The 223,550-nt window shown below is 45.1% G+C and overlaps 1 protein-coding gene across 2 annotated transcripts; it reads right to left on the minus strand.

The window, feature by feature from the left end:
* Window positions 1–6,139: 6,139 nt before the first annotated feature.
* Window positions 6,140–156,834, minus strand: LOC138649634 (serine/threonine-protein kinase PLK2-like). Of its 2 annotated transcripts, XM_069740189.1 has the most exons (15): window positions 156,591–156,834; window positions 156,090–156,197; window positions 155,719–155,835; window positions 141,345–141,474; window positions 59,869–59,956; window positions 59,694–59,789; window positions 30,488–30,686; window positions 30,257–30,395; window positions 27,153–27,238; window positions 25,402–25,498; window positions 24,486–24,566; window positions 24,112–24,271; window positions 23,755–23,884; window positions 8,131–8,241; window positions 6,140–8,030 (listed from the first exon to the last, which is right to left on the minus strand). In XM_069740189.1, the coding sequence occupies exons 1-15, from the start codon at window positions 156,687–156,689 to the stop codon at window positions 7,848–7,850; spliced, it is 1,824 nt and encodes a 607-aa protein (XP_069596290.1). In that variant the 5' UTR covers window positions 156,690–156,834; the 3' UTR covers window positions 6,140–7,847. The 2 variants fall into 2 exon arrangements, with proteins under 2 accessions (XP_069596290.1, XP_069596298.1); XM_069740197.1 differs by lacking the exon at window positions 24,486–24,566 and having other exon boundaries at window positions 7,706–8,030.
* Between the last annotated feature and the right edge of the window lie 66,716 nt (window positions 156,835–223,550).

Here is a 223,550-nt window from a genome sequence, read left to right on the forward strand (position 1 = left end):
TTTTGCATCTCATTTGGGGCCCTGACTGCACACAGAACAAGTTGCCCATGGTTTCAGCTTATTCTCCAGACAGCTCACCTTTCTGCAAATGCCCTCTCAATGTGCCTGGACCTTGTCTATAGGCCACACTCTAGCAAGTCAGAATGAGCTGTCAAGGTGAAGCATGAAGTCTCGTGTGGCTCTCACCCGGTAGACCTGCAGGTTGTAACGGGAAGGCTCTTTCAGCTCTCACCGGTTAGACCAGCTGACTAAAGTAGGAAGGCCCTACTTCTATCTACTAGAGCAGCGTTACCCAAGTCCGGTCCTCAAGAGCCACCAACAGGTCATGTTTTCAGGATTTCCTTAGTATTGCACAGGTGATGGAATTATTGCCTGTCTAACATAGTAACATAGTAACATAGTTAGTAAGGCCGAAAAAAGACATTTGTCCATCCAGTTCAGCCTATATTCCATCATAATAAATCCCCATATCTACATCCTTCTACAGAACCTAATAATTGTATGATACAATATTGTTCTGCTCCAGGAAGACATCCAGGCCTCTCTTGAACCACTCGACTGAGTTCGCCATCACCACCTCCTCAGGCAAGCAATTCCAGATTCTCACTGCCCTAACAGTAAAGAATCCTCTTCTATGTTGGTGGAAAAACCTTCTCTCCTCCAGACGCAAAGAATGCCCCCTTGTGCCCGTCACCTTCCTTGGTATAAACAGATCCTCAGCGAGAGGTGATGCAATTATCACCTGTGCAATACTAAGGAAATCCTGAAAGCGACCTGTTGGTGGGTCTTGAGGACCGGACTTGGGGAACACTGTCCTAGAGTATAGCCCCGATTCATCATTTTCTCCACTCTTCTAGAATATTTTTTTTCCTCTAGAAATTTGAATACACATCAATGAGTTTTTTTCTTTGTAGAAGTTGAAGACATTTTAAAGTCACAAAAAAATGGATCAAGACAAAAAGATTAAAGATATATTTTTTTTCATTTTGTGCCAAGTTCATGAACTATGTGTAATATTTTGAACAATTAGGAGCGCAAACATCAGCAAATACTGCATGGCAAAAAAAATTAATTTTATAAATATCACAAATGATGAATTTGGACCTATGTGTCTTGATAACCATGTATGATCTAAGGTTGCAGTGTGCAAATCTAGCATTATTTGTAACCAGCATGGATGATGAGGGTTTATAGCACTGAACAGTCGCCTGGCTCGCTTCTCGAGTTTATATAAAGACGTGCGCGCAGGCACATGTCATTCTACTGACAGTGTGGTTATTTTCAGATCAATGAGACAGACCTGAATTCCTAGAACTTGTATATTCCAGCATGTTTTAGGTAGGAACGTTACTCAGTTGGTAGCACTCGGGGAGCAAAGGATTAATCTTCGACAAAACATGTTGCATTCTTGCAGTGTCCAGTGGCCCTTGGCTACACTGAAGAAAGCTTTCTATGCTCAAGGGGGTCTCTGAATTTAAAACCATAATAAAAACTACATCGGCAGTCAGGTCTGAAAATGGAATGAGATGACTTCAAAAACATTTAGACTATGTGCACACGTTGCGGATTAGGCTTAGGAATTTCTGGTGCGGATTCTGCCTCTCCTGGAAGAAAACGCACCTGCGGATTTGTCGTGTTTTTTGTGCAGTTCCGCAGTTTTTTTTGTGTGTTTTTGCTGCGGTTTTCTTGCGGATTTGCTGCGGTTTTTACCCCTGTGGTTTTCTATAATGGTACGGGTACAAAAACGCTGCAGATTCACAAAAAAGAAGTGACATGCTTCTTCTTTTAAACGGCAGCGTTTCCGCAGCGGATTTTCTGCGAAGTGTGCACAGCATTTTTTTTTTTTTCTCATTGATTTACATTGTACTGTAAATCAATTGCGGATCTGCAGCATTTCTGTGCGGAAAAAAAGCTGCGGATCCGCAGAGAATCCGCAACGTGTGCACATACCGTTATACCTCTGAATGCCTTCTATTAACAGAGGGTCTGTCTATTCTTAAAGGGAACCTGTCACCCTGTTTTTTGAGATTGAGATATAAATACTGTTAAATAGGGCCTGCGCTGTGCGTTACTATAGTGTATGTAGTGTACCCTGATTCCCCACCTACGCTGCGCAATACATTACCAAAGTCGCCGTTTTCGCCTGTCAATCAGGCTGGTCGGGTGGGCGTGTTCACAGCGCTGTTTCTTCCTCAGCTTTACGTTGGTGGCGTAGTGGTGTCCGCACGTTGAGGTGACTAATCCACTGTGGGCACGTGAACGCACAAGAGATCGCGGCGGCCATTTTCCCAAAGCCGAGTTTGCATCTCGGCTTTGGGAAAATGGCCGCCGCAATCTCTTGTGCGCACGCGCGGCATCCCGCGGCCATTTTCCTGAAGCCCCGTGCAGCAGAGCACTACATCTGCGCACGCGCGGCCCCAGGAAGATGGCCGCCCCCACCGATGACAGGGGGTGATAGCGCAGATCGCGCGCTCCTTGTTCACGTGCCCACAGTGGATTAGTCACCTCAACGTGCGGACACCAGTACGCCACCAACGTAAAGCTGAGGAAGAAACAGCGCTGTGAACACGCCCACCCGACCTGACCAGCCTGATTGACAGGCGAAAACGGCGACTTTGGTAAGGTATTGCGCAGCGTAGGTGGGGAATCAGGGTACACTACATACACTATAGTAACGCACAGCGCAGGCCCTATTTAACAGTATTTATATCTCAATCTCAAAAAACGGGGTGACAGGTTCCCTTTAATAAATGTGAGGTGAGGCATGTACTGAAGTGTTCAAAATAAGCATTCCAATATGACCAGATTAATCACTGTTTCTGGTACAAATTATATTACCACATGTCAAATAATTTACTAGTTGGTGCAGTAGATTCTAAGAAAGCCAACAGACTCAGAATTCATGATCTGCATGTTTTTGAGTTTATATATTAGGATAATTAATTAAAGGGAGGTGGGGTGTTCAATTGCTGAGGTCAATCATTTTGTGAAGAAACAGGTTTGAATCTGGTGGCCCTTATGTAACCCCTTCATGACCAGAGGTATTTTCATTTTTGCGGTTTTTGCTCCCCTTCTTCCCAGGGCCATAACTTTATTTTTCGGTCAAAATGGCCATGTGAGGGCTTCTATTTTGCCAGACAAGTTGTACTTTTGAACGACACGATTGGTTTTAATGTATAATTTACTGGAAAATGGGGAAAAAAATCCAAGCGTGGTGAAATTGAAAAAAAAAAAGTGCAATTTCACAGTTGTTTTTTTATCATGTTCACTAAATGCTAAAACTGATCTGCCATTCTCCAGGTCTCTGAGTTCACAGATACCAAACATGTCTAGGTTCTTTTTTATTTAGGTGCTGAAAAAAAATCCAAACTTTGGTAAAAAAAATATGGCACCATTTTCCGAGACCTGTAGCGTATCCACTTTTCAGGATCTCAGGTTGGGTGAGAGCTTAATTGTTGCGTGCCAAGCTGACATTTTTAGTGATACCATTTTGGTGTAGATACGATCTTTTGATCGCCCATTATTGCATTTTATTGTAATGCAGCAACAGCCAAAAAATGTATTTCTGACCTTTTGAATTTTTTTTGTCGTTACACCATTTAGCGATCAGGTTAATTCTTTTTTTTTTTATGTTGATATATCAGGTGATTCTGAATGCAGCGATACCCAATATGTGTATATTTGATTTTTATTTATTTATTTTTTAATGGGGCAAAAGGGGGGTGATTTTTAATTTTATTTTTTTTTTTTAATTTTTACTTTTTGCATTCTTCAATAGTCTCCATGGCAGACTAGAAGCTGCAATACTTTGATCTCCTCTGCAACACACAGGCGATGATCAGATCGCATGGGTGTAGCAGAAATGCTCACTTACTATGAGCGCCGACCACCGATCTGCTGGAGACCTCTGGTTGTCATGCCAACCCAATGGTGACCTGCGATCACGTGATGGGTTACCGATGGGCGGGATTTCCTGCACGCTACTGGTAAGCGCGAGTTAAATGCCACTGTCAGAGATTGGGTCTTTCGAGACATTGTACAGAAGAACAGCGTACTTTGATTAAAAAGTTGATTGGAGAGGGTAAAACTTATAAAGAAGTGCAGACAATAATAGGCTGTTCTGCTAAAATGATCTCCAATGCTTTAAAATGGAAAGCCAAACTAGAAAGATGTGGAAGAAAATGGGAGACTACCACTCGAATGGATGAAAGAATAGCCAGAATGGCAACAGCTCGGCCAATGATCAGGATGATCAAAGAAAGTCTCAAGTTATCTGTGAGTATTGTGACCGTTAAGACGCCTGTGTGAAGCTAATCTCTTAGCACAAAGTCTTCGCAAAGTCTCAGTGTTAAAAAAATAAATAAATAAAAAATAAAAAAATGTGCTGAAGCGGATACAATTTGTCAACGAGCATATCAACTGGCCTAAAGAGAAATGGAGAAACATTTTGTGAACTGATGAAAATAAAATTGTTCTTTTTGGGTCCAGGGACTGCAGACAGTTCGTCAGACGACTCCCAAATTCTGCACACGTTGACATGTGCAGAGACACATTGATTTTAATGTGTCTACGTGAGTCAGTGTCTCCGGTACGTGAGGAAACTGTCACCTCACGTACCGGAGCCACTGACGTGTGAAACCGGCCTTAAACTGAAGAGGATATGCCTTTAAATGGGTGTTTCAACAAGACAACGATCCTAGTCCAAACAAAATTGAGGTTATGGAGTGGCCAGTCCAATGCCCGGACCTTAATCCGATAGAACACTTGTGGGGTGACATTAAAAATGCTGTTTCTGAGGCAAAGCCAACAAATGCCAAAAAAATTGTGGGATGTAGTCCATGCATCCTGGGCTAGAATAACAGTTAACAGCCAGAAGTTGGTTGATTCTATCCAACATAGATGTGAAGCAGTTCTAAAAACTAGGTATACAACTAAATATTATATATACGGAGATATTGGGGAGCATTATGCCGCACATATGCCGCATATTCAGCTGCAGTGTGGTGTAATGCCCCCCAACAACCAATATGCATCCACAGTGCGGTATAAGTTATGTCCACATCAGTATATAACTTTCATTCTCGCTGGGTAAATTTCGCCACCAATTTAGTAACATATCCATACACCTAAAGAATACACCTAGAAAAAACACACACCAGCTAGCAGGCAAGTTGCCAATGTTGGTTCTTTCCCGGCGACTGCTAGTGAGAAGGAGGAGGCACGATCAGCTGATTACAGTATAAAGAAGCTGTAAGGCGGGGGACCTGGGTGACAGTCTGACACATGCAGTGTGCATGCCCAGGAATCCTAGCCCCGCACTGTGCACAATGCGTAACACAGTGCGGGGCAGGGATTACCGAGGTGGGTGGCCGCACTGCCAGCACAGGCGCAGTCTGCAAGCCTGGCTGGGATGTCAGACGGCCAGAGCTTACTGCGCCTGCCCCACAAATATTTACACAGCGCCGGCGCCGGATTTGAAAAGAAAACAGCGCGGAGGGGGCGGCGCCGAAAGCCCCTGAAAATGTGAGTGACGGCAGAATACCCTTCAAACTGGGGGCTGAGGACCCGCCTCCGTGGACAAAGACAGGTATTTTTGCAAAGTTTCAAAACGCTTTATTTTAGTAATACCTGAACACAAAACGAAAAGAGCCACCTTGTTAGAATGCGGCATTACTGCTGCACAAGGTGGCTCTTTTAGTTTATAACGGCTGCAGGGGGGTGACAGTGGCCCTTTAATTACTTCCAATATTAGACTCAAATGTTGCTTTTATTGGTGGTGGAAGATGTAAACAAGCAGTGTCGTCCATTATTTATGTCGGCTGGTTGGATCTCTGCAGCGCGGTCTTCCTCCTTACAATCAGTCGTCTGTGCATATATAAAGAAAACACCTCATTCTCTTTGGATTAATGCCCAGATTGGAAGTCAGAAGGTCGGGATAAATAGAGCCTGCTTGGTATGGGAGGAGGTTGTAGTTTGATTCACTGACATGGCGACCTCCATGTGTGTGTTCCACAGCCAGGATACCCCTTTTCTGCAAAAGGCACATTCAGAATAGTTTTCGTCACAAGATCAAGACATGTAGCATCGATGACAGTAATGATATTGGGCTAGTTATTGAAAAAGGAAATGCCTAGCTATTGAATACAGATTCTTTTTAATAATAAATTGAGTTACAAGATGCTATGTACAGATACAATTATTTTTCAAACCTTTGTTATAGAGCACCTGCTTGGCTACACACAGATCTTCCAACCACCTTAAGGATGGACCCGTAATTAAATAATATAGCCTATTGGTCAGGAACTAATGAAATTACTCAGTCCTTCATCAATACACCTGGAATTAACACTGCTTTCTAATGGATCCAAATTAATTCTAATTGTGGGTAACAAAGTTTATGGATTTGCCAGAGGCTTAACAGAGACGCGCTTGATCACATTTTTGACATGGAATTATATGAATCCTTTTCTCTCTAAGTGTTCCTATGCTGTTGGATCGTATGTAACCTATAGCTACTGGAGCTGTGATTATCATTGTACCGACCCATAAGCCATCTTCCTGTATGACCATGAGCACACAGTCTCCTTATCATGACTACGGAGATTTGGACAGTATTACACTGTAAAACTTTACCATTCATGTTGGCCGTTTCACTGTATCTCTCCCTTTTGATATGTTCCCCCTTGTGTGGTCTACGGGGAGTGTGGGGAGAGTGTGTGGCTATCAGGTTTCACTTCCTCTCACAAAACCCAAGTCTTCTCCAGAGCAAGAGTCTATTTAAACCAAGCTCTAGTTCCACTAGCATGGCAGGGCAGTTGGATGATGGGTGCATTACCAGCTCTTCAATTTGGCATCAGGGACAATGTATGATTTGTGTTTTTTGTTACCCCTGTTCGGATTACCTTGTTAGTCTGGTTGGTGTATTACGGTACACAACTACTCCCTTCTTCCCTGGGTGGAGGAAGGGTACAAACTGAGGGCGGATTCAGGTGCTAAGGCAAGGCATGTGGCCCTGACGTCTTCAAAATCAGAAGTAATTCGGGGAACAGGGCGAGCTAGGACACCCATAGCGTTAGGGACAGGGAAGAAGCCCCTGGTTCCGGGACACCAGACAACAGAGTCGTGACAAATAGACCTCACACTTGTAAAAAAAATTTGCAGCACTGTTTACTCTTTTAGTGCACGCAGTTGGAGAGTGCCATCTCAAACTCTTGGTAATAATAAAAAAAAAATCTTATCATGCAAGGTGCACTCCTAAGCTATCACATGCGGAGATAAGAGTATGTGGTCAAAGAACTGAAAAATTATTTAGTGAAGAGAACCCAAGGAATGGGCCTATATTATTGGATGGCAATGCATTTTACATTTTTATGCACGTTTTTCAGGGGGGGGCAGATTCTGAGCTGGAAAGTTCATGTTCCTCTAATACAAATGTAGCTGTCACCATTGCACTTTCATTAATAATCATTTCAAATAATCACTGTCCTAATTCTTGTAGGACTGAACATTGCCCTCACACATAGATAAGGACCTCCTTTCAATTATCTATTTTGCTTTTTTGTCACATTCTAAACAACCAGAAATGATCAGTTTCACCGACTCGGACAAACTAGTATTTCGTTATTTCTGAACCCTTGCAGAAATCTAATATACAACCTGACAGAACCTTCTGTTAGTGACCGATCATGTACACATCGATAACCTGTACCACTATAATACCTATACTTACATCTACCCACATGTTACAATATGACTTGTCTGGACGTGTTCAACAAGTATTATTACACAATTGTCATTGAAATATACAATAGAGATCCTGATAAAAAAAAAAGCTTCAAATAAAGTGATCACAGATGTTGTAGCATCATGAGAGCATATTCCAAGCGCTGGATTATACATGGAGGACAACTGTTCTGCAGCACCGATAGAGGCAAGGTACGGCTCTGTCTGTCTTGGTCAATGTAGCTCAGGAGATAACCCTGCAGTCCTTTGCTTAGAATTATCTTGGTACGATCATGATAAAAATTCACCTGTGAAAGTAAATAAGGTAGAGAATTACATTACTATTTTATTATGGAGAAAATCAAAATAGACTTTTCTTAAAAGGTATTAAGTTATGTACAGAATTACCTGTAAAGTCCCATTACTGAACTTCATAAGCAGAGCCTGGTCTGTCTTTACAAAGTGCAGCAGGCACAAGGTCCTGACAGAGCGGCTGCGTACTGCTCGGAGATCTCCACCCTGTAAATGGCAGCAAAGTTTCTATATCAGTGACTTATAACTGCGAAATATGTAGCCATAATCAATAATTGGGTTTTCCGATATAAGCAAAGTGGATTTGAAATACTTGCAAGCATGTAAAATAACAAAGACCGTATTCACTTTTTCACTACTTTGGTTACTCCGATCTTCATGTTTTCACTGTTACAATGATGTCACATAGTTAGCAAGCTTCACCGCTGCAGCCAATCACTAAGCTTAGTGGCTTTGTCGATGCAGTCAGCACAAGCTGCAGTGTTTGGCTGCAGTGGTGATGTGCGCTGTTGACTTGACGACACTGCAGCAGCCAAAGCACAGAGCAGGAGATATTTACCATCTGGCTTTGTTATTTTACAGACCTGGGAGCATTTTTCGTCCAATTTGCTTAAAGAGGACCTGTTACCATATCAAAAGCGACCAGTTTTTGCTCTGATCTCTTTGTAGCCTTTCTTCTGAGTATTCCATTTGTATGTTTTTAATTTTAAATCCGCCATACAGTTCCAGAGATATAGGCTTTTTTATTTAGTGTTATGTGTATGGCCTTTACCAAGGCCATACACTGAATTCTTTGGATCTTGTCTTAAGTGTGTTTTGCTTTATTACCCTGTGAGCAATTCCCCCTTCATGAAGACTGATCATAAAAATTAGCCTTAAATATAAAGGTCCATATTATGGAAACATATGACTGATTTGAAAAAACTAATAACAGATTACTTAGGGGAGCAGCCCAGAATAAAAACAAAAACTGGTCACTTGAGGGCAGAGGAAGGTACTGCAGTGCGCAGGTGAAAGGGACCCGGAGCACGACGCCCATCGGACCCAGACCGCCCCTGGGGGAGTATAATCTAACTTGTTTTTCTTATCTTTCATTTTACATCTGGGGCTTACGTACAGCATTACAGAATGCTGTAGATAAGCCCCTGATGGTGGTGGCCGAAGCTTATATACGAAAAATGAGGTGACAGATTCCCTTTAATGTTGAAGACTTTTAATATTTGCTTTCTAGCATTACCGTTAGCAGAAAAACTTGGTGTCAGGAGCTTCATGGATTTCTATGGCAGAGAAGCTGCATGCAATCCTTACATCACCAAGCGTTGGATGTAATGGTGTGAAGAACACCACCAGTGGAAACTTGTTTCTGGCATAGAGAGTCACATTTCTCAATGCCAGAAGAATGTTTCTTGTCTGACTGCATTGTGACATTTTAGACAATGCAGTTTCGGGAAGGTCCTTTTTTGTTCCAGTATAACTCTACTCCAGTGCAAGGTGTCTTAGAAGCAGTCTAGCTTCTGTGGAAGAAATTAGAATTTCATTATCTTTCCCTTGTTCCTAATATTTCTTGGTACATGGAGCAGAAATAGAATATCTGCTTAGTAAGAACATGTTTTTGTGACTTCTTCATGAACAACATCCGCTAAAGAAGATCCACACTCAGGGGGGCCAAGTTGAAGTATTATAATAGACTTCATCTGGTCACTTCACGAACATTCTTGAAGTTTGTTCCTCAGGATGGGTCCAGTTGGTTATTTAGTTGTGCTTAACTACAGGTGCTTCTCACAAAATTAGAATATCATCAAAAAGTTAATTTATTTTAGTTCTTCAATGCAAAAAGTGAAACTCCTATATTATATGGTCATTACAAACAGTGATCTATTTCAAGTGTTTATTTCTGTTAATGTTGATGATTATGTCTTACAGCCAATGAAAACCCATAAGTCATTCTCTCAGTAAATTAGAATACTTTATAACACCAGCTTGAAAAATGATTTTAAAATCCAAAATGTTGGCCTACTGAAATGTATGTTCAGTAAATGCCCTCAGTACTTGGTCGGGGCTCCATTGGCATCATTAGTGCATCAATGTGGCTTGGCATGGAGATGATCAGCCTGTGGCACTGCTGAGGTGTTATGGAAGCCCAGGTTACTTTGCTAGCAGCCTTCTGCTCTTCTGCATTGTTGGGTCTGGTGTCTTTGATCTGTCCTCCTCCTGGACGTGGCCTCTGCCTTCGATACAGTGGACCATTCACCCTTACTACAGATTCTCTCTTCTCTTGGCATCACAGACCTGGCCCTATCTTGGATGTTTTCTTACTTAACAGACCGAACATTCTGAGTTTCCCACTAACACACCAGCTCCTCATCTCGCCCCCTGTCGGTGTCCCCCATGTTTCAGTTCTAGGACCCTGCTCTTCTCCATATACACCTTCAACCTGGAACAGCTCATAGAGTTCCATAGGTTTCAGTATCATCTTAATGCTGATGACACACAGATCTGCCTCTCTGGACCCAATATCACCTCCTTACTAACCAGAATTCCACAATGTGAACCTATGTTGCCTTTAGGCAATAAACATGAACATAGAGGCCCATAATAACAATAGTAACCTACAGAAGAAAAGGTCCCCCAACAACTACTAAAGTTTAAATGAATGAATTATATTGATACAAATATGCAGCGGTATATGATACTTATCATTGAAAGTGTATCCTGGACACGTTTCAGTTCAATGTTCTTTTTTCCATTTGGGTATTTGTCATCTCTATATTTTACTTTTTTTTCTATATTTGTATCAATAAAATTAATTAATTTAAACTTTATTAGTTGTTAGAGAACCTTTTCTTGTAGGTTACCAGAATCCCACAATGTCTGTCTGCTGTTTCATCCTTCTCTGCTAGATTTCTAAAACTTAACACGGATAAAACAGAACTAATCATCTTTTCCCCATCTCACTCCACTCCCCCCCCCCAACAGACCTGACAATCAAATTCAATGGCTGCTCACTCTCCCCATTCCCAACTACATATCCAAGGCCTTTCCATGTCCTGCCTACTCCAACTGAAAAATATTTTCTGTATCCACGCATTCCTTAACCAAGAATCTGCAAAAACACTAGTGCATGCCCTCATCTTCTCCCTCCTTGACTACTGCAACCTCCTGCTTTGTAACCGTGCCTCTAACACTCTCTCACACCTCCAATCTAACCTAAACTCTGCTGCCCAACTAATACACCTGTACCCCCACCATTCCCCAGCTTTTCCTCTCTGTCAATCCCTTCACTGGCTGCCCATTGTCCAGAGACTCCAATTCAAAACCCTAACCACAACCTGTCTCCTCCATACATCTATGACCTAGTCTCCTGGTACTTACCTGTACGCAACCTCCGATCCTCACAAGACCTCCTTCTCTTTTCCCCTCTGATCTCCTCTTCCCAGAATCGCATACAAATTTTTTCTCGCGCATCCTCACTACTCTGGAACTCTCTACCCCAACATATCAAACTCTCGCCTACCGTGGAAACCTTCAAAAGGAACCTGAAGACCTACCTCTTCCAACAAGCCTACAACTTGCAGTAACCCTCATTCCACCATACCACTGCATGACCAGCTCTACCCTTATCTGCTGTATCCTCACCCATCCCTTGTAGACTGTGAGCCCTCTCGGGCAGGGTCCTCTCTCCTCCTGTAACAACCGGTGTCTAGTTTTGTTCATGGTTATTGCACTTGTTTTTTTATTATGTATACTCCTTTTCACATCAAAGCACCATGGAATAAATGGCACTAAAATAATAACCAATATAACAGTACAACTGCTTATTTGCTTTCCCACTTGAGTACTGAGAGATGTAAAGTATTCTCTAACTCTTGTATTTTACAAGGGGATAGTCGGATATTTTAGACAGAGGATACCAAATATGTTGCAACTTGCTGCTTCTTTATATTCTCTGACCACTTGGACCACATAGAGTTGTCTGAGAAGGAGAAACAGGCTGTCAACTGTCTTAAATCTGCCACACTCAGTGCTCCTTCACTGGTACTCTAAACTAAGCAATCCTACCTGTTCTATCATGAACAGAAGAGACAGGTTCAGGAGTTCGTACATAGAAGTGTGGCGAAAGCAAAAGCTAGTAGGGCACTTCAGTACCAAACTGGATTCTGTTATCTCAGCAGGTGCTGCATGTATTGCATCAATAGCATGAGCAGCTATGAACATATGGCTGATATTGTTCTTTACAACCATTTCTTTCTTATGGTTCCACATGCCATACCAGCAGTAGTCCACAGACAGGCCACAAGATATCTCTGTCACCATACTAAACAAATACAAGATCTCTCTCCTTGTACCATCTAATATCACCATTTTTAGATGCTGTGTACTGAACCCTGCTACACTTTTGCCACTCCAAACTGTTGAGAACGGATAAGAACCAGAGCAGATTTGTGAGCAGAAGGTGGATATTTTGTACAGCCTTCCCAATCCTGTGCTTGATAATCCCATCCCAGATACTGAAATAGCCCGCTATGTAAATGGATCCAGACAACAAAAACCAGGAGGAGGATTTGCTGCAGTAGACGATACCTCTGTTTTGCATTTGGATACCCTGGATTTGGGTATGCATTCTCCCAAAGTGCAGAGCTGCTTGCCTCGATCAAGACATGTCAATTGGCAAATATGTGTGTTAGGGTACCGTCACACTATACGATTTACCAGCGATCACGACCAGCTATACGACCTGGCCGTGATCGTTGGTAAGTCGTAGTGTGGTCGCTGGAGAGCTGTCACACAGACAGCTCTCCAGCGACCAACGATGCCGAGGTCCCCGGGTAACCAGGGTAAACATCGGGTTACTAAGCGCAGGGCCGCGCTTAGTAACCCGATGTTTACCCTGGTTACCAGCGTAAAAAAAAACAAACAGTACATACTTACATTCCGGTGTCTGTCCCTTGCCGTCTGCTTCCCGCACTCACTGACTGCAGGCCGTAAAGTGAAAGCACAGCACAGCGGTGACGTCACCGCTGTGCTCTGCTTTCACTTTACGGCCGGCAGTCAGTGAGTGCGGGAAGAAGACGGCAAGGGACCTGACGGACACCGGAATGTAAGTATGTACTGTTTTTTTTTTTTTACATTTACGCTGGTAACTAGGATAAACATCGGGTTACTAAGCGCGGCCCTGCGCTTAGTAACCCGATGTTTACCCTGGTTACAAGCGAACGCATCGCTAGATCGGTGTCACACACACCGATCTAGCGATGACAGCAGGAGATCCAGCGACGAAAGAATGTTCCAAACGATCTGCTACGACGTACGATTCTCAGCAGGATCCCTGATCGCTGCTGCGTGTCAGACACAGCGATATCGTATGGATATCGCTGGAACGTCACGAATCGTACCGTCGTAGCTACAAAAGTGCCACTGTGTGACGGTACCCTTAGGCATCAGGATTCTCCCACTGCACAGGATAGATCCCAAGCCTTATCTGCCTCTGCGGTCTCCCATTCAGCAACGGCCGTTGCAGGTGCTGCTGAGCATAGATATCGATCTCAGTGTCTCTTGCTCAGCCACTTGGTGTATGCTCGGTTGCTGCTGGCTCTCCAGCCAAGCCCTTATTAACCAGTAATATCCTGGTGCAGTCCAGCACTTTGGAGTCTCCGGAGATCACCGTACTGAACATGTCTGTGAGGTGGCATCTTCTCACTGATGGTCGGACATCACCTGCTCTTCTGTCTGACGCTGGCCAATACCAGCATCAGAGCATCTTTTTTTGTTTCCTGCTGTAATTACCAGTCCCAGCCAGGGATCCGCTCCTTTGCACGCCCGACGATGGACCTACCTCAGTTCTTCATCCTCCACCCATTTGAGGGATCTCGGTGAGTCACCGCTAGTTACTGAAGCTGAGCTCACAGCATCTCATTCACCAGTGGTTTTCAGCTGGGACGGTCGCATCTTGACACCATCCAGATTGAAAACTGTATATCCCCCAGATATGGTTTACTGTGTGGGACACAATATACAGGTATGGTATATTGTTGGTTTGTTATTTTACTTTTATTACAGGAGATCGAGGACTTCACACAAATTAGGTGAGGTTGTAAGTATGGTTTAATTAAGAATAGTAACAGTCTGTGTGTTTCTTTCAAATAAAGTAATTTTTTTTGGGTGTCTGTGTTTTCTCATAATGTGACTATGGGGTTAGTAATAGGGGCATCTTATTGACATCAACCCCCTCAACTATTACTCCACTTGCCGCCACTACAGGGCAAGTGGGAAAAGCGAGGCTAAGTGCCAGAATTGGCGCATCTTAGAGATGCGGCTTTTCTGGGGTGGCTGAGAGCTGATGTTTTTAGCTGGGGGGCAGTATCCATGGCCCCTTCCTAGGCTATTAATATCAACCCGCAGCTGTCTGCATAGCCTTTGCTGGGTATTAATTATGGGGGAACCCCACATAATTTTTTTGGGGGGTCCCCCATTTTAATAGCCATTAAAGGCTAAGTATACAGTTGTGAGCTGATATTAATAGCCTGGAAGCTCCATGGGTATTACCCCCTTCCCAGCCTATGAACATCTGTCCCCAGGCGTCGACTTTCCCTCTGCTGGTTACAAAAATTGTGCGGGAGCCCATGCCATTTTTTCCAAAAAATAATCTTTTATTAATTAACCCCTTCATGACCCAGCCTATTTTGACCTTAAAGACCTTGCCGTTTTTTGCAATTCTGACCAGTGTCCCTTCATGAGGTAATAACTCAGGAACGCTTCAATGGATCCTAGCGGTTCTGAGATTGTTTTTTCGTGACATATTGGGCTTCATGTTAGTGGTAAATTTAGGTCAATAAATTCTGTGTTTATTTGTGATAAAAACGGAAATTTGGCGAAAATTTTGAAAATTTCGCAATTTTCACATTTTGAATTTTTATTCTGTTAAACCAGAGAGTTATGTGACACAAAATAGTTAATAAATAACATTTCCCACACGTCTACTTTACATCAGCACAATTTTGGAAACAAAATTTTTTTTTGCTAGGAAGTTATAAGGGTTAAAATTTGACCAGCGATTTCTCATTTTTACAACGAAATTTACAAAACCATTTTTTTTAGGGACCACCTCACATTTGAAGTCAGTTTGAGGGGTCTATATGGCTGAAAATACCCAAAAGTGACACCATTCTAAAAACTGCACCCCTCAAGGTACACAAAACCACATTCAAGAAGTTTATTAACCCTTCAGGTGCTTCACAGCAGCAGAAGCAACATGGAAGGAAAAAATGAACATTTAACTTTTTAGTCACAAAAATGATTTTTCAGCAACAATTTTTTTATTTTCCCAATGGTAAAAGGAGAAACTGAACCACGAAAGTTGTTGTCCAATTTGTCCTGAGTACGCTGATACCTCATATGTGGGGGTAAACCACTGTTTGGGCGCACGGCAAGGCTTGGAAGGGAAGGAGCGCCATTTGACTTTTTGAATGAAAAATTGGCTGCACTCTTTAGCGGACACCATGTCACATTTGGAGAGCCCCCGTGTGCCTAAAAATTGGAGCTCCCCCACAAGTGACCCCATTTTGGAAACTAGACGCCCCAAGGAACTTATCTAGATGCATAGTGAGCCCTTTAAACCCCCAGGTGCTTCACAAATTGATCCGTAAAAATGAAAAAGTACTTTTTTTTCACAAAAAAATTCTTTTAGCCTCAATTTTTTCATTTTCACATGGACAACAGGATAAAATGGATCCTAAAATTTGTTTGGCAATTTCTCCTGAGTACACCGATACTTCACATGTGGGGGTAAACCACTGTTTGGGCACATGGTAAGGCTCGGAAGGGAAGGAGCGCCATTTGACTTTTTGAATGAAAAATTATCTCCATCGTTAGCGGACACCATGTCGCGTTTGGAGAGACCCTGTGTGCTTAAACATTGGAGCTCCCCCACAAGTGACCCCATTTTGGAAACTGGACCCCCCAAGGAACTTATCTAGATGCCTAGTGAGCACTTTAAACCCTCAGGTGCTTCACAAATTGATCCGTAAAAATGAAAAAGTACTTTTTTTTCACAAAAAATTTATTTTCGCCTCAATTTTTTCATTTTCACATGGGCAATAGGATAAAATGGATCCTAAAATTTGTTGAGCAATTTCTCCCGAGTACGCCGATACCTCATATGTGGGGGTAAACCACTGTTTGGGCACACGGCAGGGCTCGGAAGGGAAGGCGCGCCTTTTAACTTTTTGAATGGAAAATTAGCTCCAATTGTTAGTGGACACCATGTCGCATTTGGAGAGCCCCTGTGTGCCTATGCAATGGAGCTCCCCCACAAGTGACCCCATTTTGGAAACTAGACCCCCCAAGGAACTTATCTAGATGCATACTGAGCACTTTAAACCCCCAGGTGCTTCACAGAAGTTTATAATGCAGAGCCATGAAAATAAAAAATAATTTTTCTTTTCTCAAAAATGATTTTTTAGCCTGGAATTTCCTATTTTGCCAATGGTAATAGGAGAAATTGGACCACAAATGTTGTTGTCCAGTTTGTCCTGAGTATGCAGATATCCCATATGTGGGGGTAAACCACTGTTTGGGCGCACGGCAGGGCTCAGAAGGGAAGGCACGCCATTTGGCTTTTTAAATGGAAAATTATCTCCAATCATTAGCGGACACCATGTCGCGTTTGGAGAGCCCCTGTGTGCCTAAACATTGGAGATCCCCCACAAATTACCCCATTTTGGAAACTAGACCCCCAAAGGAACTAATCTAGATGTGTAGTGAGCACTTTTAACCCTCAAGTGCTTCACAGAAGTTTATAACGCAGAGCCATGAAAATAAAAAAAAAAAATTATTTTCTCAAAAATGAATTTTAGCCCGCAATTTTTTATTTTCCCAAGGGTAACAGGAGAAATTTGACCCCAAAAGTTGTTGTCCAGTTTCTCCTGAGTACGCTGATACCCCATATGTGGGGGTAAACCACTGTTTAGGCACCTGCTGGGGCTCGGAAGTGAAGTAGTGACGTTTTGAAATGCAGACTTTGATGGAATGCTCTGTGGGCGTCACGTTGCGTTTGCAGAGCCCCTGATGTGGCTAAACAGTAGAAACCCCCCACAAGTGTCCCAATTTGGAAACTAGACCCCGAAAGGAACTTATCTAGATGTGAGGTGAGCACTTTGAACCCCCAAGTGCTTCACAGAAGTTCATAACACAGAGCAGTGAAAATAATAAATACGTTTTCTTTCCTCAAAAATAATTTTTTAGCCCAGAATTTTTTATTTTCCCAAGGGTTACAGGAGAAATTGGACCACAAAAGTTGTTGTCCAGTTTCTCCTGAGTACGCTGATACCCCATGTGTGGGGGTAAACCACTGTTTGGGCACACGTGGGGGCTCAGAAGGGAAGTAGTGACTTTTGAAATGCAGACTTTGATGGAATGGTCTGCGGGCGTCACATTGCGTTTGCAGAGCCCCTGGTGTGCCTAAACAGTAGAAACCCCCCACAAGTGACCCCATTTTGGAAACTAGACCCCCAAAGGAACTTATCTAGATGTGTGGTGAGCACTTTCAACCCCCAAGTGCTTTACAGAAGTTTATAACGCAGAGCCGTGAAAATAATAAATACGTTTTCTTTCCTCAAAAATAATTTTTTAGCCCAGAATTTTTTATTTTCCCAAGGGTTACAGGAGAAATTGGACCACAAAAGTTGTTGTCCAGTTTCTCCTGAGTACGCTGATGCCCCATGTGTGGGGGTAAACCACTGTTTGGGCACACGTGGGGGCTCAGAAGGGAAGTAGTGACTTTTGAAATGCAGACTTTGATGGAATGGTCTGCGGGCGTCACGTTGCGTTTGCAGAGCCCCTGGTGTGCCTAAACAGTAGAAACCCCCCACAAGTGACCCCATTTTGGAAACTAGACCCCCCAAGGAACTTATCTAGATATGTGGTGAGCACTTTGAACCCCCAAGTGCTTCACAGACGTTTACAACGCAGAGCCGTGAAAATAAAAAATCATTTTTCTTTCCTCAAAAATGATGTTTTAGCAAGCAATTTTTTATTTTCTCAAGGGTAACAGGAGAAATTGGACCCCAGTAATTGTTGCGCAGTTTGTCCTGAGTATGCTGGTACCCCATATGTGGGGGTAAACCACTGTTTGGGCACACGTCGGGGTTCGGAAGTGAGGGAGCACCATTTGAATTTTTGAATACAAGATTGGCTGGAATCAATGGTGGCGCCATGTTGCGTTTGGAGACCCCCTGATGTGCCTAAACAGTGGAAACCCCTCAATTCTACCTCCAACACACCCCTAACCCTTATCCCAACTGTAGCCGTAACCCTAATCACAACCCTAACCCCAACACACCCCTAACCACAACCCTAACCCCAACACACCCCTAACCCTAACCACAACCCTAATTCCAACCCAACCCTAAGGCTATGTGCCAACGTTGCGGATTCGTATGAGATTTTTCAGCACCATTTTTGAAAAATCCGCGGGTAAAAGGCACTGCGTTTTACCTGTGGATTTACCGTGGATTTCCAGTGTTTTTTGTGCGGATTTCACCTGTGGATTCCTATTGAGGAACAGGTGTAAAACGCTGCGGAATCCGCACAAAGAATTGGCATGCTGCGGAAAATACAACGCAGCGTTCCCGCGCGGTATTTTCTGCACCATGGGCACAGCGGATTTGGTTTTCCATATGTTTACATGGTACTGTAAACCTGATGGAACACTGCTGCGGATCCTCAGCCAAATCCGCACCGTGTGCACATAGCCTAATTCTAAAGGTATGTGCACACGCTGCAGAAAATGCTGCGGATCCGCAGCAGTTTCCCATGAGTTTACAGTTCAATGTGAACCTATGGGAACCAAAAATCGCTGTACACATGCTGCGGAAAAACTGCACGGAAACGCAGCGGTTTACATTCCGCAGCATGTCACTTCTTTCTGCGGATTCCGCAGCGGTTTTACAACTGCTCCAATAGAAAATCGCAGAAGTAAAACCGCAGTGAAATGCGCAGAAAAACCGCGGTAAATCCACGATAAATCGGCAGCGGTTTAGCACTTTGGATTTTTCAAATCCGCTGCGGAAAAATCTGCATAGGACCAGAATACGTGTGCACATACCGAAACCCTAACCCTAACCCTAGCCCTAACCCTACCCCTAACCCTACCCCTAACCCTACCCCTACCCCTAACCCTACCCCTAACCCTACCCTTAACCCTACCCCTAACCCTAACCCCTAACCCTACCCCTAGTTCTTACCCCAACCTTAGTTTTAAAAAAATAAAATTCTTTATTTTTTTTATTGTCCCTATCTATGGGTGTGACAAAGGGGGGGGTCATTTACTATTTTTTTTATTTTGATCACTGAGATAGGTTATATCTCAGTGATCAAAATTCACTCTGGAACGAATCTGCCGGCTGGCAGATTCGGCGGGCGCACTGCACATGCGCCCGCCATTTTGGAAGATGGCGGCGCCCAGGAAAGAAGACGGACGGACCTCGGGCGGCTAGGTAAGTATAAGGGGGGGGAGATCAGGGCTCGGGGGGGCGTCGGAGCACGGGGGGGTGGATCGGAGCATGGGGGGGTGGATCGGAACACGGGAGGGAGGATTGGAGCACGGGGGAGGATTGGAGCACGGGGTGAGGGATCGCTGTGCGGGGGGGTGGATCGGAGCACGGGGGGGGGGTCGCTGTGTGTGGGGGGGATCGGAGTGCGGGGGGGTTTGATTGGAGCGCGGGGGGTGTGATTGGTGCACGGGGGAAGCGGACAGGAGGACGGGGGAGCGGAGCACAGGACGGAGGGGAGCGGACCACAGATCGGGGGCTGGGGGGGCGATCGGAGGGGTGGGGTGGGTGCACATAAGTGTTTCCAGCCATGGCCGATGATATTGCAGCATCGGCCATGGCTGGATTGTAATATTTCACCAGTTTTTTAGGTGAAATATTACAAATCGCTCTGATTGGCAGTTTCACTTTCAACAGCCAATCAGAGCGATCGTAGCCACGAGGGGGTGAAGCCACCCCCCCTGGGCTAAACTACCACTCCCCCTGTCCCTGCAGATCGGGTGAAATGGGAGTTAACCCTTTCACCCGGCCTGCAGGGACGCGATCTTTCCATGACGCATATGCTGCGTCATGGGTCGGAATGGCACCGACTTTCATGACGCAGCGTATGCGTCAAAGGTCGGGAAGGGGTTAAACTAGATGGTGGCCCGATACTAACGCATCTGGTATTCTAGAATATGCATGTTCACGTAGTATATTGCACAGCCCACGTAGTATATTGCCCAGTCACGTAGTATATTGCCCAGCCACGTAGTATATTGCCCAGTGACGTAGTATACAGCACAGACACGTAGTATATTGCACAGCGACGTAGTATACAGCACAGAGCCATGTATATTGCACAGCGACGTAGTATACAGCACAGAGCCACGTAGTATATTGCCCAGTCACGTAGTATATTGCCCAGTCACATAGTATATTGCCCAGCCACGTAGTATATTACCAGCCACGTAGTATATTGCACAGCCACGTAGTATATTGCACAGCCTACGTAGTATATTGCACAGCCATGTAGTATATTGCACAGCCTACGTAGTATATTGGTAGCGCAGGACCTGTGATGACGTGGCGATCGCATGACCGTGACGTCATGGCAGGTCCTTCTCGCGCAGGACCTGTGATGAGGTCGCGGTCACATGACCGTGACATCATGGCAGGTCCTTGTCGTATACCATCCTTGCCACCGGAACCTGCCGCTTGCATAGAGCGGTTACCGGAGCGTCGTGAGGAGCGGGAAAGGTGGCGGAAGGTGAGTATATAATAATTTATTTATTTTTTTTAATTATTTTTAACATTATATCTTTTTACTATTGATGCCGCATAGGCAGCATGAATAGTAAAAAGTTGGGGACACACAGGGTTAATAGCAGCGGTAACGGAGTGTGATACCCGCGGCATAATGCGGTCCGTTACCGCCGGCATTAACCCTGTGTGAGCGGTGACTGGAGGGGAGTATGGAGCGGGCATCGGGCAGTGACTGCGGGGAGTAAGGAGCAGCCATTTTTCCGCCGGACTGTGCCCGTCGCTGATTGGTCGTGGCTGTTTTGCCGCGACCAATCGGCGACTTGGATTTCCATGACAGACAGAGGCCGCGACCAATGAATATCTGTGACAGAAAGACAGACAGACAGATGGAAGTGACCCTTAGACAATTATATAGTAGATACATGTCCTATAATTTGTACACACTGTACTAATTGTATTTGTCACTGACATCTATATATCTACCTATTCTATAAGCTAAATAAATATGCTAGTATAATGGACAGAACAATTAATGAAACAATAAGTTCTATTCATGCTCTTAATGAGAAGATTGCTCTTTGCAACCTGTTAGCAATTGAGGGTGGAACTTGTGCTGTTACAATTGAGGAATGCTGCTCCTGGTTTGCTGATGCATATGATTCATTTGAGGAAACCATAGATAAGGTCTTGTCTAATTTGGCAAGATTTATTTTGCAAATTATGGTGAAAAAATAAGTATTTGGTCATTAACAAAAGTTCATCTCAATATTTCGTTATATATCCTTTGTTGGCAATGACCGTTATTAAACATTTTCTGTAAGTCTTCACAAGATTGACACACACTGTTTGTGGTATGTTGGCCCATTCCTCCATGCAGATCTCCTCTAGAGCAGTGATGTTTTGGGCTTGTCGCTGGACAACACAGACTTTCAACTCCCTCCAAAAGGTTTTCTATGGGGTTGAGATCTGGAGACTGGCTAGGCCACTCCAGGACCTTCATATGCTTCTTACGAAGCCACTCCTTCGTTGCCCTGGCAGTGTGCTTGGGATCATTATCATACTGAAAGACCCATCCATGTTTCATCTTCAATGCCATTGCTGATGGAAGGAGGTTTGCACTCAAAATCTCGCAATACATGGCCCCATTCATTCTTTCATATACAGGGATCAGCCCTGGTGCCTTTGCAGATAAACAGCCCCAAAGCATGATGTTGCCACCCCCATACTTCACAGTAGGTATGGTGTTCGTTGGATGTAACTCAGCATTCTGTCTCCTCCAAACATGACAAATTTTGTTTCTATTCAATTTACCACCTGAATTTATTAGTCACTACATGGATACAATTCACACCTCCACCAGATGGACTCCAGATAACTAAGAACATCATTCCCACTGCCTCTCCATTTGTAAGAAAATGCCTAATTTGATTTGTGTTAATAAAGTATTCCTTAAATGTTGTGCTTTTTTCTTATTAATCTATTTATAATTTTGCCTGAAGAAGGAGCCACTGTGTTCTGAAAGTTTGCAAACATATTATTTTCGAGTTAGCCAATAAAGGTATCACTCCTAGAATACTTTTGTCATCATTGGGCAGAAAAGTATTCAAATTGATTTTTCTGGCTAACACGGTACCACAATACAATTTGTTACTGTACTTCAGGATTAAATATCTAAAATTTAATAGCTTTGTTCCTCTTTCTTTATAAACCACATCTCTGAAGTCATATGCTACCTGTATCGGGTGTACAATCGGCCTGTATAAACGATTGGTGGTGGCATCTGGTATTCTTGGGTTATTGCGAAGCTTGGCAGTGACCATACCGGATATATATTCCATGAGGTGGAATCAGATGTGTATACACTTTATGTTTACTGTGAGTTCCCCAATAACCGGCCGAGTAGTGAAAGCAGCCGTGGCGTCGTCCATCACTCAGTGAATTGCATAATTATCCTGATAATTGGAGGCAGCGGAGTGTTGTTTGTGACGACAGTGAGGGGATATCTCAGAAAAACTATTTTTTTTTAATATACAGTATTTGTACTTTATATCTGTGTTTTCTAGTCCCTGCCAAAGAGCACACATTACATGGATTTCTAATATAGTTCTTTTTTAAGGGTGGAGATTGTGTAATCGTTGTGCTGCGAATGCCCCTAGTGCCCTAGTAGCTCAGTGGCTTTGTGATTGGTACAATTTTGTCCATTGCACACAAGCATGGCTTAGCAAAGGGCAAAAAAATACAAATTATTTTAGTATTTAACTTAAAGAGAACCTGTCATCAGGTGCAAAATCTAAAACAGTAAAATAAATAGACACCAGAGGTAGCGGAGGGGCCATGGCAAAGTTGAAGACCCTATGCACAGTCCCACCCCCATCCACAAAGTACTTATTGCAACCAAATTTCTATTAATAATTAACAACAACTAGGCTACAGAATTCTACACCGAAGGTATATATTAAATCAGTATAACCACTCCTTCATACGCATACCTTTAGTTTAAGGGTACATTCCTACGGTTAGTAAATGCTGTGGGTTGGACACTGCATACATCCGCAGCGACCAACCTGCAGCATCCAGATATTACAGCATAGTGGGTGGGATTTCAAGAAATCCCATGTCCACTATGCATGCACAGACGCCTGGGGATCACCTGCGGAGATGAACATGCGGCTTATCTTTCCAGACCGCAGTACGAGATCTTGCGGAGATGCGAGTCTCCGCAAGATAAATATCACTCATACAATGTATTGGGCGCGGTGACTCCGCACGGTTCAATGAACACATGCGGAATCGCCTGCATTCAATAGCCGGCAGCGCTTTGGACGCATAGGACATGTGCTGCGTCCAAAGCGCTGCCAATTACTGACCATGTGCAACCGGCCTTACATGTATGATTCAGATGACCGGTTCTCTTTAACTATTTCCTTACCTCCAGAATGTTTTCTTTCATGTAGTGAGAAAAGAACTTTAGTATTCTCATTTTTAAATCAAGCTTGCATGGTGGGCTCCATTCTGGAAATATAATGTGCTCTTGTGAGCTTGTTGAATAACATACTTTTCTGAAACACATAAAGATGAATAGAAGGTGAAGCGCTAACATTATTGTTATGCTAAAATTATTATGCCATTTTATTGCCTCTACTTATCAAGATAACGGTGGAAAAAACTTAAGTGGACCTATGTAGGCTTGCACAAGATCGATCTTCCTATCGTTCATTCATCATGCCGCCTTGGCTCGCGATCAAGCCAAAGGCCATTAAAAATAAATAGTCTTGCATTTACTTACTGCAAATGTGGAGAGAGAATTGTGTGAGTTCCATCACTCAGCAAGACTCCTGTACAATTGTCTGATAGCTGGTAACCAAAGCCATACTTGTTAGAATAATCCACCCACTTAGTCACCCACAGGATGGGACAAGTGATCTGAACCTTGGAATCCAATTCACCTGATGGATGGAAAAGATGAATTCAAGACTAGTATGTAGATATCACACAAACCAACGCAGTGTAGCAGAAACCTTTATCTGCTTAGCTATGGTGTGCAGTAACTGGAATCCAAACAACTTTGCAATGTTTTAGAATGAATTTAAATATTTAATCTAGTCCTTCCTGCTACTTTCCATTTCTAAAGTCAATATTAATGAAGTCATTGTTCTTCACCTGGCACAATATTGTGAAGACAATCCTCTAAGACAGACGCGAGATCCTCCACCACTCGCTCCCCTGAAACCTCTCTTCGTTCTGCAAGATAATCGAAGAACAGAAAAAAATGGCCTGAGTCCTGTTGTAGGAGATCACAGCTAACTCGCTCTAATGTGTAGATCCTTGTAGAATGGGTGATCCCTTCTACCTGCAGGAAACTGGAATGACTTTGACCAGAGTTGTCTATGCTATTTAGTTCATCGCTGGAGTAGGGTGAGTATGACGTCTTCAAGGAGGCGGGCAGGAGGCGGGCAGCCGACGGGGGGTGGGGTGACGGGGATTAGGGCGGTCGGTCGGGAGGTGACCCCTGACTTTAGTTAAAAAAAAAAAAAACTTTCTCGGGTGCCGCCCCCGCATTGTCCCACCCTAGGCACGTGCCCTCAAGTGTCTAGTGGCAAATATGGCCCTGCCTGTGGACCTAATATACTGTATGTATAATATATAGATTTTTTATCTATAGTACACTGTGAGTGTGAAGATGGCTCCAGTAATTTACTGTGACAGAGAATGGACTCAATTCATCAAAGTTTTTACATTAGAAAACTGGCATAAACAGCTTTGAAAAGTTGCAACATTTTTGTGCAATATGTGGGCATTTTGACCCCATTTTCACCTAGCTCCAACACAGTGGGCAGAGAGGTGGTGGGATGGGAGCGTGGCAACCTTGCTTGTCAAATTCATGATGAGAGGGGGCATTACTTTTGCCACAAATCTTACTCTAGTGGCAATCTGCACTTTGCTTCATTAGGAGGCGTTCAACTCTTAATGAATCAGACACCTTGCACACCAGTCTTGAGAAATTGGGGTCAATGTGCCTGCTAATTCTAAACGTAAGCTATATTAACATTTTCCAACTAGTAAAATTCAGGCTCACTCTGGGAGGCCGACCTGCTCCTGTCTTTCATTCTTCCTTTCATTAGAATATTCAAAGATTCATCACAGGCTCTTACTGAGTCTTCTACTTTTTCATCCTGTAAAACAAGAGATCAAGAGTTCTTCCCCTTTGCTATACATTATATAGTAGACCCCCCCAGGCCACATCTGGCTCTTTGGCTCTTTGGCTGTTCCTGTATAGTGTGTGGACCAGGATAGCCAAAAGGCTGGAAATGGTGGCATACTGCTCGTCAGTTAGGATAGCCCGACACCGCCATCCCACCAGTGTCTTGATTTCAACAATGGTGGAATAGGGAGCCATTGGCTTCCTGATCAACTATTCAGACCGTGTATCCAAGTCTGACATCAATGGATTGTACCTGCAGCTTGGAGCCTCAGTCCGCACACAGCACAGACTGGAGTAGCGCATCAATGGAACGGGGCTGGATGAGTAGCATGTATGTTTAGCTTTTTAGCGTCATTCAGTGCTTGAGGGTGAAATTATGGTGGCTTCATTTTCTGTGTCTGACTGTTGACATTTTACTTTTACTGTGTGAGAAGCTTTGGGTGGGGTGAATCATGCTATGTGTGAAAGGCTGTGGGGGATCATACTCTTTGGGGGGCTGTGAGGACTTCGTGACATCATGCTCTGTGAGGGTGGTGGGAGGGCATAATACTGTGTGGGGAACTGTGGGAGCATCATAATGTGTGGGGCTGCGAGGACATCATGCTGCTTGGTGGCAATACCGTAATACTGCTTGGGGGTCTATGGGGTAGTGACTGGGTGCAGGGCATCATAGGGGGCTGGTGATCAAGATTTAAGGGATGAATAACAGGAGCAGTATGACTTCTAAACTTTATAAAAAGCAGTAAATTACAGCATATGTTTTGATTAGCAGCTACTGATAAGAATACATCTTAGGGCAGAGACAGACTACCGTATTTCTCAGGCATGCGAGAATCGCATCGCAGTGCATGGACTGGCCGGCACCTCTCCAGACCTGATCAAGACAGCGTGATTGATTACTATCCAGGTGAGGAGAGCTGACAGCCAATACAAGCTTTACAATGCGATTCTAGCAGGAGAAAGAGAAATACGGCAGTCTGTCTCTGCCCTTACCATAAGCCCTATCGTCACATGTATTAGCAGTAGCATTTAGTGAGACTCAATAAGAACCTGTCACCAAGAAATTGCAGGCCAATCTGAAGGCACCATGTTTGAGAGCAGAGGGAGCTGAGTAGAATCATATACAATATAGTTTGTTGGGAAAAGATTCAGTATAACTTGTGTTGTGTTCTTGGTCCACTCGGCGGTCCTATCAGTGACTGACAATCTTCTTTATATACAGATACAATCTTCTGCATACAGATACAGCTGTCAGTCACTGATAGGACCCCCTACTGGACTGAAAATCTCAGAAACTATAGAGTTTGAAATGAATAATACACAAGTTATATTAGCACTTTTCTCACAAAAAGTATAAATCAATCCGCATAGCTCTCCTTGCTCTACAACATGCTGCCTGCAGATTGGCCTGCATTCTCATGGTGACAAGTTCCCTTTAATTCTGCTTAATATTAAGTGATAACATTAATAATAATAACAATAATATTAAGCAGAATTGATTCGGCCATCCACAATATTCATGGTCTCTCCTAGCCCCTCAACTAAATGAATTGCCCACCCTGTTATATAGCCATTGTATATACTTATCATGCTCCGAAGGGTAACAGTCAGCTGCTAAATCATACCTCGCACATTTTATCTGTACTAAATGACACCAAGCTCTCAGTAGGCAGAACCATGGAGCTCTTGAGGTCTTCCGCTTCTGCAAAGTCTAGAGAAATATAAAAATACATCACAAATGTATGTTCCGTCATACTGTAATAGAAGTAGTTCCTATTTCAGAATGAATTGCATTGATAAATTGTACATTTTAATTAGCAACTTTTCAAATTTCTATTACAAATTTCTATGAATATACCTTAACCCCTTCACCCCCAGGCAATTTTCCATTTTTCGGCGCACTTTTGAATTACACCATTCATTTGGCCACATAGTGTACTGAAAAACAGGGAAAAAAATTCCAAGTGTGGTGAAATTGCAAAGAAATTGCAAAAAAAAAAAAGTTGCAATTCCACAATGTTTTTTTTTATTTACTATGTTCACTATATGGTAAAACTGACCTGATATCATGATTCCCCAGGTCAGTATGAGTATGCAGATTCCAAACATGTATAGTTTATTTTTATTTAAGTGGTGAAAAAAATTCAGAAATTTATCAAAAATTTGTTTTAGATTTTATATCCATTTTCCGATACTCGTAACATTCCCATTTTATGTTATCTGGGGCTGGGTGAAGGCTTATTTTTTGCTCCCTGAGCTGACGTTTTTACAGATACCATTTTGGGGTAGATATAATGTTTGGATCACCACGTATTTTATCGCCTCTATTCTTATTTTGATTGCATTTTATTGCAATGTTGCTGTGACCAAAAAGTAATTCTGGCAATTTTTATTTTTTTTCTCGTTACGCGGCTTACCGATCAGATTAATTTATTTTATATTTTGATAGATCGGTTATGTGTATTTTTAATTTTTTTTTAATTGTTTTATTTTTAATACGGCAAAGGAGGTTTTATTGAGCTTGTGTTTTTTTTTATTTTCCTAGTATTTTTTAAAACTTTTTAAAAAACTTTTTACTGACCCCTTAGGAGACTTGCGATCGTCCGATCACCTGTGCTATACATAGCAGTGCCGAAGTACTACTATGTATAGCAGAACTCACGATCTCCCATGAATGCCGATGAGCGGGATCAATAATGCGCTTCCTGTCAGTGGGTGTTAAATGCTGCTGGTTAGTAGCCATGGCTGTTAGAAGCACTTGATGGCTGATTAAATCAGCCATCATGTGAGGAGAAAGATGTGGGTTCACACGTAATCGGCAGGGACATGGTTGATGACGTACATGTATGCTAACGGTCGTAAAGGGGTGAAAAGGGTAGTCCGAAAAACAAATTCATTTTCATTGTAAATGCCTACGTATTTATTGTCATAATCCAATCTATTTTCTAATATACTTTAATTTAAAAGTCCCTTTCCTTACATAAGTACACTATCTAACTGCTTTATTTTTTTTATGATGCTTTGTTTGAGAATCCCAGTGTATGGGGCAGCCTCTGCTCCTCCCTCAAACGAAACGTCATCATTTCAGGGGCTGGGCTAGTCACTGCTCCACTGAGCATGCGTTGTTTTTTAATTTTTACGAATGCCCAGGTGTTTCTTCTCATTGTACGATGTGCACAATGACAGTGCGCTCTCTTGCCAGCTCTGATTAAAAGCAAAGAGCCGGCAACAGAGCACACTGTCTGTGGACGTTGTAAGAATACCTGACGTGCAGAGACCAGTGCTGCCCCAGCAAGTGTTGTCAGTCGCAGTGGTGGCGATGGTGTCTGCAAGCCTGGTATTCATACAACATGCACTGACAGTGCACTCTTTTACTTGCTCATTAATTTGTATCAGAGGCGATGAGAAAGTGCACTGTCAATGAGCACATCGCACAGTGACAAGAAGATACTGAGCATCCGTCGGACTTGACAAATGATGCATGCTCAATACAGCAGAGACTAGCTCAGCTCCTGAAATGAAGGTCACTAATGATGCTGTGTTTGAGTTGTTCCAGCATGCACTGGGATTTTCAAACGAAGCATCATCATAAAGGAAGTAGCAGCTAAAAAAAATAAAGCAGTTAGTGTAGATAGGGAAGTTTAGGGATTTTTTTTTTTATGCAAGTATAATAGAAAGTAGATTAGATTATGGCATTAAATATGTATGTATTTACAATAAAGAATTAATTTGTGTACAAAACCTGTCAAAATGGTTTAGCAATGTAAAGTAAAGGCATGACCATAATGGTGCTGTTATACAGATTAAATCAAAATGAGCCGAAGACCCAACCTACAGTCCCACCCCATGCACCTAATTACCCGAAAACTACAAATGTGGATTAAAGAACAACCACAATGCTGATTTCTTCACTAAAGGTATTGACTTACTCTGCATAACAGCACTGTTATGGCAATGCCTTTACTTTACATCACTAAATCACATTGACAGGTTCTTGTTAATAATAGGAGTACTAGGAGAAACATCTAGTATGCTTACATTATTGGGCAAATTGTATGCAATGCCAAATTATTGCTTATCTGTGCATGCAATTCAAAAGGTTATTTGTATATCAGATTGAATACCTGTCTATATGTGGCAGCCTGAGGTGGCAGGAATTACGGAAATGTTAGAGTGGACTGTGTTACATAGATACGAATGAGGGTTGAAGAAATAATCTGACACAGCGAGCTATGCTACTTCCCAAACTCTGGAATGATGGAAACAGTAAAGCTTGCTGAGCTCTGTGGTTATTAAGATTCCCATTCACTTAAAAGTTTGTGCTAAAAAGGCTGACTAGGGTTTCGCTTATTAAGACAAGATTCTGGGTAGTGGGCACCTCCAGAAAATAAGATGTAAGCAAGGTTAGGCACCCATAAATGACTAACTCCACATGAAGTAAAGGAGCCACTCCATGAAACATCACAAAATGTCCAAACAGACATCAAACTAGCTTAGGACGGTAAGATTGACCCATTTTTCACCATATCTCTGACTGATTCCTTTGATCCCTCTGCATCGTGGTGTTAAAATCCAATAGTACACCATAATGTATGTTATGAAGTATATGGTAGCATCATCATCTATTAAGGATTGAATTCAATGTTATATTTTAGAAGTGCCTAGGATTTTTTTTTATACAATCCAATAAACTAATATAGTATTGAATAAATTAATAATAGCTCTATACCTGAGCAGAAGGACTTTTGGAAAACCCCTCTGTACAGTACTTTTGCCGCCTTCCTAAGGAACCTTGTGACTTGGAGGGAAAAGGAGAAAGTGGGAGCTGTGTGGCACGAGGCAGAGGATAACTTCTCAGGCATAAATCCCTGAAAATGAGGAAATATGAAGAAAATAAAAGAGCCTCAACTTCACATATTGTGTTTAAAACATTTCGCTATTATACCACTTTGTTCCGTACCTGGGTGAAAAATTCATGAGTGAGAATGTCCTCAATGCAAGGCCTTCTACTGGGGCAGCGTGCAAGTAAAGAAATAATCAGTTTCCTGCCACTGAGTGATATGTAGGATGGCACAGGGAAGAAGCCCTCACAGATGAAGTAATACATCTCTTTTTGTGAGCGAGCTCTGAAAGGTGAGTATCCACAAAGCATAGTGTACCTAAAAATGAATACAAAAGACCCTCTAAGAATACAAGATATAACTCCCTTAATTTTATTAAAAAACGCTAAGAAACAACATGCTGCCAATATCACCATCAACAAGATTGCATGCTGTCATACCAATCATAAGGGTCCATTGAACAAAATGTAAGTACCCAATTTATGAAACAATGCCCAGCATGATAAACTAGATGTATTTACCGCCTAGTAAAACTGTGCCCTTAAAGATGTCAATTACGAGGGACGGTTATGAGATGTAACTATGTGTTTGATAAATCTATCTCCTTTTCTATTAATTGTGCGTACAGTAAAGTTAAAGGGAATATGTCACCACACTTATATTGCCTTCTCTGAGAACTACAATGAAACAGTCACCACGGTAAATTTAAAAATGTTCATAAGGATCACTGCTAGATGGTGTTCAAGCAATACAAATAGAATACATTATCCCCTTCCCGACATATGACGTACCGGTACATCATATTTCTTCTTGCAAATGGGCATACCAGTACATCATGGTGATTGAGTAATAAACTATGTGATCCATTTTCTTCTGTTTCCCTGTTTGAAATTTAAAAATTTGGGGCTAAAACAATGTTTTAGTGGAAAAAATTTAATTTTTTTTTTCACCGTCCAATAGTGTAAAAAATTTTATGACAAACCTGTGGTGTCAATATGCTCACTGTACACCTACATGAATAAACTGAAGAGTATAGTTTGTAAAATGGGGTCCCTTATGGGGGTTTCTCCTGTTCTGGCACGTCAGGGGCACTGCCAATGTAACATGACACAAAATTTGCACTCCAATATAGTGCTTCCTCCTTTCTGAGCTTTGAACTGTGCCTGAAAAGTCGTTTTTGACAACATATGGGGTATTGTTGAAATCAAGAGAAATTGGCACATCAGAGGACAGAGAAATAGGGAGATTCGGGGACCCTATTATACTTACCGGTGTCCCTGGGTCCTCATGCTGCTCCTCCTGGCCGCCGGCATCTTCTGGGGAAAAGAAAATGGCGGGCGCAAGCGCAGTGCGCCCGCCATCTGTCTCCATCTGCCGGCCGGCAGGAGAAGAGCAGTTGGGGCTAAAATTAGGGTTAGGGTTAGGGTTAGGGCTAGGGTTAGGGCTAGGGTTAGGGCTAAATTTAGGGTTAGGGTTGGGGCTAAATTTAGGGATAGGGTTAGGGTTGGCACTAAATTTAGGGTTAGGCTTCTTTCACACTTACGTCGGTATGGGGCCGTCGCAATGCATTCGCCCGACATACCGACGAACGTTGTGAAAATTGTGCACAACGTGGGCAGCAGATGTAGTTTTTCAACGCATCCGCTGCCCAATCTATGTCCTGGGGAGGAGGGGGCGGAGTTACGACCACGCATGCGTGGTAAGAAATGGCGGATGCGACGTACAAAAAAACGTTACATTGAACTTTTTTTGTGCTGATGGTCCGCCAAAACACTGATCCAGTGCATGACGGACGCGACGTGTGGCTATCCGTCATGATCTATCGGCAATACAAGTCTATGGGCAAAAAACGCATCCTGCGGGTACCTTTGCAGGATCCGTTTCTTGTCCAAAACGACGGATTGCGACGGATGCCAAACGACGCAAGTGTGAAAGTAGCCTTAGGGTTAGGGTTGGGGCTAAAGTTAGGGCTAGGGTTGGGGCTAAAGTTAGGGTTAGAGTTGGGATTAGGGTTAGGGTTTGTATTAGGGTTAGGGTTGGCATTAGGGTTACGCTTGGGATTAGGGTTAGGTTTGGGATTAGGGTTAAGGTTAGGGTTGTGATTAGGGGTGTATTGGGATTAGGGTTAGGTTTGAGGTTAGGGTTGAGATTAGGATTACGGGTGTGTTGGATTTAGGGTTTTGATTAGGGTTATGGTTAGGGTTGACATTAGGGTTGTTTTGGGGTAAGGGTTGTGATTATCGTTAGGGTTAGTGATTAGGATTATGGATCGGGTTGGGATTAGGGTTAGGGGTGTGTTGGGGTTAGGGTTGGAGCTAGAATTGGGGGGTTTCCACTGTTTAGGTACATCAGGGGGTCTCCAAACACGACAGCCTATTTTGCGCTCAAAAAGTCAAATGGTGCTCCCTCCCTTCTGAGCTCTGCCGTGTGCCCAAACAGTGGGTTACCCCCACATATGGGGCATCAGCGTACTCGGGATAAATTGGACAACAATTTCTGGGGTCCAATTTCTCCTGTTACGCTTGTGAAAATAAAAACTTGGGGGCTACAAAATCTTTTTTGTGGAAAAATTTTTATTTTTTATTTTTATGACTCTGCATTATAAACTTCTGTGAAGCACTTGGGCATTCAAAGTTCTCACCACACATCTATATAAGTTCCTTGGGGGGTCTAGTTTCCAAAACGGGGTCACTTGTGGGGGGTTACTACTATTTAGGTACATCAGGGGCTCTGCAAACGCAACATAACGCCCACAGGCCATTCTATCTAAGTCTGCATTCCAAAACGGCGCTCCTTCCCTTCCGAGCTCTGCCGCGCGCCCAAACAGTGGTTTACCCCCACATATGGCGCATCAGGGTTGACATTAGGGTTGACATTAGGGTTGTTTTGGGGTAAGGGTTGTGATTATCGTTAGGGTTAGTGATTAGGATTATGGATCGGGTTGGGATTAGGGTTAGGGGTGTGTTGGGGTTAGGGTTGGAGCTAGAATTGGGGGGTTTCCACTGTTTAGGTACATCAGGGGGTCTCCAAACACGACAGCCTATTTTGCGCTCAAAAAGTCAAATGGTGCTCCCTCCCTTCTGAGCTCTGCCGTGTGCCCAAACAGTGGGTTACCCCCACATATGGCGCATCAGCGTACTCGGGATAAATTGGACAACAACTATTGCAGTCCAATTTCTCCTGTTACCCTTGTGAAAATAAAAACTTGGGGGCTACAATATCTTTTTTGTGGAAAAAAAAATATTTTTTATTTTCACGACTCTGCATTCTAAACTTCTGTGAAGCACTTGGGCATTCAAAGTTCTCACCACACATCTAGATAAGTTCCATGGGGGGTCTAGTTTCCAAAATGGGGTCACTTGTGGGGGATTTCTACTGTTTAGGCACATCAGGGGCTCTCCAAACGCGACATGGCGTCCGATCTCAATTCCAGACAATTCTACATTGAAAAAGTAAAATGGCACTCCTTCTCTTCCAAGCTCTGCGGTGCGCCCAAACAGTGGTTTACCCACACATATTGGGTATCAACGTACTCAGGAGAAATTGCACAACAACTTTTGTGGTCTAATTTCTCCTGTTACCCTTGTGAAAATAAGAATTTGTGGGCGAAAAGATCATTTTTGTGTAAACAAAAGCGATTTTTTATTTTCACGGCTCTACGTTATAAACTTCCGTGAAGCACTTGGGGGTTCAAAGTGCTCACCACACATCTAGATAAGTTCCTTAAGGGGTCTAGTTTCCAAAATGGTGTCACTTGTGGGGAGTTTCCACTGTTTAGGTACATCAGGGGCTCTCTAAACGTGACATGGCGTTCGATCTCAATTCCAGCCAATTCTGCATTGAAAAAGTCAAACGGCGCTCCTTCACTTCCAAGCGCCCAAACAGTGGTTTACCCCCACATATGGGGTATTGGCGTATTCAGGAGAAATTGCATAACAAAATTTATGTTTACATTTCTGTTTTTACACATGTGAAAATAAAAAAATGGTTCTGAATTAAGATGTTTGCAAAAAAAAGTTAAATGTTCATTTTTTCCTTCCACATTGTTTCAGCTCCTGTGAAGCACGTAAAGGGTTAATAAACTTCTTGAATGTGGTTTTGAGAACCTTGAGGGGTGTAGTTTTTAGAATGGTGACGCACTTCGTTATTTTCTATCATATAGACCCCACAAAATGACTTCAAATGTGATGTGGTCCCTAAAAAAAAATGGTGTTGTAAAAATGAGAAATTGCTGGTCAACTTTTAACCCTTATAACTCCCTAACAAAAAAAAATTTTGTTTCCAAAATTGGGCTGATGTAAAGTAGACATGTGGGAAATGTTATTTATTAACTATTTTTTGTGACATATCTCTCTGATTTAAGGGCATAAAAATACAGTTTGAAAATTACAAAATTTTAAAAATTTTCGCCATATTTCCGTTTTTTTCATAAATAATCGCAAGTATTATCGAAGAAATGTTATAAAGTAACATGAAGTACAATATGTCATGAAAAAACAGTCTCAGAATTAGCGGGATCCGTTAAAGCGTTCCAGAGTTATAACCTCATAAAGTGACAGTGGTCAGAATTGCAAAAATTGGCTCGGTCATTAAGTACCAAATTGGCTCTGTCACTAAGGGGTTAACCCCTTTCTGCCATCAGACGTACTATTGCGTCCATGTGGGGTGGGCTTTACTTCCCAAGGACGCAATAGTACGTCATATGCGATCGGCAGCGCTCACGGGGGGAGCGCCGCCGATCGCGGCCGGGTGTCAGCTGTTTATCGCAGCTGACATCCGGCACTATGTGCCAGGAGCGGTCATGGACCGCCCCCGGCACATTAACCCCCGGCACACCGCGATCAAAGATGATCACGATGTGCCGGCGGTACAGGGAAGCATCGCGCAGGGAGGGGGCTCCCTGCGGGCTTCCCTGAGCCCCCCGCAGCAACGCGATGTGATCGCGTTGCTGCGAGGGTCTCACCTCCCTCCCTGCTCCCTCCAGCCCCGGATCGAAGATGGCCGCGGATCCGGGTCCTGCAGGGAGGGAGGTGGCTTCACAGAGCCTGCTCAGAGCAGGCACTGTGAAGGCTGCAGCGCTGCATGTCAGATCAGTGATCTGACAGAGTGCTGTGCAAACTGTCAGATCACTGATCTGTGATGTCCCCCCCTGGGACAAAGTAAAAAAGTAAAAAAAAAAAATTTCAAATGTGTAAAAAAAAATTAAAAAAAATATTCCAAAATAATGAAAAAAAAATAAATATATTATTCCCATAAATACATTTCTTTATCTAAATAAAAAAAAAAAACAATAAAAGTACACATATTTAGTATCACCGCGTCCGTAACGGCCCGACCTATAAAACTGGCCCACTAGTTAACCCCTTCAGTAAACACCGTAAGAAAAAAAAAAAAAAACGAGGCAAAAAACAACGCTTTATTATCATACCGCCGAACAAAAAGTGGAATAACACGCGATCAAAAAGACAGATATAACTAACTATGGTACCGCTGAAAACGTCATCTTGTCCCGCAAAAAACGAGCCGCCATACAGCATCATCAGGAAAAAAATAAAAAAGTTATAGTCCTGAGAATAAAGCGATGCAAAAATAATTATTTTTTCTATAAAATAGTTTTTATCGTATAAAAGCGGCAAAACATAAAAAAATGATATAAATGAGGTGTCGCTGTAATCGTACTGACCCAAAGAATAAAACTGCTTCATCAATTTTACCAAACGCGGAACGGTATAAACGCCTCCCCCAAAAGAAATTCATGAATAGCTGGTTTTTGGTCATTCTGCCTCACAAAAATCGGAATAAAAAGCGATCAAAAAATGTCACGTGCCCGAAAATGTTACCAATAAAAACATCAACTCGTCCCGCAAAAAACAAGACCTCACATGACTCTGTGGACCAAAATATAGAAAAATTATAGCTCTCAAAATGTGGTAACGCAAAAATTATTTTTAGGAATAAAAAGCGTCTTTCAGTGTGTGACGGCTGCCAATCATAAAAATCCTCTAAAAAACCCGCTATAAAAGTAAATCAAACCCCCCTTCATCACCCCCTTAGTTAGGGAAAAATTAAAAAAATGTATTTATTTCCATTTTCCCATTAGGGCTAGGGTTAGAGTTAGGGCTAGGGTTAGGGTTAGGGCTAGGGTTAGGGCTAGGGTTAGGGTTAGGGCTAGGGTTAGGGCTAGGGCTAGGGTTAGGATTAGGGTTAGGGCTAGGGTTAGGGCTAGGGCTACAGTTTGGGTTGGGGCTAAAGTTACAGTTAGGGTTTAGATTACATTTACGGTTGGGAATAGGGTTGGGATTAGGATTAGGGGTGTGTCAGGGTTAGAGGTGTGGTTAGGGTTACTGTTGGGATTAGGGTTAGGGATGTGTTTGGATTAGGGTTTCAGTTATAATTGGGGGGTTTCCACTGTTTAGGCACATCAGGGGCTCTCCAAACGCGACATGGCGTCCGATCTCAATTCCAGCCAATTCTGCGTTGAAAAAGTAAAACAGTGCTTCTTCCCTTCCGAGCTCTCCCGTGTGCCCAAACAGGGGTTTACCCCAACATATGGGGTATCAGCGTACTCAGGACAAATAGGACAACAACTTTTGGGGTCCAATTTCTCCTGCTACCCTTGGGAAAATACAAAACTCGGGGCTAAAACATATTTTTTGTGGGAAAAAAAAAGATTTTTTATTTTCACGGCTCTGCGTTATAAACTGTAGTGAAACACTTGGGGGTTCAAAGTTCTCACAACACATCTAGATTAGTTCCCTGGGGGGTCTAGTTTCCAATATGGGGTCACTTGTGGGGGGTTTCTACTGTTTAGGTACATTAGGGGTTCTGCAAACGCAATGTGACGTCTGCAGACCATTCCATCTAAGTCTGCATTCCAAATGGCGCTCCTTCCCTTCCGAGCTCTGCCATGCGCTCAAACGGTGGTTTCCCCCAACATACGGGGTATCAGCGTACTCAGGACAAATTGGACAACAACTTTTGGGGTCGAATTTCTCCTCTTACCCTCGGGAAAATACAAAACTGGGGGCTAAAAAATAATTTTGGGGGGAAAGATTTTTTTTTTTAATTTTCACGGCTCTGCGTTACAAACTGTAGTGAAACACTTGGGGGTTCAAAGCTATCACAACACATCTAGATGAGTTCCTTAGGGGGTCTAGTTTCCAAAATGGTGTCACTTGTGGGAGGTTTCTACTGTTTAGGTACATTAGGGGCTCTGCAAATGCAATGTGACACCTGCAGACCATTCCATCTAAGTCCTCATTCCAAATGGAGCTCCTTCCCTTCCGAGCCCTCCCATGCGCCCAAACAGTGGTTCCCCCCCACATATGGGGTATCAGCGCACTCAGGACAAATTGGACAACAAATTGTGGGGTCGAATTTCTCCTGTTACCCTCGGGAAAATACAAAACTGGGGGCTAAAAAATAATTTTTGTGGGAAAAAATTTTTGTTTTATTTTTACGGCTCTCCATTATAAACTTCTGTGAAGCCCTTGGTGGGTCAAAGCGCTCAGCACACATCTAGATAAGTTCCTAAGGGGGTCTACTTTCCAAAATGGTGTCACTTGTGGGGGGTTTCTACTGTTTAGGTACATTAGGGGCTATGCAAACACAATGTGACACCTGCAGACCATTCCATCTAATGGCCCCTTCACATTTAGCGACGCTGCAGCGATACCGACAACGATCCGAATCGCTGCAGCGTCGCTGTTTGGTCGCTGGAGAGCTGTCACACAGACCGCTCTCCAGCGACCAACGATGACGGTAACCAGGGTAAACATCGGGTTACTAAGCGCAGGGCCGCGCTTAGTAACCCGATGTTTACCCTGGTTACCATGCTAAAAGTAAAAAAAAACAAACAGTACATACTTACCTACAGCCGTCTGTCCTCCAGCGCTGTGCTCTGCTTCTCTGCTCTCCTCCTGTACTGTCTGGGAGCCGGAAAGCAGAGCGGTGACGTCACCGCTCTGCTTTCCGGCTGACCGACGCTCACAGCCAGTACAGGAGGAGAGCAGAGCGCAGCGCTGGAGGACAGACAGCTGTAGGTAAGTATGTACTGTTTGTTTTTTTTTACTTTTAGCATGGTAACCAGGGTAAACATCGGGTTACTAAGCGCGGCCCTGCGCTTAGTTACCCGATGTTTACCCTGGTTACCAGTGAAGACATCGCTGGATCGGTGTCACACACGCCGATCCAGCGATGTCTCCAGGGAGTCCAGCGACGAAATAAAGTTCTGGACTTTATTCAGCGACCAACGATCTCCCAGCAGGGGCCTGATCGTTGGTCGCTGTCACACATAACGATTTCATTAACGATATCGTTGCTACGTCACAAATAGCAACGATATCGTTAACAATATCGTTATGTGTGAAGGTACCTTAAGTCTGCATTCAAATGGCACTCCTTCCCTTCTGAGCCCTCCCATGTGCCCAAACAGTGGTTCCCCCCACATATGGTGTATCATCGCACTCAGGACAAATTGGGCAACAAATTTTGGGGTCCAATTTCTCCTGTTACCCTCAGGAAAATACAAAACTGGGGGCTAAAAAAATAATTTTTGTGGGAAAAAAATTTTGTTTTATTTTTACGGCTCTGCATTATAAACTTCTGTGAAGCACTTGGTGGGTCAAAGTGCTCACCACACCTCTAGATAAGTTCCTTAGGGGGTCTACTTTCCAAAATGGTGTCACTTGTGGGGGGTTTCAATGTTTAGGCACATCAGTGGCTCTTCAAACGCAACATGGCGTCCCATCTCAATTCCTGTAAATTTTGCTTTGAAAAGTCAAACGGCGCTCCTTCCCTTCCGAGCTCTCCCATCCACCCAAACAGTGGTTTACCCCCACATATGGGGTATCAGCGTACTCAGGACAAATTGTACAACAACTTTTGGGGTCCAATTTCTTCTCTTACCCTTGGGAAAATAAAAAATTGGGGGCAAAAAGATAATTTTTGTGAAAAAATATGATTTTTTATTTTTACAGTTCTACATTATAAACTTCTGTGAAGCACTTGGTGGGTCAAAGTGCTCACCACACCTCTAGATAAGTTCCTTAGGGGGTCTACTTTCCAAAATGGTGTCACTTGTGGGGGGTTTCAATGTTTAGGCACATCAGTGGCTCTTCAAACGCAACATGACGTCCCATCTCAATTCCTGTCAATTTTGCATTGAAAAGTCAAACGGCGCTCCTTCCCTTCCGAGCTCTCCCATGTGCCCAAACAGTGGTTTACCCCCACATATGGGCTATCAGCGTACTCAGGACAAATTGTACAACAACTTTTGGGGTCCAATTTCTTCTCTTACCCTTGGGAAAATAAAAAATTGGGGGCGAAAAGATAATTTTTGTGAAAAAATATGATTTTTTATTTTTACGGTTCTACATTATAAACTTCTGTGAAGCACTTGTTGGGTCAAAGTGCTCACCACACCTCTAGATAAGTTCCTTAGGGGGTCTACTTTCCAAAATGGTGTCACTTGTGGGGGGTTTCAATGTTTAGCCACATCAGGGGCTCTCCAAACGAAACATGGCGTCCCATCTCAATTCCAGTCAATTTTGCATTGAAAAGTCAAATGGCACTCCTTCGCTTCCGAGCTCTGCCATGCGCCCAAACAGTGGTTTCTCCCACATGTGGGGTATTGGCATACTCAGGACAAATTGTGCAACAATGTTTGGGGTCCATTTTCTCCTGTTACCCTTGGTAAAATAAAACAAATTGGAGCTGAATTAAATTTTTTGTGAAAAAAAGTTAAATGTTCATTTTTATTTAAACATTCAAAAAATTCCTGTGAAGCACCTGAAGGGTTAATAAACTTCTTGAATATGGTTTTGAGCACCTTGAGGGGTGTAGTTTTTAGAATGGTGTCACACTTGGGTATTTTCTATCATATAGACCCCTCAAAATGACTTCAAATGAGATGTGGTCCCTAAAATAAAATGGTGTTGTAGAAATGAGAAATTGCTGGTCAACTTTTAACCCTTATAACTCCCTAACAAAAAAAAATTTTGGTTCCAAAATTGTGCTGATGTAAAGTAGACATGTGGGAAATGTTACTTATTAAGTATTTTGTGTGACATATCTCTGTGATTTAATTGCATAAAAATTCAAAGTTGGAAAATTGCGAAATTTTCATAATTTTCGCCAAATTTCCGTTTTTTTCACAAATAAACGCAGGTACTATCAAATAATTTTTACCATTGTCATGAAGTACAATATGTCACGAGAAAACAATGTCAGAATCACCAGGATCCATTGAAGCGTTCCAGAGTTATAACCTCATAAAGGGACAGTGGTCAGAATTGTAAAAATTGGCCCGGTCATTAACGTGCAAACCACCTTTGGGGGTAAAGGGGTTAAGGGCATAAATATTCAAACTTTAACAATTGTGAAATTTTCATTTTTTTGTCAAATTTTCAATATTTTCACAAATAAACTCAAATCTTATCAACCAAAATTTACCACTGACATGAAATACAACATGTGGAGTAAGGAGTTTCACACCTATTTCTGTAAAGTGGGGAAAATAAGCATTTGATACACTGCTGATTTTGCAAGTTTTCCCATCTACAAAGAATGGAGAGATCTGTAATTTTACTGTAGGTACACTTCAACTGTGAGAGACAGGATCTAAAAATAAAAAACATGATTAAATTGCATTTTATTGCATGAAGTATTTGATCACCTGCCAACTAGCAAGAAATCAGGCTCTAACAGACTTGTTAGGGTATGTGTCCACGTTCAGGATTGCATCAGGATTTGGTCAGGATTTTCCATCAGTTTTTGTAAGCCAAAACCAGGAGTGGATGATAAATACAGAAGTGGTGCATATGTTTCTATTATACTTTTCCGCTAATTGTTCCACTCCTGGTTTTGGCTTACAAATACTGATGAAAAATCCTGACCAAATCCTAATGCAATCCTGAACGTGGACACATACCCTTAGTTTTTCTTCAAGAAGCCTCCTACGCTGCACTCATTACCTGTATTAATTGCATCTGTTTGAACACACTACCTGTATAGAGGACACCTGTCCACACACTCAATCACATTCCAATCTCTACACCATAACCAAGACCACAGAGCTGATATCAGGGAAAAAATTGTAGACCTGTGTTCACAGGGGGATGTCACGGTGGTGACCCCGTCCGTGGCCGTGGGCACCCATGTAAAAGGGGAAAGTCTTTAAAGGGATTTGGTAAATAAAGAACACAGGTTTGCAGTCTCTTTACCTAGTTTACTGAAGACTTCAGGCAACCACAGTCCAGGGTACCAGATCACAGGGCAGGCAGGGTCCAGCCGGCTTGGAAGCGAATCCAGAGTCCCCTTTATCAGGTGGAGTTAGAAGCTTTCCTCTAGCTTGGTGGTGTTGTAGTCCCTTACTGCCTATGGCTTCAGATAAGGTCCTCACAGTTCTCTCTGTCCCCTTAATACCCAGGTGGCACTGTGACACCTACACAGCCCAGGGCGAGCTAGAATCCCTGTAAAAAGGCTCAAGTCACCAGTCATACGGGTTATGTCCTATCCTATATAGGGATCAGCGGATGCCGCACAGTCTGAAGAAGGCGGAGGGAGATGAGTGAGAGGCGAAGATATGCACTGCGCATGCCCATGAATCCCAGCCCTGCAGTATGAATAAATCAAAAGACATTGCCGGGCTGGATCTCGGGCAGCATGACCCACAGGCGCAGTCAGCCTGACAACAAATGATGTCAGAAGACGGGCAGCGCTAACTGCGCATGCCCAAGGGATAACATAACATCTCAGGCTCCGTGACAGATTCAAACAACTCCGAGGAGGCGGCGCCCGGCGCCAAGGGGGCATGAATGACGGCTGTGCTGCGTCTGATTAGGAAGGAAAGTCCCACCTCCCCGGCGATTTCACGGTATGAGGGGGCACATTTTATAAGTGTTCATTTCATCATGTGCAAGGAGCATAACTAAAAGAGCATTAGTGCTGCACAAGGTGGCTCTTTTAGTTACAAACGCCTGGGGGGGGGTGACAGGTTCCCTTTAACTGGTCAAAAGTGCAAATTCAAATCTAACGTCTTTCAGTACTGAGGTAGTGCATTTAAAGGTGCATTTTAATACTCAAGACAATTAATACTGTATAACAGCAGCAACGATGCGAGGGACCCATTATAAATCCCCAACGTAGGCTTTGGCGGGCTACAAGGCATGTATCCAGACCCAAAATCCTGCTGCGCCAAACGGGTTTATCTTCAGGTCTCTGTAAAACAAAACAACCTTCACAGTAATATTAGAAGCAGTCTCTTAAAAGCTTCTTTGTAAAACCAGTAGGAAGCACCTAAATAGGTGCCAACTATGTACAAGGGAAAGTTCCTGATCATGCACAGTTCATAATTCACAGTTCTTTAAACAGTTAAACTTTTGTGTGCAAAAACACTTTAGTGCTAAGAAACTTGTTAGTGCAAAACCTTGGCAAGGTAAAACAAACTTTTGAACTTGTAAACTATTCACAGTCAGGTTTTCCTCTCTTTTGATTTTTCTTTGGTTGTCTCCAAGGCAATACTTGGCGCTGGATACTACCTGGCCTGAGAAGGTCTTGAGCCAAAATTACTCCTGGTAACAAATAGATGTCATAGGTTTTGTACTCATGCACTGTCAGGTCATGTCCTGCAATGGGGATCTGCGTGGTCTGAGTACACATGATAGTTGGCATGGTGGCTACTGCTGTCTCAGTAGTGGTGATGGTGCACACTGTCATCTTGGTGGTGGTGCAAGCTGGGGTAACAGTGTGAGTGGTAGTGGTGGTAGCTATTTTGGCGCTAGGTGGCGCTACTGGTGCCTTTGATTTAGCCAGCGTTGGAGCAGCATATCTGTGCTTGTGCACATTCAAGACGTACCTCCCTTTTTCACCAAGATGCCTGGTGCAAGTCATGCGGTCACCGGGGTGGGGTATAGGTCTCTGTCTGGATGTCCTTCCCAGAGGTGGGACTCCACGTCCCTCCTGTTAACAAAGATTTCTGCGTATAATCCTGGCTTCTTAATTAATCCCCAGCCCTTTTTCAATCTGAAGGCTGCCACTGTACCCTGCTTCAGCGTGGCCTGGTTGGTCTGGCGGTCCTTGCGGGCCTGGGCCTTAACGTGCAGATCCCTCTCATCAAAGGCTCTGCACTGGACCTGGTACTCCTCCTCCTTAGCCTCCCATTTGCGGGCGAGTTGTTGCTGGTATTCTTCCCAGCTTAGAACCTCTAAGGTCTCCCCTTCTTGCTTTTCTGCCCCGGGGAACCCCATAAGGTCGGTCCCAGGATTCACCCAGCGGTACACTGTTCGTTCCGCGTAGATCTCACCCGGCAGGCTGGTGGGCTGGATCGAGGGCTTCAGGAAGTGCTCCATCCCCATGGCCCGGTCCCACTCACCCAGGATCTGAAGTCGTGTGGATCCATAATGGGGCGGTGCAGCGACTGGGCCCACTAAAAGTTCCTCGGCTACCGGGGCAGGGTTGTTGTTCCTACCTTCCGCCGCGGTGTCTCTGGTGCCGGTCTCCTCCGCTAGCGCTATTGGATGGGACACGGTTCCTGCATTTCTTTCACTGGCACCACCTTGCACGTGGCTCCGGCGTCCAGCTGCATCCGCAGGAGCCTGTCAATTAAATCCTCCACTCCGGTCTGCAGGAGTTCAGGGACGACAGGTCCTGGCTTGCCGTGGCTTCCTTCCAGGTTGCTGAGGGAGTCCTCCGCTTCCACCCCATGCACTGGTTCCGGGCTGCTGGCCATGGCGTCCTCCACGTTGCTCCCTGCGTCCGGGTCTCTCTCCCGCTCTCTCCTTCGGGGGCAGAACTTCTTCTTTCTCTTCCTTCCGCCATTCAGGATCAGGAGGCAGATCTCTGTAGCTGATGAACATGTCCACATGGTACAGTAATACTTGGATTGGGTGGCCATTATTTTTGCGCCACTCAGTTAGTTCCCGCCCACGATGGCGCACTTGTCTTTTTCAGCATTCATTGTGGCGCTATAACGGTGGCAGTAATGGCGGCAATTTTGGCAGTAATTTTGGCGGTACTTCACGATGCACAGTCTCTCAATAAATCACAGTTAGGCACAGTCTCTAAGGCACACATGACCCGCTTCTCAGGGTCGGCCCATCCTGTTCGTGACGCCAAGATGTGTCACCCGCCAAGGCCGTGGGGTATCCGGTACTGGGTCCGGTGTTCACAGGGGGATGGCACGGTGGTGACCCGATCCGTGGTCCTGGGCGCCCATGTAAAAGGGGAAAGTCTTTAAAGGGATTTATTTTATCAATTACTCTCAAAGAAAACCAACATTTTTTCCACAGGTTGCTTTTGACAAATTAAAGACTCTTTTTACTTCCGAACCATTACTAGTCCATCCAAATCCTGAACTGCCGTTTGTTGTCGAAGTAGACGCTTCAGACTCTGCAGTGGGAGCCTTTTTAACATAGCAAGTTGGGGACAAGATGCAGCTTCATCCTTGTGCATTCCTTTCTCATACCATGTCATCCGCATAAAAGAACTATGACATTGGAAATAAAGAACTTTTAGCTATTAAAGTTGCCTTCTCTGAATGGAGACATCTTTTGGAAGGGGCCAATCTTCCGGTGACTGTCCTTACTGACCACCAAAATTTAGAATTCATCCATACAGCTAAGAGGTTGTCTGCAAGACAATCACGTTGGGCCTTATTTTTCTCCAGGTTTAATTTTTTAATTTCTTATTGGCCTGGTTCAAGAAACGGCAAGGCTGATGATCTGTTTAAAATATTTACCAACCCTCAAGAGAGATCTAACACTAACTGTACTACTGAACCCCCCAAAATAATTGTAGGAAGGATGTGAGCAAATATCTTTCCTCCTGTTTAACATGTGTGGAACACCCGCCAGGGCCGCGGAGTACTCAGTACTGGGTCCAGTACTTAAAGGGGGATGTCCCGGTCTGTGGCCCTGGGCACCCATGTACAAGGGAATGTCTTTAAAGGGGGTTGGAATAAAGTTTACGTTCGTGCCGACACCTGTGGTATTCGGTCATTGGGGACCGACGCTGCTTTAAGGGGTCCTCTGGGGTGATGTTATGGCAGCTAGATGGTATAAATTCCCACAGGTGAATTGTATCCTCAGGGCTCCCGATGTGTATATGGAAGAAGGCGAATGGCGCAGTAAAGAACGAGGACACAGGTTTGCAGTCTCTTTACCTGGTTTACGGAAGACTTCAGGCAGCCACAGTCCAGGGTACCATATCACAGGGCAGGCTGGGTCCTGCTGGCTTGGAAGCAAATCCAGAATCCCCTTTACCAGGTGGAGTTAGAAGCCTTCCTCTAGTGCGGTGGTGTTGTAGTCCCTTACTGCCTATGGCTTTAGATAAGGTCCTCACAGTTCTTCTCTCTGTCCCCTATATAGGATAGGCCATAACCCGTATGTCTGGTGACTTGAGCCTTTTTAAAGGGACTCTAGCATGCCTCGGGCTCTGTAGGTGTCACCGTGCCTCCTGGGTATTAAGGCGGACAGGTAACTTGCAGTTCAGTTGTCCTGCTGGTCTGATGTAAGTCGTAGAGTCCTTACAACCTCGGTGGTCTGGCTACCGGTTATCTGCGCCTCAGAGGGAGGCAGCCTGCTCTTAGCTGGTCTCCCCTGATGTTACTCTCCTGTGCTACGCTCTCCTGCACGCTCACTGAACAATGTTTGGCTTTCTGTATGTCTTTTTCCAGGAGCTGTGGTGCTTCAGACCACACGGCCCCTTCAGACCTTCTGACTCTAGGTCGGTTTGCTCCCTTCTGTCTCTCTGACAATCTAATCTCTCTTTCCCTCCAAACCACAATATATATAGGGGAGTCACCTAGTAAATAGGATCAAAAGCTCCCCCTTGTGGCCTGGAGTGTGAACATGTTGTGTGTATGGTGGTTACCTGATAAGAGTTATCCTTCATCGCTTCCAAACGTAACATCACTCTCCCCGTGAGGAAAGCAATGCTACTGTGACAACCAGGACCCTTGGGCGCCACACATGATTCTAATAAAAGTCTGAAATCAGCCCAGAACTACATGTGAGGACCTGGTCAATGACCTGAAGATAGCTGGAACCACAGTCTTAAATGTTACCGTTAGTAACACATTACGCCATCATGGATTAAAATCCTGCAGGGCACGCAAGGTCCTCTGCTCACCCCTGCACATGTCCAGGCCCGTTTGAAGTTCACCAATGACCATCTGGATGATCCAAAGGAGGCATGGGAGAAGGTAATGTGGTCACATGAGACCAAAATAAAACTTTTTAGTATCGTTTCCACTTGCCGTATTTGGAGGAAGAAGAAGGATGAGTACAACCCCAAGAACACCGTCCCAACCATTAAGCATGGTGGGGAAACATACTTTGGGGCTGCTTTTATGCAAAGGGGACAGGATATCTGCACCACATTGAAGGGACAATGGATGGGGTGTCATGTATCACAAGATTTTGGCCAACAACCTCCTTCCCTCAGTAATAACATCAAAGATGGTTCGTGGCTGGGTATTCATGACAATGACCAGAAACACAGCAAGAGCAACAAAGAATTGGCTCCGCAAGAAGCATGTCAAGGTCATGGAGTGTCCTAGCCAGTCTCTAGATCTCAATCCAATAGAAAATCTTTGGAGGGAGCTGAAACTCAATGTTGCCCAGCGGCAGCTCCGAAACCTGAAAGATTTGGAGAAGATCTGTATGGAGAAGTCGGACAAAATCGCTGCTGCAGTGCGTGTAAACTTGGTCAAGAACTACAGGAAACGTCTGACCTCTGTAATTGGAAACAAAGGTTTTATGCACCAAAGATTAAGTTCTGTTTTTCTATTGTATCAAATACTTATTTCATGCAATAAAATGCAAATTAATTATGTAAGAATCATGCAATGTGATTTTCTGTATGTTTTTTAATAAGATTCTGTCTCTCACAGGTGAAGTGTACCTACGACAAAAATGACAGACCTCTCCATTCTCTGTAGGTGGGAAAACTTGCAAAATCGGCAGTGTATCAAATACTTATTTTCCGCACTATAAAGGAATGTACGGGGATAGATGCAATGAAGGAATAACAGATCAAATCCAGAAAAATAAGCCTTCGTCACTGTAGATACGACACTTGAGATGAAGATGGAGTGAAATTTTATTCACAGCAAACGTGATAATAACAGAGTATTTAAATTGAATGTTTCGGCATTATGGCTTTCCCAAGGTTATCTGTGTATACATAATAAAGTGATAGACAAAATAACATACAAATTAAACACCATATTTATGGTATGGAGGTGGTATAACACCTACATTTATATAAATACAATTGTAACAGGAATGGAATGGTGGAACCACTGTGTGGTGATTTGAGGAGAGCCTGGAGGGGCGTGACCAGGGGTGGATTAAGGGTAGGCAGGGCCCCGGGCTGTTCAGACACTGTGGGCCCCCCGATCATGTGATGGGTCATGCGACGGGGTCATCATATATGTTGTGAGTTCTGTTTTTGGGCTCCCTCTGGTGGTTACTGATGGTACTGGGTGACTTGTGTTCTCTGCGGTCTCTGGTGTCCACCTGTTCCATCAGGTTATGGGAGTTTCCTATTTAACCTGGCTTTTTTGTCATTTCCTCGCCGGCTATCAATGTAATCAGCGTGTCTTTTTACCTCTGCTCCCTGCGTCTGTTATCTTCAGGACAAGCTAAGTTTTGATTTTCCTGTTCCACGTTTTGCTTTATTTTTTGTCTTAGTCCAGCTTGCAGATATGTGATTCCTTGCTGCTGGTTGCTCTAGTGGGCTGAAATTACTCCTCATGTTCCATGAGTTGGCACATGAGTTCAAGTAATTTCAGGATGGTTTTTTGAAGGGTTTTTCGCTGACCGCGCAGTTCACTTTTGTATCCTCTGCTATCTAGCTTTAGCGGGCCTCATTTTTGCTGATTCTATTTTCATAACTACGTATGTGCTTTCCTCTCATTTCACCGTTATTACATGTGGGGGGCTGCTATTTCTGTGGGGTGTTTCTCTGGAGGCAAGTGAGGTCTATGTTTCTTCTAATAGGGGAACTTAATCCTTCGGCTGGCGCGAGACGTCTAGGAATCATCGTAGGCACGTTCCCCGGCTACTGCTAGTTGTGTGTTTCGGTTCAGGATCGCGGTCAGCTCAGGTTCCATCACCCTAGAGCTTGTTTTGTTTTTGTGCTTGTCCTTTTGTGATCCCCTGCCATTGGGATCTTGACAGGATAGCCGGCCAGAAAAAATTGGTCATCGTTTTGGCTGAAGTAGGAGGAAAAGTAGTCTGAGGAAGTTTTTTTTTTTTTCCCCTCCTCAGTGTTTGCTGCCTAGCCTTAATTGCAGCTTGGCTGCTTCTTTCCTCCTCTTAATCCTTGAATGGCTCTGACCTCAGCTGTTTATCATGGACGTCCAGAGTTTGGCTTCCAGCCTGAATAATCTTGCTGCTAAGGTTCAAAATATACAAGATTTTGTTGTACATACGCCTATGTCTGAACCTAGAATTCCTATCCCAGAGTTTTTTTCTGGAGATAGATCTAGTTTTCTGAATTTTAGGAACAATTGCAAGTTGTTTCTTTCCTTGAAATCTCACTCCTCTGGAGACCCTGCTCAGCAGGTCAAGATTGTAATATCTTTCCTGCGGGGTGACCCTCAGAATTGGGCATTTGCATTGGCACCAGGGGATCCTGCGTTGCTCAATGTGGATGCGTTTTTTCTGGCATTGGGTTTGCTCTATGAGGAACCTAACCTAGAGATTCAGGCTGAAAAAGCTTTATTGGCTCTCTCTCAGGGGCAAGATGAAGCAGAAATATATTGTCAGAAATTTCGGAAATGGTCGGTGCTTACTCAGTGGAATGAGTGCGCTCTGGCTGCAAAATTCAGAGATGGCCTTTCTGAGGCCATTAAAGATGTTATGGTGGGGTTCCCGGCGCCTACAGGTCTGAATGAGTCCATGACTATGGCTATTCAGATTGATCGGCGTTTACGGGAGCGCAAACCTGTGCACCATTTGGCGGTGTCTTCTGAACAGGCACCTGAGATAATGCAATGTGATAGAATTCAGTCCAGAAGTGAACGGCAAAATTATAGGCGGAAAAATGGATTGTGTTTTTATTGTGGTGATTCAGCTCATGTTATATCAGCATGCTCTAAACACACAAAAAAGGTTGATAAGTCTGTTGCCATTGGTACTTTACAGTCTAAGTTCATTCTGTCTGTGACTCTGATTTGTTCATTATCATCCATTTCCGTCGATGCCTATGTGGATTCAGGCGCTGCCCTGAGTCTTATGGATTGGTCATTTGCCAATCGCTGTGGGTTTAGTCTGGAACCTCTGGAAGTTCCTATTCCTTTGAAAGGAATTGACTCTACACCTTTGGCTATGAATAAACCTCAGTACTGGACACAAGTGACCATGCGTATGACTCCCGTTCATCAGGAGGTGATTCGCTTCCTGGTACTGTATAATTTACATGATGTCTTAGTGCTTGGTCTGCCATGGTTACAAACTCATAACCCAGTCCTGGACTGGAAAACAATGTCTGTGTTAAGCTGGGGAGGTCAGGGGGTTCATGATGATGCATCTCCGATTTCTATCGCTTCATCTACTCCTTCTGAGGTTCCGGTATTTTTGTCTGATTATCGGGAGGTTTTTGAGGAGCCTAAGCTCAGTTCGCTTCCTCCTCACAGGGATTGCGATTGTGCTATAGATTTGATTCCTGGCAGTAAATTCCCTAAAGGTCGTTTGTTCAATCTGTCAGTGCCAGAGCATGCTGCTATGCGGAATTATGTTAAGGAGTCTTTGGAAAAGGGACATATCCGTCCATCTTCGTCCCCTTTGGGAGCAGGTTTTTTTTTCGTGGCCAAAAAAGATGGTTCCTTGAGGCCTTGCATAGATTATCGACTTTTGAATAAGATTACAGTCAAATATCAGTATCCTTTGCCATTGTTGACTGATTTGTTCGCTCGCATTAAGGGGGCCAAATGGTTCACTAAGATTGATCTTCGGGGTGCGTATAATCTTGTGCTGATAAGGCAGGGTGATGAGTGGAAAACCGCATTTAATACGCCTGAGGGCCATTTCGAGTATTTGGTGATGCCTTTTGGACTTTCTAATGCTCCTTCTGTCTTCCAGTCTTTTATGCACGATATTTTCCGTGAATATCTGGATAAATTTATTATCGTGTATTTGGATGATGTTTTGGTTTTTTCTGATGACTGGGAGTCTCATGTTCAGCAGGTCAGGAAGGTGTTTCAGGTCCTGCGGGCCAATTCTTTGTTTGTAAAGGGTTCTAAATGTCTCTTTGGAGTCCAGAAGATTTCTTTTTTGGGGTATATTTTTTCCCCTTCTACTATTGAGATGGATCCCGTCAAGGTTCAGGCTATTTGTGACTGGACGCAGCCTACATCTCTTAAGAGTCTACAGAAGTTCTTGGGCTTTGCTAATTTTTATCGTCGCTTCATAACTAATTTTTCTAGTGTTGTTAAGCCTTTGACGGATTTGACTAAGAAGGGTGCTGATGTTACTGATTGGTCTCCTGCGGCTGTGGAGGCCTTTCAGGAACTTAAGCGCCGGTTTTCTTCTGCTCCTGTGTTGCGTCAGCCAGATACGTCGCTTCCTTTTCAGGTTGAGGTTGATGCTTCCGAGATCGGAGCGGGGGCGGTTTTGTCACAGAGAAGCTCCGATGGCTCAGTGATGAAGCCATGTGCGTTCTTTTCTAGAAAATTTTCGCCCGCTGAATGGAATTATGATGTTGGTAATCGGGAGCTGTTGGCCATGAAGTGGGCATTTGAGGAGTGGCGTCATTGGCTTGAGGGTGCTAGACATCGTGTGGTGGTCTTGACTGATCACAAAAATCTGATGTACCTTGAGTCTGCCAAGCGTCTGAATCCTAGACAGGCTCGTTGGTCACTGTTTTTCTCCCGTTTCAATTTTGTGGTTTCATACCTGCCAGGTTCAAAGAATGTGAAGGCGGATGCTCTTTCTAGGAGTTTTGTGCCTGACTCCCCTGGAAATTCTGAGCCCACTGGTATCCTTAGGGATGGGGTGATTTTGTCGGCTGTCTCCCCAGACTTGCGACGTGCTTTGCAGGAGTTTCAGGCGGATAAACCTGATCGTTGTCCGCCGGAAAGACTGTTTGTTCCGGATAATTGGACCAGTAGAGTCATTTCCGAGGTCCATTCTTCTGTGTTGACAGGTCATCCTGGAATATTTGGTACTAGAGACTTGGTGGCCAGGTCTTTTTGGTGGCCTTCCTTGTCGAGGGATGTGCGTTCTTTCGTGCAGTCTTGTGGAGTTTGCGCTCGGGCTAAGCCTTGCTGTTCTCGGGCCAGTGGATTGTTGTCACCTTTGCCTATCCCGAAGAGGCCTTGGACGCACATTTCCATGGACTTTAATTCGGATATCCCTGTCTCTCAAAAAATGTCCGTCATATGGGTTGTGTGTGACCGCTTTTCTAAGATGGTTCATCTGGTACCCTTGCCTAAGTTACCTTCCTCCTCTGAGTTGGTCCCTCTGTATTTTCAAAACGTGGTCCGTTTGCATGGCATTCTGGAGAACATCGTTTCTGACAGGGGATCCCAGTTTGTGTCTAGATTTTGGCGGACGTTCTGTGCTAAGATGGGCATTGATTTGTCCTTTTCGTCTGCATTCCATCCTCAGACGAATGGCCAGACGGAACGAACTAATCAGACTTTAGAAACTTATTTAAGGTGTTTTGTTTCTGCTGATCAAGATGACTGGGTTTCCTTTTTGCCGCTTGCCGAGTTTGCCCTTAATAATCGGGCTAGTTCTGCTACCTTGGTTTCTCCTTTCTTTTGTAATTCGGGGTTTCATCCTCGTTTTTCCTCTGGTCAGGTGGAGCCTTCTGATTGTCCTGGAGTGGACATGGTGGTGGATAGGTTGCATCAGATTTGGAGTCATGTGGTGGACAATTTGAAGTTGTCCCAGGAGAGGGCTCAGCAGTTTGCTAATCGCCGTCGCCGCGTGGGTCCTCGACTTCTTGTTGGGGACTTGGTGTGGTTGTCTTCTCGTTTTGTTCCTATGAAGGTCTCTTCTCCTAAGTTCAAGCCTCGGTTCATCGGTCCCTATAGGATCTTGAAAATTCTTAACCCTGTGTCGTTTCGTTTGGATCTCCCGGCATCGTTTGCTATTCATAATGTGTTCCATCGGTCGTTGTTGCGGAAGTATAAGGTACCTGTTGTTCCTTCGCTTGAGCCTCCTGCTCCGGTGCTGGTGGAGGGTGAATTGGAGTATGTTGTGGAGAAGATCTTGGATTCTCGTGTTTCCAGACGGAGACTCCAGTATTTGGTCAAGTGGAAGGGTTATGGTCAGGAGGATAATTCTTGGGTGATTGCCTCTGATGTTCATGCTGCCGATTTGGTCCGTGCTTTTCATAGGGCTCATCCTGGTCGCCCCGGTGGTTCTCGTGAGGGTTCGGTGACCCCTCCTCAAGGGGGGGGTACTGTTGTGAGTTCTGTTTTTGGGCTCCCTCTGGTGGTTACTGATGGTACTGGGTGACTTGTGTTCTCTGCGGTCTCTGGTGTCCACCTGTTCCATCAGGTTATGGGAGTTTCCTATTTAACCTGGCTTTTTTGTCATTTCCTCGCCGGCTATCAATGTAATCAGCGTGTCTTTTTACCTCTGCTCCCTGCGTCTGTTATCTTCAGGACAAGCTAAGTTTTGATTTTCCTGTTCCACGTTTTGCTTTATTTTTGTCTTAGTCCAGCTTGCAGATATGTGATTCCTTGCTGCTGGTTGCTCTAGTGGGCTGAAATTACTCCTCATGTTCCATGAGTTGGCACATGAGTTCAAGTAATTTCAGGATGGTTTTTTGAAGGGTTTTTCGCTGACCGCGCAGTTCACTTTTGTATCCTCTGCTATCTAGCTTTAGCGGGCCTCATTTTTGCTGATTCTATTTTCATAACTACGTATGTGCTTTCCTCTCATTTCACCGTTATTACATGTGGGGGGCTGCTATTTCTGTGGGGTGTTTCTCTGGAGGCAAGTGAGGTCTATGTTTCTTCTAATAGGGGAACTTAATCCTTCGGCTGGCGCGAGACGTCTAGGAATCATCGTAGGCACGTTCCCCGGCTACTGCTAGTTGTGTGTTTCGGTTCAGGATCGCGGTCAGCTCAGGTTCCATCACCCTAGAGCTTGTTTTGTTTTTGTGCTTGTCCTTTTGTGATCCCCTGCCATTGGGATCTTGACACATATACCTGAACCAGATTGTTCCAGAAAAATAGTTGCTGTGTGAAACTATAACCTGTCAAACATCCATTGATCTAGTCAATTTATCCTTCAGTTAGGAAGAAAAAAACCCACAATACTATCACCATAAGTGCCAGTATACACAGGAGATCTGTACTTTGTATGCAGTGTCTGTGTAGAGGTATTACAGTGATCACTGGTGACTGGTGAGCTCTGTATATAGTATACAGTGTATAGTGTTAGTGTATAGGTAACACTGACTCACCAGTGACGTCTCTAGGTGAAGTCCTTCATCTTTCATCCAGCACAGACCGCCATCACTTCATCCAGCCAGGACTCGTCTCTGCAGGAAATAACACAGTTATCTCGAGCTCCGCTTGCAGAACACATTACTTAATTTTTCCTAACTTCTACATTACACCACATGAAGAAAAAGAGGCAACATAGTGTCACTCTACACAGTAACAGGATCCCCCCCCCCATTTAAAAAAGTGTCCTCAAAAAATAAAATAAATACATCACTGCAGCAATAATATCTCTTAATTAGCCCCTATGGTAATAATAATATCCCCCATCCTGGCCCCATGTATCTCATTCCTGGCTCCAGCCATATGTTCTCCCATCCTGTCCTCATCAGTATCCATTCTTCCCCATATGATCTCCCCATCCTGCCCCATCAGTCTCCATCGTATCCATCCTGCCCCATGATCCTGCACGATCTGTCTCCAATCCTGCCCATGTCTTTCATTCTGCCCCGTGTCTCCAATCATGCCCCGTGTCTACATTCTGCCCATGTCTCCAATCCTGCCCCATCTGTCTTCAGTCCTGCCCCCAGTGTGTCCAGCATCTCTGCCCCCAGTGTCCAGCATCTCTGCCCCCAATGTCCAGCATCTCTGCCCCCAATATCCAGCATCTCTGCCCTCAATGTGTCCAGCATCCTGCCCCAGTGTGTCCAGCATATTGCCCCCAGTGTGTCCAGCAATCTGCCCCAGTGTCTTCAGCATATTGCCCCCAGTGTGTCCAGTATCCTGCCCCCAGTGTGTCCAGCATCCTGCCCCCAGTGTGTCCAGCATCCTGCCCCCAGTATGTCCAGCATCTTGCCCCCAGTGTGTCCAGCATCTTGCCCCCAGTGTGTGCTGCATCCTGCCCCCAGTGTGTCCAGCATCCTGCCCCTAGTGTGTCCAGCATATTGCCCCCAGTTTGTCCAGCATATTGCCCCCAGTGTCTCCAGCATATTGCCCCCAGTGTCTCCAGCATATTGCCCCCAGTTTGTCCAGCATTCTGTCCAAGTGTCTCCAGCATATTGCCCCCAGTGTGTCCAGCATCCTGCCCCCTGTGTGTCCAACATATTGCCCCAGTTTGTCCAGCATATTGCCCCAATGTGTCCAGCATATTGCCCCCAGTTTGTCCAGCATATTGCCCCCATTGTGTCCAGCAATCTGCCCCAGTGTCTCCAGCATATTGCCTCCAGTATCTCCAGCATATTGCCCCCAGTGTGTCCAGCATATTGCCCCCAGTTTGTCCAGCATTCTGCCCCAGTGTGTCCAGCATATTGCCCCCAGTGTGTCCAGCATCTCTGCCCCCAATGTCCAGCATTCTGGCCCGAGCCCCCCGGATTGCCGTTCGCAATAAAAAAAAAGTTCTCACCTGTCCGTGCTCCTTCGGCGAAGCTCTCTCCTCGCAGCTGAAGCGCGCACTCGCCGGCGACGTGCGCACTGCGGCTGATGTCAGATGCCAGCCTCCGATTGGCTGGTGGCTGTTAACTATTGACATGCGGGCCCCCTCTGCCCACCGGGCCCATATGCCAGTCAGGGCAGTAATGCCCTGATGGCGGTGGGCAATCTGAGCGGTAGCCCAGGGCCCCCCACACCACTGAGCCCTGGGCTACCGCCCAGATTGACCCTATTGTAATCCGCCCCTGGGCGTAACTAGGTGAGCACCTGACTTTTCACTAGAGCCTTTGTTGGTGGGGTTAGGCTCGCCTCCGATGATCACCAGGTGCTATTCTAGGACAGACTACGGATGCCAAGGTACTGGCAGCCGGAACAGCCAGGAGGGAAAGGACAGCCCAGACCCATCAGACAACCCTGATGTAAATTGCAAGGTGTAATGATTGCTTTGTTCTTCCATTGTTGAATGATGTAATTCCTCAGTTTGATTAATGTATCTAAATAAATGTATGTGTTCTACCACCACCATACCATATTTATGGAATTTAATTTGTATGTTATTTTGTCTATCAGTTTATCATATACACAGATACCCTTGAAAAAGGACAATGCCAAAACTCTCGATTTAAATATTCTGTCATTATCACATGTTGGCTGTGAATAAACTTTCACTTTATTTATGAAGTACAATATGTCATGAGAAAACAATCTCAGAATCACCGGGATATGTTAAAGTGTTCCAGAGTTATAACCACATACAGTGACAATGGTCAGAATTGTAAAATTTGGCCTGGTCAGGAAGATGAAAACAGGCTTAGGGTGAAGGGGTTAAAAAAATGGAATTTAAAAAAAAGGCAGTGGTCACAGGGTTAGTCCAAAAAAATAACATAAAAGATTAGGTAATTGGGCATATAATACATGTTCCTCAAAATATCACTGTAAATGCTGAAAATGCCAAGTGTAACCACAGTAAGCGCAGATACACCATTAAGATATGAAAAAGTACAACTGTGCAATGAAAAATAAAATAAGAACCTCTATATGCTGAGAAAGTCCACATAATCTGGCTTCACTTTTGCTTCTTCTGGGGGCACAAACACATTTCACTGTCACATACTGAGTGGTCTATGAACTGTTAAAGTGGGATTTTAAAAGCACTTAGAAACTAGGGCTATGTTCACACTTTAGGTTTATTGTGCACTCCATAAGGGCAGCATGCAGTATTGATTGACTTGCTGATTATGCTTGGCAGGCTAAGGTGCAGTTTTTCTGAAACTTACAGTTCATCCTCTGCAGCGCAATGGAAAAGCTGAGAACTTTGTAGAAGTCTAGCGAATTCATGAAGTCTACCCTTCTGCCACTGATAATGCTTAATAATAAGCTAAACCTATCAATCAGAATGGCAGATTGCATGAATTTGCTGGACTTCTAGGTCTTACCACTGGAAGTCTGCTGCAAATGAAAAGAACTGTACATTTCAGAAAAAAGGCACCATATTCAGACACCGCTAAAATCAGCATGTCTGTCACTACTTTGCCTTCTGAGAAGGCAGCATAACCACGATGACACATTCCCTTTAGTATTCTACATAAATCATAAGGCAGAAGAGATATACAAATAATTGTATGCTTTGTAATGATGTGTGGTCCACAAACTCTGGTTCTCCTGTTGTTTTGAAACTAACATTCCCATCACAGAGTGTGATCAATGAGTGGAACAGGCTGCCATGAGAGGTGGCGAGTTCTCCTTCAATGGAAGTCTCGAAACAGAGGCTGGACAGACATCTGTCTGAGATGGTTCAGTGAATCCTACATTCAGCAAGGAGTTGGACACAATGACCCTAGAGGTCCCTTCCAACTCTAACAGTCTATGATCATGCCATGAGAGTCAGCTGGTAGCAGTGCATAATGGGAGTTGCAGTTGTACAACTAATTGTAAAGTGCAAAACGATCCGCTCTACCCAGGTCCACTGTCCTCGTCAATACTCCATGGAACCCAGACCAGGACAATACAAACTTCCTTAGCTCACACTATAATGTTGGTGAGTCGCCCACCAGGGCAATCGGGATGCTCGGTACCTGGTCCGGTTGCACTTAAAGGGGATGTCATGGTGGCTGTGACCCGGTCCGTGGCCCTGGGACTCAATTAAGGGGAAAGATCTTTTAAGGGAATTGTGAAAGTCTATTTTCGTGAAGCCACTTGTGGTTCTCGGTCAATAGGGATCGACGCTGCTTAACCCCTTACTGACATCGGACGGTATAGTACGTCCGATGTCAGCTCCCCTGCTTTGATGCAGGGCTACGCGGTGAGCCCGCATCAAAGCCGGGACATGTCAGCTGTTTTGAACAGCTGACATGTGCCCGCAATAGCGGCGGGTGAAATCGCGATTCACCCGCCGCTATTAACTAGTTAAATGCCGCTGTCAAATGCAGACAGCGGCATTTAACTACCGCATCCGGCCGGGCGGCCGGAAATGATGTCATCGCCGACCCCATCACATGATCGGGGGTCGGCGATGCGTCAGGATGGTAACCATAGAGGTCCTAGAGACCTCTATGGTTACTGATCACCGGTGGCTGTGAGCGCCACCCTGTGGTCGGCGCTCACAGCACACCTCCATTTCTGCTACATAGCAGCGATCAGCAGATCGCTGCTATGTAGCAGAGGCGATCGTGCTGTGCCTGCTTCTAGCCTCCCATGGAGGCTATTGAAGCATGGCAAAAGTAAAAAAAAAAAAAAGTAAAAAAAAATGTGAAAAAATAAAAAAAATAAAAGTTTAAATCACCCCCCTTTCGCCCCAATCAAAATAAATCAATAAAGAAAAAATCAAATCTACACATATTTGGTATCGCCACGTTCAGAATAGCCCGATCTATCAATAAAAAAAGCATTAACCTGATCGCTAAACGGCGTAATGAGAAAAAATCGAAACGCCAGAATTACGTTTTTTTGGTCGCCGCGACATTGCATTAAAATGCAATAACAGGCAATCAAAAGCACGTATCTGCACCAAATTGGAATCATTAAAAAGCCAGCTCGGCACGCAAAAAATAAGCCCTCAACCGACCCCAGATCATGAAAAATGGAGACGCTACGAGTATCGGAAAATGGCGCAATTTTTTTTTTTTTTTTTTTTTAAGCAAAGTTTGGAATTTTTTTTCACCACTTAGGTAAAATATAACCTAGTCATGTTAGGTGTCTATGAACTCGTAATGACCTGGAGAATCATAATGGAATTTTTTTCCCGTTTTCCAGTACAGGACATGGTAAAACCAATGATGTCGTTCAAAAGTACAACTCGTCCCGCAAAAAATAAGCCCTCACATGGCCAAATTGACGGAAAAATAAAAAAGTTATGGCTCTGGGAAGGAGGGGAGTGAAAAACGAACACGGAAAAACGAAAAATCCCACGGTCATGAAGGGGTTAAAGGGGTCCTCTGAGGTGATGTTGTGGCAGCAAGATGGTGACGCTTCCCACAGGTGAAGCGGGGCCCTCAGGGCTCCCAAGGTGTATGGCAGGGATGATGTGTTGCCGGTAAATAATGGGAGACCCAGGGTTGCAGTCTTTACCTGGTTTACTGGTGGTAGCAGACCACAGTCCAGGGTACCGGCAACAGGTACAGAAGGAGTCCAGGCAGCCCAGAAACAAGCGGAAATCCCCTTGGCAGGTCAGGTTGGGAGCCTTCCACTAAGCGCTGCTTTCCTGGTCCTTTGCTCCCTGTAGTTTGCTGGCAAGGTATCCCTTTTCTCTCCTGTCCTGGGAGAGTACCTGCACGGTAGGCAGCTTGAGCGGTTTTCTTGGGGTCTGTGACAGGGTGGCTCCAGGCTCTAACTGCTGCTATACCTCAGGTGTTGTACGGGCAGTTTACGTATAGTCCTATGCCCTCCGGTTTTGCTGTGGACCTTGCAGTTATCCACAACCTCGGGCTCCTGGTGCCCGATTTCTGCGCTCTGGCTCCTAGGGGGGCCATTCGCAGCATCCTTGAGCCCTCAATCACTTCTCTGCTCCTTTCCTGTCTCTCTTCAATCTCAGACTCTCTCAGACTGACTTCACTCCTCCTTCAGACCAGGATCTATATATCTCAGGGAAGCTCCCCTAAAACAGGGTTTTGAGCTCCCCCTCCTGGCCTGGAGTTAGAATGTGTTGTGTGTGGGATAACCTGCCAAAGGGATCCCTCTTGTCTCCAGGCATAGCACTACCCTCCCCGAGAGGAAGGCAACACTACTGTGGTACCCGTACTCCTGGGCTGCCACATTGGCATTCGAGGTGCTTCCTGCTAATGAGTTCGCACAGCGCACATTATAACTTTGGGGGAGACTAGTAATCACAAGAGGCAGGGCCCTGTTTTGGCTAACATTGAGTACAGTGCACCACATCTATTTGTTAATCTCTTACAACAAATACAGAGTCATAAATTGCAAAGTAGCTTAGAGAAGGCAAACAATATGGAAATTTTCTCAACGATATTAACAATTTACCAAACGTATCTTACATTATACATCCAAGAGCCCAGATGTCAGATTTAAAGGAGTGGCCATCCTTGGCCAGAACCTCTGGAGATAGATAGTTTGGGGTGCCACATATGACGCTGTCATGAAAAGGACATCAGTCAGACAACTGGGAAGTTCACAATCATGGACAACAATCACAGTTTATTAAATCCTTACCCTGGGATTTTTCCACACTGCCCAACAGTTGTTGCCAATCCAAGGTCTCCAATTTTTACAACCATGTTCTTGGCAATGAAAAAATTACCTACAAAGATTTAATAAAGTATGCATTAATAGGATTTGTCACTTCAGTTTTACATCTATATTGATTAATATATCAATGAGATGTCTATGGACAAAGTATGCCACGGCCACTCAATCAAAATAAATAGATTTAAAATGTTTATGAAAGCATGTGGGTAATGACATTTGCCTTATGGTTGAAGATGTAAATTTAAACATGCTATATTCTCCTAAGCAGTTCTGAACTTTAGCTCCAAGTTAACCCCTTTCCGACATCGGGTGCCATAGTACGCCGATGTTGGACTCCCCCACTTTGGTGCGGTCTCCGGCGATAATCCTGCACCGTTCCGGACACATGACAGCTGATCTATACAGCTGACATGTGGCCGCAATAGCCGAGGGTGGAATCACGATCCACCAATGGCTGTTAACTAGTTAAATGCCGCTGTCAATTTCTGACAGGGATTGCCTGTTTGTTAGGGAATCACCACTTGTATTCAAGCTGTCTAGCAGCCGCAAATCATGAAGCTGCGGGGACTCAAACATAATTTGAGCATACTTGCTCATCATTAATGCTAACCTAAAAGCCCCCTACATAGTATAATACATCTACAGTTAAATCCCCCACACAATTTGCCCATGCAGTGCCCCCATACAGTATGATGCCACCACAGTAACCCCCCATAGTATGATGCCCCCACAGTCTGCCCAGAAATTACAATGTCCTCACAGCATGATACCCCCATAAAACCCACCACACACTGTGTGATGCCCCCAATCAGCCCCCCAACAGTATAATATATCCACAGCATGACCTCCATACACTTCAACCTCCACAGAGTATGATGTCCTCTGCCACTTTTCTTTGTATGATGCCCCCACAGCATGATCCCTTCCACAGACATTCCCACAGGTATGATGGCCCCACAAAACATCATAGCCACCTCATCACACCACAGAGTATCATGACCTCCACACACCTTATCATGGCCTCCAGAGTGCCCACACACAGTATAATGGCCCCTACATAATGACCACCTTTACACATAGTATCAAGGCCTCCACAGCCCACCCTTCCCACACACACAGCATGATGACAAAAACAACAAACCTAGATCTACAATTCTGCTCTGGACACTGTGGGGACTAAGGCTGCCCACCGTAGGCTCAATCTAGTCATGTCACTACACCTGCTGTGCTGAGACTCAGAGTAAAATGTACAGGTTGAATGGTGGGAGAGGCAGCTGATGGCTCCCTGCTCCACCTTAGCATGTAACTGTATCTGTTTCCTGAGAATGCAGATACTGTTGAAAGCCAGACGCCAAGCAGGTAAGAAGGTGAGCAGTTTCGCCATAGCAGCTGTGTGGTTGCCATTGTGTACACGTATCAGTGCATGAAAGTTAGTGGAGTTAACCCTGCCCTATGTGTCTGTGTGCCCTATAGTGATGTACTGTATGTGCCTTTTGGTAAATATATATTCATGTACATTTTTTCTTGGGAGTTGTTACTTGCATTTTTATTCATTTTTTTTTTTTAAACAAAGTCAATAGGTCAAAATAAAATGCTTTGATAGCAGTGACAGTTTTTGTTTTGCAGCATTCATTGTTGCGTATTTTTATAGTTTTATTTTTCAAACTCCAAGCTGGTATAGGAATAGTGATGAGCGAGTGTACTCGTTGCTCGGGTTTCCCGAGCACGTTCGGGTGGTCTCAGAGTATTTATGACTGCTCAGAGATTTAGTTTTCATCCCGGCAGCTGAATGATTTACAGCTACTAGCCTGTTTGATTACCCAGGCAACCCCCACATGTACTCAGGCTGGCTAGTAGCTGTAAATTATTCAGCTGACGAGATGAAAACTAAATCTCTGAGCAGTCATAAATATTTGGAGGTCACCCGAACGTGCTCGGAAAAACCTGAGCAACGAGTACACTCGCTCATCACTATATAGGAAGACTATTAAGTGCCCACGTGGGAAAAACCACATGAAATTCATGGCAGTTTTTACAAATAAAAGTAAACATTGCCTAATTACTGTACATTGAAAAAGTATGCAGCCTTCTAATGTAGCAGATTTGTGTTTGATATCACCAAATGAAATAATTGTTTACATCCAGGGGGTGAAAATGTGGACAGAAGTGGCCATGCTGATAACTAAGAATTGCAAAAAAATCATATCTTGTCTGGGTTATGTGCTATTGTATCATAGTGTGAGTCTTTATGTCACAAGATCCCAGACTGCAGACAGCTGTATCCACTTCTTAATGCAAAGTCCAATAGTAGAGAAAACACACATCCGCACTGCTCAAAGGTCCAACTCAGTGACCGTATTATAATATCGGTCTAGCACCACAGAAAGTGATACTGGCTGTATGAATCCTTTACACCTGAATCAACGGGGTGCTGCTGCCAGGAAAAATGTGTGCAGAATCCAAATGGCAAAAAAGAAAAAGTAGGCGCGCACTTACCCTGTTGCGGTGAATATCACTTTATTAGGACATATAAACAAACGGATAGCAGGGAGGGATAGGGTCAGCCACGGACAACGATCGTTTCGTGCTCTACGGCACTTCAACGGGTCCTAATGCTGAGTGGAACAGGAAGGAGTTTTATAGACCCATCTGGATCCCAGACTCCTCCCCCTGGACTCCAAACATAAACAGTGTTACATTTAAAACAAAATGGTATTAAAAACAACAATAATAAAATAGCACATGCTGAGAACTACAAATAAACCGAATACAGCTTTTAGAAACCAAGATTGAGACACTTTTATAAGAAAACCGACATGTCGACTTTGTCATTTAAACCAGATGGTCCTGCTGCGTCTGCGCGCAGGATCCATCTGGCTTCTCTGCGCAGCAGGAGGCGGCGCAAATCCCCTCCTCCCTCAGGCAACGAGACCCGCTCCAAACCCGCAAATCTTAGTACTTGGGCATCTCCTGCATGGCAAGTGTGTAGATGGTCTATTAACCTTGGAGCTCCTTTCCCTGTTCTAATGGAGTAAAAATGCTCCCTAATCCGAACAAACAGTGGGCGGAAGGTTTTGCCAATATAGAAGCGTCTGCACGGACAAAAAAGAACATAGACGACATGGGTAGTCCTGCAAGAAATAAAGTCCCGTACAGTGTGCTGGATATGACCTACTCTAATTCTATTACCTGTATGATGGTACTTGCAGAAGTTGCAACCCCCGCATGTGAAGTTGCCTTTAGGGATACTATCTGTGAGCCAATTATTTTTGGTAGTGACAAAGCGGTTGCGGACTATGCTGTCTCTAATGTTTGTACTGCGACGGCTAGCAAAGAGAGGTCCCCTATCTATTATTTCTTTGAGGTCAGTATCTTGACGTAAAATACACCAATTTTTACGTATGACGGTTCTGATGTGGTTGTCAAGAGGGCCAAACTTAAAACTGAAGACAAACTTTTTTTCTTCTTTTTGTCTTTTTTTGGAGGTGGTGGAAACATCCGTGGCTGCTGCTTTATCGTAGGCATTTTTTAAAATAGATGGGGGGTACCCACGTTTCTTAAATCTTCCAATCAAATCGACTGACTGCTGCGCAAAACCTGCAGGATCACTATTGATTCTCTTAACCCTAAGAAGTTGACTATAGGGCAGAGATCCCTTCATGTATGGCGGATGAGCACTGTTATAATGTAATAAAGAATTACATGCCGAGGGTTTACGATATACTCTAGTGGAGATCCCCCCGTCCTCAATGCATAACTGGACATCCAAAAAGACCAAGTTGGTGCCTCCAAATTGCGAGGTAAACCCCATGTTCATGGTATTGGATGTCCCCAGGTACCTCACGAACTCCGTGAAGGCATCCTGGTGCCCATCCCACACCATGAACATGTCATCCACATACCTAGCATATAGCTTGATATGTCGAAGAAATGGGTTTTTGTTGGAATAAATATATTCCTCCTCAAACCTCGCAAGAAAGAGGTTTGCCAGGGTACATGCGACGGGGGTACCCATAGCGGTACCCACCGTCTGCAGGTACCACTGGCCGTCAAAAGAAAAAGCATTGTGTTCTAAAATGAACGAGAGTCCATCACAAATGAACTCCACAGTGTCATGACCAGTGGGAGTATTCTCCAAAATGCTTCTAATTGTTTCCACCCCCAACTTTTGTGGAATACGTGTATAAAGACTTTCGACATCAATCGAAGTCAGAGCATATGATTCCTGCCATTCAAAATCCTTAATCACATTCAGAAAGTCTCCCGTGTCTTTAATAAACGAAGGGACATCCAACAGCAGGGGGCGCAGCAGCCAGTCGATATAAGAGGAGATAGGCTCAGTTAACGAACCAACCCCTGACACTATGGGACGGCCAGGGGGGGCTTCCACTGATTTGTGTAATTTCGGTATGTGATACCAATGTGGGCGTCTCGGAAAATCCGGTAGTAGCTTTTCAGCCTGTTTACAAGAAAACACCTTTTTATCCACAAAATCTCTTAGCAACGAACGCAAGAGATTTTTAAATTTTACCGTAGGGTCCCCCTTAAGCTTCAAATACGTTGTATCATCTGACAACTGTCTCAATGCCTCTGTTTTGTAATATTCTCTTGTAAGCAGCACCACGTTGCCACCTTTATCCGCACTACGGACAATCACATCAGACCAGCCCTGTATTTCACCCAAAGCTTGTTTTTCCTTTAAAAGAAGGTTTTCTATGGGCTTTTCATATATTAAAGCCTCCATGTCTTTTAAAACCTGCGATTGGAAAACATCTACAAGATTACCTGGGGCTACTGGGGGCATATAGGTAGATTTATTACCTCCAGTAAAAGGTGCAGTTACTTTATCTTTATGACTTGCAGAAACCGGAGTAATGCTCATAGAATCCAAAAGGTCACGGGTCTCTTCCCGCACATCACCAAATGGGTCCTCTGTGACAAAAAAGCCCAGGGGACCCACATGGCAAGGTGACTCACCTGGGAACACTTCACGGGGGGTGGCATGGTTACTAACTGCAGAAAACGACTTAAACAAATGGATCTTGCGAACCGCCTTGAAAAGGTCGATTTTAAAATCTACCAGATTAAATGGTTCTGCTATACAAAAATTCAATCCTTTGGACAACACCGACAGATGTGCTTCACTCAAGGTTCGTGGGGTTAAATTAACAACCGCTACTTCGTTGGCCGCCACGAAACTTGCCGCCTTTTTTTTGGAGTTTCTTCTGCCATTTCTCCTACCCCCTCGGCGCGTCCTGCGTCTAAAGGGGAAACACCTGAGATAGATGCTGGTGGCAATGGCATTTGGTTTTTAGATGTACAAGGATCCTCGGTAGCACTTGAGTCTGAGTCTGTTGTAAGGTAATCTTTTTTATTTTTGTTCTTTTTAAACAGGGACTTGTTACGTCCTTGTCCCTTGTTCTGATTCCATTTGTTGCGGGATCTGCGATGGCCTTCTGATAGGCTGCCTTTATTCCAAGTAAAAATTCTGTCTGTTTCAAAATCAATTTTGTCTCTTATAAATTTGTCTCTTTTCCTTTGCTTTATCTCATTTTGCAAAATGACCAGTTTTGTATCCAGTTTTTTGTCAATAATTAACCATTGTGTGTCAGACAACCTGGTTCTCAATTCTTCTTTAGTTTTAGTAAGTTCGGCTTTAGTGGCTTCATAATTAATAATGTTTTGCTTCAACACGAGGCGGAGTAATTCCTGGGAGCATTGTAGTAAGATTTTCTCCCACTCTTTAATGAAGGATACATTATCTTTATATTGAGCCATTTCTTTTATGACACGCAGTCCTCGCGGTACTCGACCGCACTCCATGTAGGACTTCAAAGAATTATTTGTCCAAAACAAATTTACCTCTCTTTCTGCGGCCATAAATAGTTTGTGTTCCAGCGTCTTTGTGCTAAGTGAAAAAACGTTGTCGTGTAGTTCACATTCAGAAAAATAAGCATCCACATTTTCCCTCCCTGCTAGGAGTCCATGTGATAAGGAAACAGCCTCGGGCTCCATAGCTATGGAGATCCGAACAGTGCTAACAAGCAAAAGTCTGTTAATGATCACCTGGTGCAAGGGTGTGAGCGACCAAGCGTGCTGGTAGTGTGTACAAAGAAAATCAAAATGCAAAGTCCAATAGTAGAGAAAACACACATCCGCACTGCTCAAAGGTCCAACTCAGTGACCGTATTATAATATCGGTCTAGCACCACAGAAAGTGATACTGGCTGTATGAATCCTTTACACCTGAATCAACGGGGTGCTGCTGCCAGGAAAAATGTGTGCAGAATCCAAATGGCAAAAAAGAAAAAGTAGGCGCGCACTTACCCTGTTGCGGTGAATATCACTTTATTAGGACATATAAACAAACGGATAGCAGGGAGGGATAGGGTCAGCCACGGACAACGATCGTTTCGTGCTCTACGGCACTTCAACGGGTCCTAATGCTGAGTGGAACAGGAAGGAGTTTTATAGACCCATCTGGATCCCAGACTCCTCCCCCTGGACTCCAAACATAAACAGTGTTACATTTAAAACAAAATGGTATTAAAAACAACAATAATAAAATAGCACATGCTGAGAACTACAAATAAACCGAATACAGCTTTTAGAAACCAAGATTGAGACACTTTTATAAGAAAACCGACATGTCGACTTTGTCATTTAAACCAGATGGTCCTGCTGCGTCTGCGCGCAGGATCCATCTGGCTTCTCTGCGCAGCAGGAGGCGGCGCAAATCCCCTCCTCCCTCAGGCAACGAGACCCGCTCCAAACCCGCAAATCTTAGTACTTGGGCATCTCCTGCATGGCAAGTGTGTAGATGGTCTATTAACCTTGGAGCTCCTTTCCCTGTTCTAATGGAGTAAAAATGCTCCCTAATCCGAACAAACAGTGGGCGGAAGGTTTTGCCAATATAGAAGCGCAGCAGGACCAGCATTAGGACCCGTTGAAGTGCCGTAGAGCACGAAACGATCGTTGTCCGTGGCTGACCCTATCCCTCCCTGCTATCCGTTTGTTTATATGTCCTAATAAAGTGATATTCACCGCAACAGGGTAAGTGCGCGCCTACTTTTTCTTTTTTGCCATTTGGATTCTGCACACATTTTTCCTGGCAGCAGCACCCCGTTGATTCAGGTGTAAAGGATTCATACAGCCAGTATCACTTTCTGTGGTGCTAGACCGATATTATAATACGGTCACTGAGTTGGACCTTTGAGCAGTGCGGATGTGTGTTTTCTCTACTATTGGACTTTGCATTTTGATTTTCTTTGTACACACTACCAGCACGCTTGGTCGCTCACACCCTTGCACCAGGTGATCATTAACAGACTTTTGCTTGTTAGCACTGTTCGGATCTCCATAGCTATGGAGCCCGAGGCTGTTTCCTTATCACATGGACTCCTAGCAGGGAGGGAAAATGTGGATGCTTATTTTTCTGAATGTGAACTACACGACAACGTTTTTTCACTTAGCACAAAGACGCTGGAACACAAACTATTTATGGCCGCAGAAAGAGAGGTAAATTTGTTTTGGACAAATAATTCTTTGAAGTCCTACATGGAGTGCGGTCGAGTACCGCGAGGACTGCGTGTCATAAAAGAAATGGCTCAATATAAAGATAATGTATCCTTCATTAAAGAGTGGGAGAAAATCTTACTACAATGCTCCCAGGAATTACTCCGCCTCGTGTTGAAGCAAAACATTATTAATTATGAAGCCACTAAAGCCGAACTTACTAAAACTAAAGAAGAATTGAGAACCAGGTTGTCTGACACACAATGGTTAATTATTGACAAAAAACTGGATACAAAACTGGTCATTTTGCAAAATGAGATAAAGCAAAGGAAAAGAGACAAATTTATAAGAGACAAAATTGATTTTGAAACAGACAGAATTTTTACTTGGAATAAAGGCAGCCTATCAGAAGGCCATCGCAGATCCCGCAACAAATGGAATCAGAACAAGGGACAAGGACGTAACAAGTCCCTGTTTAAAAAGAACAAAAATAAAAAAGATTACCTTACAACAGACTCAGACTCAAGTGCTACCGAGGATCCTTGTACATCTAAAAACCAAATGCCATTGCCACCAGCATCTATCTCAGGTGTTTCCCCTTTAGACGCAGGACGCGCCGAGGGGGTAGGAGAAATGGCAGAAGAAACTCCAAAAAAAAGGCGGCAAGTTTCGTGGCGGCCAACGAAGTAGCGGTTGTTAATTTAACCCCACGAACCTTGAGTGAAGCACATCTGTCGGTGTTGTCCAAAGGATTGAATTTTTGTATAGCAGAACCATTTAATCTGGTAGATTTTAAAATCGACCTTTTCAAGGCGGTTCGCAAGATCCATTTGTTTAAGTCGTTTTCTGCAGTTAGTAACCATGCCACCCCCCGTGAAGTGTTCCCAGGTGAGTCACCTTGCCATGTGGGTCCCCTGGGCTTTTTTGTCACAGAGGACCCATTTGGTGATGTGCGGGAAGAGACCCGTGACCTTTTGGATTCTATGAGCATTACTCCGGTTTCTGCAAGTCATAAAGATAAAGTAACTGCACCTTTTACTGGAGGTAATAAATCTACCTATATGCCCCCAGTAGCCCCAGGTAATCTTGTAGATGTTTTCCAATCGCAGGTTTTAAAAGACATGGAGGCTTTAATATATGAAAAGCCCATAGAAAACCTTCTTTTAAAGGAAAAACAAGCTTTGGGTGAAATACAGGGCTGGTCTGATGTGATTGTCCGTAGTGCGGATAAAGGTGGCAACGTGGTGCTGCTTACAAGAGAATATTACAAAACAGAGGCATTGAGACAGTTGTCAGATGATACAACGTATTTGAAGCTTAAGGGGGACCCTACGGTAAAATTTAAAAATCTCTTGCGTTCGTTGCTAAGAGATTTTGTGGATAAAAAGGTGTTTTCTTGTAAACAGGCTGAAAAGCTACTACCGGATTTTCCGAGACGCCCACATTGGTATCACATACCGAAATTACACAAATCAGTGGAAGCCCCCCCTGGCCGTCCCATAGTGTCAGGGGTTGGTTCGTTAACTGAGCCTATCTCCTCTTATATCGACTGGCTGCTGCGCCCCCTGCTGTTGGATGTCCCTTCGTTTATTAAAGACACGGGAGACTTTCTGAATGTGATTAAGGATTTTGAATGGCAGGAATCATATGCTCTGACTTCGATTGATGTCGAAAGTCTTTATACACGTATTCCACAAAAGTTGGGGGTGGAAACAATTAGAAGCATTTTGGAGAATACTCCCACTGGTCATGACACTGTGGAGTTCATTTGTGATGGACTCTCGTTCATTTTAGAACACAATGCTTTTTCTTTTGACGGCCAGTGGTACCTGCAGACGGTGGGTACCGCTATGGGTACCCCCGTCGCATGTACCCTGGCAAACCTCTTTCTTGCGAGGTTTGAGGAGGAATATATTTATTCCAACAAAAACCCATTTCTTCGACATATCAAGCTATATGCTAGGTATGTGGATGACATGTTCATGGTGTGGGATGGGCACCAGGATGCCTTCACGGAGTTCGTGAGGTACCTGGGGACATCCAATACCATGAACATGGGGTTTACCTCGCAATTTGGAGGCACCAACTTGGTCTTTTTGGATGTCCAGTTATGCATTGAGGACGGGGGGATCTCCACTAGAGTATATCGTAAACCCTCGGCATGTAATTCTTTATTACATTATAACAGTGCTCATCCGCCATACATGAAGGGATCTCTGCCCTATAGTCAACTTCTTAGGGTTAAGAGAATCAATAGTGATCCTGCAGGTTTTGCGCAGCAGTCAGTCGATTTGATTGGAAGATTTAAGAAACGTGGGTACCCCCCATCTATTTTAAAAAATGCCTACGATAAAGCAGCAGCCACGGATGTTTCCACCACCTCCAAAAAAAGACAAAAAGAAGAAAAAAAGTTTGTCTTCAGTTTTAAGTTTGGCCCTCTTGACAACCACATCAGAACCGTCATACGTAAAAATTGGTGTATTTTACGTCAAGATACTGACCTCAAAGAAATAATAGATAGGGGACCTCTCTTTGCTAGCCGTCGCAGTACAAACATTAGAGACAGCATAGTCCGCAACCGCTTTGTCACTACCAAAAATAATTGGCTCACAGATAGTATCCCTAAAGGCAACTTCACATGCGGGGGTTGCAACTTCTGCAAGTACCATCATACAGGTAATAGAATTAGAGTAGGTCATATCCAGCACACTGTACGGGACTTTATTTCTTGCAGGACTACCCATGTCGTCTATGTTCTTTTTTGTCCGTGCAGACGCTTCTATATTGGCAAAACCTTCCGCCCACTGTTTGTTCGGATTAGGGAGCATTTTTACTCCATTAGAACAGGGAAAGGAGCTCCAAGGTTAATAGACCATCTACACACTTGCCATGCAGGAGATGCCCAAGTACTAAGATTTGCGGGTTTGGAGCGGGTCTCGTTGCCTGAGGGAGGAGGGGATTTGCGCCGCCTCCTGCTGCGCAGAGAAGCCAGATGGATCCTGCGCGCAGACGCAGCAGGACCATCTGGTTTAAATGACAAAGTCGACATGTCGGTTTTCTTATAAAAGTGTCTCAATCTTGGTTTCTAAAAGCTGTATTCGGTTTATTTGTAGTTCTCAGCATGTGCTATTTTATTATTGTTGTTTTTAATACCATTTTGTTTTAAATGTAACACTGTTTATGTTTGGAGTCCAGGGGGAGGAGTCTGGGATCCAGATGGGTCTATAAAACTCCTTCCTGTTCCACTCAGCATTAGGACCCGTTGAAGTGCCGTAGAGCACGAAACGATCGTTGTCCGTGGCTGACCCTATCCCTCCCTGCTATCCGTTTGTTTATATGTCCTAATAAAGTGATATTCACCGCAACAGGGTAAGTGCGCGCCTACTTTTTCTTTTTTGCCATTTGTATCCACTTCTTAGCTGAAAGCTGTACTGGCTCTGTGCAAAGTCATTCACTGACTGCAAACACAAGTCATAAAATAGGCAGTGCCAGTGATTTAAACAGAAAGCATCTTCAAAAGTGGAAATACTTTTCAGAATACAAGTCAGAAAACGTCTTGCTGTGGATTTTAATATGTGTATAAAGGGGGGGCTGTATGGGGCGCAGCTAAAAGGAAGCCCCCACATGACTGCGTTGCCATGGGGAGCAGTGCAGTATCTTTTAAAATTAAACAAGGGGGTCCCGGGATTGGTAGGATAGGAATGGGGGCGGGGATTTTGTGGAAAGGGGAGGGGGGTCTTGGAAAAATGCGGGAAGGGGGATCAGTTGGTCAGAGACAGGCGAAGTGAGTGGACCTGCTGCCACAGCTACTCACCATGGCCACCGTGGACAGCTTGGTCGCTCAGCTTCGCAGGGAGGCACGATCCAGGAGGGCCGGATGGCTTGAGGAGCAGCTCACCGGGCTGCTAGGGGACAGGGGGAGCCAGGGCAGCAGGACCAGGAGGACGAGGCCGCCCGAGAGGCTGTCCCCCGACGTAGCACCGCGCGGCAGGCGCAGGCCGCAGAGCCCCTCCCGGGACCCTGTGGGGCCTGGGGGACGCGGCGCAGCCACCTTGCCCGCCCCCTCCCCCCCCCCGCCTCCGGCAGGAATCCACCAGGCGGCCCTGCCAGCACGAGGCGATGAGGTGCTGGGAGAGCGGTGCAGGTGCGGCAGGACACCGGCGCTGCACAGGATGTCAGGGCCGCACTTCCGGTTCGGCCTAGCAGGGGGCGCCGCAGCGCCGGGATCTACAGCTTGTACCCGCCGGGGAGCATCTCCAGCGGCGGCGGCGGCACCAGCGACGGGGCGAGGGAGGAGCCCAGCGGCATCATCCAGGAGCCAGGATCCGGGAAGGACAGCGGCGGGTGCACCAGGATCTCAGCAGCACGGTGCACCTGGCTCGGGGACAGGTCGGCAGAGCAGGATGTTGGGCAGGCCGGTGACAGCATTGCGGCAGGGAGCGGGTCGCGGTCGCTCCGCGGGAGCGGCGTCCAGAGGGGACAGTCCGGCTGCAGCACACAGAGGACCCACAAAGACTGCCAGATCCAGATCCAGCAGGAGGTCGAGGGACCGGTCGCCTTCGCCAGTCTCGGTCCTCCCTGGTGACGTGGAGGCCAGGGGCGCGGGCCTGGGGCAGATGAGTGGCATCGACGACTCCGGGAATGAGCATCATGACGAAAGGGACCGGCAGGATTCAAGAAGCACGGCTGGTGGGGACACAGCACCTGCGCAGCCCCGTGAGTATATGTCCAGTCTTTTTCCGGTGCCGGGTGTTTCGGGGTTAGTTGAGCGGGGTGGGGGTGGTGGTGAGGTTCCGGGTGTTAGAGAGCTTTTGGCGGGTATGTCGCAGATTTTGAGGAGATTGGATGGCGGGGTTGCAGATAGTGTGGGAGCGTCACCCGCTGGGGCTTGGGTGTCAGTTGCTGGTTGTGGAGTAGGGGGTCCGAGCGAGATTGTGAGTTCTGATAGTGGGCCGCCATCTTCAGTGGCTGGGGTGTCGGTGTCGGTGCAAATGGAAACCGGGAAGGGTGAAACCGTTAAGTTAGACGATAGGGCAAAAGGCGAGGTCTACGTGTGTTTTGAGGGCCCGCTGGGGGCCCATTTGAAGAAGGAGGTGAAAGAAAAGATTTGGAAAGACGAATACATAGAGATATAAGAAGCGTGGTGTATTTATCCAATAGTATTTAATACTGTATTGTAGCAAAAGGATAAAATTTAACCTTTATTAGGTATATATTAAAAATAGGCCTCAAATAGGACCTGACTACTGACCAAAAAATATTAAAACAAACCAAAATGGGAAACCAAGCGTGATATGTGCCCTATTACCTACACAGAATGGGAAAACGAGAAACAGACAGACAAATACAAATAACATATACTCTGCAGCACTGACCGTGCCAATATTGAGTTACCAATCCACAATAGTCCTTGTAGGCTCACACAGAGTGGGCCAACTATTGAACAACCTAGCTAGACATAAATATTTGACACAGGACGCACCTCTATATAAAGGTATTGTAGCTATAACCGTGTCTGTACAAACAAAAATAGTATGTCACCTTGTCACAGCTGGTTTCTGGACCAAAGAGTGTTCTTATAATGTGTCACTGGTAGACAACATGTCATCACTCTACCAAAATATATACACCCAGATTGGAATAATGTCAGTGCAGAGTAGCAGACCACATATGCAGCATTATAAGATGCCCAACAATTGAAAATACCCTTCCATATAGCTTAGGGATACATATTGACTCATTTACACATGCTATGAGTGTTCCCTGAAGGGTTCAGTTGTGGCATTCTTGAAGGGTTAAATGATGGTGGGATATAATAACGGGAACGCTGTGATACACGAGATCAGTCATATAACCACCATGTAAATTGGTTAGATCTCACCGCGTGTTCAACTCATCACCTGCTGATCCTCTTTCCTCGTCCACCTCATATCTTGACCCTTAATCATTTACAGAGTGGTGCTGCAGGGTCAAGATATGAGGTGGACAAGGAAAGAGGATCAGCTGGTGATGAGTTGAGCACGCGGTGAGATCTAACCAATTTACATGGTGGTTATATGACTGATCTCGTGTATCACAGCGTTCCCGTTATTATATCCCACCATCATTTAACCCTTTAAGAATGCCACAACTGAACCCTTCAGGGAACACTCATAGCATGTGTAAATGAGTCAATATGTATCCCTAAGCTATATGGAAGGGTATTTTCAATTGTTGGGCATCTTATAATGCTGCATATGTGGTCTGCTACTCTGCACTGACATTATTCCAATCTGGGTGTATATATTTTGGTAGAGTGATGACATGTTGTCTACCAGTGACACATTATAAGAACACTCTTTGGTCCAGAAACCAGCTGTGACAAGGTGACATACTATTTTTGTTTGTACAGACACGGTTATAGCTACAATACCTTTATATAGAGGTGCGTCCTGTGTCAAATATTTATGTCTAGCTAGGTTGTTCAATAGTTGGCCCACTCTGTGTGAGCCTACAAGGACTATTGTGGATTGGTAACTCAATATTGGCACGGTCAGTGCTGCAGAGTATATGTTATTTGTATTTGTCTGTCTGTTTCTCGTTTTCCCATTCTGTGTAGGTAATAGGGCACATATCACGCTTGGTTTCCCATTTTGGTTTGTTTTAATATTTTTTGGTCAGTAGTCAGGTCCTATTTGAGGCCTATTTTTAATATATACCTAATAAAGGTTAAATTTTATCCTTTTGCTACAATACAACGAATACATAGAGATTTTCTCTCTCCTTCCTTTAGAAAAATTTAATTTGGATAAAGGAAAGAAAGACGATAGCAAAAAGGAGGAGGAAGAAAAGAGGCATTGGCGCCTTATTCCTCAGACGTTCGTTAACTGGCAGCAGGCCTTTGCCATTCTGGCAAGTGTTATAGGGGAGAAATTGCTCAGGTCTGTTTGGTTTTTTGGATGCTATTGGAGAAGCACATCCTACCTACGGGGGCCAGGCCTGGCTGCGATACGATGAACAGTTCAGGCAGCAGAAAGCGGTGAGGCCCGAGATAAGATGGGACCAAAAGGACATTGGATTGTGGTTGAAGGTGATGGCACCGGTGCGATATGGGCAGTCCTTTCAAGGGGGCGGGGGGCTAGCAGTAAGCAGTCAGGACAAGGTGGAGGAGGACAGGGGTCACAGGGGGCAAAGGAAAGAACGGGGACATGCTGGCAGTTTAACGACGGCCAGTGTAAGTATGGCGCCACCTGTAAGTTTAAACACGTGTGCTCCCATTGCAACGGGGCCTCACATGGGGCTGCTAAGTGTTTCAAGAAATCGCGGGGTAAGCCATCAGTGGGTGGCGGTCAAGGGGGTGACTCCGGTGAGGCTTCAAAAGATGGCCCCCTATCTAAATGGATACCCGGATTATCAAAAGGCGGAGGTTATTAGGGATGGTTTTCTTGAGGGGTTTAAGATCCCTTACCCGACGCATGTTGTCCCCTTTTCTACAAAAAACTTGAGATCGGCTAGTTTGCATTCGGAGGTTGTTTTGGCTAAGTTGGCAAAAGAGGTCAAATTGGGAAGAATGGCGGGGCCGTTTAGTTCGCTGCCCATGGCTGACGTAATTGTTTCCCCGCTTGGGGTGGTGCCCAAGAAGGAGCCGAACAAGTTCCGGCTAATTCAGCACCTGTCATATCCCAAGGGATCCTCGGTTAATGATGGGATTGCGGAGGAGTTGTGCTCCGTTGTTTATACCTCGTTCGATGCGGCTGTCCAGTGGGTGCGAAAGTACGGGCCTGGGGCATTGTTGGCAAAAACAGACATCAAATCAGCTTTTAGGCTTTTGCCGGTGCACCCGCAGAGCATTCCTTTGTTAGGTTGTTGGTGGGAGTTTTTTTTTTACTTGGATAGGTGTTTGCTTATGGGATGTTCGATTTCTTGTGCATTGTTTGAGACTTTCAGTACCTTTTTGGAATGGGTAGTGAGAGACGTGTCGGCTGTTCCTTCAGTCATTCACTACTTGGATGACTTTTTGTTTGTTGGTCCACCGGATTCTGCGGTGTGTGGTCATCTACTTGCTACCATGGAATGGGTGGCCAGACAGTTTGGTGTTCCTTTGGCACAGGATAAAACGGAGGGCCCCTGCAAGGTCTTGAGTTCTCTAGGGATTCTCATTGATTCCGAAAAAATGGAGTGTAGGTTGCCGGACGATAAGTTGCTGTTGCTTAAGCAGGAGGTGGGCAGGATTGGAAAATTGCGCAAGACCACTCTGAAGGAGTTGCAGTCGTTGCTGGGCCGCCTGAATTTTGCTTGCCGTATTATGCCGATGGGCAGGATTTTTTGCCGCGGATTGTCCAGGGCGATGGCGGGAGTCCGTTCGGCCCATCATTTTATCCGTTTGGGTAGAGAGCATAAGGACGACCTTCTTGTTTGGCAACATTTTTTGGAAAGCTATAATGGCAGGTCGCTTATTCAGCGGGAGGATCTGAATGCCTTTGACTGCGAGATCTACACAGACGCAGCGGGTGGAGTTGGTTATGGGGCCTATTGTGGAGGAAAATGGAGTGTGGGGGTTTGGCCTGAAGATTGGCAAAAGAATGGGCTTACCAAGAATTTGGCATTGTTAGAACTGTTCCCAATTGTGGTGTCGGTGTTTATTTGGGGCGACAATTTTAGGGACCGGCGAGTACGTTTTCATTGTGATAACTCGAGCATGGTGTCTGTGATTAACAGCCTATCTTTTTCCTCCCCCCCCAGTAATCTGGCTGGTCAGGGAATTGGTGTTGAGATGCTTAGAGTTGAATGCATGGATTTCGGCGGTGCACGTGCCAGGCGTTCAAAACAATATAGCTGACGCTTTGTCTCGTTTGCAGTGGGACCGATTCCGGGAATTGGCTCCAGATTCGGAGGCGACAGGAACAGCATGTCGGACAGATAAAGAAAGTCGAGCGGGCACCACCTAAATACTTCTCACCATATATGCCCGGTGCTACCAATGCGCTTATAAGTACAATACTATGGAAGAAAAAGAAAAAAGAAGCGCAAAGAGGTGCACACTGAGCCAGAATATTCAACATAAACAAATCTTTATTGAGACCAAACTTCAGTGCTAAACATTAAAAACATACATTAAAAACAGCATAAAACATATGCCTACACACACTAATTTCAATGTCCTCTGTATGGGGACATGATAGAAACCAGACCCCCTAGGACAAATAATCCTGTAATGTAACTCCTTGAGTTGAAGATAGGATAAAGTCTTGATAATGCAGATAAGTATCCAATGGTAAAGTCCTGGCGTAATTTGATAATGTCTAAGATAGATATCTGACAGTTGTCATATATAGTAATATAATGATATCAAAAAACTTGGATAGCAAGCTGTACGCATGCAGATGTCCACTTTATACATATGCTTAGTGCTAGACAATAAACCCTTCATATGTTGTGGGTACAGCAGTACATATAAACAATATCATAATACATTTTGATGATGACTAAATGTCGCCAGAACTAAAGCCACAGGCACCACCCACTGCATGTAAAAATGAACATGATATATATACTCACTAGGAGACAGGGTCTGGATGCTCCCTACGCGTATCGCCACTCCTGGTGGCTTCGTCAGGGGAAGTAATGGTTCTCAAGTCGTGTCCAGCATATATAGCGTAAGTGCACTTACTCATTGGTCAGCTAATGCCGACACCTGTGTTCGGCAGTCGCTGGCCAATGTTACCAGTCAAAAGTCCTGAGTGGGGATATATAAAACCAGTCTTTATTCGTTGAAGGTCTAATTGTATCACGGTTCCCCTCCCCTCTCTGCTGTGCAAAATCGGTTCCGATAGGTGCAATGAAGCCTGTGGGAAGTCCCCTTAGTTACAGAGCGTCTTGGAGACCTGACACCAGTCCAATAGGTAACGTCCGTTTGTTGCGCCTGCAAACCAGACGCTGGCCTGCTGATACAGGTCACCTGTTGCGCCTGCGCGACGCGCTGATGCTGAACCCTGGCGCCAATCCTATGATTAGCGTTTGCTTAATGCGCTTGCGCGGTGCCTGCAGTGAGGTCATCTCTATTACACAGCGTCTTGGAGCTCCATCGCTGATCAAGTAATATAGATCTCCTATTGTGCCTGCGCAGTGCTGTCAAGATCCGGGAAAGCCCTATCTATTGCAAAGCGTTACGGGCATCAGTTACCAGCTCTATGATGTACTACTTATGCGTCTATGCGATGCAGTCCTCCTAGTTACCAAGCGTCTAAGAATCCGGACGCTGGTCCACTATTGTGAGTACGTTTTGCACCTGCGCAATGTTATCCTGAGGAAAAATCACCCCTCTATGTACAGTAATAAATGTCTATTTCCCTCAGCTGTACTAGGAAGTCTAGTCCATATCTAGCCAATCCTCTGTATCTATGCTGACTTGCAGCTATATGTATTGGGATGTCCCACTATTCTTTGTATTTTAGGTGACGTCATGTTGCCAAGTAACCACCACTCCCTTGCTGGGTCCATATGAATAGACATGGCTGACTATTTAGGTCTATATCTATACATGCCCCTGATATCTCTGCTCACGGTCTTATACTAGGGCTGTCATAACTGCACATGCCTACACTGTGCAAATAATCGCTTGGCTCTCATACAGATACTTTGACCTATCTCTACAAACAATTACATATACACCAGTGCTCTCCATCAAATATTTCCAATTCCCATATCCATCTATCAATAAAGGAAGGCACTGAAAGCTTGCTGATATTCACACTATCTATTCTGCCTACTGTTATGCATACTTGGTTATCTTACTCATCTCCAGATGTACCACTACACGAATACTAGAATTCCAAATACCTATGTATATATTAGTATGTCCTCTTCGTTGTATTTAATATGTAACATCAACCAATCAGGGTAAACAGACATAGACAAATCTGAATAACTAAACTCTCATTGCTCTATTACAAGAATTATGCCCAGTTGTTTATTTAAGCCAAGGCATGAACTTGACAATATCATCCTAATCTGTAAAGATAGCCATAGCCATATGCAAGGTAAATTCGCTATATACTCCCCGTGAGGCATATATTCATATATCCTCACAAGGTTGCCCAAATAGAGGCTCTGGGATCTGTCACATATAGATAGAAATGGACCCAGCTAAGGCAAAAGGAATCCTGTATAAAGAAGATCCTCATTGAGGCCCCCTGGTGACACTGATCCCAACTGGTATATCCAGCGAGCCTCTAGTCTGATCAATTCCCCCTGTCTGTCCCTCCTGCGAATATTGGGTGGAATTTTCTGCAGGCCAGTAACCCGTAGATCCCGAGTATTGCTGGCATGAACCTGCAGAAAATGCATGGCTACTGTGGAGATCATTTTGCCTTTGGACATATCTTGTTTAGCGCAATTAATATTGGAGATATGCTGTTGTACTCTTTTACGAAGCTCTTGGGAAGTCTGCCCCACATAGGTTTTGGGGCAAGAACACGTCAAAGCATAGATTACATTGGATGTTTTACAGTTCATGTAGTCCTTTATATTATACTCAGTCCCATCTAGAGGATTGGCAAAGCAGGAGCCCCTGCTTACCAGCGAGCAGATATTACATTCCCCACATGGATACATACCTCTAAGGGTACATCCCCTGCCCAGTCTCGAGGTTGGTCTAATAAAATGGCTCCTTGAAAGGGAGTCTCGTAAATTTGGTGCCCTTCTAGCTGTAATTAGAGGGCGCTCTTTTACAAGGTCTGTCACCTTAGGGTCCGTTTTCAAGATGTTCCAGTGTCTCCCGAATAATTCGGAGACTTCCTTTCAGTGGTTGTGGAATGTTGTTATATATCTGAGTTCATTGTCCACTTGTCTATTTCTCGGCTGTAGCAGTTGTGCCCTTGGGATAGACTTGGTTTGCTGTAGGGCATTTTTAATAATCGATCTCGGGTAACCTCTTGCCTGCAGACGCGTTGAGAGGGCCTTCGCTTGAGAACAAAAATCACTCTGTAGGGTGCAGTTCCTCCGGATTCTGTAAAATTGACCAGTTGGTAGATTTTTCTTCAGATGATGGGGATGAAAACTTTTGAAATCCAATAATCCATTAGCTGCCGTGTTTTTCCGGAACAGGTCTGTATATATAATGTCGTTTTGACGGATGAGTCTTAAATCTAGAAATTCCACTGTGGACAAGGATATTTCAAAGGTTAAATGAATGTTATGTATATAGCCATGTCTATTCATATGGACCCAGCAAGGGAGTGGTGGTTACTTGGCAACATGACGTCACCTAAAATACAAAGAATAGTGGGACATCCCAATACATATAGCTGCAAGTCAGCATAGATACAGAGGATTGGCTAGATATGGACTAGACTTCCTAGTACAGCTGAGGGAAATAGACATTTATTACTGTACATAGAGGGGTGATTTTTCCTCAGGATAACATTGTGCAGGTGCAAAACGTACTCACAATAGTGGACCAGTGTCCGGATTCTTAGACGCTTGGTAACTAGGAGGACTGCATCGCATAGACGCATAAGAAGTACATCATAGAGCTGGTAACTGATGCCCGTAACGCTTTGCAATAGATAGGGCTTTCCCGGATCTTTACAGCACTGCGCAGGCGCAATAGGAGATCAATATTACTTGATCAGCGATGGAGCTCCAAGACGCTGTGTAATAGAGATGACCTCACTGCAGACACCGCGCAAGCGCATTAAGCAAACGCTAATCATAGGATTGGCGCCAGGGTTCAGCATCAGCACCTTGCGCAGGCGCAACAGGCGACCTGTATCAGCAGGCCAGCGTCTCGTTTCTAAGACGCTTTGTAACCAAGACGCCCTGTATTTTGATCGCTCTGCGCAGGCGCAACAAACGGACGTTACCTATTGGACTGGTGTCAGGTCTCCAAGACGCTCTGTAACTAAGGGGACTTCCCACAGGCTTCATTGCACCTATCGGAACCTATTTTGCACAGCAGAGAGGGGAGGGGAACCGTGAAACAATTAGACCTTCAACGAATAAAGACTGGTTTTATATATCCCCACTCAGGACTTTTGACTGGTAACATTGGCCAGCGACTGCCGAACACAGGTGTCGGCATTAGCTGACCAATGAGTAAGTGCACTTACGCTATATATGCTGGACACGACTTGAGAACCATTACTTCCCCTGACGAAGCCACCAAGAGTGGCGATACGCGTAGGGAGCATCCAGACCCTGTCTCCTAGTGAGTATATATATCATGTTCATTTTTACATGCAGTGGGTGGTGCCTGTGGCTTTAGTTCTGGCGACATTTAGTCATCATCAAAATGTATTATGATATTGTTTATATGTACTGCTGTACCCACAACATATGAAGGGTTTATTGTCTAGCACTAAACATACATATAAAGTGGACATATGCATGCGTACAGCTTGCTATCCAAGTTTATTTATATCATTATATTACTATATATGACAACTGTCAGATATCTATCTTAGACATTATCAAATTACGCCAGGACTTTACCATTGGATACTTATCTGCATTATCAAGACTTTATCCTATCTTCAACTCACGGAGTTACATTACAGGATTATTTGTCCTAGGGGGTCTGGTTTCTATCATGTCCCCATACAGAGGACATTGAAATTAGTGTGTGTAGGCATATGTTTTATGCTGTTTTTAATGTATGTTTTTAATGTTTAGCACTGAAGTTTGGTCTCAATAAAGATTTGTTTATGTTGAATATTCTGGCTCAGTGTGCACCTCTTTGGGCTTCTTTTTTCTTTTTCTTCCATAGGAACAGCATGTCCTTTGCATCGGTGGCAGGTTGTTATGGAAGGGGAGGCCGATTGATCCAAGCTTCAGTGTCAAACAGGACATGATCAGATTATATGGCGTCATGGGCCATGTGGGAAGGTTGGTTGGCCCAATGTGGCTCGGCTGAGTCCGATAGCGATAGGACAATGGCGTTATTGGCCCTGATAGGTAAGGTGGTGGAGTGGGGTTGGTCTGTGTCTAGGTTAAACAAGTTTATAGCAGGTTTGGCTTTCGGTTTTCAGCTGCAAGGGTTAAGGGACATTACAAAGGACTTTGTGATACGGCAGGCATTGAAGGGTTTTCACAAAGGTAATGTGACTTTTGATAAGCGTAGGCCCATTTATTTTGGGATGTTGCAGCGGTTAGGTGAGGCCTTAGGTTTCATTTGTTCTTCTCAGTTCGAGGCGGTACTGTTTCGGTTGACCTTTTCTTTAGCATTTTTTGGTGCTTTGCGTTTGGGAGAATTGGTTTCCCCAAGCAAGGACAGGTCGGGTGGTCTTTTGGCAGAAGATGTGGTTTTTTGGGATGGTGGTATCGCTTTTTGTATAAGGCGTTCAAAGACGGATCAGCTGGGCAGGGGAAAGAAGGTAGTGTTAGGAAGGGCGGCTGGTAGCGGGATGTGCCCGCAACTCTGTTTGGAAGCATATTGGAGTTTGTGCCTGGTCAGGTCAGGCCCTTTGTTACAACACCAAGAAGAGGATTTTCTATCACGTTTCCAATTTGTAGCCATTTTGAAGAAAGGCTTGGGATTCCTGGGTGTTAACCCGGATAATTTCGGTTCGCACTCTTTTAGGATTGGGGCCGCTGTTATGATGCGGTGGTCTAGGAGCAACATGGAACGAGCTCTGAAGGAAGTGGTAACTGTACTGACCGCAGTCCCTAAGCTCAACACAACACTAGAAGTAGCTGTGGAATGCTCCTAACTCTCCCTAGGCATCTCATCACAGCCTAAGAGCTAACTACCCCTAAAGACAGAAGCAGGAAAACTATCTTGCTTCAGAGAAAATCCCCAAAGGATAGATTAGCCCCCCACAAATAATGACTGTGAGTGGAGAGGAAAAAGACATACACAGAATGAAACCAGGATGAGCACAGGAGGCCAGTCTAGCTTGATAGATAGGACAGGATGGAATACTGTGCGGTCAGTATAAAACACTACAAAAATCCACGCAGAGTTTACAAAAAAATCTCCACACCTGACTAAAGGTGTGGAGGGTAAATCTGCTTCCCAGAGCTTCCAGCAAGACAGAAATAATTCATACTGATAACGCTGGACAAAAATAGAAAGCACTGAACGGATAAGTCCACAATCTGTGAACAGAAAAGCGCAAGCAAAAACTTAGCTTAGCTGAACTGGTCAGGATAACAGGGAAATCCTAAGAGATGTGAATCCAACCAGGAACCATTTACAAGTGGCACTGGCTGAAGGAACAGCCAGGCCTAAATAGCCAAGCAGACGAGACGATAAGTGGAGGCAGCTGATGACAGCTAACTCCAAGGAGCAGCCATACCACTTGAAACCACAAGTGGGAGCCCAAGAGCAGAACTCACAAAAGTGCCACTTACAACCACCGGAGGGAGCCCAAGAGCGGAATTCACAACAGTACCCCCCCTTGAGGAGGGGTCATCGAACCCTCACCAGAGCCCCCAGGCCGATCAGGACGAGCCAAATGAAAAGCACGAACCAAATCGGTGGCATGGACATTGGAGGCAACAACCCAAGAATTATCCTCCTGGCCATAACCCTTCCACTTGACAAGATACTGAAGCCTCTGCCTCGAAAAACGAGAATCCAAAATCTTCTCAACCTCATATTCCAACTCTCCCTCAACCAACACCGGGGCAGGAGGGTCAATCGAGGGAACAACGGGCACCACATATCTCCGCAACAAAGATCTATGGAAAACATTATGAATGGCAAAAGAGGCTGGAAAGCCAAACGAAAAGACACAGGGTTAATAATTTCAGAAATGTTATAAGGACCAATAAACCGAGGCTTAAACTTAGGGGAAAAAACCTTCATAGGAACATGATGAGAAAACAACCAAACCAAATCCCCCACACGAAGCCGGGGACCAACACACCGACGGCGGTTAGCAAAACGTTGAGCCCTTTCCTGAGAAAACGTCAAATTGCCCACCACATGAGTCCAAATCTGCTGCAGCCTGTCCACCACAGAATCAACACCAGGACAATCAGAAGGCTCAACCTGCCCAGAAGAAAAACGAGGATGAAAAACAAAATTACAAAAGAAAGGTGAAACCAAAGTAGCCGAACTAGCCCGATTATTAAGGGCAATCTCGGCCAACGGCAAGAAAGACACCCAATCATCCTGATCAGCAGACACAAAGCATCTCAAATAGGTCTCCAAGGTCTGATTAGTTCGCTCAGTTTGGCCATTAGTCTGAGGATGAAACGCCGAAGAAAAAGACAAATCAATGCCCATCCTAGCACAAAAGGCCCGCCAAAATCTAGAGACAAACTGAGAACCTCTGTCAGAGACAATATTCTCCGGAATGCCATGCAAACGAACCACATGCTGAAAAAATAATGGAACCAGATCTGAGGAGGAAGGCAACTTAGGCAAAGGTACCAGATGGACCATTTTAGAGAACCGGTCACAAACAACCCAGATAACAGACATCTTCTGGGAAAAAAGGAAGATCCGAAATAAAATCCATGGAAATATGCGTCCAGGGCCTCTCAGGGACCGGCAAAGGCAAAAGCAACCCACTAGCGTGGGAACAGCAAGGCTTGGCCCGGGCGCAAGTCCCACAGGACTGCACAAATGCACGCACATCGCTCGACAAGGAAGGCCACCAAAAGGACCTAGCAACCAAATCTCTGGTACCATCCTGACCAGGATGACCAGCCAACACTGAACAATGAACCTCAGAAATAACCTTACTTGTCCATCTATCAGGAACAAACAGCTTCCCCACTGGACAGCGGTCAGGCCTATCAGCCTGAAATTCCTGAAGCACCCGCCGCAAATCAGGGGAGATAGCAGAAAGAATCACCCCCTCCTTAAGAATGCCAACCGGCTCAAGGACTCCAGGAGAATCAGGCGAAAAACTCCTAGAGAGGGCATCAGCCTTAACATTCTTAGATCCCGGAAGATACGAGACCACAAAATCAAAACGGGAGAAAAACAGGGACCATCGAGCCTGTCTAGGATTCAGCCGCTTGGCCGACTCGAGGTAAATCAGATTCTTATGATCGGTCAGGACAAACAACGCGGTGTTTAGCTCCCTCAAGCCAATGTCGCCACTCCTCAAACGCCCACTTCATAGCCAACAACTCCCGATTGCCGACATCATAATTGCATTCCGCAGGCGAAAACTTTCTGGAAAAAAAAGCACACGGTTTCATCAAAGAACCATCAGACTCCCTCTGAGACAAAACGGCCCCTGCCCCAATCTCAGAAGCGTCGACCTCAACCTGAAAAGGAAGAGAAACATCCGGCTGACGCAACACATGGGCAGAAGTAAATCGGCGTTTAAGCTCCTGAAAGGCCTCAACAGCCTCAGATGACCAATTTGTCACAGCAGCGCCTTTCTTCGTCAAATCAGTAATGGCTTAACCACACTGGAAAAGTTAGCAATGAAACGGCGATAGAAATTAGCAAAGCCCAAAAATTTTTGAAGGCCCTTCACAGATGTGGGTTGGATCCAGTCATGAATAGCTTGGACCTTAACAGGATCCATTTCTATATACGAGAGAGAAAAAATAAAACCCAAAAAAGACACCTTCTGAACTCCGAATAGGCACTTAGACCCCTTCAGAAACAAAGCATTATCACGAAGGATCTGGAACACCATCCTGACCTGCTTCACATGAGACTCCCAATCATCGTAAAAAATCAAAATATCATCCAAATATACGACCATGAATTTATCAAGATAATTGCAGAAAATATCATGCATGAAAGACTGGAACACAGATGGAGCATTAGAGAGCCCAAATGGCATCACAAGATATTCAAAATGGCCTTCGGGCGTATTAAACGCAGTTTTCCATTCGTCACCCTGTTTAATACGAACAAGATTATATGCCCCTCGGAGGTCAATCTTAGTAAACCAACTAGCCCCCTTAATCTGAGCAAACAAATCAGTAAGCAAAGGCAAGGGGTATTGGAATTTGACCGTGATCTTATTAAGAAGACGATAATCAATACAGGGTCTCAAGGAGCCATCCTTCTTAGCAACAAAAAAGAAACCCGCTCCCAATGGTGACAAAGAGGGTCGAATATGCCCCTTCTCCAAAGACTCCTTAACATAACTCCGCATGGCGGCATGCTCTGGCACAGACAGATTGAAAAGTCGGCCCTTAGGGAACTTGCAACCAGGAATCAAGTTAATAGCACAATCACAGTCCCTGTGCGGAGGAAGGGAACTGGACTTGGGCTCATCAAATACATCCTGGAAATCCGACAAAAACTCAGGGACCTCAGAAGAGGGGGAAGAGGAAATTGACATCAAAGGAACGTCACTATGTACCCTTTGACAACCCCAACTAGTCACCGACATAGTTTTCCAATCCAGCACCGGATTATGTTCCTGTAACCATGGAAAACCCAGTACAACAACATCATGCAGGTTATGCAACACCAGAAAACGGCAATCTTTCTGATGTGCTGGAGCCATGTACATAGTCATCTGTGTCCAGTACTGAGGTTTATCCTTGGCCAAGGGTGTAGCATCAATACCCCTCAAAGGAATAGGGCTCTGCAAAGGCTGCAAGGAAAAACCACAGCGCCTGGCGAATTCTAAGTCCATTAAGTTCAGGGCAGCGCCTGAATTCACAAATGCCATGACAGAAAAGGACGACAATGAGCAAATCAGGGTCACAGATAAGAGAAATTTAGGCTGTATAGTACTAATGGTAACAGACCTAGCGACTCTCTTAGTACGCTTAGGGCAATCAGAGATAACATGAGCAGAATCACCACAGTAAAAACACAGCCTATTCTGACGTCTGAATTCCTGCCGTTCTGTTCTAGTCAAAATCGTATCACATTGCATAGGTTCTGGACTCTGTTCAGAGGATACTGCCATATGGTGCACAGCTTTGCGCTCACGCAGACACCGATCGATCTGAATGGCTAGAGACATAGATTCGCTCAAACTGGCAGGTGTAGGAAAGCCCACCATAACATCTTTAAGGGCTTCAGAAAGACCTTTTCTGAAAATAGCAGCTAGAGCCTCTTCATTCCATTTAGTAAGCACAGACCATTTTCTAAATTTCTGGCAGTATAACTCTGCCGCTTCCTGACCTTGACACAAGGCCAACAGGGTTTTTTCTGCATGATCCACAGAATTAGGTTCGTCATACAATAATCCGAGCGCTTGAAAAAATGCATCAACATTCAATAATGCCGGATCCCCTGTTTCAAGAGAAAAAGCCCAGTCTTGAGGGTCACCACGCAGCAAGGATATGATGATTTTTACTTGCTGAATGGGATCACCAGAAAAATGGGGTTTCAAAGCAAAAAACAATCTGCAGTTATTTTTAAAGTTCAAAAACTTGGATCTGTCCCCAAAAAACAAATCAGGAGTAGGAATTCTGGGTTCTAAATCCGGAGTCTGGACAACATAGTCCTGGATACTCTGTACTCTTGCAGCAAGTTGATCCACACGAGAAAACAAACCCTGAATATCCATGCCAAAGCATATATCCTGAACCACCCAGATATCAAGAGGAAAAAAAAGACAAACCAGAGCACAGAAAAAAAAAATGGTTCAGAACTTTCTTTTCCTTCTTTTGAGATGCATTTAATTCATTTTTGGCCACTTGTACTGTTATGATGCGGTGGTCTAGGAGCAACATGGAACGAGCTCTGAAGGAAGTGGTAACTGTACTGACCGCAGTCCCTAAGCTCAACACAACACTAGAAGTAGCCGTGGAATGCTCCTAACTCTCCCTAGGCATCTCGTCACAGCCTAAGAGCTAACTACCCCTAAAGACAGAAGCAGGAAAACTATCTTGCCTCAGAGAAAATCCCCAAAGGATAGATTAGCCCCCACAAATAATGACTGTGAGTGGAGAGGAAAAAGACATACACAGAATGAAACCAGGATGAGCACAGGAGGCCAGTCTAGCTTGATAGATAGGACAGGATGGAATACTGTGCGGTCAGTATAAAACACTACAAAAATCCACGCAGAGTTTACAAAAAAATCTCCACACCTGACTAAAGGTGTGGAGGGTAAATCTGCTTCCCAGAGCTTCCAGCAAGACAGAAATAATTCATACTGATAACGCTAGACAAAAATAGAAAGCACTGAACGGATAAGTCCACAATCTGTGAACAGAAAAGCGCAAGCAAAAACTTAGCTTAGCTGAACTGGTCAGGATAACAGGGAAATCCTAAGAGATGTGAATCCAACCAGGAACCATTTACAAGTGGCACTGGCTGAAGGAACAGCCAGGCCTAAATAGCCAAGCAGAAGAGACGATAAGTGGAGGCAGCTGATGACAGCTAACTCCAAGGAGCAGCCATACCACTTGAAACCACAAGAGGGAGCCCAAGAGCAGAACTCACAAAAGTGCCACTTACAACCACCGGAGGGAGCCCAAGAGCGGAATTCACAACAGGCCGCGTCCGAGGCCGATGGTTTGGGTCTGGGGCCGGATGTGAATAAAAAAATAGGCAGATGAAGTTCTAATCGTTATCTGTCTTATGTGCGACATTAAGTCGGCGATGCTGGGGGTGTGTGTTTTTGCGTATTGTTAATTGTGGTTATGTTTTCCAGGTTGGACCCCCTTCTTGGCTTGGATTGTTGGACACTCTTTTGTTTACTGGGGTGCCCTCCGGGCTGATGCTAGGTCGAATGGTAGGCAACTGGGTTTTGGTCGGGAGGCAGTGGTCATTCGTTGGATGGGTCTTCGTGGTATGTTGTGGCGTAACTTGTTGCCGGAATTCTCCCACACCGCCTGTTTGGATCACCCCCCGGACATCTTGGTGGTTCACCTAGGAGGTAACGATTTGGGGGCAAAACCAGTGAGGGAACTGATTCGGGATATCCGTTTCGACTTGTTGAGACTGTGGGTATCTTTTCCTGGTATACTGACGGTATGGTCGGACATTGTGCCACGGCGGACGTGGTGGGAGGCCCGTTTCCGTAAAGGGATTAACAGGGCCAGGGTGAAATTGAATAGGACGGTGGCGAGTTTTGTGTCTCGGAACGGGGGAATTGCCGTGACACATTTTGAGCTAGAGGCCGGGGTCGGTAATTTCTGGTGGTTACGGCTGAGGGTAAATAGGTGTTTTTGGTTAAATTTTTGGGTAGGCTCTCTGCCTATTATGAGCCAGATTTTTTAGCTCCAAGAACCCTCCCCTCGAGGTTTTTACATTTACAATGTTTACATGTTGTTATTTATGTATTTGTTTGTTAATAAAATGGCCGCTGTGGCCAAATTATCCAAAAGAAATTAACGTGGTGGTGTGTTTTCTTGGGTAGCTAAATGGAATGGTTTAAAAGGGAACAGGGTAGTTGAGGTGGGGGATGTCTTACGGAAAGGATCCTTTATTGGCTATACGCGGTCATGGGGTTTTAGAAAATCTGTTGTGTTTTACATTAAAGGAGATTTTAAAAAGTCTCATTTATGTTTAGTTGTAAAGTGCTGATGAATATGTTGGTGCTCTATGAAATAAAATTATATTTATTCACATGAGTTGAAAAACATCTGCAGCGTAAATTGACAAGAGCTGAGTGTTTCTGATCCCAGCATCTATATCGGAGTGACATCCTCAGCATTAAATACTTCCGCAGACATCACTGTGGCATCTCCGCTGCGGGAGGCCCACCATAAAGACGTTCTGTGGAGACATAGCCCTAATAGAGGCTGTAAAGTTAGCTTTCTCTGCAGACAGAGGAACTGGATATCATTAGAAAAGATGGCATGATTTTTGCTGAAGTCCCTGCTAAAAGTGGCTCTGGAACTGTGTCTGGGTTATATATTTGTATCTAGTAGAATTTCTGACATGTCTGCGGGAGATCACAAAGGGGTAGAGGTTCACTGAAGGGGTACAAGGATGACGAGTCGGTCTATTTCTAATATTACGAACGGTTTATTTTCAGCACAAGCTCTCAGTTACTGTTATTTCTAGTAACTCTATCATCAACATTGTGCATAATTTATATTGATGGATAAACATAGCATTTCCAGACAGGCCAACATGACCCAGGATATATTCAACTTGTCTGCCATTTCTACTTACAGTACATTTCAACTGAACTCATCTACACTTAATGATTTAATGATTTTTAGGGTTAATTTTACACCAATTAATTAGCTGACGCCATAAAAGCAGAGTCAGAAGGAAAATGTTTAATATTTGACCATAAATGCTTTCTAATAGGGTCATCTGTATCTGATAAGATATTGATACGTTATGTGCAAAATAATAGCAGTCAAACATCACTAATGTGTTTAATTACTGTTTTTGGCAGAAAAAATCATACAATTTGGGAAAAAATTCATACCTAGGTGTAGGTGAGTAATGGGCAACCAACAGAATCAACAGTCATGACATGTACACTGCTAATTGGGTGTAATTGGCACATTTCATGGTGTTCTGCTTAATAGCTTAGCGGACTTTAATTAGTGAGGTCATTTATTCTGTAAGGCTATGTGCACAAGTTGCGGATTGGGGTGCAGAATTTTCCGCACAAAATCCGCATCTCCTGGCAGAAAACGCAGGTGTGGATTTGTGGCGGATTTTGTGCTGATTTTCTGCGTTTTTCCCCCTGCGGATTTCTATTATGGAAGGGGTCAGAAACACTGCAGTTCCGCACAAAAGAAGTAGCATGCTACTTCTTTTGTTCTGCAGCGGTTTTCATGCGGATTTTTCCGCACCATTAGCACACCTTTTTTTTTCTATTGATTTACATTGTACTGTAAATCACTGTGCGGAACTGCAGCCTTTCTGCGCGGAAAAATCCGCTGTGGATCCGCAGTAATTCCGCATCGTGTGCACACAGCTTAAAGATATAGGTGTCAATTATGGCCATTATTTAAAGAAGGGGGGCACTAAATGTACCTGCTGGTTTTAGTCTTTGCTCAGTGTGTAAAATGGTTTGTTCCAGACATTGTACTGAAGGAAAAAGAACTTTCTTTGAGAAGTTGATTGCAGAGGGGAAAACATATAAAGAAGTGCAGAAAACAATTGGCTGCTCAGCTAAAAAGATTTTCAAGGTTTTAAATGGCAAAAAAAACTCGAGACACATGATAGGAAAATAAATACTACCTTCTGCATAGATCATAGAATAACAAGAATGGCAAAGAAGCATCCAATGATCAACTCCAGGAAGATCAAAGAAGATCTTCAGTTACCCGTGAGTCCTGTAACCATCAGAAGACGCCGATATGAAGCCAAACTATTTGCAAGAAACATTTGTAAAGTACCATTGCTGAAAACAAGATGAAGGCCTAGAAAAGTGACACAACATTGTATGGACAGATGAGAGTAAGATTATTCTTATGGGTTTTAACCCCTTCAAGTCGCGGCCCTTTTTCGTTTTTGCGTTTTCATTTTTCACTTCCCTCCTTCCCAGAGCCATAACTTTTTTATTTTTCCGTCAATATGGTCATGTGAGGGCTTATTTTTTGCGGGACGAGTTGTACTTTTGAACGACACCATTGGTTTTACCATGTCTTTTACTAGAAAACAGGAAAAAAATTCCAAGTGCGGTGAGATTGCAAAAAAAGTGCAATCCCACACTTGTTTTTTGCTTGACTTTTTTGCTAGGTTCATTAAATGCTAAAACTAACCTGCCATTGTAATTCTCTAGGTCAGATCTGGGCAAGATGCGGCCCGCGGGCCGCATCCGGCCCGCCTGACGGTTGTAAACGGCCCGCCGCCCGCCGCCCCAGGCACCGCTCGGCTCCCCTTCCCTTCAGCCACGCCTGCGCCTGTGCGCCCTGCATTCAAACTCCTGTCCGCTGAGAGGCGCTGACCGCCGCTGGCACTTCCGCATCAGGGAAGCGCCAGCAGCAGGTGACGTCCCTCAGCGTGACACGTGCTGCTGCTCTGCTCCGTTGCGCCGGACGCCGGTGTTCTGTGTGGCACTGCAGCGCTGTACTGAGGTCACTTGTGGAGTCGGACGGTGCCGGTGGTCGGTGGTAAGGGCTCTGGGTTATCTGCTCCTCAGTACTTGCGCACTGGGTCATCTGCTCCGCTGTACTTGGGCTCTGGGTTATCTGCTCCTCAGTACTTGTGCTCTGGGTTATCTGCTCCTCTGTACTTGTGCTCTGGGTTATCTGCTCCTCAGTACTTGTGCTCTGGGTTATTATCTGCTCTTCAGTACTTGTGCACTGGGTTATTATCTGCTCCTCTGTACTTGTGCACTGGGTTATTATCTGCTCAGTACTTGTGCTCTGGGTTATTATCTGCTCCTCAGTACTTGTGCTCTGGGTTATTATCTGCTCCTCAGTACTTGTGCACTGGGTTATTATCTGCTCCTCAGTACTTGTGCACTGGGTTATTATCTGCTCAGTACTTGTGCTCTGGGTTATTATCTGCTCCTCAGTACTTGTGCACTGGGTTATTATCTGCTCCTCAGTACTTGTGCACTGGGTTATTATCTGCACTAATGAAATCTGGACATTATGGGGGCACTAATTAATGAAATCTGGACATTATGGGGGCACAAATGAAATCTGGACATTATGGGGGCACAAATGAAATCTGGACATTATGGGGGCACTAATGAAATCTGGACATTATGGGGCCACTAATTAATGAAATCTGGATATTATGGGGGCACAAATGAAATCTGGACATTATGGGGGCACTAATGAAATCTGGACATTATGGGGGCACTAATGAATGAAATCTGGACATAATGGGGGCACTAATGAATGAAATCTGGACATTATGGGGGCACAAATGAGATCTGGACATTATGGGGGCACCAAAATGAATGCCCATCATATGTATCATGTAACCCGCCCGCCATAAATTAATAGTACTCATGAAGAAAAGAAACCTTGCAATATTTATTGTATAAAACTGCATTTTCTCCTTCTGCAGAGAATCATGACTCCCATCAGAAGAATTAGCCCTTACATATGTCTGCTAAAAAAAGAAAGATTGATGGAGAATGCAGAGTTTTTAACAAGGAATGGACTTCTAAATATTTATTTACTGAAACCAAAGGCAAAGCTGTGTGCTTAGTTTGTGGAGAGCAAATAGCTGTGTTTAAAGATTATAATTTAAATCGCCATTACGAAACAAAACATGCACAGAAATACAAGAACTTGACAGAGGCAGAGCGGGCACGGGCATCTGAAGATTTGCTATCAAAACTGCAAACGCAGAAAAGATTTTTTACAAAGCTCCACGCATCCAGGGATGCAGCCATCAGGACAAGCTTTGTAATATCCCACAAAATTGCTAGAAACAGTAAGCCATTCTCTGATGGGGAGTTTGTGAAAGAATGTTTGGTGGACTCTGTAGCAATAATTTGTCCTGAGAAAAAAGAAGCATTTTCACATGTGTCCCTCTCCAGGCGAACCGTAACAAGACGGGTAGAAGACATTGCGGGGAATTTGGAGTTGCAGCTTAAAAACAAAGTTGATCATTTTATTTTTTTTTCCCTGGCTCTGGACGAGAGCTGTGATGTCCGTGATACTGCCCAGTTACTTATCTTTGTACGCGGAATAACAAATAACTTTGAGATGACTGAAGAGCTGGTAGCTTTGCGATCATTGAAAGGTACCACGAAAGGGAGTGATTTGTTCACCGAAGTAAATGCATCCGTGGACAAACTGGGCTTAAAATGGAACACATTAGTAAGTGTTATAACCGATGGATGTCCAAATATGACAGGGAAAAATGTTGGACTTTTGAAGCGGATGCAAGATAAAGTGAATGAAATAAACCCAGAACAGAAATTGATATTTTTGCATTGCATTATACATCAAGAAGTGCTGTGCAAGTCGGTGCTACAAATCAGCCATGTTGTTGATGTTGTAACTAAGACAGTTAATTTCATCAGGGCAAGAGCACTGAATCACAGACAATTTGTTTCACTGTTGGAGGAACAAGAAAGTGAACATAGTGACATAGGCTACCACACAGCTGTGAGGTAGCTCAGCCTTGGGAAGGTGCTTAAAAGAGTATGGGACCTGAGAGCTGAGATTCAGACATTTTGTCAAATGAAAGGCAAAGACATCCCTGAATTCTCAGATAAGCACTGGATAGCAGATCTGGCCTTTGCCATTGATGTGACTACACTAATGAATGAGCTGAATACCAAGCTGCAAGGCAAAGGCCTCTTTGCACATGAAATGTTCTCCTTGGTGACAGCTTTCATGAGAAAATTTAAGTTTCTTTCTAGCCAATTGAAGATCAATATTCTCACTTGAAACCAGGGATTCAAGCTTGAGGAGGCTAATTTGCATATTCCAGGTGTCTTCTGGGAAACCGAAGAGTCTCCCTAAGCTAGAAGATCGTTGGGTACAGCCGGGACCAGCTGCTTGGAAAGAATCACCAAACCGATGTAGGACATTATTGCAAGAGAGCTTGGCTGAGTAGATTACACAAGAAGGAAAACACACAGCAAGTCAGCAGGATCTAGGAGCAACATGGCAGATGTGACAACCTACATGGTGAGCTGCAGCATGTGCTACATGTTCACAGATCGACCAGAAGAAGAATTAAATTTCACCTGTCAGAAGTGTAGACTAGTGGCCCTTTTAGAAGAAAAGGTGCGGGGTCTGGAAGAAAGAATAGCAACTTTGAAACTCATCAAAGAGAATGAAGACTTTCTAGACAGAACAGAAGCATCTCTACTAGTCACAGAAGGTGAAAAAAGTGTCAGAGAACCTCCAAATGCAGATGAGTGGAAGCATGTGACCAAAAGAAGCAAGAAGACCATGGAGAAATCACCAACCACACAACTGAAGAACCGATATCAAATCTTTGTAGAGGATGAAGATGGCACACCTAAGGATGAAGCAATACCAGCAAGCAAAAAAGAAAAGGGCACACAGCAACAAGTGACAGCAAAAAGTACAGCCAAGAAGCAACGAAGAGTGGTGGTGGTGGGAGACTCACTACTGAGAGGCACAGAAGCAGCCATCTGCAGACCGGACATAACTGCAAGAGAAGTATGCTGCCTTCCAGGTGCGATGATCAAGGATGTGACCGATAGGATACCAAAGCTCTTCAACTCCAAGGACGTCCACCCATTTCTTCTGATACATGTTGGCACCAATGACACGGCAAGGAAGGACCTACCGACAATCTGCAAAGACTTTGAAGAGTTGGGGAAGAAAGTAAAGGAACTGGATGCACAGGTAGTTTTTTCTTCTATCCTTCCAGTAGACGGGCATGGCACCAGGAGATGGAACAGGATCCTTGATGCAAACAACTGGCTAAGACGATGGTGCAGACAACAAGGATTCGGATTCCTGGACCACGGTGTGAATTACTTGTACGATGGACTCCTCGCCAGAGACGGACTACACCTCAACAAACCTGGGAAACACACATTCGCCAGAAGACTCGCTACACTCATCAGGAGGGCGTTAAACTAGAAGAAGAGGGGACGGGAAGAAAAACATTAGACTTGAACAAAGAAGATCCAGGAAAACATACTCAGAAGGGAGGTAAGAACATTTCTAAAACAATCCACAGCGAGGAGATTGGAACAAAACAAAATCCTCTAAACTGCATGCTTGCAAACGCCAGAAGCCTGACAAACAAGATGGAAGAACTAGAAGCAGAAATATCTACAGGTAACTTTGACATAGTGGGAATAACCGAGACATGGTTAGATGAAAGCTATGACTGGGCAGTTAACTTACAGGGTTACAGTCTGTTTAGAAAGGATCGTAAAAATCGGAGAGGAGGAGGGGTTTGTCTCTATGTAAAGTCTTGTCTAAAGTCCACTTTAAGGGAGGATATTAGCGAAGGAAATGAGGATGTCGAGTCCATATGGGTCGAAATTCATGGAGGGAAAAATGGTAACAAAATTCTCATTGGGGTCTGTTACAAACCCCCAAATATAACAGAAACCATGGAAAGTCTACTTCTAAAGCAGATAGATGAAGCTGCAACCCATAATGAGGTCCTGGTTATGGGGGACCTTAACTACCCGGATATTAACTGGGAAACAGAAACCTGTGAAACCCATAAAGGCAACAGGTTTCTGCTAATAACCAAGAAAAATTATCTTTCACAATTGGTGCAGAATCCAACCAGAGGAGCAGCACTTTTAGACCTAATACTATCTAATAGACCTGACAGAATAACAAATCTGCAGGTGGTCGGGCATCTAGGAAATAGCGACCACAATATTGTACAGTTTCACCTGTCTTTCACTAGGGGGACTTGTCAGGGAGTCACAAAAACACTGAACTTTAGGAAGGCAAAGTTTGACCAGCTTAGAGATGCCCTTAATCTGGTAGACTGGGACAATATCCTCAGAACTAATAATACAGATAATAAATGGGAAATGTTTAAGAACATCCTAAATAGGCAGTGTAAGCGGTTTATACCTTGTGGGAATAAAAGGACTAGAAATAGGAAAAACCCAATGTGGCTAAACAAAGAAGTAAGACAGGCAATTAACAGTAAAAAGAAAGCATTTGCACTACTAAAGCAGGATGGCACCATTGAAGCTCTAAAAAACTATAGGGAGAAAAATACTTTATCTAAAAAACTAATTAAAGCTGCCAAAAAGGAAACAGAGAAGCACATTGCTAAGGAGAGTAAAACTAATCCCAAACTGTTCTTCAACTATATCAATAGTAAAAGAATAAAAACTGAAAATGTAGGCCCCTTAAAAAATAGTGAGGAAAGAATGGTTGTAGATGACGAGGAAAAAGCTAACATATTAAACACCTTCTTCTCCACGGTATTCACGGTGGAAAATGAAATGCTAGGTGAAATCCCAAGAAACAATGAAAACCCGATATTAAGGGTCACCAATCTAACCCAAGAAGAGGTGCGAAACCGGCTAAAAAAGATTAAAATAGATAAATCTCCGGGTCCGGATGGCATACACCCACGAGTACTAAGAGAACTAAGTAATGTAATAGATAAACCATTATTTCTTATTTTTAGGGACTCTATAGCGACAGGGTCTGTTCCGCAGGATTGGCGCATAGCAAATGTGGTGCCAATATTCAAAAAGGGCTCTAAAAGTGAACCTGGAAATTATAGGCCAGTAAGTCTAACCTCTATTGTTGGTAAAATATTTGAAGGGTTTCTGAGGGATGTTATTCTGGATTATCTCAATGAGAATAACTGTTTAACTCCATATCAGCATGGGTTTATGAGAAATCGCTCCTGTCAAACCAATCTAATCAGTTTTTATGAAGAGGTAAGCTATAGGCTGGACCACGGTGAGTCATTGGACGTGGTATATCTCGATTTTTCCAAAGCGTTTGATACCGTGCCGCACAAGAGGTTGGTACACAAAATGAGAATGCTTGGTTTGGGGGAAATTGTGTGTAAATGGGTTAGTAACTGGCTTAGTGATAGAAAGCAGAGGGTGGTTATAAATGGTATAGTCTCTAACTGGGTCGCTGTGACCAGTGGGGTACCGCAGGGGTCAGTATTGGGACCTGTTCTCTTCAACATATTCATTAATGATCTGGTAGAAGGTTTACACAGTAAAATATCGATATTTGCAGATGATACAAAACTATGTAAAGCAGTTAATACAAGAGAAGATAGTATTCTGCTACAGATGGATCTGGATAAGTTGGAAACTTGGGCTGAAAGGTGGCAGATGAGGTTTAACAATGATAAATGTAAGGTTATACACATGGGAAGAAGGAATCAATGTCACCATTACACACTGAATGGGAAACCACTGGGTAAATCTGACAGGGAGAAGGACTTGGGGATCCTAGTTAATGATAAACTTACCTGGAGCAGCCAGTGCCAGGCAGCAGCTGCCAAGGCAAACAGGATCATGGGGTGCATTAAAAGAGGTCTGGATACACATGATGAGAGCATTATACTGCCTCTGTACAAATCCCTAGTTAGACCGCACATGGAGTACTGTGTCCAGTTTTGGGCACCGGTGCTCAGGAAGGATATAATGGAACTAGAGAGAGTACAAAGGAGGGCAACAAAATTAATAAAGGGGATGGGAGAACTACAATACCCAGATAGATTAGCGAAATTAGGATTATTTAGTCTAGAAAAAAGACGACTGAGGGGCGATCTAATAACCATGTATAAGTATATAAGGGGACAATACAAATATCTCGCTGAGGATCGGTTTATACCAAGGAAGGTGACGGGCACAAGGGGGCATTCTTTGCGTCTGGAGGAGAGAAGGTTTTTCCACCAACATAGAAGAGGATTCTTTACTGTTAGGGCAGTGAGAATCTGGAATTGCTTGCCTGAGGAGGTGGTGATGGCGAACTCAGTCGAGGGGTTCAAGAGAGGCCTGGATGTCTTCCTGGAGCAGAACAATATTGTATCATACAATTAGGTTCTGTAGAAGGACGTAGATCTGGGGATTTATTATGATGGAATATAGGCTGAACTGGATGGACAAATGTCTTTTTTCGGCCTTACTAACTATGTTACTATGTTACTCACATGCCAACACTGAAAGAAGTCACACCATCAGCTGATCACCTCGACAAGTATTCATCCATGTTTGCGGCTTTACATGATGAATTTTCCAGAAGATTTGAAGACTTTAAAGCAGTGGAGAGTGAAATGCACATGGTTTCTTCTCCTTTTACATGCTGTGTGGATAATGCCCCCAGTGATATCCAGTTGGAACTCATTGATCTGCAGTCTGACAATCTACTGAAAGAGCTTTTTAAATCCGTATCACTGCTGGAGTTTTATTCTTCTCTCAAAGAGGAAAACTTTCCACACATAAGGAGGCATGCTCAGAGGATGTTAGTTCTCTTTGGATCTACCTACGTATGTGAACAAACATTCTCACTGATGAAGTTCAACAAATCCAGATACAGATCCTCTCTCAGTGATGATCACTTGTGTGCTGTTCTTCGCATATCCACCTCAGATATTGAACCTAACTTCAGTGAACTTGTTCGGGCCCAAAACAGGCTAGATTACTCTCATTGAAGATTCTCATGTTATTGAAATGGTTAATGTACTGTTATTTACCAAGTTAAAGGGATGCCGGTTAAAAAAACTAACATATCTTGATCTACAACACTGTTGTAACAACAGCAAGTTTTCTACAGTTTTCTACAGTTAACACAAGCTCGTTGCAGTGCAGTTCATCATCTCATCATTAAATAATGATGTAAGTATGTCTTCCGTATTTTCTTTGTATTGTAAATCTCTGCATTGTTTAACATACTGTTTGTTCATGAAAATATAGCATATGTATACTACAGTATTGGGTAAAAATTAGTTAATTATATTAGTCCGGCCCTCTAAAACCATCCAAATTTCTCATGCGGCCCCATGGCAAAATTAATTGCCCACCCCTGCTCTAGGTCATTACGAGTTTCTAGACATCTAGGTTATTTTTTATCCAAGTGGTGAAAAAAAATTCAAAACTTTGCTTTAAAAAAAAAAAAAAAGTGCCATTTTCCGATACCCGAAGCGTCTCCATTTTTCGTGATCTGGGGTCGGGTGAGGGCCTATTTTTTGCGTGCCGAGCTGACGTTTTTAATTATACCATTTCGGTGCAGATAAGTTCTTTTGATCGCCCGTTATTGCATTTTAATGCAATGTCACTGCGACCAAAAAAAACGTAATTCTGGCGTTTCCGATTTTTTTATCGCTACGCTGTTTAGCGATCAGGTTAATGCTTTTTTTCTATTGATAGATCGGGCGATTCTGAACGCGGCGATACCAAATACGTGTAGGTTTTTTTTTTTTTAATTGTTTTATTTAGGATGGGGCGAAAGGGGGGTGATTTAAACTTTTATATTTTTTATATTTTTTTCATATTTTTAAAAACATGTTTTTTTACTTGTGCCATGCTTCAATAGCGTCCATGGGAGGCTAGAAGCTGGCATAGCCTGATCTGCTCTGCTACATAGCAGCGATCATGAGATCGCTGAAATGCAGGTGTGCTGTGAGCGCCGAACACAGGGGGGCGCTCACAGCAGGCCGGCATCAGTAACCATAGAGGTCTCAAGGACCTCTATAGTTACCTTCCTGATGCATCACCGACCCCCGATCATGTGACGGGGTCGGCGATGACATCATTTCCGGCCGCCCGGCCGGAAGCGCCAGTTAAATGCCGCTGTCTGTGTTTGACAGCGGCATTTAACAGTTTAATAGCGGCGGGTGAATAGCGATTTCACCCGCCGCTATTGCGCGCACATGTCAGCTGTACAAAACAGCTGACATGTCGCGACTTTGATGTGGGCTCACCGCCGTAGCCCACATCAAAGGGGGTGACACGGCATGCAGTACTAGTATGGCGCATGTCGCAAAGGGGTTAAAGGCCACAGACAGTTTATGAGACAACCCATAAAAAATAATTTAAGCCATATTACACTGTGAAGATTGTAAAATATGGAGGTGCAAGCATAATGGTTTGGGGATTTGTAACCCTAATGCCGGCGTCCCTGCATTTCCCTCTCCTTCATCCTGGCAGGGACGAAGACATACTGACCGCCTGGCTGTATGGTGGTGTCCTCATTCCCTGCCATGGTTTCTCTGGGATTGCGCATGCTGCATAGGTCTCCCGGTGATGAGCCTAGTTTGCACGTGCACTCCCTGATTCTTAAAGGGGCAGTGTGCGCACTTTGGAAATGCCCTCAGCCAATAGCTTGGAGGCATCACGTATATAAGGCATGCTCCCCAATAGATGCCTGAGTAACATTCTCCATTTATTAGTGTGAAGAATATGGGGGGATTTAACCACAGCTTACAATCCTCCTTCAATATATGTAGCTGTAACAGGATATATGGCTGAGCAGGTGGTCCAGCCACACTAGCTAGTATCCAGGATGACCCTGTAATGCTAGTCACTACTCACGGACAGGCCATGAGGCAGAAGAGACAGACATTCCAGGGTCAAGACGAAAGGTGTAAGTCAGGTCATAGTCCCCGGTTAATAACAAGAGATAGCGGATCAGAAGCCAAAGGATAAAACAAAGGGGTAGTTAGAACATGGTCCAAAGGGTCAGGCAGCAGAAGATCAGAACTCAGAGCAACAGAATCGGGCTAATACTCACCAAGAAACACACACTACGTCTGGCAGGGATCAGAGACAGACAGTTCAGTTAAGTAGCTATGCAATCACCAGAACACTGACACATGCAGAAAGTCCCACACATCTCAGTCACAGATTGAACAGCAGAGCTGTCAATCAAGGCACCGACAGTCCAACAAGCCCATCACAGTATTGGACAGCCAAGCTGTCAAGAAAGATGCAGGCAACTCAGCAAGACAGTTTCCATAGAACAGCATAGCAATCATTCACTGAGCGGAGGAATCTTACATACCCCCTGTGGAGCACATGCCATGCAACTGCTTCCCTCAGTCAGATAAGATTTCATAAGGAGATTTAAGGAGAATATAGAGTTATCCTACGTCCTAGCCACACACCGGTTACATTTTCGAGATGTCTGGAATGGGCTGAGCGCCTTCCAGTGTCTCGATCCTTTCTAGTACCCCAGCGTACTACCCAGAACTGCTAGTAGAAGCCAGGTAGCAAAGCCGTGTTTGTTCTCCAAGCATAATGAGGAGCCGGTTACGTCTGATGTCACCAGAACCGCCAAACTATGAGATTTCTTTGGGAAATTATGATTCTTCATAGGTTTTGGTAGTATTAGCTACAAACACATAGCAGAAGACGATAAGGACCATCCCAGGGGCCAAAAAAGGAGTGACCGACCAAGGGGATAAAGGCTGTGTAAGACCATGTGCTCTCTCTCATTGTCATGCTTGCTGTTCACTTCTAATGAGGAGGCCACATCGAGTAACATGCTGGAAGGACCTGGAACCAGCTGGCACCCATGCCCCATGCAGCCCAGCACATGGTCGACATGTTTCCTCTGCCTATACTTTTGTACTACCTCCAGTATTTGCATATCTCACCATTATATATATAATATATATGCAAATCTTTATTCATTACATAGTGGAATGCATTGAGAAGAATAAAGCAAGAAAATGATCAATGTAAGTCAGAATTAATATCCCAAATTCTGAATTTGGAATGATACTCAAAATCAAAGTGGACAATCAAATTACAGGCTGATCCAACTTCAGTGGAAATGCCTCAATACAAGGAAATGATGCTCAGTAGTGTGTGTGGCCACCAAGTGACTGTATGACCTCCCTACAACGCTTGGGCATGCTCCTGATGAGGCGGCGGATGGTCTCCTGAGGGATCTCCTCCCAGACCTGCATGCATCCGCCAACTGCTGGACAGTCTGTGGTGCAACGTGACGTTGGTGGATGGTGCGAGACATGATACCCCAGATGTGTTCAATCTGATTTAGGTCTGGGGAACGGGTGGGCCAGTCCCTAGCTTCAATGCCTTCATCTTGCAGGAACTGCTGACACACTCCACCCACATGAGGTCGGGCCTTGTCCTGCATTAGGAGGAACCCAGGGCCAACCCCACCACCATATGGTCTCACAAGGGGTCTGAGGATCTCATCTCGGTATCTAATGACAGTCAGGCTACCTCTGGCGAGCATATGGAGGGCTGTGTGGCCCTCCAAAGAAATGCCACCCCACACCATTACTGACTTACTGCCAAACCGTTCATGCTGAAGGATGTTGCAGGCAAATCACTCTCCATGGCATCTCCAGACTCTGTCATGTCTTTCACATGTGCTCCGTGTGAACCTGCTTTCATCTGTGAAGATCACAGGGCACCAGTGGCGAATTTGCCAATCCTGATATTCTGTGGCAAATGCCAAGTGTCCTGCACGGTGTTGAGCTGTGAGCATAACCCCCATCTGTGGACGTTGGGCACTTAGACCATCCTCATGGAGTCGATTTGTAAGTGTGAAAGCACAACCAACATTCAAAAGTGACCAAAACATCAGCCAGAAAGCATTGGTACTGAGATATGGTCTGTAGTCCCCACCTGCAGAACGACTCCTTTATTGAGTGTGTCTTGATAATTGCCAATAATTTCCATCTGTTGTCTATTTCATTTGCACAACAGCATGTGAAATTGAGTGTCAAACATTGTGTTGCTTCCTAAGTGGACAGTTTGATTTCACAGAAGTTTACTTTACATGGAGTTATATTCTGTTGTTTAAGTGTTCCCTTTTATTTTTTTGAGTTATATATATATATATAACCATCATGTATATAATGTTTTGGCTAGTGTTCCCTTAAGACGATTAAATATATAATTTAACTTTGGGTTGCTCATTTATCTCAATCCACGAATCCACACAACCGTTTTCTCAGTTTTAACTTCACATGCTACTGAGGTTGGATTCTGGCCTGATATAATCCTGGAGCAGGCTTATATCTAACAAGGAACTGGTGGCAGTACTACCAGACTGATTTCATCCTACTGGACTGATATCTCCCTAACCCTTGTCCACCATCCCCCAACCTCAACCCCTGCCCTGCCTCACATCCCCTAACCTCAAACCCTGCCCTACCTCACATCAAAAGCTTACTAACCTGACTAACATTAGCTGTACTCCTTCATCTCTCTCTTTTAATTGTGCACTAATTTCTGAACAACTCTCTTAATCTGTTGGCCCTCACTGAAACCAGGAATCATGATTCTGACACTGTCTCCCCTGCTGCCATTTCCCATGGTGGCTTACAATTATCTTATTCCCCGAGACCCGCAAACAGACTTGGTGGTGGAGTAGGCATACTCCTGTCCCCACAATGCACTTTCCAGGTCAACCCCCCAGTTCCATCACTCCCATTCCCTTCCTTTGAGGTCCACACCATCAGGCTCTTCCGTCCCCTCTCTCTCAGGGTAGCAGTCATATACCATCCCCCAGGCTCACCCACCCACGTTCTTGACTATTTCTTTGCCTGGCTGCCACACTTCATGTTCTCAGAAATACCAACACTTACCCTGGGAGTCTTCAATATCTCCATTAACAGCCCCACTTCTCCATCTGCATCCCAGCTTCTATCATTAACCACCTCTCTCAGCCTCTCACAGCTCTGAGACACACAAAGACAGCAACACCCTTGACCTGGTCTTTGTCAGGCTCTGTTCAATCTCCTACCTAGATAACTCACCGCTTCCCCTCCCTGACCACAGCATTCTCTCCTTCACGCTCACAAAATCTCGCACACCCCAGCACACTCCTACCTACCGCACTTGCAGAAATTTTCAAGCCATTAATACTCATTCACTCACAGACTCCCTACACTCATCACTGTCTCCAATCTCCTCTTTTTCCTATCCTGATCTGGCTGTACACCACTAAAATGACATTCTCAGAAGCACCCTTTACCAAGTGGCACCCCTCACCCTGAGAACCTCCAAACACAGAGTAAAAGAGCCCTGGCTCACATCACAAACTTGATTTCTTCAGCGATGCTCTAGGACTGCTGAACGCCTATGGAGGAAAACTCACACATCAGAAAACTTAATCCAATATAATTTTATGTTAAGGACCTATAACTCGGCCCTTTACCTCGCCAAACAGACTTACTTCACTACCCTGATCGCCTTACTATCTAACAACCCCAAAAAACTTTTTGACACACTTCACTCCCTCCTCAGTCCGAAAGCACAGGTCCCCATCACAGACATTTGTGCTGATGGTCTGGTCTCCCACTTTATAGAGAAAATACGGTAGATAATATCCGTCAGGAAATTCGCTGCCGGCCACCAAGTACTGTGACTTCCATCCCTCCCTGCATTTCCCCTGGCTCACTCTCCACATTTGATCCCATCACAGAAGAAGTCTCCAGACTCCTCTCTTCTTCTCGTCCAACTACATGCACTACTGACCCCATTCCCTCACATCTCCTCCAGTCTCTCTCCAGTTGTCACTACTCACCTAACTACAATCTTTAATCTCTCTCTCCTCTGGCATTTTCCCCTCCTCCCTCAAACACTCTATCATTATTCCATTATTTAAAAAAAAAACCTCTCTAGACCCATCCTGAACAAATAGCTACAGACCAGTTTCCAATCTCCTCGTTATCCCTAAACTCTTGGAGCGCCTGGTCTATTCCTGCCTTACCCATTTCCTCTCCATCACTCCCTCCTAGGTCCATCACAGTCCGGCTTCCACCCCCTATATGCGACAGAAACTGCACTCATCAAAGTTACTATTAGGATTCAGAGTAAGAATCTGAGAGTGGACTCTCAGGGGCGTGGCTCTAGAGCCCCCGAGGGCGAGCGGACCAGATGGAGCCACCCCCTATACAGGGAGCATTAGGAGCAGGCCCAAGGGGGATGGAGACACAACTGCTAGAGCCAAAGGGGCGACTTTAAGGAGGAGACAAAAAGAGACGGGGGACTGAAGGAAACGGACAGATGCAGGGAGAACTGGGAGACGAGACTTGATGCCAGACCGATACGGTAGAGACACGGGAGTGGCACCGTAGAGACACAGGACAGGCTCAGCAGAGACACAGGACTGGTCTGGCTGAGACACAGGGCAAGTGCGGCAGAGGCACAAAGCTGGCTCGGCAGAGGCTCAGGGCAGGCACAGCAGAGATACAGAGCTGGAAGGGCAGAGACAAAAAGGGGCCTGAGGATAAAGAAGGCGCTCGCACAAAACACAACGTATTCTCTAAGAAGCACAGGCGTCTTACCTAGGAAGACGGCGGGAAGAAATAGCCAATGGACGCCGCCAGGTTGGGGAGGAGCTACCAGGTCAAGATCTCCCAGGGAACTCAATGGCGGAGGAGACGCGACCGCGCATGCGTGAGAGGACGACACGCCGAGAACCAGAGAAGATGGAGGAGGAGCGGCGAGGGACCAAGTCAGGAGCGCGCCGAGGGATGGGAGAAGGCAGGTAAGTATCCGAGGCAGTGACAGTTACCAATGACCTTCTGACAGCAAAATGTAATGGTGAACACTCTCTGCTCATTCTTCTCGACCTTACTGCAGCTTTCGACATTGTTGACCACTGTCTCCTACTCTCCAGGCCCAGTCACTAGGCATTAAGGACACTGCTCTCTCCTGGTTCTCTTCCTATCTTTCTGACCGATCCTTCAGTGTATTGTTCGCTGGCTCCACTTTGTTTCTTCTTCCTCTCACTGTTGGGGTCCCTCAGGGCTCAGTCCTTGGCCCCCTTCTCTCTCTATACATGGCCCCAATTGGACAGACCATCAGCAGATTTGGCTTTCAGTACCATCTTTATGCCGATGACACACATCTATACACGTCATCCTCTGACCTTACCCCCGCTGTACTACAGAACTCCAGTGACTTTCTGTCCACTGTCTCCAACATCATGTCCGCTCTCTATCTGAAACTCAACCATTCCAAAGCTGCACTTCTTTTGCTCTTTGTCAGTCATTGCACTGGCTGCCCATCCACTATAGGATCCAATTCAAACTGCTTGTTCCCACCCACAAAGCTCTCCACAGTGCCGCACACCCCTACATCTCCTCCCTCATTTCTGTTTATCGGCCTACCCGCTCGTTACACTATGCAAACGACTTTTGACTAACCTCTGCACTAATCCGTACCTCCCACTCCCGTTCCAATGCTTATCCTGCGTTGCGCCAATCCTCTGGGATGCTCTACCACAAGAAATCAGGACTATCCACAGCTTGCACAGTTTTAGGCGCTCCCTCAAAACACATCTGTTCAGAGCGGCCTATCACGTTCCCTAATTGAAGTCATAATACAGTATGTGTTAGGGTACCGTCACACAGTGGCATTTTGATCGCTACGACGGCACGATCCGTGACGTTCCAGCGATATATCCGTGACGTTCCAGCGATCTCGCTGTGTCTGACACGCTCCTGCGATCAGGGACCCCGCTGAGAATCATACGTCGTAGCAGATCGTTTGAAACTTTCTTTCGTCGTCTAGTGTCCCGCTGTGGCGGCATGATCGCATGGTGTAACAAAGGTGTGCACGATATTGTATACGATGTGCGCATAGTAACCAACGGCTTCTACATCGCACATATGTCATGAAATTATCGCTCCAGCGTTGTACATTGCAAAGTGTGACAGCAGTCTACGACGCTGGAGCGATATTGTTACGATGCTGGAGCGTCACGGATCGTGCCGTCGTAGCGATCAAAATGCCACTGTGTGACGGTACCCTAAGTGTGTGTGTAGCCCATTCACTATGTGAGAATAACCCTCCATAAAACTCCACCGCACCCAACAGCACCACAAATACTGACTGGTGACCAGCTCATGCGGCCTTTATCTATCCCCCACTCCCTCAAGATGGATGGACCATCAGTGTAAATATGCACCTGTACTTTGTGTCTTCCCCCCACCTCATTGTAGATTGTAAGATCTCAAGAGCAGGGTCCTCTTATTTTGCTTTAATTATATTATTGTTAACTTTGCTACTTATGACTGTTGTGTATGAAACTGTTAAACTGTAAAGCTCAACAGAATATGTTAGTGCTATATAAATAAAGATTATTATTATTATTATTAGAAGGAGCCCAGGTCTTGTGAAGTGAAAGGTGCCGCATCCTGTGGAAGCATTATAGCACAAGTCTCCTCGGTATTGCTCATCATCCGGAAATGCTCTGCATCCTCCTGTGTTTACTGATAGTGTTGCTCGGTGCAGACCCGTTGGTGAGAAACACTAAAGGCCCACTGCAACTCCGCAGTAAGTAAACGTGCACGCATCACATTATATTTTGGCGCCAAAAGACAATCGCCGGAACAAAACCTTTAGTTAGTTAGTTATGTACAGTATATTGACTCTATGGACCTCGTTTTTCCTAACAGAAATCACGGCCAGGAATCCAAGATTTGTCCTTGCATTTCCGTGCTATATACAGTGGATACAGAAAATATTCCAACCCATTTTTCACTCTTTCTTTCATTGCAGCCATTTGGTAAATTCAAAAAAGTTCATTTTTTCACATTAATGTACACTCTGCACACTATCTTGACTGATAAAAAACAGAAATGTAGTAATTTTTGCAAATTTATTAAAAAGAAAAAACTGAAATATAACATGGTCATAAGTATTCAGACCCTTTGCTCAGTATTGAGTAGAAGCAGCCTTTTTAGCTAGTACAGCCATGAGTCTTCTTGGGAATGATGCAATAAGTTTTTCACACTTGCATTTGGGGGATCCTCAGCCATTCTTCCTTGCAGATCCTCTCCAGTTCCATCAGACTGAATGGTGAATGTTGGTGGACAGCCATTTTCAGGTCTCTTCAGAGATGCTCAATTGGGTTTAGGTCATAACTCTGGCTGGGCCAGTCAAGAATGGTCACAGAGTTGTTCTTAAGCCACTCCTTTGTTATTTTAGCTGTGTGCTTAGGTTCTTTAGGGTCATTGTCTTCTTGGAAGGTGAACCTTCGGCCAAGTCTGAGGTCCAGAGCACTCTGGAGGAGGTTTTAATCCAGGATATCTCTGTACTTGGCCGCATTCATGTTTCCTTCAATCACAACCAGTCATCCTGTCCCTGCAGCTGAAAAACACCCCCATAGCATGATGCTGCCACCACCGTTTTTCACTGTTGGGATTGTATTGGGCAGGTAATTAGCAGTGCCTGGTTTTCTCCACACATACCGCTTAGAATTATTATAAAAAAAGTCTATCGTCATCTCATCAGACCAGAGAAACTTTTTTCTCATAGTCTGGGAGTCCTTCATGTGTTTTTTAGCAAACTCTATGCGGGCTTTCATATGTCTTGCACTGAGGAGAGGCTTCCGTTGGACCACTCTGCCATAAAGGCCCGACTGGTGGAGGGCTGCAGTTGACTTTGTGTAACTTTCTCCCATCTCACTACTGCAACTCTGGAGCTCAGCCACAGTGATCTTGGGGTTCTTCTTTACCTCTCTCACCAAGGCTCTTCTTCCACGATTGCTCAGTTTGGCTGGACAGGCAGGTCTAGGAAGACTTCTGGTGGTCCCAAACTTCTTACATTTAAGGATTATGAATGCTACTGTGCTCTTGGGAATCTTGAGCACTGCTGCTGAACCTTAAGTCACATGCTGTTCATTTCCTTGCAAACCTCCTTGAGATGGTTCTACTGCTTCATTGGAGTCCAGCTGTGTTTAATTAAACTGATAGGGCTTGATTTGTAAAGGCACACACCTGTCTATATAAGACCTCACAGCTCACAATGCATGTCAGACCAAATGAGAATCATGAGGTCAAAGGAACTGGCCAAGGAGCTCAGAGACAGAATTGTTGCAAGGCACAGATATGGCCATGGTTACAACAGCATGTGACTTAAATTAGAGTGTCTGAGCGAAGAGTCTGAATACTTATGACCATGTGATATTTCAGTTTTTCTTTTTTATCAAATTTACAAAAAGTTCAGTCAAGATGGGGTGCAGATTGTACATTAATGTGAAAGAATGAACGTTTTTGAATTTACCAAATGGCTGCAATGAAGCAAAGAGAGAAAAATTTAAAGGGGCCTGAATACTTTCCGTACCTACTGTAGTCCATTCAGCTAGGGCTGAAGTATCTTTTCAAATGTGTCAGGTGTTAGCTGACTCCATGCCACACAGATGTAAAGCAGTTTTAAGAAATAAAGGTTATACAGCTAAATATTATTTCAGTGATTAACAAAAAAGCTATTTCTGGAAAGAAATTTCAATTTATATTGTAAATATTTAGGTTTGCAATTTGTTTGAGCAGCCTATTATTCCTTTTTCTCCATTTTCAGTTTAAGGGTAAGTTCACAATGGGCGTTTTTGCTGCATTTTTTTTTCTGCAGCAACACCTGATTTCTTGGCAGGGAAGAAACTGTGGCAAAAACGCATGTTTTAGTGCGTTTTTGTTTGCATTTTCGTTGCGAATTTGGTGCTTTTTTCATGCGTTTTTAGGGCTAACTTGTGCCTCTTTGTGCATGCTAATAAAATTGAGGGCCTCCAGAGAAAAAAAAATACTTCCTGTAGAACCATACCTCTAGATCCTTTGAAAAGCTGGCAATTCATGTGCCGCTACAGTAAAATCACACTGACAGGTTAGAATAGAATAGGTAGAATAGATATATACATATAGAATGCATATATATATATATATATATATATATATATACGGTATATATACAGTACAGACCAAAAGTTTGGACACACCTTCTCATTTAAAGATTATTTAAAGATTTTTCTGTATATTCATGACTATGAAAATTGTACATTCACACTGAAGGCATCAAAACTATGAATTAACACATGTGGAATTGTATACTTAACAAAAAAGTGTGAAACAACTGAAATTATGTCTTATATTCTAGGTTCTTCAAAGTAGCCACCTTTTGCTTTGATGACTGCTTTGCACACTCTTGGCATTCTCTTGATGAGCCTCAAGAGGTAGTCTCCGGGAATGGTTTTCACTTCACAGGTGTGCCCTGTCAGGTTTAATAAGTGGGATTTCTTGCCTTATAAATGGGGTTGGGACCATCAGTTGTGTTGTGCAGAAGTCTGGTGGATACACAGCTGATAGTCCTACTGAATACACTGTTAGAATTTGTATTATGGCAAGAAAAAAGCAGCTAAGTAAAGAAAAATGAGTGGCTATCATTACTTTAAGAAATGAAGGTCAGTCAGTCCGAAAAATTGGGGAAACTTTGAAAGTGTCCACAAGTGCAATGGCAAAAACCATCAAGCGCTACAAAGAAACTGGCTCATATGAGGACCGCCCCAGGAAAGGAAGACCAAGAGTCACCTCTGCTTCTGAGCATAAGTTTATCCGAGTCACCAGCCTCAGAAATTGCAGGTTAACAGCAGCTCAGATTAGAGACCGGGTCAATGCCACACAGAGTTCTAGCAGCAGACACATCTCTACAACAATTGTTAACAGGAGACTGTGCAGCAGGCCTTCATGGTAAAATAGCTGCTAGGAAACCACTGCTAAGGACAGGCAACAAGCAGAAGAGACTTGTTGGGCTAAAGAACACAAGGAATGGACATTAGACCAGTGGAAATCTGTGCTTTGGTCTGATGAGTCCAAATTTGAGATCTTTGGTTCGAACCACCGTGTCTTTGTGTGACGCAGAAAAGGTGAATTGATGGACTCTACATGCCTGGTTCCCACCGTGAAGCATGGAGGAGGTGTGATGGTGTGGGGGTGCTTTGCTGGTGACACTGTTGGGGATTTATTCAAAATTGAAGGCATACTGAACCAGCATGGCTACCACAGCATCTTGCAGCGGCATGCTATTCCATCCGGTTTGCGTTTAGCTGGACCAAAATTTATTTTCCAACAGGACAATGACCCGAAACACACCTCCAGGCTGTGTAAGGGCTATATGACCAAGAAGGAGAGTGATGGGGTGCTACGCCAGATGACCTGGCCTCCACAGTCACCAGAAATGAACCCAATTGGAATTGAGATGGGACGCCATGTTGCGTTTGGAGAGCCACTGATGTGCCTAAACATTGAAACCCCCCACAAGTGACACCATTTTGGAAAGTAGACCCCCTAAGGAACTTATCTAGAGGTGTGGTGAGCACTTTGACCCACCAAGTGCTTCACAGAAGTTTATAATGCAGAACCGTAAAAATAAAAAATCATATTTTTTTACAAAAATTATATTTTCGCCCCCAATTTTTTATTTTCCCAAGGGTAAGAGAAGAAATTGGACCCGGAAAGTTGTTGTACAATTTGTCCTCAGTACGCTGATACCCCATATGTGGGGGTAAACCACTGTTTGGGCGCATGGGAGAGCTCGGAAGGGAAGGAGCGCCGTTTGACTTTTCAATGCAAAATTGACAGGAATTAAGATGGAACATCATGTTGCATTTGGAGAGCCACTGATCTGCCTAAACATTGAAACCCCCCACAAGTGACACCATTTTGGAATTTAGACCCCCTAAGGAACTTATCTAGATGTGTGGTGAGCACTTAGACCAACCCAGGGTTTCACAGAAGTTTATAATCCAGAGCTGTAAAAATAAAACAAAATTTTTTTCCCACAAAAATTATTTTTTAGTCCCCAGTTTTGTATTTTCCCGAGGGTAACAGGAGAAATTGGACCCCAAAAGTAGTTGTTCAATTTGTCCTGAGTACGCTGATACCCCATATGTGGGGGGAACCACCGTTTGGGCACATGGGAGGGCTCAGAAGGGAAGGAGCGCCATTTGGAATGCAGACTTAGATGGAATGGTCTGCAGACGTCACATTGCGTTTGCAGAGCCCCTTATGTACCTAAACAGTAGAAGCCCCCACAAGTGACACCATTTTGGAAAGTAAACACTTTAAGGAACTCATCTAGATGTGTTGTGAGAGCTTTGAACCCCCAAGTGTTTCACTACAGTTTATAATGCAGAGCCGTGAAAATAAAAAATCTTTTTTTTTCCCACAAAAATTATTTTTTAGCCCCCAGTTTTGTATTTTCCCAAGGGTAACAGGAGAAATTGCACCACAAAAGTTGTTGTCCAATTTGTCCTGAGTACGCTGATACCCCATATGTGGGGGGGTAAACCAGCGTTTGGGCGCATGGGAGGGCTCGGAAGGGAAGGAGTGCCATTTGGAATGCAGACTTAGATGGAATGGTCTGCAGGTGTCACATTGCGTTTGCAGAGCCCCTACTGTACCTAAACAGTAGAAACCCCCCACAAGTGACACCATTTTGGAAATCAGACCCCCTAAGGAACTCATCTAGATGTGGCTTTGAACCCCCAAGTGTTTCACTACAGTTTATAACGCAGAGCCGTGAAAATAAAAATAAAATTTCCCCCCAAAATTATTTTTTAGCCCCCAGTTTTGTATTTTTCCAAGGGTAACAGGAGAAATTGGACCCCAAAAGTTGTTGTCCAATTTGTCCTGAGTATGCTGATACCTTATATGTGGGGGGGGAACCACCGTTTGGGCACATGGGAGGGCTCGGAAGGGAAGGAGCGCCATTTGGAATGCAGACTTAGATGGAATGGTCTGCAGGTGTCACATTGCGTTTGCAGAGCCCTTAATGTACCACCTAAACAGTAGAAACCCCCCACAAGTGACCCCATATTGGAAACTAGACCCCCCATGGAACTTATCTAGATGTGTTATGAGAACTTTGAGACCCCAAGTCTTTCACTACAGTTTATAACGCAGAGCCGTGAAAATAAAAAATCTTTTTTTTTCCCACAAAAATTATTTTTTAGCCCCCAGTTTTGTATTTTCCCAATGCAATCTTGAGACCGGACCGCACGATATGCATCGGGAACCGTCCGCTTCGATCCTGAGGCTCCAGGAGGTGAGTATGTAACTATTTTTTATTTTAATTCTTTTTTTAACAGGGATATGGTGCATACTACGTGACTGTGCTGTATACTACGTGGCTCTGTGCTGTATATTACGTGGCTCTGTGCTGTATACTACCTGGCTCTGTGCTGTATACTACCTGGCTCTGTGCTGTATACTACCTGGCTCTGTGCTGTATACTACCTGGCTCTGTTCTGTATACTACGTGGCTCTGTGCTGTATACTACGTGGCTCTGTGCTGTATACTACGTGGCTCTGTGCTGTATACTACGTGGCTCTGTGCTGTATACTACGTGGCTCTGTGCTGTATACTACGTGGCTGTGTGCAATATACTATGTGACTGGGCAAGCTGGGCAATATACTACGTGACTGGGCAATATACTATGTGACTGGGCAATATACTACGTGAACTACGTGGCTGGGCAATATACTACGTGGCTGGGCAATATACTACGTGGTTGGGAAATATACTACATGGACATACATATTCTAGAATACCCGATGCTTTAGAATTGGGCCATCATCTAGTGTGTATATATATATATATATATATATATCTACTACAGTCATGGACAAAAATTTTGAGAATGAGACAAATATTAATTTTTCCAAAGTCTACTGCTTCATTTTTTCTAATGGCAATTTGCATATACTCCTGAATGTCAGAGTGATCAGCTTAACAGCAATTACTGTACTTGCAAAGTCAATATTTGCCCAGAAAATGAACTTTAACCCCCAAAACACATTTCAACATCATTGCAGTCCTGCCTTAAAAGGAGCAGCTAACATCGTTTTAGTGATTGATCCATTAACACAGGTGTGGGTGTTGATGAGGACAGGGCTGGCGATCAATCAGTCATGATTAAGTAAGAATGACATCACTGGACACTTTAAAAGGAGGCTGGTGCTTGGTATCATTGTTTCTCTTCAGTTAACCATGGTTATCTCTAAAGAAACACGTGCAGCCATCATTGCACTGCACAAAAATGGCCTAACAGGGAAGAGTATCGCAGCTACAAAGATTGCACCTCAGTTAACAATCTATCGCATCATCAAGAACTTCAAGGAGAGCGCTTCCATTATTGTCAAAAAGGCTCCAGGGCGCCCAAGAAAGACCAGCAAGCGCCAGGACCGTATCTTAAAACTGTTTCAGATGCGGGATCGGACTACCAGCAGTGCCGAGCTTGCTCAGGAATGGCAGCAGGCCGGTGTGAGTGCTTCTGCACGCACAGTGAGGCGGAGACTCTTTGAGCAAGGCCTGGTTTCAAGGAGGGCAGCAAAGAAGCCACTTCTCTCCAGAAAAAACATCAGGGACCGACTGATATTCTGCAAAAGGTACAGGGAGTGGACTGCTGAGGACTGGGGCAAAGTAATTTTCTCTGATGAATCCCCTTTTCGATTGTTTGGGACATCTGGAAAACAGCTTATTCGGAGAATAAGAGGTGAGCGATACCACCAGTCTTGTCTCATGCCAACTGTAAAGCATCCTGAAACCATTCATGTGTGGAGTTGCTTCTCAGCCAAGGGAATCGGCTCACTCACAGTCTTGCCTAAAAACACAGCCATGAATAAAGAATGGTACCAGAATGTCCTCCAAGAGCAACTTCTCCCAACCGTCCAAGAGCAGTTTGGCGCCCAACAATGCCTTTTCCAGCATGATGGAGCACCTTGCCATAAAGCAAAGGTGATAACTAAATGGCTCAGGGAACAAAGCATAGAGATTTTGGGTCCATGGCCTGGAAACTCCCCAGATCTTAATCCCATTGAGAACTTGTGGTCAATCATCAAGAGACGGGTGGACAAACAAAACCAACAAATTCTGGCAAAATGCAAGCATTGATTATGCAAGAATGGACTGCTATCAGGATTTGGTCCAGAAGTTGATTGAGAGCAAGCCAGGGAGAATTGCAGAGGTCTTGAAGAAGAAGAGTCAACACGGCAATTATTGACTTGTTGCATTAACTCATTCTAAAGGTACCGTCACACTAAGCGACGCTGCAGCGATACCGACAACGATCCGGATCGCTGCAGCGTCGCTGTTTGGTCGCTGGAGAGCTGTCACACAGACAGCTCTCCAGCGACCAACGATCCCGAGGTCTCCGGTAACCAGGGTAAACATCGGGTTACTAAGCGCAGGGCCGCGCTTAGTAACCCGATGTTTACCCTGGTTACCATCGTTAAAGTAAAAAAAACAACTGCTACATACTTACCTACCGCTGTCTGTCCTCGGCGCTCTGCTTCTCTGGTCTGGCTGTGAGCGCCGGGCAGCCGGAAAGCACAGCGGTGACGTCACCGCTCTGCTTTCCGGCCGCTGTGCTCACAGCCAGAGCAGAGAAGCAGAGCGCCGAGGACAGACAGCGGTAGGTAAGTATGTAGCGGTTGTTTTTTTTACTTTAACGATGGTAACCAGGGTAAACATCGGGTTACTAAGCGCTGCCCTGCGCTTAGTAACCCGATGTTTACCCTGGTTACCAGCGAAGACATCGCTGAATCGGTGTCACACACGCCGATTCAGCGATGTCTGCGGGGAGTCCAGTGACGAAACAAAGTTCTGGACTTTCTTCCCCGACCAGTGACAGCACAGCAGGGGCCTGATCACTGCTGCCTGTCACACTGGACGATATCGCTAGCGAGGACGCTGCAACGTCACGGATCGCTAGCGATATCGTCTAGTGTGACGGTACCTTTACTGTCAATATAACCTATTGGTACTCATAATATGATTGCAATTATATTTCTGTATGTGATATAAACATCAGACAAACACTAATAAAAACCAGAGGGCAGCAGATAATGTTAAAATATAATTTTGGTGTCATTCTCAAAACTTTTTGCCATGACTGTATATAAAGCTGAATGTGTGTATGTGTGTGTGTGTGTGTGTGTATGTGTGTATGTCCGGGATTGGCATCTGCACCGTCGCAGCTACAGCCACAAAATTTTGCACAGTCACACGTCTGGACCCCGAGAGCGTCATAGGCTATGTTGTGAGGCGAAATTTTAACCCCGCGCGTTCCAATTCACCAAACAATTTTGCCCCTATCTACATAATGGGGAAAAAAGTGAAAGGAAAAGTGTTGGAGGCGTCGCAGCTACAGCCACAAAATTTTGCACAGTCACACGTCTGGACCCTGAGAGCGTCATAGGCTATGTTGTGAGGTGAAATTTTAACTCCGCGCTTTCCAATTCACCAAACTTTTTTTCCCCTATCTACATAATGGGGAAAAGTGAAAGGAAAAGTGTTGGAGGCAAATTGACAGCTGCCAGATGTGAACAAGGGGGACTTAAAGAATGAGAGCGATGGCGCAAAAGAGTATATACCGATCAGCTGCTAAGGTGGGGCCCCGACATGGGATACTCACCACACACTGGGATATGAACACACACACAAAATGCGCCACACACTACCACGTGCTTGAACACATATTACCCTCAGCACACTTTTCACCACACATACACCAACCTCGCCAGATAAAAATCGAAACACAAAAGTCGCCGCTCAAAACTCGCCACGCGCAAAACTCGCCACATGCAAAAACTAGGCTCACGCAAAACTCGCCACAAGTTCAAAACTCACCTCATGGAAAACTCGCCACACGCAAAACTTGCACACGCGGAAAAATTGCCACATGCACAAAATTTGCAACACATGCAAAAGTTGCCTCACACAAAACTTGCACATACTCAAAAGGCACCAGACATAAAACTCACCACGCGCAAAACTCGCCATGCGCAAAACTTGCTGCACACAACTTGCTACACTAACCTGTCACATGCAACTCGACACACAAAAAGTTGCTACACGCATGTTGCCACACAAAACTCATCTCACAAAAGTCGCTACATGCATGTCGCCACACACAACTCAACACACACAACTTAACAAACGAAACTCGCCCTAAAACACACACAAGTCTGGTATTAGCCTTCAAAAATAAAAATCTGATTAATAAGCAGACAAACTACAAGAGCAACAAATGTACCATATAGGAAATACAGCAGCTGTCAGTCACATGACCTGTCTATTATGTGTATGTGTGAGCTAATATATACTGCCAGGGGGAGGGCTTCCTGTTGGCTGGGGATTTATCAGGCTGCCAATTTATCTTACAAATACTGAGGTAAAAATACTGAGCACATAACGTGTTAACGAGGTCTAATACAGGAGATCACACAGGTATATACTATATACAGGGGAGATGACACACAGATATATACTATAAATAGGAGAGATGACACACAGGTATATACTATATAGAGGAGGAGATGACATACAGGTACATACTATATACAGGAGGAGATGACATACAGGTATATACTATATACAGGAGGAGATGACACACAGGTATATACTATATACAGGAGCAGATTACCTACAGGTATATACTATATACAGGAGGAGATGACACACAGGTATATGCTATATATAGAAGATGACATACAGGTATATACTATATACAGGAGGAGATGACACACAGATATATACTATATACAGGGGAGATGACACACAGGTATATACTATATACGGTAGGAGATGACATACAGGTATATACTATATATAGAAGGAGATGACATAAAGGTATATACTATATATAGGAGGAGATGACATACACGTATATACTATATATAGGAGGAGATGACATACAGGTATATACTATATATAGGAGGAGATGACATACAGGTATATACTATATACAGGGGAGATGACACACAGCAGGTATATACTATATACAGGGGAGATGACATACAGGTATATACTATATACAGGAGATGACATACAGGTGTATACTATATATAATGGAGATGACAAACATGTATATACTGATGTGAAAATGAGAGGTGTGAGGTGAAAATGAAAAGGTGTGAGTGCAAAATGAGAGGAGTGAGGGAAAATAGTGTAGTGATCGGAAAATGACAGATGTGAGGTCGAAATGACAAGTGTTAGGGGGGAATGAGAGGAGTGAGGGAGAAAATGAGAGGTGTGAGGGAGAAAATGAGAGATGTGAGGGGAAAAATTAAAGATGTGAGGGGAAAATGAGAGGTGTGATGGGAAAATAAGAGAAGTGACGTGCTATAACTAACCACAGATATTTACTATGCCCAGGCAACGCCGGGCTCTTCAGCTAGTCTAATATATAAAGCTGAATGTGTGTGTGTGTGTGTGTATGTGTGTGTGTATGTCCGGGATTGGCATCTGCACCGTCGCAGCTACAGCCACAAAATTTTCCACAGTCACACGTCTGGACTCCGAGAGCGTCATAGGCTATGTTGTGAGGCAAAATTTTAACCTCGCGCTTTCCAATTCACCAAACAATTTTGCCCCTATCTACATAATGGGGAAAAAGTGAAAGGAAAAGTGTTGGAGGCGTCGCAGCTACAGCCACAAAATTTTGCACAGTCACACGTCTGGACCACGAGAGCGTCATAGGCTATGTTGTGAGGTGAAATTTTAACCCCGCGCTTTCCAATTCACCAAACAATGTTGCCCCTATCTACATAATGGGAAAAAAGTGAAAGGAAAAGTGTTGGAGGCAAATTGACAGCTGCCAGATGTGAACAAGTGGGACTTAAAGAATGAGAGCGATGGCGCCAAAGAGTATATACCGTACAGTTGCTAAGGTGGGGCCCCGACATGGGTTACTCACCACACACAGGGATATGAACACACACACAAAATGCGCCACACACTACCACGTGCTTGAACACATATCACCCTCAGCACACATTTCACCACACATACACCAACCTCGCCACATAAAAGTCAAAACTCGCCACGCGCAAAACTCACCACATGCAAAACTAGGCTCACGCAAAACTCACCACACGTGCAAAACTCACCTCATGGGAAAACTCGCCACATGCAAAACATGCACCCGCGGAAAAATTGCCACATGCACAAAAGTGACAACATATGCAAAAGTTGCCTCACACAAAACTTGCACATACTCAAAAGGCACCACACATAAAACTCACCACGCGCAAAACTCGCCATGCGCACAACTTGCTGCACACAACTTGCTACACTAACCTGTCACATGCAACTCGACACACAAAAAGTTGCTACACGCATGTCGCCACACAAAACTCATCTCACAAAAGTCGCTACATGCATGTCGCCACACGCAACTCAACACACACAAATTGACACACGAAACTCGCCCTAAAACACACACAAGTCTGGTATTATCCTTCAAAAATAAAAATCTGATTAACCCCTCTGTGACCTTAGACGTACTATCCCGTCGAGGTGCCCTGGGCTTATCTGACCCTGGACGGGATAGTACGTCATAGCCGATCGGCCACGCTCACGGGGGGAGCGCCGCCGATCGCGGCCGGGTGTCAGCTGCTTATCGCAGCTGACATCCGGCACTATGTGCCAGGAGCGGTCACGGACCGCCCCCGGCACATTAACCCCTGGCACACCACGATCAAAGATGATCGCGATGTGCCGGCGGTGCAGGGAAGCACCGCGCAGGGAGGGGGCTCCCTGCGGGCTTCCCTGAGCCCCCCGCAGCAACGCGATGTGATCGCGTCGCTGCGAGGGTCTCCTCACCTCCCTCCCTGCTCGAGCCCCGGATCCAAGATGGCCGCGGATCCGGGTCCTGCAGGGAGGGAGGTGGCTTCACAGAGCCTGCTCAGAGCAGGCACTGTGAAGCAGCCTGCACTCCTATCAGATCAGTGATCTGACAGAGTGCTGTGCAAACTGTCAGATCACTGATCTGTGATGTCCCCATAAATACATTTCTTCATCTAAATAAAAAAAAAAAACCAATAAAAGTACACATATTTAGTATCGCCGCGTCCGTAACGGCCCGACCTATAAAACTGGCCCACTAGTTAACCCCTTCAGTAAACACCGTAAGAAAAAAAAAAAAAAACGAGGCAAAAAACAACGCTTTATTATCATACCGCCGAACAAAAAGTGGAATAACACGCGATCAAAAGGACAGATATAAATAACCATGGTACCGCTGAAAGCGTCATATTGTCCCGCAAAAAAAGAGCCGCCATACAGCATCATCAGCAAAAAAATAAAAAAGTTATAGTCCTGAGAATAAAGCGATGCAAAAATAATTATTTTTTCTGTAAAATAGTTTTTATCGTATAAAAGCACCAAACCATAAAAAAATGATATAAATGAGGTGTCGCTGTAATCGTACTGACCCGAAGAATAAAACTGATTTATCAATTTTACCAAACGCGGAACGGTATAAACGCCTCCCCCAATAGAAATTCATGAATAGCTGGCTTTTGGTCATTCTTCCTCACAAAAATCGGAATAAAAAGCGATAAAAAAATGTCACGTGCCCAAAAATGTTTTCAATAAAAACGTCAACTCGTCCCGCAAAAAACAAGACCTCACATGACTCTGTGGACCAAAATATGGAAAAATTATAGCTCTCAAAATGTGGTATTGCAAAAAATATTTTTTGCAATAAAAAGGGTCTTTCAGTGTGTGACGGCTGCCAATCATAAAAATCCGCTAAAAAACTCGCTATAAAAGTAAATCAAACCCCCCTTCATCACCCCCTTAGTTAGGGAAATATAAAAAAAAATGTATTTATTTCCATTTTCCCATTAGGGCTAGGGTTAGGGCTAGGGTTAGGGCTAGGGCTAGGGTTAGGGCTAGGGTTAGGGCTAGGGTTAGGGCTAGGGCTAGGGTTAGGGCTAGGGTTAGGGTTAGGGTTAGGGCTAGGGTTAGGGCTACGGTTAGGGCTAGGGTTAGGGCTAGGGTTAGGGCTAGGGCTAGGGCTAGGGTTAGGGCTAGGGTTAGGGCTAGGGTTAGGGTTAGGGTTAGGGCTAGGGTTAGGGCTAGGATTAGGGTTAGGGTTAGGGTTGGGGCTACAGTTAGGGTTGGGGCTAAAGTTAGGGTTAGGGTTTAGATTACATTTACAGTTGGGAATAGGGTTGGGATTAGGGTTAGGGGTGTGTCAGGGTTAGAGGTGTGGTTAGGGTTACCGTTGGAATTAGGGTTAGGGGTGTGTTTAGATTAGGGTTTCAGTTATAATTAAGGGGTTTCCACTGTTTCGGCACATCAGGGGCTCTCCAAACACGACATGGCGTCCGATCTCAATTCCAGCCAATTCTGCGTTGAAAAAGTAAAACAGTGCTCCTTCCCTTCCGAGCTCTCCTGTGTGCCCAAACAGGGGTTTACCCCAACATATGGGGTATCAGCGTACTCAGGACAAATTGGACAACAACTTTTGTGGACCAATTTCTCCTGTTACCCTTGGGAAAATACAAAATTGGGGGCTAAAAAATAATTTTTGTGGGAAAACAAAAAGATTTTTTATTTTCACGGCTCTGCGTTATAAACTGTAGTGAAACACTTGGGGGTTCAAAGTTCTCACAACACATCTAGATAAGTTCATTGAGGGGTCTAGTTTCCAATATGGGGTCACTTGTGGGGGGTTTCTACTGTTTAGGTACATTAGGGGCTCTGCAAACGCAATGTGACGCCTGCAGACCAATCCATCTAAGTCTGCATTCCAAATGATGCTCCTTCCCTTCCGAGCCCTCCCATGCGCCCAAACGGTGGTTCCCCCCCACATATCGGGTATCAGCGTACTCAGGACAAATTGGACAACAACATTTAGGGTCCAATTTCTCCTGCTAACCTTGGAAAAATACAAAACTGGGGGCTAAAATATAATTTTTGTGGAAAAAAAAATATTTTTTATTTGCATGGCTCTGCGTTATAAACTGTAGTGAAATACTTGGGGGTTCAAAGCTCTCACAACACATCAAGATGAGTTCCTTAGGGGGTCTACTTTCCAAAATGGTGTCACTTGTGGGGGGTTTCTACTGTTTAGGTACATTAGGGGCTCTGCAAACGCAATGTGACGCCTGCAGACCATTCCATCTAAGTCTGCATTCCAAATGGCGCTCCTTCCCTTCCGAACCCTCCCATGCGCCCAAACGGTGGTTCCCCCCCACATATGGGGTATCAGCGTACTCAGGACAAATTGGACAACAACTTTTGTAGTCCAATTTCTCCTGTTGCCCTAGGGAAAATACAAAACTGAGGGCTAAAAAATAATTTTTGTGGGAAAAAAATTTTGTTTTATTTTTATGGCTCTGCATTATAAACTTCTGTGAAGCCCTTGGTGGGTCAAAGTGCTCACCACACATCCAGATAAGTTCCTTAGGGGGTCTACTTTCCAAAATGGTGTCACTTGTGGGGGGTTTCAATGTTTAGGCACATCAGTGGCTCTCCAAACGCAACATGGCGTCCCATCTCAATTTCTGTCAATTTTGCATTGAAAAGTCAAACTGCGCTCCTTCCCTTCCGAGCTCTCCCATGCGCCCAAACAGTGGTTTACTGCCACATATGGGGTATCGGCGTACTCAGGACAAATTGGACAACAACTTTTGAGGTCCAATTTCTTCTCTTACCCTTGGAAAAATAAAAAATTGGGGGCAAAAATATAATTTTTGTGAAAAAATATGATTTTTTATTTTTACGGTTCTGCATTATAAACTTCTGTGAAGCACTTGGTGGGTCAAAGTGCTCACCACACCTCTAGATAAGTTCCTTAGGGGGTCTACTTTCCAAAATGGTGTCACTTGTGGGGGGTTTCAATGTTTAGGCACATCAGTGGCTCTCCAAACGCAACATGGCGTCCCATCTCAATTTCTGTCAATTTTGCATTGAAAAGTCAAACTGCGCTCCTTCCCTTCCGAGCTCTCCCATGCGCCCAAACAGTGGTTTACTGCCACATATGGGGTATCAGCGTACTCAGGACAAATTGGACAACAACTTTTGAGGTCCAATTTCTTCTCTTACCCTTGGAAAAATAAAAAATTGGGGGCAAAAATATAATTTTTGTGAAAAAATATGATTTTTTATTTTTACGGTTCTGCATTATAAACTTCTGTGAAGCACTTGGTGGGTCAAAGTGCTCACCACACATCCAGATAAGTTCCTTAGGGGGTCTACTTTCCAAAATGGTGTCACTTGTGGGGGGTTTCAATGTTTAGGCACATCAGTGGCTCTCCAAACGCAACATGGCGTCCCATCTCAATTCCTGTCAATTTTGCATTGAAAAGTCAAATAGCTCTCCTTCCCTTCCGAGCTCTCCCATGCGCCCAAACAATGGTTTACTGCCACATATGGGGTATCAGCGTACTCAGGACAAATTGGACAACAACTTTTTGGGTCCAATTTCTCCTGTTACCCTTGGTAAAATAAAACAAATTGGAGCTGAAGTAAATTTTTTGTGTAAAAAAGTTAAATGTTCATTTTTATTTAAACATTCCAAAAATTCCTATTAAACACCTGAAGGGTTAATAAACTTCTTGAATGTGGTTTTGAGCACCTTGAGGGGTGCAGTTTTTAGAATGGTGTCACACTTGGGCATTTTCTATCATATAGACCCCTCAAAATGACTTCAAATGAGACGTGGTCCCTAAAAAAAAATGGTGTTGTAAAAATGAGAAATTGCTGGTCAACTTTTAACCCTTATAACTCTCTAACAAAAAGAAAAATTGGTTCCAAAATTATGCTGATGTAAAGGAGACATGTGGGAAATGTTACTTATTAAGTATTTTGTGTGACATATCTCTGTGATTTAATTGCATAAAAATTCAAAGTTTGAAAATTGCGAAATTTTCAAAATTTTCGCCAAATTTCCGTTTTTTTCACAAATAAACGCAGGTACTATCAAAGAAATTTTACCACTATCATGAAGTACAATATGTCACGAGAAAACAATGTCAGAATCACCAGGATCCGTTGAAGCGTTTCGGAGTTATAACCTCATAAAGGGACAGTGGTCAGAATTGTAAAAATTGGCCTGGTCATTAACGTGCAAACCACCCTTGGGGGTAAAGGGGTTAATAAGCAGACAAACTACAAGAGCAACAAATGTACCATATAGGAAATCCGGCAGCTGTCAGTCACATGACCTGTCTATTATGTGTATGTGTGAGCTAATATATATACTGCCAGGGGGGAGGGCTTCCTGTTGGCTGGGGATTTATCAGGCTGCCAATTTAGCTTACAAATACTGAGGTAAAAATATTGACCAAATAACGTGTGAACGAGGTCTAATACAGGAGGAAATGACATACAGATATATACTATGTACAGGAGAGATAACACACAGGTATACAGTGGGGCAAAAAAGTATTTAGTCAGTCAGCAATAGTGCAAGTTCCACCACTTAAAAAGATGAGAGGCGTCTGTAATTTACATCATAGGTAGACCTCAACTATGGGAGACAAACTGAGAAAAAAAAATCCAGAAAATCACATTGTCTGTTTTTTTAACATTTTATTTGCATATTATGGTGGAAAATAAGTATTTGGTCAGAAACAAAATTTCATCTCAATACTTTGTAATATATCCTTTGTTGGCAATGACAGAGGTCAAACGTTTTCTGTAAGTCTTCACAAGGTTGCCACACACTGTTGTTGGTATGTTGGCCCATTCCTCCATGCAGATCTCCTCTAGAGCAGTGATGTTTTTGGCTTTTCGCTTGGCAACACGGACTTTCAACTAACTCCAAAGGTTTTCTATAGGGTTGAGATCTGGAGACTGGCTAGGCCACTCCAGGACCTTGAAATGCTTCTTACGAAGCCACTCCTTCGTTGCCCTGGCGGTGTGCTTTGGATCATTGTCATGTTGAAAGACCCAGCCACGTTTCATCTTCAATGCCCTTGCTGATGGAAGGAGGTTTGCACTCAAAATCTCACGATACATGGCCCCATTCATTCTTTCATGTACCCGGATCAGTTGTCCTGGCCCCTTTGCAGAGAAACAGCCCCAAAGCATGATGTTTCCACCACCATGCTTTGCAGTAGGTATGGTGTTTGATGGATGCAACTCAGTATTCTTTTTCCTCCAAACACGACAAGTTGTGTTTCTACCAAACAGTTCCAGTTTGGTTTCATCAGACCATAGGACATTCTCCCAAAACTCCTCTGGATCATCCAAATGCTCTCTAGCAAACTTCAGACGGGCCTGGACATGTACTGGCTTAAGCAGTGGGACACGTCTGGCACTGCAGGATCTGAGTCCATGGTGGCGTAGTGTGTTACTTATGGTAGGCCTTGTTACATTGGTCCCAGCTCTCTGCAGTTCATTCACTAGGTCCCCCCGCGTGGTTCTGGGATTTTTGCTCACCGTTCTTGTGATCATTCTGACCCCACGGGGTGGGATTTTGCGTGGAGCCCCAGATCGAGGGAGATTATCAGTGGTCTTGTATGTCTTCCATTTTCTAATTATTGCTCCCACTGTTGATTTCTTCACTCCAAGCTGGTTGGCTATTGCAGATTCAGTCTTCCCAGCCTGGTGCAGGGCTACAATTTTGTTTCTGGTGTCCTTTGACAGCTCTTTGGTCTTCACCATAGTGGAGTTTGGAGTCAGACTGTTTGAGGGTGTGCACAGGTGTCTTTTTATACTGATAACAAGTTTAAACAGGTGCCATTACTACAGGTAATGAGTGGAGGAAAGAGGAGACTCTTAAAGAAGAAGTTACAGGTCTGTGAGAGCCAGAAATCTGGATTGTTTGTTTCTGACCAAATACTTATTTTCCACCATAATATGCAAAAAAAATGATAAAAAAACAGACAATGTGACTTTCTGGATTTTTTTTTCTCAGTTTGTCTCCCATAGTTGAGGTCTACCTATGATGTAAATTACAGACGCCTCTCATCTTTTTAAGTGGTGGAACTTGCACTATTGCTGACTGACTAAATACTTTTTTGCCCCACTGTATACTATATACAGGAGAGATGACACACAGGTATATACTATATAGAGGAGATGACATACAGGTACATACTATATACAGGAGGAGATGACATACAGGTATATACTATATACAGGAGGAGATGACACACAGGTATATACTATATAGAGGAGATGACATACAGGTACATACTATATACAGGAGGAGATGACATACAGGTATATACTATATACAGGAGCAGATGACCTACAGGTATATACTATATACAGGAGGAGATGACATACAGGTATATACTATATATAGGAGGAGATGACATACAGGTATATGCTATATACAGGGGAGATGACACACAGCAGGTATATACTATATACAGGGGAGATGACATACAGGTATATACTATATACAGGAGATGACATACAGGTGTATACTATATATAATGGAGATGACAAACATGTATATACTGATGTGAAAATGAGAGGTGTGAGGTGAAAATGAAAAGGTGTGAGTGCAAAATGAGAGGAGTGAGGGAAAATAGTGGAGTGATCAGAAAATGACAGATGTGAGGTTGAAATGACAAGTGTTAGGGGGGAATGAGAGGAGGGAGGGGGAAAATAAGAGGTGAGGGGGAAAATGAGAGGTGTGAGGGAGAAAATGAGAGATGTGATGGGAAAATAAGAGAAGTGAGGTGCTATAACTAACCACAGATATTAACTATGCCCAGGCAACTCTGGGCTCTTCAGCTAGTATATATACAGTGGGGCAAAAAAGTATTTAGTCAGTCAGCAATAGTGCAAGTTCCACCACTTAAAAAGATGAGAGGCGTCTGTAATTTACATCATAGGTAGACCTCAACTATGGGAGACAAACTGAGAAAAAAAAATCCAGAAAATCACATTGTCTGTTTTTTTATCATTTTTTTGCATATTATGGTGGAAAATAAGTATTTGGTCAGAAACAAACAATCAAGATTTCTGGCTCTCACAGACCTGTAACTTCTTCTTTAAGAATCTCCTCTTTCCTCCACTCATTACCTGTAGTAATGGCACCTGTTTAAACTTGTTATCAGTATAAAAAGACACCTGTGCACACCCTCAAACAGTCTGACTCCAAACTCCACTATGGTGAAGACCAAAGAGCTGTCAAAGGACACCAGAAACAAAATTGTAGCCCTGCACCAGGCTGGGAAGACTGAATCTGCAATAGCCAACCAGCTTGGAGTGAAGAAATCAACAGTGGGAGCAATAATTAGAAAATGGAAGACATACAAGACCACTGGTAATCTCCCTCGATCTGGGGCTCCACGCAAAATCCCACCCCGTGGGGTCAGAATGATCACAAGAACGGTGAGCAAAAATCCCAGAACCACACGGGGGGACCTAGTGAATGAACTGCAGAGAGCTGGGACCAATGTAACAAGGCCTACCATAAGTAACACACTACGCCACCATGGACTCAGATCCTGCAGTGCCAGACGTGTCCCACTGCTTAAGCCAGTACATGTCCGGGCCCGTCTGAAGTTTGCTAGAGAGCATTTGGATGATCCAGAGGAGTTTTGGGAGAATTTCCTATGGTCTGATGAAACCAAACTGGAACTGTTTGGTAGAAACACAACTTGTCGTGTTTGGAGGAAAAAGAATACTAAGTTGCATGCATCAAACACCATACCTACTGTAAAGCATGTTGGTGGAAACATCATGCTTTGGGGCTGTTTCTCTGCAAAGGGGCCAGGACGACTGATCCGGGTACATGAAAGAATGAATGGGGCCATGTATCGTGAGATTTTGAGTGCAAACCTCCTTCCATCAGCAAGGGCATTGAAGATGAAACGTGGCTGGGTCTTTCAACATGACAATGATCCAAAGCACACCGCCAGAGCAACGAAGGAGTGGCTTCGTAAGAAGCATTTCGAAATGCCTGGAGTGGCCTAGCCAGTCTCCAGATCTCAACCCTATAGAAAACCTTTGGAGGGAGTTGAAAGTCCGTGTTGCCAAGCGAAAAGCCAAAAACATCACTGCTCTAGAGGAGATCTGCATGGAGGAATGGGCCAACATACCAACAACAGTGTGTGGCAACCATGTGAAGACTTACAGAAAACGTTTGATCTCTGTCATTGCCAACAAAGGATATATTACAAAGTATTGAGATGAAATTTTGTTTCTGACCAAATACTTATTTTCCACCATAATATGCAAATAAAATGTTAAAAAAACAGACAATGTGATTTTCTGGATTTTTTTTTCTCAGTTTGTCTCCCATAGTTGAGGTCTACCTATGATGTAAATTACAGACACCTCTCATCTTTTTAAGTGGTGGAACTTGCACTATTGCTGACTGACTAAATACTTTTTTGCCCCACTGTATATATATCCTGTAGACACATAATTTTACTGCCCCCTACATATAATAAACTTACAACCTTTAGTGCCTTTCATGTGGCACTAAAGCGTGCTTAGCCCTGTTTACCCATATAAATAAAGGAAAAAAAAAAATACGTGGGGTCCCCCCTATTTTTGGTAGCCAGCCAAGGTAAAGCTGACAGATGTGAGGTGATACTATCAGGCTGGGAAGGTCCCTGGTTATTGGGATCTTTCCAGCCCTGATGTTAGTAATGGAAAAGCATCTTTCAGACACCCCCATTACTAACAAAGTAATGCAAAAAAAAAAACACACATACATACCTCATTCATCAGTTTAGACAACAGTTACCAAGCAGGTCCAATGTAGTCTATGGCGTACCCACGACGATCCTCGAATCTGACGTCCAAAGGCTACGGAGCCTCGTTCAGAGAACCAAGCATCATAGACTGTAGCAGCGGCCACTCCGAGTTTCGCTGCACTCCATGAGATCCGGCAGCTCTGAACATACAGTAGGTGACATCAGTAACTGGAAAAAACAAAATCCAGCTCACCATACCGACATTCCCAAGAGCTCGGAGCACGGAACCGCTGTGTCAGGGCGTGGACGAAGAGGAAAGAGAAGGAGATCCAGCTCAACGAAATAGTGAAAAATCCATAATTTATTTCACTTAAAATATAGTGAAAGGACAAAACATCAGCATACAAAAAAATTAAAACCAAGGTCAACGCGTTTCCGGTGACTAAGCACCCTTAATCATGATCATGTTCATGATTAAGGGTGCTTAGTCACCGGAAACGCGTTGACCTTGGTTTTAATTTTTTTGTATGCTGATGTTTTGTCCTTTCACTATATTTTAAGTGAAATAAATTATGGATTTTTCACTATTTCGTTGAGCTGGATCTCCTTCTCTTTCCTGGACATCAGTAACTACACTGCTAATCAGAGTTGCCGAGTCATGCTGCCCTCTGTATAGTGGCCCCACATAGAGCTCGATAGTATGATGTCACCATAAACAGTGGGGAATATAAGTACCCAGGGGCGGATTATCAGAGGGTCAATATGGGCGGTAGCCCAGGGCCCAGTGGTCTGGGGGGGCCCTGGGCTACCGCACAGATTGACCCTCTGATAATCATCTGTGAATGCCGGCGGCCGCCGCCGCCGGCATTTGTGTGCCCCCGGACCCGGTGGGCAGAGAGAGGGGGCCCGCATTGGGCCCCTTCTCATCTGCTCACCGGGCCCCTTCCGGCACTGCGGCCCGCACGTCAATAGTTAACAACAGCCGCCAGCCAATTGGAGGCTGGCGGCTGATGTCGGCCGCAGGCGCACACGTCGCCGGCGTCTGATGTCATTGTCAGTCGCCGGCGAGTGTGCTCTGTTGGAGGGAGCTCAGCGCTGGAGCGCGGACAGGTGAGGAGACTTTGTTTTTTGTTTTTATAACGGTGGAAACACTGAGGGCAATGCTGGAGGACACTGGGGCAGATTGCTGGAGGACGCTGGGGCAGATTGCTGGAGGACACTGGGGCAATGCTGGAGGACACTGGGGCAGATTGCTGGAGGACACTGGGGCAGATTGCTGGAGGACGCTGGGGCAGATTGCTGGAGGACTCTGGGGCAGATTGCTGGAGGACGCTGGGGCAGATTGCTGGAGGATGCTGGGGCAGATTGCTGGAGGACGCTGGGGCAGATTGCTGGAGGACGCTGGGGCAATGCTAGAGGACACTGGGGCAGATTGCTGGAGGACACTGGGGCAGATTGCTGGAGGACACTGGGGCAGATTGCTGGAGGACACTGGGGCAGATTGCTGGAGGACGCTGGGGCAGATTGCTGGAGGACGCTGGGGCAGATTGCTGGAGGACGCTGGGGCAGATTGCTGGAGGACGCTGGGGCAATGCTAGAGGACACTGGGGCAGATTGCTGGAGGACACTGGGGCAGATTGCTGGAGGACACTGGGGCAGATTGCTGGAGGACACTGGGGCAGATTGCTGGAGGACACTGGGGCAGATTGCTGGAGGACGCTGGGGCAGATTGCTGGAGGACGCTGGGGCAGATTGCTGGAGGACGCTGGGGCAGATTGCTGGAGGACGCTGGGGCAATGCTAGAGGACACTGGGGCAGATTGCTGGAGGACACTGGGGCAGATTGCTGGAGGACGCTGGGGCAGATTGTTGGAGGATGCTGGGGCAATGCTAGAGGACACTGGGGCAGATTGCTGGAGGACACTGGGGCAGATTGCTGGAGGACACTGGGGCAGATTGCTGGATGACACTGGGGCAGATTGCTGGAGGACACTGGGGCAGATTGCTGGAGACACTGGGGCAGATTGCTGGAGACACTGGGGCAGATTGCTGGAGACACTGGGGGAAATACTGGACATACTGGGGCAGATTGCTGGACACACTGGTGGTAATATTCTGGACACACTGTCTGGGGGCAATGCTGGACGCACTGGGGCAGATTGCTGGACGCACTGGGGCAGATTGCTGGACACACTGTCTGGGGGCAATATGCTGGACACACTGGGGCAATATGCTGGACATACTGGGGCAGATTGCTGGACACACTGGGGCAGATTGCTGGACACACTGGGACAGATTGCTGGACACACTGTCTGGGGGCAATGCTGGACACACTGGGGGCAATATGCTGGAGACACTGGGGCAGATTGCTGGACACTGGGGCAATATGCTGGACATACTGAGGCAGATTGCTGGACACACTGGGGGCAGGACTGGAGGCATGGGCAGAATGGAGACACGGGGCAGAATGAAAGACATGGGGCAGGATTGGATCATGGGGCAGGATGGATACGATGGAGACAGATGGGGCAGGATGTGGAGATCATATGGGGTAGAATGGATACTCATGAGGGCAGGATGCGAGAACATATGGCTGGAGCCAGGAATGAGACACACGGGGCCAGGGTGGGGAATATTATTACCATAGGGGCTAATTAAGGGATATTATTACTGCAGTGATGTATTTATTTTATTTTAGGGGGTCGGTCCTGTTACTGTGCAGAGTGACACTATATCGCCTTTTTTTCTTCATGTGGTGTAATGTAGAAGTTGTGAAAAATTAAGTAATGTGTTCTACAAGCGGAGCTCGAGATAACTGTGTTATTTCCTGCAGAAACGAGTCCTGGCTGGAAGAAATGATGGCGGTCTGTGCTGGATGAAAGATGAAGGACTTCACCTAGAGACGTCACTGGTGAGTCAGTGTTACCTATACACTGACACTATACACTGTATACTATATAGAGGTCCTGTGTATAATACCACCAGTGATCTCTGTATTACCTCTACACAGACACTGCATACTAAGTACAGATCTCCTGTGAATACTGGCACTTATGGTGATAGTATTGTGTTGTTGTTTTTTACTGATCAGTATTGTAGTATTCAGTCACTATGTGGTGGTAATATGTGGTCTGGACATGGTGTTGTGGTATTTGTCCCTTGTATGTGATATTTGGTCACCAAGTGGTGGTAATATGTGGTCTTGACATGGTGCGGTGGTATTTGTTCCTTGTATGTGATATTATTCGATCACTGTGGTTGTAATTTGTGGTCTTGACATGGTGCGGTGGTATTTGTTCCTTGCATGTGATATTATTCGATCACTGTGGTTGTAATTTGTGGTCTGGTCATGGTGCGGTGGTATTTGTTCCTTGTATGTGATATTTTTGGTCAAAATATACCTAAATTGTATTGCAGATTTTAACAAATATTTAATAGGTTACAGTAGAGTAGGGCCTGGCCATTTTTCTGGAATAATCTGGTTCGGGTATATCATGACCCCCGTCACATGACCCCCGTCACATGACCCCCGTCACATGACCGGGGGGGGCCCACAGTGTCTGAACAGCCCGGGGCCCTGGCTACCCTTAATCCACCCCTGTAAGTACCGTACATAAATGTAAAAAAAACAAGTCTGAATAGCAGGCGGTGCCATCTTGCTAAAGAAAAAAAATTGCCTTCTCCAAGATGGGGTAGCTGGCGCCATATGGAGATCATTGTTTTTTTTCTCTAGGAAGATGGCGCTGTCAGTGCCTGCGCAGTGCCAGCTATCGGATCGCTGATAGCTGATACTGAGTAGGCACGGCCGACGCCAATTTCAGACTGATTTTTTTTTTATTTATGTGTGCCATTAAAAACAATAATTAAATACACATTATAGATGCGATCTTGCTGCAGCGCAGGTGCCGCCGCCTGCCTGCAGAAGGGAATTTTTTTTAAATATCTTAATATATACTTACCTTGCAATGTCTTCACATCCTCTTCCGTCCAGATGTGTCCAGATCCCAGAATTCCAAGTGGCAGAAGTTCACCAACGGCCATACTGGGACAGCCTCTTGCGCGGTACCACCAGAGGAACACCGTCGCACCACACACACACTGTATATGCCGTACACACCACACACACAATCACACACTGTATATGACGTATGCACCACACACATACACACTGTATACGCCGTACGCACCACACACACACTGTATAAGCCGTACGCACCACACACACACACTGTATACGCTGAAAGGAGCCTCTTGCGCGGTACCACCAGCGGAACACCGTCGCGAACATGACGCCGCTCGGATCAGCCGAATGGTTCACTGAGTGCCGCCATCTTTGTACAGGAAGAGTGCATGCGCAGTTTTATTGTGACCGCTGCTATCTGTCTGCACAAAGATGGAAGCGGTCTGATTTACTGCGCCTGCCCTAATTACGCACAGTTGCAGTGAATCATTCAGCTGATCCCGGCGGCAGATGCGCGACGTGTCTACAGGCAGAGGAAGCCGGTCACATTAAAGGGGTTTTCCCATGAAAGAGAGTTCATTTTAAAAATTGTCTGTGTCCGACCGTGTACAGAGCATACCACAACTCCTGGGCAGGGGAGGAAGCAAAAGACAATACTGACATTACAACAGGGGATCACAGTGGATTCATTCTGTCAGGTAAAATACTGCATTTCACTGACTGTTTTTAAATGGAGGGAGAGATTCTCAACGCTGCAAAGCCTGCCCCCTTTGTGACATTACCGCCCTCCTGATGCGATAGCATCGGGCCTCCATCTAGTATGTAATATTTATCATATAAACTAGTAGGCAGGTCACTGAGGGATCAGTGACCTGTCAGAAGCCATACACATGAACACCTCATCGGAGCACCACATGAAGACCCCCACAGGCCGCCCCTAGACATGAACATATCATTAACTGAAAACAGAAAATAAAGATTAAACAACAACCACAAGATGGATTTCATCAATCAAGGTATCATTTTAATCAGTATAACGGCGTCAACCTGACACTGTCTGTATGTTACTGTGCACAATCCTGCTGACAGGTTCCCTTTAAAGAGGCCTACAAATTGGTCAGAGGTCTTTTATATGTGACTGTCTTCTTCATCTAATGATAGAAGATATTAACTTAAAGGGAACTTGACATGTCCCCAAATTGCAGTTAACTTCAGGATACAATGTTATAGTGCTGTCTGTCTGTCTACGGCAGCCATACAGCATTGTTGGGGACATGACACGTTCCCTCTAATTATACAGGTGACTTTGAATAATATGGGCAGTTAGACATGTTCATGGTTCTATTATTGGGAAAGCAAAATAGGCACTGAATTAGGTATCCACCACCTTGGTGCCTCCGTCTTTCAGATTTCTCAAATGCTTTCTAGGCATTCCTAGCAGTCAGAGTGTTCAGAGCACTGATACCCCACCTGGCTACGTTGTTACCAGGAAAAAAAACATGTAGAGAATTCATGTTTTTAACTTGTTTAATATACAACATACCAGTCTTCATCAACATCAGACATTAGGTGTGGGATATGATAATTAGCTATAAGCCGCCTAATGTATTTACGGAACACATTTTATTTAACTGTTTCTAGTGGCGCTCCCCAAACACAGTTTTTGCCCATGATGCTCAATCAATCCTAATCCCGCCAAGAATGAATAATTCCTACAGATTTTGTATAGTGTCATGAAGCGGGTGTCAGGTCATAGAGGATGGTAATGTAGGGTGACTCAGTGTTTTTCACCAGTTACACAGGGATAAACATTCGGAGTCACGATAAAAGGACTGTGGAGAAACACTAAACATATGTTCTATGATTTATTCCAGTGTTTAATTTGAATGTAGGTTGTTGTATAATTAGATACATTTTTGGGGGATTTATAAACATGCTCTCACTTCACATCCAAAATGACTAAATATTCAGGATTTGTAACAGTTGTAATTAAAAACAAATGTTATTTCCACCTTTCAAATAGGGAATTATTACTATTGTTTTTTTAATTAAGTGACTCTGCAGTTTTGATTGATGGAAAATGAAAGAAGACTAAATTGGCATTGTAAAACGCGCATAAATTAATATATAGATATCATACATTTTTACTGTTCTAGTCTGTTTTTTCAGATGTAGTAGTATAGAGTCCTAGACTGTAGCCTACTTTTTAAAATCCCAGACAAAGGATGATACATTTCTAGAGATAGAGAAACATTGAAGGATGTTGGTATAGTTAGAGAGAACCTGTCACGTTATTTGTAGTATCTAAAGTGTCCACAAATTTTTTCATTAAAATCGCCACAGTAATCCTTAGCAAAAAGCAATTTATAAAGTTATATCATACTTGTTCATTTAGTCATAGGGATGTGCTTCATTGCATTCAGTCAGGGATGTCGCCACCCACACAATTAGAATTATGTTCCTGGGATTGGGCCAATGTCACTTGAAATCCTGCCCTTGCATGAGGTGTATTGGGGAGCAGCGCAACCCAATACACACCGCGCAAGCGCAGGATTTCAAGGTACATCTGTGCAAATCCGGGAACATAATTCAAATTGTGAGGGCGGCAACAACCCTGACGTAACGCAATAAAGCACATCCCTATGACTAAACGAGCAGGTAAGATATAACGATATAAAGTGCATTTTGCTAAGGATTACTGCAGCGATTTTACGGAAAAAGACTCTGGACACTGTAGATGCTACAAATGAGGTGACAGGTTCCCTCTAATTATACCAACTTCCTCCAGTGTTTCTCCATCTAAAGAAATGTATCATCCTTTGTCCGGCATTTTAAAAAGTAGGCTACAGTTTAGGAATGCGTACTACTGCATCTAAAAAACAGACAAGAACAGTACAAATCTATATATATAATTGCCTAAGGGGTACTTCCGTCTGTCTGTCTATAATGGAAATCCTGGGTCGCTGATTGGTCCCGGCTTGCCGGCCGCAACAAATCAACAAGATTGGGGCGGGATTTAAACACCGCTTCACTTTGGAATGGAACGTTAAAAATAATACAAAAAAAAAAATCACATTACATTCTCACCTTACGAATTCCGCCGCTGTCCGCGCCAGCCTTTCCCGCTTCTCGCGCTCCGATCCCAAGAATACATTGCGGCAATGAGCCAAGATCACGTGGCGGTCTCGCGAGACCGCTACATGATCATGGGTTATTGCCGCAAAGCATTACTGGGAATGGAGCACTGCGAGGAGCATCGGTAAAGGCCTCGGCTGGATCCGGGGGCCAACGGAAGGCTTGTATATACCGTATATACTCAGCTGTGCGCATCCGTTGGTCAGATCTGCGGCTCCCTCCCCCGGAGCGGCATCTCCTGGCCTCCCACGTGTGACTGGGGCTTTTTCCCCGCCCACACGCTGGGACACCTGACACCTGTTCTCGGTGTAGGACCTGCGGTTCGACCGGCGCATGCGCCGCTACTGCCGCCTACTATTGGCTGCTACGTAGCATGTGATGTATGACTTGCTTTCATTTAAGGTCCTTTTCGGCACATTTGCACTATTCCCCTTGAGAAAGCAGCACATTTCCTAGCGAAACGCACGTCGGGGGCTCTTTTATTCTACTCTGGTTCCAGCCCGGTGTGTTTTATTGCCCTGCTACTTGTGGTAAGTCCTGCGCCAACTAGATTATATATAGATACTTTATCTTTTATTATGGCGGTGACTTGCCACCCTGCCTTTTCCAGTACTCTGACTATGTCAGACTGGCTATATTATTAGGGGCATATTACACACCGGTGGTTACCTGTTTCCCTCTTACCATCCTTGTGCACCTTATTGGATTTATATGTGTTAAGTTATTTATTCTTGCTATTATGTATAATCCTCCTCTCTTGATATAGTAAATAGTTTATACCCGTTATACTCCTTTTTCTTCGTGTGTTTCAACCGTATATACTCGAGTATAAGCCGAGATTTTCAGCCCTTTTTTTGGGCTGAAAGTCCCCCTCTCGGCTTATACTCGAGTCATACCCAGGGGTCGGCAGGGGAGGAGGAGCGGGGGCTGTCTAATTATACTCACCTGCTCCGGGTGCGGTCCCTGCACATCTTTTCCCTGGCGCTGACAGCATCTTCCTGTACTGAGCGGTCACATGGTACCGCTCATTACAGTAATGAATATGCGGCTCCACCTCCCATAGAGGTGGAGCTGCATATTCATTACTGTAATGAGCGGTCACGGTGACCGCTCAGTACAGGAAGAAGCTGCCGGCACCAGGGAACAGACGTACAGGGACTGCATCAGGAGCAGGTGAGTATAACGCGGAGGGGAGCACTTTGCTGCGCAATATTCACCTGCTCCTCGTTCCGGCGCTGCTCCGTCTTCAGCTGTGACGCTCAGGTCAGAGGGCGCGGTGACGTGGTTAGTGCGCGCCCTCTGCCTGAACGTCAGTGCAGGAGACGCTGAAGATGGAGCGGCGCCGGAACAAGGAGCAGGTGAATATTGAAAGTGCCGGGGGCCTGAGCGACGGAGAGGTGAGTATGTGATTTTTTTATTTTTTTCTCGCAGCAACAGCAAATGGGGCAAGTGTCTGTATGGAGCATCTATGGGGCCATAACGTTTGTGCAGCACTGTATGGGGCCATAACGTTTGTGCAGCACTATATGGGGCCATAAGGTTTTTACAGCACTATATGGGGCAAGTGTCTGTAGGGGGCCATGATCAACGTTTGTGCAGCACTATATGGGGCAAATATCTTTATGGAGCATCTTATGGGGCCATAATCAAGATTTGTGCAGCTTTATATTGGGCAAATGTGTCTATGGAGCATCTTATGGGGCCCATCATAAACTTTATGGAGCATTATATGGGGCTCCTGATACAATAAGGATATTCAAAAACACTTAACCTACTGATGTCTCAATTAATTTTACTTTTGTTGGTATCTATTTTTACTTTTGACATTTATTTGTAGCTGCTGCATTTCCCACCCTAGGCTTATACTCGAGTCATTAAGTTTTCCCAGTTTTTTGTGGCAAAATTAGGGGGGTCGGCTTATACTTGGGTCGGCTTATACTCGAGTATATACGGTATTTGTTACACTGCCGATTTTGCAAGTTTTCCCACCTACAGAGAATGGAGAGGTCTGTCGTTTTTGTCGTAGGTACACTTCTACTATGAGAGACAGAATCTAAAAATAAAAACTAGAAAATTGTATGATTTTTACAGAATTAAATTGCATTTTATTGCATGAAAAAATTATTTGATCATCTACCAACCAGCAAGGATACCTGTCCACACTCAATCACACTCCAACCTATCCACCATGACCAAGACCAAAGAGCTGTCTAAGGACACCAAGGACAAAATTGTTGACCTGCACATGGATTAAAATCCTGTGCTGCATGTAATGTCCCCCTACTCAGACCAGCATATGTCCAGGACCGTTGGAAGTTCACCAATGACCATCTGGGTGATCCAGAGGAGGCATTGGAGAAGGTCATGTGGTCAGATGAGATCAAAATACAAATTTTGGGTGCAGGAAAGATATATAAGAAAGATATATATCTATGCCGCAGCCTGATGAAGAGACCTAAGTAGTTTCAAAAGCTTGCAATTTGTTACCATCTTTTCAGTTAGTATTAAAAGATATCATCCACTGAGGACTCTCAATTCTAAATTTTGGGTATCAACTCCACTCGCCGTGTTTGCTGGAAGAAGAAGGATAAGTACACCGTATTGAAGAGGATGGATAGAGTCATGTATCACAAGATTTTGGCCAATAACCTCCTTCCCTCAGTAAGAGCATTGAAGATGGGTCATGGCTGGGTCTTCCAGCATGGCGATGACCTGAAACACACAGCCAGAGAAACTGTAGCTCCGTAAGAAACATTTCAAGGTCCTGGAGCGGCTTAGCCAGTCTCCAGATCTGAATCTAGTAGAAAATCTTTGGAGGGAGCTGAAACTCAGTGTTGCGCAGCGACAGCCCTGAAACCTGAAAGATCTGGAGAAGATCTGTATAGAAGAGTGGGCCAAAATTCCTGCTGCAGTGTCTGAAAGCTTGGTCAAGAACTACAGGAAATGTCTGACCTTTGTAATTGCAAACAAAGGTTTCTGTACCAATTATTAAGATCTGTTGTTTTTTTTCTATCAAATACTTGTTGAATGCAATAAAATGCAAATTAATTATGTAAAAATTATACAATGTGATTTTCTGGATTTATATTTTTAGATTCTGTCTTTCACAGTTGAAGTGTATCTATGGTAAAATTGCAGACCTCTCCATTCTTTGTAGTATAGTTTGCATTCTTGCAATATTGGCAGTGTATTAAATACTTATTTTCCTCACTGTAGTACCCCATAGTGTTATGGCTCCATATAGTGAACCAAAGTATTATGTGCCTCACATAGTGCCCTACAGTATAATGGCCCCATGTAGTATGCCATAGTATAATGGCCCCATATAGGGTACCACATTATAAAGGCCATATATAGTGCCCTACAGTATAATAGCCCCATATAGTGCCCTACAGTATAATGGCCCCATATAGTTCCCCACAGATTAATGGCCTCATACAATGCCCCACAGTTTAATGGCCCCATATAGTGCCCCACAGTATAATGGCCTCATATAGTGCCCCACATTAAAATGTGGATCACTATGTGAGGCACATTATAATGTGCCCCATGTAGTGCATCCTGGTATATGGCCCACATCCTGGAATATGGCCCCCATTCTGGTGTATGTCCACATCTTGGTATATGGTCCAACTCTGGTATATGGCCCCATCCTGGTATATAGCCCCGATCCTGATATATGGCCCCATCCTGGTATATGGCCCCATCTTGGTATATGGCCCCATCCTGGTCTCTCATCCTGTTACATGACCCCATCTTGGTATATGTCCCCCATAATGGTATATTGCCCCCATCCAGGTAAATGGCCCTCATCCTGGCATATGGCCCCCAACCTGGTATATGGCCCCATCTTAGTATATGTCTACCCTGCCAGTATATGACCCACATCATGGTATTTTACCTCCATCCTGGTATATGACCCCATCCTGGTATATGTCCCCCATCTTCGTATGTATGCCCCATCCTGGTATATGTCCTTATCCTGGTATATGTTCCTCATCCTGGCATATAGCTTCATCCTGGTACATGTCCCCCATCCTGGTATATGACCGAATCCTGTTATATGTCCCCCATCCTGGAACATGTCCCCCTATTATGGTATATGGCCCCTATCTTAGTATATGGCCCCATCCTGGTATATGGCCCACATGCTGGTATATGGGCCCTCTCCTGGTATATGTCCTCCATCCTGGTTTATGTCCCCCATTCTGAGGTATGCCCCCATCCTGGTATAAGGCCCACATCCTGGTATGGCCCCTATCCTGGTATATGTGCCTCATCCTGGTATATGGCCTCATCCTGATATATGGCCTGATCCTGGTATATGACTCCCAGCCTAGTATATGGCCTCATCCTGGTATAAGGCCCACATCATGGTATGGCCCCTATCCTGGTATATGTGCCTCATCCTGGTATATGGCCTCATCCGGATATATGGCCTGATCCTGGTATATGACTCCCATCCTGGTATATGGCCTCATCCTGGTATATGGCCCACATTCTGGTATATGGGGCCTCTCCTGGTATATGTCCTCCATCAAGGCTTATTGCTCCCAATCTGATGTATGACCTCATCTTGGTATAAGGCCCACATCCTGGTATATAGGCCCTATCCTGGAATATGTGCTTCATCCTGGTATATGGCCTCATCCTGATATATGGCCTGATCCTGGTATATGACTCCCATCCTGGTATATGGCCTCATCCTGGTATATGGCCCACATTCTGGTATATGGGGCCTCTCCTGGTATATGTCCTCCATCATGGCTTATTGCCCCCAATCTGATGTATGACCTCATCTTGGTATAAGGCCCACATCCTGGTATATAGGCCCTATCCTGGAATATGTGCCTCATCCTGGTATATGGCCTCATCCTGATATATGGCTTGATCCTGGTATATGACTCCCATCCTGGTATATGGCCTCATCCTGGTATATGGCCCCATATATTCGAAAACAAAAAAATAAACGCTTGTACTTCCCTTCCCTTCCCTGTGCTCCCACGCAGTGTGGCGTCCTATTCTGTATGTTTAGAGCACAGCTGCGCTCTGCATTAGTTGATGGTGAGCGTTGATCGCAGCCTGTACTTTAAGGCTATGTGGACACGTCAGGATTCCTTGCAGAAATTTCCTTAACAAAACCGGACATTTTCTGCAAGAAATCCGCATGCGTTTTTCTCACGTTTTTTTGCGTTTTTTTCCGGAGGTTCCCAATGCAATAATATAGTGGGAAATCCGCAAGAAATCTGCAAAATTAATGAACATGCTGCGTTTTTTTACCGTGATGCATTTTTTTCGCGGAAAAAAACGCAACATATACACAAAAATTGCAGAATGCATTATAAATGATGAGATGCAAATGTTTGCGTTTTTAAAGCGTTTTTATAGTGAAAAAATGCAAAAAAAAAAGTGAAAAATCCTGAATGTGTGCACACAGCCTTATACTGATGACAGGCTGTGATCACCGCTCCCTGTCGATACCCACCTCACCCTGGACCTCCACTCCCTGGCACCTCCTCTTCTGAAGACTCCTGTCATTGCACTCACTGAGCAGTGTGTCCGACGACAGGGGGAAAGTGGAGCCTGCAGCATACACATAGATGGCGCCAATCTCCTCCCTCAGATGTGACCGAGACAGCCCGGGGGCATGACCATGTCACAGCTAGAAGCAGAAGGAACAGTCTCCATACCAGAGATGTGGTCGGACGACTGCAGTCTTATTGCCAGGGGCTGCTGTATTTGAGGTGTGAAAGTGCCATGCTCAGATAATTAAACCCCCCCACATGCCAATGGCAGCCCCCAGTGGCTGAAGTAAAAATGACTTAAAAAAAGATATTAAAGTGGTACATTTATGTTTGTATTCAAAACAATTGATTATACAATCAATAATTATTAATACAAAATAAAAAATCACTGCGCCTTCCCTTTAAAGCCAAGCTGGTGATGAATGAATCTGTGAGTGAGCATAGCAGACATATACACAGTTAGGCCGGTGTCACACTAGCAGTATTTGGTCAGTATTTTACCTCAGTATCTGTAAGCCAAAACCAGGAGTGGGTGATAAATGCAGAAGTGGTGTGTATGTTTCTATTATACTTTTCTTCTAAGTGTTCCACTCCTGGTTTTGGCTTAAACATCCTGAGGTAAAATACTGACCAAATACTGAACGTGTGATGGCAGCCTTACAAGTATAACATGCCAATTGCACAGTCTAAATTGAATAAAGATGAGGATTATGTGAGCAAATTAAAGTTTTATTACTTTGGGAGTATGCTAAGAAGTGCCAGTTTTATAATGTCTGTGTGTGGAATGTCCTATTTCTGGAGCCAGACAGTGGCTGAATATTCTTGAGAGATACTTTGTGACCTTTTGGCCGTTACAAAATAAATGCAAGCCTCATTGAACTGGAAACATCTACTGTCCACAATAAGAGGTGACACACAGAGGGGACACAGGTCACCAGAGTAACACTCTACTCACTCAGCTTTAGGTCCCGATGGATAACACCTTGCTGGTGCAAGAACTGAACCCCTTGTAAGATCTGCTTCATGTAGTATCGCACCTCCGGCTCTGTCAACAGTTTCCGTACCTTCAAGATGTGAGCAAGTGACTACAGAAGGAGAACAAAGAACATTTACCCATAATAATACAAAATATTAAATAAGACAGCAAAAAGATAACTAGGATGCTTTCATACTTCATGATATACAGCAAACCAGGGGCAGACATACAATAGTGCAACCTGTGCAGCCACACAGGGGCCCAAGAGGTTTGGGGGCCCATTTCTACCTCCAAAACAGGTGGAATTGTGCATTGCGATGAGCTATTGGACTGCAAAGGTCTCAAATATTGTTCTTGCACAGAGTCCTCTTCTGTCTGTGTGCAGCAAACAGCAATGCTAACATAGTTTTTTTTATTTGTATTTCATTTTTACAAAGGTATCTGTGAGGCATAAACTAAACATTAAATGTAATTTATAAGTGAGTATCGTTACTATAAAACTATTATGTCGATATGAAATGCAAGTTGAAATTTTCACTTTGGGGTGCATGCTAATTTTAACTTTTTATTACAATTTTTGGGGTGCAGAATGGATAAAAAAAACAACAACCATTTTTGTGGTGAATACCATGCAGGTTAAATAACATGCCAATTGTATAGTGCTTGTGGTTATAAATTCACAGATAGCAATTATTTACTTTTTAATATTATAAATTTAATGTTTTACTTTTTAATATAATAAAACATTTTAATAGGGAAACAGGGGTCATGAACTTGGGCATACAGGTGAAATAAGATTGCAGATGCCTCCAGCCAGCCCCGAAATCACATTGCCAGGCAAACAGTGTTAGGGGGATCTACAGTGGCATGTAAAAGTTTGGGCACCTCTGGTTAAAATGACCGTTATTGTGAACAGTTAAGCAATTTAAGGATCAAATGTCCTTTGTATTTTAGTCAACAAAAAAATATATATTTTCATCCTTTTAATTTTAAAAATTCCAGGAAGTAAAATGCGCTGGTTCAAAAAGTTTGGGCACCCTGCATGGTTAGTACCAAGTAGTACTCCCTTTTGAAAGTATCACACCTTGTAAACACTTTTTGTAACCAATTATCTTTCAATTCTTGTTTGATGGATATTCATCCATTCTTCCTTGGAAAATTCTTCCAGTTCTGAGAGATTCCTGGGTTGTCTTCCAGCACTGTTATTTTGAGGTCGAGCCACAGATTTTCAATGATGTTCAGATCAGGGGACTGTTAGGGCCATTGTAAAACTTTGAACCTTTTGAGGGAGTATATTGTGGCTTTTGACGTGTATTTAAGATCATTATCCATTTGTAGAAGCCATCCCCTTTTCAACTTCATCTTTTTTACAGATGGTGTTTGCATCAAGAATTTGTTGAAATTTAATTGAATCCATTCTTCCCTCTAGCCATAAAATGTTCACCGTGCTATTGGCTGTAACACAATCCCAAAGCATGTTTGATCCACCCCCATGCTTAATGGTTGGTGAGATGTTCTTTTCCTGAAATTCTGTGCCCTTTTTTCTCCACATTCTCATTGTGGCCAAAGAGTTCTTCTATTAGGGACCTCCGGAACCTCAGAACCAGGCTTATCAGGGTGTGCCATGTGAAAAGCTCGGACCAGTCTGGCCGCATGAACATCAAATGCTGGTACCCACATTCTCTGCTCAGGACAATACCCCCTCCAATGTACCAGATAATGAAGTGACCAACGAACAAGATGAGAGTACAAAATTTTCGCAATCTGAAACTCTAAATTACCATCGACAAGAACAATGAAATACATTATGGATTCTAAAGGTAGGTGGTAAGGCAAGGCAAAATGCTAAAGGATTGATGATGGCTATGATCTTATAAGGCCTGATAAACCTGGGACCCGGTTTCCAAAACGGAAACTTCAGCTTAATGTTCCTAGAGGTCAACCACACTAAGTCACCAACATACAGATCCGGACCCACCAAACATTTCCGATCAGCCACACTTATATTTGGATTCCACTCCATTTTACTACTTCCTGATTCTGCCAATCTATTACAGGATTGTGCAGAGCGAGCCAAGGAAGTCCCAGTACCACAGGTGAGGGCAGACCCTCTAGCACATAACAGTCTAACACTTTAGCGTGCACCTGAAGCTGTAAGTCTCTGACAACTCGAGTAAAGTGCCCCGGTCTCAAGGGGGCGGAGTCGATGGCAATTATGGGTATGGATCTGGACAGAGTATGTGGAATGAGGCCTTGGACATGGACGAACATAGCGTTGATCAAACTAAACCCCACCCCACTGTCCAGAGATGCAGACACCTCCACCTTAATTCCAGCCACGTGGATTATGGCTGGTAGAAAATACTGCTTCCTACCCACATAGGTGATAAGTACACTCGGGTTGCTAACCTTCCCACAACTCGGGCCATTTAGTTTTTCTCGCGTTTTTATACTATGAGGTCAGAAAGAACACGTGCCCACAAAATCACCCTTTTTACCACAAAAGAAGCACACTCCCCCTTACACCGGACAACAGACAATTTACCAGAGTGGAATGCCACACCCACCTGCATGGGTTCCATAGTAGGCTTATTGCTGACCTCCCTTAACCCTGGACCTCCTGTACCCAGAGGTGACTCCCTATGTCTCTGGCGAAGACAGAGATCAACTCGGATCGCCAGAGACATGGCTGCCTCAAGGGAGTCAGGAGTCTCATACAGAGCTAAGGCATCCTTCACCCTTAATGTAAGCCCCTCACAGAACAGACTACGGGGTGAGGGGTCATTCCACTTGGTATCAGTGGCCCATTTCCGGAACTGGTCGGTCCCCTTGCTGACGTTGGCGCAGTGTAGACTCAGCTAAGGAGACGCAATCAGGATCATCATATATAAGGCCCAGTGCCTGAAAAAAATCCCTCCACTGTCTGAAGTGACTGAGAGTCAGACGGGGGAGAAAATGCCCATGCTTGCGGGTCCCCCTGAATGAGCAAGACTACTATCCCCACGCGTTGCTCCTCTCTGCCTGAAGAAACCGGACGCAACCTGAAGTACAATTTACAGGCCTCCCAGAACACAGAAAATGTGTCATGCCCCCATAGAACCTGTCAGGCAATGCGACCTTTGGCTCCACTATGGTTTGCTGGGGAGATGGAAGTCCCATATCAGATGTTTCAGGGTGCTACAAAACCACTGTGCGTAAATCTGCCACCTCCAGACTGAGCTGCTACAATTGCCCTGTCAGAGCAGAGATGAGATCCATCATGTATCAGAGAAAATGGTAGCAATCCAAGCTAATGTCACAACACAGACATTTTTTTTGAGCCTAAAATGCAAAGGAAATGTGTCATCTTTAACTTTAGGCCTTTTAGATATCTTTTCAAGTGCAACTTGCTTAACTGTGGAGTCCAAACTTTTACATGCTACTGTATAGGGTTGTTCAGGCAGAATCTTTAGACCCAGCTGTTGGAGCTGATATTAGCTGCAAAGGACATGGGCTCAATCTATCCACGCAACATAAATATACATTGAGGTTCAGGAAATCACTTAAAATCTTGATGCACAATTACATAAATTTGCTGGAAGTGGATAATATGCTTCAGTTAAAGTATGTATATGTCTGAGATGGGGAAATTAGGCCATGTTCAGACGTTCAGTATTTGGTCACTATTTTACATCTGTATTAGTGTGAGGGTTAATCACAGTTTACTGTATTGTTAGAGATTTGTGATGTAATATATGATCTGACCGGTAGAGGGCAGTGTAGAGGTTGGAGTTGCAGTGACGGGGGGCGGGGGGAGGGTTTTGGCAGTTGGTAACAGCTGCCATGGGAGTTTAAGGGGAGAGTGAAGCTGCGTATCATCGGAAAAAGGTCTGGATAGACCGATGTGAATCTGGATCTGTTTTTGATAACTCTGGGATGTAGTGTTCGGCTTGACATGAGCCGACTCAGTGAGGACAATCAAGGACACAGCATCTTGGCCTAGCCATTGAGGCCTTATTTCTAAGGCCTGCGTTGGAGAGATCGGTATTCTACTGTATAAAAGCTTTCAAGTCATCGTTTCTGATTATTCAGGACTCAGCCCAGCTACAACCCTTCTACTTCAGTCTCAGGACGTACCGGCACCATCTTACATCTGAATATATATAAATATCCGTACAGAGGTCCAGGTAGTTAGGAGAAAAGGCCTGCTCTGCTCTTCTGTAAGGACAGTCTCACACGTCCAGATATTTCCGGTACCGGAAAAATCGGTACCGAAATTATCCGTGTCCGTGTGCCGGTGCGTTTCTGTGGCACATCAGTGTGCCCACCCCCTCCCATTCCCTGTGCGCCCTCAGCGCTGTGATTAAAATACTCACCTAGCTTCCGGATCCCTCGCAGCGTCCTGTCCTGGCCGCACCTTGTACTGTATGAGCGGTCACGTGGGGCCGCTCATTTACAGTAATGAATATGCGGCTCCACCCCTTTGGGAGGTGGAGCCGCATATTTATTATTGTAATCGGCAGCCCCACGTGACCGCATACAGGAGAAGATGCGGCCAGGAGAGGAAGCAGCGCCAGCGAGGGAGCGAGGCGGGTGAGTGTTATGAACAGGTGATTCAGAACCACAATGGACCTTGAAGTTCAGAGCACACAAAGTGACCTGACAATTACCAAAAACATAGGACGAGCTCTGAGACGTGGGAACTCTGCTGACCGCAATCCCTAATCCTATTCAACCACACTAAAGGTAGCCGTGGAGCGCTCCTGACCAGACCTATGCGCCTCGAGCACAGCCTGAGAAACTAGCTAGCCCTAAGAAAGAAAAATAAGCCTACCTTGCCTCAGAGAAATACCCCAAAGGAAAAGGCAGCCCCCCACATATAATGACTGTGACTTGAGATGAAAATACAAACGCAGAGATGAAATAGATTTAGCAAAGTGAGGCCCGACTTACTGAACAGACCGAAGATCGGAAAGATTGCTTTGCGGTCAACACAAAACCCTACAAACAACCACGCAGAGGGCGCAAAAAGACCCTCCGCACCGACTAACGGTACGGAGGTGCTCCCTCTGCGTCCCAGAGCTTCCAGCAAGCAAGAAAAACCAATATAGCAAGCTGGACAGAAAAAATAGCAAACAAAAATAACACAAGCAAAACTTAGCTTATGCAGGATAGACAGGCCACAGGAACGATCCAGGAGAAAGCAAGACCAATACTAGAACATTGACTGGAGGCCAGGATCAAAGCACTAGGTGGAGTTAAATAGAGCAGCACCTAACGACTTAACCTCATCACCTGAGGAAGGAAACTCAGAAGCCGCAGTACCACTCTCATCCACCAAAGGAAGCTCATAGACAGAACCAGCCGAAGTACCACTCACGACCACAGGAGGGAGCTTGGCCACAGAATTCACAACAGGTGAGTATTTTCAAAACATCGAGGGGTGGGGGGCGCACAGGGGTTGGGAGGGGGTGGGGCACATAGATCTTTATTTTAAACACACTTATTCATATCTTCTCTACAGCAAACGCTGCTGCAGGGAAGATATGAATCGCGGCTTCAGCACCAGTGGGGGGGACAGCGCTTAATGTAGCGCTGTCTCCTGCACGGCACACGGACTGCACACGGACAACGTCCGTGTGCGGTACGTGCTTTACACGGACCCATTGACTTTAATGGGTCCGTGTAATACGTGCGCTCCCACGAACACTGACATGTCTCCGTGTTTGGCACACGGAGACACGGTCCGCAAAAAATCAATGACATCTGAACAGATGCATTGATTTTTATGTGTCTACGTGTGTCAGTGGCTCCGGTACGTGAGGAAACTGTCACCTCACGTACCGGAGCCACTGACGTGTGAAATCGGCCTAAGAGACACTTCAAAAACTGCTCCGAGTACGGGATCACTAAAGTACTGGCACAACATTGTCTTTTTATGGATTTTTTAATATAAAATGTAATGGCTTGTGTTTTGCTTCATGTAACTGTTAATTTCGTTAACTGTACCTGTGTATACTCGTAGCCGGTATTATTTAGAGTAACTGCTGTCATATTTGTTATTTATACACTGTTTACCCACCATCCTTTCGGCTATGTGCACACGTTGCGGATTTTTCTTGCTTTTTTCGGCGGTTTTCTGCTGCAAAAACGCTTAAAAAACTCTTACATTAAGCATCCTATCATTTTTAATGCACTCCCCAATTTTTGTGCACATGTTGCGTTTTTTTTCTGCGATAAAAACGCAGCATGTTCATTAATTTTGCGGATTTTTCGTGGATTTCCTGCATTGGGAAGCTCCAGAAAAAAAACGCGAAAAATACGCGTGCGGATTTCCTGGGAAAGTAGTCCGGATTTGCTCAGGAAAATTCTGCACACTTTCCTGAAAGTGGGCACATAGCCTTCCTTTGATTTATAAACTAGTTAGTAAATATTCATATATTATCTAATCTTTGTACATGTCTGTTGATTTCTGCTGTACCCCTCCTCCACATTACATTTGTAAGTCAAAACCAGGAGAGGAACAATCAGAGGAAAAGTATAACAGAAACATGTCATCACTTCTGTATTTATCATCCACTCCTGGTTTTGGCTTACATATACTGATGTGAAATACTGACCAAATACTGAACGTGTGAATGTGGCCTGATTATGATCATTTTTCTATATAAAGTTGTAGAATATACTGGCTCTATAGAAATTACACTATAAACCCACGTTTACTGTCACGAGTGGGTCAAGTCCTCCTGGGAGATATGGAGTTAGACGATCACTACGTATTGTGAATCGCAGATCTTCCATTTAGCCTGTGTGTTTATGTATCATACTAAATGGATTTTGTTTTTTTCTCTCCTGGTTAGAAACTTGCAGCTCCATCTCACAGCTGTTCCTGACCTGGCCTTTTCCTCTCCCTATAAAATCTGGCCAGACCTCCTCTTTCTTGCCACTGAAAATTTTACTTCCTAGCTCCTTGGAGTTGCTGTGCTGTGTTGGAGATTGTTGTTGCTGCTGGAAATTGTATGCTGTTTTGGGTGTATGCTTTCCTAATTGTACTGTTTCAATTTGATTTTCTACATTACTACCCATCCCTATATACTTCTCTACCTTTGGGTGTTTTGTACATTTGTTGCTTTTTGTTATTACGCGTTTACACACTAGCATTTCTGTCGCAGGCCTCCTAAGGTATAACAGGAGAACAGTAAGGTTGGTGGCCCAAAACTCTGCACTTTTAGAGGTACTTTTGGGAGCAGGGATAGTTAGAGTCACAGCCCTAGAGACAGTGCAGGGCCCCTTTCCCTAGTGACATTTACATTCTTTCATATTGCAGCAGAATATAGCATTGCTATAGAAATAATATTTACGTCCTCTTTTGGTTATTACGGTAATATAATACACAAAAAAGGGGATAAAATTACACAGTGTTCACATAGATTTTTTGTTCTGGAATTTATATGGACCATAAGTAATTCATAGGCTTGTGGTGTAGTCAGCTCACTGGGTTTAGGGAGTAGTCTATACCAAGGATGGGCAATTTTCACAAGGGGCAACATGAGTGACAGTGCCTGTTGTGGAGGACCAAACCAATAAACTGAAATAAATTCTGTTAAATATTAATATTAACATATTAACATATTAATTACAATTCATATTAATATAAAATATTTATATCACTTAATAATATTGAGCAGAATTCAGTATGCTGACACACAGTCCTCTAACTACTGTAAGAGCCCCACATAGCCTCATATAGACAGTATGAGCCCCACATAGCCTCCTATATATGGTACAAGCCCCACATAGCCTCCCATATAAAGCATGAGCCCCAATGCAGCCTCCTGATATACAGTATGAGCCCCCAAATAGCCTCCCTATATATAGCATGAGTGCCCACACAGCCTCCTATATACACCATGTTCCAAATTATTATGCAAATTAGATTTATGTGTCATAAACATTTAATTGTTTTGTTTTTCAAATAAACTGATGGATGGTATTGTGTCTCAGGGCTCAATGGATCACTGAAATCATCTTAAACACATGTGATAATTAGTTTTCCTGGTGATTTAAATGAAAGGAAAACTACTTAAAAATGATGTTCCACATTATTAAGCAGGCCACAGCTTTCAAGTAACATTGGAAAGAAAAAGGATCTCTCTGCTGCCTAAAAGCATCAAATAGTGCAATGCCTTGGTCAAGGGATAAAAACATTAGATATTTCCCAAAAACTTAAGCGTGATAATCGTACTGTTAAGAGATTTGTGGCTGAATCTGAGCACAGAAGTGTTTGTGCTGATAAAGGCATAATGAGGAAGGTTTCTGCTAGGCAAGTTCATCGGATTAAGAGAGCAGTTGCTAAAAAGCCATTACAAACCAGCAAATAGATATTTGAAGCCGCTGGTGCCTCTGGAGTCCCTCGAACCTCAAGGTGTAGGATCCTTCAAAGGCTTGCTTTGATTCATAAACCTACTATTCGGCCACCCCTAAACAGAGTTTACAAGCAGAAATGGTTGCAGTGGGCCCAGACATAAATGAAGACTAATTTTCAAACAGTCTTGTTTACTGATGAGTGTCGAGCAACCTTGGATGGTCCAAATGGATGAAGTAGTGGATGGTTGGTGGATGGCCACCATGTCCCAACAAGGCTGCGACGCCAGCAAGGAGGTGGAGGAGTCATGCTTTGGGCCGGAATCATGAAGAAACAGCTGGTAGGGCCCTTTAAGGTTCCCGAAGGTGTGAAAATGACCTCTGCAAAGTATATAGAGTTTCTGACTGACAACTTTCTTCCATTGTATAAAAAGCAGAAACGTGCCTTCAGGAGCAAAATCATCTTCATGCACGACAATGCACCATCTCATGCTGCAAAGAATACCTCTGAGTCATTGGCTGCTATAGGCATAAAAGGAGATAAACTCATGGTGTAGCCACCATCTTCACCTGACCTCAACCCTATAGAGAACCTTTGGAGTATCATCAAGCAAAAGATCTATGAGGGTGGGAGGCAGTTCACATCAAAACAGCAGCTCTGGGAGGCTATTCTGACTTTATGCAAAGAAATACAAGAAAAAACTCTCCAAAAACTCACAAGTTCATGAATTGTGAAGGTGATATCAAAGAAAGGTTCCTATGTTAACATGTAACTTGGCCTATTAGGATGTTTTGGTGTTAAATAGCTTTTTTGTTCATTGAATGTGACCTCCTAATGCTGCAAATTCAACAAATGAGCATTTTCAGTTCTTTAAAAAAACATATCAAATATTTAGAAATTCTACTGTGCCCAATAATTTGGAACAGTGCATTTTGAGTTTTTATTCATTTTGGAGATTATACTGTTATCATTGGGAGGTTTCTTCAATAAAATTTGATGTATACTCTAACAGGTGATGACTTTTATTAGACTTACTGTCATTTGCACCGACCATTTAGGAAAATCGGAGAAAACTATCATTTGCATAATAATTTGAAGCATGGTGTACATTATGAGCCCCACAAAGCCTCCTATATACAGCATCAGCCCCCACACAGCCTCATAATATACACTATGAGCCCCCAAATAGCCTCTCTATATACAGCATGAGCTCCCACACAGCCTCCCTGTATACAGTATGAGCCCCCACAGAGCCTCTCCATATACAGTATGAGCCCCACATAGCCTCCCATACACAGCAGGATCCCCAAATAGCCTCTAACATACAGTATGAGCCCCACGTAGCCTCTTATATACAGCATGAACCCCAGCACAGCCTCCTGTATACCATATGATATAATAAGACTGTGGTGTGGACACATGATCTGTGTTGGAAGGTCTTGTGAGTGGAGACTTCCTGAATAGCATGTGGTGAGACCATGTACCTGCAGAGCCTGTGATGGCTAACTGTGTTGGGGAAGCTACCGTCCTTCTAAGGGTTTGGAACTGCCGGGTGGGACGTTGCGGAGCAAGTCATCATACGGGATAGTGATCCTAGTAAGGCAGTTGCCCTGAAAGCCAGGACTGACAAGGAGTCAGCATGTGGAGTGAAGCTCCTGGAAGGTAACCTCAGACAATCGGGTTGTAAGAAACGTCAGAGAGGTTTAACTGCTACACGAACAGACTGGTAGTCATGACATGTTCGTGGATGTAATGAAATGGACTTTACGTTATGCAGCTTATGCTGAGTAAATAAACCAAGTAGACTGTTTTTGTGAGAAACCGTTTTTGTGAGCCTTAATCCCGTTGCCAAGCGAGTGTCTGCAACACACTCAGGGAACGCTATCTCACATATGGTGCTAGACTGCGGGCAACGATCCAGGAAGCATGTGTGGAGGTGATTGCTGTGGTTCTGTGGTTCGGCGAGGCCACGAAGATTACAAGCTTCTGGCGGCAACTCGGCGGGGTTACGAAATTGGATGGAGCTGTCCGGAAGTCTAAAGAGCCATCGGGAGGTCCGCAGAGACGCCCGGAGGTCCGCAGAGCCGTCTGGAGCCCTGCAGAGCTTGGCAGAGCAGTATGGAGCCATGCAGAGAGGTGCAGAACGTTGGAGCCTGGTTGAGCGGCTGCAGCAGGAGCTGTGGCAGTGCCAGCAGGAGCTGGTGAGATATCGTAAAAGGACATTAGTGGTCCAGGTCGTACAAATTCTTAAAGGGACAGCACAAGCCCAGAGAGATAACAGTGTACTATGCAAACTGAGGCCTGAGAGGCCATGGGGGAGTCCACGAGGTGTACCCCAGAGAGGGGTGGTGTCCCTAAAAGGGATGGAGTCCCAAAAGGAGCAGTGACCCTAACAGGGATAGTTGCCCAAAAAGGGGTGGAGCCACAAAAGGGGCGGTATTCCAAAAGGGGGTAGTTGCCCAAAAGGGGCATAGTCCCAAAAGGGGTGGTATCCCAAAAGGGGATAGTTGCCCAAAAGGGGGCGGAGTCCCAAAAGGGATAATGGCCCAAAAGGGCGGAGCATCTCGAAGTCAAAGGAGTGGTGCAGACAGACTGTTGCCAGGGACAGTGGTACTATGTGTGTTCAGTCTGCTATATGAACTACTTTCCCGGCAAGAGGCTGTGTGGGAGTGCCCTGCAGATGAACGCAGAGGATGTATTCAGACTGGTCGATTCTGGGAGCTTGGTGACCCTAATAAGGGATGTGCCCAATCAATATCTGATATCCAAAAGGAAAATCGAGGTCACCTGCATCCATGAGGCACTAAAGACTATTCAGTGGCCTGGGTGATCCTCGATATGATCAGGGAGATTGTAGGCCATGAGGTCGCTATAGTCCCGAACTTAGCCTGTTCAGTGATAGTAGCCTGAGACACTAGGCTGTTCTCAGACTTGTGGGAGGAGGGAGTTCCTCTACAGCAGTGTTTCCCAACTCCGGTCAATTATCACCTGTGCAATACTAAGGAAATCCTGAAAACATGACCTGTTGGTGGCTCTTGAGGACCGGAGTTGGGGAACACTGCTCTACAGCAATAGTATGGAAGTTTTTCTGGGTCTGGGTATGGGTGATGTACATTAAGGCAGTAACACCTCCCAAAATGGACGGGTCAGAAGTAGGAGTGACCGGAAGAAAGTGTGGGTCTGACCAACTCTGGGACTTAGCAGAGGTGACCAACAGTGTGACCGTTGCAAACAGGGTAATTCCAGGAAAGGGGTCCGACATCTTTTTAAGTGCGGACTTCTTTTTTTTTGTGAAAGGGTGAGTAGTGGTGACTCCCATTGAGACGATGACTCTAATGCAAGGGAAGGGGAGTAAAGTAACGTTGACAAATGGCAAGTCTTCTTCTTGTTGGAGACATAAAGGGCGCAAAGAGGCTGAACAAGTTGCACCCTTTGAGGATATCAATAAAAGAAAAGCAGTGACTGGTGCTTTTAGTCAAAATGTGAGTACTCTTCCAGACACTGAAGAGATCAGGAAGTAAGGTGACGTGTCGTTGCCAGTAGCAACTGCTAGGACTGAGTATGGTGAAGGTTCCAGAGAATCTGATGCTGAAGAGCTGGAGAGTGTGGAGTTCTCTGAAGTTCCAGACAGTAAAAGAGACCTAAGGGTGACCGGGTAGAGCCCCAATGGAGGTTGAAGGTGTCGATGGTGGAAGCCGCCAACTCCGCGCAGATGGGTCAGGTGCGTCACTCGGAGTCCGAGCTCTCAGCAGTAAAAGAGCATGTCGAATGAGAAAAGGTCCTGAGACAAACGATTGAACACAGAGTGGATGAGCTGGAGAAGGAAGTCTCTGAGCTCAGAGGCCACCTCTCAACGTGTCAAACTGTGAACAAGGCGATATTGGAAGAAATGTAGAAGCTCAGAGAAGCATTAGGAGGACTTCTACAAGAGAAGGAGTTTGTGGTCGCAGACCTACAGAGTGGTAATGAGGCTGAGCTGCAAATGCCCATCGTGGCGAGGGGTCTTGAAGAGTGTAAAGCTCAGGGAGAGTTTGCACTAAGAGCTGAACAAGACAATCACCCAGTCGTGGCAGATGACTTGATGGGAATGTCCAAGGCAAAGCAGGAGACGTCTGTCTATAAAGAGAATGAGACTTCACTCTTCAAGTGCATGATAGAGGTGAAAGATCTGGTGAAGATCTGTATGGGGGAGTGGGTCAAAATCCCTGCTGCAGTGTGTCGAAACGTGGGTCAAAATCCCTGCTGCAGTGTGTCGAAACGTAGTCACGAACTATAAGAAATGTCTGACCTCTGTAATTGCAAACAAAGATTTCCGTACCAAATATTAAATTTTGTTTTTCTATTGTATCAAATACATATTTCATGCAATAAAATGCAAATTAATTATGTAAAAATAATGTAATGTGATTTTCTGGATTTTGTCTCTCGCAGGTGAAGCGTACCTATGATAAAAATTACAGACCTCTCCATTCTTTGTAGTTGGGACAAGTTGAAAAATTGATAGTGTATCAAATAATTATTTTCCCCACTGTATATGGCCTCATTCAGGCGGCTATATTTTTAGTCTGGCACCCTGATCCTACATTGATCTACTATTACATCTAATAAATTAAATATTGCTACATCTACATGGCTACATCACCAGAACCACAGTCGGTACACGATTGTATCACAAGAACCAACAATAGTTCTCAACTACAAACCCAGAACCACCAAAAGTATGTGACTACAACACCAGAACTACAGTTGGTACAAGGCTACATCACCAGAGCCACCATCCCTACACAACTACATCACCAGAATCACCGTCAGTACATGACTACATCACCAGAATCACCGTCAGTACATGGCTACATCACCAGAATCACGCGGTGAGACTGCAGACTTGTGAATCCTCCCAGCACATAGCAATGTGCGCTGCTCGGATTCACCGGCGTCTGCTCCGGGAACACTTGTCAATTACGGTATGCGATATGCATATTCCCGGTCAAAACTTGTCTAGTGGGACCTCTGGTCCCTAGTGGCAAATACGGTTCTGCACACATGCACTCGTCCAACCACTACATCTCTTGTGATAAGCAGCCTACTGTCAATAGACAATGTAAATATGGAGCCTGGTGGGGGCAAGGGAAGCTTTCTCAGCTCTGCTTCATGCTACATCTGAGAACTCTGTGAGAATGGCTGCACCCAGTGATCTAAGTCATACATTGTTGGATTTAGGGTCTCCTTTCCTACATCCGGCCGGTCTCAGATGATGTAGGAAAGCCTGGTGACAAATTCCCTTTAAGAACTTTTTTCAGCATAAAATAGAACGAGGAGTCCTGGAAGCGATGATATGGCCCCCACAAAGTCCTGATGTCATATTTGACTATTTGTGGGATTCCATGAAGAGACATGAAGAGACAGAAGATCTGTGGTTAGTTCAAAAGCTGTGTGCAAGTGTACTTTAGCGAATTCACTTGCATTTTAATTGTAGATAAATATGAACACTTCTGTTTTGGAAAGCATTCTTATTGTGAAGCATTTTTCCCACACCTGCCTTAAAATGTTGTACCTTGACAAGTCTACATATATATGTTAGGGGGGTTGAGAAGTTATGGATTTAGCTATCTGGCCAAAATAAAGCTCTATAGCCTCGTCATTGTGCTGCTGTGAGGACATAGGGAAAACATTACTGACACTGGCATTATTTATTACTGAACACTGTATGGCAGTATTATTTCGGCACTGTAAGGCTAGTAAAGCATGGTGCTATTTCATGGACACTATCTATCCCAAAACTGTTTTCTTTTCCAAAAATACAGCGACACACACAAGGTTTCACTCAGTGGCCTATTAACTCTTTGATTTGATCTAATAGCCAGTCAGAACTGTCGCAGGATTTTTTTCATAGGAAATAGTGATTTAAATAAAACTTAACACATTCCTATGAGCTATATTAATAGTTTTCCTCCTATACAAACATGATATCACCCAGCACCCCTTACTAATAAATGGTTGCTAGCAAACCTTGTGTCTGCAGTACTCCATCACCAAGTACATGTACTTTTGGTCTCGGAAATGATGGTAAAATCTCACAATGTTTCTATGTTTCAGTTGGCTGTGGAGTTCTATCTCTTTTTCCACCTGAAAAATATAATCCAAAGAAAGGGCCATGATGAGCAGACAAAAGCATGGTTGAGCAGACAAGGAGCTGGCGGCATGTGCGTTGCTGCGGGAGATACTCTTACTGCACTTTTATATACAGCTAGCAGTAAAAAATGTACAGTGTGGGCTCATCACGTACAATGCAGAGTGTCAATGACGGGACGAAATGGCAGAAGGTTTCTGCAATCTCAACGGGCGTGAAGTAGTTAATGCCTGCAAACATTAGTCCTCACCCCTCCTCTTTGCTGTATCACAATTTTTCTAGTGTGGGAAATCATCTTCACTGCATAGACTTGTCTGCTGGACACATCTGTGCATTTGTAGCACCTGCCGAAAGCACCCTGAGAAGACATAAAATAACATTAGTAGTCATTAATGACACATGCCAATTCATAGCTGACATTAGCCAAGTGACGCACCACACAGGCATCTCATTCCAGCCATTAACATCCTTCCAGAACCTGATTATCAGCTGAGCCACTCTTCCAAAACTGTAATTAACATTTTATGGCAACGTGTCACCTTATGGCACCTTAACCCTTCAGGCGCTCCCAGGAATGTAATATATCCATATTACCGACACTGGATATTTTACGATTTTACACAGGGAAGGTCTGTGCACAAAGAAGATACATAAAGTCTTTCCCAATAACCATTTCAGCAAGTATATAATCCATCCCCATTCTACGTATGGTGGTAAATGCACCTTTATCTAATTGATTGCGGACACTTACCTTCCCAAGTAGATTCCCTCTATTGTACAGTCTCCCAGATCCTGGATCTTCGATAACATAGTGCGATCTCTCTGGATGATCAATACCTGGCACCTCCATGTCCTGATCATTTCCAGCCAAGATATCCTCTAGCAGTGTCCCAAATCACAGGCAAAGGACGATCATCCAGCCACCAAACACTAGAGCTCGCCCATTGGAGGAGCTCAACTGGGACACAGCACTCTAGAGATGGGAGGAGAAGAGCAGAGGGAGGAGGAGGTGACGGAGAGAGGACAGGAGGGAGGACAAGAAGGAACAGGCAGCAATAAGTAGTGTATGTGCTGTAATGTGGCTGCTAGGCATATTCTGAATGATTAGCGTCCTACACTGACTCTACCTAATAGCAGTAGGATATATTGCTGGATATATATATATATATATATAGCTGTATGTAACGCTTGTAGAAAAGGTTCATGTTTCCGAGATAATTCCCTGACTTTACCCCACAATTCCTGGCTGGAGCCAGAAGACAATATTGACCCAAAACCAGTCCCGCCAAATTCAGGTGACAGAGTCCCTTTAACTAGTTTAGATAAGTGGTATGAGAGTTTTATTGCCCCAAAGTTGATGACCTTATATTAATTTTGGGACAATAAAACTTTCACGCTACTTATCTCAGAGGCCACACCAATATTTATTATTATGCATGCCTTTAATTTCTTGTATTTGCACTTAGGTCCAGTAATTAGTGGTTGTACTTTAAGAAGCGGGTATTGGTCTCCATTCATAAGAGCAACATGGTGACACGGTGACATACCCTGGAGTCTGTCAGCCCAGAGTCCATATCACAATGTGTGGAGACACGGGGGTCGGCGGGCGCCCAGGTCTGCTACCCAAAACTGCATGGACAGGGATCATCCTTCCAGACGCCCACTCTCCTTTTAACATGGGCATAAAGCTACTCAGACAACACAGGATGAGGGTAAAACAGTGTGTCAAAACAGGCAGATAACACATAGAACGGTCCCAGCACAGTACCCCAAGATGGTGCACATTACAGAGTCTTACCCTTCCACTGGGTTTGGAGCAGGGAAAAAGGGGGCAGGGAGTTTCACTTCTAGGGGAGGGTTAATGCTGGCCTGGAGAGGGTATGGGGTGAGTGGGGGGGGGAGGAGCCGGTCACTTCCCGCTCTGAGGACCTGTGAGCAGGAAGCACCAAGCACCGCAGCGCTTATCCCCCGATGTCACCCCGGTGTCTCAGCGGCAGCGCAGGAGCCCCTGAGGGGACCCTCCAGGCCGTGTGCCTGCTCAGAAGCGCCCCAGCAGGCCGCGGTCTGGGAGGAATCCTCTAGCTGCACTGAGGCCTGGGGCGGCAGTTAGGCCTTCTTCTCCAGCACGCCAGAGCTCCTAACAGCCGGAGTGATGTCACGGCAGGTCGCCGTGGCGATGACCAGGCAGGCTGCCTGCCTCTTGCGGCACCATGAGTCAGCGGGGGAGCATACCAGCGGCAGCGGCGGGCAGCGCCCCAGACCCAGCGGGGCTGCTGGACACGAGCAGGGGGCACAATTCCCCTCCAGCACTGGCGGCCGGGCCTGCATCCTCTAGGGCGGCGACGTCAGATGGCAGCGTTTCGGACGGCGGGTCTGGGCCTGGGCCTGCAGGACATTAGGCGGTCACCTCGGCTGACGGATTCGGCACGGTCCCCTCCACAGGGGGCGGATCGGTTGGAGCAGTATTGCGGAGCGAAGTTCACGTCCGGGAAGGCCCAAGTACGGCTTCGGGATCGAGAGACGGCTGGACGGCGACAGCGTCTGCGGCTGGGGGGATCCCAGCTCCCCTGCAGCCTGGTGAGAACCCTTCTATGTATTGTTTGTCTCCGGCATTTTCGACGCCGACTTTGACTTCTGTGAATCGGGTTGTGGGGTATGTGGAAGGGGGTGATGGAGTCGGTATGCGGGCTGATGCGAGTCGTGAAGGGGTGGGGGAGTTGTTGTCAGGTGTACAAGAGCTGTTGTCACGGTTGGGCAGTGGTAGGCCAGGGCCATCCCCTTTGTCAGCTTTGGTCGGATCGTCTGATCCGGGGTTGGTGTTATCCGATAGCGGGTCTGCTGAATCGGGCAAGTCGACCGAGCCGGTCTCGGTATCCGTGCAGACTGAGAAAGAAAAGGAAGGGGGCATTCGGTTGGATGATAAGGTGCGGGGCGAGGTGTATGTTTGTTTTGAAGGGCCGTTGGGGGTGTACTTGAAAAAGGAGGTGCGTGAGAAGATTTGGAAGGACGAGTATGTCGAGATATTTTCGCTCTTGCCGTTGGAGAAATTTAACCTTGATAAGAGTAAAAAGGACGATAGTAAGAAGCAAGATGAGGAAAAGCGGCGATGGCGCCTTATTCCTCAGACGTTTGTAAATTGGCTCCAGGCATTTGCGATTTTGGCAAGCGTTATTGGCGAGAAGGCTCCCGAGAGCCTCCGCCTTGTTTTGCTATATGGATGCCATAGGTGAGGGGCATAGGGCCTATGGTGGGCAAGCATGGTTACGATACGATGAGCAGTTTCGGCAGCGGAAGGCAGTTTGTCCTGTGATCCGGTGGGATCAGAAGGACATTGGTTTGTGGTTGTGGGTGATGGCGCCAACGAAGTTTGGTCACTCCTTTCAAGGCGGGGCCGGAACTTCCGGCCAAGGTTCTTCGCAAGGTTCCTCTTCAGGAGCCGGGGGTCAGTCGGGACAATCCGGCGGCCAGAGGCACGGAGTTTGTTGACAGTTCAATGAGGGCCAGTGTAAGTTTGTAGCGACATGTAAGTTCAAGCATTTGTGCTCGAACTGCAACGGCGCGTCGCACGGAGCCACCAAGTGCTTTAAGAAAAAAGGGAAGCCAGAGGGTAATTCCAAAGGGGGCAACTCCGGTGAGGTTGGACGCGATGGCCCCCTATCTAAATAGGTTTCCCGACAGGGAGAAGGCGGAGTTGCTCCGGGTTGGTTTTAGTGTTGGTTTTCGTATACCTGCCCCGGCTTTTGTGGTACCACCGAGTTTGAAGAACCTCAGATCGGCTTTGTTGCACGCATCAGTTGTGTCAGAAAAGTTAGGCAAAGAGATGGCTTTGGGTAGGATGTCTGGACCGTTTTCCATTCCTCCCGTGGACAATTTGGTGGTGTCGCCATTGGGTGTGGTCCCCAAGAAGGAGCCTAATAAATTTAGTCCGTGAATGATGGGATTGATCCTGAGCTTTGTTCGGCGGTGTATACGTCGTTTGATGAGGCAGGAAGGTGGGTGCGCAGTTGTGGTAGAGGGGCTTTGTTGGCTAAGACCGACATTGAGTCGGCCTTTCGTTTACTGCCGGTTCACCCCGATAGAGTACGGTTGTTAGGCTGTTATTGGGACGGCGGGTTTTATGTTGACCGTTGTTTGCCGATGGGCTGTTCGCTGTCGTGCACTTATTTTGAGGCCTTCAGTTCCTTTCTGGAGTGGGCGGTGCGGGATGTGTCCGGTTTGGACTCGGTGATTCATTACTTGGATGACTTCTTGTGCATAGGCCCTGACCAGTCTCAATGTTGTGAGGTCCTGTTGAGGACGGTTGTTTGTGTTGCTGAGCGTTTTGGGGTCCCGCTTGCACCTGGCAATACTGAGGGTCCGTGCACGAGTCTGTCCTTTCTGGGTATTGTTATCGACTCCGTGAAGTGGGAGTTTAGGTTGCCGGTTGACAAGGTGTTGGGTTTGAGAGAGGAGGTGGCCCGTGCTAGACGTGTGAAGAAATTGCCGCTGCGAGAGGTGCAGTCGCTTTTGGAAAAATTGAATTTTGCATGCCGAATTATCCCAATGGGGAGGATTTTTTTTCACGTAGATTCGCTAGCGCTATGGCCGGGATTACAGCCCCACATCATTTTGTTCATTTGCCGTCTGAACACAAGGCCGACTTGGAGGTTTGGGATCGTTTTTTGTCTTGTTACAATGGGCGTTCATTGTTGATGGAGGAAGCAGTGGGTAAAGCGGATTTGGATTTGTTTACCGACGCATCAGGCGGTATTGGATTTGGGGCCTTTTTCGGTGGCCGTTGGTGTGCTGCTAGTTGGCCGGAAGCTTGGTTTGAAACAGGGTTGGTACGGAACATTACTTTGTTGGAGATTTTTCCGATTCTGGTGGCGGTGCAGCTTTGGGGCGACGATTTTCTAAACAAAAGGGTGCACTTTAATTGTGATAATATGGCGGTCGTGTGTGCCATTAACAGTCTGATGACAGCGTCGCCCCCCTGTGGTCAGAGTTCTTCGGCTGCTGGTTTTGTCTTGTTTATCTTTGAATGCTTATTTCACGGCATCACACGTGCCCGGTGTTAATAACTGCATTGCCGATTCTCTGTCTCGTTTCCAGTGGGAGCGTTTTCGGTCGCTGGCTCCGGAGGCCGAGGAGATGGGACGGGAATACCCAGCGGAGCTTTGGAATGTGGTGTCCGGGCTGCAGACCCTTTAATTCAAGCGTCCTTGGCGCCGAGTACGTGGTCATGTTATCAGGCGGTATGGAGTTCGTGGGAGAGCTGGTTGGCGTCTTGTGGCGTTGCGGGTACTGGTCGGGAGCAAGTGGGGGCGTTGTTGTTGTGGTTGAGGCACGGGGCGGACCAGGGATGGTCGGTTGCAAAGGTTGATAGGACGATAGCGGCTTTAGCTTTTGGTTTCAGGCTCTGGGGCCTGCAGGACGTGACAAAGTCCTTTTTGGTAAAGCAAGCTGCGAAGGGGTTGAGAAGATCAGGTAGCCGTGGCGATTGCAGGCGCCCGGTGTCTTTTGAGATGTTGGAGCGGTTGGGGGCACGTCTGGGCGATATATGTGTTTCCGGTTTTGAGGTTGCGCTATTTCGCCTGGCTTTCTCGTTGGCTTTTTACGGGGCCTTGAGGGTCGGGGAGTTGGTGTCTCCCACTACAGTACGTCAGGGGGGCCTTTGGGTGGGGGACTTTTTTGTTTCCGAGGGGTCGTTGCAGTTTTGGATTCCGAAGTCTAAGACGGATCAGACGGGAATGGGTAAAAGGGTGGTTTTGGGCGCCGTTCCCGGGTCCGTTATGTGTCCTGTCCGTTGCTGGCAGGATTTTGATAGGCTCCATCCGTGGGGTGATGGGCCTTTGTTACGTCATGAGGACGGGTCTTTTCTGTCTAAATACCAGTTTGTAGTGGTTTTTTGGCAGTCTTTGGAGGCCATTGGCGTGGATTCTTCCAGGTTCGCCTCGCATTCTTTTCGGTTAGGGGCCGCTACGGAGGCGGCGCGGAGTGGTTTGGCTCCTGCGGTGGTACAGAGGATAGGACGGTGGGAGTCTGGTCATTATCGGAGTTACGTGAGGCCCTGAGAGGCTGGTGACTGTCGGTCATTGTACTCGTTGTCGGCGCGTGCCTAAGTTGTTTATGTTTTTCAGGTTAATCCTCATTGTTGGTGTGGATTGTCGGCCACTCGTATGTGTACTGGGGCGCAAAGCGAGCATATGTCCGACGGGATGAAAGACAGCTCGGCTTTTCCAGGGACGTGGCCGTCATCAGGTGCTTGGGGTTTCGGGGCTTAGGTTGGAATAGAGTCCTGGAGGAGGTACACAATGGCGTGCGGTTGGACAGGCCTCCTGACATTTTGGTTTTACACGTTGGGGGAAACGACTTGGGAGTTCGTCAATGTCGTGAGTTGATCCGGGACATTAAACATGACTTGCTACAGCTATGGGTTTCTTTTCGGGACATATCTATCGTGTGGTCGGAGATCGTTCCACGGAAATCCTGGAGGCACGCGAGGTCGGTGGACATGATTTATAAGGCCCGCATCAAGGTGAATCGGGCCGTGTCTGGTTTTGTTGCACGGAATGGGGGTTTTGCCGTGCGTCATTTTGAGTTGGAGCGTGGTGGTGACCAATATCTTTTGGGTGATGGCGTTCATCTGAATGTGGTGGGCATTGACTTGTGGGCCCTCGGGCTGCAGTCTGGAATTGAGCGGGCCATAGCGGTTAAGGCTGGTGGGGTCTCGGGTACTTTAGGGGGTCAAGTATCCTCGTGGTGGCGGGGGGAGGGGTCCTTGGAGTTGGTGCTAAATTGGCCTGGGGGGTCCGTCGGGATACGGATTGTCCAGTTGGTATATGTTTTGGTTGCGGGTCTGGTGATTTGGGGGAATCTTGGTAACGGTGGGCCAGATTCCTAAGTTGGAAGTGGACAAGGGTAAAGGTACCGTCACACTAGACGATATCGCTAGCGATCCGTGACGTTGCAGCTTCCTGGCTAGCAATATCGTCCAGTGTGACACGCAGCAGCGATCAGGCCCCTGCTGTGATTTCGCTGGTCGGGGCAGAAAGTCCAGAACTTTATTTCGTCGCTGGACTTCCTGCTGACATCGCTGAATCGGCGTGTGTGACACCGATTCAGCGATGTCTTCGCTGGTAACCAGGGTAAACATCGGGTTACTAAGCGTTTACCCTGGTTACCATCGTTAAAGTAAAAACAACAAACACTACATACTTACCTACCGCTGTCTGTCACCGCTCTGCTTTACGGCCGCTGTGCTCACAGCCAGAGCAGAGAAGCACAACGCCGGGGAAAGACAGCGGTAGGTAAGTATGTAGTGGTTGTTTTTTTTACTTTAACGATGGTAACCAGGGTAAACATCGGGTTACTAAGCGCGGCCCTGCGCTTAGTAACCCGATGTTTACCCTGGTTACCGGTATCGTTGGTCGCTGGAGAGCGGTCTGTGTGACAGCTCTCCAGCGACCAAACAGCGACGCTGTAGCGATCCGGATCGTTGTCGGTATCGCTGCAGCGTCGCTTAGTGTGACGGTACCTTTACCCTTCGGGGTATTTTGGTGCTCTCGAGCCTGTGGGGTAACGGCTGAGAGTAATCTACGGTTGGTCTTTTGTCCACTTGTTTATACTATGGTTAACACCAGACTTTTAGCTTCAAGGACCCCTTCCCGGATCATGTTACGGTTAAATGTTTGTCTGTTTATAATAAAGGCCGCTGCGGCCAATTATATCCAACGTGAGACTCATGTTATTATTCGGATGATGGGAAGGAAAGGGGTCGGAGACCCTTGGGGAGACACCTATTCACGTTGGTCGACAATACCAATGTCATGGCATATACTGTGGGACCAAAGAAGAAACTGCTATATCTAGCAAAAACTGGTAACTTACACTAAACAAAGTACATTGCAAGATGATAAGAGGCTGGAGCTCAGTGAGTGATCCAGTGGTAGAGACGCATGGACAACGTAAAGTGTATCGGCCTACGTAACTGCAGTCACCTCAGGAATAATCTGGAATAGCTGTAAAATGAAGTGAGCCTTAAAGGGAAGGTGCCGCTATTTTTATTTTTGTATTAATAGTTATTTTTATTATTTGCTTTATTAAACCACTGAGGGCTGCCGTTTGCATTTGCTGGTATGGCAGCTCTTGTACATTGGCGCCTGCGTTCTCTGCCCGACCGTATCTCCTACACTGTGGCTACCTCCTTCTGTGACCTGGGTATGCCACCTGGGCTGTGCTGTGCAGGTCACAGCTGTGGAAGGAGATGGGTGCCATTTTTATAAAGCCCACAGTGTATGCTGCGGGGTATCCCCCTCTCATCACTCAGTGCTCAGCACGAGCCAAGTGGTGACAGGAGTTTTTGGGCTGGGAGTGATGACAGGAGATGCAGGGAGTGGAAGTCCTGGATGAGGTAAGTATCTGCGGCAGGGAAAGGTGATCGCAGCATGACATCAGTAGTTCAATACAAGGCTATAGATCGCCGCTCACTGCCATATTTAGAGTACAGCAGAGAACTCATCACACTGCTGTACTCTGAACACTCTGTAAACTGACATAGCAGAATTGTGTATGTAATGCCCATTATGGTAATTTTATGGGATTATTATACTGTATTGAGCACTATGTGGGGTAATTATACTGTGGTGCAATATGTGGGGCCATTATTCTGTATGGTAGACTATGTGGGGCCATTATACAGTGGAGTACTATGTGGGGCCATTATATTGTAGAGCATTATGTGGTGCCATTATACTGCATGGAGCACTATGTAGGGCCATTATATTGTATGGAGGACTATGTGGGGCCATTATGCTGTTTGGAGCACTATGTGGGGCCATTACACAGTATGATGCACTATGTAGAGCACATTATATTGTGGAGCACTTTGTGAGGCCATTATACTGTATGGAGCACTATGTGGAACCATTATGCTGTGGAGCACTATGTGGGGCCATTATACTGTATGATGCACTATGTAGGGCACATTATATTGTGGAGCACTATGTGCTACACATTATACTGTGGAGCACTATGTGGGGTCATTATACTGTATGTTGCACTGTGTGGGGCAATTATACTGTAGAGCACTATGTAAGGCCATTATAATGTGGACAACTGTTTATGTAATGCTCATCTTGGAGGAAAATTTATTTTTCAGAGTTATGAGATATGCTCTTCCATGACTCCGCTGAATATTATTTTTTTTGGGGTGTGTGGAGGCAATAAGAACTTCTGCTATGGGGCCCCATGATTTGTATGTACGCCTATGTACCACCCAGAGCTGCTTATCTAATGCTCATCATGGTAATATGCCCCCTCCCCAGAGCTGTCTATGCCCTTTACATTACAGCACTGCTGCCATAGAAGTAGACAGAGCGGGGCCACAAATTTCTAAGGGAGTAGTAGTGTAATGTGGGATATCTCCCCATCCACCCTGCGGCCATGTATTTGTGACACCCCAGGTTCCTGGTTGTCACAGCGGCATTGCTTTCCTCACAGGGAGAGTGATGTCACGCTTGGAAGCGAGGAAGGATCTTCTCTATCAGGTACACACAAACATGTAGAATATTCACACTCCAGGCCAGAAGGGGGAGCTCTGATCCAGCTTGTGGGTGGCTCCCCTATATATATTCTGGTCTGGAGGGAAAGTTCAGTGAGTCTGTCAGAGAGACAGAGAAGAGAGCAGTCAGACAGTGAGAGTCAGAAGGACTGAAAGGGCCGTGCAGCCACGAGGGTGCTGCAGCTCCTAGAGAAAGAGAAGGACAAACGGATTGTAGAGAGCGTGTTGGAGAAGTGAAGCGCAGGAGAGTGAGACCTGGGGAGAATAGCTGCGACTGAGCTACTTTCCTGCAGAGCGCAGACACCAATAGCCGGAAGACTGAGGTTGTGAGGGACTTCAAGACTCACAGCAGAAACTGGCAGGACAGCTGGACTACACGTCACCTGTCCGCCCTACACCTGGAGACTCACCTTTAAGGAGGACAGAGAGAACAGTGAGGACCTTGACAGAAGCCACAAGCAGCAAGGAACTACACCACAGCACTAGTTGGAAGGCTTCTAACTCCACCTGGTAAAGGGGACTCTGAACTCGCTTCCAAGCCAGACCCTGCCTGTACCTGTGATCTGGTGCCCTGGACTGTGGCTGCCTGAAGTGTTCAGTAAACCAGGTAAAGAGACTGCAAACCTGTGTCCTCCGTTCTTCCTACACTACCCACCATCTCTAGCTACACACTGTGATTCCTGGGGAACCAGCTTCACCTGTGGGAAGCCATACCATCCCTGCTGCCACAACATCACCCCAGAGGGCCCCTTTATGGAGTGTCGGTCATCCCTGACCGAATACCATAGGTGGTGTCACGAACACAAACTTTATTCAAACCCCTTTTACATGGGCGCACAGAGCCATAGACCGGGTTGCCGCTGCCATGACACATCCCTTTAAGTACTGGACCCGGTGCCGAGTACCCCTAGGCCCTGGCGGGTGTTCCCTATTGATTATAGAGAGATAAATAATATTACCATTAAAAATCACTACCCACTCACCTTAATTCCTGCGTTGCTGGAAAGACTCTGTTGTGCCAAGATTTTTTTTACCAAACTCAAACTAAGAGGGGCTTATGAACTCATATGAATTCACCTGGGAGATGAGTGGAAAACCGCCTTTAGAACTAGATATGAACATTTTGAATACCTGGTTATACCTTTTGCCCTTAGCAATGCCCCTGCCACCTTTCAGCACTTCATTAACAGTATTTTTTTAGATTTCTTGGATCGATTTGTTGTTCTTTATCTCGATGACATAACTATATTTTCAGATGCCTTGGAGGAGCATCGCAGGCATGTCCACTTAGTCCTGACAGGACAGGAGAATCAACTCTATATCAAACTCGAAAAATGTGAATTTCCACAAATTAGGACTCAATTCCTGGGATACATCATCTCCCCAGAAGGTTTGAGCATGGATCCCAGTAAGATTATAGCAGTACTTGACTGGCCTACCCCACTAAATCTAAAAGACGTCCAGCGTTTTATAGGATTTGCAAAATTCTACAGTAGATTCATTAAAAAATTTTTAAAAATTATTTTACCAATTACTCTCAAAGAAAACCAAAATGTTTTCCAGAGGTTGCTTTTGACAAATTAAAGACTCTTTTTACTTCCGAACCATTACTAGTCCATCCAAATCCAGAACTGCCGTTTGTTGTCGAAGTAGATGCCTCAGCCTTTTTATCATAGCGAGTTGGGGACAAGATGCTGCTTCATCCTTTCTCATACCATGTTATCTGCATAAAAGAACTATGACATTGGAAATAAAGAACTTTTAGCTATTAAAGTTGCCTTCTCCGAATGGAGACATCTTTTGGAAGGGGTCAATCTTCCGGTGACTGTCCTTACTGACCACCAAAATTTAGAATTCATCCATACAGCTAAGAGGTTGTCTGCAAGACAATCACATTGGGCCTAATTTTTCTCCAGGTTTAATTTTTTAATTTGTTATTAGCCTGGTTCAAGAAACGGCAAGACTGATGATCTGTCTAAGATATTTACCGAACCTCAAGCAGGGCCGGCTCCAGGTTTTTGAGGGCCCCAGGTGAAAGAGTCTCAGTGGGCCCCCCCTTTAACACATACCTCGATTCATGATAGCATATAAATACAGCCATGTAGTATATAACACAGCCCACGTAGTATATAGCACAGCCACGTAGCATATAACACAGCCATGTAGTATATAACAGCCCACGTAGCATATAACACAGCCACATAGTATATAGCACAGCCCACGTAGCATATAACAGCCCATATAATATATAGCACAGCCACATAGTATATAACATGGCCCACGTAATTTATAGAACAGCCATGTAGTATATAGCACAACCCACGTAGCATATAACAGCCCACGTAGCATATAACACGGCCCACGTAGTATATAGCACAGCCATTTAGTATATAGCACAGCCCAAGTAGCATATAACAGCCCATATAGTATATAGCACAGCCACATAGTATATAACATGGCCCACGTAGTTTATAGAACAGCTATGTAGTATATAGCACAGCCCACGTAGCATATAACAGCCCACGTAGTATATAACACGGCCCACGTAGTATATAGAACAGCCATGTAGTATATAGCACAAACATGTAGTATACAGCACAGCCCCCTCCCCCCAAGAATGGCCCCATAGTCCAGTACTCACTATTAGTTACAGAAAAAAAAAACACTCCTCACCTCTCAATGTTCCCGTGCCTCACTGTTCCCTCCCTGCTCTGGTCTCGGCGGCTGCTGCTGTACTGCCTGACACACAGCGAGTGCGCAATGACGTCATTGCACACCTGCAGTGGCAGTGGCAGAGGCAGAGTGGGGAATGATGGGAGAGGGAGCGTCAGGTGATGCTCTATGCTCCATCATTTGCTTTGAACTTTACCGGCAGATGCCGGTAAAGTTCAAAGCGGCGGCGGGGGAGTTGGCGCTTGCAACAGGTGGCCCCCCTGCCTCACAGGGGCCCCATAGCAGCTGCGTGATGTACCGCTAGCTGAGGGCCCCTGGGGGAGTGGGGGCACTAGGCACTGGCAGCTGCCTGCCCCTAACGCCGGCCCTGAATGGGCCCCCCTGTCTCGCCAGGGCCCCGACACTTGCCCAGGTACGCCGGCCCTGCTCAAGAGAGATCACACACTAACTGTACTATTGTAATCCCCCAAAATAATTGTAGGAAGGATGTGAGCAAATATCTTTCCTCCTGTTTAACATGTGTGGAACACCCACCAGGCCCGTGGGGTACTCGGTACTGGGTCCAGTACTTAAAGAGGGAAGTCATGGTGGCGGCGACCTGGTCCATGGCCCTGGGCGCTCATGTACAAGGGAATATCTTTAAAGGATACATAAGAAGAGACTGAAAGCGCACTCACCGGTATATGAACAATCAAAGCGGTTTATTCACATGAGATCATGCGGTGCAAGGAGGGTATGTGAATACAAAAAAGGATGACAGCTGTTTCGTGCTAGGTGAGCACTTCAACAGATATATACTGTATATATATAGGGGAGCCACCCACAAGCTGGATCAGAGTTCCCCCTTCTGGCCTGAAGTGTGAACATGTTGTATGCTTCTGTTTACCTGATAGAGAAGATCTTCACTCACTTTCAAGTGTGACATCACTCTCCCTGTGAGGAAAGCAATGCCACTGTAACAATCAGGACCCTGGGGTGTTACATGTGCATGGAACAAGATGCCATGATCCTCACCTCTAGGACTCCTTCAACTTATTTAAGTTCCATCCAGGCCTTGGCGATCAATCTCAATGGATTTTATCATGGACCTATCTCCCTCTAAAAAATGACTGTTATCCTTGTTGTGGTGGATCGGCTCACAAAGATGGCCCACTTTTTCCAACTAAAGGGATCCCTACCGCTGAACAAACTGCAGAGTTAGTGGTCAAAGAGATATTTAGGCTGCATGGAATGCCTGACAATGTAATTTCTGATAGAGGGGTTCAGTTTACATAAAAATTTTGGAAAAGCTTCTGTACAGCTTTAGGAGTTACTGTCAATTTGTCTACTGCCTTCCATCCACAATCCAATGGCCAGACTGAAAGAACTAACCAAACTTTTGAACAATACCTGCATTGTTTTTTTACCTACAGGATGACTGGATGGACTATTTACTAACAGCAGAATTTGCTTACAATAACTCCAAACACAGTTCTACATCCCAAAGCCCATTTTTTGCTAACTATGGCTTGCATCCAGTATTTATTCCTAATTTTCCATTAAATACTTTGTTTCTTACTGTTACTGACTCAGAAAGTTGTGGAAAGCTCAGGAAGAGCTAACTGAGATGTTACAAAAGGCCAAAGAAGATTACAAAGAAACAGCGGATAAACATTGCAGAGCCTCTCCTACCCTTAAGGTTGGTGACAAGGTTTGGCATTCTACAAAAAAATCTAAAAACGAATGTACGGTCTTCGAAATTGGGTCAAAAATACATAGGACCTTTTCAAATGTCTGCTCAAATTAACCCAGTTGCTTTCCATTTAAAACTTCCTAATAGCCTGAAAATACATCCTGTATTCCATGTATACTTGTTCAAACCTTTCAATGAAAACCCGTTTCTAGGAAGAACTCAGCCACCTCCTCCATCAGAAAAAATGCTTGGTGCAGAAGAGCACATTGTGAATAAAATTCCAGACTCTAGAAGATTTAGAGGAAGATTGCAATATTTGGTGCAATGGAGGGGTTACAGACCAAAAGATAATCTTTGGGAGCCGGAAGGCAACATCCATGCACCCAGGCTTACAAGGGCCTTTCATCAGAGCTATCCAGAGACACCCATAGACAGATCTGACCTGACAACACTCTGGCTGCCTGGAACCTAATCTCTGACTGCCCCTAGCATTAGGCCCTAGATAGTGAGGGGACAGGGTTAGCACTAGTCAGCCCCCACTACAACTAAAGACAAAGCAGGAAGACAAATGAGGGAATACACTTAGCTTGAGATGACACAAGAGAGCTCACGCCAGCAATCCAGCAAGATGTTCCAAGAAGAAACTAGTTGACTTCTAGGACTACCAACAGACAGAGATAAATAGAGCTATCACTGGTGTCTTGCTGAAGCGACTAAAGGTATTTAAACCTCCAGCAAGAGTGTGTTAATCAGCAGCAATGGTGAAGATCACCGCTCGGTCCTAGAGGGAGAAGGATATCACTCCACAGCAGAGATGCAAGATCCAGAAAGTGCCTGCAGAGCCAGGCGCAGTGACCTTCTACAGCTGGATCAGGAATGACTGTCTGTCACGCCTGACACTCCCGTGACAGGTGTGTATATACTGACAGACCATGTGACACTTGGATTGCACACAGGAAGACTTCCTTTCACTAAAAATGTGACTTATGAAGGTAATTGCTTGTATCAGAAATTTTTAGAGCCTTCATCACAAAACGGGTGAATACATATGCACATGCCAATTTTTAGTTAGATGATCCTATTAATATAATTTATGCCTATATTTTTCTCACTTCACTTCACCAACGTAGAGTATTTAGTGCTAATGTATCACACACAAATCGGATTACAAAAATGCAAAACACAGGTTATAATGTAACAAAATACGGTAGGTAAAAAGCCAAGGGGGTGAATACGTTTTCAAGGCTCTGTACATGCACATGATTTGCTTTAAAGACATGTTAACCTTGTGAGTCTTCAATTCAGGATGTTTAAGAATAATTTAGTTCACTTATTGGAATTACAGTATATTTGCATGTTTTTAATTTGGGCTTGCAGAATTTGATTGAATTTGCACTACTGAGGCTGAAAGCGAGTCATGTGGGTGGTAGTCATGACTAGATGTAAAATGTACCGTATTTTCTAGCGTTTAAGATGACCTTTTAACCCCTGAAGATCTTCTTAAAAGTCAGGTGTCGTCTTATACGTCGGGTGTCGTCTTATAGGGCGGGTGCGGACCAATGTGCATATGGTGGGTGGGGGGAGTGGTCCCGATGATGAAGAGAGGGGGCATGTCACAGGGAAGGAGCAAGTGGAGTATCCCCCTATTACCTCATTGTGGCAGCGATGCTCTCCGTGCTGGTGGGCGGCGGCAGCTCCTCTTTGTGCAGCGTGGTGTCTCTGTGCTGGGGGCGGCGGCTCCTCTTTGTGCAGCGTGGGGCTCTGTGCTGGGGGGCGGCTGCGGCGTATGTTTGTGCCGCCGGCATTTCCTCAAAGCCCAGAGGCCCCGACAGCTCCATTGCTGCGATGCGGTGGCCTCAGGGAAAATGGCCGCTGGGGGTGGCGCATGCTCAGATTCAGATCTTGTCCCGAGATCTCGGGAGACGAGATCTGAGTCTGAGCATGCACCAACCCCAGCGGCCATTTTTCTGGAACTCCGCCCCCTCCTCCCCGGACCTTACAATGGGACAGCGGATGCGTTGAAAAACTGCTTCCGCTGCCCCTGTTGTGATTTTATTTCACAGTATGCGTTGGCCTGATGCACTGCAACGGGCCCGTACCGATGCTGGTGTGAAAGTATCCTAAGAGTGGCGGTAGCTCCAGGTGGGCTGCTCCGCACCCTCCAGCTAAGCTACTGGTGTATAGTATAGACAACCCATTTAACATTATTATTATTATTTATTATTATAATGCCATTTATTCCATGGAGCTTTACATGTGAGGAGGGGTATACATAATAAAAACAAGTACAATAATCTTAAACAATACAAGTCACGACAAGTGTTGAGCGATACCGTCCGATATTTGAAAGTATCGGTATCGGATGGTATCGGCCGATATCCGATACCAATACAAGTCAATGGGACACAAATATCGGAAGGTATCCTGTAATGGTTCCCAGGGTCTGAAGGAGAGGAAACTCTCCTTCAGGCCCTGGGATCCATATTCATGTGTAAAATAAAGAATAAAAATAAAAAATATTGCTATACTCACCCTCGGACGCGCCCTGGTTGTAACCGGGAGCCTTCCTTCCTAAGAATCAGCGCTTGAAGGACCTTTCGATGACGTCGCGGCTTGTGATTGGTCGTGGTAGCGTCATGTGACCGCTCACGCGACCAATCACAAGCCGCGACATCATGAGCGCGTTAATGACTTTCGATGACGTTGCGGCTTGTGACCAATCATAAGCCGCGATGTCATCGAAAGGTCCTTCAAGCGCTCATTCTACCAATGAAAGCATGGCGGTTGCAGCGGTGACAACTTTTTTTATTTTTATTCTTTATTTTACACATAAATCTTACTCCCGATACCGATTCCCGATATCACAAAAATATCGGAACTCGGTATCGGAATTCCGATACCGCAAATATCGGCTGATACCCGATACTTGCGGTATCGGAATGCTCAACACTAGTCACGACTGGTACAGTAGGAGAGAGGACCCTGCCCTCGAGGCCTCACAATCTACAAGGAATGGGTGAGGATACAATAGGTCAGGGTAGAGCTGGTCATGCAGTGGTTTGGTCAATCGGTGGTTACTGCAGGTTGTAGGCTTGTCGGAAAAGGTGGGTCTTCAGGTTCTTTTTGAAAGCTTCGATGGTAGGCGAGAGTCTGATATTTTGTGGTAGAGAATTCCAGAGTAGGGGTGATGCATGAGAGAAATCTTGTATGCGATTGTGGGAAGAGGAGATAAAAGGGGAGTAGAGAAGGAGAGTACCGGGAGGCAAGGTCACAGATGTATGGAGGAGACAGGTTGTGGATGACTTTGTATGTCATGGTTAGGGTTATCAATCCCATGATTTCCATAATTTCATGACATAACATTCTTGGTGTTGCAGCTTTCCTCCAAAGTTTTCGTGGGTTGCCAATCTGCAATCAAATTGAGGCACTGTAGACATTTATTTGAAATCCGAAAAACTTCTGTAAATTCCTCCATTCGTAGTGCTATATCCTTCTGCACTAAGGTATATCTGACTGCAGGTGGCAGCATTCAACAGATAAATGCAGTTAACTGTTACTGTGTATATACCCTATATGGTCAAAAGAATTAAGATACCTATACATTACACACACAGAGGCTTTTATCACATCGCATTCTAAATTCATGGGCATTAATATGAAATGGGACTCCTCCTTTGCCACTGAACCATTTCGCACTCTCAGGTCAGAGTCACACTAGAGAGAAATACGGACGAGTGCTGTGTGATAAAAAAAATCGCATAGCACTCGGACCAATGTTAATCTATGGGGCAGCTCCCATCATCCATTGTTTTCTCAGCCGTATTATACGTGCTGAGGAAATTGCAGCATGCTACGATTGTCACCGTATTACGCCTGAAATACACCAATGAAAGTCTATGGGTGCGAGAAAAATTCGCACACCGCACGGACCATCAGAAATACGCACCGTGTCCTACAGAGAAGCCGGCAATTCAGTGTGGTGTACAGTAAAATCACACTGACAGGTTAGAATAGAATAGCTAAGATAAATGTCTTGGGCAGCATGGTGGCGCAGGGGTTAGCACAGCAGCCTTGCAGCGCTGGGGTCCTGGGTTCTAATCCCACCCAGGACAACATCTGCAAAGAGTTTGTATGTTCTCTCCGTGTTTGCGTGGGTTTCCTCCGGGCACTCCGGTTTCCTCCCACATTCCAAAGACATACTGATAGGAATTCTAGATTGTGAGCCCAATCGGGGACAGTGATGATAATGTGATGTAAAGCGCTGCGGAATATGTTAGCGCTATATAAAAATAAAGATTATTATTATTATTACACATAGTATAGATATATGCTAGCCACCTTAGGGAGAGACCCAAGTTGGGCTAAATGTAGCGGGAAGAAAGAGACCGAAAAGCCCTCTACTTAAAGGAAATACATAGTGGATGCTTTCCTGAAACGGAAAGTACTTGCAAGCAGCATAATACAAAGAATAGCAGGTTTACCCAGAATCCATGAGGGCCTAAAGCCCGAAACACGTGTCCACAGGTAGGAATTGGTTGGCTGTGTAAATTTAGAAACTAATCCGCAGCATTGCATGCTTGGCGGTTCCAAGCGCTGTGGATTAGACAGGGGTGGAAAGAGATGATTTGCATAGCTCCGCCTACTGCAAAGGATTCTGGGTAAACCTGCTATTCTTTGTATTATGCTGCTTGCAAGTACTTTCCGTTTCAGGAAAGCATCCACTATGTACACATAGTATAGGTGTATATAGATATATATACTTCATATATATTTCATACAGAGTTAGATAGCAGAATAGGCGATAATTCAATTGTCAGGTTCTGTAAAATCATTGCAGAACCCGACAGTATATGAGACATATACAATAAACCATTGCATAGCCGTTAGATTTATATATGTCCCTGACTAATAATGTTAGTAGTGTGTGTGTGTAAAATTTTGGAGCTGTAGGTGATAAATTAAAGGATTAATTCATGGAAAATCTGTCCCTCTCAATTTTCTCCACCGGAAAGGGAAAGCCGGTGACTGAGGACAGCTTTTAATAGACTAGAGAGGGACCATGGTTATTGCCCCCCCCCTTCCCCCGGCAACAAAAATCTGCCCCCAGCCACGCCAGAAAAGGCGCATCTGTAAGATGCGCCTATTCTGGCAATTAGCCTCTCTCTTCCCAGGCTTACAAGGGCCTTTCATCAGAGCTATCCAGAGACACCCATAGACAGATCTGACCTGACAACACTCTGGCTGCCTGGAACCTAATCTCTGACTGCCCCTAGCATTAGGCCCTAGATAGTGAGGGGACAGGGTTAGCACTAGTCAGCCCCCACTACAACTAAAGACAAAGCAGGAAGACAAATGAGGGAATACACTTAGCTTGAGATGACACAAGAGAGCTCACGCCAGCAATCCAGCAAGATGTTCCAAGAAGAAACTAGTTGACTTCTAGGACTACCAACAGACAGAGATAAATAGAGCTATCACTGGTGTCTTGCTGAAGCGACTAAAGGTATTTAAACCTCCAGCAAGAGTGTGTTAATCAGCAGCAATGGTGAAGATCACCGCTCGGTCCTAGAGGGAGAAGGATATCACTCCACAGCAGAGATGCAAGATCCAGAAAGTGCCTGCAGAGCCAGGCGCAGTGACCTTCTACAGCTGGATCAGGAATGACTGTCTGTCACGCCTGACACTCCCGTGACAGGTGTGTATATACTGACAGACCATGTGACACTTGGATTGCACACAGGAAGACTTCCTTTCACTAAAAATGTGACTTATGAAGGTAATTGCTTGTATCAGAAATTTTTAGAGCCTTCATCACAAAACGGGTGAATACATATGCACATGCCAATTTTTAGTTAGATGATCCTATTAATTTAATTTATGCCTATATTTTTCTCACTTCACTTCACCAACGTAGAGTATTTAGTGCTAATGTATCACACACAAATCGGATTACAAAAATGCAAAACACAGGTTATAATGTAACAAAATACGGTAGGTAAAAAGCCAAGGGGGTGAATACGTTTTCAAGGCTCTGTACATGCACATGATTTGCTTTAAAGACATGTTAACCTTGTGAGTCTTCAATTCAGGATGTTTAAGAATAATTTAGTTCACTTATTGGAATTACAGTATATTTGCATGTTTTTAATTTGGGCTTGCAGAATTTGATTGAATTTGCACTACTGAGGCTGAAAGCGAGTCATGTGGGTAGTAGTCATGACTAGATGTAAAATGTACCGTATTTTCTAGCGTTTAAGATGACCTTTTAACCCCTGAAGATCTTCTTAAAAGTCAGGTGTCGTCTTATACGTCGGGTGTCGTCTTATAGGGCGGGTGCGGACCAATGTGCATATGGTGGGTGGGGGGAGTGGTCCCGATGATGAAGAGAGGGGGCATGTCACAGGGAAGGAGCAAGTGGAGTATCCCCCTATTACCTCATTGTGGCAGCGATGCTCTCCGTGCTGGTGGGCGGCGGCAGCTCCTCTTTGTGCAGCGTGGTGTCTCTGTGCTGGGGGCGGCGGCTCCTCTTTGTGCAGCGTGGGGCTCTGTGCTGGGGGGCGGCTGCGGCGTATGTTTGTGCCGCCGGCATTTCCTCAAAGCCCAGAGGCCCCGACAGCTCCATTGCTGCGATGCGGTGGCCTCAGGGAAAATGGCCGCTGGGGGTGGCGCATGCTCAGATTCAGATCTTGTCCTGAGATCTCGGGAGACGAGATCTGAGTCTGAGCATGCACCAACCCCAGCGGCCATTTTTCTGGAACTCCGCCCCCTCCTCCCCGGACCTTACAATGGGACAGCGGATGCGTTGAAAAACTGCTTCCGCTGCCCCTGTTGTGATTTTATTTCACAGTATGCGTTGGCCTGATGCACTGCAACGGGCCCGTACCGATGCTGGTGTGAAAGTATCCTAAGAGTGGCGGTAGCTCCAGGTGGGCTGCTCCGCACCCTCCAGCTAAGCTACTGGTGTATAGTATAGACAACCCATTTAACATTATTATTATTATTTATTATTATAATGCCATTTATTCCATGGAGCTTTACATGTGAGGAGGGGTATACATAATAAAAACAAGTACAATAATCTTAAACAATACAAGTCACGACTAGTGTTGAGCGATACCGTCCGATATTTGAAAGTATCGGTATCGGATGGTATCGGCCGATATCCGATACCAATACAAGTCAATGGGACACAAATATCGGAAGGTATCCTGTAATGGTTCCCAGGGTCTGAAGGAGAGGAAACTCTCCTTCAGGCCCTGGGATCCATATTCATGTGTAAAATAAAGAATAAAAATAAAAAATATTGCTATACTCACCCTCGGACGCGCCCTGGTTGTAACCGGGAGCCTTCCTTCCTAAGAATCAGCGCTTGAAGGACCTTTCGATGACGTCGCGGCTTGTGATTGGTCGTGGTAGCGTCATGTGACCGCTCACGCGACCAATCACAAGCCGCGACATCATGAGCGCGTTAATGACTTTCGATGACGTTGCGGCTTGTGACCAATCATAAGCCGCGATGTCATCGAAAGGTCCTTCAAGCGCTCATTCTACCAATGAAAGCATGGCGGTTGCAGCGGTGACAACTTTTTTTATTTTTATTCTTTATTTTACACATAAATCTTACTCCCGATACCGATTCCCGATATCACAAAAATATCGGAACTCGGTATCGGAATTCCGATACCGCAAATATCGGCTGATACCCGATACTTGCGGTATCGGAATGCTCAACACTAGTCACGACTGGTACAGTAGGAGAGAGGACCCTGCCCTCGAGGCCTCACAATCTACAAGGAATGGGTGAGGATACAATAGGTCAGGGTAGAGCTGGTCATGCAGTGGTTTGGTCAATCGGTGGTTACTGCAGGTTGTAGGCTTGTCGGAAAAGGTGGGTCTTCAGGTTCTTTTTGAAAGCTTCGATGGTAGGCGAGAGTCTGATATTTTGTGGTAGAGAATTCCAGAGTAGGGGTGATGCATGAGAGAAATCTTGTATGCGATTGTGGGAAGAGGAGATAAAAGGGGAGTAGAGAAGGAGAGTACCGGGAGGCAAGGTCACAGATGTATGGAGGAGACAGGTTGTGGATGACTTTGTATGTCATGGTTAGGGTTATCAATCCCATGATTTCCATAATTTCATGACATAACATTCTTGGTGTTGCAGCTTTCCTCCAAAGTTTTCGTGGGTTGCCAATCTGCAATCAAATTGAGGCACTGTAGACATTTATTTGAAATCCGAAAAACTTCTGTAAATTCCTCCATTCGTAGTGCTATATCCTTCTGCACTAAGGTATATCTGACTGCAGGTGGCAGCATTCAACAGATAAATGCAGTTAACTGTTACTGTGTATATACCCTATATGGTCAAAAGAATTAAGATACCTATACATTACACACACAGAGGCTTTTATCACATCGCATTCTAAATTCATGGGCATTAATATGAAATGGGACTCCTCCTTTGCCACTGAACCATTTCGCACTCTCAGGTCAGAGTCACACTAGAGAGAAATACGGACGAGTGCTGTGTGATAAAAAAAATCGCATAGCACTCGGACCAATGTTAATCTATGGGGCAGCTCCCATCATCCATTGTTTTCTCAGCCGTATTATACGTGCTGAGGAAATTGCAGCATGCTACGATTGTCACCGTATTACGCCTGAAATACACCAATGAAAGTCTATGGGTGCGAGAAAAATTCGCACACCGCACGGACCATCAGAAATACGCACCGTGTCCTACAGAGAAGCCGGCAATTCAGTGTGGTGTACAGTAAAATCACACTGACAGGTTAGAATAGAATAGCTAAGATAAATGTCTTGGGCAGCATGGTGGCGCAGGGGTTAGCACAGCAGCCTTGCAGCGCTGGGGTCCTGGGTTCTAATCCCACCCAGGACAACATCTGCAAAGAGTTTGTATGTTCTCTCCGTGTTTGCGTGGGTTTCCTCCGGGCACTCCGGTTTCCTCCCACATTCCAAAGACATACTGATAGGAATTCTAGATTGTGAGCCCAATCGGGGACAGTGATGATAATGTGATGTAAAGCGCTGCGGAATATGTTAGCGCTATATAAAAATAAAGATTATTATTATTATTACACATAGTATAGATATATGCTAGCCACCTTAGGGAGAGACCCAAGTTGGGCTAAATGTAGCGGGAAGAAAGAGACCGAAAAGCCCTCTACTTAAAGGAAATACATAGTGGATGCTTTCCTGAAACGGAAAGTACTTGCAAGCAGCATAATACAAAGAATAGCAGGTTTACCCAGAATCCATGAGGGCCTAAAGCCCGAAACACGTGTCCACAGGTAGGAATTGGTTGGCTGTGTAAATTTAGAAACTAATCCGCAGCATTGCATGCTTGGCGGTTCCAAGCGCTGTGGATTAGACAGGGGTGGAAAGAGATGATTTGCATAGCTCCGCCTACTGCAAAGGATTCTGGGTAAACCTGCTATTCTTTGTATTATGCTGCTTGCAAGTACTTTCCGTTTCAGGAAAGCATCCACTATGTACACATAGTATAGGTGTATATAGATATATATACTTCATATATATTTCATACAGAGTTAGATAGCAGAATAGGCGATAATTCAATTGTCAGGTTCTGTAAAATCATTGCAGAACCCGACAGTATATGAGACATATACAATAAACCATTGCATAGCCGTTAGATTTATATATGTCCCTGACTAATAATGTTAGTAGTGTGTGTGTGTAAAATTTTGGAGCTGTAGGTGATAAATTAAAGGATTAATTCATGGAAAATCTGTCCCTCTCAATTTTCTCCACCGGAAAGGGAAAGCCGGTGACTGAGGACAGCTTTTAATAGACTAGAGAGGGACCATGGTTATTGCCCCCCCCCTTCCCCCGGCAACAAAAATCTGCCCCCAGCCACGCCAGAAAAGGCGCATCTGTAAGATGCGCCTATTCTGGCAATTAGCCTCTCTCTTCCCAGGCTTACAAGGGCCTTTCATCAGAGCTATCCAGAGACACCCATAGACAGATCTGACCTGACAACACTCTGGCTGCCTGGAACCTAATCTCTGACTGCCCCTAGCATTAGGCCCTAGATAGTGAGGGGACAGGGTTAGCACTAGTCAGCCCCCACTACAACTAAAGACAAAGCAGGAAGACAAATGAGGGAATACACTTAGCTTGAGATGACACAAGAGAGCTCACGCCAGCAATCCAGCAAGATGTTCCAAGAAGAAACTAGTTGACTTCTAGGACTACCAACAGACAGAGATAAATAGAGCTATCACTGGTGTCTTGCTGAAGCGACTAAAGGTATTTAAACCTCCAGCAAGAGTGTGTTAATCAGCAGCAATGGTGAAGATCACCGCTCGGTCCTAGAGGGAGAAGGATATCACTCCACAGCAGAGATGCAAGATCCAGAAAGTGCCTGCAGAGCCAGGCGCAGTGACCTTCTACAGCTGGATCAGGAATGACTGTCTGTCACGCCTGACACTCCCGTGACAGGTGTGTATATACTGACAGACCATGTGACACTTGGATTGCACACAGGAAGACTTCCTTTCACTAAAAATGTGACTTATGAAGGTAATTGCTTGTATCAGAAATTTTTAGAGCCTTCATCACAAAACGGGTGAATACATATGCACATGCCAATTTTTAGTTAGATGATCCTATTAATTTAATTTATGCCTATATTTTTCTCACTTCACTTCACCAACGTAGAGTATTTAGTGCTAATGTATCACACACAAATCGGATTACAAAAATGCAAAACACAGGTTATAATGTAACAAAATACGGTAGGTAAAAAGCCAAGGGGGTGAATACGTTTTCAAGGCTCTGTACATGCACATGATTTGCTTTAAAGACATGTTAACCTTGTGAGTCTTCAATTCAGGATGTTTAAGAATAATTTAGTTCACTTATTGGAATTACAGTATATTTGCATGTTTTTAATTTGGGCTTGCAGAATTTGATTGAATTTGCACTACTGAGGCTGAAAGCGAGTCATGTGGGTGGTAGTCATGACTAGATGTAAAATGTACCGTATTTTCTAGCGTTTAAGATGACCTTTTAACCCCTGAAGATCTTCTTAAAAGTCAGGTGTCGTCTTATATGTCGGGTGTCGTCTTATAGGGCGGGTGCGGACCAATGTGCATATGGTGGGTGGGGGGAGTGGTCCCGATGATGAAGAGAGGGGGCATGTCACAGGGAAGGAGCAAGTGGAGTATCCCCCTATTACCTCATTGTGGCAGCGATGCTCTCCGTGCTGGTGGGCGGCGGCAGCTCCTCTTTGTGCAGCGTGGTGTCTCTGTGCTGGGGGCGGCGGCTCCTCTTTGTGCAGCGTGGGGCTCTGTGCTGGGGGGCGGCTGCGGCGTATGTTTGTGCCGCCGGCATTTCCTCAAAGCCCAGAGGCCCCGACAGCTCCATTGCTGCGATGCGGTGGCCTCAGGGAAAATGGCCGCTGGGGGTGGCGCATGCTCAGATTCAGATCTTGTCCCGAGATCTCGGGAGACGAGATCTGAGTCTGAGCATGCACCAACCCCAGCGGCCATTTTTCTGGAACTCCGCCCCCTCCTCCCCGGACCTTACAATGGGACAGCGGATGCGTTGAAAAACTGCTTCCGCTGCCCCTGTTGTGATTTTATTTCACAGTATGCGTTGGCCTGATGCACTGCAACGGGCCCGTACCGATGCTGGTGTGAAAGTATCCTAAGAGTGGCGGTAGCTCCAGGTGGGCTGCTCCGCACCCTCCAGCTAAGCTACTGGTGTATAGTATAGACAACCCATTTAACATTATTATTATTATTTATTATTATAATGCCATTTATTCCATGGAGCTTTACATGTGAGGAGGGGTATACATAATAAAAACAAGTACAATAATCTTAAACAATACAAGTCACGACTAGTGTTGAGCGATACCGTCCGATATTTGAAAGTATCGGTATCGGATGGTATCGGCCGATATCCGATACCAATACAAGTCAATGGGACACAAATATCGGAAGGTATCCTGTAATGGTTCCCAGGGTCTGAAGGAGAGGAAACTCTCCTTCAGGCCCTGGGATCCATATTCATGTGTAAAATAAAGAATAAAAATAAAAAATATTGCTATACTCACCCTCGGACGCGCCCTGGTTGTAACCGGGAGCCTTCCTTCCTAAGAATCAGCGCTTGAAGGACCTTTCGATGACGTCGCGGCTTGTGATTGGTCGTGGTAGCGTCATGTGACCGCTCACGCGACCAATCACAAGCCGCGACATCATGAGCGCGTTAATGACTTTCGATGACGTTGCGGCTTGTGACCAATCATAAGCCGCGATGTCATCGAAAGGTCCTTCAAGCGCTCATTCTACCAATGAAAGCATGGCAGTTGCAGCGGTGACAACTTTTTTTATTTTTATTCTTTATTTTACACATAAATCTTACTCCCGATACCGATTCCCGATATCACAAAAATATCGGAACTCGGTATCGGAATTCCGATACCGCAAATATCGGCTGATACCCGATACTTGCGGTATCGGAATGCTCAACACTAGTCACGACTGGTACAGTAGGAGAGAGGACCCTGCCCTCGAGGCCTCACAATCTACAAGGAATGGGTGAGGATACAATAGGTCAGGGTAGAGCTGGTCATGCAGTGGTTTGGTCAATCGGTGGTTACTGCAGGTTGTAGGCTTGTCGGAAAAGGTGGGTCTTCAGGTTCTTTTTGAAAGCTTCGATGGTAGGCGAGAGTCTGATATTTTGTGGTAGAGAATTCCAGAGTAGGGGTGATGCATGAGAGAAATCTTGTATGCGATTGTGGGAAGAGGAGATAAAAGGGGAGTAGAGAAGGAGAGTACCGGGAGGCAAGGTCACAGATGTATGGAGGAGACAGGTTGTGGATGACTTTGTATGTCATGGTTAGGGTTATCAATCCCATGATTTCCATAATTTCATGACATAACATTCTTGGTGTTGCAGCTTTCCTCCAAAGTTTTCGTGGGTTGCCAATCTGCAATCAAATTGAGGCACTGTAGACATTTATTTGAAATCCGAAAAACTTCTGTAAATTCCTCCATTCGTAGTGCTATATCCTTCTGCACTAAGGTATATCTGACTGCAGGTGGCAGCATTCAACAGATAAATGCAGTTAACTGTTACTGTGTATATACCCTATATGGTCAAAAGAATTAAGATACCTATACATTACACACACAGAGGCTTTTATCACATCGCATTCTAAATTCATGGGCATTAATATGAAATGGGACTCCTCCTTTGCCACTGAACCATTTCGCACTCTCAGGTCAGAGTCACACTAGAGAGAAATACGGACGAGTGCTGTGTGATAAAAAAAATCGCATAGCACTCGGACCAATGTTAATCTATGGGGCAGCTCCCATCATCCATTGTTTTCTCAGCCGTATTATACGTGCTGAGGAAATTGCAGCATGCTACGATTGTCACCGTATTACGCCTGAAATACACCAATGAAAGTCTATGGGTGCGAGAAAAATTCGCACACCGCACGGACCATCAGAAATACGCACCGTGTCCTACAGAGAAGCCGGCAATTCAGTGTGGTGTACAGTAAAATCACACTGACAGGTTAGAATAGAATAGCTAAGATAAATGTCTTGGGCAGCATGGTGGCGCAGGGGTTAGCACAGCAGCCTTGCAGCGCTGGGGTCCTGGGTTCTAATCCCACCCAGGACAACATCTGCAAAGAGTTTGTATGTTCTCTCCGTGTTTGCGTGGGTTTCCTCCGGGCACTCCGGTTTCCTCCCACATTCCAAAGACATACTGATAGGAATTCTAGATTGTGAGCCCAATCGGGGACAGTGATGATAATGTGATGTAAAGCGCTGCGGAATATGTTAGCGCTATATAAAAATAAAGATTATTATTATTATTACACATAGTATAGATATATGCTAGCCACCTTAGGGAGAGACCCAAGTTGGGCTAAATGTAGCGGGAAGAAAGAGACCGAAAAGCCCTCTACTTAAAGGAAATACATAGTGGATGCTTTCCTGAAACGGAAAGTACTTGCAAGCAGCATAATACAAAGAATAGCAGGTTTACCCAGAATCCATGAGGGCCTAAAGCCCGAAACACGTGTCCACAGGTAGGAATTGGTTGGCTGTGTAAATTTAGAAACTAATCCGCAGCATTGCATGCTTGGCGGTTCCAAGCGCTGTGGATTAGACAGGGGTGGAAAGAGATGATTTGCATAGCTCCGCCTACTGCAAAGGATTCTGGGTAAACCTGCTATTCTTTGTATTATGCTGCTTGCAAGTACTTTCCGTTTCAGGAAAGCATCCACTATGTACACATAGTATAGGTGTATATAGATATATATACTTCATATATATTTCATACAGAGTTAGATAGCAGAATAGGCGATAATTCAATTGTCAGGTTCTGTAAAATCATTGCAGAACCCGACAGTATATGAGACATATACAATAAACCATTGCATAGCCGTTAGATTTATATATGTCCCTGACTAATAATGTTAGTAGTGTGTGTGTGTAAAATTTTGGAGCTGTAGGTGATAAATTAAAGGATTAATTCATGGAAAATCTGTCCCTCTCAATTTTCTCCACCGGAAAGGGAAAGCCGGTGACTGAGGACAGCTTTTAATAGACTAGAGAGGGACCATGGTTATTGCCCCCCCCCTTCCCCCGGCAACAAAAATCTGCCCCCAGCCACGCCAGAAAAGGCGCATCTGTAAGATGCGCCTATTCTGGCAATTAGCCTCTCTCTTCCCAGGCTTACAAGGGCCTTTCATCAGAGCTATCCAGAGACACCCATAGACAGATCTGACCTGACAACACTCTGGCTGCCTGGAACCTAATCTCTGACTGCCCCTAGCATTAGGCCCTAGATAGTGAGGGGACAGGGTTAGCACTAGTCAGCCCCCACTACAACTAAAGACAAAGCAGGAAGACAAATGAGGGAATACACTTAGCTTGAGATGACACAAGAGAGCTCACGCCAGCAATCCAGCAAGATGTTCCAAGAAGAAACTAGTTGACTTCTAGGACTACCAACAGACAGAGATAAATAGAGCTATCACTGGTGTCTTGCTGAAGCGACTAAAGGTATTTAAACCTCCAGCAAGAGTGTGTTAATCAGCAGCAATGGTGAAGATCACCGCTCGGTCCTAGAGGGAGAAGGATATCACTCCACAGCAGAGATGCAAGATCCAGAAAGTGCCTGCAGAGCCAGGCGCAGTGACCTTCTACAGCTGGATCAGGAATGACTGTCTGTCACGCCTGACACTCCCGTGACAGGTGTGTATATACTGACAGACCATGTGACACTTGGATTGCACACAGGAAGACTTCCTTTCACTAAAAATGTGACTTATGAAGGTAATTGCTTGTATCAGAAATTTTTAGAGCCTTCATCACAAAACGGGTGAATACATATGCACATGCCAATTTTTAGTTAGATGATCCTATTAATTTAATTTATGCCTATATTTTTCTCACTTCACTTCACCAACGTAGAGTATTTAGTGCTAATGTATCACACACAAATCGGATTACAAAAATGCAAAACACAGGTTATAATGTAACAAAATACGGTAGGTAAAAAGCCAAGGGGGTGAATACGTTTTCAAGGCTCTGTACATGCACATGATTTGCTTTAAAGACATGTTAACCTTGTGAGTCTTCAATTCAGGATGTTTAAGAATAATTTAGTTCACTTATTGGAATTACAGTATATTTGCATGTTTTTAATTTGGGCTTGCAGAATTTGATTGAATTTGCACTACTGAGGCTGAAAGCGAGTCATGTGGGTGGTAGTCATGACTAGATGTAAAATGTACCGTATTTTCTAGCGTTTAAGATGACCTTTTAACCCCTGAAGATCTTCTTAAAAGTCAGGTGTCGTCTTATATGTCGGGTGTCGTCTTATAGGGCGGGTGCGGACCAATGTGCATATGGTGGGTGGGGGGAGTGGTCCCGATGATGAAGAGAGGGGGCATGTCACAGGGAAGGAGCAAGTGGAGTATCCCCCTATTACCTCATTGTGGCAGCGATGCTCTCCGTGCTGGTGGGCGGCGGCAGCTCCTCTTTGTGCAGCGTGGTGTCTCTGTGCTGGGGGCGGCGGCTCCTCTTTGTGCAGCGTGGGGCTCTGTGCTGGGGGGCGGCTGCGGCGTATGTTTGTGCCGCCGGCATTTCCTCAAAGCCCAGAGGCCCCGACAGCTCCATTGCTGCGATGCGGTGGCCTCAGGGAAAATGGCCGCTGGGGGTGGCGCATGCTCAGATTCAGATCTTGTCCCGAGATCTCGGGAGACGAGATCTGAGTCTGAGCATGCACCAACCCCAGCGGCCATTTTTCTGGAACTCCGCCCCCTCCTCCCCGGACCTTACAATGGGACAGCGGATGCGTTGAAAAACTGCTTCCGCTGCCCCTGTTGTGATTTTATTTCACAGTATGCGTTGGCCTGATGCACTGCAACGGGCCCGTACCGATGCTGGTGTGAAAGTATCCTAAGAGTGGCGGTAGCTCCAGGTGGGCTGCTCCGCACCCTCCAGCTAAGCTACTGGTGTATAGTATAGACAACCCATTTAACATTATTATTATTATTTATTATTATAATGCCATTTATTCCATGGAGCTTTACATGTGAGGAGGGGTATACATAATAAAAACAAGTACAATAATCTTAAACAATACAAGTCACGACTAGTGTTGAGCGATACCGTCCGATATTTGAAAGTATCGGTATCGGATGGTATCGGCCGATATCCGATACCAATACAAGTCAATGGGACACAAATATCGGAAGGTATCCTGTAATGGTTCCCAGGGTCTGAAGGAGAGGAAACTCTCCTTCAGGCCCTGGGATCCATATTCATGTGTAAAATAAAGAATAAAAATAAAAAATATTGCTATACTCACCCTCGGACGCGCCCTGGTTGTAACCGGGAGCCTTCCTTCCTAAGAATCAGCGCTTGAAGGACCTTTCGATGACGTCGCGGCTTGTGATTGGTCGTGGTAGCGTCATGTGACCGCTCACGCGACCAATCACAAGCCGCGACATCATGAGCGCGTTAATGACTTTCGATGACGTTGCGGCTTGTGACCAATCATAAGCCGCGATGTCATCGAAAGGTCCTTCAAGCGCTCATTCTACCAATGAAAGCATGGCAGTTGCAGCGGTGACAACTTTTTTTATTTTTATTCTTTATTTTACACATAAATCTTACTCCCGATACCGATTCCCGATATCACAAAAATATCGGAACTCGGTATCGGAATTCCGATACCGCAAATATCGGCTGATACCCGATACTTGCGGTATCGGAATGCTCAACACTAGTCACGACTGGTACAGTAGGAGAGAGGACCCTGCCCTCGAGGCCTCACAATCTACAAGGAATGGGTGAGGATACAATAGGTCAGGGTAGAGCTGGTCATGCAGTGGTTTGGTCAATCGGTGGTTACTGCAGGTTGTAGGCTTGTCGGAAAAGGTGGGTCTTCAGGTTCTTTTTGAAAGCTTCGATGGTAGGCGAGAGTCTGATATTTTGTGGTAGAGAATTCCAGAGTAGGGGTGATGCATGAGAGAAATCTTGTATGCGATTGTGGGAAGAGGAGATAAAAGGGGAGTAGAGAAGGAGAGTACCGGGAGGCAAGGTCACAGATGTATGGAGGAGACAGGTTGTGGATGACTTTGTATGTCATGGTTAGGGTTATCAATCCCATGATTTCCATAATTTCATGACATAACATTCTTGGTGTTGCAGCTTTCCTCCAAAGTTTTCGTGGGTTGCCAATCTGCAATCAAATTGAGGCACTGTAGACATTTATTTGAAATCCGAAAAACTTCTGTAAATTCCTCCATTCGTAGTGCTATATCCTTCTGCACTAAGGTATATCTGACTGCAGGTGGCAGCATTCAACAGATAAATGCAGTTAACTGTTACTGTGTATATACCCTATATGGTCAAAAGAATTAAGATACCTATACATTACACACACAGAGGCTTTTATCACATCGCATTCTAAATTCATGGGCATTAATATGAAATGGGACTCCTCCTTTGCCACTGAATCATTTCGCACTCTCAGGTCAGAGTCACACTAGAGAGAAATACGGACGAGTGCTGTGTGATAAAAAAAATCGCATAGCACTCGGACCAATGTTAATCTATGGGGCAGCTCCCATCATCCATTGTTTTCTCAGCCGTATTATACGTGCTGAGGAAATTGCAGCATGCTACGATTGTCACCGTATTACGCCTGAAATACACCAATGAAAGTCTATGGGTGCGAGAAAAATTCGCACACCGCACGGACCATCAGAAATACGCACCGTGTCCTACAGAGAAGCCGGCAATTCAGTGTGGTGTACAGTAAAATCACACTGACAGGTTAGAATAGAATAGCTAAGATAAATGTCTTGGGCAGCATGGTGGCGCAGGGGTTAGCACAGCAGCCTTGCAGCGCTGGGGTCCTGGGTTCTAATCCCACCCAGGACAACATCTGCAAAGAGTTTGTATGTTCTCTCCGTGTTTGCGTGGGTTTCCTCCGGGCACTCCGGTTTCCTCCCACATTCCAAAGACATACTGATAGGAATTCTAGATTGTGAGCCCAATCGGGGACAGTGATGATAATGTGATGTAAAGCGCTGCGGAATATGTTAGCGCTATATAAAAATAAAGATTATTATTATTATTACACATAGTATAGATATATGCTAGCCACCTTAGGGAGAGACCCAAGTTGGGCTAAATGTAGCGGGAAGAAAGAGACCGAAAAGCCCTCTACTTAAAGGAAATACATAGTGGATGCTTTCCTGAAACGGAAAGTACTTGCAAGCAGCATAATACAAAGAATAGCAGGTTTACCCAGAATCCATGAGGGCCTAAAGCCCGAAACACATGTCCACAGGTAGGAATTGGTTGGCTGTGTAAATTTAGAAACTAATCCGCAGCATTGCATGCTTGGCGGTTCCAAGCGCTGTGGATTAGACAGGGGTGGAAAGAGATGATTTGCATAGCTCCGCCTACTGCAAAGGATTCTGGGTAAACCTGCTATTCTTTGTATTATGCTGCTTGCAAGTACTTTCCGTTTCAGGAAAGCATCCACTATGTACACATAGTATAGGTGTATATAGATATATATACTTCATATATATTTCATACAGAGTTAGATAGCAGAATAGGCGATAATTCAATTGTCAGGTTCTGTAAAATCATTGCAGAACCCGACAGTATATGAGACATATACAATAAACCATTGCATAGCCGTTAGATTTATATATGTCCCTGACTAATAATGTTAGTAGTGTGTGTGTGTAAAATTTTGGAGCTGTAGGTGATAAATTAAAGGATTAATTCATGGAAAATCTGTCCCTCTCAATTTTCTCCACCGGAAAGGGAAAGCCGGTGACTGAGGACAGCTTTTAATAGACTAGAGAGGGACCATGGTTATTGCCCCCCCCCCCTTCCCCCGGCAACAAAAATCTGCCCCCAGCCACGCCAGAAAAGGCGCATCTGTAAGATGCGCCTATTCTGGCAATTAGCCTCTCTCTTCCCATTGCCCTGTAGCATTGGCCTATGGGGCAGTAAGGGGTTAATGTCACCTTGCTATTGTATTTTTTGCAGCAGAGTATTTTTGACCTCACTGTGCTCTTTTGTGTCTTCAAGTTTCTTGGTGGTATGTGAACATGTTCCTACAAACTTGTTTAATGTGCAAGTAGCCCATGTGTTTCTGATTCTATAATTGTTTTCTTGTTTCTACAAGACTGGGGAGTCCACCTCTCCTTTGTGGGTCATTTGCACTTAAGCTGTTCCATCCAGCATGTCCACATGGATATTCCCTCTCTGAACCCTGCTTATACAGGTACTATACAGATGATCAGGTTTTTAAATACATCAGATAGGGATTATATACATTGGTTAGGACTGCTCTATATGGGTATACCTTGACGATTGGTGGAGCAGCTTAGTATACATTTTTTTTTTTAAACGTATCAACTAAATACCCTGGTTTTTTTTTCATCTTTTGACTAGCACTTGCTTATTGCTGTGATTTTTTTGCAGCAGAGTATTTTTTACCTCACTGTGCTCATTTGTGTCTTCAAGTTTCTTGGTGGTATGTGAACATGTTCCTACAAACTTGTTCAATGTGCAAGTAGCCCATGTGTTTCTGGTTCTATAAGGTGACATTAAGCCTGATTAATAATGGAGAGGTGTCAAGTCCCATGTTGTAAAGCCATCTCAAGGGGTTAATTAGTTTACAACCTGGAGCGGGGCTAATGTTACTGGCCGGGCTGTAAACCACGAAGGAATGAATGAAAAGCTGCCTGCGCAGCCTGCCTGCTGTCAAGTTCACCGCGTCAGGTGGGGAGTCAGCGCAGCCTAAGTGACATCAGTGGTCTATTCTATGTCAGCAAGCATTTTGTACTGGTAATCATTCCATTCAACTTCTGCACTGACGATCCATCTTGCATGTGTTCACTCTATTCTATGTCAGCAAGCATTTTGTACTGGTAATCATTTCATTCAACTACTGTGCTATAATTCATCTGTTACATTGTTCTCAGTACTTACTGTTGTATATCCATGGGGGGATCACTGTAGATGTTGTCATGGGAGAGGTGCTATAGCATAGAGATGGAGTCAGGACTAGAGTCTTTGATCATCTATTCCACACCAGGATGTGTTGAGCAGCTGTTGCTAATTTATAACAAACAGCTCCCACAATCCCTCTCTCTTGTCCCGGTATTGGGGGCCTATAAATTTAGAAACATTCTAAGGGGTGCACGCATGTGTGGGGTCACATGCATTCAGCATAGCATTGCATTAGCTAAGCATCATGAAAAAGCAGTTAATCCATGTCAGTTAGTCAGGGCAGGAGTCAGGTAAACCACACTTTGCTCTCCCTTCTATCCTTGTGCTTTATTTCTATCCTCCTATGTTCCCTTGCCATCCACATTCACCACACCATCACACTTCCATCACGACTCATACACATCAGCCACTCTATACTTCCCTCTCCCATGTACAGCTCCCATGCACTCCTCACCTTCCTAAAATCCTCAGCCCATCATGCCCATACACATCACAGAAAAAAACTTCTTACAATTCCAATAACTACTTGCTCTTTTTCTTCCTACTCCTACTGATTTCGGGGGACATCTCCCCCAACCCTGGTCCACCAGCCCCCAACCTCATCCCCTACCCTACCTCATATTGAAACCATACTAATCTTATTAATATTACTTGCACTCCCTCATCTCCCTCTTTCATTTGTGCCCTCTGGAATCCACGGTCTGTTTGAAACAAGCTTCCTCTCCTGCTCAATTACTTTCTGAACAACTCTCTGAATCTGTTGGCCCTCACTGAAACCTGGATCCAGTATACTGACACTGTCTCCCCTGCTGCCATTTCCCATGATGGCTTACAATTCTGCCATTCCCCTAGACCCACAAACAGACATGGTGGTGGAGTTGGCATACTCCTGTAACAACAATGCACTTTCCAGGTCATCCCCCAGTTCCATCACTCGCATTCCCTTCTTTTGAGGTCCACACCATCAGGCTCTTCCGTCCCCTCTACCTCAGAGTAGCGGTCATATACCGGCCCCGAGGCTTACCCACCCATGTCCCTGACCACTTTTCAGCCTGGCTGCTGCACTTCTTGTCCTCAGAACTCCCAACCCTTATCCTAGGAAACGTTAACATACCCATTAACAGCCCCACTTCCACATCCGCATCCCAGCTTCTGTCACTAACCACTTCTCTCGGCCTCTCACAGCTCTCAACCTCTGAGACACACAAAGACGGTAACACCCTTGACCTGGTCATTCTCTGTTCAATCTCCTACCTAAATAACTCAACCGCTTCCCCTCTCTGACCACAACACTCTCTCCTTCACGCTCACAAATCCTCGCCCACCCCAGCACGCTCCTACCTACCACACCCACAGAAGTCTACAAGACAATAACCCTCATACACTTTCAGACTCCCTACACTCATCACTGTCCCCAATCTCCTCTTTTTCCTGCCTTGATCTGGCTGTATAAAAGCACCCTTGACCAAGTAGCACCCCTCACCCTCAGAACCTCCAAACCTAGAGTAAAACAGCCCTGGCTCACATCGCAAACTCGACTTCTCCAGCGATGCTCTAGGAATGCTGAACGCTTATGGAGGAAAACTCGCACATCAGAAGACTTCATCCACTTCAAATTTATGTTAAGAACCTATAACTCTGCCCTTCACCAAACAGACCTACTTCATCACCCTGATCTCATCACTATCCAACAACCCCAATAAACTTTTTGACACCTTTAACTCCCACCTCAGGTCAAAAGCACAAGCCCCACAGACATGTGTGCTGATGACCTGGCCTCCCACTTTATAGAGAAAATAGATAACATCCATCAGAAAGTCCGCTCCCAACCACTAAGTGCTGTGACTCCCACCCCTCCCTTCATTTCCCCTGGCACACTTTCCACTTTTGTTCCCATCACATAAGAAAACTCCTCTCTTCTTCTTGTCCAACTGCATGCACTACCGACCCCATTCCCTCACATCTCCTCCAGTCTCTCCAGTCGTCACAACTCACCTAACTACATTCTTTAATCTCTCCCTCTCTTCAGGCATTTTCCCATCCTCCTTCAAACACTGTATCGTTACTCCATTATTAAAGAAACCCGCTCTCGACCCATCCTTCACAAACAACTACAGACCAGTCTCCAATCTTCCCTTCATCTCTAAACTCTTGGAGCACCTAGTCTACTCCCGCCTTACCCATTACCTCTCCACTCACTCCCTCCTAGACCCTTCACAGGCTGCCTTCCGCCCCTACATTCGACTGAAACTGCACTCATCAAAGTTACCAATGACCTTCTGACAGCAAAATGTAGCGGTGAACAGTCTCTGCTCATTCTTCACGAACTTTCTGCAGCTTTCTACATTGTTGACTACCGTCTCCTACTCTCCAGGCCCAGTTACTAGGCATTAAGGCCACTGCTCTCTCCTGGTTCTCTTTCTATCTTTCTGACTGCTCCTTCAGTGTTTTGTTCTCTGGCTCCACTTCATCTCCTCTTCATCTCGCTGTTGGGGTACCTCAGGGCTCAATCTTTGGCCCCCTTCTCTTGTCTCTCTACACGGCCCCAATTGGAGAGACCATCAGCAGTTTTGGCTTTCAGTACCATCTTTATGCTGATGACACAGAACTATACACGTCATCCCCTGACCTTATCCCCGCTGTACTACAGAATGCAAGTGACTGTCTGTCCGCAGTCTCCAACATCATGTCAGCCCTCTATCTGAAGCTCAACTTCTCCAAAAATGAACTTCTTCTGCTCCCGCCATCTACTAACCTCTCTAAATCTGACATTTCCCTCTCTGTGGGTGGCATCATAATAACGCCCCGGCAGCAGTCGCGCTGTCTGGGTATTATGTTTGACACCAATCTCTCCTTCACATCCCATATACAATCTCTTGCCCACTCTTGCCGCTTACACCGAAAGAACATCTCTAGAATATGCCCTTTTCTCCCCATGGAAACAACAAAAACCCTCACTGTCGCTTTGATCCACTCCCGCCTGGACTACTGCAACGCTCTATTAATTGGCCTCTCCATTACTCGACTTTCCCCTCTCCTGTCCATACTTAATGCAGCAGCAAGGGTCATCCATCTGGCTTATTGGTACTCGGAAACGTCCGCTCTTCGCCAATCGTTACATTGGCTGCCCATTCATTATAGGATCCAATTCAAAGTACTTGTTCTCTCCCACAAAGCTCTCCACTGTGCAGCACCCTCTTACATCTCCTCCCTCATTTCTGTCTATCGGCCAAACCGATCGCTGCGAACGATTTTCGACTAACCTCTGCACTTATCCGTACCTTCCACTCCCGACTCCAAGACTTCTCCCACACTGCGCCAATCCTCTGGAATGCTCTACACCATAAAATTAGGACCATCCATAGCTTGCATAGTTTTAGGCACGCCCTCAAAACACATTTGTTCAGAGCGGCCTATCACATTCACTAATCAAAGTCATTTTATGTGTAAGTGTTTGTAGCCCATTCACTATCCCCATCTATCCCCCACTTCCTCAAGATGGCTGGACCATCATTGTAAATACTCACCTGTACTTTGTATCTCCCTCACCTCATTGTAGATTGTAAGCTCTCTCAAGCAGGGTTGTCTAATTTTGCTTTAATTATTGTATTGTTACCGTTGTTACTTATGACTTGTGTTTTGAAACTGTTAAACTGTAAAGCAATGCAGAATATGTTGGCGCTATATAAATAAAGATTACTATTATTATTACTTCAAACTCACTAAAGTATGCCTTAAAGTGAGCCTTGTATATAGACATTCAGGACATAGGAAGCCAGATAAAGTGACACCTTGATATCTGTCTTATTCCAGAGAAATCCATGTTTTTCTTATATGATATCCACATAACTTCAGAGGCAGTTGGAAAATCTACAGCCAAAGTATCTAATTAACTTATTAAAAATTAACTTTTAATCAAATATTTAAAAGAATTATAACAGTAAAAGAGCTGAGCTCAGAACAGACAAACATTTATTCCCACTTTCAAAATACTCAGGTAAAAAATGTGCTCAGTGCTATCAGTATTTTCAGCTGCTTGCAAAGATTCAATGCACAATTACCACTACAAACATAGTACCGTAAATCTCCAAAATGCATGCAGTACATTGTTATAGTACTCAATATTACCAGTGCTCAAGAAGAATGGTTAATGTTGTGAATTCTGCTATCGAACTCCCTCCTGTGGTCATGAATGGTACTTCGGCGAGTTCTGTCCATGGACTCCCTCTGGTGGCTGTGAGTGGAGCTGCTGCTTCTGAGGTTCCTTCCACAGGTGACGTAGTTTATTCTTTGGCTGGCTGTTCTATTTAACTCCACTCAGATCGTTACTCCATGCCAGCTGTCAATGTTCTTGTACTGGTTCAGTTCGCTCTTGGATCTTTCTGGTGACCTGTCTACTCCAGCAGAAGCTAAGTCCCTGCTAGTTATTTATTTGTTCATTGTTTCCTTGTCCAGCTGGCTATCATGATCTTGCCCTGCTAGCTGGAAGCTCTGGGATGCAGAGTGGCACCTCCGCACCATGAGTCGGTGCGGAGGTCATTTTGCACACTCTGCGTTGTCTTTTTGTAGGGTTTTGTGCTGACCGCAAAGATACCTTTCCTATCCTCAGTCTGTTTAGTAAGTCTGGCCTCCCTTTGCTAAAACCTGTTTCATTTCTGTGTTTGTGACTTTCATCTTAACTCACAGTCAATATATGTGGGGGACTGCCTTTTCCTTTGGGGAATTTCTCTGAGGCAAGGTAGGCTTTATTTTCTATCTTTAGGGCTAGTTAGCTCTTAGGCTGTGAAGAGGCGTCTAGGTCGTGTTAGGTACGCTCCACGGCTATTTCTAGTTGTGTGATAGGATTAGGGGTTGCGGTCGGCAGAGCTCCCACTTCCCAGAGCTTGTCCTGTGTGAATTTAACCATCAGGTCGTTCGGGTGCTCCTAAGCACCAGGTCCATAACAGGTTAAAGCTCGTCTCAATTCTTTCTGTATTTATTTGGTTCCTGCTGACTGGAAAGACTTGGTTAGTAGCTTACAAAAAGAGGTTGAGGGACAAAGGCGCCGGTTAATTGAACAATTGATGTTTGTTAATTTGGTGAATACCTGCTGACTACCTATTCTATCAGTCCCTGAAGCTTATTGTTCTGCTATCCTTGAGAGATAAGTCACCAATAGACAACTATACCACATATTAAGGGAAAATAAGATATTATTAAATGTATCTGAAATATTATTATAATTTAAATATCCCATGTGGAGACCCTATATTACGGACACATCCATATACTACAACGCTAATTCCCATAGGGAAAAGATGATGTACAAGTCCACTATAAAAAGTATAAATCCTTTATTAGAAGCTTTAAAATACACAACAAGACAGAATCAGGTGTATGGAAGTTACAAACTGAAAACAATACAATAACACCAGGGGCCCCACCCCCCACCAGTCAACCCACCATATACAGAGAACCAAATAGCATGCTGTAACCTATTGACGGCCAGAAATTGGTACATATGTACCTCCGATCAAAGGCACATGGGCTAATAATGCATATCCCTCTTCCTAATTATAACGGGATTTTCTCATCGTTGGCCTGTACATGTCTAAACCAGGATAAATAGTCACAAATATGTAATGTGGAATTGTCTACCTATTAATACAGACATATACAGGGTGGAGCGCGGTAATTTGCTGATTTGGGAATGAAATAAAAAAATTATGATCATTAGAAAAATTTATTTTATATTTTAATTATACTGAACAGTAATGGAATTTTTAAATTACATGGTTTTAAATAGTGTATCTGGCAAATGTCGACCTTCGCTATCCACACACTGCTGCATACGTTTTCATTGCCTCAAGAGCTGGCTGAAAATAATCCTGTATCATAGACAAGTACCGTTCGGAGTTCACAATTATGGCACGACCATTATCCTGAAAAAAGAAAGGACCAATGATGCCTACTCGTGATATGGCGCACCACACAGTGACGCGGTCCGAATGCAGAGGTCTCTCGTGAACTTCTCTGGGGTTTGTTTCACTCCAGTAACGCATATTTTGTTTGTTTACACACCCACTGAGGTGAAAATGTGCCTCATCAGAAAAAAACACAATTGCGTCACGGGGTATCGTTGCTAACATGTCTTCACAAGAGGTCCGCCGTGTCAAATAGTCCCATGCTGACAAATGTTGGACCACGCACATTTTATACGGGTGAAAATTCAGTTCATCATGAAGAATCCGGTGGAGAGAACGTCTTGAAATGCCAAGAGCAAATGATTGCTTCCGAGCAGAGCGTTTCGGAGATTGCAGTACTGCTGCTCTAACTCTCTCGATGTTTTGTGGTGTTGTAATCCTTCTCTCAGGTCCCCTTCGTACACATGACACATTCCCTGCTGTTCTGAATGCATTCACCCAATTTACAATTGATTGCCGTCCAGGAACACGTCCGCGTGGAGGAACAGCGAATTGTAAACGAAAAGCACGCTGCACTGCAATGATCGAGTGGGCATTTGAAAAATACGCTTCAACACAAAATGACCTCTCCTCACGTGTCCACTGCATGATGGCAACTGAAAGGCAGAGGAATACAAATCTCCCATCAGCCACTGTAAGCCACACCCACTCTCCCCTCTCTTCGACCGACAGTGCCGCCACAGCATGCAGTGCAAAAAAGCAAATTACCGCGCTCCACCCTGTATAACGTGACTATAATAATACTGTTATTTTATTTTAATTTAAATAGGTCCAGACCTTAGGGGTTAATGCCCATGTCCTACTGATCCACCATGTAGTAATATGTGCAACTATGCAATAACCCTAGCCTACAATATAAATGGTTACCAAGTATTACATAATGCTGATAATAGTGGGAGAACCAGGGGGGGGTGAGTGCCCGCCCCAACGCGCGTTTCGGTCCGTTCCTTCGTCAGGGGGCACTCACCTCCCTGGGTCCCGTGCCTTAAATATACAAGCCTCCCACAACGCTACCAATACCGCTCTGCGGCGTCACCCGGATGTGACGTCACCGCCGGAAATGACGCGCGCGTCTCCATAGCAGCCACGGCACCAAGGAGCATCGGCGTCACCCAGCAACGCGCATGCGCGATGCCGTGTATAGACGCCGAGTGCACCAAGGAGCCCGCCGAAGCCATGGGACCGCGCGTCAGGTGGGGACGTCCAATACAGCACCCGCAGCGCAACAATAGAAACCTCCCACCAAGTAGAACACCATCATTTATGCATAGCTAAATACACCCTCCGTGAGGGAGGCTATACATATTTTTCCACAGATAAACAAATAATACAGAAGAAAAGAATTATCTTTATTTGTTATTATTTGTTTATCTGTGGAAAAATATGTATAGCCTCCCTCACGGAGGGTGTATTTAGCTATGCATAAATGATGGTGTTCTACTTGGTGGGAGGTTTCTATTGTTGCGCTGCGGGTGCTGTATTGGACGTCCCCGCCTGACGCGCGGTCCCATGGCTTCGGCGGGCTCCTTGGTGCACTCGGCGTCTATACACGGCATCGCGCATGCGCGTTGCTGGGTGACGCCGATGCTCCTTGGTGCCGTGGCTGCTATGGAGACGCGCGCGTCATTTCCGGCGGTGACGTCACATCCGGGTGACGCCGCAGAGCGGTATTGGTAGCGTTGTGGGAGGCTTGTATATTTAAGGCACGGGACCCAGGGAGGTGAGTGCCCCCTGACAAAGGAACGCACCGAAACGCGCGTTGGGGCGGGCACTCACCCCCCCCTGGTTCTCCCACTATTATCAGCATTATGTAAGTACTTGGTAACCATTTATATTGTAGGCTAGGGTTATTGTATAGTTGCACATATTACTACATGGTGGATCAGTAGGACATGGGCATTAACCCCTAAGGTCTGGACCTATTTAAATTAAAATAAAATAACAGTATTATTATAGTCACGCTATATATGTCTGTATTAATAGGTAGACAATTCCACATTACATATTTGTGACTATTTATCCTGGTTTAGACATGTACGGGCCAACGATGAGAAAATCCCGTTATAATTAGGAAGAGGGATATGCATTATTAGCCCATGTGCCTTTGATCGGAGGTACATATGTACCAATTTCTGGCCGTCAATAGGTTACAGCATGCTATTTGGTTCTCTGTATATGGTGGGTTGACTGGTGGGGGGTGGGGCCCCTGGTGTTATTGTATTGTTTTCAGTTTGTAACTTCCATACACCTGATTCTGTCTTGTGTATTTTAAAGCTTCTAATAAAGGATTTATACTTTTTATAGTGGACTTGTACATCATCTTTTCCCTATGGGAATTAGCGTTATCCTTGAGAGACAAAGGCACAGATTAATTGAACATTTGTTGTTTGTTAATTTGGTGAATGCCTGCTGGCTACATATTGTATCAGCCCATGCAGTGTGTTGTTCTGTAAACATTGAAAGACAAAAATATGCAGGTTAATTGAACATAATGAGAGATGACCTCCTCCCACCGAGCAGAATGATGAGGCTCTGTCAGTTGCACCATCTTATGTACTTGCTGGGACTGTACTATATGTTATTGCCTGTTGGTGGTTTAATATTTCCACCATTAATATCATTTCAGGTGCCCTAGAAGGGCTCACAATCTTAGAAGCCACACCACACAAGCAGGGTCGGACTGGCCATCTGGCATTTCTGGCAATTGCTAGATGGACTGGTTCCTGCACTGGGGCACCATGTCACTTGGTGTCTCCTGATGTCTTCTGCTGCACAGGGATCCCCACCTCACCCCTTCCCCCATGTGGCCTCTTTTTCTATACATTCATATGAGGCATATGAAGGTGCTGTAAAATTAGAGATGACACTGACTCTGGTAGTCAGCATGTTCATTATCTGCACTCAGCCATCCTGACAGGAACAGGCTGAGGTATGCATGTTACACACACTGAAGAGTAGCAGCATGTCCACTGCCTTCATTTGGGTATGTTCCCATGGTCAGTAAACGCTGCGGGTTGGACACTGCGCACATCCGCAGCTTCCAACCCACAGTGGCCACATGTTACAGCATAGTGGATGGGATTTCAAGAAATCCCATGTCCACTATGCATGCATCAGCACCCGTGGCTTCCCTGCGTAGACGGATATGCGGTGCGTCTTTCCAGACTGCAGCATATCTATTTTTCTTGCGGAGGCGCTCAGCGCTTTGGACACAAAGGACTGAACTTGTGCACCTACCCTTATAGGTTCCTCCCCCAGTCTGGCTAGTGAGAAGGACTTGTTCCTGATGTGTGTGTAAGCAGGTTGCGGAATGCATTGAAAGACAGAAGGCAGAGCAAGGGTTAACAGATTTAACAGTTTTAATTTTAACAAGGGATTAACTCCTCGCAGGGAGATGAAAAATTATACAGGAGAATAACAGTCCAATTGCGGAAAATATGCAGGGTAAATAAACAAAGTGACAGAAGTTCGGTGGTGCACTTATCGTGTCAGAAGTTCTTCAGAATGCAGGTGCCACTTGGGGTGGGTAGCACCGTCAACGGCTGGCGCGGTGTTGGTCCAAGGTGATTCAACTGGTAATGGTGGTCAGTCTTCTGACAGCAGCGGTCGGTCTCCGTACCTCCTGCTGAGCCCCTAGTCCATGAACATATGCGGCCAGAGCAAACAAGGCCACAACACAATCAAGGCCCTCTGTAGGTTGGAAGGCATCTGAAGTTAAAGTGGGCCGTAAACGTCTGTCCAATAGCCGGTTCTCTCTTTGCGGCACGGGTGCTGTACTCACGGTCATGAAGCGCACAGCATCCCGCTCTCTGTCAGGCATGCTGCACTTCTCTCTCTGCAATTCCCGCTGGTCATGGCGGGAGTACATGAATGCAGAGCGGCACAGCCTCGGTGCTCAAGGGCTGGAGCGCTTCTTTTTCTGTGCTGCGCGCTGCCTGTTCCCGCCAAGACTGACTGCTTCAGTGTGTGCTGTGACTCCTGCCACTTAGCCACACTTCCTATTTCCGAGTGCAAAGGTCTGTCCGGTCTCTGACTCTTTCCCCTGGATATCAACGTAGACAGCCCTGACAGTTCTGGACCTGGCATAACACAGGTACCCGCGGGCAGGTTCTCCTTACCCTCTCCTCTCCTTTAGCTCGCCATTCCATGGGCGAGAGTTCCTTCAGTAAACATTGACACTCCTCCATTTCTTGAATGATCCGCTGCCAAAGAAATTGGTCTTGCTCGTAACGATTGGGTGGTATTTCAGCGGTTGTCTGTTCTCTGCGGTGTAAATCAGGTTGAGTGACCAAGTCAGGTTGGGTAGTGGAGTCAGGCTGAATGTCTCGAACCAGTACTCGGTCTCCGGCTTTAAGAGCTGTCCCTCGCAGAGGCATTATCTTATGATATTCAAGTTCCCGAAACGTGGTCTGGACTAATCGAAGCAGAGTCTGTAAGCGATATCGATGTTCCATGGGTAGTCCTCCTCAGGGTCCAACTCCAACTCGGTGATCTCTCTCCCTTTTTGGCCGAACAGCAGGGTGTATGGTGTTTATCCAGTCGTTCCATGCACCTGGTTGTTGTACACCCAAACTAATTTGGCCACATACTCAGGCCAATGGACTTTCCGGTCCTCTTCTAGCATCCTCAACATCTGAATCAGTGTCCGGTTGAAATGCTCACAGGCTTTTCCTTGTTTCCGGTTGAAACGCTCACAGGCTTTTCCTTGTGGAATGATAGGGTGTCGTTCTGGATTTTTCAATCTGATACAGGCGATGCAGTTCTTCAATTATTCTTCCTTGGAAACAGGCACCTTGGTAGAGTGGATTCTCTTTGGACAACCATATACTTGGATGAAGTCTCTGCAAATGGCCTGTGCCGCCGATTTGGCAGTGTGGTCCCAGGTCGGAGTGACCACAGCAAATTTAGTGAAATGGTAAGTCATCACCAGACAATGTTCATATCCTAGATGAGCTGGGCCCACAGTCAAGTATTCGAGCATGAACACCTCTAGGGGAGCAGAAGTCACGATGGTCTGCATAGGGGCCCTTTGTCCAGACGCTTGGCCAGTTCACAGTTCCTGCACCTGTGACAAGCTTCATTTACTGTCGTCTTCAGCCGGGATGGTAGACCAACTTCTGCAGCCACTGAAATGCCTTTTCCGGGCCAAAGTGGCCCCATCTCTCGTGAGCTTTGGTGGCCACCTCACTGATCAGTTTTTTGGGAAGCACCACTTGCCAGATAATTCCCATCTCTTGTGCTAGCTGCACTTTCCGGTACAACAAGCCATCTTATAACTGGAGCAGCTCCCATTGCCGAAGGATCTGCAGTGTTCCTGTGGACAGGGCCTCTCTCTTTTCTTGGCTGGGAAGTTGCTTCAAGGCCACGCACTGCCTAAACCGAGTGAGTTCGCCATCCTCTTGCTGAAACTGGACCCAGTCACCATGGGGCCATCCCAAGGTGTGTCCCCCGGACGCCTCCTCGATCTGTCCCTGCACTGCCGCCAACATCCTGGCAAGGTTCCAAAACCCAGGGATCTCTTCAGCCTCCAGCTCATTGTCCCAATTACGCCCAGGTTGCTTGTGAGTCACTCTGGATAGAGCATCAGCATTTGTATTCTCCGCTCCTCTCCTGTATATGATCTTGTATCGATACTTTGCCATACAGGCCACGTATCTCTGCTCCAGAGCCCGCAGTTTCGCCTTTTCCAGGTGGGCCAGGGGATTGTTATTGGTGCATACCAAGACTTCAGACCCAGACAGATACTTTGCAAATTTCTTGGTCATTGTCCACAATAAAGCCAGCAGTTCTAGCTTGAAAGCACTGTAATTATCTGGATTTCGTTCAGAGTTGTGAAGAGACCGGCAAGATTAAGCAATCACTCGCTCTTTCCCATCCTGCACCTGCAACAATACAGCCCCTAGTCTGTGTAGACTCGCATCGGTGTGGAGCATGAAAGGTTGTTGAGACGTCTGCATAGACCAGAATGGGTGCTTCGGTCGGGGCCATTTTCAGGGCTCGGAAAGCTTCTTCCTGGCTATCTCCCCACTGGATGGTCTGATTTTTTGCGCCGGATGGTACTTCCTTCAACAATTATAGCAGCGGATTAACAATTTGGGTGATATTTTTCACGAACCGTCGATAGTATTCGGTAAGTCCCAAAAAGGACCGGACATCCTTCACGGTCTTCGGAGTGGGCCAGTCCTGCACTGCTGCTATCTTCTCATGTGCCGGTCTCACCCCTTCGGCAGATACAACATGTCCCAAGTATTCAATCTGCTTGCGAAAGAGATGACACTTGCTAGGTTTTACTTTCATGCCATGTTTCTGCAGCCGACTCAACACCTGTTCCAGCCGTTGCTCCAGGATTCGGCATCCTTCCTTAAGATGATTAGAGGGCGATTCAGGAGACACCGCCATGGCCACTATCCAGGGATCCCCTGTCAATTGTACAGTCTCTAGTGGCATCAAATCTTCTGGCATAGCCATTATCTGTGCTACTTCACTTTTGGGCAGGAGCGTAAGACTGTCCTCTCCTAGGTTAACACATCGCACCGGCACATTACCGTCGTGAACTGGGTCTAACGTCCATGCAATGAGGAGCCCTGGAGGTAGTTTTTCCACTAAAGCAGGCTCTATCTGAACTTCTACTCCTTCAAGAGGGGTACAGGCTTGGATGGGTAGAGTGAGCACAGTTTGACCTGGTGGTAGATTGAGGTTGGCAGCAGCTGGAACGACCACCTTCCCCAATGTCCATCCTTCAATCGATGTCTCTTGAGCCTGGGCCACCTGTATCAACTGTTGAAACATCTTTCTCTGGGGGGGGTGAGGGCTCCATCGATTCAGAAACACATCTGCTGACCTGTTGACCAGAATGCTCCCGAGTTCTTTCAACATGTTCATTCCCAGAGTCATAGTGGGACCATTGCCTGGGTCTCCGGTGGTCAACATGACTCCCTTCTGGCCCACATCTTTGCCACACACAGTGATTTGCATCCAAGCCACCCCTGCGACCGGGATGGTTAGCTGATTGGCGGCCATCAGTTTAATTACTGGGCCCCATTCAGGCCGCATCTCTTCGGGAAAGTGACATCTGAAATAAGCCTCGGGCATAGTAGTCACTTGAGAGCTGGTTTCAACTAGGCAGCGGATGGCCATCCATTTTGACCCATACAAGAGGACTTAGAGACACTAAATTTGTGGAACTTCCTTTTCTCCTTGACTGCTCAGGCTCCAGGTGGTGTCCCCCAGCCATGGAGCCCGCTAGTTTAACAGACGGCGGTTGGGAGATCTCGCTGGGCGTGTGCATCCACGGGCAAAATGTCCAATGTCTCTACATGCAAAACAGTTTGGCGGTCTGTCTGTGTGAGGTTGTGTCCTCTCCCGGTGAGGCTCAGGATTAATTTGACCTCTAGAGGGATCCAGGGTAGGAGAGGTTTCTTCCGTAAGTCAGACCATTCTTCTCCCATTTCCTGGATTTCCTTGCGAATTTCGCTCACCTAACTTAGTTCATTTACAAGCGGAGCGAATACCTCCCCACTCCAGACCTTCCTTGCTGGGGCTGTCACTCCCAGCTCTTGCTCACTCGCACGTGCCTCCACCCCAGCCTCCAAAGACAACATACGCGGTTTAACCCGCAAGAGCCCCGTAAAGCCTGCTTAAGCAGCGCTTCTACAAAGCCTGCCACTAGTTGGTCTCTCAGAACTATGTCAGGGGACCCTACGCTTGCATCATCCTGCTTAATGATCGCAGCGTGGATCTCCTGCAGCGTATTCATGTATTGGGTCACCGACTCCCCTTCCCTTTGGACACGACTAAACAAGCACATGCGTAATTCCCCAATGTCAGTTGGGTCCCCATGCATTTCCTCTAAAATTTGTAGCACCTTGGTAAAGGTATTTCACTCATGAGGGGGCCGGAACATGATGGGGCACCTCATTTCTCCTTCCAGAGCCATCATGGCAATTTCCGCTTGCATCGCATGGGTCATGGGATGCATCCTCAACATGCCCTTGACCAGCCAGGTCCAGTCTCATAGCAAAGTGTTGCTCCCTGTGAAATTTGGGAGGTTGCTCAGCATGGCTCCCAATGGTGTATTGGCCCCTGGGGTATCCAGGGTTGCCTGGTCTGTCTCTTCTGAGCCTGTGGACTGCATCCTGCCATCTACAACAAGTGTAAGCGGGATGCAGTGACAGACAGAAGGCAGATCAAGGGTTAACAGATTTAACAGTTTTAATTTGAACAAGGGGTTAACTCAGTAGCGTAGCTACCGGGGGGTCAGAGGGGGCCATCACCCCGGGCTCCGCGCTCTGATGGGGCCCATCCGGAGCTACGCTACTGTAACTGCATCAGCGCGGGTAGCTGCATCACCACATTGATAAGGGAAGGAGTGCTGTGCTCCTTCCCCCATTATCGCCCCTGTCAGCGTCTGACGTCACTCGCAGACGCCGACACTCACAGTGGGTGCGGTGACCTCACCGTCCTGCGCCCGCTGTCAGGACAAGAGCGAGAGCAGTGAGCACTGCTGGAACAAGGAGGAAGAGAGGTGAGTATTGTGTTTTTTTTTTTTTATAGGGGCTGCCTAATACACTACAGGATCTACCTAATACACTACAGGATCTACCTAATACACTAGAGGATCTGACAATGGGGGGGGGGGGGGTTGCTGCCTAATACACTACAGGATCTAACTATGGGGGGTGCTGCCTAATACACTATATGATCTGACTATGAGGAGGGCTGCTGCCTAATACACTATAGGATCTAACTATGGGGGGGAGGGGGGGGCTGCTGCCTTATACACTACAGGATCTGACTATGGGGGGTGCTGCCTAATACACTATAGGATCTAACTATGGGGGGGGGGCTGCTGCCTAATACACTACAGGATCTGACTATGGGGGGGCTGCTGCCTAACACACTATAGGATCTGACTATGGGGGGGCTGCTGCCTATTACACTATAGGATCTGACTATGGGGGGGCTGCTGCCTAATACACTAAAGGATTTGACTATGGGGGGGCTGCTGCCTAATACACTATAGGATCTGACTATGGGGGGGCTGCTGCCTAATACACTATAGGATCTGACTATGGAGAGCTGCTGCCTAATACACTATAGGATCTGACTATGGGGGGGCTGCTGCCTAATGCACTACAGGATCTGACTATGGGGGGGGGGGGCTGCTGCCTAATGCACTACAGGATCTGACTATGGGGGGGCTGCTGCCTAATACACTACAGGATCTGCCTAATAATAGATTGATTGGGTAGGGGGGAATACGTGAGGTGGGGGAAAGATGATGATTGACCTTCAGGGATAAACTACCGCCGTTTACTGATCAGTGGTCTTTTGTTAACCTCCTACACAGGCATGTGACGCTAAGCAATACGCATTGACCAATCTGTACTCCATACAGTGTAATACACTATAGGATCTGACTATGGGGGGGCTGCTACCTAATGCACTACAGGATCTGACTATGGGGGGGGCTGCTGCCTAATACACTATAGGATCTGACTATGGGGGGGCTGCTGCCTAATACACTATAGGATCTGACTATGGGGGGGGCTGCTGCCTATTACACTATAGGATTTGACTATGGGGGGGCTGCTGCCTAATACCCTACAGGATCTGACTATGGGGGGGGGGGGGGGGCTGCTGCCTAATACACTATAGGATCTGACTATGGGGGGGGGCTGGTGCCTAATACACTGCAGGATCTGACTATGGGGGGCTGCTGCCTAATACACTATAGGATCTGACTATGGGGGGGCTGCTGCCTATTACACTGTAGGATCTGACCATGGGGGGGCTGCTACCTAATGCACTACAGGATCTGACTATGGGGGGGCTGCTGCCTAATACACTATAGGATCTGACTATGGGGGGGCTGCTGCCTAATACACTATAGGATCTGACTATGGGGGGGCTGCTGCCTAATACACTATAGGATCTGACCATGGGGGGGCTGCTACCTAATGCACTACAGGATCTGACTATGGAGGGGGCTGCTGCCTAATACACTATAGGATCTGACTATGGGGGGGCTGCTACCTAATGCACTACAGGATCTGACTATGGGGGGGCTGCTGCCTAATACACTATAGGATCTGACTATGGGGGGGCTGCTGCCTAATACACTATAGGATCTGACTATGGGGGGGGGGCTGCTGCCTATTACACTATAGGATTTGACTATGGGGGGGCTTCTGCCTAATACCCTACAGGATCTGACTATGGGGGGGGCTGGTGCCTAATACACTGCAGGATCTGACTATGGGGGGCTGCTGCCTAATACACTATAGGATCTGACTATGGGGGGCTGCTGCCTAATGCACTACAGGATCTGACTATGGGGGGGCTGCTGCCTAATACACTATAGGATCTGACTATGGAGAGCTGCTGCCTAATACACTATAGGATCTGACTATGGGGGGGCTGCTGCCTAATGCACTACAGGATCTGACTATGGGGGGGGGGGCTGCTGCCTAATGCACTACAGGATCTGACTATGGGGGGGCTGCTGCCTAATACACTACAGGATCTGCCTAATAATAGATTGATTGGGTAGGGGGGGATACGTGAGGTGGGGGAAAGATGATGATTGACCTTCAGGGATAAACTACCGCCGTTTACTGATCAGTGGTCTTTTGTTAACCTCCTACACAGGCATGTGACGCTAAGCAATACGCATTGACCAATCTGTACTCCATCGTTCAGTGCACATAAGCCACCTTGGTTCTCGGCAGTGCAAGTACTGTTATATGAGATGATACATTACCGAGAACGATGCATTTGAACAGTTTACAGACCACTCTTAGACTTTACACATCCACGCAGTCCCGGTCCTACTCTTCATTGACATTCTAAAATGTCATTGAACAAACTAACTTTTAATTTTACTCCTAAATCTCTATCATTCTAATGTTATCTGATTTTTTTTTAAATAAAAAGTCCCCATTCTTCCTTCACTACTCTTTTGGTATGTGCACACGTTGCAGATTTTTGTGGAGATTTCTTCCTTTTTTTTACCCCTGCAGATTTCTATTATGGAATGGGTGCAGAAACGCAGAAGATCTGCTCAAAGAACTGACATGGTCCTTTTTTTGAATCTGCTGCGTTTTCCGTGCAGATTTTTCTGCACCATTAGCACGGCATTTTTTTTGCCTTTGATTTACATTGTACTGTAAATCACTTGCAGATCTGCAGCGTTTCTGCAATTGCAGTTCTGTAGGAAATCTGCAACGTGTGCACATAGCCTTACTGCTTTATTTTTTTCTACTACTTCTTCTTTGATGACCCAGGCTGGAGTCACACTACCGTAGAATACGGAGAAGTGCTATACGAGAAAACATCGCTTAATCTATGGGGCAACTCACATCACCGTATTTTTTCTCGGGCGTATTCAGTGTGCGCGTAAAATCACAGCATGCTGCGGTTGTTACTGAGACTCAGACGAAACTCTCCAATGCAAGCCTATGGGTGCAAGTGGAGCGCCCCCAGACACAGGGCCACGCGTTCTCGGTACCGGGCCTCTCTGGTTCGGTCCTGAGGCTGTCACGGTGGCTAGACCCGGTCCGCGACCCTACTAAGGGGCGTCCAATAAAGGTGGTGCAGTCTGTCAGGGGTTCGTGACGCCACCTGTGGTGTTCGGTCAGGGTGACCGACGCTGCTGTGGGGTCCGCTGGGGTGATGGAATGGCAGGTGGATGGTGTACCTTCCCACAGGTGAAGTATGTCCCCAGGGCTTCCCAGTAAGGTGGATGGTGATGGTGTGAGGTGCAGTCAATAACGAGGACACAAGGTTGCAGTCTCTTTACCTCTTTACTGAAGACTTCAGGATCCTCAATCCAGAGCACGTTTAACAGGGCTATCTGAGACCGGCTGGTCCGATGGGCACTTCCAGAGTTTCCTTCGCAGATGGAAATCGTTGCCTAACACTAGCGCCTGTGTGTTGTAGTCCTACCCTGTTGAGCATTCGGAATAGTCCTCACAACTGCTGTTCTCGTTCGTTCGTTCTCTACAGCTCTCTCTCTTTTTAGTTCCAGATGTTACTAGTTTCTTGTCCCCCAGGTATGTTATGGCTAGGACGCACCCGTATGACGGGAAGGCTCGGAGCTCTTCCGGGACCCTAGAGACGCCCCTCTCCACGCGTTGCCCCCTATGTCTTCGTAGGAAATTTAAGGTAGACAGCCAACCTATAATTAACTGTCCTGCGGAGTTCGAAGTAAGGCCTAGAGTCAGTTACTCCCGCGGTGTTCCGGCCACCGGCTACGCGCCTCAGTAGGATGTTGCCTCGGTCTCACGGCACGACTCCTACTGGTACTCCTTTGTGCTTGATCTCGTTTACACTGTTCCACAATATCCTTCCCTTCGTGTCTCTTTCTTAGGATACCGCCGCAAGGTAGTGCAGGCACGGTTCCGTTACGTTCTGCTCTGTTCGCTAGGCACCTGCCAGGTTCCCACGCCTGACAGGGACCCCCCTGTGTCTTCTCCCTGCAACACCCCCTGCCACGGGATGTTGCCTGAATCCAACCCAGTCAGCTTCTGACTAACTTCCTCCCCAACCCCTAGTTTTACCAGTGTGAGGAGTAGCCCAATAAATAAAGCCTTTTTCTCCCCCTAGTGGCCGGAGTGTGAAGTGTAATGTGTTCTGGTGATACCTGGTCAGGAGAACTCCTTTAGTGCCATCAGACGTACCATCACTCCCCTTAGTGGCAGAGCGTCATACTGCAACGACCAGGTCTCTGGGGCGCTGCACAAGAAAAAAAAAAAAATCGCACCGGTGTCCTTTGAAAAGCCGGCAATTCATGTGCCGCATACAGTAAAATCACACTGACAGGTTAGAATAGAATAGAGAGCATAGATATATACACATAGAATACAAAGATATATAGATGTCAGTGACACGCACATACATATATGTATATATGTTACATAGATAGATAGAAGAAAAGTCGATAATTCATCTGCCGTGTCCTGTAAAATCACTGCAGGAGCCGACAGGATATAAGAGATGGATTACATACAGTAAATACAAATAGAATAAATAGATATGCAAATGTCAATGAAAAATAAAATTAGTACTGTGTATGTGCAGCTTACTGTACATTAATTAATAAAAGATTATTTTTTGGAAAAAATGGCATGGGCTGCTGAGCAATTTTTGAAACCAGCAGAGGGAAAGCCGATGGTTGGGGGTAGATGTTTATAGTCTGGGAAGGGGGTAATACACATGTATTAAAAGACTTTTAAAGGAGTTTGTGTCATTCTTCCAAGTAAAGGACTTTTTTCTGGGCGTCTGTGTTTTCTTACAATGTGACTACTTGGTTAGTAATGCGGGAGTCTTATTGACGCCTCTCCATTACTAACCTCTGTGCTTGATGTCACCTGGCAATACAAAGGTGACATCAACCCCACCAACTATCACCCCACTTGCCACCACTACTGGGCAAGTGGGAAGAGCAAGACTAAGTGCAAGAATTGGCGCATCTTAGAGATGCGCCTTTTCTGGGACTGCTGAGAGCTGATGTTTTTAGCCTGGGGGCAGTATCCATGGCCCCTTCCTAGGCTTACAGAACTCGGCAGATGAATTACCAGCTTTTCTTCTATCTATGTAATATATAAATATACATATATATATATATATATATATATATATATATATATGTGTCTGTGTGTCACTGACATCTTCTGGGAAGAAATAGTTTTCAACCAGGACGGTGCCAAGATATGACCGTCCAGACTGAGAACCTCTGGTGAGTGAACTGCTTGGAGCAGAACCTCAGTGACGTAACCGCTAGTCACTGACAGTGACTCACAGCAGTTCAGTCACCAGTGGTTCTCAGCCTTGACAGTCGCAACTTGGCACTGTCCAGGTTGAAAATTATTTCTCCCCAAGACATGGATTACGGCGTGGGAAAGAATGATAGACAGGTATGGTATATTTTTGTTTTATTATGTTTGGTTTATTACAGGAGAACAAGAGCTTTGATGGAATTAGGCGAGGCTGTAAGTATGGTTTATGATTATTAAAGGAATCTGTGTCATTTTTTCAATTAACCCCTTCCTGCCGCGGCCCTTTTTCGTTTTTGCGTTTTCATTTTTTGCTCCCCTCTTTCCCAGAGCCATAACTTTTTTTCATTTTTCCGTCAATATGGTCATGTGAGGGCTTATTTTATGCAGGACAAGTTGTACTTTTGAACGACACCATTGGTTTTACCATGTCTTGTACTAGAAAACGGGAAAAAAATTCCAAGTGCAAAAAAAGTGCAATCCCACACTTGTTTTTTGATTGGCTTTTTTGCTAGCTTCACTAAATGCTAAAACTGACCTGCCATTATGATTCTCCAGGTCATTATGAGTTCATAGACACCTAACATGTCTAGGTTATTTTTTATCTACCGTAAGTGGTGAAAAAAAATTCAAAACTTTTCTAAAAAAAAAAAAAGCACCATTTTCCGATACCCGTAGCGTCTCCATTTTTCATGATCTGGGGTCGGGTGAGGGCTTATTTTTTGCGTGCCGAGCTGCCGTTTTTAATGATACCACTTTGTGCAGATACGTTCTTTTGATCGCCCATTATTGCATTTTAATGCAATGTCGCGGTGACCAAAAAAACGTAATTCTGGCGTTTCAAATTTTTTTCTCGCTACGCCGTTTAGTGATCAGGTAAATGCTTTTTTAATTGATAGATCGAGCGATTCTGAACACGGTGATACCAAATATGTGTATGTTTGATTTTTTTTTATTGTTTTATTTTGGATGGGGCGAAAGGGGGGTGATTTAAACTTTTATATTTTTTTTATTTTTTAAATATTTTTAAAAACATTTTTTTAAACTTTTGCCATGCTTCAATAGCCTCCATGGGAGACTAGAAGCTGGCATAGCCTGATCGGCTCTGCTACATAGCAGCGATCATCAGATCGCTGCTATGTAGCTGAAATGCAGGCTTGCTATGAGCGCCGACCACAGGGGGCGCTCACAGCAGGCCAGCATCAGTAACCTTCTCAAGGACCCAGAAGCGCCGGTTAAATGCCGCTGTCAGCGTTTGACAGCGGCATTTAACAGGTTAATAGCGGTGGGTGAATCGTGATTTCACCCTCCGCTATTGCGCGCACATGTCAGCTGTAAAAAACAGCTGACATGTCGTGACTTTGATGTAGGCTCACCGCCGGAGCCCACATCAAAGCCGGGGACCCGAGATGCCCAGTACTAGTACGGCGCATGTCGGGAAGGGGTTAAAGGACTATATTCTTGGTGTGTGTGTGTTTTTATACAATGTGACTACGGGGTTAGTAATGAGGGCGTCTTATTGATGCCTCTCCATTACTAACCTCGGGGCTTGATATCACCTGACTATACAAAGGTGACATCAACACCACAAATATGAACCCCACTTGCCACCGCTACAGGGCAAGTGGAAAGAGCGAGGCTAAGTGCTAGAATTGGTGCATCTTACAGATGCACCTTTTCTGGGGTGGCTGAGAGCTGATGTTTTAGTCTGGGGGTGCCAGTATCCATGGCCTCTTCCTAGGCTATCAGCCCGCAGCTGTCTGCATAGCCTCTGCAGGTTATTAATTAAATGGGACCCCATGTCATTTTTTGGGGGGGTCCCCCATTTTAACCCCTTTCTGACATTAGACGTACTATCCTGTCGAGGTGGGGTGGGCCCCTATGACCACCGACGGGATAGTACGTCATATGCGATCGGCAGCGCTCACGGGGGGAGCGCCGCCGATCGTGGCCGGGTGTCAGCTGTTTATCGCAGCTGACATCCGGCACTATGTGCCAAGAGCGGTCACGGACCGCCCCCGCCACATTAACCCCTGGCACACCGCGATCAAAGATGATCGCGATGTGCCGGCGGTATAGGGAAGCTTCCCGCAGGGAGGGTGCTCCCTGCGGGCTTCCCTGAGCCCCCCGCAGCAACGCGATGTGATCGCGTTGATGCGAGGGTCTTACCTCTCTCCCTGCCTGCTCCAGGCCCGGATCCAAGATGGCCGCGGATCCGGGTCCTGCAGGGAGGGAGGTGGCTTCACAGAGCCTGCTCAGAGCAGGCACTGTGAAGCCTGCAGTGCTGTAAGTCAGATCAGTGATCTGACAGAGTGCTATGCAAACTGTCAGATCATTGATCTGTGATGTCCCCCCCTGGGACAAAATAAAAAAGTTAAAAAAAATTTTTCCAAATGTGTAAAAAAAAAATAAAATAATTCCTAAATAATGAAAAAAAATATATATATTATTCCTATAAATACATTTCTTCATCTAAATAAAAAAAAACAATAAAAGTACACATATTTAGTATCGCCGCGTCCGTAACGACCCAACCCATAAAACTGGCCCACTAGTTAACCCCTTCAGTAAACACCGTAAGAAAAAAAAAAAAAAAACGAGGCAAAAAACAACGCTTTATTATCATACAGCCGAACAAAAAGTGGAATAACACACGATCAAAAAAACAGATATAAATAACCATGGTACCGCTGAAAACGTCATCTTGTCCCGCAAAAAACGAGCTGCCATACAGCATCATCAGCTAAAAAATAAAAAAGTTATAGTCCTGAGAATAAAACGATGCAAAAATAATTATTTTTTCTGTAAAATAGTTTTTATTGTATAAAAGCGCCAAAACATAAAAAAATGATATAAATGAGGTGACGCTGTACTCGTACTGACACGAAGAATAAAACTGCTTTATGAATTTTACAAAACGTGGAACGGTATAAATGCCTCCCCCAAAAGAAATTCATGAATAGCTGGTTTTTGGTCATTCTTCCTCACAAAAATCGGAATAAAAAGCGATCAAAAAATGTCACATGCCTGAAAATGTTACCAATAAAAACGTCAACTCGTCCCACAAAAAACAAGACCTCACATGACTCTGTGGACCAAAATATGGAAAAATTATAGCTCTCAAAATGTGGTAACGCAAAAAATATTTTTTGCAATAAAAAGCGTCTTTCAGTGTGTGACGGCTGCCAATCATAAAAATCCGCTAAAAAATTTGCTATAAAAGTAAATCAAACCCCCCTTCATCACCCCCTTAGTTAGGGAAAAAATAAAAAAATGTATTTATTTCCATTTTCCCATTAGGGCTAGGGCTAGGGTTAGGGCTAGGGTTAGGGTTAGGGCTAGGGTTAGGGCTAGGGTTAGGACTAGGGTTAGGGCTAGAGTTAGGGCTAGGGTTAGGGCTAGGGTTAGGGCTAGGGTTAGGGCTAGGGTTAGGGCTAGGGTTAGGGTTAGGGCTAGGGTTAGGGCTAGGGTTAGGGCTAGGGTTAGGGTTAGGGCTAGGGTTAGGGTTAGGGCTAGGGTTAGGGCTAGGGTTAGGGCTAGGGTTAGGGTTGGAGCTACAGTTAGGGTTGGGGCTAAAGTTAGGGTTAGGGTTTAGATTACATTTACAGTTGGGAATAGGGTTGGGATTAGGGTTAGGGGTGTGTCAGGGTTAGAGGTGTGGTTAGGGTTACTGTTAGAATTAGGGTTAGGGGTGTGTTTGGATTAGGGTTTCAGTTATAATTGGGGGGTTTCCACTGTTTAGGCACATCAGTGGCTCTCCACACACGACATGGCGTCCGATCTCAATTCCAGCCAATTTTTCGTTGAAAAAGTAAAACAGTGCTCCTTCCCTTCCGAGCTCTCCCGTGTGCCCAAACAGGGGTTTACCCCAACATATGGGGTATCAGCGTACTCAGGACAAATAGGACAACAACTTTTGAGGTCCAATTTCTCCTGTTACCTTTGGAAAAATACAAACTGGGGGCTAAAAAATAATTTTTGTGGGAAAAAAAAAGATTTTTTATTTTCACGGCTCTGCGTTATAAACTGTAGTGAAACACTTGGGGGTTCAAAGTTCTCACAACACATCTAGATGAGTTCCCTGGGGGGTCTAGTTTCCAATATGGGGTCACTTGTGGGGGGTTTCTACTGTTTAGGTACATTAGGGGCTCTGCAAATGCAATGTGACGCCTGCAGACTATTCCATCTAAGTCTGCATTCCAAATGGAGCTCCTTCCCTTCCGAGCTCTCCCATGCGCCCAAACAGTGGTTCCCCCCACATATGGTGTATCATCGCACTCAGGACAAATTGGGCAACAAATTTTGGGGTCCAATTTCTCCTGTTACCCTCGGGAAAATGCAAAACTGGGGGCTAAAAAAATAATTTTTGCGGGAAAAAATTTTTGTTTTATTTTTACGGCTCTGCATTATAAACTTCTGTGAAGCCCTTGGTGGGTCAAAGCGCTCAAAACACATCTAGATAAGTTCCTTAGGGGGTCTACTTTCCAAAATGGTGTCACTTGTGGGGGGTTTCTACTGTTTAGGTACATTAGGGGCTCTGCAAACGCAATGTGACACCTGCAGACCATTCCATCTAAGCCTGCATTCCAAATGGAGCTCCTTCCCTTCCGAGCCCTCCCATGAGCCCAAACAGTGGTTCCCCCCACTTATGGGGTATCAGCGCACTCAGGACAAATTGGACAACAAATTTTGGGGTCCAATTTCTCCTGTTACCCTTGGGAAAATACAAAACTGGGGGCTAAAAAATAATTTTTGTGGGAAAAAATTTTTGTTTTATTTTTACGGCTCTGCATTAAACTTTTGTGAAGCCCTTGGTGGGTCAAAGCACTCACCACACATCTAGATAAGTTCCTTAGAGGGTCTACTTTCCAAAATGGTGTCACTTGTGGGGGGTTTCTACTGTTTAGGTACAGTAGGGGCTCTGCAAACGCAATGTGACACCTGCAGACCATTCCATCTAAGTCTGCATTCCAAATGGCGCTCCTTCTCTTCTGAGCCCTCCCATGCTCCCAAACAGTGGTTCCCCCCACATATTGTGTATAATCGCACTCAGGATAAATTGGGCAACAAATTTTGGGGTCCAATTTCTCCTGTTATCCTCGGGATAATACAAAACTGGGGCTAAAAAAATAATTTTTGTGGGAAAAAATTTTTGTTTTATTTTTACGGCTCTGCATTATAAACTTCTGTGAAGCCCTTGGTGGGTCAAAGCACTCAAAACACATCTAGATAAGTTCCTTAAGGTGTCTACTTTCCAAAATGTTGTCACTTGTGGGGGGTTTCAATGTTTAGGCACATCAGTGGCTCTCTAAACGCAACATGGCATCCCATCTCAATTCCTGTCAATTTTGCATTGAAAAGTCAAACGGCGCTCCTTCCCTTCCAAGAGCTCCCATGTGCCCAAACAGTGGTTTACCCCCACATATGGGGTATCAGCGTACTCAGGACAAATTGTAAAACAACTTTTGGGGTATTTTCCGATACCCGTAGCGTCTCCATTTTTCATGATCTGGGGTCGGGTGAGGGCTTATTTTTTGCGTGCCGAGCTGCCGTTTTTAATGATACCACTTTGTGCAGATACGTTCTTTTGATCGCCCATTATTGCATTTTAATGCAATGTCGCGGTGACCAAAAAAACGTAATTCTGGCGTTTCAAATTTTTTTCTCGCTACGCCGTTTAGCGATCAGGTAAATGCTTTTTTAATTGATAGATCGAGCGATTCTGAACACGGTGATACCAAATATGTGTATGTTTGATTTTTTTTTATTGTTTTATTTTGGATGGGGCGAAAGGGGGGTGATTTAAACTTTTATATTTTTTTTATTTTTTAAATATTTTTAAAAACATTTTTTTAAACTTTTGCCATGCTTCAATAGCCTCCATGGGAGACTAGAAGCTGGCATAGCCTGATCGGCTCTGCTACATAGCAGCGATCATCAGATCGCTGCTATGTAGCTGAAATGCAGGCTTGCTATGAGCGCCGACCACAGGGGGCGCTCACAGCAGGCCAGCATCAGTAACCTTCTCAAGGACCCAGAAGCGCCGGTTAAATGCCGCTGTCAGCGTTTGACAGCGGCATTTAACAGGTTAATAGCGGTGGGTGAATCGTGATTTCACCCTCCGCTATTGCGCGCACATGTCAGCTGTAAAAAACAGCTGACATGTCGTGACTTTGATGTAGGCTCACCGCCGGAGCCCACATCAAAGCCGGGGACCCGAGATGCCCAGTACTAGTACGGCGCATGTCGGGAAGGGGTTAAAGGACTATATTCTTGGTGTGTGTGTGTTTTTATACAATGTGACTACGGGGTTAGTAATGAGGGCGTCTTATTGATGCCTCTCCATTACTAACCTCGGGGCTTGATATCACCTGACTATACAAAGGTGACATCAACACCACAAATATGAACCCCACTTGCCACCGCTACAGGGCAAGTGGAAAGAGCGAGGCTAAGTGCTAGAATTGGTGCATCTTACAGATGCACCTTTTCTGGGGTGGCTGAGAGCTGATGTTTTAGTCTGGGGGTGCCAGTATCCATGGCCTCTTCCTAGGCTATCAGCCCGCAGCTGTCTGCATAGCCTCTGCAGGTTATTAATTAAATGGGACCCCATGTCATTTTTTGGGGGGGTCCCCCATTTTAACCCCTTTCTGACATTAGACGTACTATCCTGTCGAGGTGGGGTGGGCCCCTATGACCACCGACGGGATAGTACGTCATATGCGATCGGCAGCGCTCACGGGGGGAGCGCCGCCGATCGTGGCCGGGTGTCAGCTGTTTATCGCAGCTGACATCCGGCACTATGTGCCAAGAGCGGTCACGGACCGCCCCCGCCACATTAACCCCTGGCACACCGCGATCAAAGATGATCGCGATGTGCCGGCGGTATAGGGAAGCTTCCCGCAGGGAGGGTGCTCCCTGCGGGCTTCCCTGAGCCCCCCGCAGCAACGCGATGTGATCGCGTTGATGCGAGGGTCTTACCTCTCTCCCTGCCTGCTCCAGGCCCGGATCCAAGATGGCCGCGGATCCGGGTCCTGCAGGGAGGGAGGTGGCTTCACAGAGCCTGCTCAGAGCAGGCACTGTGAAGCCTGCAGTGCTGTAAGTCAGATCAGTGATCTGACAGAGTGCTATGCAAACTGTCAGATCATTGATCTGTGATGTCCCCCCCTGGGACAAAATAAAAAAGTTAAAAAATTTTTTTCCAAATGTGTAAAAAAAAAATAAAATAATTCCTAAATAATGAAAAAAAATATATATATTATTCCTATAAATACATTTCTTCATCTAAATAAAAAAAAACAATAAAAGTACACATATTTAGTATCGCCGCGTCCGTAACGACCCAACCCATAAAACTGGCCCACTAGTTAACCCCTTCAGTAAACACCGTAAGAAAAAAAAAAAAAAAACGAGGCAAAAAACAACGCTTTATTATCATACAGCCGAACAAAAAGTGGAATAACACACGATCAAAAAAACAGATATAAATAACCATGGTACCGCTGAAAACGTCATCTTGTCCCGCAAAAAACGAGCTGCCATACAGCATCATCAGCTAAAAAATAAAAAAGTTATAGTCCTGAGAATAAAACGATGCAAAAATAATTATTTTTTCTGTAAAATAGTTTTTATTGTATAAAAGCGCCAAAACATAAAAAAATGATATAAATGAGGTGACGCTGTACTCGTACTGACACGAAGAATAAAACTGCTTTATGAATTTTACAAAACGTGGAACGGTATAAATGCCTCCCCCAAAAGAAATTCATGAATAGCTGGTTTTTGGTCATTCTTCCTCACAAAAATCGGAATAAAAAGCGATCAAAAAATGTCACATGCCTGAAAATGTTACCAATAAAAACGTCAACTCGTCCCACAAAAAACAAGACCTCACATGACTCTGTGGACCAAAATATGGAAAAATTATAGCTCTCAAAATGTGGTAACGCAAAAAATATTTTTTGCAATAAAAAGCGTCTTTCAGTGTGTGACGGCTGCCAATCATAAAAATCCGCTAAAAAATTTGCTATAAAAGTAAATCAAACCCCCCTTCATCACCCCCTTAGTTAGGGAAAAAATAAAAAAATGTATTTATTTCCATTTTCCCATTAGGGCTAGGGCTAGGGTTAGGGCTAGGGTTAGGGTTAGGGCTAGGGTTAGGGCTAGGGTTAGGACTAGGGTTAGGGCTAGAGTTAGGGCTAGGGTTAGGGCTAGGGTTAGGGCTAGGGTTAGGGCTAGGGTTAGGGCTAGGGTTAGGGCTAGGGTTAGGGCTAGGGTTAGGGCTAGGGTTAGGGTTAGGGCTAGGGTTAGGGTTAGGGCTAGGGTTAGGGCTAGGGTTAGGGCTAGGGTTAGGGTTGGAGCTACAGTTAGGGTTGGGGCTAAAGTTAGGGTTAGGGTTTAGATTACATTTACAGTTGGGAATAGGGTTGGGATTAGGGTTAGGGGTGTGTCAGGGTTAGAGGTGTGGTTAGGGTTACTGTTAGAATTAGGGTTAGGGGTGTGTTTGGATTAGGGTTTCAGTTATAATTGGGGGGTTTCCACTGTTTAGGCACATCAGTGGCTCTCCACACACGACATGGCGTCCGATCTCAATTCCAGCCAATTTTTCGTTGAAAAAGTAAAACAGTGCTCCTTCCCTTCCGAGCTCTCCCGTGTGCCCAAACAGGGGTTTACCCCAACATATGGGGTATCAGCGTACTCAGGACAAATAGGACAACAACTTTTGAGGTCCAATTTCTCCTGTTACCTTTGGAAAAATACAAACTGGGGGCTAAAAAATAATTTTTGTGGGAAAAAAAAAGATTTTTTATTTTCACGGCTCTGCGTTATAAACTGTAGTGAAACACTTGGGGGTTCAAAGTTCTCACAACACATCTAGATGAGTTCCCTGGGGGGTCTAGTTTCCAATATGGGGTCACTTGTGGGGGGTTTCTACTGTTTAGGTACATTAGGGGCTCTGCAAATGCAATGTGACGCCTGCAGACTATTCCATCTAAGTCTGCATTCCAAATGGAGCTCCTTCCCTTCCGAGCTCTCCCATGCGCCCAAACAGTGGTTCCCCCCACATATGGTGTATCATCGCACTCAGGACAAATTGGGCAACAAATTTTGGGGTCCAATTTCTCCTGTTACCCTCGGGAAAATGCAAAACTGGGGGCTAAAAAAATAATTTTTGCGGGAAAAAATTTTTGTTTTATTTTTACGGCTCTGCATTATAAACTTCTGTGAAGCCCTTGGTGGGTCAAAGCGCTCAAAACACATCTAGATAAGTTCCTTAGGGGGTCTACTTTCCAAAATGGTGTCACTTGTGGGGGGTTTCTACTGTTTAGGTACATTAGGGGCTCTGCAAACGCAATGTGACACCTGCAGACCATTCCATCTAAGCCTGCATTCCAAATGGAGCTCCTTCCCTTCCGAGCCCTCCCATGAGCCCAAACAGTGGTTCCCCCCACTTATGGGGTATCAGCGCACTCAGGACAAATTGGACAACAAATTTTGGGGTCCAATTTCTCCTGTTACCCTTGGGAAAATACAAAACTGGGGGCTAAAAAATAATTTTTGTGGGAAAAAATTTTTGTTTTATTTTTACGGCTCTGCATTAAACTTTTGTGAAGCCCTTGGTGGGTCAAAGCACTCACCACACATCTAGATAAGTTCCTTAGAGGGTCTACTTTCCAAAATGGTGTCACTTGTGGGGGGTTTCTACTGTTTAGGTACAGTAGGGGCTCTGCAAACGCAATGTGACACCTGCAGACCATTCCATCTAAGTCTGCATTCCAAATGGCGCTCCTTCTCTTCTGAGCCCTCCCATGCTCCCAAACAGTGGTTCCCCCCACATATTGTGTATAATCGCACTCAGGATAAATTGGGCAACAAATTTTGGGGTCCAATTTCTCCTGTTATCCTCGGGATAATACAAAACTGGGGCTAAAAAAATAATTTTTGTGGGAAAAAATTTTTGTTTTATTTTTACGGCTCTGCATTATAAACTTCTGTGAAGCCCTTGGTGGGTCAAAGCACTCAAAACACATCTAGATAAGTTCCTTAAGGTGTCTACTTTCCAAAATGTTGTCACTTGTGGGGGGTTTCAATGTTTAGGCACATCAGTGGCTCTCTAAACGCAACATGGCATCCCATCTCAATTCCTGTCAATTTTGCATTGAAAAGTCAAACGGCGCTCCTTCCCTTCCAAGAGCTCCCATGTGCCCAAACAGTGGTTTACCCCCACATATGGGGTATCAGCGTACTCAGGACAAATTGTAAAACAACTTTTGGGGTCCAATTTCTTCTCTTACCCTTGGGAAAATAAAACATTGGGGGCAAAAAGATAATTTTTGTGAAAAAATATGATTTTTTATTTTTACGGTTCTGCATTATAAACTTCTGTGAAGCACTTGGTGGGTCAAAGTGCTCACCACACCTCTAGATAAGTTCCTTAGGGGGTCTACTTTCCAAAATGGTGTCACTTGTGGGGGGTTTCAATGTTTAGGCACATCAGTGGCTCTCCAAACGCAACATGGCGTCCCATCTCAATTCCTGTCAATTTTGCATTGAAAAGTCAAACGGCGCTCCTTCCCTTCCGAGCTCTCCCATGCGCACAAACAGTGGTTTACCCCCACATATTGGGTATCGGTGTACTCAGGACAAATTGTACAAAAACTTTTGGGGTCAATTTTCTCCTCTTACCCTTGGTAAAATAAAACAAATTGGAGCTGGAGTAAATTTTTTGTGAAAAAAAGTTAAATGTTCATTTTTATTTAAACATTCCAAAAATTCCTGTGAAGCACCAGAAGGGTTAATAAACTTCTTTAATATGGTTTTGAGCACCATGAAGGGTGCAGTTTTTAGAATGGTGTCACACTTGGGTATTTTCTATCATATAGACCCCTCAAAATGACTTCAAATGAGATGTGGTCCCTAAAAAAAAATGGTGTTGTAAAAATGAGAAATTGCTGGTCAACTTTTAACCCTTATAACTCCCTAACAAAAAAAAATTTTGGTTCCAAAGTTGTGCTGATGTAAAGTAGACATGTGGGAAATATTACTTATTAAGTATTTTGTGTGACATATCTCTGTGATTTAATTGCATAAAAGTTCAAAGTTGGAAAATTGCAAAATTTTCATAATTTTCGCCAAATTTCCGTTTTTTTCACAAATAAGCGCAGGTACTATCAAAGAAATTTTACCACTATCATGAAGTACAATATGTCACGAGAAAACATTGTCAGAATCACTGGCATCCGTTGAAGCATTCCAGAGTTATAACCTCATAAAGGGACAGTGGTCAGAATTGTAAAAATTGGCCCGGTCATTAACGTGTAAACCACCCTTGTGGGTAAAGGGGTTAATAGCCAGTAAGGATACAGTTGTGAGCTGATATTAATAGCCTGGGAAGCACCATGGGTATTTCCCCCTTCCCAGGCTATAAACATCTACCCCAGCCATCGGCTTTCCCTCTGCTGGTTACGAAAATTGCACGGGAGCCCACACCATTTTTTATGAAAAAATAATCTTTTATTTAAATACATGTACAGTAAGCTGTACACATACTGCACTAATTGTATTTGTCCCAGTCATCTATATATCTACTTATTCTATTTGCATTTCCTGTATGTAATCCATCTCTTCTATCCTGTCAGCTCCTACAGTGATTTTACAGTACAGTGCAGACAAATTGTCAGCTAATCTTCTATCTATCTAGTTCAGAAATCAATATTTTGTGGAATAACCATGATTTTTAATCACAGCTTTCATGCATCTTGGCATGCTTTCCACAAGTCTTTCACACTGCTTCTGGCTCAGAAATTTAAGTAATTCTTCTTTGTTTGATGGCAGGTGACTATACATCATCCTCTTGATTACATTCCAGAGGTTTTCAATGGGGTTCAAGTCTGGAGATTGGGTTGCCCATGACAGGGTTTTGATGTGGTGATCTCTTAATTTTAGCTAGAGCTGTATATATACACTGCTCAAAAAAATAAAGGGAACACTTAAACAACAGAATTTAACTCCAAGTAAATCAAATTTCTGTGAAATCAAACTGTCCACTTAGGAAGCAACACTGTTTGACAATCAATTTCACATGCTGTTGTGCAAATGAAATAGACAACAGATGGAAATTATTGACAATTATCAAGACACACTCAATAAAGAGTGGTTCTGCAGGTGGGGACCACAGACCACATCTCAGTACCAATGCTTTCTGGCTGCTGTTTTGTTCACTTTTGAATGTTGGTTGTGCTTTCACATTCGTGATAGCATGAGACGGACTCTACAACCTACACAAGTGGCTCAGGTAGTGCAGCACATCCAGGATGGCACATCAATGCGAGCTGTGGCAAGAAGGTTTGCTGTGTCTGTCAGCGTAGTGTCCAGAGGCTGGAGATACTACAAGAAGACAGGCCAGTACACCAGGAGACGTGGAGGGGGCGTAGGAGGGTAACAATCCAGCAGCAGGACCGCTACCTCAGCCATTGTGCAAGGAGGAACAAGACGAGCACTACCAGAGTCCTGCAAAATGACCTCCAGCAGGCCACAAATGTGCATGTGTCTGCACAAACGGTTAGAAACCGACTCCATGAGGATGGTCTGAGTGCCTGACGTCCACAGATGGGGGTTGTGCTCACAGCCCAACACCGTACAGGATGCTTGGCATGCGCCACAGAACACGAGGATTGGCAAATTCGCCACTGGCGCCCTGTGGTCTTCACAGATGAAAGCAGGTTCACACTGAGCACATGTGACAGACGTGACAGTCTGGAGACGCCATGGAGAGTGATCTGCCGCCTGCAACATGACCAGTTTGGCAGTGAGTTAGTAATGGTGTGTGATGGCATTTCTTTGGAGGGCCGCACAGCCCTCCATGTGCTCGCCAGAGGTAGCCTGACTGCCATTAAGTACTGAGATCCTCAGACCCCTTTTGAGACCATATGCTGGTGCGGTTGGCCCTGGGTTCCTCCTAATGCAGGACAATGCCAGGCCTCATGTTGCTGGAGCGTGTCAGCAGTTCCGGCAAGATGAAGGCATTGAAGCTATGGACTGGCTGCGCCCATTCCCCAGACCTGAATCCGATTGAACACATCTGGGACATCATGTCTCGCACTATCCACCAACCACCATGCACCACAGACTGTCCAGGAGTTGGCGGATGCTTTAGTCCAGGACTGGGAGGAGATCATTCAGGAGACTGTTATGATACGGTGGTCTAGGAGCAACATGGAACGAGCTCTGAAGGAAGTGGTAACTGTACTGACCGCAGTCCCTAAGCTCAACACAACACTAGAAGTAGCCGTGGAATGCTCCTAACTCTCCCTAGGCATCTCGTCACAGCCTAAGAGCTAACTACCCCTAAAGAAATAAGCAGGAAAGCTATCTTGCCTCAGAGAAAATCCCCAAAGGATAGATTAGCCCCCCACAAATAATGACTGTGAGTGGAGAGGGAAAAGACATACACAGAATGAAACCAGGATGAGCACAGGAGGCCAGTCTAGCTAAATAGATAGGACAGGATGGAATACTGTGCGGTC

This window comes from Ranitomeya imitator, chromosome 1 (assembly GCF_032444005.1).
Source record: "Ranitomeya imitator isolate aRanImi1 chromosome 1, aRanImi1.pri, whole genome shotgun sequence".
NCBI classification, from domain to species: Eukaryota; Metazoa; Chordata; class Amphibia; order Anura; family Dendrobatidae; genus Ranitomeya; species Ranitomeya imitator.

Excerpts from the sequence above, each read along its gene's own strand:
- LOC138649634 (XM_069740189.1), bottom strand. The coding sequence starts at position 156,689 with ATGGAGGTGCCAGGTATTGATCATCCAGAGAGATCGCACTATGTTATC. Across the intron at positions 155,836-156,089 it reads TGATACAGCAAAGAGGAGGG|GTGGAAAAAGAGATAGAACT; the intron begins GTGAGGACTAAT and ends TATATTTTTCAG. Across the intron at positions 8,031-8,130 it reads TCAGTAATGGGACTTTACAG|GTGAATTTTTATCATGATCG; the intron begins GTAATTCTGTAC and ends TTACTTTCACAG.